The sequence below is a fragment of the Numenius arquata genome, chromosome Z (assembly GCF_964106895.1).
Source record: "Numenius arquata chromosome Z, bNumArq3.hap1.1, whole genome shotgun sequence".
NCBI classification, from domain to species: Eukaryota; Metazoa; Chordata; class Aves; order Charadriiformes; family Scolopacidae; genus Numenius; species Numenius arquata.
In genome coordinates this window covers 75,207,516-75,495,873 of record NC_133616.1, presented here as the reverse complement: position 1 = coordinate 75,495,873, position 288,358 = coordinate 75,207,516, and the positions used below count along the sequence as shown (strand labels likewise).

The 288,358-nt window shown below is 43.4% G+C and overlaps 1 protein-coding gene across 9 annotated transcripts; it reads left to right on the top strand.

Moving 5' to 3' along the window:
- Window positions 1–59,034: 59,034 nt before the first annotated feature.
- On the top strand, window positions 59,035–286,301 carry PALM2AKAP2 (PALM2 and AKAP2 fusion). Of its 9 annotated transcripts, none has more exons than XM_074166794.1 (10): window positions 59,035–59,109; window positions 75,855–75,985; window positions 125,684–125,798; window positions 126,618–126,639; window positions 134,902–135,003; window positions 171,860–171,942; window positions 260,584–262,975; window positions 271,428–271,606; window positions 275,039–275,077; window positions 282,532–286,301. In XM_074166794.1, the coding sequence occupies exons 6-10, from the start codon at window positions 171,877–171,879 to the stop codon at window positions 282,622–282,624; spliced, it is 2,769 nt and encodes a 922-aa protein (XP_074022895.1). In that variant the 5' UTR covers window positions 59,035–59,109; window positions 75,855–75,985; window positions 125,684–125,798; window positions 126,618–126,639; window positions 134,902–135,003; window positions 171,860–171,876; the 3' UTR covers window positions 282,625–286,301. The 9 variants fall into 9 exon arrangements, with proteins under 9 accessions (XP_074022895.1, XP_074022893.1, XP_074022901.1 ...); XM_074166792.1 differs by lacking the exon at window positions 275,039–275,077 and adding an exon at window positions 139,760–140,464; XM_074166800.1 differs by lacking the exon at window positions 134,902–135,003.
- Window positions 286,302–288,358: the final 2,057 nt, after the last annotated feature.

The window sequence follows — 288,358 nt, the reverse complement described above, 5'->3', positions numbered from 1 at the left end:
TGTGCATCGGTGGAGACTGCACTGGGCTTTGCAAGTGTTTGTAGCTGGGGGGAGAAGGAGCACTATGTGGGGGCCGCACAGGAGGGGCAAAACAGCCAGGAGTAGATTTAGGACCTCCTGCACCCCAGTCCAGCGTCAGAAGTCTGTAGGCATAACCCTTCTCCTTCAGCCCTCTTTGCACCCCGAAAACCTACAAATGGTAGCACCTCATACTACACAGACTCAGCAGTTCAATAAATCCAGACTGTATGGGGCAGAACATGCTAAACAGGCCACGCAAACAGAGGGTTGTGCGACTTCAGTGGGATTGCCACTTGCAGGACTTCTCTTCAAGGGCTGCAGATTAGAAACCATGGCTTGTAGCCTGCTCTGGGGGAGAAAGGTACTATGGAAATATCACACTGCACGTCATCCGCATTGTCATAGCCAGTACTTGTCATCACACAGTGACTTTTCCCGAGCCAGAAAATCACAACTTAATTAAGCATTAAAGCTGCAATAACCACAGTACCCATGGACCTTAAGTTGCTCAAAGTTAGGGGTACAATGGGCTGAATTTTTCAGCAAAAGGCAAAAGAACTGCCTAGGTTGCACGTTGACGTCCTTATACAAGTGGGCACACATGTATATAAAAATTTAAGCTGCATCTGCTTGTCTCCAAAACAAGCTACTCTACCTTTTAAAGCCTTTCAGACCTATTTTTATTCACAGTCCTCTCTGATGTGGGCACTGCCAAAAGGTTTTTCCAGCTTCCTACTTGCAGCAATGCTGCATTTGACTCTTTGGCTTTGTAGTTGCTGAAATTGCACTCAAGGCAAACAAAAGCCAAGATAATGCTTATTGTGGAATCTTTTACACAAAAATAACAGACTAAAATACTTGCTCTGCTTCCCCTGAAACATCATTTTAATTCCACAATGCACACCAGATCTCCAATCTAAAGGCAACCCCTGTTTTTCCTGCCATTTTTACATTATTAACTCATTTTTCTCAGTGCATTCTTTGTTTCTCTTCAAAGTATTAAGAATGTTTCTTTTGTTTTGCATCTTTCTTCCTCTCTGCCTCACTCCAGAAGATTATGAGCTACACTTTGTTTCTGCAATAGTGGTTTTTTTGTGGTGTTTGGGAAAACTGTGCTCATATCGATTGCAGGAATGATTCCCATTATAAAATTTCACAACTGGTACACTTTCATCATGGGATGAAATAGGCAGCCTAGAGTATTAAATCAAAACTCTGATAACTGGAAAACAGGTACAGTGAAACCAAGAAAAAAACAAAAGGCTATTAAAAAGGCACAATTTTTAAAGCTAATTTGTGGAACTCCTTGCCACAATATACCACTGACAGTCAGAACTAACTATATATCAGTAGAGGAAACTTAGGTTGATATCAAGTGCAACATGGTTCAATAACAGGATCTTTTGAAAGTGAAATCAAATCCAGAGTTGTTTTTCAAGCTCTGATTATGAGCTCCCAGGCAAAGCAGTACTATTTTGAAGGGACTAATAAGCAGGATTTCAAATTGTTTTTTAGCCAATAATAAAAATACTTCACATCATTTGAAAGTTTGTATTCACTTACTCCACACAAAAGTGAAAAGCAGTGTAAAATGTTTTTATCTCAGAACGCATCTTACCTTCAGGAAAAAAAAATCAAACCTTTTGAGAAATTCACCAAATAAAATGGGAGTGTTTTCTAATCTATCTCATAAAAATTAATGCATATCTTGTGTGTAAAATGGATTTGATAAACTATCGTTATTCTGCCAGAAATGATACTTCTTCTTAAATACTATCAGCTTAATTTTTTGTAGGTGCAGCTATTGCAATGCCAGATGCAAACTTACTAATCGCCATCCTTCCTCAGCAGCCACACAGCAAGCAGTCCCAGTGCTGAGGAGCTCACAGTAAGAGAAGAAGCAGACAGCAGGCAAAGAAAACACCGTCATGAAAGGATAAGTGATTTGCAAGTTGTTGGGGCTTGATTAGTAACCACATCTACAGAATGTCTGCTTATTGATCCACTCTGCTAAATAAAACTGTCTAATGTTGTTTAGATTAGAGTTTGTTTTGTAAGTGATGCTACTGATTTGGAGACATATAAGCTTGTTATTCAAGTAAAATAGTTGGCGCTTGAAATCACGTCCTATGTGCAATAAGCTGCAAACGTTACACTTCTACACCTTTCAATGTGTGTAGTCGGGACTGGGGGTGGGGAATACTGAAATTCCTAGATAGATCGGAAATGTGAGAATTCAAAATGCAACTTTAAAAGTCCCTTCTTTCAAAGGGTCTCAGTTTTCTGAAAAGTGCCATCATCCTGAAGTGGGACTCTCACATCAACACGGATGTATGTGCGTTCAGTATAGCTGAATTGGGGTTTACCAATCAGTACTTTGGCAATGAGAAGATCTGTTGAAGATGTTGTTTAAAACAGACACATCAGGGTGCCTTTCACCTCATTGCCATCACACACCAGATACAATATTGGCATCTACTGTAGACATATGCAAGTGGTTTACACAGGCTAGAAGTATCCTGAAACAGCTGTAAAACCACATTTTGTGATTGCCTGGGCACTAGAATCAACAAACACTTTGTCTTCTGCCAAATCTCAACTGGAAGTATTTTATCAGTCTTTAAAAAGTATATTTTTATAGGATAGGAACAGTCTAAAGTGAAGAAAATTAAGTTGCTTAAATAGATCTGATGCAGACAGATAGCACAGCACTCTCCATGCCTTTGGTGAGTGCCCATACTGCAAATGTATTGCCCATAACATCAGAAGATCAAAATATATCAGTCATCTAAAGAAATCAAGGCAAAACATAGAAAAAGGGGGGTAATTTTTCTTTTCTATGGGAAAAGAGTAGATGATCACGTTGGATAACATCATGAAGAAGAGATGTGTTTTTTTCATTAGCTGTATCTCTTTCCTCTTTATAATTTCATAAGCAAAGCCATGCTCCTCTACCATCCTTATGAAAGAGTCTCAGACTGTTATGCTGTGAAGAGTGGGCAGTGGCAGAAGCAGGCCTCAACTAATGGATTTTCTTCACCTTCACTAAATTGATTCCAGCCTCCTAGGAGAAATTTGCAAGGCCCTAGTTCCACACAAGAAGTATTCAAGAAAAAAAAAATGTCTTTTTTTGTCAAATTAACAACCTGACATGTTTTTTCTACTCCATTTGTGCAGAGGGTCCTGCTACATGTCACTATTATTTTAATTTATGATGAACTAGTGCCTTGAGCACATAAATGCAGGAGGTTCTGTTGTGCTACCTGCCTGTTGCAAACCAGTCCCAGCCTCACAGGGAGCCTCTTTCTTTTCCTTCCTGGCACACCTAGCAGTAATTATCCAACATACGGATGAACATCCCTTTGGACATCTCTCCAGAGGTCTGAATTTACCATGGGGTTGACAATAACTGCAGCCTTGCTCCCTGTTTTGTTATTCTCCAGTACGAGAGACATCAAACAGAGCAAGGTGGAGAAGGATGAAAAGCCTGCTAAGTACTGAATTAAGACATAACTAGAAGTTTTCAGGGCTAAAGCATTCATCTTCTTCCCAAATATCTTTATTTAAAAGGTTGGGTGACTGCTTAGTGTTGAAACAATTGTGTATTGTACTCTCTTCCAGGTTCCAAAATTGGAATATATGCAGAAGCTTAAAATGTAGACATGTTGACAGGGATTTTCAAAGCAGTCTAGAGGATTAAGAATCATTTTCCACTAAACTTAGTGGAAGACGATGTCAATCATTTAGACTGCTTTGTAAATCAGCATTAAATTTCATCCTAGGAACTGCTGACTACTAGGTTTAATGAATACTGTCTCTTCTGAATGCTACTTACTAGAGAAGGCATTTGTACATTAGAGGTGCAAGATATAAAGATGATTTCCTAATTAGCTGCATGCCAAAGATACCAGTTTAATGGTAATCTCATCTTGAGTGAGGCTTGTATGCGGTATGCAATATAATGTAAAACAGTTCTCCAATTTGTACCTTATAACATTAAAGTATGAAATAATACCATTAGAGTAAAATGAATAGGAAGTCAGTGGAACTTGCCTTTTCCTCAGGAAGCCTGATTACGATTTTTCTCAGCACCTACTGCTGCTGTCCATCACACTAGTCTTTAAAAAGCATTAGAGGGAATATTACGTACTTGCAGTGGCCCTAGGCATAGAACCACTGGGGATGCCTTTCCCATGAAAGAGACATCCCAGTGTGCTTGCTTGCCTTTATGTTAAGCGCTGGAAGTGGGACCATGGAGAAGAAACAACAGCCTTCACAATCCTTGGAAGAAATCACTTGTATATATGCAACACAGTGGCTTTGCATAATACATACCGCGTGGTGCACTGGTTCAAGGCAAAGTCTTGGCACCTTGTGGCTGCCTCAGGCTATGAAAAGCTTAATGAATTCCCTAGCTAAGACGAAAGCTGGGTATACCGATTTGGGAGTAGCATAGACTGATCCAAAATTCATATTAAACTTCCAGCATGGATCCAGAAAGTAGCCAGTTACTTTTTGTCTCTGCTTCTCCTGGGTGACTTTCTGTCATGATCTGAAGCAGAAGCCACAAGGTCTAAAGATGATTTCTGTGCAAAACATTCCCAGTTTTTTCAGGTCAGAGGACCAAAGATGGGATACTTCCTAAAAATCTGTTATTATGGGGTCCTTTCTTAGGACTAGCACCACTAGCTAGGAGTCTCAAAGGCTACATAACAGCTCTCTGGAGAATTTCAGAAAGGTGGGCGGTGATAAGTAGACCTGACTCCAATCTGACTCGCCCCTCTTTCAAAGTACTGTCAGACCCCTTATTTGAATGGATTGATTTAACTCCTCTTCATCAAAGAGATAAAATCAAAATTCCAGCTCTTTCATTGCTGTAACGTGTTGGAGTTGAGGTGGACTGATCTGAAACGCCCATCATTAAATTACGACCTTGATGCAGACAAGCTGAAGACACCTCTCTGCAGCCCCTCCGTGGAGGGGGAAGGCGCGCTGTTGTAAATTTCCTGGTTGTTTAAGCTTAGTTGAAAGCTTATCATTAACAAAAGCTGCCTTTGTAGACTGGAGTGGGCTCCTGATTACCTTTTTGGCATTGCAAATCCAATGTCAATCCTATAGTCCTTCTTTGAGGAGCCTGTTAGGATAGGAGACAGAACTGAGAACGGACTAGAGGGCCTACACCCTACAGGGTGTTTATAAAGGAGTTATAAAGTTATCTTTTTGTCATATATGGGGGAACAACAAAGGTCACATAGTTATCAGAGCAGCAGTAAAACCCAAATATTCAGATTCTGGCCGCAGTTACCTTCTGGGGCAGTAGTTAATTCACCTCTTCTATAGCTTTTGCCAGTTTGGCTGCAGTTAACTTCTTTCTTTTCTTTACTATCTCACTTCTGAAGCAAAATCTAGTGTGCTAACACAAACCTCAGCAGTAAATATTTTGCAGTTTTTAAGAGAATATCATCTCAGCTATGTACTATATGTGGAGGATGATCAGCAGGCACAAGAACAGAAATAAATGCTGCTAAAAGCAGCTTTCCCGCTACAATCTGGGTTGTTTGAACAGAAAGGAGAGGGACATGCCAGAATCTACAGGAATCAAGCTCTACTTTTTAAATCCAAAGTCAAAAAAATGTACATTCTTTCCTCTTTCTCTTGACAGATTTCAATAGCCAAGCCATCTTTAAGGGGCAGGAGGGGCAAGAGCACTAAGTTGTCAGGATCCATGAAACTCAATGCCACAAAATGTTTCTGATGGGGTGGATAACACAAGTCCTGGTATACACGTGAATCTCAGCTCATTAACAGCTACAGAGGGATGCGCAAGCTAAGGGGTGTTGACCTATTTCAGTGCCATCATTATGCTGATGGAATAGAAATTCAACAGAAAAAATTTCCTTTTCAGTGAAGAGGAATAGAAATTCAACAAAAGTTCCCTTTTTAGTGAATGAACTGTCCTATTCACAGATGTGTCTCTGCCCTGCACTGTGGTGCTGGGAGTATTACTTGCTCTCGTCACCCCTCTCTCCCCCAGATGGATGTAAACTGTCAAGGGCGGCACTGAGAATAGAAAGTGAGGGGTAAGGACTAACCAGGATTTTCTTTTTGTGTAATATCAGAGAGAGTAAAAGAAATTGGGAAAGGTTACCTTGCATTTCTCCTCTGCAGGCCATCCAATGCCCCCCTGCTCCCCACGAGCCAGGCTAGGCTCCTGCAGCAAGGCGTTAGCTGGGTAAGTGAGCTACAGTGCTGGTAGCTGAAATCCCAAGAAGAGACAGGCTGCTTCCTACACCTGGGAAGATTCAAATAACCCCAGATACCAGGAGGGGAAAGAAGGGAGAAGGGTGAAATGCATACATAATTTGTTCTTGTCCTTCCCTACTTCAAGAGAAGTCACTGCAAACAGAAAGGATCTCCTGATTTACTGACTGCAGGCTCTGACAGGGGGTGCTCTGTGGCTTGCTTCATTAATTACTGCCAAGGACTGAAGGTGTTGAATAAATTTCAGGCTAACACAAGGCTATTTAAGCATAGCAGGGGGGCTGGCAGAAGAAGAGGTCTCAGGAAAGCCATTGCTTCTTGTCCCTGCTACCAGCAGAATCACTTACAAGCATCTGTTTGTGGACAACAGACATCATTTGGCCAGGAGACTTCTGCTCTATGGAGGGTCTTGAAGGCTTCTTCCACTCACAGTATCTGGTTCCTCAAGATGAGGTGCCCATATCCGCATGGAGACCACTCTAGTCAGAGGACTTCTCAGTGCAAGCTCCCCATGGCTGCAGAACAAAACCAAGCAAACATGGAAAAACCTAATAGGCTGCACTTATTAATAAATGATGGCTTACCTATTCATAAGCCTGCTGTCTTGGGAAGGTTTAAAACAAAGCTCTGTGCTCTAGCTTTTTATTTCTCAAACAATGCCATCTCCTGCTGCGTGTGCTTCAACTCCATGTCTTGTTAGCAACTGGCAAAACTGAAAGAACAGAAAAAGGAGAGTCAGTTAAACCAAGTTTGAAATAAAGATTATTTTTTTTCAATGAAGAAAGAACCATCTTGTGCACTTACAGAACTAGACTCGGAGATATAGGTCGAGCTCTGCCGCTGCCCTCCTGTTCAACTGCAGGCATATCGCTGGTGGTTTCCCCATCTGCATCTTCCAGGCGTGAAATGCTGTGGGAGATGGAGGGGATATTTCCCAGCCTTTGCTTGTCCTGTCGGTCAGGCTGGTTTTCCCACCACCCCGCACCGCTTGGGGGCTGTGCCCATGACATCCCGTGCAAGGGGCAGCGGGGGATGAGGAAGGTATACTGGTCCTAGCATCTGCCACCCCACAGTGGAGGGGTGAAGGCACATGTCCGGGTGTTCAGCCACTTCTCTTTCACCCCTGCAAGTCATGAGTGGCAACAGACCGGGAAGCCTGACCACCAGCCACCCAGGGTGGGTGTTCAAGGGCTTGGACACACAGCTCACACCATGCAGCCACCACGTAGTGGGTTAACATGCCCGGATGGGATGAGAACAACTGTCCCCAAGGTGATGGCTCGTTGGGAGGGGGGTCTCTGAGGTGCAGCTCACAGCGGTGAGGTTCCAGGTGGCCCAAGCACAAGCCCTGGTGCTGCAGCCACTGTGCACCCCCAGCCAGCAGCCTGGAGAGAGAAGGGCAGCAGGAGACTGTTGTCTGATGAGGCTGAGTGCCCCAATTAAAACTGCAGATGGAGTAGGCTCTCCTGGAAATGTCAGGTGGTGCCACTGCCAAAAATTTTGAAGGCTGTGTTGTGCGAGACACCGTGTTTAAGGGAGTCCAAAAAGTGAGCACGGACGATGGGCTCAGGAATCTAAAAGTTAAGACAAACTTTTCATTCCTGGCCTATTTTAATATAGCATCTGAGGCCAGAGTCTGGTAAGAAAGATAAAAACAGATTAATAAAACCTCAGAATTTCAACTTAGATGAAAATAATATGGTTCAAGTATGCCCTAGGGAGGAATGCTTGACAATAGTGAGGATGCCAAAACAGTGTTAGTGCAGCACAATGCAACATGTTGGCATGTGGTAATTTTAAAAGCCAGAAGTATCTCCTCTTAAACAATCTGAAATGCAAATGTGAAGCCAGTTTTCCCTCCTTGCTCTGTGTTTTCTTGACAACCACTGCCAGGATCCAACCACTAACTTGTCACCACAAAAATATGTCGATGTATTTGCAATGGCTGAGGCATTAATCCTGACCTTCATGTGTATGCGTGTGCCTTCCTTACGCAGTCTTCAGGCCAAAGTCTGGTTTCTTAGACTGATTCAATCCTACAAACAGCCAAGAGGATGTGAAGCCAAGGGTTTCGCTCTGAGGACGAGATGCCTGGCATCATACAACCATTGCCCTGGTTGTATGCAAGGCAATGGCAAAAAAACCCACTTGTTTGTCAAAAAAAAAAAAAAAAGTTTATCAAGGTTTATCAAAAAGCAAACACAGGTGATTTAAACTAGAACCTTTTCTAATCCAGCTGTGCTCCATGGAAAAGACAAGAACCTGATTTCCACCACACAACCAGGCTGTTTCAATAACAGTTCAGGCTACACATAGCTCAGAGCACTTTCAGGATCCTCTCCAGCATTAAGCAGGGACTACAGATTGTTTCCTACACTCTTTTCCAAAGAAATTAAAATAAAAATCTGTTTTGCATGGAAAAGGGATGCAATTCACACATTATTAAGATTAGCAGTTTTTGCTCTTTTAAAAATTGCGATGAAAAGAACAGCCTTTTAACTGACATTTGAAAACTAATAGGGACATTTTTCCTTTTTTCTTCATTTCTAGCTATCGAACAAAGTATATTAAAATACTACTTTCCTCTTGCTTGCCTACTCTTCTAGAATCTTATTGCTCTTCCCTACACCCTCCAATCTCTCGTTTTCTTAGTGTCTTCAAAATTTGGAAATACTACCTTGCCTTACTGCCCTAAAAGTAAATCAATAGAAATAAAAATCTGTGAGGCTTAACACGATCTCCAATTTTTTTTATGAAAGTTCCTTACCAACAGAGCAAAACATTCTGGAAACAAAAAACTTAACCACCATGGGGAAAAAATGTGTAAAAATAGACTGGATAGTTGTTTTGTTTTGTTTTGTTTCATTTAGAGCTGCCTTCACTAATCAAATGTCCGCAGGGGCTGTCCCCTGCAGACTCTGTCATGACCTCGTAAGTCACCTTATAGAGGTCCTTTCACCTGGGTGTGCTCTGTGAACCACTTGGGTGAAGGATTCCCACCTCAATGCATCACAGCCTCCAAGCTATTCAAAAAGAAAGATGGGGAAATTAGTGGCTATTATTATTGTATGACTTCCAGCCGTTATTACTGTAAGTCACCAGCAAGAAACTTCTCCACTGCTCATGCATCCTCTCTCATTCCTGTATGATCGTAAAGAGCCAGCAGGGTGGGCTGCTACACGTTTCCTTAATGATGTGCATTTCCTTGGCAAACTAAACTGGAGAGGGGTGCACAGCCCTGCAGCCTCTTTCACTGGGGCCAGGGATGCCCCAGCACTCACTTGGGTGCACGCTGCTCACCCCTCGCCTGCAACAAGCAGTGCAGTTAAACAGGAGAGAGGATAAACTTGGGGCCAATACAGTGTCCAGTTCAGCTGCAGTTACTGTTCTTCACGAACCCTCGTGAGGTTTCATATCAGAAGTGAGATGCGCACATGCACTTTCATATGCAGTTACCTTGAATGCACTTAAATATAGGTTTAAATACTTTGCTGAGTGGATGCCACATGGAAGGAAAGAGGGGGTGACCTAACGTGGTGCGTCTAACACACTTGGCAGCATCTAAGGTGTATACAGGTTGTTGAGTGAATAGGTTGCCTGTCCCAGCTCCAGTTAGCTCTGAGGCATACCCTTGCCTTTGCCGGATATAGCCTGTAGCAGAATTCCTCCCCTTGGCAAGGCTTAACAGCAAAACATGAGAAGGGTATTGAAGGGATTTAACTGCATAGCTTGGAAGTCTTAGTAGGAGTTGCCCATGTGTGTTCCCAGTGCACATGTGGGAGTATAGATGTCTGGATCCTGTGTGATGGGATATTTCAAAACCAGCTGTGGTAATATAAGCAGCAATACATGGACCTTTATGTGGTGACTGAAAACAAAAAAGGAGAGGTTTTGAAGAAAAACAACAAGCTGAAAGGGACCAAATAAGCTAAAGGACAGATGCCATCCAACAAATTGCTTAAAGCTGGAAGACTGAAAGAGTATCCCGGTTTAAGCTGGAGCTGTTGCATTTCCCCTAGCTGTGCGCCCACCCCAACACCCACTTATAGATACTGCCTCCTTTGGGATGTGGCAATAAAACTTTGCCTTTTGGCCACAGAGACTACTGGAATTATAAAATGTTCTGTGAGTTTTCTACACAACAAAGGATCTCTTTCATGGAGGCAAAGCTAAGCAAGAAGTCCCTTTGACATGCTGTCACGAGACAAGGAGGCTGCACACCAGTAGGGGAAATTGGACCAAGAGGTGGAAAATCTTGAGAAAGCTGATGCCTTGGAAAGCACCCTGCAGCAAGTAGCACATCCCGGAGCTGGAAATGGAGGTGGAGGATGTCTGGGAGAGGAGACAGGGGTGCCAGCAGAGACGTGAAATGCCAGGCTGGGTGGCACATGAAAGGGCAGGCACGTGGAAAGCAGGGTGACTTCCAGTCTGCTTTCCCCCGAGATGATGGAGTTTTCCTGTCTTGTCAGCGTGGGTTTATTAAACCAAAATTTCATGCTGCAAAATGCACTTCTGCTCCTTGTGGCGGGATGGCAGCAGGATGCCAGGCTCAGCCCCTGCCCAGCCCTCCAGCTGGCATGGTGGCTGTCCTGGCCCCAGGACATGCCTCCGCTGGGGCACCCTCGTACTCACCCCATGGGACTGGGATGGTGGGGAGGGGTGTGCTTCTTTGCTGTTTCTGAGAAAACAAACAGATGAGAGATCACAGAATCATAGAATCATAGAATTGTTTAAGTTGGAAGGGACCTTCAAGATCATCTAGTCCAACCATCAACCTAACTCTGACAAAAACCATCACTAAACCACGTCACTAAGCACCATGTCAACGCATCTTTTAAATACCTCCAGGGATGGTGCCTCAACCACTTCCCTGGGCAGCCCATTCCAATGCTTAATAACCCTTTCAGTGTAAAAATGTTTCCTAATATCCAACCTGAAACTTCCCTGGCGCAACTTGAGGCCATTTCCTCTTGTCCTATCCCCTGTGACTTGGGAGAAGAGACCGACCCCTGCCTTTCTACAACCTCCTTTCAAGTAGCATCTAACTTGGACTGTTACTTAAACTTTCAGAGAGTTAAAAAGGATCATACAGGGGAAAAAAGAAAAATAAAAGAAAGAAAGAAAAAAAAAAGTGAGGTTGCATGCCAAACTGAAGCCACACTTGAAATCAAGGGCACCCTCAGGCAGGCCTCCCCTCCCCACCCACCTCCTTCCCTATTTATAACACACCTGGGGTCTTCAGTCAGACTGTTTTTTATGTACAGCTTTGTCACTTCGGAGTGCCTGATGCCAATACAGTGCTTTAATGCGCAATGCATGTGGAGGATGCATAGACCCCTTCCCTCATCCCCCCCTCCCAGACACACACACATTCTCTCCCCCGCTGCCCTGCAGCAGCACCCGCCTTTCTCCGCCGGTTGTGTGCTACCCCTGCGTTCCCCAGCGGCTGTGCCGTCCCTTGTCCTCCCTCCACCAGCCGTCCCTGTCCTTTTCCCTCCACCAAACCTGCTTTTGCTGGGGGCTGCAGCCGCTGCCTGCCTGCCGCAGCTCCCGCTGCCCGCCCCGAGCGCCACCGTCCTTGCCACCCCGCTGGCGAAGGAGGACGTGCGGTGGCACAGCTGCCTGCCACCGCTGCCGCCCCGGCTGCAGCCATGCAGGTTTGGATTACTGTGCACGCTACCCATGCCGAGCTCCTGTCGTGACCCAGCGCCCCATAGGAGGAGCAAATGAGCTGAGACGTCAACGCGAAAAATTATAGCCATGCGAGCTATCCCTTGCGCCCAGCTGCCGGGCGAGCGCATGCATGGCTTGTGTGACAGCAGCAGCACACAGGAGCGGCAGTGACATGCAGTTAGCAATACAGCTGGGAGACAGGCAGCGAGGCAGGCACCGCTCCAGTGACTAAAATGATCCTACCGTGAGCCAGCCTGCAGTGCCTCCAAAAGTGGGGGGACTACTACACGGGAGCTGGGCTTTCTTTGCAATTACTCCGGTTCCCCCCTGGGTGACTGCAGTGTGTGCTCCGCTTGGTTTTTATTTGCCTTTTTGGTTCTTTTTTTTTATTATTATTTTTTTATTTTTTATTTTTTCCCCGCACACACACCACCACCACCCGTCTCCCTCTCTCTCCTCCCGTGTCCTTCTCTCCAGGATGGCGGAAGCAGAGTTGCACAAGGAAAGGCTCCAAGCCATAGCAGTAAGTCAGTTTCATTTTACTTGCTCTTTTGTCCGTATGGGTGGGTTGCAGAGGGAAGGGGGGATTCCGTCAGGGTGGCTGGGAAGCGCCCGGAGAGCCTGGCTTTGGTGAAGTTGTGCGTGGAGTTTCCCCCCTGTTTGGGAAACGAGTGGTTAAAGTCTGCTTTGCAGGATTTGGCGGAGAAAGAGGGCTCTGAGGAAGAGCGTTGAGCTGACACGTGCGGAAAGAAAAATGTGAATGCACAGTGGCACGCTTAAAAGATTGATGATGGAGAAGAAAAGAAGGAATAAGTGGGGAGGAGGGGAGGTTGCGGGAGAAGATCAGTACTCTGCTGAAACGATATTTTCTCACGGTGGGAGCTTTAGCTTAACTGATTAAGAAGTTAAACAAAATGATCTGCTGCAGGGTGGCTTTTACTGCAGAAAGTAATTTTGATGTTACGAATTTTTAAGACAATCAAATACAAACACTACATTATCAAAATTGTGTAATTATTTGATCTACTAGTTAAACTGTCACCTCAGCTGCATAGCTGAGCACATGCTTCCAGGCAAATTCCCTGCTGAGCTGCACCCTGCCAGGGGTAAAGTTTAGGCAGGTTCTTACCCCATTTTAGTTAAAACTTTTGTTTTCATGGTTAGAACCATAATTTGGAGTGAGGTATGGGCTCAGCTGGTGCAGACCTCAGAGGAACATGGGCAGTGACACCTGGTGAGGACTGGGCCAGGGTGTTTAAAAAACCCCATCGCCCCGGCAGGCAGAAATTGCCAGCTCATTTTCTAGCAGGGCACAGGCTCCGTGTCAAAAGGCCTGTGTTCCCCTGGGCAGTGCCAGCCTGCCAGCCCCACACAGCCCGCCCTTGTTCAAGTGACACCCGGCTCTTCTTCTTTCCCATGGCTGGGCTGGGATGCTGATGCAGCTGTGCCGGTCCCAGTCGGGTGGCACGGCCCGTGCCGGGGACCGCACACCTGGAGATCTGCAGGGAAATGACAGAAGACGGCAGAGCCCGCATGGGTTTTACGTTCCTTGCCCCAGTTCCCCCAGTGATCAACAGATGCTACGTTTTACTGTAGCCGGCAGAGATCACAGATTTCCTTTGTAGTAAGAGGAATGGCTGCTGCTGCTGCTGTTGCTGCTGCTGCTGCTGTTCCAAGCTGTTTTCTTTAAGTCCCCTAATAGGTCTGTGGAGATTTAAAATAACCCGATGTAAAACAAATAGACCGGGGGGGTGTGTTTCTCTCTCTAAAATATTTCCTAAAAAAGAGCAAATGGTATCATTTGATAGGGATGGGGGAGAATATCGTAACTGTTTAATTTTCAGGCAGTGGGAAGTAGATGCATATTTTTAAGCTGGTTCACAGTTTTCTGACAGCATAGGCATTGCCAAATCTCCAAATGGAAACACCGGGAACATTCCCCCAGCAGCCACCCTTGCCGCTGCCTTCGGTCTGGGATTCCTGTATGGCAGAACCATTCTGCAGAGCTGCTCCTTGCACTGCTGCTGTGCATAGCTCTGAAAAACTTCCGTCTCCACATTAAAAAAAAAAAAAAAAAAAAAAAGGTTTACATTATTCCAGCTTATTTTGATGCTGTATAACAGGAAACCAAGTTGTACCCTTTTTTGCTCCACATGATATGCTTAAATCTTTCACCAACGTAGATCAGATGCTCTGCTTCGTACTGCTTTGCGTGTCACACCAATGAGGCCATTATGGATGTAAAATTATCACCCGGTATATTGCAGCTTTTTACAGTAGGTTTATGCTGGTATGAAAGAAGGCCTTGAGAATCTGGAGCTTCATTTTCTATATGTATTTCCTTTTTGTTTTCTATTTCAGGCAACAAATAAAACATGAGATAGCAATGTATGCAGTGAATTAGATTGAAATAATTTTCCTTCAGCTTCAAAAATATTTAGCCTTATTTTAAGCTTGAATCTGGTTCCATGAACTGACTTGTTAGCTTACCCACCCTGCAGAGCAACAGGTTTTCCATATAAGCTTGTTAGGGAACTTTTCTCCTGTGCTTGGGCTGCTGCAGATGTTTGTCAGAATGCAGAGACATTTGTTTCTAGTACAAGCTTTGCTCCATGAGGATGAGTGACATGACACAGGTTAGGCATTTCTCTTCTGCCACCGGCTGGCTAAAACAAGGTCAGTCCTCAAAAGTTGCATGGCCCTTCTTAGAAGATGAAAAAGGTGGCATTTCAGTTCAGCTTGGTGTTGTTCCCTCTAGTTTGAGAAGCTGCAGTATCTCATGCAGAGGAGCGGGAGCTTTCACCAGCCCTCTTCAGTCAAGCTGGCTGAATGCTAGGCATATAGAAAGAAACCCATTTACTGCAGGGACTTCTACACACTGTTGCCTGTGAGTTTGTTCTTGCTTCCATAATCACCACGGCAAATGAGCTTGCCAGGAAGACAGGCAGAGTAAATTGTAACTCTGCATCACTAAGTATTTAAGGAAAACAAAATCCAAACATGGAAATATGAATATTTGCACCAGAAGGCTGATGCCTTTTGAAGAGTTTGATTTTGTACTTTGTTACTCTGACTGATCACAGCTTTTAATATATGCCTGTCTGGCACAGAGGCAAGTGTCATGGGAAGAGGAAAAAATGGGTCTAACTGTTAGGACATTAATCTAAACCTTGGTGAACATGACTTAGAAACTTGTTTTGCCAGCAGCAAGTACTTAGCCTCTCCATGCATTCATTTTCCATTTGTAAGCTGCAAATAAAGGACTTTGCCCTTGTCTCAGAGAGCTGTTAGGGATGCATGCAAGATTGAGGAGAACTTGGATGCAAGATTGAGGACGACTTGGTTTAGCAGGGCAAGAAACAGCTAAGTCTTTAAAAAATAGAATGTGTTATTCTAAAAAAAAAATTAAAAAAAGAAGCTTTAAATGTATGTGGTTTTTAATACCATTGTACGTGCTTAAGCTGTGATTTTTATATCTGTTTCTGAAGTTCCCGAAATTCACAAACTGAGAGACTACAGTCTGTAAAACTCAGAGCACTGTGGCAGTCCAGTTTGAGAAGTGGGAAAATGTGAGACAACTACTGAAAAGTGGAACCCTGTTCTCTCTGCTTGGGAGGAAAGCATAAACTCTGTGTCCTGGGGAGTTCCTGTGATGGCCAGGAGCCATTGGTTTTCTGATCCTTCCTTGAGCAGAGGTCACATCACATCTCGCTACTTGGGTATCACGTGTGCCGCAGACAGATACTGGTAAATCTTTCTGTCATGCCACACCACTCTTAAGTGGTGGTTGGTTGAACCTGACCCTAAATCACCACAGCACCGATCTGCTGCTCTATTGCCAACAGAGACAAGCAGTGCCCGCTCTGAGTGCTGCAGGAAGATGCCTTGCAGGAGGCAAGCAAGAGGTTAAAAGAAGAGGTCAGAAGCTGTCCTCTCTCTGAGCTTTTTCCTATAGCACACTACAGTGCTTGCCCCTGCTTTTTTCCTGAAGGGGGGTGGGAGGGTAAAATTTTGGGTGAAAAAGGAAAGATTTTTGTGGCTTTGAAAAGTATGCCTGCTGTGAGTTACTCTGGAGTTTGGAATGTGAAGAGTCCCAGAGCAAGCACACTCAGTGGCCAGGGGACAGGTGAGCTGAGTTAGTTGATCACATTTTGGGTAAATAAAAGTGTGTGGCTCCACAATTTATTCTATGTCTCTGTGACTGCAGGGATCACCACCAGATAGTGATCTAAACATAGACAAGCATTTTTGACATGTACATATTTTCCATCGCTTAGCTAGCAGGCATAAATCTGGGAAGTGGGGGCATTGAGTATGTATTGGTGTATCTAGGGTACAAATGCACATACGATGTAGTGCCTTGTAAACTAAAGGCAATCATTGAGGAACAGCACTGAGGAGAAATAGTCCACTAGAGAAACAACCAACGCAGGAGCTGGAGGAGGTTTTCAGATTAAGGACATGTCCAGCCTATAGATTCAAGAGAGAAGCTACAAAAATGTACTGATTTCTTAGGAAGTAAAACCGGTGCCCAGCTCTCAGAACCAGGAGCTCAGTGAAGCGTTAAAGAAAGGTAATTATTGACATTCCAGTAGCCGTGTCAAAGATACCTCCAGTCAAACATGACCATTCTTGCTTTTTCTATGAGGTTATGACTTTGGTGGGCTGGATCTAACATTACTTAAATTTCATCAGGTGTTTGACTTAGTATGTCAGGACACTGTTGTTTAAAAATAGTCCCCTCCTGTATCAGTGGGGTCTGCCTTAGCTGGATTAAGGACTGGTCTCAAAAAGTTGCTGTTAGTGAGGGAGACTGCGGAACAGAGCCTTGCTCCTTGAGAGCAAAGACAGGGGAGAGATTATAGGGAGCAGCTTTTCAAGGCTTGAAGATGTTTGCTATTGGAACTTTGGTGTAAATGGAAAATCAAGATTGATAGTGTGCAGGTGGCATAAAGAGGGGTGGAGGAGGAAATACGACAACATGCAGAGCAAATTGGATTATTTGGTGAATGGGGTCCTCCACATAGAGAAGTCCTTCACACCTGTATACAGCTGGTGTTAAGACAGGCCAATGCAGGACTGTGCATCCAAATATAAGGGCGTTCAGGGTAGCGCCGCAGATAAGGGCTCTGCAGTCTGAGTGCTGCTGCTAGAACTAGCGTGGGAGGTAATTCAACAGGGATGTGGAGGGGATCCTTGTCCTGCAAAGGAAAGCAGTTTCATACCAATGAAACCCTTACTAGATGAGGTTTTAGAGTCCTCCCAAACGGAGGACAGGTGCATATATGTTTACATATAGCATTGCACTATTTTTTCAACAGGTCTTTGAGAACAGTAATACAATTATTTTTTGGAAAGGTAGTACTGGTATAGTGTACCGGTAATTGCTGCTGTCCTAGGCATTCTACATTTCTGGGCTGGACACTCAGCAACTTTAGTGACAATCATGTGGTGTCCATAAATTTCAGAAAATTTATTGACAGAAAAGCCAGGGTGTCTTTTTTTTTTCCCATTCACCTATTGTCTATTACCCCACAAAATTAAAATTCACGGCTAGTAGATCTCATGCCCAAGGTCATTTTACTGTAACACTTCTCTACAAATTTTGTGAGTCCTTTCAGGGAACATTGTTCATGAAAATTAGAATCTCTGGTGTTGGGGATTACTCAGAAAGATGTGGCTATTTAGTAGCAGTTTACTATTGATGTGATGACTTAATACATTAGTTTCCTATGCCTTCGTTTGGGAAGTAATGTTTTTGTCCTTAAAGTTAAGAACATGATAAAAGAATGGTCATTTCAGTCATTTTCAGACCCTAAGCCTGCAGGAAAAAAGAACACCAAGATATGGAAAGAGTAAGTAGGCTGGGACTTTTCTGCTTGGAAAATAGACGGGTGAGAAGAACCTGGAGAAGTCTAATAGGTCATGAGTGTAACAGAGAGAGAGGGGGGATAAGGAAATACCTCTCATACCTTTTGGAACAAGATTTAGTGGGTGTCTAAGGAGAGCAACAGTTGTGAACAAAACAAACTGAAATAGATGTTCTTCCTAAAATAAGCTGTTGAACTGTAGAGCCCCTCTCTCCAGGATGTGGTGAATGCTCAGAGTGCACCTGGGCTTGAGGAAAAGTGGAATCCATGAAGGACTTTCTCATTAACTAGAAGTAATTTTTGAGTTGCAAATTATTAGAGGCTGGCAGAGAAATTTTACATGTGTTTGCCATACTCCTGATGTCTTCTTTAGGCACTGTGCTAGAATGGAGCATGGGCTAGATGGTCTGGCACAGTGCAGCCTATCCTGTGTACTCAAACACATTCCTGGAGTTACCATGTCTTTAAGTGCTTTCATGAGTTTTGGCAGTAGAGAAAGCCCCCCTCGCAATTCATCGTGAAGCTTATTTGAATATTGCTACAACATAATTTAATCCAATTTTTCCATTCCCATTTTTCCCTCATTATCCCATTTGCAATTGTATTTACAGATCTGATTAATCACAACCATTCCTCTGCCATCTTGTTCCTCAGCAGTCCTAACATCCAAGTACCTGAAATAGAAAGTCCTCCTGTACCTGTAGCTCTCCTCCTTTTATATTCTGAGCTGAAAAAACTTGAGGGCTGGTCAGACTTTAACAGATTTCCAGAGTACTCTATGGTGAGGAAAACCTGGTGGGGTTAGGAAGAGCCTGTATCCTGCTGCAAATATTTCCAGGAATGGATTTAGTATGCGTAAACTAGGGATTATCGCAATGTAAATCTAAATGAGATCTATATTGTGAGCACAACATGAACCTGTGAGGTTCATGTGAACCTCGGTGGAAATCAGTCGTGGGAGAGGAAGTGCTTTGTTTACATTTGCTGTAAGGGATGAAGAAAGGTTTCTCTCACACAGATCTGCAGCCCTACCCTGGACTGCAGCAATATCATGAGTCAGCTTCGAGGCAGACCTTGCAGAGAGAAACCCATACGAGCACTGTTTTGTCTTGTCTTGACTTCCAGAGAATATAAAACACTGGGAGTTCGAGCATAGTGTAAGAAACGTTATGGCCTTTGTCCATTCTAACCCAAAAGCCAAAGAAAAATGCCAATAATGTCTGAAAACTAAAATTACCATCTTGGGTTTTATCTGTACTTTTGCTTTAGGAATGTTTACATGACAGCTAGAGAAACGGAAATACGATGAAAAAATATTGCTGTCAAGGTATCAGTGAAAACTAGGAACAAATAGAAACCAGAAACCAACTTGCCCTCGAGAAATTTCTAGACAGTCTCCAGACTTACCCAAACTCAACTGTTTAAATTTAGAATTGTTTCCACAGCACATTCCTAGCCCTTAACACATCACCAGCATCTCTTGAGCACAGGCAAGGAGCTGAGATACTGGATTTCATTTTGTGCCTTTCAAATTATATTTTGCAAAAGAAGTTGAAAACAGGTGAAAAGATTTTGTGATTTTCTTCCTGATGTTGTCAAGTCTCTGGTAAAGTAAAACAGTTGTGAAAGATTTGCATTTCTGGGAACTATTAAACAGCTCTAGCCTGGAGTGTAACTTGAAGGGCAGATGCCGCACGCCATGGTCGCAGTGGGGTAGATGTTCATGTGAAGTCAGAGGTGAGACTTCGGGATTTACATGCCATGATAAAGGTGATGGATAGCTGGGTAGCTGGGATGAGGATGGGATGAGGCCAGAAGGGGGTGCACAGTGATGCTCAGCCTCTCCTCGAGCACTCTTGCTCCTCCAGGAATCTCTTCTTGTATCTAACTCCTTACCCGCTTTACAAATACTGTTTTATTCTTGTACAGAATGAGGTCTATTCCTTCATAAGCTGAATCCTTGCAAAGTACAGTCACCAGCAAGATGGTTGGTCTGCAGCATGTTTTTGGGAAAGCAGCAGACTGTGCATGTGTAGTAAATTATGAGGACTCACATAAGCTTAGGTTCTGAGCCTCTTCATAAGTGAGTCCCAAGGAATTTTGCAAAGATTTCAGTGTATTTGTTTACTGATGGGGGAAATGAATCTTAGGCAAGGGATTTGTTAGCCTGTTTCACCAGGAAAACCAACAGAACCAAGAATTCAATCCCGTGCTTCCTTATTTAGGTAGGATGGGGTTGTAATGTGATTGCAAACCTTGCTGTCTGTCAAATGGCACGTGAGCATGTCATGAGCCTACCTGTGCTTAGGCACTGTACAGACTGAGGATGCCTTTCAGGAGCTGGACTCCGGAGCGCAGGGATGCTACACCTGCCTCTGGTCCTCATTTCTGTTGCAAATTCTGATCTGCAAAAGCCATGTGCTTGGCAAGGGTTAACATCACCCGCCAAGCCCAGTGGCAGTGAAATGAGTATGGCCTTTTGGCAATTGCACACCAGACCTGTGTAGCTCTTGACACACAGATGCTTTTTGTTACTTAGCTGACTTGCAGCAAGGTTAGGCGCTGGAGGCATGTAAAGCTTTCTTCCTCTTCGCCAATAAAAACAAATGCTCTCTGTGCACAAAAAAAAAAAAAAAAGGCCATCAACTAATGCAGTTTGGGGAGCTCTTTTTAGAAGGAGACAAACCTGCTCTCATCTATGAGTTGTGGCCCTTTCCAGACGGCGCGGAGCTCAGGTTGTTGATTTAGGCAGTGCTCTGATTATTTTAATTTGAGCTGTCAATGTCATTTGCCAGGATCCACAGACAGCAGTTAGCAGGGTGGGGCTCAGCCCCTCTGCAATGCCTAATAATAGCAGTGGCTGACAATCAGCTCAAGGCTTGGACAGCAGAGGTGTGCTCAGATTTTAAAAAACACATACCTTGAAAGACAGCCCTCGGTTTACCAGCAGAGGGCTAAATAAAAGGTGCTTTCCAGCCTTTTGGGGACAAGTCATTGTCAGCTCCTCTGCTTCAGCCATGTTCTTTTGCTACGCAGGGTTAGAAGCAGCACTGCGGTAGAAGGAAGTAACCTGGGCAGGTAATGGCTAAGAAGTCCCTATTAAGCGGCTGAAAATTGCAGACAGAAATTAGAAGCCAGATTGCCGTGTAATTTATTGCTGGAGGAGGAAGAGTTGAGCCGCCCGTAATGCTTGCTGCAGAGAGCCACACAGCTGCAGTCTCTTTATGGCAGCAGCAGGAGCGAGTGCAGAGCTGAGATTACTCGGGAGCGGGCAGCGGTGCTAAATGCAAGCGTCTGGCTATTAACCAGCTGAGTGCCGCATGCTGCAGTGCCCGCATCAGGCTGGCTGGTCTTTCCCAGTGGGCTTGGAGCACACACAGACACAGACACAGGCACACGCACACTTGTTAGCCTCTCCTGGAACAGGCCTGCCCCGCACCATGCGTCAGGTCCTTGGAAAAACTCCCGCTGACATCCGTGGGTTTTTAAAGGGTCCCTAGTCATCCAACTGTTTCCCGTTTGGAGCATAAAGCAAGCATTTGGCATCCTAGGTGTCACTAAATTTACGGTAACTGCAGCAGAGAGGACTGGATTGTCTCATACACTGGCTTTGGTACAAGATTACTGTCTCAGATGTGTTGGCGAGTTCTGGCAGCTCTGTGCAGATAGTATAGTGTTTGGGAGTTAATCCCTTATCTATTTTGAATTCCTACCTACATTGACATAAAAAGTAAGACATGGTTGTTAATCATGTATTTGTTCTTAAGAAATATAAGCATATGCAAGCACTTGCTGCACTTCAGAGAAGGAGAGTCCAGCAGAAGGCTGATTCATTTTCCAGCATTTTAAGCTGCATCTTTAAGACCACTCCTTGTTGTAGGGTTAATTGCTGAATTAGGAATGTACATAAACTCATCCCAGCATCATGATGAGCTTCATAAATTGTTCTGGATAAAGAAGTAACTTCTAGCCAGATAGGAAACAAAAATCTCCAGTTTTTAAAAAATGAAATAAAGAACAGTCTAAACACAACATCTTTAAGAACTGTGTCCCTGTATCAGTGAGACGCCAAAAAATATCAGCTAAATTTACACTTGTTATTGCTGAAGTTTCAAAAAGTACAAAATTTAGACTGAAATCTATATAGGATATCTGAAACTCATCTGCAAAATAGAGACCTGTTCATACTTTTATGTTTTTCATTATCAGCTTCCTGATCTCCAGAGAAAAAATAATAGAATCTAAGTGGTTTACAAGTGGTTTTGTCCTTATCATGTCAATATTGCATATGATGCTGAGCAAAGGTTTTGATGAGATTGATGTTATACTGAACAGTGCAGACCTCCTCCTCTGCGAATTTCTCAGCAATTCACAGGACTGAATGTCCCACAGAGGAGTTGTTCCAAAATCAATACAGTTTCCAATATAGATAACTCTTTACATTAATTATGATATTTTTTTCCGGGCTTTTAAAATAGTATAATAATTCATAATTAAGGAGACAAGGTGTCTTTTAAAGATAATTCCACTGCCAAGAAGGAGGGGATGGACAACACTGCTGAACTGGAGAGAGATGGTAGGACTTGCTGTTACGAGTGACGCAAACCTTGGGTGCTGGGAAGAATTCCCCTTTGCATTTGGCCCCTGTCTCTTAGGAGGGTGCTGCACCATTGCTCTTTGCCTAAGAACTCACAGCCCATGAGAAGCAGACATAAGGAAACAAGACTAGTATTTTGGTGGTCCAAGTACCTTCAGCTCCAGTTTCTACTTTGTGTTAGTTTGTGACATTGTAGGGCAAACCACCATCCTCGCTTAGACACATAGGAGAACAAAAATAGTCTTTGGTCTCTGTTACTTTGAAAACACATGTTCGTTGAGGAAATAAATCCAATTTACATTGATGTGGATAATATTGGCCATGTGATTGTGGGTAAGTCATAGGTGGCTGGTTGCAAGGTGGAAAGGTCAAAAAATACCATGTGGCCCTGGTTATGCATTGTCACTATCTGTGTGGATTGGAGAGTGGTTTAACTAAACTCCATTCGTATGCCACGGAAGGCAGAAGTGGTATTAGGCTGTGTGCTCCCCCAGGGACACTGGTGAGCTCACTGACCGCAGAAACACACCTGCAGGGCTTGTTGCATGGTTCATCCTTTTGGCTGCAAGCAGCACACTGAGCTGGAGGCGTTTTCAGTGGGAAGAAGGTAGACATTGGCTTTGTTTTGTCAGTCACATCTCTGTCTAGGTGAAGCCAACAAGTGCAAAAGCGGCTGTAGAACTAAAGCAAGAATACGCATACTAGCAATCAGCTGTCACAGTGGAAACCTGTACCAAAGACTGTCCAGCCTGGGTATGACCTTGTTCCAGTTCTAGACAGCATGTCATGAAGCTGGATCAGATAATGCAGCACAGTCACTGCATCTATAATGCAGGCTTTGCTGGAAGGGACTGTGAGCACGTGAAAAAGAGACTTTAAAATGGTACTGGCAGATTACTAGCCTTTTTTACATGGTGTCTTCAAAACAAATGAAGGGTTCTTAACACCTAGTACTAATCCATTGCTGGATAGCAGCTCTGAAGAAAAGATGATAGTGGGTAACCCAGTGAACACTAGTCAGCAGTGTCATCCATCATGGAAAAGGTAAACAGGCTGGTATATATAGACAGGAGTGCTGCCTATAAGGCACATGAAATGGTGCTTTGGTCAGACCCGTGCTGGTTGCTAATCTCCAAGAAAGACATGGGCTGAATGGAGAAGAGTCCAAGAGAGCCAGGAATGATCAGAAGTGGAGGAAAATTACTTCCAAGGGAATACAGAACAAGTCAGAGTTGTCTGGCCTAGTGAAGAAAATACTGAGGTTTAGCTGATCTTGTTTAAAGGTAGGAAAAACTTCCCATATTCCTCCTAGGGTTGATCATCAGTATTTTTGCTTGTTCTCAGATGTTGCTCAATCACCCAGTGATATGTAGTTTACATATAAAGGATTCTTCTGCAGCCAGTCAGTTTCTTGTGATGCCAAGCACAATCCTTCCCTGAGACTTGGCAAGTGACATATGGATGCTTGAAGACTCAGGAGAACAATTTGATCCAACCACAGCGAAGGAAGTCTGAAGCATTTACTTTGCATTTTGGATAGGCTAAGTGCATGGGTAGTCAGTCACTGGAGTTCCAAAACGTTGGGTAGCGTGATTGTGTCCGAGTACACAAAATTACCTCTGTTGTTGGATTTAGACCACCAGTCCCTATATTCTGCTCCTGCAACAGGTCTCTGTCCTGCTCCCCACCAAGTTAACAGTTTTGCTGCTAGTTTCAGTGGTGAGCAGGAACAGACCCCTACTATCCCCATAAGTGTGCACACTATTTCTGACTCTTTAACATCACAAAAAGTGCCAGATATGTGACAGATCACACTTCTAAGTCAGACTTTCCAGGATGACCAGTTTTAAGGCTGAGGGTAAATAGAGAAAGTGGATTTCACAATTCTTCTAAACTTGAGAGGTTCGTGCTTTGCCACTTGACACATGCTCTTATATGTGGCTAAACTCACCTATTGAAAGCTTCATGTAAAAGAATGACTAGATGTTAAACTCCACCTGTTCTCAATCACCCACCGGAGACAGCCAGTTTTGAGAATCTGTGTGTCTTAACAGCCGCTACTCTTGACTTCTTCTCCTGTATGTTACCAAGTGTCCTGATATTTAATAACCTTTGCTGAAATAAGCTTCCCATTCTTTACCCGTGCTTTGTAAAAAGGTGCTTTTTCAGTTGAATCGTCCTTCTAACAAAAGGTTTTTCTCTTGCTATAAATGTTACCAACAGGGGAAAAAAAAAAAAGATACTAACAGCCTTATTTTCTCAGAAAGATGGAGAAGGAGGGGTGGGGTGGGGTGGAGGGAAGGAAGGGGACAGGGGAAGAGAGGTATTTTCAGTTCCAGGGAAATCATGTTTGTGGTTTCTTTGTTGGTCCTGGAAGGTGTGAAACTGCGAAGGCTTAGCAAGCTGAAATTTCTCTAATACTCTAGTCTAAAATCAAAGGGGATTAGACCCCCACTCTTCAGCTAGCATAAAATAATGCTGGTAGAAACAAATCAGGACAATACTGTCATTGAGTTTCATTGCTTTTCTCTTTGGCCAGTCTAGATTGTTTCTGAGTTATCTTTGCAAATCGATGCAAAACTTCGCATTGAAACTTTGGAGCAGATCCAACTAGGGGCTGGAAAATGAATTGTGCATAATCTGTAGGGCAAATGAATTGTCAAAGTCTTCTAGAAAGCTCAACTACAGGCCAGTGTTATTGTTGTGCCTGCATTTTGCCCTGTATGTGCAGAAGACCTTTCTGCATGCATTAAGGTAGGGCAACAGGTGCTCAGAGTGTAGCTCAGATTTATCTTTCTCTGTTTCTATGTTTTGAGACAGTTCACATCAATTTAAGGAACTGATCAGAGAACTTTCACTGCTGATGTGCTGTTAGCATTGCACTCCATTTCAAGCAGTTTCTCCTTTTTTAGCAGAATTTTTTAACTTAATAAAAGTCCACTTAAACCATGAAGAATGAACAATGGGTTTGCTTGTGGATATATTGCTATATCCAGCTATATATTGCTGAAGCATTTTTTGTTTCCATGCGCGATTCAGACTTGTAGATATTGGGTACTTAGTAAAGTGGGAAGGTGGTGAAGCTGGTGACAACCTTTTACTGTGTTGTAGCAGAAATTACCTCCTGAGTTTTAAACTGTTATGATTGTCGTGTTGGCCTGTGATTTATCAACGTCACTCCCTCTTTTTCGACCAATTTTGTTCCCATGAAAAAAAACCAACACAACAACAAAAAACTGCTTTGGCTAATTGAGAAATATCAGCAGTGGTTTTGGTTGGTCCAAGAGTTGGGATGTTTTTTATTGTGAAGTTCATCACTTCCTGAAAAGTGGCTGCGTAAATGACATTCAGCAATTCAAGTTGTATTGTCTTTCAAAGGTTACCATAGGGTATTCCATCTACAAAATGTTGGAAATATTTTCCTTGGCTAAAAGTCACCAAAAGAATAATTATGATCCTTTGGGGCATGTCTACATTGTACACTGAAGTACCTACATCTGTACAAAGATGCACATCTGGCTTTTGGGACTGCCAGGTATCCAAAACAAGTCCACATTGTGGCAAATCAAATGTTTATTGAAATGGGTGTACAACAGATATCAAAGGTAATGGAAGCAAGCTGGTAACTTGCTCCAAGTTCAGTACAGAGCAGCTAGGATGAGCACAGCTGCCGCTGCAGTGGTGCGGTGTATGGCATCGATTAACTCCCCATATGACTGAAAAATACATGCCAAAGAGCCTTACTTAGTAAACTCAGCATGAAGTCTAAACTTCTATTTCAGAAAGGAGGCGATGCAGTTGTTTATTATTCTCCTTAGTGTCCTTATTCAGACATTTTTTCCCCAAAAACCACCATCACAAGCTTTTTTTTTATTTTCCATTGCTCTGATGAGGACTAGGCTTTTTTCCCCCACTTTTTTCCTGACACATGGGTAAAAGTTTCAAAAGTATCCACTAACCCTGAACACTCAGCCTGAAACATTTTCAAAGCCTGCATTTTTCAGAAAATACGTTGTTGTGTGATGCTTCATATATCCAGAGTACCTCTTGTGTTGATGTGAAAGACATTGTGAAACTTCGTGCATCTGACTTTTTCACCTGCTAGACATCCAAGCAAATCTCCAAATCAAGTGTTTATTGAAGTGTTTTAGCCTGAAGAGACTTAGACAATTTTATAGGGGTAAAATAGTTTTTCCTGCGGCAGCTGACCAGTTTCACAAGTGGCAAATTGAACAATAGCACACAGTTTGTGATAGGAGAAAATTGCACCTACTTACCCTTTTAACATTGAATGCGTCATTGGTCTCTGCGCTTTTAAAATTCAATCAATCAGTGTTCATTTGTTTGGGGTTTTTTCCCATGAAACACAGATAAAAGGAAGGAAAGAAACCAAATCTATTCACTGGCAAGGAATACAGGACATGCCATTGGAGACCACAACATTTGTCATGCAAAAAAAAAGCAAAGAAAACCCCTCTATAATAGAATTAGTTTTGGTTTTGTCACTGAATCATCCTGTAGGATTCTTCATGCCACTTAAACTAGCATCCTCATCCTTCCCTACAAAATATGGATTGCAATACTTACTGTTGAACAGTGTGCAAATCATCTAGGACAAGTCTAAATGGTGCTTTGAAGATGGAACTTCAGGCACAAGCGCTTCGCAGGGTTTTATTATTCTGTCTCCAGCAGTTGATGAAACTTGATGCTACCAGGGAGGCAAGGGCATCCCCATTATGCACCTTCTGAGTCGTTTCAGGGTAGTTTTGTTCCTGTTTTGGCAATGTAGAAGAGAAATCTCTAGTGTTCATTACTGGCATTAGAGCAGTGCCAGCTCAGGTCTGTGCCCTGTTGTGCTAGCTCAACAGCAAAAGCATGCCCAAAGTCAGCCTCCAACAGAGCAGAGACCAGGCAAGATGAGAAATGAGCAGAGAAAGGTGAAATCATTTACCCAAGGACATTTAGTGAGCTGAACTCTGTAGGTACATTTTTTGACAGGCTGCACATTGAACCCACTCTTCATGTCCACATTAATTGCTGTAGGTGAAGGTTCCCACCCTGCACTGAAACCCACATTCCACTGAACTTCTGTTATGGGTGCAGAAGGGTCCTACGTGAGCACAGGGGTCTGGCTCACCTGCTCTCTTCCCTGCAGGATGCTCTGACCCTTTGGTGGCCCAAGCTCTCCACCGCCTCCCTAAGACATGCCAGCAAGCACTTCAGCAGAGTACCTTCTGTAGAACTTTCATGCATTTTGGCTAGCTGGCCTCAATAGACTTCATCCTCCAACTAGCGCTGCAGTGCTGATCCTCCAGTGTTGCATATATTCTGTGACTACAGTGTGTGCAATCAATTAACCCATGTTTTTTTCTTTTTTTACTGCCTTCCTGCATGCGAGCTGGATAATGCCCATAACTTACTTTCATAGAACCTTCAGAGGTGTCTTAGCACCAGAATTTGCATTGAACGTGTGCCTGCTGACTCCAGTACAGAGGCATCTGAAGCCAGGGGAGGAACCTGGATCCAACCCTGCTGACCTGGCGGTTCTTCCTTTTGCTCAGTTTCATGATCACTGTTATTGATCACCTAGTCTCATTTGGAGGGCATAGCAATTTTGTTAGTACCTTTGCAATGAGGGATGGAGAGAGAGTTTAGACACTGATAGGCCATCACACAGAATAAGTAGTACAGCATTGCATCTGTAACTACCTCACGCTTCTTTATTTCTAGGGAAGCAAACCAAGAACATCCCTGCACAGTCTAGCATGAAAATAGATTGTGTTTCCTTCTCTGCAGCAACACCACCTATGGATATAGCTTGATTTCTCTCCCCTTCTATTTTAATTCACAGACACATCCAAATATACTGTCCCTGGGCAAGTAATAACCCTTAGAAAGAAAAAATCATTTAGGCTGTGAGTAAAGAATGGCTTTAGGAAGGAGAAGCATAGAAGGAAATAGTTGCAGCTATTCAGAACTGTGCTGTCCAAGTCATTACAAATCACATAACTGTGGCATGTATTTTCAAAACCCTAGCAGTGGAATGGATCATTTTTGACTCTGCCTTTCAAGCTGTGATCTTGGACAGGTGGTGGGAAACTCTGAGGCTTTTAAGGCTGTTAAGATTCAGAGAGGAAAAACAAAAAGGTGAAAGTGTTGGCGCCGGTTTCCTAGCAAGCCTCTTTTCCACCACTGCCAGCTATCAGGACTGTCAGCCAGCTAGTTGCATCCTTGTGACAAGCGTCATATTTTATTATTATGTCTGTCTTCTCAGTATGCCAGTGGTTCAGCACAGGACTGCGGGAAAGATCATTATGGCAGACTTTGACTTGGCAAAAGTTGCATAAGATATATCAGACAAGAAGATTTTTTTCTGTATGTCTTTCCATTTTAGAGTCTTTATTGTAAATGGGAGATAGATAGCAGTATTACTGCCATTCCCATTGAATGCTCCACGTGGGCCAAGATTTCTAAACTTTCTCCTCTTTTAATGAATCCATGCAGATTTAATTTTTGGCCTCTATTGACGTATCATTATCAAGCACCAGAGGTTAAACTATTTGTGGATGTGACTGAACTTATGTTTGTTTCATTATCAAACTAATTTAATCAGATTTTTGTTTTTAACTTTCTTCTTTCCTTCTGACATTGGTGTGCCTTTGAACTAAGCAATGTAGCAATCCCATGCTGTGCCCCAACATGGCAACCGGCCATAGTGGAGACAAGTTAAGTCATCTCTCACAGGTATTGCCTGATGGCTTGAGCATATCAAAGGTTGCCGTATTTGGGTGGCAGTCAGGGCCCAGCTTGATGCAGCATAGAAAACAACTCAGTAGCAACGTAGAGTGGCCAAAAGATACTTTAGTATGGAAAAATCCATTGTTCAGCACCATCTGTCTCTCTCTTTAAAGGTTTTCTCCTTCCCCTTGATAAAAATCTCAGGAGCTTGTAGAGCTGCTGTTTCATCCTTGGCATGTGCGTACTTGCACATTTTTAATATCTCTCTTTATTGTTCGTCATGTTTCTTTCCTTCCCCCACGACCAACCTGGCTTGCAGTTTTTCTGCAGAATGCAAAGTCTTGGCCAGATTTGCAGAAGAATTCAGCATGCAGCCTACAATAGGAAAGGGTTTCAATGAAAGATGCACCCTTGAAAATAGAGGCTCTTCTGTGCCCCGCCCCTTATCATTTCCATATGCAGTGGGTTATATTTTCGTAACATACCTCTAAATGTAGTGAACATGTCTACGATAAACTCCGGGTGGGTGGATCCCATCTGTTTGTCACACTGTAAGAAAACATGTTAGAAACCTAAAGGAAAAGAAAGTCATAAATATACCCATCCTTACATCCTATCCAGGCTTCTTGTTTCCTTGGCCTGTTTGATATCTGTCTATGCAAATACTGAAATTCAGCTCTTTTCCCAAATCTTCTTTCACTCAAAACTTAACCTTCATGTTTCTCTTATCAGTATTTGAAACCCTGTCTTTCAGTTTTCCTTTCAAAGAGGATAAATAAGTTATATTCTTCTTATACTTGCATGCCAATAGCTTTTTTTCCCCCTGTAATCTAGCATTTTTGAACACTGTTTCTGGAGAAACAACTACAAGATACACTTTAGATAAGAATCATCAATAGTAATTTCCAGCTAAATCTTCTCTCATATCACCCTTTACAGGAAGTAATTCTAGAAGGAAATTCTTAGCAAACTCACTATTATAAATACTGCTTAAGTTAGTTCATGTTTATAAAAAATGAGAAGGAAGGGGAAGCTTTGCAGGAACTACTGTTTTCTCCACCTTTAGGTTATAAACCAAGGCAAAGGAATTCTGGAAAGGCTACGGACATTTGAAAAAGAAAACTGTGCAGATCTGAGCAAGAGTTAAGTTTTAATTTGCATTCAGTCACTTCCTTGGCAACTTTATTGCTTTAAACTTATCAGCCTTGTTTCCTGATGACAATGTGTTACTGACATCAGCTCAAGTTGATGGCAAAGATATTACTGACTTAGAAAATAAACTGTCATCCAGTGGAAATGATCTGCCTTTGACAGTTTGATGCACACCGAAGTGCCTAGCTGGAGCTGCGGAGTCATAACATGGCCACTACTTGGGGGGGCAAAAGGGATCACAAAGAGCCTCCAGTGCAATAAAAGGAGGTGTTCATCCTTGCCGGTTTGTACGGAAGAATATGATTATATGCTGGCTCCATAATGAAGTGGAGATTTGGCTTGTAAAATACAGATAATAAGAAAAAACGACAATATTTTATGTACTTTTTTTTATTCTTTTCCACAGTTGGATCATACTTCCACCTTTTCCCTGCATTCATAAGGACTCATAATTTCCTTTTTTATATGAAAACGGAGATTCCCAGGTTGTCACATAACTCTATAGCTAAGGTTTTAAGAAAAATAGGAGATGTGAAACTTGCTATAAAATCACAAGAGCTGGCAGAACAGAGCTAGCAGTAATGTTGTTTGATATTCCTCCTGTGTATAGCTCACAGTGACATTCAAGACTTTTACTAGCAGATCTGCAGAGGATGTGATCTGCTTCTAGCAAGGAGAGGCTTAGTTAAATATCAGAAACTTGCACTTTGAGACCTAAACTGACAACAGATGCAAAGTTAAGATGGAGAGACTGCGGCTGCAATTGACAGAAGAATTCTTTCATCGTGACCACCCCTCAAAAAATAACTTTTGCAGGACAAAATAACACGATTGAATTGCAGCAGTGATGGAGGTTATATGGGAGTAAAGATTGCTGTACATCTCCACGTGGAAATCTGACGGCTGATATAACTGGATCTTAAGTTTTGTCTCCTTGTCTGGGGCTTCTTGGTATTACTGTAGTGCAAATGGTAGTTCCTGACACTCGTAAGCTTCATTATTGTCTCAAAGTAATTAATTTTCTTACAAAACTCGTTTCCCTTGCACATCAAATAAATGGTGACAATAAGTCTGATTTTAAAAATTAGCAGTGCCCTGTTAAGCTAATACATCTGCACTCTGCTCCCAGCTCCCATTTATCATCTCATAGCAGGCTGAATGCTCTCTTCTCTCTCAAAGTATTGATTTAGCATAGCAAAGTATGACCTTGCTTGCACTCTGACTTGGAAAATGGCTGCTGTGCGCCACATTGCATACCACACTCTTTACAGAGCTCTGCAGGGATGTACCAGCCATATGGGATAACCAGAGAAATAATGGTTTCCTACAACAAATACGGTAGCTTCGTGTATGCGCAGAGCTAACCCAGAGCAATGAGTACCTTTCACACATGGTGCAAGGAGAATTTTCTCCTTTCTAGTGGTGCACAGATGATTCCTCCCCATCAGATGCGGCCTCAGCTCCTCTGTCATCAAAGTGTGGTTTGAATGTTGAGATAACTGACACAGGAAGGGTTTCCAACTTTGCAGCTGTGACCACACGGTGTGATACCTGCGTGTTCATGAAGGGAAATGGAGTTGGTAGGAATGAGTGTCTTGCTTTCGTAGGTCCTGTAGAACAATCATCCCTCCGTTCTAAAAACAGAATAAATTCTGGTCTAAATTCTCTTTGGGCTTTGCAAGGCCCATTTCATTGCATTTAACAGGGCTTTGGGAAAGTGCAACATGGTCTCTACAAGAAATTTTGGGTAACTGGGTAACTGCTGTTTTCTGCACACGGTAACCTGAACTTTTGAGGGTCCTCTGGGCACCACTGTAATACAGAATGGTGAAATGGGAAGACTGAGACAACTTTCAACCATGTAGTGTTTGAAAGCAGTCCCATAGTATATGATGCCATCCACGGTGTGTAGGATTCGACAGGCACGACAGTGGCAGGGTAGAGACACAGGCAGAAATTGTAGTATTTTGGGTTATCCAAGATAAATGGAGGCGAGATGCTGTAGCAGAATTTTGGTCAAAGAGGCTAAGACTCCTTTGTTTCACAATGTATCAGTCAAGTAAGAGAGGGAGGTGTGAGGGAGGCACTATCTAACACTTCAAATTAGTATTGCCATCCTCCGTGTTCCCCTCCCTCACCAGAGTCAGGTAGTACTAGGTCTGTAGCGTCAAGGTGGTGGGCACGCAGTGATGAAAGGTGAGCTTCACAGCATTTGGGGACCATCGGGCAGTAAGGGAAACTCTCCCTCTTGTGTATGCATTTTTATGCAGACCCACAAAAGCCTGTTAACTCTGTTCCTGCTGAAAATGGTGGGCACCTAGCACTTAAATCTCCATGGGGAATGGAAAGCCTCATTGCTTAAAATCTAGGTAGCTCTTAGGAACTATCTGTCACATGGATGTGAGGCAACTGACTGCTCACCTACCCTGGGAATACTCAGGGGACAGCCTAAAAAAGCCTTTAGCAACACTTCTCCTATTCTTCAGGCTGGCTACCAGTGCAGAGCCAGGGTGGGCTGCCCCTTCAGTAAAAGCCCTCTCTGTGCTAGTGCGAGATGTTGACTGATGCAAACTGACTCTTGGCTGAGGACTCGTGCCATCAGCAACCTTTTCTAGCCACCAATTAGTATTTGCTGTCATCCCCAGCATAGCATTTCTGCAAGTACCAAAGAGTTTTGCCAAGTTTGAAGTGCTGGGCACAGAGGTGTTGGAGAGCCTGAGGAGATGTTGCAAGGTCACGCAGTCATGGCACGCTGTCCCCATGTACACACTGGGACATGGTCCCCAGGAGATACTTCAGCTGCACTTGCAGCCCTGGTACACGTTGGAGACCGAAGCACACAGAGCACGAAAGCATGGAACATGCAACATACAGTTCAGAGAATTTTACTGCTTTGGGGTTGTTTCTTTTAGTGTCGATACAGTCAAGTCACTGCCATTCACAGCTGGCTGACTGGGTTTTAGAAGCCACTGCAAGAAAATCCTTATTAGGAATGTTTTATTAGGTATTACAAACTCCCAAGTGATCTACCAGAAAATGGAGAGGGGAGATGTTTCTGTAAAGAAGAATGTATAGAAGACAATATTTTCTAATTGGGTGGGAAAAAAATTAGTCCTATTTGTCCTTTCGAAGAATCTATGGAAAAGTGAATAAATTATTCTTTGCAGCCTCTTTTATTATTCTGTGCAGCTGCAGGAAAGGGCTGTATAATTTATGTGCGTTCTTGAACTAAAATGTGTGGTCTGGTGACTAGACATGGTATGAGGGCAAGCATTCCTCTCACTCCACAGGATTTCAAAGATTCTGATTTGTCCTTTCAAAAATAAAAATGAAAAGCTTTATCCAAAAAAGTAAAAGCTCATCTTTCCTTTCAATCAGATGAAATATTTTACTATAAAAAAAATAATTTCTTTATTTCTGATTAATATTTGATTAGAGATTGTGGCAATATGAAATGCAAACATGGCTTGTGGAATAGCTTAAAAGTCAAAATTTTGAATTTTAATTCCTACAGTGGCCCCCACTTGAGTCATACTGTGCAGTATTAATAACTTTTCCTTGTCAGTCCATCTTACAAGATGGCCACATAGCTCATTTCCCTACTGTGTAAGTATCATATGATGAAATGCAGAATTGGGTTTGTGGGCTGCATGTCACCCACAGGCCAGTTTGTTTTGCAGGTCTGCTGTAGGAGGTCTCTCCCAAAGGGGGACATAGGCTCTAAAACAGACCTTAAAAGTAGCATAATACCTGCTCAATAAGATCCATTGGGTCTGGTGAAGAAGTGGCCACGAGTGGTAGTTCAGTGTGGCATAGAAACCCCGTAATGTTCAATGTTTTGTATGCCAGTGACATTGTGGGTTGGAAACTGCCCCTTCCTAATGCAATTTTGCTTTCCTGTTAGACAGGAACTGACAGCTGTAAAGAAAGCATGTCAGGCAGGTTAGAGAATCCAACCTTTTATTAACTACAGACCATAACGAAGATAAAATTTCCTCAACTGTTAATTTTTAATAGGATTAGACTAGAACGGTGATAGAGGAAAACTCAATTGTTTTAAATCTGCAGTATTCATTAAAAAACAGCAAACGTCATTTTATGGTATCCAGGAGAATAATATATGCACATCACAGAATCACAGAATGATATGAGGTTGGAAGGGACATCTGGAGATCATCTAGTCCAACCCCCCTGCCAGAGCGGGTCCACCCAGAGCAGGTTGCACAGGAACGTGTCCAAGTGGGTTTTGAATGTCTCCAGAGACAGAGACTCCACCACCTCTCTGGGCAGCCTGTTCCAGTGCTCTGCCACCCTCAAAGTAAAGAAGTTCCTCCTCATGTTTAGATAGAAGTTCTTATGTTCAGTTTTGTGCCCATTACCTCTTGTCCTGTCACTGGGCACCACTGAAAAAAGACTGGCCCCATCCTCTTGACACCCACCCTTTAAGTATTTCTAAGCATTGATCAGATCCCCCCTCAATCTTCACTTCTCTAGACAAAAAAGACCCAAGTCCCTCAACCTCTCCTCGTAAGACAGATGCTCCAGGCCCCTAATCATCTTTGTAGCCCTCTGCTACACCCTCTCCAGCAGTTCTCTGTCCGTCTTGAACCAGGGAGCCCAGAACTGGACGTAGCACTCCAGATGGTGCCTCACCAGGGCAGGGTAGAGGAGGAGGATAACCTGTCTCAACCTGCTGGTCACACTTTTCCTCATGCACCCCAGGATGCCATTGACCCCAAAGCAGTAAAATATACTTAGAGGACCTCATCTTCATTTTGGCTAGCCAGAACCTGCATGGTGTACACCCCGAGCATCTCTGCTGCTAGGGCTGTTGACACACATGGTGTCAGACCATGGTCACTGGCTGGCTTCAGATGGCTTCTGCAAGAAACCGGGAGCAGGCACCTATTAACCCACCTGCTGTTATTTTCTCATCATCACATGGGTTGGTTGAATACACCATGCAAACACCTGAAAGGGACAGTGAAGGTGGAAAACCAGCGAGCCCATACAGTCCCTCTTTTGTAGACTGGGAAGCTGTGCCATGAACAGAAGTACACGCATGTGCTGTAAAGGAGACTCCGGTGTTTCTGAGCAACTGATTGCAGATCATCTACTCCGTGCTCAGACGGCACCGTAGAAGACTTAATTTTTTTAAAAAACATTAATTAGAAAAACTTAACGCAGGCTTTTCAGATCTTTGTAGCTGAACAAAAATGGAGAAAATTCTTAAACAAGCGATGGGGCCAGCAGCGTGCTTGGCTGAGCACAAAGAGACAGTAGGATTAGGATCAGCATTTTCACGAATACCTAGTGCTTTAGTCCTGTTATGCAAATGCAACTAAGGTGTGTAGGAGCAGAGGTATGTAGTCAGGTTCTCTGGACCCAGCTGCAGCCCTCAGGAGGTGACTAAGTGCTGGACTACCTTTTGGTAGAAGGTCCACAGTCAGTGGAGCAGAAAACCAGTTTCCTCCATTTAAACCAATGTGGCTGACTTTGCACTGAAGCAGATGCTTTGGAGCAGAAACATTACTGGAGAGCAGTGTAGCTTCTGGCAAGAAGGCGGTTACAAGCAGCTTGAGAGCAGTAATTTCTTGCAACAGTAAAGTCCTTTGGAAAGCAGGTATGTGCCTCCACATTCATTTGCACTGAGACATAGATCCCCAGTGGCCATTGCTTTAGAAGATGAGAAGAGAGGTCCCCAGGCATTTCTGACAAATTTTACTTTAAAAAATGAGGTTTTTTAATAGATAACATTTGTTCCTAGAGAACAAAAAAATAAAACAGACACGACAAGCTCGTTACCTATAAAGGAAAGAAGTATTTTCTTTCATTGCCCTAGGGATGTTATCAGTATCTTTGTGTATAAAATGGAGTTCAAATGTTTGCTAGAAGATGTGGGCATCCACCATCCCTCTTCATGAGCACCTTTACCCAACGTAAGTGAAGACTCCCACAAATAACAAAACTTAGCAAGAGAAAAGGAGGTGAACAGATTCGAGTGTTCATTTGACTGGAAACATCTGGAAAACAGAAGATAATGTTCCACAGACTTGTCTTTTGATTGATTGCTGGAAATTATTTGCGAAGCTGAACCAGTGGAGGGATCTTGATACAGAAGATGAAAAAAATACCCTGTCTTTGCAGTAGCTTCACTGGTTTGTTGCCATTTTTAAGACCTGGGACTGGGGCTGAGTAGCAAAAAGAGCTTTGTGGTTATCATTATTTATAGGGAAAAGTGTTTCAAGCACAGGTAGATGTTAGACAGCTTCTGTGCATGATATCTCTGCAAAAACTGTTGGTTTTGTCAGCCTACGGGGTAGTTCAAGCCTTTCTGTTTCCACATGACTATCCCTAATGCCACTATCTCTCTTAATGGTCTGAAGTTGCGGCAGGGGAGGTTTAGATTAGATATTACGGACTCGATGATCTCAAAGGTCCCATCCAACCAAAAATATTCTGTGATTCTATGATTCTGTGATCTCTATTGCCCATACATTCCCCTCATGCAGGAACCTCCAGCTCTGTGCCAGTTAAATAGCTAGCCACAAAGAAATTAAGTTAAAGAAATCTCATTATATGTTTTCATTTGTGAAGCAACTGAAAATAAATGTTTTTTATTATTATTCCAGAAACAATTAATTTAGTTTAAAAGGTCTGTTTTCAGGGAAGTCTCCAAGCCTGCCTGTAGTGGAAATCACAATGTCTACCTGCAAACTTTTGCTATTGCATGTCATGCTGTACCCACAGTAATAGCGATGTGAAAGGCACAGGGGAAAAAGCCTTTGAGTTCATCTTTTAAGCATGTAACTTACTAGTACATGTGTAACTTCTTCCTGTTGGAAGATAAACCAAATATTTCCCTAATGAGCTTAGTGGGGCATAGAGATGGCTATCCTGCCTTTGGAAATGATCAGAAAGCAGTTGTTTATCTTTGGAGTCAAACACGAGCTTCCCTTGGCACTACAAAGCTCTGCGTTAGACATTGGGTTTGTGCCACGTCTCCAGCACATGCCCGTGACAGCAATCCTGGAGTCGCGTCTCCCAGCAGAGACAGCAATGGCCCAGCTGCCTTAAGGAAACCCCTGGTTGACCTTAACGTGGGGAATGAATGTTCCTTGGAATAAACAGTTTGCAGAAAGAGGCTGCTAATAGCAAAAACTCAAAGGCTCTTGCACAACTTCAGAAGGAGGAAGCTGGTGCTTTTGACTTTTCCCAGCTTTGAGTCTTCTGGGAGGAGTGCAACAAAGGGGCTGTTGACATCCGCGCTCCGAGTGGCTCATGATGTACTCCTGGTGGGAAAAAAAATTACATTCTTGGGTTGCATAGCTGCACTTTTTGAAGCTTTTTATAACTGGTAGAATTTGTCTTAAATGAGCCCAGTTAGAGAGAGACTGCTGTATCACATCAGGAATAGTGCTAAAGGCTAAAGAGCTCAAAGGAGGAGCATCTAGACTTCATCCTGACACAAAAGTTTAAAATCTTCTGCTGCTTCTGTTGCAGTAGCAATGATTTTTGTGTCTCAGGAGTAGTTACTGTTCAATAAATATTATCATTTTTCATCTGTCATCTCAGACAACAGAACACATGCGCAGGGAGCTTGCTTGAGGGTTTGGTGCCACTGCAATTTATAGACCATGGCCCCATTTCGAGCAGCAGCTAGACACCTACCTCAGGGAGGCCAGGGGGACTCACACAAATGCGCAAGAGCTTCCTTAAGTGGGGCAGACAAGCAGCAGGGTACTTGTTGTTAAAAGCTTTTGAACACATAATCACCACATCTTATCCCAGCAAATTCTGATTATAATTATAGGAAGGAGGAAATGACAAACAGAGGCATTGACACGAATGTGTGGGCCAAGAGAAGAGAGAGAGAGAGAGGGGCGAGGATGAAATCGGAGTGCAGCCTTCAGGAGGCTCATGCAATTATTCATCAGGTGGGAAGGGGAGGAGGTGGAGATGAAAAAAAGTAGAGAGCCAGGCTTAGCTGTCGTGAGCTTAAGAAAATGACAGGAAGACTCGGCTCAAGCCCTCCAAAGTCCAGGGGAAGCTTGCCATTAGTTCCAGCCTGCTTTGCAGCAGGCTTTAATATCTTCATTTTTGCTTCCAAATCCCTGTCTGAAATGCTCCTGGTCAGCCCTCAAAATCAGGTTTTGGGATGTTCCTCCAAGCCTTGTGCCTCTGCATCACTTGAAGGCACAGCAGCGGTCTGCCTACCATCTTCCGCGTGACAGCCTGTCTCGGGACACACAAGGCTGCAGGGGACTAATGGGTTTTTATTATCATTTTTATGGGCATTGGAGAAAAGGGCCATTCAGTCCATCCAGCCTGTTGTACCATCCTGATGGTAACGAAAGCATTACTGCATTTCCCCAGCGCCCTACCTTCTAGGGGAATACAGTGCAGCTGTAAACCAGCTGTGCTTCATTTGCACTTAGAAACAGAGCCTTTTTGTCTGCTTCAACTGTTATTTACCATCTTTTCTTTCACCCTTCCTTCCTTCACCTTCTCGCCCTACTTTTTGGCTCTTTACAGGCAAAGTAGTTGCTGAAAGACAGGTTCACACTTTGAATGTGCCGTTCACCGGGACTTAGCATCTATCCTGAGAATATTAAATGTAAGGCAGCTTTCCCTATTTGTCATATGAAGCAAAATGAAGAATGACCCTTGTTGAGTGGGTACAAAGGGGTGGCATGTTGCTGCCCTGGCTGCAGTTTCACTGGAAAGAATGGATTTCTCCCAGAGCTTTAAGCACTTGGCAGAGGCCCTGATCTGTTGATGTACTGAAGTGAGTTTGCCAGTCAGCCATGACCGCTCTGCAGACTCCACATTTAAAATAATTTCCACCTAGAGATGCTGTGTTTGATCACAGAGATATCACACTTCTAGCATCTCCAGGGTATCTCCAGTGTTGCAGTAAAAAAAAAAAAATATGAAAAAAAAACATCCCCATTTCCCATTTTATCCGTAAATCAAGGACAAAGCTGAGTCAGACAACAAGCACCTCTTCTAAGGCAAGATAATGAAATGAAAGTATAGAGCCTGATTCTTCAAATGCTATTGAGAAGGTTCTGTGAGCACCTCCATCAACACCATTTGGAGCATGGGTAGCAGCAGCAGGCTACTTCTCTCCCTTTAGCGCAGCATAATTTCCCCCATGTTCCAATGTCATCTTTGCTTACCAAAAAAACACAGGGTTTGATGAAAGTACTAATATAGCAGGAGCAGGTGGACCATTTCTAATATATGGATCAAAAGAAGATGTTGACATGCTACTTTCATTTATTCCCTGCTCCCCTAACCCAATGCACAGGGAGTTGCACCCATCCAACAGATAGCAGAATTAATCCATTTCTTAAATGACTTTTCAAGTACAGCATTATGGCCACAAAGCCCCCGAAACAACTTGATGCAGCCCAACTTCCTGGTGTGCAGTTATGGTAAACAACAAAGTGGCATATTTTGCAGTGGTTTATGTCACTTTTCCTCTGACCTGTGCAATTTTGGCAGAGATGGAAGTTGTGTTGCAGGCTGCCAGGGGCTGCTGGTTTGTGTGTTTTTTTAAGAGCGAAGGTTTTTTTCTTGGCCAAACAAATGCTGGGCTGGCAGTGATATTTTGGATGCTAGTGCCATCCAGCGGCCCATAAAGAATGCCATAGGGTACTTCAGTGTCCCCAGGGAGCACTAATGCATGGCATTTTCAAGCCAAAGTGGGGCTATGCTGAAAATACATGATCAAAAAAAGTGAACACCTGGAATTTTTGGGAGGTCCTTTTTTTGTTATTATTTTAAGCACTATAAGCACAGGCCCATTTGCAAAAAGGATTCAGTCCTTGGCTATGTTTAGTTCCAATTTGGTGCTCTCTGAACAAAGGTGGGTACTCAGAAGTCAACACAGCTGTCTTATCTTGCAGACTGTTGGCAATTTTCTCAACATTTAAAGCAGATTGTCAGAGAGTAATTCTGCTCATATGAAAAAGGAGAAAAAAAACCCAAAAACCTGATACTGCAGTGTGTTATAGGGGGACAGTAATTCCATAATTTAGCAAAGGACTTCTCTGGCAGCTTCTACATGTCTACTCAGGAGCACATACACATGCTTCCACATGTCAGAAGAAAACAGGGCAAAGTTTACCGGACCAGCTGATACAGCTGAAAAAAAAAAATTAAACAAAGAAAAAAAAACCCAAACAGACAAGACATTATTCAGGTAAGGGAAAGTGAAGTGGTAAGCTTCAAGCCACGCATAAGCCATTGCTCTGAGTTGCATTACTCAGAAAAATACCGAAAAAAGAATTTCAGTCTAAGTAACAGAATTGTAGTGTGGGCTGGTGCTCTGAAATTTGCCATATCTTGGTCATTTCTTCATTTGCTGTTCTTACATGCTCTTCTTCAAGGGTGATGTGTGTTTGTCCATGAGAATTTTTCTTCTTTTCTTAAGTTTTATGAGGGTAGGGTGATGTCTAAAGCCTAGGAGGAGGGGTAGTTCAGGAAAAATATTATTTTGAGATGTGAGCCATAAAATAGATGTTTGTAACCCAAGTGTATTTGCCAGTCTTTTTTTGTCTCTATAGAAGTCTTTGCTCTTGGAAGTGCTTTTATATCCCCCATCTTATGGTTTCCTAAACTTGAAGGACTTCGAACACAAAAGACTAATGCAAAATAGGCACCTATTGTGCTGAGCAGAGCTGGACCAGGATTTTTTGCCCATGGAAATTTTGCATCAGTCTTCAAGACTGCTTCTGAAAATTGCAGCTCACAAAATGCCTTCCAGGAGGAATGTGAGCCGCATGATCTATAGACTACGCAGCTCTGACCATAGTTAGCTACAGGAAAACAAACAGCCATCTTCCCGTAAAGTACAGACCTGAGGCGTAAACCCTGGCAATGGAATTGAAGTGTGGATACGCACGGCCTCAGAGTCTAGCCCGATCCCTTGATTGCCTCACACAAACAGAATAAATTGTTGGTAACAAACAGAAAACACGCATTGCAGAGAACTTTGCCCTGCGATGGTTTGAATGTGATGATTCTCGTGACATTAATATGAATAGACTGATCCACTATTTGTGTCCCTGCCTAGAAGATGGTATCTTTATCAAAACATATTTCCAGTTCTCAGAAGAGTGCTAAAAATAGTATAAGTGCTAAACCAACAGCAGGAAGCAGACTCTATGGATCATCATTTTATATTCCAACCTACTTAACTACATTGGCTCCTAAAGAATAATAATGTGGGGAGGGACTTGGGAGAAATTATCCTTGTTGCTTTTATGCATGTATTATATTTGTTAAGGATGAAACACAATCTTATCTGCAAGGAACAGCGTAGCATTTTGCAGCTCCAAAGGCAGAACAGAAAAGAAATCATGGCTCCAGAAATTAGAATTTATTTTAAGGATCCTATTTTAGGAGCTCAAATGCTCCCACTGATTCCCCTTTAGAACTCAAATTTTCTGCACCGTTGATACCTCAGTGTATTTCCCTGCAGCCATGCTGCTGTGTGATGAAAGGAGTTCAGCATGGTTCCCAGAGGCTCTTCTCACCTTGTTCAACTTCCCAAGGTACGAACAGCTTGTGTAAAAAAGTTGAGACCCCTCAAGAGCCTTCCCTTACCTTCAATGTCACCACAGCCCAGCAAGGTATCATCTAGAGCTAAATGACCAGTTTTGCTATGGGGTATACTCCTGCTCCAGGGGGGGTGACATGGGGTTCAGCTGTTGCTGCCAGCCACCATGCCAGAACAATCTCCTTTAATTCATGCTTGGAAGATGGAGGAAATGAAACCAGTACTAACTAAATGATGTGTTGCTTTGCTTGGAGTCTCCATCGGCTTTCTGCCATTGAAGTAGAAGCTCTTGAAAAAAAAAGGTAGATTATGGGGAGTGAACTGTATATTCTGTGGGTGGCAACCAAGATCCTGTTGTGTTCCAGCTGCCTGTAACTCTTCTGCATAGTTGCTATAGTCAAATTATTAACTGAATAAGTGCATTTCAGAGTTATCATAGGTTAGAGTTGGAAGGGACCTTAAAGATCATCTAGTTCCAACCCCCCTGCCATGGGCAGGGACACCTCCACTAGAGCAGGTTGCTCAAAGCCCCATCCAGCCTGGCCTTGAACAATTCCAGGGATGGGGCATCCACAACTTCCCTGGGCAACCTGTTCCAGTGTCTCACCACCCTCACAGTAAAGAATTTCTTCCTGATATCTAATCTAAATTTACCTTCTTTCAGTTTAAAACCATTACCCCTCATCCTATCACTATACTCCCTCGTAAAGAGTTCCTCCCCATCTCTCCTGTAGGGCCCCTTCAAGTACTGGAAGGCCGTTATAAGGTCTCCCTGGAGCCTCCTCCAGGCTGAACAGCCCCAACTCTTTCAGCCTGTCTTTATAGGAGAGGTGCTCCAGCCCTCTGATCATCATAAGAACTATGTTTAACTTATTCTGGAGGAAGAGGTCATATAAAGGAACATGTGTGGTTGTGTAGGATTGCTTGGACCCAGAGAAATGTTTTAGGAAAGGTCTTGATCTTTTCAGTACTGTTGCTGAGCTGATGCTTACTACAGTACAAAGCAGAGCAGGTCTTGGGCCTGAAGATATCTGATGGAACAGCACCATTTTCCTAAACTTCAGTTGAAAATATTCATTCTACGATGTGTAACTTCTATTCGGTCACTTGCATTTTTTTTCCTTCTTTTCACAAAACTGCACTGTTCCATAGTGATTCTTTTGAGTGCTTTTGCTCACCACAAGAGTGAGCAGGAAGAGATTTATTTAAGTCGCTCTTTTTTTTTCCACAGAGCAGGAGCACGAGATGTATTTTGTGTAGAGATATTGCCAGAAGGAGCTCCTAGATATTGTGATGCTTACAGCTCTTCTACCACCTGGCAAAAGTGAACTCAAAACTCTTGCTCTCTCCAGGCTCTCATTTCAGGTAGTTTTCATGTTTAGTAACTAGCCTAAATTACAAATTGTGTTTTGCCCTACATAACACTAGTCAGGGGAATGTGATCATTTGGGTCTTTTTTTTTACTAGCAAAAGCTAGATGGAAGAACATTTGAGTCTCTGTTTTGTTTTTTGGAGAGTGGCAAGGGGTCATGTCTTTTTCTTCCCACAGAGGACAGACTGAGAAAGTGTGGACACCTGCGGATGAAACAGTTTATCTTCTAGTGGAATCCAGCATTTTTTCCATAATTATTCAGACATAAATATTGTGAAAGAGCTTGTGATATTAGTGATTGCTACCAGCACACCCTGTCCCCCATGCATGCACATGAGAGTCCACCTCGTAAGCTGTTGTAGGCTGCCTGCTGGCAAAAAGGGAGACCCTGCTTTACCCATCCCTTCCTGGCAACAGGGAGTTTGGCACATTTGATTTTCAGGGGACTGTGGAGAGCACAGATAGAGTGTCTTGAACTGATCAATAGCACCTCACCTTCAACCTGCGTCATCCACCTCGCAGAGCAACCTGCTCGGCAGTGAACTTGTCATGAACTGTCTTCTTGCTGGAGCACTTCTGTAGATCGGTCGTTGCTTGAGTGGAGGGATATCTAGGAAACTCCCAGCATTTCAGGGGCAGAAGCTTGCAATTCAGTAGCCTCACTACTAGCCGTCTTGCCGTGATCTGATTTCAGGGGCAGTGTGCATGCTCTGTGAAGCAAAACTCAGCTTGCTGTAAGAGCTTAGTGCTGTGCCCTCTTTTCCTTGTGGTATATAGCTAGTCTTACAACTTGTCATTTTTAACATTTTAGTTGCTGCAACTGTAGTCTAGAGACAGGGAAAATCTACTCTTTCTTGGGGCTGCACAGAGGAGTGATTTTGCAAGCAAGCTGACCCTTGTCAAAAGTGGATTGCAGATTATTTCAGTGGTACAGGAGGCAGATGCTTGCCTAATCAGTGATGTAGTCTGTAAAGTTTATTCTGGTGCACTGGAAGAGCGTGCACTGCAGATGTGCAAACAGTGACCTCATTCTGTTCATATTAAAGACAATGGATGAAGCCATTTGAAAACCCCAGTGATAATATACTTAAAGTACTACTGTTTTCTTAACAGTTATACTATTAGAGTTTGATAGGGTGTCAAACTCGTGTCCTTCAAGAGACAAAAGCTTGAATCATATAAACAAGTTATAAATCCTGAGCAAGTCTTTGTGGAAAATCAGTTCTCCCTGTTTTTATGAGCCACAACCTCAGGAATCTTTTCCCCTGATGGTTAGAAAACATCCTGATTCCATCAGTGTCCATCTATAGCACTGCTGAATATGGTTGTGGCTTAATGGCAAACACTATGTGCTCTTCCTTGAGCTCCCACTGTGCTTGTACTCACATACTGAAGTGTGAAAGGAGGGAAAGCTCAGGTACATTTTGGTTGTTTCTTCCTGGAGGAACACAATGCTACATTTCTGCAAGACACTTGTCCAAGGATCTGAGCCACAAAAATTCACAAAATTCCAGGTTATGATCCGTCTAGGCTCAGTATTTGGGAATCCATTTAGTTTGCACTGAACTCTTCTGCACAGTGGTTAGGTCTGGCTGCGAGACTGTTGCTGTCATAACATAAGAACCCCAGGCAGGAACTAGTATCTCTTTGTGTTATATTTTGTGCAAATATGGAACAGAGAGACTGTCTCTGCCATGCGGGGCTTGCAGACTAAATAACGTTTTCCATCTTTGTCAGTGGAGCAGCTGGAAGCCCAATCAATATAGTATGGATAGTGCTGTCTCTGCCATGTACTTAGAGATCCACAGAGGCCACCAAAGAAACAGGAGTGAGTAGCAGGAGTGGTCAAGGTTGGAGGTACTTTCCTCTTTTTAAGTGACCTTATGAAAAGTGAATATTTTAACACGTGACACACTATCCAGAGCCCAGGCCTGGTTTGCCAAAGTCTCTATGAGCAGAAAATAAAACATGTTTCTAACCTGACCTTACCGAGGCCCCTAAGTCCTCTCCTCATTTCAACTATTTGGTCCCCTCCTGTGTGGAGACTTGCAGCAAAGTGTGACACTGACCTGAGTGGTGGGAACTGGCTTTCGTACAGAGCTCAGCAGCTCCTGCCTATGCAGGACGAGTACTCCACTACATTCAGACCTCTGTGAAAACCCCCCCTCGGATTCCTTCATTGTGAGGGATAACCGAATTACATATCACACATGTACCAATGCCCAGAGGAGAGGGATTTTTCTTTCCCTCTTCTGTATCTGGAAATAAATTCCCAGCTCTCTTCCCAGACTCTCCTGTCATCCCTGGAAAAGCATTGGGTACATCTTTTCTTAGTGGACCACGGGTGTTAGTTTTACAACCTCTCCTTCAGGTCTCTGCAAAGACATGCGAGTTGGCTGCATGCAGCATCATGGCCAAGCCTATAATTGTGTCCTCTTCGGGCTCTGCAATGATCCAGCTTTTCAGGTGGCAACACAGCCATCAAACTGTAATTAGCTTTGTGTGGAAGATGTAAGTCGTTCAATGGAGAGTCAGCAGTTTTCTTGAAAACGTGAAGAGATGGAAAAACCCTTGGTGTTTCTCAGTAAAGCTGGTTTTAACTTAGTTTGAAATAAATAAAAATATTAGTTTTGATTCTCACCTTATTGTGACAAATGTCCCCCTTTTTGTAGGTGGGGAGCTGTTGTTGTCCCTCTACCTGTGTCCTTTTTCCTGTACCTCTAGCTGAAGAGAGACAATATGAGCACTTTACCAATATAATAGAGTATCTCTAAGGAGGTTTGCCAGTAATGTGTCCAGGAATGGCATATCTCTGCTCCATAAATTGGCTGAGTCAGTTCTGCTAGGGCAAAGCCAGCATTGTCTCAGAAACTGTGGAGCAACCTGGCCACCAAGGGCAGATCACATTAAATGTGGTTTATGGAGCAAGATAGCTTTTAACTCCTCAAATTTATTACCGTGATGTTAAACGCAGGGAGCACACACAATAGTGGTTGATTTAGTTTGGCAAAAGTGTAGAGCAAATACCATGTGGGATTCAGTGAAAAAGTGACCTTACAGTAGGATATGAGGCAGGTGCTTTAAATTACCTGGTGCTTTACATCTCTCTTGGCCAACATCCTTCAGCATATTTTGCCTTTTGAGCAAGTTTCTTAAGGTCTTTCCATTTAAAAGGTCAGCGATCTCTCTTGTGGATGTCTTTCAGGACAAAGGGAGGCTGCAGGGAGAGGTAGTGGGGTTGGCTCCTCGGAGCATGCTGCTCTGATGCACTATGGCTTCAACGGCGCAGCCAGCTTAGATCAGACCTCCACTTCTTCTACAAGCTCCTGCAGGAAATCAGAATGTACAAGCCATATAAAATATCACAGCCTGCCCACAAGCTGTATTTTGCACCTTAATCCAGGAGCTACGTACAGAGAAATCTGTATTCATTCTGTGATTCTGTGAAATAGAATACATTCACAAATATACTTTTCACACAGACCTGAATGAAAACAGATCCTTCACCAGGGACTCCTACAGGGATGAGCAGAGCAACAGGTTGAAGACAGCAGCGGATGATGACTATTCACAGACTTTCTCTTGTCTAGATCCCTGGAGGTTACTAGGCTGCCCATCCTAAAAAGATAAAGCCTGAGGAAGGGTGATGAACCTCCTGGGACAGCCTCAGAGAAGGATCTGACCTTCTCTGAGGAAGATCAGGTGTGCAAAATAGTGTGTCCTGTATGTCAGGATGCAGTAACAATAGGAGGAGGAAAGAATATGACTTTGGGGAGGGGACCTATCTGCAGCTGCATCCTCTCCCTCCTTCAGCTTCCTGGGAAGAATTGGTGCAGAGATGCATTTTCAAGGTAACAGAAGAGCAAAACTGACAGAAGTGCCCCATGGAAGGAGGAGAGGAGCTATTTCAAAGTTTGAGGTTATAAAATAGTAAGACCTCCTTTGCGCAGAGGTCTCCAGGGGACCCAGGCAAAGACAGAGGAGTTGCGCGGGAGCAGTTAAACCATACCCATGTGCCATCTTGTTGAGGTTCAGGAGAAGAGTCCACAGTGCTGTGACTACGGGAGGTGGGAAGGAAGAGGCAGGAATCAACCCACATCCCTGAAGCTTCCTCTGGTATTCACATGTTTTGGTGATTTTCGCTCAGTTTGCTGTTTGATAAGCCATTCAAGTGGTTCACAGTTTTATAAACCTGCCAGGTGTGTCAGCTAAGTATGAAATTCATCCAGACCATACAGGCTTTGTTGTTTCAACCCCATCCCCCTCCAGACAAATCTGCACCAACCATGCAGCAGCTGTGTGGGTTGCTGAGGTGACCTTCAAGCTGTGAATTCTCAGATATACTTCACAGCAGGGATGCAAATCACAGAGAAATGCAGGCAGTTTTCTGAAGGTAGGGAACCGTGGATGGCATGGCAGAAATTTGCCCATCTATAAAAGGATCCGTGTTCTGGACTCAAAGCAGTCAGATCCAGGCTGTGTTCTTGTTGCACTGCCCCTGGTCTCCCCCATCAGCGCAGCATGCTGACACTGTGCAGTCCTCTGCATCCTGCCCAAAGCCACTGTCACCTGCAGCCTTGACCACCCTGCCTTGAGGAGCTGCAGCTAACCCGTCCTTGGAGACCCAAGCAGCCACGTGTTGCAGGCTTCGTGTGCTTACCCATTCCTCCTTACTTAAGGCAACGTGCTGGTGGTGAGAAGCTGCTGGAGGGGCTGTTTTTGTTGCCGGGACCAGGCTGGTCTCTGCCTTTGATGGTGCAGGGAGAAGGCTGGCAGATGAATTTGTTACACAAGCCGTAGCGTAATGTCCCAACTGTTCCTATTCACCCAGAAAGCGTTGGGATGCCTGACCTACAGGAATGACATAGCAGCAATACCTCCCGCATACTGCTAAGGTTCAGTGTTGAGGCATGTGATCCCACACCTGTCAGATTAAATAAGCTTTCCAGAAGTAAGCTGGTTGGAGATGAAGCCACTTCTTTGATGTGCTCCACAGGCAAGATGCCAAGGCCAAGGCTGGGTAGGATTTTTAGCATACCTAGATCACACACTGAGCGTGCTTTTTTGCCAAGCAGATAGATATATCCGCCCTCTCAGTCACGATTACGTTCATCATTTATGGGCTCTGGTCTCTCTACGGTCTCAACTTGGAGTAATGTGACTCCCCCAGTGAACTGGAGAGGAGGCAGAGATGGCATCTCCAGCAGCTCCATCGGGCTCTGGGGCTCAGCATCACCAGGTTGAGAGGATGCTGAGAGCTGGAAGGTGGCAGGTCTCCCAGTTGCATCCCCCTGTGCTTGTAGGGAAGTTTGTCTCCCTCTTTTCTTTTCAAAGTAAACCAAGGCAGCCTTTCCCTTCCTGAATGCAGAAGTTAGACCTCAAACACACCAGAAACTGCAACTTGTGTCAGCTGATCCCTGAGTATCAGACGGTGTGAGTATCCTTAGCTCACAAGCAACGTTAGACAAAAGCTTAAAGAAAGGGTTTTAAGCTAATATCTTTATCTCGCAAATGACAAGGAGGTTGTTTTCAGCAGCGGAGGAGCCCTGTAGAGTACGGCTGCTGAGCACAGCCCTGTGACACCAGGAGATCCGGCGTGGTGCCACACAGCTCACCACCGACAGCCCCTGTGTCAGCAGGCAAGCTGCCATGCTCACAAGCAAAGGGATGAAGCCTCAGTAAAAAACATTTTGCTGTGGGGCACTGAGACTCTGAAATAATTGGCTAATCCAGCCAGACCGTAAGGATTAAAAGACAAAGCCCAGCTCTATGTATTAATTCCTTCATTTGGGTCTTTTCTACCATTACCTTGAGAATAACAAGCGAAAAGCTGGGGGCGATTCAAGTACCAGAATTAGCGCTGGTGTCATCCCTGCGGGTCCTGGACATTGCTCTGTGCTGACCAGCCAGACCAGCTTGTTCCCTTCCCACTGCAGAAAATCCAATTTCTTCTTCCCACTTAATATGCTGTGTCATAAAACCTGGGGAAGTTTAAGTTTCTTGAAGTGGAGTTGTCTGTCATATGTGCAATTAAACTGGATAAAGAGGGAAAACAAATTCTTCTGAAATCACAGCCTTGGTGATTCTGATCTAAGTTCTCACCAAGTGAAAAATAACACATAGAGATCCTCACCAGGCACTTGCTTAGGGGGAAACCAGCATAAGGTATCACAGCTTCAGCTTGGATATCTTGACTTAAAAACTTTGTGATTTATTTTTCATTTCTTAATGCAAGAGTTAGAAATTCCTTAATGGTTGTCATAATGTTATGCACCTGATTTCTAGGTCAAGATCAGCCCTGTATAGGTGTTTCTATGCACATTCAGCATCTTGCTGCAATCAGAGATGTTTCCCCAAGCTTTACAACACCCTCCTTGGCAGCATGAAGAGATATTTAAAGATTGTATGGGGCTTGAGCGTAAAAAAAGAGACATGCACTTTTCACTGGAGCTGTGGAAATGTGGTTGAATTAAGCCCTTACTGACCAAATCCTGTCTTTCTCATTTTCAGCAACAAACAGTGGAAGGATGTACATTGAACAGCATGGATTTAAACCAAGGCCAATTAGTGGCAACATGAGAGTAGGGAGAGTTAATGAACTGGTTTTCTGCAAATCGTCTTCTCAGCCTAAAGAAAACTCCCTGTCATATAATTTTATGAATGAAAACTTAGATTAAAGGCTGCTTAACATTCTTTAACCAAAATATAGTTTTAAGGAAAATACAGGAAAAAAATGTTGATTAAAAGTAACTTATTTCAGAATTCTGCTGGTTTTCTAGGGAAAATAGAAGAAGCTTCAGAATTTGTTCTATGCAACATTATCTAGAAAATACCACCTTATTTTTAGGAAGAAAATTCATTTGTGAGATGAAGACACTGAATTTTCCGTTTAGCTCAGGCTGCAGTAGAACAAGGTCAGTGCTAGCAAGCTGTACACATGATCTTGGAGGTCAGCTATAGCAGACGCTAGGTAATGAAGTTCAGCTGCCTGTCATTTATGACTGGTATTAAGGATTATTCAGAATAATGGATAAATCTATCTATTTCATTATTTATACTAACAGTGTGTTCTGCACAGTCTTTTCAGTACTTCTCAGAAATAATTGACACCTCCGAGAAGGTCACTACAGGACTCAGGTGGTCCTGAGCTCTTACCCATTTTCAGGTTTAGTGTGAAAACTTGGAAGTTTGGGAAGAGAAGCTGATGTAGAGTTAGTAAGAGGTGGGAATCTGGCATTCATAGGACATCTGTTTGATTCACTGTCACATCTCCCAGAAAAAGAGACTCAAACTCCAGTGCCTCTAGTCACCTCTCAGCAGCCATTTAAGAGCCTGACACCCTTAATCAAATTGTAAATGCATAGGAAAGCGTGGGTTTATTCCTTTCAGTGGCCCAAGAGGAGCAGCATCTGTGGGTTTCAGCCTATGTGCAGTTTCATTTCAGACATGGGAGGAAAGAAGGACTCATTATAGTGGTGGCCCAGTCAGAAATGCACATGGGTTTCATTAAACCTGAAAGACTGCTTCCAGTGACCCAGTAGCACTCCGTGAAAGCAGAATATTGCAGATAAAACCTTGGCTGCATCAAAATGGGGATGACTGATCCATCAAAGTGCGGATTTCCTCATAGGATATCAGGGGAACCACGTTTTCTCTTAAATTTACTTCATCATCTCAATAAGATATTTTTCCATTCTGTCCCCTTTCAAAATTCTAATGAGGGAGTTTTTCAAAAGGAAATTCCTTCCCGCATTCATCACTTTTCATTAAGAGCTGTTGTTCTGGGAGCAGTGCCATCCTTTATTTGTTGTTTGAGATGCATGGTGATTTTAATTAAGCGGTCATTGTCTGTGTGCATCATGGTGGTTGCATTCGGTGACCAGAGAGCTATAATTATAAGCGTGCAGGGTGGCTGAAGTTTTTGCTGCAACCCTTTAGCATACTGTTGTCTTCACCAGAGAGGATCCTTTCTCCTTTTGGACAGCTTTCTCCTGCATAGTCTCAGGTATGACATTGGCAGTGGGCTTGTGGCAGTCGTGAAATCTTCAGATTCAGAACCTTCGTGTGGATGAAGTCCTCCTCTGGTGTCCCAAACACACAGGATGAATGTTACAGTTCTCTTACTCAAACTCTGAGTTGTGGGCAATGCATTTGTGGATGCAGAACTTCTCTATTTGCATTAGCAGGTCAGCATGGGAGAGACCCATCCTTTGACATTGTGCAAGGGTAGCCTAAGTGTTAGATAAAATGGAGGAAATTAATTTTGTGAGTGTGTTTTTCCCCCATGTGAGCAAGAACTGTTATTCTTCATGCAAGTGACAAAATCAGCAAGAAAGGGGGCTACAGAGCAGAAACATTTGCTCCTTTACCAGGAGCACTTAAGTTGGCTACAGGGAGCTGTATCCTTTATGTCTCTCAAACCACCCTGTTGTTGTACATAAGCAAATTACTTCTCTGACACTCACCACTGGAGAAAAGGGGTGCAAGGATGCAATGAAAGCCGGTGTATTTCTGGCATAAGGGCATTTTCTTTCGTCATCCTGAGCGTTCAGCTCTGTAACAGTGATTTTGCCTTCCCCTTAGCAGGAACCTGTTCAATATATGAGAAACAAAGCGTTTCCATAACTTCCAGGCACTTCTACTTACTCCCTCACCAGGGCCTGCCTCTGTGAATTAAATCCGTTCCATGTCCAAAATCAACATGCCAAGACATTTCCTGCACACTGTGGCAAGCTGTTTATTCAATGGGAATCAGCCCTTGTGACAGCAATCTCCAGTTTAAACCAGTTTCACAAGAGAGGAGTGAACACATACCTGATCGTTAACTGTTCACCTTGTCTCTGATCTCTCATGTGCATGCAACCATGGAAAGAGCAAGCACAAGGAAGGGAGCTAAACCCAGCCCTTATCTTTTGGGTGGGTTTCACCTGCTCCCCTCAGGCATTTATCTGCTGCACCTGTGCAATTGGGAACCCCTGCTGTTCATTCCTAAATAACCCGTCTGCTTGTTGCTAGAAGTGATAGAAATGGCCATGGCTCTGTCATAAGATATGTGGGTGTATGGAAGATACAGAGAAAGCATTACAGCAGCATCTTGTATTCGTTCTTCCTTGCATCCCACCTAGAAGTCCACAATGTACCACTTGCTTTGTTCAGGTGTGGAGAGGGTCCAGTAAAGTGAGCCACCAAGATCCTGTGTAATTAGGACATTTGAAGTCACTAATCTGTGCTTTAGGTAATAAGTTTCCTGCACAGGGAAAGGGTGGCGTTTTTTTAAGTGTTACATAGGAGCACAGAGTGCAGTTTCCGTAAGCTCAGAAGCTGGATTCCAGTATACAGATGCAGGGAAATTGTCCCTGACTCATGTTTTAAGTGAAACAAAGCTTAGCCCGATGGCCACAGCTTTCAGGGGACTGGAGCAGAGAGGGTCTTGCAGGAAAATGCCTAAGGGAGCAAAGCCAATAGCTTACATTTATGTGTTGTTCATGGTGTAACTGCAGAGAAAAGTGGATCTTAGAAACGGACAAGCGCAGAGTGTGGTTCTGCTGGGAGCGGGGTAGGAGAGGAGCTGCAGGAGGAGTCATTTCCCACAGTCTGAAACAACACATATTCCCCAGTGCTTGAAACAGGAGACCCGAGAAGCCTCCATCCTGCAATTACGGAGGCTATGTGGCTACCCATAACAAGGTTTTCACCCAGCAGTGTCGTGCCAGTGCATATGGTGATCTAGTTTGATACACTTGGCAGGATGATGGGCTCCACCTTCTTGTACTGGCAGCAAGTAATGAAAGTGGGCATTGATGATCCAAAAGGAGCAGGCATCCTGCCACAAACCTTTCAGGCATGTTTATTCTGCCATAACAGTGTCTCTGTTTCAGTTCTGCATCCTGCCTCTTCTGGTGCCGTGATTTCTATTGTACACCATTTACAACAGCAGAAAATGTCTAGAACTGCATTTTGCAAAGTGCTGCCAGTACTGGGCTGCATCTTTGAAACCAGTAGGGATGGTTGCTGTCAGAAGGGTTTCCCACTCTTCAAACTCAACAGGAAGATAGAAGAATTGGCCAGACAGGAATGAAGCAGGTGGGGAGGGGGGTGGGGGTGGAGGGTGGGAGAGAAAAAAAAAAAGGAATAAGAATAAAAGGGGGGAGGGAGAAAATTAGCCTCCTGTCTTTCTTAATATTTTCTTTCCTGTGAACCATTACTGCTGAACCGCAAAAGAGGAAAAAAATTTACAGATTTGATTGCAGTGCTGAGAGATGTGAAGTCACCACAGTGAAGATGGTCATTTAAACTACCACCATGGTGAAAGTTTCAGTTTCCATGAGGAGTGATTTCTTGGAATTATGCTAACTGCAGGTTGAAATTGTTAGCAGAAACCAGATGCTCGTTTTCTCCCAGAGTTCTGAATGTCCCTGAACTGGCAACAGAAAAATGAGGTGTCAGCAGCTCTTTTGCTTGTTTGTTTCCTTACTTGCTGCCCTAAAAATCTGTGATCTTTAAATAAACAGGGAATAATATCTGCCAACTGCGCAGAGTGGAGAAAATAATGTCTTGCTGAAGAAATTCACGTGATTCTTTGAAGACAATTCTTCGTAATTCTTTCCCTTGCTTTGAGGCAGACTATAATTTTCTTCCACCTGTGCCATTTTTGGGTGCATTTGTTTTGCATTGGCACAACAGGCAAGATCTGTCTCTCTTCCATCCGCTGTTCCATGGTGGGCTGGACACTTGCTTGGCATGCAGGATGAAGCCAACATGAAACCTCTTCACTGAAACTATTGGCAGTAGCTCCTCCAGTGCTGTGCTATCCATCTCCTCCAGGGTCACAAGATCCCCATTGGGTTTTTATGTTGAGTTGGGGATTTAATTTTTTTTCCCCACCATGTTCTTCTGGATGCCTGTACCATAAACCTTAACCTGCCATCAGGTTTGGGCTTGACTTTTCCCAGTAAGGTCAATCAAATAGCATTTAGTTTCTGTACTACTCCATGGAGTGCTTTCTGCACATGTCTGAGCTGGCTTTAAACCAAAGAAATCAGGTGCTTCTGCCAGTGCAAGGGCAGCAAAGGGCTTTACCAAGGCTTTACTGCCCCAAGAACTTACATGGCTTTAGAGGTGCATGTTTCTATGACTCTGAGAGCTGACAATTATGACTCTGAGAGCTGAATAATCTCTATGCCACTTCCTACACTGTGCAGGCAGATTTCTAAACAGGAGCAAAAATGATTTTGTAATGGAAAATTGAAGTATTCTGTGACTGCAGTGTCACAGAGAAGCATTTTGGTATAACTTGTTTTTTTCAAGGTCATATGTTTGCTTTGGGTTTGGGGTTTTTTGTTGTTGTTGTTGCTGGTTTGTGGTTGTTTGGGTTTCTTTTGACTGGAACTGTTTCACAAATCTGATATTAAGATGTAGATTATTTTGATCAAATGTAACCCACAATTCAGACAAAAAGCCTGCACCCCTTCTCTGGTGAATTAAAAAATCAGTGGTGTTGGGATGAGCATGAGAGAAGGACAAGTATTCAAAAACTTAGCAAACACCCTCAAAAATGCCTGTCATTCAGGGATTTCCTGCACCAGATATAATTCCAGTTTGTGTAGTAATCCTCACAACATTTCTTCTCCCTAACTGTCCCCAGGCTCCCCTGGCACCCCCATCACCTTCTTGCACCCACAGCATCCTGAGACAGTGATTTCCATAGCAAAACATTGCCTTGGCTTCAAACCTGCCCCATCCAGTTTCACTTGATGCCCCTTTTTTCTCTTACAGGGGAAGACAGAGTGAGCAGTAGATGCCCACTGGCTATCTCCATGCCCCTACTCATGATTTTACAGATCTCCAGTTAGTTCTCCCAACACCTCTCTCTCTTCCAAGTGGATGGGTTCTTACTGAGTATCTGATATATTCGGGTTTTAGCAATAGAAAAGTGGCACTGGCCACCTTTAGCACTAAGAAGCAATTAATTCCTTTCCAAAATCAAGCTTCTTAGTAAAGGAAATAAATATATGGTTCCCATGTTGCACATCCACGTGTGAATGCCTGAGTGCAAATCTCATTTTATATTGAAGAGATTTCAAGATGTGAGTAACATTGCCATTTGACCTATGTTCTTTTTCCATCATTTGGGTCTGTGAGTAAAAATATCAAGTACTTTCAGTTTCCCATTTTCCTAGTATTATTGGTGAAGGGAGGGATATAAGGTTTAAATCTTATTTAACTCATGAATATCCCAAATATTCAGTGTCCTGAGTGTAACTCCCAAATGGTATACCTCTACCATTTTGGAAAGGTGATGAGTACCTGTATTCTTACAAAAGGAACACACCTTAGATAGGTACAAATATTTTAAACCTACAACATTCACAGTAAAACTGGCTTCAGTGACTGTTTTCTCCGCCTCTTTTCAACCTAGTTTCTAAAATCCCTTCACTTCTTGAAAAACAAACAAACAAATAAACAAACCACCACTTGGTGTCCACAGAATAGCTTCTAGGAACTGGGTGTGTTTGTGTTTGGCACCGCAGCCAACAGTTTTCACTACCCCCCTCAAAAGGTGCAGGAACTGTATAAAATCCCGTCATCCTTTATATACCCAAGCATTCTCCTGGCTCTTGCCTTACCCTATGGCTTGAGCTCCCTCCATCCTAGCCTGGGTGAGGAGATCGGGAGTGCTCTTGGGGGTGACTTGTTGGAGGCAATTTTTTTATCTTTATTTAGGTAAAGATAAGTAGATGAACAGAGTAATGAGGAACATTTAGTGGCTTCAATGTAGCAAAGTGCCTTAATAAATGCTCAGGTGTAAGCTTGTGCTTTACATCCCAGTGTTGTCAGTAAAGTCCTGCTTTAGGATTTTACTGATCAGGAGCCTGCTTAAGTGGGTTTCATCTACTGAATGTAGATGATTGCTTGACATGCTGATTTTGGTGGGATTTTTGTCAACCAGTCCACATTTTTTCAGAACACACCCATATAAATCAGGAACACATATAATCACAATCTTCAGTGACTGGGAGAAAATGAAATTAAATGTGATCTGGTGACCTGACAGTGAAACATCCTGATAACTAATTGCCAATGCTGTGATTCACGCAATCTTCAGAGAAAAAAAAAATATTTTTGCTGTCATACTCCTCAGCCATAGCTGCGGTACAAATTCAGAGGGTAGAGGGATTCAGTCCGGCTGACTGAAAGCCAGTGATATGGAAACGTGAGCAATATTCCAATTTGACTCCACAGAAGTCCACTAGTTAGTAAGTAGTTCAAGTATTTTAGTGCCTGCTGTGTTGCTGCCTACAGGGAAAATACTCTTAAGTGCTTTCCCTTTCTCACAAAGAAAAGAAGTTTCCATCTATGTTTTATAAGGCTGTCTTGTCACATCTATTATACAGCATGACACAACCAGCCAGAGGAGGTACTGTGGTGATTTCCATCATATGTTTTATTGAGAAAGCTTTTGTGAAGGGTAGAATACATATATATATAACAAAACATATGTATGTGTATACACACATATAAATGTAGGTCAGCTAACTGTGAAGATTTAGGTGCTTTATGCTGGCCTATGAAGTGTCAGATGTGGGGTGTTAATGCCCACATATGTGAAATCCAAACATTCTGTCATCTGGCCAGCCTGGCTCAAATAGGGCAGAATTATCCTTATGCTGAGAATATTAGGCCATTAACTGAAACGGCTTTTAGAACAACTTTATTCCGGTCCATGGCTGACCAGCTGTTTGAGGAAATAGCAAAGAACAAATTCTGCTTTTCAGTCTCCAAAGTATGCTGTTAATATCGCAGAACAAAGAAAATGAGATCCCTAAAAAATGAAAAAAGAGAGATCCCTGAACAATGTTGGGTTTTTTAAACCCGTGAGCCACCCAATATCCTGTTCCATTCAAAAATGTAAAGGGGGGATGGGGTTTGGAGGAGTGATAGGAGGGATGATCCACAGACTATCAATTTTATATAAGGAAGGATCTTTAAAAGTGCATGCATAAATTTTATATGCGTGTGTATACACAAATGCAAACTATCTCCTGCGTGCACAGGGCAGTGAGATGTCAAGTTTTCAGCTGGAGACAGGCACCATTTGTGACATTTTACTCATCCAAAAACCCAATTTTGCTATTCTGAAACAACTTCAGCAGAATATTTGTTATCAGCAGTAATTTTCTTACATATTTCATACAGTGGGGAGTGTGTGTGTGTGTGTAGATGTAAATATACACAAACAATCATCATGTAGGAGTGTGCAGTGTATTACAGAACTGCTTGACATATGCATCATCTGACTACTTTGCCTCTTCTGGGTTCATTACTCCAGTCCTCCCATCACTGTTCTGATGTCTCACTCTTCATCAGGAGTGGTCCAGACAGTTACCTAGCTCCGTGTTTTGCTCTGTTCTGAGTGATCCTGCCATTTAGAAAAAAAATTAAAGTTTCCTGATTTTCCTTGTAAATGTAGTGCTTTCACCCAAAATGCCCCAGTTTGAGGTCCAATATAAACACAATTGATTTCTGCATAGGCAGCATCTTATCATATGTCCCTTGAGGACGAGGCATGAAGGTTTCAAATCCCTGCAAAGCACAGAATTCCCAAAGAATCAGTAGGGCACCTAGAGATGAGACAGAAAAATTGCTTTGGGATCTTATGGAATCCTCAAATGTCTTCAAACCCAACCTTACACCCACTGAAATATTTAAAAAACAAAAACACGTTTTCACAAGTAGGGAATAAAAAATGCTCTGGTAAAAACTGTTTATTTAAACATTTTAAAAATGTTTATTTGACTGCCTCTACTTACCACTTAGTATTTCTGTCTTGGCTGCAAAATCTACAAAGAGTAAAGACCTCTAGGAGAGGAAACCTGATGTGGGCTGGGGATGGGTGAGGAGAATCGCTCCCCACAAGGTGCAGAAGACAGACGAAAGGCAAACAGTTGATCCTTCATAAGAGGAAGGTGTTGCAGGGGTGAAAAGCAGGGCATTCTCCTCTTGAAACACCTGAGAGAGTCTGCTGAAGGGAGCAGCCTGAGCACGGACAAGCGGCTGTGTTCACGAACGTGACTGTGAAAACCCCCAGCTGTGGAAATGACCATGCTGTCCTTGGCACCTCTTGGTCAGCCCAGCTCGTGGGAGCCGGTAAGGGCCAGCTGCTGGTGTGTGCTGGTGGCTTGAATTTTAAACAAAGCCAGCTAGTGGTTACCCATCCCATTTGTTTTGCGGGTAAATCCCATGCAATCTGGCTGAAACACCTTCTCCCCACTGAGCCTGGGGAAAGCCTTACCACCAACCTCACCGGGGAAAAATGCCGTCTGCAACCCAGCTCCCTTCCTCCGTGATGCCACCCACTGCTTTCGTGTCGCCTTACTGTCACACCATTGCACCACGCAATCCGTGGTTTTTGGCCCGGCGTCTCAAATGCAAAAGCACATCTTTGTCCCTTTAACTTCCCTCTCAGCTGTTATGCCTGTTTTCTCCCCTCCTCTGGGACTGTGCACTCTGTTGCTGCTCCGGCAGCCGGGAGCGAGCGAGGAGAATTTCTCCTGCTGGCGAGCGACCGGCTAGTCTGGGGCTGGCGTCTTCCCAGGACGCTGCTGTTTGCATACCAGCAGGCAGAGGAGCAGGTGAAATGGGACTGGTGACATCTGTACAGATGCGTTTGACTGCTTACATGCTCTTACGAATCCGCTACCCGTAAAGCCTCCGTTCTCTAACGAGATATCTCTCTCTCTCTCTCTCTCTCCCCTTCTCAAATTATTTTTCCAAGGAGAAAAGGAAAAGGCAGACAGAAATAGAAGGCAAGAGACAACAGCTTGAGGACCAGATACTTCAGCTGCAGCATTTCAAGGTAAGGGACTGATGCCAGAAATGATGGATTGACTAAATCTGTTCATTATTAGACATGCAGATCACACGTCTGAAAGCTGGGAAGAGCCCACTCCGACATGAAGCAGCTTTCGCTGCCGGAGCCTATCTCTTGCAGTGATCGTGTCCTGCCTGCTTTTCATGCCGTGTGTTTCATGCACAGGACCATGCTGCAGGAACAGCTTAGGAGCATGGAGTCGGGAGGGTGTGAGCGCAGGCAGTGCGGCGATGCTGTTATTATTAAACACCGTTATTTATTATACATAATGATAAGACACCAATCGCTGTGGATTGGGTGTGCACTGCATGGCTTCAGTGAGCACTTTCTGCCTGCAGAGCTGCGTTGGATTTTTCTGGTGCCTGTCATTAGGTTTTGTGTGTGTGTGTGTGTGTGTTGCAGGGGGGGGGGGTGTTGGTTAGCATGCGTGTATGTGTATGTGTAAAGCTTTAATTGTAGGATGAAGTTATTAGGTGTATGTGGCATAATAAAAAGGGCACGTATGCACATACCGGGAGGGTGTTGATGCATATGTGCGTGTCTACATGGAGAGGCACCTTGATATGTAATAGGGTGCCAATCAGCCCCAGTCTCTCTTGGACTCCATGACAGCTGCAGACAGCACCGTTCGAAAGCCATCCTGGTTATTTCTATCATTTATCCTCCCTGTCGGTAGCAGAGTTTGTCTTTACATTTGTGCATAGCAAAGAGAAGAACAAAAAACGTACATGTGATCTTTTTTGTAACCAGTGCACATTTGTGGGTCAAATCTCATTAGATTAGTTCAGTAGGGGAGCCTGAGGAATTTCAGTGATTACGATATCTGAGAATGATGATCAGGACTGCACAGTTTGTCCTTGCAGCAAACGAGCTGGGCTGTCTTTTTAAAAATAAGATATTTAGGTTGCTTGTGCACTAGTGTGTGTGTGTGTGAGCAGTGCACCTGCGTGGGGAGATGGTGCACAGAATATCTTCTCTGCCCACGCATGCACTTGAAGACCAGACTTCAAGTTATGCTACAGACAGGTTCCTTCTCCTGCCTGTCCAAGCCCCTGCCGTCATGTTCTGTAAGTTATTCCTCATTTTCTGGTAAGCATAATGCAGTTAAACCCAAGTAATTGATTGCAGCCTACACAAATGCTCCATAAGGTTCACCATAAATCTGTGAATGTCGCACGTTGTCTTTGGTGTTATCAGTCAATGATGTGATTGCATTTCTGTGGGGCAACAGGAGTTGCCATATCGTTCAGGCTGTCATTGACTACAGGCAAGGGAGAATTTCTTCTGACGACCATAGGTTGATGCAGCAGGGCAGTAAGATGCCTTTCCAGTGTCTTCATGATGCCTGCTTTTTTTTCTTTTTGCTGCAAAGCTGAGGACTTCCTTTATCATGTTAACTATTTCCAAGCTAACTGAATTATGCTTTTGCATGAAATTCTCTAAGCAGAGCCTTTTGGAAAGGCAATTCTGGCAATTTTCTACTTCATCTGATTTATTTTGATGTAGTTGTTGCTAAACTGAATTTTATCATCATCCATAGGGAAAAGTAAGATCTTTCAAGGTGTTGCAGTGGGGTCAGCCCCTCGGATGGTGTAAACTGGCACCAAGTTCAGCCCTGCTATGCTGATTGCCACTAGTGGAGGTTCAGTCTTGCTGCACGGATTTCTGGAGTGACACACATGAAAATGATCTATTTTCCTTTATTATTTAGCTCACAGCCTGAAGCAACAGCAGTAATCACACAGGAAGCTAAGAGGAGACCAGGGCACAGAAATTTAAAATGGCAGCTTTCTCAGCTAAAAGCACAGCCAGACTTAGAGTCTGTAAACCTGGATGTGAGGATGAGTATCAAGATAGGATAGGAGCTTCTTTACCTCTCTATTCCTCTCCATTCAGTGGCATTACTTGTTATCAGAGGAGAAGTATGGTGCTTGTGCTGGAATTGTCACAGTGGCTGCTGCTCCAGGAGCTGCCTGTCCCACCTCACTGTAACACCAAAGAACTGTCTGCTGGGAGACTTGGATGAGGTGATGGCAGAGGTCTATCTGGGATTACAAAGTTCATCCTCATTGCTGCTAGGCCCTTCCTAAACAGAGAGAAGGCAGCCACTCCCCAGGCTCAAAAAAAAAAAACAAAACAAAACCAAAAAAAACCAACCAAACAAACCAGCCAACCAACCAAAAATTAGAAAATAGAGGCACTGGATGAGGGTATTTCCCTTCCTCTGTGGAAACAGACCAAACAATATGCATTTTCTTTTAATGCTTTGTTCAGTGTTCTGGTTGTTTGTTGCTTAGTGGGGTACTGACCGAAATGGTATTTGGCCTGCTAGGCCACTTTGTTCGTTTGAAGACCTGTGTATCCTTTCCCCACCACCCTAAGGCTCTCCCTCACCTCACCCAGGTTCCTCTGAGCCTCTGCAAGCCAGGGGCTCCAAGTCTTCTATGAATATTGTCCCCCAGTCTGATATGGCTGCCCAGTTTGGCTCACACAGCTTGAAATAAATGCATCTATTGGTTGCAGGGGGAAACGCAGTGACAAAGAATGAGGGAAAGGCTGGGGTACTTAATGCCTTCTTTGTCTCAGTATTTAGTAGTAAGACCAATTGTTCCCTGAGTACCCAGCCTCCTGAGCTAGAAGACAGGGACAGGGAGCAGAATGAAGCCCCCATAATCCAAGGGGAAAAGGCTAGCTGTCTGCTACTTAGACACACACAAGTCTATGTGGCTGGATGGCATCTACCCAAGGGTACTGAGGGAGCTGGTGGATGTGCTCACCAAGCCACTTTCCATCATTTATCAGCAGTCCTGGCTAACTGGAGAGGTACCAGTTGACTGGAGGTTAGCAAATGTGATGCCCATGTACAAGAAGGTCTGGAAGAAGGATCTGGGGAACCTACAGACAGGCCTGTCAGTCTGACCTTGGTGCCAGGGAAGGTTATGGAGCAGATCATCTTGAGCACCACCACATGGCACATACAGGACAACCAGATGACCATGTCCAGTCAGCATGGGTTTGTGAAAGGCAGGTCCTGCTTGACTAACCTAATCTCCTTCTATAACAATGACCCACTGAGTGGATGAGGGAAAGGCTTTGGGTGTTGTTTACCTAGCCTTTAGTAAGGCCTTTGACAATGTTTCCCAGAGCATTCTCCTGGAGATACTGGCTGCTCATGGCTCAGAAGGGCATACTCTTCACTGGGTTAAAAACTGGTTGGATGGCTGGGCCCAGAGAGTGGTGGTGAATTGGAGGCCGGTCACAGGTGGTGTTCCCCAGGGGTCAGTGCTGGGGCCAGTTCTCTTTAATAACTTTATCAATGATCTGGATGCGGGGATCAAATGCACTCTCAGCAAGTTTGCAGACGACACCAAGTTGGGTGGGAGTGTCGACCTTCTTGAGGGTAGGAAGACTCTACAGAGGGATCTGGACAGGCTGGGTTGATGGGCCAAAGCCAACAGTATGTGGTTCAACAAGGCCAAGTACCAAGTCCTACACTTGGGTCACAATGACCTCATGCAGCAATACAAGCTTAGGGAAGAGTGACTGGAGAGCTGCCCAGGGGAAAAGGATCTAGGGGTATTGGTCAACAGCTGGCTGAATATAAGCCAGCAGTGTGCCCAGATGGGCAAGAAGGCCAGTAGCATTCTGGGTTGTATCAGAAATAGTGTGGCCAGCAGGACTAGGGAAGTGATCATCTCCCTATACTGGGCACTGGTGATACCCCACCTCAAGTACTGTGTTCAGTTTTGGGCCCCTCAGGAAGGGGAAGACATTGAGACTACAAGGAAGACATTTTGATTCTAGAGCATGTCCAGAGAAGAGCAACAAAGCTGGTAAAGGGTCCAGAGCACAAGTCTTATGAGGAGAGGCTAAGGGAGCTGGGGTTGTTCAGCCTAGAGAAAATGAGGCTGAGGGGAGACCTTGTCACTGTCTACAACTACCTGAAAGGGAGGTTGTAGCGAGGTGGGGGTCAGTCTCTTCTCCCAAGTAGCAGGTGATAGGACAAGAGGAAAGAGCCTCAAAAGTTGCACCATGGAAGATTTAGATTGGATATTAAGAAAAATTTCTTCACTGAAAGGGTTATCAAACATTGGAACAGGCTGCACAGTGAAGCGGTTGAGTCGCCATCCCTGGAGGTATTTAAAAGACATGTAGATGTGGCACTTAGGGACGTGGTTTAGTGCTGGGTGTGGCAGTGCTAGGTTATCGATTGGGCTTGATGATCTTAAAGGTCTTTTCCAACCTAAATGATTCTATGATTCTGTGATCCATTTTCCTTCAGAAGTGCTGGGTTTAATACGGTTCATTTTCTGAATTATGTGGGTTTCGGCTAATTCTGTGCAAGACATAAATTCAGGTCAAAAAGACCAGGCTTGTCTAGGAAGCCCATGCATTTATGCAAAATGCTGTGAGGTTGTTGATGTCAGGGTAGAGTGTAAGGACTTCATATTAGGGTTCATTAAAATCTGCTGTGGAGAAACCTTTGAAAATAGTATCTGGGTTAATCCTGTGTCTGCAGTATCTGGGTTGATCCCGCAAGTGTAACAGCTTGAGTTCACCCAAAGACATTCATGCCAGGATTCAGTGGGTTTAGTTCATTTTTGTGCAACACCAAAGTAATTTTCTTTTAAAAATACACTGTGTAAAATAGCATGTTTGGTTACCTAATACAGGTTCTGAGAGCTACAGGGGTTCTGTTAATTTCAGACAATTTTATTGATGTAGGAAAAATATGTAATAGAAATAGTTTATTGCAAATGTTTATGCTGGATTGCCTACAGTTTTCAAGTTGCTGATGCCAATAAGACCCCTGGCAAAGTGATTTAACTCTACTACCAGTTCATTCATTTTTCCCTTGTTACATACCTGGCTGAAAATCAGGGAACAGTGGCCGCTGCCCCATCATTTTAGGCAGAACAGCCCAGCAAATGCCAGAGTTAGTAAATGTCAGCACTGAATGTGGACAGGGCTTTGGCAACACGTCTTGCAAAGGCTCCTGAGAAAGAGGCCAATGGCATTATGGCTGAGGACAAGGAGAAAAACATGGCTCAGCTATTAATGGTCTGTGTGAGTTTCTGAGTTAATCAAGTGAGACCCTCCAGATATTGAAAGTCTGGAGGAGGAGAGAGTCTGGAGTAGCACAGGCTCTAAAAAATGAATCCCCTTGTTGCTGGCAGTGAAAGCCATGTCACCTCTCCATGAATCACTGGAAAGTAGAGATGTTGGTGGGTACAGAGCATGCACATGGTACTTCAGGGCCGCTGGGGCACTCCATGGAACACAGGAGGTGTATTTGTCTATGTTACAATCTGATGCTGCATTGGAAAGGCCCTTGGTGTTGGTAAACATATAAAGGTGCTTTCAAGCCCCATTTTTTGAGACTGAACATGCTGTTTTTCTCTGATAAGAGGAAATTTGCAACAGGTCTCCTTAAAACAGGTCTCTTTAATCTTTAATAGCAAAATCATCCTTCTTCTTTCGTATAACACGAGATGTGTTTTGGTTTGTTTTTCAACAGTAGATAGAGTTTAAACTTCACACATCAGCAGTCCATTGGCCATACTGTTATAAATAGGGCTTGCCACGTGTGGAAATGGGAGGTGTTACTAGCTTCTGTAGTTTGAAATCAGAAAAACAGGCAAAATTCAAATTAAAACACACTGTCTTCAGTGTCCATCAACATGATGTGGTTTCTTGAGGAAGACAATAATTGATTTTGATTGATTAGTCGCACTGGAGAGATAACCTGTAAGCAACAGCTGCTTTTAAGAACTTGTTCAACTCTGCAGCAGTTGGGCGGGCCCGTTTTAATGGAGATGTTTACTATTTCAAGTAAACTCTAGGGTAGAAGCATTTCTTCCAAGATCTGGATGCCTCTGTAGTTAGTTCAACAGAATTTCTATAATTGTTTACTGTAGCTCTGTTTGATGCCGGCTGGTAATAAAATAAACAACACAGAACCTCCTAATTGAATGAAAAATGACTTCTCTGCTGTTACTTTAACTATTACAATAAATCCATTTACCACAGTTATTTTATTCCTGGAGTGGTATAAATATTAGGGACCTATTTCTGTTAACATCTGCTTCTTAAATACTGCAGTTTATGAACACTTAATCTATAACACAATTACATCTTTACTCTGAAGGAAACGAAAGACTTTTTATGTTACAGATATTTTATTAGGTATGGTTTAACTGAAACTATCTTATCTGTAAATAAATTTTAATTTTATTGTTCCACAGTCATATTGCTATCCTCAATTTATTCTAGTCTTAAAATAACTGCTGTCAGAGAATATAAATAGATATATGTATCTATCTCTCCATATATATATATATGTATATGTATGCAACAATGTGTAAAAATAGAGATAGCTATTATGAATGAAGGAGTCTTGTTATTCCTTTATGTTGAATTCCTTTATGATTTTCAAGTAAATTAACCCTTAAACTGAATGGCGACTCTGTCAAGCACACCAAAAACGTTTGATGATGTCATGGAGAGTCTCCATTCTCTACAGGGTCAGTGCAATGGCCCCAAAAGCTGTTCTTATCAATAGTCAAGCAATTTTGCTGGTATGTGGTGACTGCTATGATAGTCCCAGGCTGACCCTCTGTTTTTAATGTACTGGAGCCCACCACACCTCTGTGAGACTGGAAGGTCCTGCCATCTGCATTTCCCAACCACAGTTCTGGGGCATGGAGTTGGAGAGAAATTTCCATTTCCAGATCACAGGGGACCCCTGTTCATCCCATTCCGTGCGCTAACATTTTTGGGCTGACACCCACCTTACCCTGGGCAGCTCGCCTCCCATCAGGATTTATGCTGAGAAGTGAGAGGCTCTCTGTCTCTCTGCTAACGTGTTCTGTGATCCAGAAGAGACATCCAGATTCGTTAGGCCAGAATGGGAGTGGGAGAGGGAATAGGACTGCACAGCCTAAGGATTTAGGGCACTTGCTCTTTCTGAATTGCTTACAGACTGTGAAACCCTAGGATTTCCTTGCTGGGAAGTAGCATTTGGAAAGGAGGGATTTCAAAAATCCGTATATGTTTTCTTTTCAAGTAATCAGAAAACAAAATACTTATTCCTAGATAAAATCTTTTAGACATAATAGAATACTTTCTTCAGGCCAGCTATACAAATTGACTACCCCAAAGAGATGAAAGCTTTAGTCCTTTAACTCATGTTTCTTATCTGCTTACATGTCATTGCCACACAGCTGAATATACTGTAATTATTCTGGTTTAATGCCTCTGCAAGAATACTTTTATTCAGGAAAAACTTATTGTTGTGTGAGTTGTACTTCAAACTGGGGAAGAGTTATCCTGGGGTGACTATGTGAGTAAGTGGCCCCATACAGGCAGGACTTCTTGAAACTCAACAAAATTGGCACTCACATTTCTACCAGTAGCAAGGTCCTTTGAGCAGGTCACTGCCACTGTGGCAGTTTTTGTTTCAGCCAGCCTGTGTCAAAGTAGCTCGAGGGTGTTTATAGTTCACTTCAACCCCAGCCCCTCCTAATGGCCTGATATATGCTCAAAAATTCATTCACATGACATGAATCCATATTTTAAAATAATGAGTACAAGAATTTTCAAGACCAGAAAAGAAAGCAATCTCTGAAAAAAATAGCTTTTCTTTTTCCGTTTTTTGACTCGTGTATGTTTGAGGGAGTGATAAACTGAAGCCGAGGATCGGCTGAATGTAGAGAAATTATTCTTTCAGAAAATAATAGTAAAAGCAACTGTGACTGTGTAGTAATGATGACAACTTGAAAAGCCTGTTTGTTTTGGGGGTAGAGGGTTGCCAATTTTCAAAATGTCAGATTGTTAACTATTCAAAAAAGTTAATATTTTTTTTCTTATCTCAAAACCATGCTTTACTTCTTTTGAAAACGTGGAGTGAGTACTCATAGGGAAAACCAAAGCACATCTAAATTTCTGGCTGCAGGAGGTAAAAGTGTGATCAAGCTCTTTCCATGTGTGTTTCTGTAAAAGAGGGTCTTATTCATTTTTTCAGTCCAATCACACAAAGTCCAGAAACCTCAGCTAGCTTGAAGCTATTTCTTACTGCAGCTCCAATATTCCCTGGGAAAAAGAGACGTTCTCACGGAGTCATAAAGTAATTTATGTGTGAGGAGACCCTAGAGGTCTCCTTGTGCCCCCGCCAACAGGAGCAGGTTGCTCCCATGCCCATCCTTGTCCCATTACATTTGGACTCTTGCCCGGGATGGAGGTCCCACGGTCCCCCTGGGATACCTGCTCCCAGGTCGGGCCACTGTCCTGAGGACTACATGTGCCCTCATTGCAGCATCCCCTTTTGCAAGTTGTGTCCCTGCACTGCTAGTGTGTCCCCTGCTGGGACAGCCTGGTCCCTTCATCCCTCCCCTTGCCCCTGCAGCAGCCACTGGCAGTTGTTTATTGTTTATTCTCATTATGGTGCATAATATCACCACAAGGGAAATGTCAAATAACTGGACAGAACCAATATTACCATCCTGCCAAAGAGATACTGAAAAATAAACCCCAACTCTCCAGCCTAGGTATCAGCATCTTTATTTTCACCTGTTACCTCAAGCAGTTCTTTCTGGTAGCCTGGATGTGTAGAAAATATACATAGAGAAGAGCTTGTGTTTGAGTTACCTTTCATCTTATTGTTGTGTTTTGTCTCTATGCCGTCTCAAGTCTTTAATGAATATTAGAAACTCTTACCTTGTGTCACGCTGTACCTGTGATCCCCTTGGTGAAAGAAGTCTGCACAGACCAGGGCTCTGTGGCTGATGAATGATCTAAGCAAGAGAGATACAAACTTTGTGTCTTCTCTCATAGTCTTGACAACGTCTGTTGCTGTGGTGGGCTTCCCTGCAGCTGAAAGAGCTTGGGGTTTATATCTTCTTCATCTTTGTATAGAAACAACTGTCTACTTGGTTTACAAAGTTAAATAAAATATGGGACCTGAGCAATTTAAAAGCAACACACACAAAATATTTACACTGGTGATCTTGCTAATGGATGGGAAGCTTACTCTGAGGACGTAAAACAATTGGCGCTTTTCCCCCCCAAAGCATTCCTAATTGGCTTTCTATTTGTACAGCTGCAGTTTCTGTTCCTGAGAGTTTTTAAACAGACAAAGCATGAGACCTTCATGAAGGAGCTATAGCTATCATCATACCTATCCCTCAGGTAACTTGCCATGGATGTGCCTTCCCTGTGCATCCACAGCTCTGGTTGCATGTGGCTTACGCTGCAGCCGTGCTCTTGCAACCCCTTGCCTTACCACGGGGGCACCCAGCTGAGATCTAGCCCTTCCCAAGTGAGCACAAATCATGCCAGCTATCTATCTCCGGCTTCCCTCAGCTGCTTCTGCAGTCACATTGCACTGTTTGATGCCTTCCTGCCTGCCCTGTTGCTGTGCCCAATGCATGGTTTGAGAAGGAGCAGTGACTGAGTAAATACTCAGGGGAGCTGAAGGGCTGTCAAATGTACCAGAGACAGCAGACAAACAAGGGGGAGGAGATTATCCTTGCAAAGTCTTTTGGCTGCCATGATTCCAGGTGGTGCTTATCATAACACTGGCCATCATTTATTTTTATTTACTGATTTACAATTCTTTTACTCATCTCTCCACGTGCACCCCCTTCCACCCCTGCCCGGTGGCTCACTGGTGCTGTAGTAAACCTCTGTCACCCCAGGAGCTATGGGGAAAGAGGAGATAGATAGGCACCTTGGGGACAGGCAGAACACCAGTCCCTTCGATGAGAAGACTGCCTTGGAGGAACCAGGAAACTTTTGAGCAGCTCTGAAACAAGACCTGGGGACCAGTGATCCTGAGCTCGGAGGTCTGCTGCAGTAAGGCTTTTATGAAAAGGGAATAATCAGGCAAGTGACACGGTGGCTGGTGACCTGTGTGGTTGAGAAGAAACTTTGGAAGATGTTATGCCATCAGTCTTCAATGTCTGGTCACAAAAGGTTGTCAATTACAGTGGGCAGGTCTTAATACGCTTGAAAAAAGTTAGTTAATGTGTTTCAATGTTCTGTGTGATGAATACACATTAACTCACTGCTGGAAGACGTTTGCGACTCTTGGTCTAAATGTATGCTTCATAAAAAAAAAATTAAGACATCAGTTCCTTAAGTTATTTCTAATGAATGTTTTGTTCATTTCTTGAACAAAGAATAATGACAAGAAACTTGCAATTCTACAGGATAGTATTTATTCTGCTTTATAAACATGCTATTGGATCTTGGACTGGCTAAGCTCTTTTTTTTGTTGAATTATACTTATGTTAGCTATGACATTGTGATTGAAGTTAAGACTACAATCAAGCTGCAAGTTTTTCAGCATGACTTAATTCCCTAATCTGGGCAATGTTTGAGTCATATCTGTGTACCATGCAGACATCCTCCTTGGGCTAGAACAAGTGTTGTAGATGCCTGGAAAGGCAACGGAAAGTTTTGCTGTTATGCAAAACCAGATCATATCAGCAAGCTGCAAAATGCTGCTTGTTCTGTTCCAGGGCCAGTCATGCAGTACAAGGCTACATTCGTCTTGCAGCAGAGCAAAGTAAAATCTCTTGTGTTTGCTGAGGACCACATCTCTCCTCTGTTTTGCAAGCAGACTCTTTCTCACCGAAACCTCACATAGGAAGACTCTGCATCAGTCTGGGCAAAAATTTGGACTGTTCTGTTCACCTACTGGAAAATTAAGTACTACGGCATCAATCAGGAATACATTTCGAGGAGCTGCTTATTTCGAGATGGACTTGCCTGTCATACTGCTTATGTCTACAGCCCTTCTTTGCATTTGCATATTTATTCATGAGCGATTAAGGGCATCTAACATTAACATGCTGCTCACACTACAGCCATGCAAACAATTTTTTTTTTTCTCTGATTTTTGGAAGGCAAGGGAAAGCCTGCTGGCAAAGGAACAAGTCCTTCTATCATCTCGATACACGTCCCAGTAACCTCTTTGCTAATGCTGGCAATTGCACTGCACACCAGACCCAGACCTGCTGGGTAACCTGCACTAGCTGGGTTCGGGCCAGCTGGATGGCAGGGGAAGCTGCCTAAATATATGGCAAGCAAGAGATGCAGTGTTCAGAGCAGCCGAGGGAACTGGGTAGACAGGAAAAGGGAGGAATGCCAGAGGAATTTCAGTGGTGGTCATTCTTACACTTGTGCTCCTTGAAACTCAGTTTTATCGACCCAGACAGAGCAGGGCTTCCTGATGCTTCAGGAAGCCCTCCTTCATTTTGCTGATCCACCGGCTGAACAGCAAAGCTGGCCTCATTGCTGCTTCCAGAGATCCAGATCTGCCTGGAAAACTCAGCCTTTTTGTACCAAGGAAACTTTCAGAAATGCAAAGAGCAAATCTGAAATGCAGCCAGATAGGCTAGCATCCTAACGGGAGTGTTCAGGGCTAATATCTGACTCTCACACTGCCAGGTGAAGGAAGAGGTTTATTGCAGTCTTTTAGTAGGACATGGGCTGGTTATCTACAGATTTGAGAATATGAAGAACCAACCTCCTGCATTCACCCTTTTTCCAGGCCAAAAATACTGAATGCATGTAGGGAGAAAATAATTTCATAATAATAAATAATTCCAGCTCTAAATAGTTAATGTCTGTTGGTTTTAAAACCTCAAAACCCAGTGACTTTTGGCAAAACTTCAATTTGGCAAAGACTTCAGTAAAAGTGCCTTTGATGTAGCACTACTGATTTCAGTGGAATTACACCAGGGATCATTACTGCCCATTTTGCAGAGAAGAGCATCATTACCCTGAATGGTCCACGTCCAGTAGTGTTTCTTAAGAGCAGGCACATTTTACTGGAGGAGGCTGTCTTGGGTCAACTTTTGACCTTTGTTTCTCCTCAGGATTATCAGCTTCCTTGAAAATTACTCAGCAGCCAAAGGAGTGCTCCACTTTAGCAAGCACTGCTCTCAAGGAGAGATAGCACTGATTGCCCCTCTAACCACTTGTAAATACAAAAAAAAAAAAAAAAAAACTAACCCAAAACTGCTTGAAAAAACTACCTCAAAAGGTAGCAGCACAGCAGGAACTGGCTTTTATATTGTTATAAAGAGACAAATGGCGAATGTGGCAAATGCATCTGGGCCTCAGGTTAAGACTGCCACACTTCATGTGGGACTGGAAATGTGCTATTCCTTATGAGCAATGTTTATGGAATTAGATCTGAAATCAGCAAGGCTGATAGGTAGAATTAATCACTTATCTCAAGCAGGGGGTCCAGAGGTGGTGTGTAATGGGCATAATGGTATATGAAAATGGTGTTAAAAAGATTTACTTGCTATAATAAAATGTCCCCCAATATTAAAACTTTCGATGCAACATTAAAGCAAAATGGATTATTGAAAATAAAGATTTTTTTTTTCAATACAGCATTAATTTTACTATGTGCATTTGAGGGACTAATAATTATTTTCTTGCTAGTGCTAAATGTAAACAACTTAAAGCCCATGGGCTTTACTGTCCTGAAGCATGCAACTGGAATAAATAGCATGTAAGGGAGATGTGCACCACATTTATGGCCATCACTGTGTCTACTACATTCAAACACTTGGCATGATTTCATTCTCTCCTGTCCAACATCTGTTCACTTATTTCTGTCCTCACCGTGATCTCTTCACAGAATTATGACCTGCTTTTTTTTTTTCTTTTTTTGCGTGGTGCAGAAAAGTCACTCTGTTTTCCTACACTTGAACAAAATAAACATGGAACTGCTGGTTATCTCTGCAATCTCACTTGTGTGCAGAGAAACCAAATCACCTGAGAGCGGTGGTGACCTAGAGCATCGCAAGCCCAGTGCCCTTTCCACTTCAGTAACAGAGAGCCTTTTTAATGACATGATCTAATTTCTGCTGAAGGATTTAGCCCTGAAGAAATTGTACTCTTGCAGTAAATGAAGGAATTCTTATACCAAATCGTACATAGAGTGGCTGTTGTAGTAGCAGTGAAATGGTGCCTTCTGAAAGTACAGCATATTCATATTCCAGTATTGGAATGAGCTGTTCAAATGCCTGCATTTTTACAATAGTATATCTGGCCACTCTCGGAGCCCTTTATCATTTTGACAATGTCTAATCATACAGCACAACTTTGGTGCACAAAAGAAGCTCCAAGATGGAGTAGAGAGTTAAAGCTTGTAACAGACAATGAAGGAGGAGCAATGCTGAAATACTAGGTTGTGGCCATTTTAATCACAGACTTAAGTAAAGCAAATGCACAACATTGTTAAGCAGGAGAAACTCGTACAGCTAGCTATTTTTAGGCTCCATGCTCATGCAAGCATTTTCCTTTTAGCAGATTTGAGAAACACCCCCTATGCTTCCCGGGATAAGATTTTGCAAAATTTTTTCAAGAAGCATAACCCGGATTTTGTAGCTGTGGAGGACAGATGGCAGCGAACATCTTTTGTTTCCAAGGCACATCTGGCTCTGGTTTGCATCTGGCTGGACTGCCTCAATGCTGGCCTCCCTGGAGTGTCTCGTACCCAAGAGCTGTGTCCAAGCACCCAATGCAGCTCCACCACCTCTTCCCCTATCACGCCCTACCCACCCTTGGTCTCACCATGTGTGCCAAAGCCTTCCCCCCAGGTTTCTGATGAAAATGTCCTGGGAAAGGTTTGCTCAAAGCAGGTGAGAGATTTTTTCACCCCTACCCACTGCCTCAGCACTATTTCAGTCATCTGGCAGGGGAGAAAATGTTTCCCGGACAGTGAGACAGCTTGTGTGGTCCCCTGATGTGTGCCTGCCTGTTTGCCTATTGTATCTGCAGTGGGTGTATAAATACACAAAACCTCAACAGCCTCGCAAATAGAACCTCTGAATTTTAAGAATTGCTTCTTATAAATGTTTCCTTTTCTCAGAGTCTTCTCATCTGGGTTCCTCAGTGTAGTATTTAACGAATGCCTTAATTTTCATCTTAAAAAGGAGAGCCAGAAACATCAAAGCTACCAGCTTTCCTGTTTTAGATAAAATATGCCGACATTTCACCCAAGAGGGAGGATTTTTAGTAGATCATAGCATTCTTGTCTCTAAATATGTCTTTTAAAAAAATCCCATTGATGCTTTCCAGTTTCAAATTCATGCTATTAATAGGTCAAAAGAAGAGGCTTCTGGGAGAAGGCAATCATGTGATTTTGTAGCTTAAATGTTTCACATAAACAAAGGCCAAAACAAAAGCTGCGCAACATATCTTGGTTTTGGTGTACAACAGTTGTACTGAAGGGACTGGCTTCTCCCTGTCTGAGCATCAGCATGGAGATTCTGTGAAAGCACATTGAAAAAAGCCTGGATTTTATCTGTCCTCCTGTAGCAAATGAGGAGTGACTCTTAACTGAATGTCTTCAGTGCTGTCCAAGGAACACTTTGCCAAAGGCTTTATTAGGACTGCTAGAGCTATATCTAAAACAGGTTTAAAACGGAGAAGGTTGCCTTCATCTTTAAGAGTTCGGCGTTTAGAAACTTTGGTTGGTTTTTTTTTTTCCAGCTGAGTATCACTCAGGATTTCAGATTGGAGACACAGCTCAGGATGACACATGTAGCAACATAGTTCCGCATGCAACTGCCCACATTTCTTTTTTAAGAACAGATAGCAATTTTATAAAGACCAAACAGCCTTCACACCGCTTTGCGCTGGGTCTAGCCCAGCAGGTACCCAGCGAGTTGCGCTACTGAGATCTCTTAAATGTCAAAGCACGGGCTGTTAAATACTTAGCACCTCAGGTAAATCCATCTTTGACTGTCTCGCTTTCTTTCTTGGTACATGTGATGACTTGGGAGTCCTCTGCTGGGGGGGACATTTCTATAGCACATTGGGCTTGAATAAGCCGATGAAACTTCTGGGCAGTAATCATCTGGGTTGAACAGGAAAGCAAAGGTCCCACAGAGAAATCTCACTGCCACCCCACGAAATGCACCAGGAGGTACTGGTAGATGGTAGTGGCAGCAAAAGGAGCAGCAAACTGCAGAAACCATGTCTGGAGATAGCCATCCCTAATGTTTTGTGAACTAATGCTTTGGAGGCCACGGGGAAAGCTGAGTTCAGCTGGGTAAAGTGTGTGTCCAGCATCAGGAGTTTGACTGCTGAACATGACTGCATGGTACAAGAGCATGAGACATTTTCTGTCATGCAGGAGTCCTAATTCATATAGAAATCACTTAAAACCCACCTTGAAGTCCTCTGGTGCGCAGCACAGTTAAAGTCAGTGAACGCTGGAGTCATTTATACAGTCTGATTCGCTTGTATGTTTTGTATTGCTTTCTGTCTGCTGCCTTATTAAAATCTAATTGCCTCATGTCAAGTAGGCCATGGAGTGACAAGAATAGTTTGTGCATCGATACTAGGTCTATATATACACTCAAAAAGTAACAAGTAAGCCTTGTCTGTCATGTCAAAAATCTTTCTGTTTTGGGCTGGGTTTGAAGCCTACTTTTGGTGGTGGATGTTTTTCCGGTATACATCATTTGCACAAGTCAGGTTCCATTCTGGCGACAAACATGGTATTGAAAAGACTGATCTGAAAACTCTGAACTCCGACTCTGAAACTCAATTTTTTTGAACTGATGATTTGCTTGTTAGCTTGTCTTTGCTGGAGAGGATACACCCTCTCACAGCTGGGTCCTTGAACTAGCATTGCAGATCGCTTTGGAAATTCAAAACGAAGGCTCCCCTTTTCTGGCCAATGCAAGGGGCTAGCATGGTTGGTCCCTTGGCTGACTGTTTTTTCCACCAGCTCCATTTCCATCTTGCCAAGGGGCAAAGTCCTGCCTGGCTTTGGGCTCCTGATCTTCCTTTCGACGGCTGCTTGTCCTGTCTGCCAACTGATCTGCTGCGTCCCTCTGGCAGGATTTGGGCCAAACAAGACACAGAGGCTGATGTGCTGTTTAAAGGATTGCTTGCAATCAGTGCATCCCCACTGGTGACCTCCCCTGGGTGAGCTGCAGCTGGATTAGAGAGTGGCCTGCTGAGGTTGTAACCAGGATTTTGGTGTAGAAAGCAAAGCAAAACTTCCAGGAGTTATTCTATTGGGTGTAGGCTATTGCTGCTGTCTGCAATAGTGTTGCTGTGCCCTGGGATATCCATGGTTTCTGGAAGACTTTTGTTCATTTGTTTTGGTTTGTGTCTGGCTAAGAGGTGATGTCTGCGTCTGTATGAATGTGTCTGTCTGTCTGTCTGTCTGTATGCTTGTAAATGTATGGAGACACATCTGTGGTATAAGTGAAAAATAACATCTTTTATTAATTTAACAGCAGGCTGATTTTATTCTCCATGAAAGACATTACATTTAGAGCACGCTGCTCTTTTGTTTTTGAAGCTTTCAGAAGTTTATGATTTTAATCCTTCGAGGACATGCCTTATCATTCACAAGAGATTCACACTTTTGTTCAAACATTTCACTTCTTGCAGGACTGGCTAATTTCCATGGTTTAAACTCTTATTTTTATTAGGAACTAAAAATAACTTCACATTAAGTCATTGATGGTAAGTAAAGCGTACACTGTAAAACTGACACACCTAAATCTGGAAGACCTGACACCTGGATAAACAGCTGATGGATTGTCTGAAATCAACTGTCTAAAGCAGTAATCAGAAATTCAGTGGGGACAATCTAATATTCAGAAGTGGAGCCAGCTCCTTCTCAATCTTCAGATGGTTTTTGTGCAGTCTGTTCCTAAGGTTTGGGGTTTTTTACCTTACAGTCAAAAGCTCTTCGGGAAAAATGGCTGCTACAGGGAATTCCTGCTGGCTCCGCAGAAGAGGAAGAGGCCAGAAGGAAGCAGTCAGAAGAGGATGAGCTGAAGGTGAAAAAGCTGGAAGAAAACATACACAGGTAGGGACAGTTTCCCTTTGCTTTGTCTAAGAGCAGTCACTCCCATTAAGTGAGAGTGACTCTCTCCCAGAGACCTTCCTTGCCCAGGTCCCCATCTCTGGCAGCAGCTCATAGCAGCTGCCCAGGGAACAAGATAAGAGGCAGACACACGTACAGCCAAATGTGCCCAGAAATTGTCTCCCAGATGTCCATGGTTTGCAAGGTAGTGCCATCAGGGTGTCTTTGTGTTTAATGGACTTCTCTTGCAAGGGAGTTGAATAGAGGGCCCCCCTTCAGATGCATGTGTATGACTCGGCCAACACTCAAGAGATTCTCCATTGCTTTACACCTCCTACAGCCAAAAAGAGTTCAAAGAGGGGTGGCACTCTTTTGCACTCACTGTTCACTGGCGCAAATAACTTCAAAATGCAACAGCAGATGCCACCAGCAGATCACATATCTTCTGGTGTCAGAAGCAAGGTTTGGCTGTTAGAATTATTTCCTTTTATCAGTTTCCCATTGCAGTCTGAGTTGACGTTTGACCTCTTTTTTGTATTTTCCTTTGTTTTGCAGCAAAAAAATGGGCTCTAAAGCTCATAAGAAAAATGCTTTTATCCCTCACAGAACAAATTCCAAAGCTGCTTCTTCTGCCTTTTAGGCTATGTGGATTTAAAGGTTTTTCAGCTGGCAGAAAATTGGCAAAAGTTAGTCAAATTTGGCACCACAGCTTTTACAAGTGTGTCAGCTGAGGCAGATAAGTGACAGAGCAAAGCAAATAGGACCAACAGTGTAAGGGTTGAGGTATTAGTCTAGCAGCTGGTGAACTCAGTTTGCCTTATGCCAGTTTCTTGTGAAATTTCTTGGAGAAATCACTGAGAATGTTTCTTTGGGGATATACACAAGCAAACCCACCCTGAGCTTGGACAACATTAAATGGCTTCTGTGTGGAAGTAACAGATCATCATAAATGTAAGAGTTGTCTCATACTACTGATCTCTGTCATGTGATTCCTATTAATTAAAACTGAGCTGAGAATGAGTATTGTTCTTTTACATCTGTGGTAACATAAGGCAAGAAAGCTTTTTTTTATTATTTTTTTTTATTTCATATATTACCTGATGTTTTACTCCATAAATTAATGCACTAGATGGAAAGAATACACGTACTGAACTTCAGAAATACCTACTGTAATACATATTTCATCTAGTGCTGAATGCTGCAAGGTGATAAGTGCTCTGACTCCATTGAGCAAAACACATCAGCATGTGCTTAATTTCAGCTATGTGAGTACCACCACTGAAGGCAATGAAACTTGCATTGCTTAATTGGTTCAAAGTGTAGGATGAAAGTCTCTGTAAAATCTTTGCCCCTGTGGTTTGGTTTTTAGACCCTTAACCCCAGCAATGAAATAAAATCTTTGAATATTTTGGAAGTAATGGAGCTTTCTTCTGCTGTGACCACCTATCTGTCAAATGACAGGTCAGCTGCTCACTCCTGAGTTGAGAGGACATTTGTTTGACAGCCTCGCTAGCATGCTTAACTTCCCTGTTACCTTCCTAAGGGAACTCCAAAGACAGTAAAAAAGTATTTTCATTTAAATGAGAAATTATTACACCTGAACTGTAGAGATAAAACAGTAGAGGTTGAGATTATTAGTCTAATCACAACTTACATCCATGATAACAGGACGCATCCAGAGCCTATCAAGATAGACTGAGAAGGCAAAGGGCTGTAGAAGGGGTAAGAAGAAGAGAGATGCCAAGCGCATTATCTGGAGAAGTGAGGTAGAATGAACTCGTCCTGAAAGGATTTTTTTGCTGCCTGCGTGCCACATTTCCCCTCTGCATTCCCAGGAGAGAATCAGAGGGGAGGATTATGGGGCAACTATTCATTTGTTCATGTTTGCAGGGTCCCAGTGGTCCTTTGGAAGTGGACTATGCACTGTCCAATGGGACCCCTGTGAAACAGCCCAAACCTTCTCCATGAGGGAAACAGGAGACAGACTAAGGTGTTTCACCAGGAGGACAGAAAAATACCACAAGACCAGCCATAGAGTTGATGCCAGGGGACTGTATGACCACTCTGCCATGGATCTTGCATGTTCATTAGAGTCACACTGCATCGTATGTGCAAGCACAGAGCAGCTGCCGTATCAAGAGGTCTGTGAAAGAGTCTCGTGTCACACATGCTGGGTTCGTCCCTTCTGGAAAATATGCAGTCTTTTTCATTTGCTCTAGGAGCAGGGTGAAGCTTACTGGTGAAGGCCAATGCCCAACCTCTGCTGGCAGCCAGCTGCCCCTCCTTTAACAAGGGGGAACATGCAGCCGTCCCCTTCCTCTTGCAGGAGAGCATCCCACCATCATCTCAGAGAGCACTTTTCTTCTGCTCACACGGAAGAGCTCAGGAAGGTCGCTCTCTCATACCTTTGAGGTTACCAGATGAGCAGCCACAGCACGAGAAATATCCATCTTTACTCGCAGGCCAGATGTAAAGAGTAGGTCTCAAAAGCTAAGTGAGCTGCAACACGTAGAACAGAAAACTGAAGGAGATAGTGTCTGAGACCAGACATAAATGAGGATGTGGGGTCACGTAAGATTGTGCTGTCCAGAAGAGGTAAACATCTCTACCTTAGGGAAACAGTAGGGCTAGCTAGGGGTTTGTAGATCGTCTTGAAAGCCTTGCACGTAGGACAAGTGCTTCAGTTGAGTATTGATTTTTCCAATTCAAGTTTTAAGTGACTTCCCGACTAAAATCAGACATTTTTCAAGATGTACACATGCTTGTAGTGTTTATTCTTAAGCTTGTGTAACCAGTTCTCCTTTGTGTGGGAAGTGTGTAATTCAAACGGGGACGGAAAAATGCATGAATGCGCAGACTGCTGTTTATTTATTAGACTTCCATGTTATCATGATATGAGAAATCATAAGCCTGTAGCTTGCAAGGATATGTGCATATGAACAAACTTAGACATGAGTAAGTGTCATGATTTAATGAGCTCCCTCATCTGCAAAAGCGTGTGGAAGAAGGATGCCTACATTAGTCAGCATTTCTGTACAATCCATGCCAAGAAACTGAAGAAATACCTGCATCACAAAACCAGAAATGAAGCAGAACAAAGAATGCAATACAAATAATTAAATAATATCATTATGCTGGTAATTACCAACAGGAGGACACAGAAGTAGAAGACATATATGAGTTACTAACCTAGGCAGTGCAAGAGTAAGAAAAGATACAGGCATATGAACAGTGTAATAGTCAATTACAGACAGAATGGTCATTTGATAGTTGGGATTAGTTTAATATATTTAGAGATTTTGAAATGTATGAACATTATAAATAGTCTTCATACCTAAGTTTGCAAAGTGAAAATAGAAGAACGTGCCGAGTTGAAGCAAGTTTAGTCCTGAACTGCAGGCATTCCTCCTTGCCTAACCTGAGTGTTCAGATTAAGATTTCTGATACCCCTTTAAAAAATCCTAGTATTGTCTTGCATTTCTTTTAAAAAGTGGTTGATCTGATGGGGTTGTTCAGCCTGGAGAAGAGAAGACTCTGGAGAAACCTTACAGTGGCCTTCCAGTACCTGAAGGGGGCCTACAACAAAGCTAGGGAGGGACTTCACCCTCAGCAAGTTTGCCGACAACGCCAAGCTGTGTGGTGCGGCCGACACGCTGGAGGGAAGGGATGCCATCCAGAGGGACCTGGACAGGCTTGAGAGGTGGGCCCATGCAAACCTCATGAAGTTCAACCAAGCCAAGTGCAGGGTCCTGCACCTGGGATGTGGCAATCCCAGGCACAAATACAGGTTAGGCAGAGAATGGTGGAGACCAGCCCTGAGGAGAAGGACTTGGGGGTGTTGGTGGATGAGAAGCTCAACATGAGCCGGCAGTGCGCACTGGCAGCCCAGAAAGCCAACTGCATCCTGGGCTGCATCAAGAGAAGTGTGGCCAGCAGGTCACAGGAGGTGATTCTCCCCCTCTACTCTGCGCTCGTGAGACCCCACCTGGAGTACTGCATCCAGCTCTGGCGCCCCCAACATAAGAAGGACATGGACCCATTGGAGAGAGTTCAGAGGAGGGCCATGAAGATGATCAGAGGGCTGGAGCACCTCTCCTATGAAGACAGGCTGAGAGAGTTGGGGTTGTTCGGCCTGGAGAAGAGAAGGCTCCGGGGAGACCTTATAGCAGCCTTTCAATATCTGAAGGGAGCCTACAGGAGAGCCGGAGAGGGACTCTTTGTCAGGAGATGTAGTGACAGGACAAGGGGTAATGGTTTTAAATTGGAAGAGGGGAGATTTAGATTAGATACCAGAAAGAAATACTTTACTGTGAGGGTGGTGAAGCACTGGAACAGGTTGCCCAGGGAAATTGTGGATGCCCCGTCCCTGGAAGTGTTCAAGACCAGGCTGGATGGGGCTTTGGGCAACTTGGTCTCCCTGTCTATAGCAGGTGGGTTGGAACTTGATGATCTTTAAGGTCCGTTCCAACTCTAACCATTCTACGATTCTATGACTGTTTGCAAGGTCATATAGCAATAGCACAAAGGGCAATGGTTTTAAACTAGGGCAGGGTAGGTTTAGATTAGACATTAGGAAGAAGTTCTTTACAGTGAGGGTGGTGAGACACTGGAACAGGTTGCCTAGAGAGGTGGTGGAGGCCTCATCCCTGGAGACATTCAAGGTCAGGCTTGATGAGGATCTGCACAATCTGATTTAGTTGAAGATGTCCCTACTTACTGCAGCGGGGTTGGACTAGATGACCTTTAAAGGTCCCTTCCAACCAAACACATTCTATGATTCTATGGTGGACTTAACAAGGAGATTGGACCCCTTATTCAACATTCATTGAGTCTTAAGTGGGCTGGCACTCTGTCAGTACTGGGAAGGACAGAAAGGTATTGCTGCATTATTAAGTGTTTGAGACCTGGCTGCAAGATTGGTGGTGCCATTGTATCAATGAAAGAGTGAAGCCGGATGTGGATTTAAGATACCTCTTGACACAAACTGTCCTTAGACACAGAGAAGCTTAAAAGCTAGTTTAGTTTTGTGTGTTCTCCTAAAGATCTCGGGTCAGTGTTAGAGGAAAGCAGTTTCTTTCCCATTGTCACAAAGTGAGGAAGTGCTCTCTTACTTTCTTCCACTAGCTTAGATTTGGGGTAAATGATACAAAAGGAGCAAAAAAATGGAAGAAAAACATTTCCCTTACCTTAAACTTATTATCCAAACCACAGACCTGAAACATATTGTTTGAGATAGCATTGATACAGATGCCCAGTGAACTTCCACAGACACATTTCTGATAGTGTGTTGTAGGTGAAACAAGCACTGGAATGTGTTGCATGCCTCCCATGGTTATTTTTACCGCATGACAGTCTGTTATTTTGCAGAAGTGAATGGAAAGTTGGCATTCGACATCTGGGTATTAACAGGCAGCATTCGTAGAGCAGAGCAGCCCACCCACAGCCTGCTGTTCCTTCACAGCATTTGAAAGGCTCCCAAAATTATTTTGTTTTACTAGATTACATTGTACTACGTGCTGGCAGCCTGTGTTTACTACAAAAGGTGAAGAGATTTCATTGCTCTGAAGCTTTCATGTAGCATGCCAACACGAAATACTCTGTGACAACATACCTCCCTACTTGATGACAGACACTGGCACGAGATACAAGGACTGGACATGTTGTGCTCCTGGGGAAAAAAAACCCACTGAGCTAAATTCTCAGTGAAATGGCATATCCCTTCAGAAATGAACAGGGATGAGGAAGTTCACACTGGATGAGGAAGTGCACATCAACTCCACGGAGAGATGGATTATTGCTCTAGCGGAGCAGCCTTTTTGGACACATGGACCAGTAAATAGCTTAGAGAAGTGAGTGCTAAAAGGATCCCCAAAAAGCACACACAAGAGACACTTGTGGCACTTTGGTGGTGAAGCAAGGCAGGACAATAGTCAAGGTATACGTATATCCCCTGTTCTTTACTCAGGGCTGCTCAGCTGTCAGCACGTTTGCATCTCCTAACATTTGCAAAAGCTCTTTGGGATTGTGGAGTGTTTAATTCTCATGCATGCTGGTGGTGAACCGCAGCTGTGTCACCTCTAGGAGATGGCTTTTCCATGGTAGTCCATCTTGGAGTGAGAGCCCTAGTGCTAATGGTGGCAGGGGCAGGTCATGAGCTCTTTCGTGGGACAAGCATATGTCTTTGCTGGTAGCTGTTGAATTGCCAATGTGGGCAGGTGGTAAATACATGCAAAAACTCACTCCCTCCCAGCAGCTCCCATCTTACAGAGCTGCTTTTCTTCTATACTTACAAAACCTTGAAAAGGATTCAAAAGAAGTGTTGAACTGAAAGATGCCTGTGAGAGGGACCACAGGACAAGCACAGCTTCTGCCAAAGAAAAGCACTTAACCTGATGGACCGAAAGAGATGTTGAATGTAAGCTTACACAAGAGAGATGAACAATGATAGAAAAAGAGAGATGACAGTGTGTCTCTCAGGCAAAAGGTGCCTTGGTTGTGCAAGGTTCTCTGTTGTTACGCTGCGCTCAACCTATGTCTGCTTACCGAGTACTAGACAGAAGTCCTAATCCAGGTAGAAGCATATCCAAAATGGAGTAAAACTTCTCCAAAGCTGGAAGAGTTGGTTTTTATTTCCGCTAGTGCAATTGAATCTTTCCAGGTAAATGCTCAGATTTGAGTATTGGCAGAAAGATTGGGCTAGGCCCTAAGAACAAAACACTCATCAAGATGATTTGATACTAATATTTGATATTAATAGACTGTGAGTGTTTCACAAATCTCTCATCTTAGATGGGGTCTACACTAAAAGTCTCTTCTCATTGCAGAGTCCAGCAAATGCAGGCTTCTGTTTCAGCTGAGCTTGTCATGGTTGCTGCACCTTTAGAGCTTTCTCTCCATTCTTTCATTTCTTTCTAATTCCAAGGTGTGTTTCCTGCTGCTTCTTCCCAGGATAAATACTTAGCATGTCTCAGACTGGGAACTCTGGATATAATTCAGTCTCTCTTGGGACTGTCACTAATAGTCTGCACGACAGAGGGAGAGAGAGCACATAAGACAGATGTGAGTGCACTCCTTCAAAAGAAGGATCATCTGATGTCTGGTTCTCTGCTAAGATTGATCAATATCAGATCTCATCTGCTGAAGCTCCACGGATTCCAATTTCAGCAACCCCTAAGGACTGTGGTTTCCAAAACAGCACAACCTTTACCTCCCATAAAGCTTCCGCTGGGGTGCATTTCATATGTGATACATTTCTTAGGAAAACAGACACCAAAACAAAACCAGGCAAAAAGCCTCAACAGGAAATCTCAGATTTCCAAAGGACCCCTCTCTGTGACATGATTTGAGAATTCCTCAGGACTTGCAGGATGATCTCAGAAAAGCAATGAGTGAAGTGTTGCTGGGTGGAAATGGGTTTGAGGTTTTTACATATGGTATAATATATTCAGATGTAGCACTTAAAAAAAACCCCACACTTAAGTATAATACCATAGTATACTATCTCAGTTCTGAAACTCGACCCATTTAACAGTTGCCTAGATGTTGGTGTTCTGGGTTTAGGAGTAGCAACCTCAGGATCTTCCACAACTCCTAGGCATTGCTAGCTTGTAATTATTTAATGATGCCTCTGCTTCTTATAAAGTAGGCAAAAGGACTTCTCAATTTAAGCACAGATTCCCTCCACTCTAGCTATGTCTGCCCTCCTCAAATATGTGTACCAGATATGGACTTTGATAAAGACACCACCCACGTGCCCAATTTGGGAGCAAGATATAGAAGAAATTCCAAAGCCCCATCTCTACATATCAAGGAATTTCCACCTCAAGTGCTTCTGACACTTTATCCATGTCAGCATGCTATAGATTAACAGACATATTCCTCAAGAAGGAAGAGACACATAGGTTTAAGTTCAACTCTGGACAGAAGCAGGTTTTCAAGGACACCTTTATTAGACAAGCTAATACATTGTTAACTAGCATCAATTTCTAAAGGGATTAAAAGCTTTAATATGGTAGATCACATGCTACAGCCCCTTGTGAACCTGGGCCAGGTTCAGCAAGAAAAGTTCCATTTCAATCATTGCAACCTCTCAATAACACGGATGTTCTGCACAAGGCTGGGTTTCTGTTTCCATACTACATGAGATCCAGTGACAGATTATCAAGTGCAAAACTTCAGAGCCTCCTTGGCTTTAACGTTTCAAAGCTAAAAATTTCACATGACTCTCTGTGTGATCCTGTTTGCAAGATGGGGAATCGCTTCATAACTCATGTATTTATCAAATGTGTTGAATCACCACAGTCCCTCTATGTGCAAAGCCGACTAAGATCTTCACACTTCTTTTAAGCCTAGTAGAACTGACAGGGGTTTCCTGAAGCAGTAAATTGTGGTAGAGCATAAAGAGTAGGAATTGTTGACTTCATTACATCGGAATTAAATCTTAATCAAGGGCCAAATGGGATTGTTGCCTGGAGCAAAACAAAAAGGACTAGTCTCTATTCCTTTCCCTGTTATGCTTATCTTTGCTGGAGCTGGCTGGTTGGCTGGCTTTCCTTTTATGCTGGCCCTACCACAGGGCAGTCCTGGCAGAACAGCTCCTTCTATACAGTTAGTTCATATAGTGCTAGGCAGAAGGAAAAACAAAATTGAGGAAATTCTGTAACAGGAAGACATGTTTGCATGGAGGTGACACACACATGCACAATTTTGAAAGCGATGACAAACCTGGAGTGTACTGAGAAAGAGAAGGCGCAGAGTTAGGCAATAGCCTGGGTTGATTTTATTGTGTTGGTGCTTTACGGTGATTATATACTCTGTCTTCACCTTAAATCAGAAGGCTTTCCTCTTCCCTGCCAAACCTCTCTTTACGTGCTGTCTCCATGTCTGGCAAGGCCAGAACGTGCAATGTACACACGCACTCACACACATGTGCTCGCAGAACCAGGGAAAACACCACAGCAGTTCTGGTCCTCCAGAAGTAGATCCCTTCTCCCAAAGGCTCAGCTTCATCCCGTATGACTGCAGGAGTTTTGATAAGTCAGCTACATTTAGAGCATCATCTCCTTTAGCCCCCGCTGCAGTCACTGAGGAAAGAGCATCACCTCCATGGCCCTTGTAAGCCCATTTCTCTCACTTGAGTGCAGGTGCCTCAGTTAAGTGCCTGTACTGCAATTAAGCCTTAACATTACTTCCTATACAGGTACCCTCCGCTGGGCCTCTGGGTGCTACTGTGATGCAAATAGTCATTAATAACCATTAATTATATATCTGGTGCATCACGTGTTTGTTACCCCAGGCCCTGCCCTGTCCTTCTTGCTCATAGTCCGTGCTTGCACGTATTTCTGCAGATCTGGGCTAGCTCTGAGAAGGTAGAGGTACAGTCAGAGGAGAAGCAAGGTGTAGAGTCTGGAGCCACCCAGTGGGCATTGCAAGTCTTAGCCGCTTCTGTAAAAAACCTGCAGTCTGAAAAGCACGTCACCTTCCCTCTAGGGTTTTTAAACTGCTGCAGTATGTGAATTCTAAGGCAAAAAATAATGCAAATTCCAGCTGGTGGACCACAGAAGACAAAGAAAGACTGGATGTGCAATCAGGAATCCTGACTGCTTCTGAAGAAATGGATCACTGATGAGAGAGAAATTTCAAAAAGCTGTGAAACATGTTGTAGATTGTAACTGCTCTAGAAGACCTGGCAGAACAATGCCATGCTCGTGCTGTCCCACGTCCAGGAAAATGCAATTAGTCCTTCGTGTGAAAGATTGTTAAATTATGCATACTCTGTACTAAAACTTTTTTACTAATGCAGCTACACAAGCAAAGCTTCCCTTTGTGGGTTCATTTTTTACCAGTGAAAGGTACGGACACTTAAATTGAATGAGCTCTACAGGCAGAGATTATTGTGTATAAACACCTCTTTACCGGAAAAGATAGTGAAATAAAAAGTATTTAAAAATAATCTACCCACTGAGCAACAACAGCATGTCAGTGGGACGGTCTGAAGTTAGTAACTGGAGAGAGACACAGGGACTAGGTCTTCACATCCTCCATCCCTCCAGACAACATAAGAGGTGCAGAGTGTCCCTGGGAATTGCCTCAAGGGGAGAAAACAGCCATTCCAGGCTGAAGCCCAGGATTACCCCTGGCTTAAACTCTCACCTCTACCACTGATTTCTTGCATGACTTGGAGCAAGGTACTTCAACAGCTCTTCCACATCTCCTATTCCAGTGTTCATTTGTGTAATTATCTTTCCCATACTTTTAGCATAATGTGAGCTCTTTGGTACGGGAATTGCTTCTCACTGCACAGAGGGAACATCACTGGTGCCACTAAAATAGCCTGAGCTATATTTCTTTCTTCAGAAAGAGCTATTTCTTTCTTCAGTATTCTTCACATTCTTCTCTTATTTTGCAGTGGCAGGACAAATAAGAAATAGATCCTTATTAACACAAATAGTCCCTGCTTCTAGAGAAAGCAGGAAAGAACAGCCTTTCACTGAACACTGTGATTCACGCTGTGACTGGACTTGTGCTTCTGTAAATCTGGTTCTTGGTTGTCACACCGTTCTTATATTTCAAAGCAGTGTGATTTGAAAGCAGAAAAATCAACCTGGTATTTGGGTTGTGTGTGCAAGTTATGATGTAAAACTTATGCTTTAACTCTCTAATATGCAAAACACAGAGACAGGCAAGTTTAAAATATTCAGCGGCATTATCCAGCAGAATACTGGATATAGGCTCTGGTGATGAAAAAATATGAAATCCTTCAGCTAGCTCTGAAACTGTGTGCTGATCGCACTGCAGCTGTAGCAAGACAGAACAGCTCTGTAAATACCCAGGTGGTTGACTAAGCGCTCCCATGGCTGCTGGTGGTGTCTAAGACAACTCAGGTGTCTGAACGCTGTGCTGCAGAGCGCTGAAACTGGGGTAGACTTTTACACTGCAGCATCAAAATCAGAGGGCTGGCTTCAGCCTCAGTGGTTGGTTGTGGTGGTTTCCGCTCATCTGTAGGTAGCTGATGCAGGACAAGCAGAAGCTGCATCATGGTCTACCAAGCCACCCAGCGGGTTAGCTTGACCTGGTGTCTTGAGGTGGTGCAGCCTCACCCTTACCAGTGCTCAAACAATGCAAGCTCTAGGTGGGTAAGGCACAGCCGTCTGAGCTGAGGTCATACTTCTGGAGTTGATGAAGACATGGTTTGAGGTGCCTCAGGCCTATGAGGTGACACAGCTGCATAATTAAATGGGTCACTTTTGATAATTCCTGAGGGTGTTTTATTTGTTAATTCAGCTATCAAAATCCAGCTCCCAAATGATTCATTCATCTCTTTAATGTGCTGGTGTTTTTCTTATCCTTGCCATTAACCACTGGGCTTGTTTTATTTGTGTTTGAAAGAGCTCCTTTTGGTTATTTGTGTGAAGAAGAAAAATCTGCAGCCTACTAAATCCACAGTAGGACAGGGTTACTGAAAATGGCAGATGCATTTCATGGCTTTCCATGCAAACAGGTGAAACATTGATTTTTGTGGGTTCTTTTTCTCCTGCTGTCACCCTTCACATGCAGTGATCCAGGAATCCTGGATCCCCATTGGATCCCCAGGTAGGGGGCCATCACCTGACCAAGTGCTGTGCACAGTGATGTATATATTCTTTCTTGCAAAGACTTCATATTGCAAGCCAGTGAGGCAAGCAATCCCTAGAAAAAGAAGTGGGGACCAAAAGCATGGATTAGAGCCTAGATTTTCCAAGCTTGAATGACCTGCCGTATAGATAAATCAAGTCTGTAACCAACTGTTGGAATCAAACTGTAACGTAGATCTTTAACACCAGGAGAAATGCATGCTCTCTACAAACAGATACGAAAGAGAGAAGGCAGTTCCAGCCCAGACCCTGTTGACTTTGATGGTAGCCCAGGGAAAATGCCCCAAATGTTGGAGTTATAGCTGTGTTATTTAAAGGACATTTCATTTGTAGGAAGCCCATTAGGGAAACATGAGCTTGTCTACGGAATCTTAACTGCACAAAGTATGAATAAAACAGATATTCCAAGTAAACATGTGTTACTGGTGATAGGTAAGATTTGACTGTGTACGTGTGGGAGAGTGTGTAACACCCTAGTCAAAGAATTGACCAGAGAAAACAACTTTTCATTAAGTCTTGGAGCCCTAAGTCTTATATGACAAGTTTTCCATTCAGTTTTATTTTTGTGGATATTTTACATATTTAGAAAATTGCAAGTACAGTTTCCTTGCATGAGTCCCTCTTCAGCCTCCCTTCCACTCTTTAAATTTAAGGGTACTTATTAATCAGGACAGTGAATTTTATACAAGTGATCGTGACAAGAACCCACATTGCAATCAGGAAATGGGCTGGCAGCCTGGTGTGCAGTGAGATGTTTTTCTATAGCTCCATCAGATAAAGGGACAGTCATAACAACCCGGGTAAGGTTTGTTAAGGCTTTCAGTTGAAGCTAAAGCTCTCAGTTCCAAAAGAATAGTGAGGGGAAATCAAAGACTAGTAAGTCACAGCAAAAAATTCGTAAGGATTTTCTGACTTGTCTGATGGTCTTTGAGCTTTGTGACTTGGGACACCTGGAATAGTCTCAGAAAGGCAGAAGGTTCCTAAATTTAGAAGCATATTTCAGGCAGCAGTTGCTGCAGAGCGGCAGTATGTCCCCTACAGAGCCAGGCTTGTAAGCCTTGTCTTGCTGGCAGCATCCAGATTGGGAAACCAGAGAACCCCGTTCACTCTCCAAATGCCATTCCAGGCGGATCACACAGGGTCAGCAATTGATCTGGTCTGGGAGGACAATCAGGCCCACTGTTCACAAGTTATTCCCAGGAGCTTAAGATATCACTCCTGACCTAGGGGAGGTGGGTCATATCTGTTACACTGGCATTCCAGTTTTGATGCCATAGGATTTTCAGCTGAGACAATAAATAAATAAATAAATAAATAAACGCCATCTTAACAGCATTCTGACTTTAGGAAAGGTGGTAACAGGAGAAAACAATGGAGCTGCCACAGGCTTTGCACATGTAGCATGTTTATGTCCCAAAAACATGCAAAGGGAATGCCTCATGCCTTTGAGCCCTTACCCCATTGGGATACCTTTTTGGGAGAGCTGTGGTGTCCAGGAGCAGAGCCCAGCATGAGACAACTGCGGGGTGTCACCATGCCAAGAACATGGTGATCTTCAGCTCTGTTTTCTTCATGTGCAATAACTGCACTTTCACTTAAGCATAACCTGAAATATTTTATCACCTGCCGAAGGCTGCGGGTACTCAGCAAGTCAGATGTAACTTGTAATGTCACATATATGGTCACTGAAAGCCCAGTTTTAAGGCTATGGTTAACATTAAATAGTCTTCCAGGCAGCCAGCAGTGGCCAACACTCCCTTGTATCATCTTTTAGACAAGTAATTTCAGGAGCAACCACCCAACAAACAAAAAAAGCCATCTGATTCTCTGCTCTTTGCTACTTAACGTCAGTTTGACAAATGTGGAGCATCAATCACACGGAAGCTATGTCACAGAAAAATCATGTTGTTTTCCTGTTAAGGCTATCAAGGAAAGTCTTTCATGGTTGTGTAACGTCAAGTGTCAGGTAAAAAGTCCAGCTTGGTCTGGGCAGCGATCCGTGAAAATGGTATAAATTTTCTGGAAAGATGGGTTGAAAACACATTCCAGTAGTAGAAGTCTGCTTCACCAGGGTTTTGAGAAGTTGTTTTTTCTTAATTAGCTGTCTTCTTTCTTAATGTTGGTAGTACATAGTTTCCAACCCAGAGAACTTCAATTATCAGGGATTGGTATAGTCAAAATGATACCACCTAAGGCAATGCAAAACCTCAAATGTAACAGAGAGACACTGCTGTGTTACCACTGGTTTGTTAAATGCTTTGATTAAAAACTCACAGAGCATGGAAAGAAAACATTGTCAAACCCCTACAGATCAGACGAATGTCCACCATATAAGAGTCGTCTGAAATTCCCCACACACAAAAGAGGACTTTCTCTTTCTCTCACCACTGTGTCATTTTTCTAGCAGAAGAGACAGACTTGAAATATCTCATGAAAGACAAAAAATCATTGTTGCAGCAGATACAAGTGAGAAAGAGCTTCAGAACTAAACTCGAACTGAGAAATGCCCTTCCCTTCATCTCTGCCTTATTATTTCCCTCTCTTAGAACTGGGAATGTGATAGTTGACAAATGCTTCGATACCTGCAAGCAATAAGCAACGTTCATGAGAGCCACATCCTGACACCCTGACTCACGGTGCCCAAGTCTACCAGGGATCCCAGGACAAAAGCAACTGCTTGTCCGCAGTATAGGTTGCTACACACCACATTTTTTGAAGACTGCTGTTGCACAGTGTTTTGTAGGCAGTCATTTCACACTTCAAGCATTTCAAAGAAGATAGGACAACAGGATATCTACGCTTTCTCCCCCTTGAGTGGGAACGGAGGACCTGCTTACATACATCCTGTGACAAATGAAGACACTTAGTGACTGGGATGGCTCTTAAAGGTGGCTCCCTGGTGCAGAGACCTGTGCTTCGGCAGGCCCCCGCCAGCACCACCACACCTCCCTTGGGTTTGCTTTATGTGGCACAGGAGCACTGTTGTGTTTTCCTGACCAAACACAAACTTGCTCGCTTCAGTGAAGCTGCTCTAGACTTGCCTCATTTGCAAACAAAATAATGTGGATTTTCATTTGGAAGATTACCAGATCAACAATATCCTAGTACAGGAACGGATGTGAAATGAAACGCCTGAAGCGAAGTAGTGTGTCTGATATTGCTTCCTTATTTCCAGTACCTACTTTGTCATCTGTAGTGTCTGTAGGGGGTGCCTGCAGAATTACCTATCCTGAAAATGTCTTTTTTCTCGTTAAGAGCAGTGGTATTTAATCATTTCACAGCTTCATTAAGTGGCTTGTCTTAACACTGCATCAGTACAGACTGCAAAGATCATCCTGGCATCTCAAATAAAATGAGGAACATACTGATATTTTTCCGTGCTAGTAGCCCCTGCTGAGCCATCTCATCTCCCAAAGGGGAAGGCATTTGAAAGACCTGATGCAATGACACAGCATTTCTGAAAGGTGACTCTTTCTTCATTAGTTGTTTCTTTTCACGCTGCTGAGCTGAAAAGCATTCAGTGCAATAAAAGAAAGAAATAGCGGTAGCTGGTGTTGTGTTAGGAAAGAGGTAGATTGTGTTTAGTAATCTCTGGCTGAACTGCTTCGTGTGGTATTAGATATATACATAGCCTAAACGACTATGCATGAATAAAGCTGAAAATGGGCTGTAAGTGGGCATTTTACTCCTTTTTCTAAACACAAATTACCTTCTTTCAAAGAACAATAATTAAGGCAACGATATGTACGATGCACATCTGAGCTTTTTCATTGAAGCGTGCTTTGAAATACATGAAATTTTTTACTGGTTGACACAAAAATTTTGTGAAGAGATTCTCAGAAGCTGTAGTATCCAGAAATATACTAATTTTGCCCCTCAGTATTCAGGGCAAATTAACCCTTTCACAAATATATGTTGGATTAATCTGACTTTTTTGGTAAGGGAAGCTTTCCTGATAGTAGCTAGGCAGTAAAGTGGGACATGGAGCATCTTGCTTTTACTTAAATTCCCTGACTTATGATTTACTGGTGAAAAGTTCATGCTGTTCTACAAGCTGAGAACAATTTGTAGAGCTGCATATTGCAGAAGGAATGATTATCTTCATCTGAACAGGTGTATTTTGGATATGGTCCAATCTTATGTAATGCTTTGAAGATTTTCTTTCCTTCACAGGGAAGTGTCTTTAAAACAAATAATAGTATTTTGTGTCTACCGTGGGAGGAATGCTAGCTGGGAAGTAGCCCACCGTGTACAAAGTGTGTTAATGTGTCCATTTGCCCCAGGGATGCTGAATCATGTTTTTTGTGAGATTCTGCTGAGGGGGTTTGCATAATGAGGGGTTTGAAAATTACATTTTCTCCAGCTTTTCCTGGAGAGCAAGAATCCAGTATTTGCTGGATGAAATAAAGAACTGAGAAACCTTTGCAGGCAGAGGAGAGAGCTTCCCAAGGAGAACTAAGGTGAAGTGATAAAGCATCACCTTCAAAATCACCAAAAGTGCTCCAGGAGCTCCCATTGCTGCTTTTTCTGTAAGTAGCTGCTCCGTAATGATCAGCTCCACTTCTGCTTTTCAAGGCCAGGCTGATTTCATGCAGTGGATACTGCCTGTGAGATGTCTGAAATACAGCCTAAGGAGCATGTACCACTTACTCATTAGGAGACGGGTCCTTCCTCTCTCCTCAGCCACCAGTACCTATGAGAGGTAGAGGAAGGAACAGAAAAGCATTCTCTTTCTGCTGCAGTTGGGTGGATTTAGCTTCTTGTTGGTAGGGTGAATTGTAAGGATTTATAGCTCTAAGGGCTATTAAAGTTGCCCAGTCTTTAAGAGCTCCCATATCTTTCCCTCTCTTAATTGCGGTTCGTATCCATCTTTTTCTCCTCCTGCCAAGCCTCTAGATTCAGTTTTATTTCATTGTTATATTTTAAGAATTTGACAGCTTCTTCAACATTGCAATTCAAAGGGCTTGTGGGAAACTGCTGGGTTTTTTGCAGATTTCTCTCCTCTCACATCCCAGAAAGGTGACCAGCTTTACAGGCAGCCTTGAAGGCAGGCAGGTAGGTCTGTTGGCAACATTTAGGTTCCCGCAGTTCTCTTTCACTGCCGATACCTGTTTTTCTCTGAGCAGCAATGTGGCATGGCTCCACAGCAAAAACCTCCTTTCTTTCTGCACCTCCTCACCTCTCCGCATCCCTCTATCCCCTGGTCCCACCCTACCTGCTTCTCCCAGGGGCCACAAGCAGGTATGCTCTTGCCCTCTCCAGCAGAGCAGGCACTGGGTAGTGCGAGAAGGTGTTCCAGGCTTTAGCACCAGCCTCTCTGCCTCCTTTCATCCCAGGGATTCCAAAGGGGAGGACTTGCAAGCCCACACCTATGAGTTTTACTCAGCGGCATTGCAGACCCTTGTATCTGCTGGCTACATCATCTGTGCTCACTGAGCAGGGACCACAATGGGCTCCAGGCATAGCCCAGCCTGTGTGAGCATGGCTGGAGAGGTCCAGACTACACAGACTGATGCTACTAATCCAGAAAAATGGGTCACAGATGGTATGGGGTTGATTCTTTAATTACAGAAGGAATCAGGAGATGTCAAAATTACACCTTCTGTTTCAGCACAGGTTTCTTCTCTGACTCTTACTACTTCTTCTCTCTACTTGCCTCTGTTTCCTCATTATCTTCCAAGGGACAGTATTTTTTAATTAAGTGGGAGGGTAGATTTACTGAAGAGAGGAAGAGTCTTTGTTCTTTGTGTCCCAAATTGATTAGCATTCTTGTAGCTTCTCTGTTTGCTTATCTAAAAAGAAGCTGTGGTTTGACTGAGAGAAAGATAGCTTTTGCATTTTAATTCTCTCCTAACCAAAAGCTTCTAAGATACCCTAATTATACTAGAAGAGATTCTGGGACTCACTCACCATTCTCAAATTCATCTAACTAGTAACATTCCCTGACAGGTCCAGTAGAAGAAACACTTACAGGAAGAGCAAGTCATTAACCAACCCTGATTATTAAAAAAAAAAAAAAAAAAAGTCATAATCATCTTAATCTCACCTTGCCCAGGGAAGGAAATCTTTGGAGCATGAATTCATCTTTTTAACTAACTATGCAGAAAGAGGAAGTTCATGAACTCTGCACCAGAGTGATTAGTCCATGGCAAAAGACCCCCCAAGATGGAAAGGTTAGAGACCCTCTAGGACGACCATGAAATTAGCAAGTCTGTGATTTATGAATGGAAAAGCAAACTAAAAAGAATGGATTTGGGGTGGACAGATTTCAGTAAACTGAAAGCTTTGATGGATAGAGGAGTTACATAGGGTGAATGACACTGAAAGAACAAACTGGCCCAGAGGAAAGGTAAGAGGTGTAGTCAGAGACGAACTGTACTAAATAACTGGCTTTCCCTTGGCTTTAAGCAAAGAAGAAAGTTCACAGAAAATGGAAAATAGTTCAGATCACTAAGCATAACTTGAACAGAGTTGCAAAAGCATGTGAGGACAAAAACCAAAAAGGCAGAGGCACAGTGTGTCTTGTACTGTAATAGGAAATGATTCTGTGGCAGCCTTGCTGGTAGAGAGAAGGCAAAGCAAAACATTGATCTCCTGTTCCACAGAGAAGAAAGACAATAGATGACACTGAGATAAGAGCCTTATTTTGTGCTTCAGTCTTCACTGGAAAGGCTTGTTGCAATCATATGGCAAATGCAGTTACACAATGTGCATATGCAGAGCGCAGCTGGGAAAAACAAGTTGGAGAGTACTTAGACCAATCAACTGTTTTCAACTCCTCTGGGCATGGTGAGATCTGTCCCCAAACTGGAGAACTGGCTGAAGAAATCTCAGGGCCTTTTCTCTTTGAAGTCTTGAAAAGGGCTGTTCTCAGGAAAAACATACGTCACACTTAATGTTAGCAATGGAACAGGGAGAAGAGGAGTTAGGGAATAACAACTGAACTACTTGGAGAAGTACTTGTGGTTGTCTAGAAGAAAACACAGTGAATTATAAACAAGTTGAATTTATCAAATAAGGCCTGTCAAGATACATGAGCTTCCTTGACACACAGCCAGCAGCCCTTACAGCTCTGGGTCGGTTGAGGATCCAATTACCTTGACAGTTAGGAGACTTCAGTACTTTTACAATCAAGCAGTAGAAATATGGTTTGGACAAAACTTCTGTGAGGCAGATACAATAATGGTAAGAAACTATCAGTCAAAATAGAAGCAAAAAGTTTTGATGGGCCTCTACGCTGGGTCTGAAACTTCTCATTAACACCTTAGGTGATGAGAAGGTACATGAGTAGAGGATCAATTCATTAAACCAGAAGACCACCAGAAGACCACATCAAACCTGGGGGCACACAGTGAGGAACAGTATGATGATTACAAATCAGAGATGGTCTTAAAAATGCAATAGAAGACAAGTGCAAAATTTTACCTTTAGGCAGGCATAACTAACTGTGCAGTCAGAGTGGGTTGTGGCTGTCAGCCCAGTTCTCTCAAAAGGATGTGGGAATTAGAGTTGAGTAAGAAGCTGGATGTGAGTCAAGGATTTTGTGCTGTAAAGACACATTGGTATGTAGGTAACAAGACATAAAAGAAACCCTCCTCTGCTGATCATTAATAAGGCCTCAGCTGGATTAATGTGCAGTTGGAGTGTTGCACTGGAAGTACAATGCAGACTGCCAGAAAATTAGGAGAAAATGAAAGTGGTTGGGGTACATGGTCTACAAGAAAAGACTGCTTTCTCAGTCTAATGCAGAGAGTAGGTCTCCAAATATTTCATCAGCCGTTGCAATGGAAAGAAGTTCTTTGTGTTCATGGTAGAAAGGACAACAACTACTGAGATTAAGTGTTGGCAATGAAAATTCATTAGGGAAATCCTTCCAATGATCAGGACAATGAAGCACTGGGGAGGCCATGGAGCCTCCATCAGTTTGGGTCTCTGAGGTGAGGTCAGAGACACAGTCACCAGGAGCAGTGCTAGTTCAGCCAACACAGCCTGCCATCAAGGACCTGCCCAGACCCCTTCTCCCGAGCCACTGGGGCTCAGCACTTGCATCCAGCCCCCTCCCAGATTTTCCTCCCTGTTTCTCATCACAAAGATCCATCACAAAAGAAAACTAGCTATTTAGGGAGAAGAGACGTGAGCAGGGACAAGATAATGTCTGCAGATAGTTTGAAAATAGCTATAAAGATGAGGCAAATAAATTCCAAAGGCAGGAGAAGTTGGATTGAAATGCTAGAAGACCAGACCTTTAAAAAAAGTCAAGCACTCTTCCCCTAAACCTTTTTCAAGAGTGAGCACAGTGAAGCAATGGAGTAGGTTGCCAATTGCCACAGGGGGATCTCTGCTCCCAGGCAATTTTAAAAAGGGGCTTGACGGGGGTTTGTTGAGATACTTGAGGTAGGGGGGACGGCTGCACTATCTTCTTTGTTTCTGTAACACTCGTGGAGAAGGGAAGTGCTAAAAGTATATGTAAATGAAACCGAGAAGTGAGAGCAGGAACCGCTTTTTATCAGAGCAAATGACAGACTGTGAAAGCCAAAACAGGAAATTAAAAATGTGGCGACAGGAGAATGCAATTTTTTTGCATTATAAGCAATAAGCTTGTCGCACTTGTTGATTCATCACAGTGACGTATTTTGCAAAATTCAAGGCAGAGTCTCCAGGGATATACAGAGTAAATTAGTGTTTAGGAAAGGGTGTTGGCTCTTACAGTGGAGGACAAAGCCAACTTCTTGCATTGCAGGTAAGGAAGAAACTTTTCTGCATGCAAGCCAACCCTGAATTTTTGGTATATTTCCATGAAATATCTGGAAACGGCCACTACCAGGCACAGAACTGGGTGGACTACCAGTCCAAACCAGCCTGCCAGCTCCCAGTACAACTGCTTGAAATTGTGATGGAGTTTTCTTTCCATTTCCCCTCTACTCAGTAGCTGGCAAAATATTTCTGTGTTGGAGCCACTTATTTTAGAGTTCTTATTTGAAGGCATAAATAAATCTGCTGTTTTGCATTCAGACCTCCAGCTTTGTTCTCCAAATAATTTTACATTTTTTCACCAGTCTGAAACAGACTGTGGATTTTCATCCTATATTAGAGTTGTAATAGACATCTATGAAGAGGAATAGAAGGCATAAATTTTAGACTCTGTGGACCCTAGAAGGCAGGATGATGAAAAGCTGAAGCCATAAATGAAATTGTAGCATAAAGTAATGACATGAATGGGTCAAAACTTTAAATTTCCATCTTACAGAAAATTTCGAGACTTTGAAATTTCACCTTGTTTCAAACACAGATGAAAAATAAGTTTATAAAAAATTTCATGAAAGAGAGAAATTAGTGTTATTTGTTTGACCTCCCGGAAACATCTATTTTGATGAGACTGAAACATTGTCAACATTGCAACTTTAATACTTTTATCTGTTCATAGTTTAAACAGTAATGTAAAAAGCAGATGCTTCTGCTTCACGGAAACAAAATATTGAGATAATCTCCCGTCAGATTATGATGAAACGGATACATTCACATAAACATTTTACATTTAATGAAGTCAATGATTTCCAAAGGAATACTTCTCAGGGAAACCATCAACAACTTGCCATCATTTTCTAATACCTTTTAACCCCACAAATGTCAAAATGGTAGTATATACTTCTTAACAAAAACAGAAGCATAATCTATGGTCAGGCAGATATAAAGCCATTTCTAGAGTGAAACAAAAAAACTGCTTGATACTGCATACAAACACTGCATAATTGTTTAAGAGCTATTTATCACCTTGTATCTGTGAGGAGAATTAAGCAGATATATTTCCTGTTCTAGCAGTTGCTCCATACAAATGGGTCTTATGAGTATTGTGCTTTCCTTAGGTAGTTTGTTATATCTCTTCATTTCATATCTTCCAGATTTCTGTTGAGAAGTGCCAAGAGCATTTTCCATTCTCTGCTATTGACACAGCATGTTAAACATCCAAGGCTACAGGGAATTTATTAAGCTATGTTATATTATTAATAGCTAGTTCCCTAACCTATACGGCATTGCTAATCTTGTCACAGGCAAATTCCATTTCATAGAATCATAGAATGATTAGGGTTGGAAGGGACCTTAAAGATCACCGAGTTCCAACCCCCCTGCCATGGACAGGGACACCTCCACTAGACCAGGTTGCTCAAAGACCCATCCAACCTGGCCTTGAACACCTCCAGGGATGGGGCATGCACCACTTCTCTGGGCAACCTGTTCCAGTGCCTCACCACCCTCACAGGAAGGAATTTCTTCCAACGATCTAGTCTAAATCTCCCCTCTTTCAGTTTAAAACCATTGCCCCTCATCTTATTGCTGCACTCCCTCATAAAGAGTCCCTCCCCTTCTCTCCTGTAGGCCCCCTTTAGGTACTGAAGGCTGCTATAAGGTCTCCCCACAGCTTTCTTTTCTCCAGGCTTTCTCTTCCTTTGTCCCGCTTTGCTGCTGTCCCACTGGGACTGAGTCTGGCATGCTCGGTGCCGTACATGTACCGCTCCAGGCAGTCCTACACCAGTGTCTTTGTCCTTGGTGTGGACAGGACAGGCACCTCACAGAAAGGGACCCAGGGGAGGTTGGTGTTGGACCCAGGAGGGGAGCCCAGTCCTCTGCCTGCCGCTGCAAGCCCCTCTGGCCCGGGACCACTGTACTCTGAGCTGATCTGTTCCCTCTCCTTTTAGCATTAGTGTAGCTTTGATTGATCCCACCTTGCAGTGAGGAGGATGTGGCAATGCTTTCTCACTAAGCTGCCTTCCAGGTCGCAGAACACATACTTCACATTCCTGACTTTGTACTGCCATAGCACTGTCGTGTCCAGCAGCCACTCAAACATCACAAAGCTTCCTGACTCCAGAGGAGAAGTCTTCATTGGGCTTATGTTCAGTAATGACTTCTGCTCCCTGCACTGCCCTCTTCCAGAAGTTGATTTAATACATACACCAGCTCTCCTGCCATGCTTAGTGTTAACCCTGAGGCAAAGCAGTGTCAGAATGTATAGTGTCGTGGATATGGGCAGTGGAAATCCTGCTTTTCAAGGCTGCCAGGTGGATGTGTCCCACAGTCTGCGTGCCAACAGGCAAACCAGGAGTGAGGTTCCATGAGAGGCACTGGGTGCTTATTGTGGTGGGATAATGCCTGCCTTATCTAGAGGTTCCTGTGACCTAAATGCTACCAAGTCACCTTTCCTAAGAGTGCAACTGCCTGCCTCCCCCTTCCATGTCTTTATTTATTTCTGCAGTTGTCTTCTGTCTAAACACTTCACCCTCCATCAGCTGCCCTTTTAAATTGAGAAGAGCAAAATCCCAGAGCATTTCTTGTATGGAAAACAGACTTTTCTCACTACAACCCCTTCTGGGGACATGTGGAAAGGGCCAGCAGCAGCCTGACCCCATATCTGCTTCTCAGTGGAAATGTAATCGTAGTGTCAAAAAGTATGTGCTTTTTTCCTTTTTTTTTTTTTCACCATACTGGAGACTGAGTGGAGTGTCCAAAATACAAATAGTTAACTAGAATACTGGGGCTGATATAACCCAGTTTCCATGAAATAATGTCAGGATCCCACCCCAGAGAGTGGGTGGCTGTCTGCAATGGTCAGGAAGCATCCCTGGGAAGGCTCTGGTTAACCACAGAAAGGTATTTTTAAGTCCCTCACATCCTCAGCTAAAAGTGGAAGGAGGCTGTACATTTAATCTATTTTCGGATGTGGGACACACAGGTCACCTGGCGGTCAGTGTGGCGTGGGAACAGGCTGCAGTGATGCGCAGAGCATCCAGGCTCACCGAAAAGCACGGCTGCTCCAGCCCAAAGAGACAGCGGAGTGCCCTGCTGCCATACCCTGCTGGCCTGTCTGCCAACAGAGACGACACCAGCATGGCTTTGCTGCACCTGGCTCCAGGTCAGGAGAGCACTTCAGCACAGGTTTCTGCAAGCCTTATACACGTTTTAAATGCGTTCCTTAATCAAACATGTTTTTGACAAACCAAGACCAGCATGAGGAATCTGCAAATGAAATCAACTGAATCAAGATGCCTCCCAAAATCTACCCACAATGACGCTGGACTATTTCCTGTCTTAAAACTACTGTGACTAAATTCAAGATAAAAGTCTGGTGGAAATCAAGGATCGGAGCATCAACAAACATTACACTGAAGTGTGCTCAGCAGATATCAGAGCTCATTTTGGCAGACCTCCAGAAACTGATTGTATTTAACATATGCCTTTAAAATTCTCATTACTAAACATTTCCTTCCATCCTTTGGGGAATCCCCACAACTCCCTACGCAGCAGCCCTGCGGAAGGCTATGGTTTCATGTCACCACTATAGCTTTCTTCTTACTATCTGGGGTTTTAACATGAGCTTTCTGCCTGCCATGCGCCATTTCCAGTGCTCTGCTCCCACCGCAGCCCAGGGGTTGACTCCTAGGTGACTGTAACCAGCAGAGGGTTAAAACACAGATTGCCAGCTCATAGGCCAACTCCGATCTGGAACAGCTTCTTCCCTATTATAATATTTACAGCTGCAAAGTTCAATGTTGTATTTTGGACTGTGTGATTAGTTTTGATGACAGCTATTAATAGCCTTCTCCTTGCCATAGGATACTGATGCATGATCTCTCTAGCTGTCCTTAAACCAAAGAGATGCAGGCAAGAACTGGAAGTGCAACACATGCAAAAATTGCCATTTTCATTGTGTTTTCCAAGTGAAAGGCAGCATGTGAGAAGTCACCCCAGGTGTGGTTGCCTTGATGCCTTGGTCAGTGGAAACATTGCTTGCTTTAGGGCTTGTAACCCACAGAAATCACGAGGATGACCCACTAGCTGGGTAGTAAGGAAGGCTCTACTGGCCTGTTCATATGTGTTCACCTGCACAGCAGATTGAGGACAGTGGCTTGCAGTCTTATTTTTTCTTTTGGTGATACAAAATGTGAGCTGGCCTCTCACTAAGATTAGAGAAGGTGCCATATGTTTATCAAGAAATTTCTGGTTTCTTATTTCCAGAGCACAAAGGGATGCTTCAGGGCAAGAAGTTCAGTGAATGTAACCTATGGAAAATGAAACCATGGGCCTTCTCTCTTTGCCACGCTTTAGAGAATAAAGTCATTCTTTGCCAGGCAAAAGCTGATGTATGCATGCACTGCAGGAGAATGCTTTAGAAGGATTGATGTCAAAAGCAATTTGTTCAATAGTGAAAGTATATGGTACCAAAGACCATGTTATATGCAAGGTTGCTTGCATTTATTTATCTTACAATGAATACTAGCTAGAAGAATATTAAGAAGGCAGCTCTACCTAGAATAAAAATAAATTTGCATAAAAGTACAGCCAGCAATTGCAGAGGGGTCTCTGGCTCTCCTAAAATCCACCACCGAGTTTTGATGTCCATGTGTGTCCATCCACTGTGGGATGTATGCTACAGTGTCCCAGACAGTTATAGTCAGGAATGCGGGTGCTTAGACTCCCAAAGAAGCAGAGCACTTTTTTCTGCTTAAGGAACTGACAGATCACCTGGAGGATTTTAAGCAATAAAACCTTCCAGGGAAAAAAAACGTGGAACAGGAAGAAAGGAACTTTGAGAACAAATCTGGATTTTATTTGCATGCAAATAATACTACTGTTATATCATAGTTTCCAGTCTTTAATCTAGAAACGAAATGCACCCGTCCTCCACTGAAATAATCCAAAGATTGTTTTTTTCGTAGCAGTGTTACAGAAGATGTTTTCTATTCATTAACACATACTAACAGGAAGTTGCTTTCATGTAACAGATTCTACCATAATTAGAAGGGTTTAAGAGTAATTCCTTAAATGAGGAAAAGCTCCGTAAGAAATTTGCTTCAGGTTTTTGAAATATCAGCCTGACATTCTTCAAAGAGTGACATAGCCTTTTTGTATGAGTTGGCATATCTAAAAGTCTCACATCTGTAAAACATCCTTCCTAGACTGAAGACACTGTAGGGAGCAGGAAATGAGAATTTTGATTCAAGCCAAGCAATTGTTTTCCATAAATATGAAGAAAAGTGCCATGTGAGGTATACCAAAATCATCTGGTGAATTCAATGGAAAGAAAAGCATGGAGATTTTTTCTAATGCAGAACTGTTATGTTTTAACACTTTGATGTTTCAAAATACCTGGTTTTGCTACAAAATTATGGTGATTTCAGAAATAAAAGTGCAGGGAAGCATTACTGAAACAGTACATAATCTATAAAAAGAACAAGTAAGTGTTTTTAAATGAACTATATTAAAAAGCTTTGTTTTGTCTTTTTCCTGAAAAGCTTTCTATTCTTATGCAACACCTACCAATTTCCACCTCCTCTATCCACTGGCACTGTCCTGCATCTATGTCCTAATCTTTCCATTTAGCAACACAGACCCAGAAACCCAACCTTGATCCAACACTGGCATTTCAGTGTGGCCTGGTCTTTCTTACCATTATTTCTGTGAAATAATGTTTGCTGTCACATTCAGTAACATTAAACTCCCATGTGTTGTTGTATTATTACAGCATTTGGGAATTTTTTAAAACAAATTTAAATTTGAGGCCTGGAAAATTATTTCTGACCTTCAATTATCTGTGGAGAAATTAGCCCTTGAAAAATGACTCTACTGAAGATTCTCCCCAAAGCCCATCTGACCACAAAAAAAACAAGGGAGACAGTCCAGTGCTTAAGGCACTGAGCTTGGAAACAGATAGATCTCCATCTCCCATCTACAATGTGATGAAGTTCCACTCAAAAACTTCTTAAAATGAAAAATAAGCACACTTTTTATGCAAAGCTAAAAGTTTATTTTTAAGGTAATTGAAATCTTACCAATCTAACAACAGAATTGGTTTTAGTCTTTGTCAAAGTATTATAGAAAGGGGAAAAGGAACAGTATTACATAAAAAGTTTCCATAGTAATAGTTACAACGGTTCAGCCTTCCTAGTAGAATCATAGAATCATAGAATCATAGAATGGCTAGAGTTGGAAAGGACCTTAAAGATCATCTAGTTCCAACCCCCCTGCCATGGGCAGGGACACCTCTCACTAGAGCAGGTTGCTTAAAGCCCCATCCAGCCTGGCCTTGAACACTTCCAGGGATGGGGCATCCACAACTTCCCTGGGCAACCTGTTCCAGTGTCTCACCACCCTCACTGTAAAGAATTTCTTCCTTATATCTAATCTAAATCTCTTCTCTTCCAATTTAAAACCATTGCCCCTTGTCCTGTCACCACTCTTCCTGACAAAGAGTCCCTCTTCAGCTCTTCTGTAGGCTCCCTTCAGGTATTGATAGGCTGTTATAAGGTCTCCCCGGAGCCTTCTCTTCTCCAGGCTGAACAACCCCAGCTCTCTCAGTCTGTCTTCATAGGAGAGGTGCTCCATCCCTCTGATCATCCTCGTGGCCCTCCGCTGGACCCGTTCCAACAGGTCCATGTCCTTTCTGTGTTGAGGACTCCAAAGCTGGACACAGTACTCCAGGAGGGGTCTCACGAGCGCAGAGTAGAGGGGCAGAATCATCTCGCGAGACCTGCTGGCCACACTTCTCCTGATGCAGCCCAGGACACGGTTGGCTCTCTGGGCTGCCAGTGCACACTGCCTGCTCATGTTGAGCTTCTCATCCATAAGCACTCCCAAGTCCTTCTCCTCGGGGCTGCTCTCCAGCCATTCTCCACCCAACTTGTATTTGTGCCTGGGGTTGCCACGTCCCAGGTGCAGGACCCTGCACTTGGCTTGGTTGAACTTCATGCAATTTGCACGAGCCCACCTCTCCAGCCTGTCTAGGTCCCTCTGGATGGCATCCCTTCCCTCCAGCGTGTCAACTGCGCCACCGAGCTTGGTGTCATCAGCAAACTTGCTGAGGGTGCACTCTATCCCACTGTCCATGTCACCGACAAAGATGTTAAACAGTACTGGTCCCAGTACCGACCCCTGTGGAACACCACTCGTTACTGGCCGCCACCTGGACATTGAGCCATTGATTGTAACCCTTTGGATGCGGCCATCCAGCCAGTTCCCTATCCACCGAGTGGTCCATCCATCGAATCCATGAGTTTCCAATTTTGAGACCAGGATATCGTGCGGGACAGTGTCAAATGCTTTGCATAGTACCTGCCCCTTTCTCTGCCCTTACAGACGTGCTTCCTTTGGATCAGTACTGGAAAGAGATAAAAGATACAGCAAGTCATCAGTGTTTCCAGATCCTCATCAGGGCAAATATTAGGTTGATGGCAAGGGTTCTTCCCTTTGCCAGGAGGAGTGTGATGTAGACATTGATGGTTTCCTTCTCTTTAGCTTTGAATCCACTTGAGGCAATTTGCATATATTTTCTAACACCCTTTATACCTTGGTCTTTCTTCATGGGTCTATAATTCCATGTCAGATATGAATTTACATGGAGTGCATCATAGATATTTGTTCTTTGTTCTTTTTGTTGTTCATAAGGTGGTTTTGTCCAGCTCTAGGTCTGCATATCTTCAGCTGACCATTGCGAATTTGCTCTTAGCCATGGGGTCTACAGAGCCAGCCTGTGCCCATTCTCTTGTCATCCCACCCCATCCTCCTCTTCACAGCACCCTGTGTCCTTCTTTCCAGGCTTCAGCTGTGGCATCAAGCCTGTCTTCCTCTGCGCCAAATCACTACAGTGGGGTCACAAATATTTCTTTCTACAGAAAAAAAACTGCTTGACACTGCTGTCTGAAATTGTAGCTACACCATATGATTATACAAACGTGCAGAAGTAAGACAAATGGGGTGAGTATAGACAGAGCCTGACAAGTCCTAAGGGCCTTGCAAAGCTATTACAAAGCTTGGGACTGGTTACTAGCAATGGTAATACTGTATTTACTGGGCTGCAGGGCTACAATGCTAATTATATTTTATTTCTCCTGTCCATAGCCTGTGTAAACACACACAGACGCATACTGAAATAGCAAATGCTTCCAGATGTGCACACTCATATTCACTGGGACTAATAATGACACGCTGAAAGCTAATTTGGTATCCTAATATTTGCCGGTCAAGACTTCAATGACAAGTCAGGAGAATGTGAAACAGTTTGTCATTATTATAATTACCAAGCTCCAGTTTTACATCTGTTCCAGAGACAGGCTGGTGGACATGAAGAGTTCACCCTTGAGGCATGTCCAAGCAGGTCAAATCAGTGTCCAAGAGATGAGGCTGTGAATGCATTCATTCTGCTGAAGGTAGATAAACTAGTGGAACATGTGGTCACCTGGCTCCTAGCATTCAGTGAGATTAAACTGACGTTCACTAGGTGGGGATCTTCCAACATTTCCCTTCCAGTTTTCTGAGGTACCTCTAATGCAACAGGACAAACTTGTTTAAAACACTTACGTCTATGCTGAAAGTGGAACATGTCACTGGGGAGTCAGGAGTTAAGTGCTGGCACCTGAAATGCCCAGATACCCTCCTGTGCTCACATTCTCCAGCATTGTGCCCCTGGTTGAACCAGCATAGTTTTTACCAGAGTGGCGTGACACTGGCTGCAGGTTTCGGAGCCAGCTGTGGGTTCAGGTACATTTGAGGGCTCTTTGAGCAGCCCCAAAAAGCTACCAAAATCCCCAGATGTTTACTGTTGCTCTCATAATCTGGCAGCCTCACAGGAGACATGGGAGAGTGAATGGGCAGCGTGGCTGGTGGCGTGTTCGTCCCCAGGCCATCAGTCTGGTCTGCTCAGAGGTGAAGCATGGGGACAGGACTTCATGGGTATAATGCTTTGCATTGCACCAGTTTCCCTTACAGGACCATCAGTCCAGCATCACGCAAAATTCAAGCATCAGTTCTCTGAGATCTTGAAATCACTAATACATCACTTCCCCATTCCCTTGCCCCTCACCAGCTGTTTTTCATGGAATCTACCACATTACGTCGAGGAGCCAATGTCTCATTCCTCCTCACAAGGTTTTATCACCGCCCCAAATTACTACCGTGTCCTCTGGCTGAGCAGTTCCCCTTACCATCACCAGCTCTGCAGCTGAGGACACGATTCAGTGGAAACTTGCATATTGCCTTTCCACTGCCAGTGTAGCTGTATTTCTGACTTCCCACAGAAACCCAGGGTGCCAAGCGCCCTGGCATCAGCCGTGCCCTTTCTGCTCTCCTCCTCTCCCCTCCTGCAGGAGTTTTCCTCCTTTCACCTCGCAGTGGAAAATATTGTTAAAGTGTGTGTGTACCTTGTTGGCAGCTGGTGCGTGAAGTCTTCTTGTCTTGGGGATGAGCAGGACAAAGAGGGCAATGGAGAAAGCGGAGCTGTTATCGTGCCCAAGCTCACTAGATGGCCCCGTTCGCTGCAGAGAAACTCTTCCTCCGGCAATCCCACCATGTAAAGTCTGCTTAGGCGTGCGGTGGTAGGGATTTTCTTATTACTGTTTTCCTGATTTTTGAATAGCTGGAGCTGGATGCCTCTCCTTGGTTCTTCACCGCTGTGGCAGACCCGTTTCTGTCCCCTGGTCAGTGGCAGCGTGTCTGGGGAGCAATCCTTTCTGATTACTAAAGCAAGCCACATAGCACGCAGCAAGAATGGGAAGCAGAAAGGGAAGCCAGTATCTGACCTTCATGATAATACTCTCTTTGTAGTAACGGGTGCAGGAGGACAAGCGAAGGTTAGCACTTGGGGCCATTCTGCAGTGCTCCCTAAGTCCATTGAGGTACATTTAGCATGTATATCTGAAGTTTTGTTGTATTGTTTTTATTAGGGGACAAAACTCTGCTAAACAAGCATTTCCTACACTGTGATGTGTAACTCCACGCAATCTGTTTCGGGAAGAGCCAAGGCTCAGCAAAAGAGAAATGCATGAGGGAGAGCTAAGGGGAAATGAGAAAAGAGAAAATAGCTATGGGCTGTGCAAGATGTACTGGACACTTAGCACTCTCTATTAAAAAGCTGCATCTCTGAGATATTTTCTTGATCACCCTGGCCGCAGTCTCTGAGCACATTCATGCAAAGCAGGTATCTACTGCAATACTGATTTCAGGGATAGGAGTTTGAATCACAAAGAGGAAGGATTCAAAGTCAGGGCCAAGTTACCAGAGTGCATCACCTTGCCGTGTTCCACATGAGCCATGGTAATGAGCCACAGCCCTCCACAAATACGGGTAAAGCACAATTTCAACCACCTCCCTGGAGGATTAAGGGATTACATACAGGATACGTTGAGTTGTCTGCTGGCTTTTAGCTGACTGGTTAGCTGAATAACAGCTACACTTGTGCTTCTGGGTAAAAATAATCCATCCACGATTACCTACATCATGTGTATAGACATGAAAAACTGAACATGGCTCTCCCCAGCTCTTGCTGGTGTGCTGTTGGACAAACTCACTCTCCTCCTTTGTTCTGTGTCTTTTTTATGCTGAGTGTTGGACCTCTTCACATTTGCAATTCTACCAACCTGTTCTAAAGCAGCAGCACCCCTCTGCTTTCTTTCCCAACTGACTCTTAACACCAGAAAAGCAGTGGTGAGGCAGTTTGCCTGGTACCTTTGGAAATGATGCCTTCTCTCTGTCTCAGTGGCATACACCTGAGCCAGCCACAGGTAGAAATAATGTTGTGAAAACGTGACGGTGAGAGCTGTGCTGCAGGGCCAGGAGGGAGCCATCCTCTGTGACACCAGCGTGCCCACCAAGCTCTGTGTGGGACAGTAATAACCTCCTCAGCTGAGCCTTCACATCCACAGTTGTTGCATGACAGGCCTTTCCAAGGCAAGTAGATGTACCTGTCATCCTTAGGTTTAAATTTCAAGCCATCCAAAAGTAGCCTCAATCATACAACTCACATTTCCCCATCTAAATTGTGGTTCATGTCCTTCTATAAATCAATCCAAGCAGAGTTTTTGGAGCTCAGCACAAGGTCATTCCCAGGTTCCCTTATTTCACAGAAACAGAATATTTCAACTCTTGGCCTCGAGACTTTGGTACTTTCCAAAGAGGACTTGCCAGTGAAGAAGACAGGAACAAGGAAATGCAGGAGGACTTTCTGACCTTGATGCTACAAGTCCCAAACACATAGCAGAAGGCATGCAGTGGGGCAACAAGCAGAGACCAGAGCAGCCCTATAGCTAGAAGGCCACAAGAGTGGCCTTCAGTTTCAGTTTGGATCACTGGGGAGAAGTCAGAGAGACTTACAGGAACAGCTGGTTTGGACACATTACTCCTACTTACCAGTGTCAACATAGCATGAGGTGGCAAATATCAGCAGACCTGTACCAACATTGCAAAGTGCCTCTTTGTGACTGATAACAGCTGACATGAATATGAGAAGACAAAAAAAAAAGATTTAAAAAGTATAGGAAAGTGGAAAGAAATGGTGCCGTGAATGTTCCACGCTGCTAATGAGGCAAGTTTTGTTAGAGTAGGGCATGACCAGCAAACCCACAGCTCCTGCAGGGACTGTCAGGCTGACAGCAGCTTGCACGCTGGCTGCAGGGTGCATGCCAAGGGGCCTGCCAACAGCGGAGCTGGGAACCGCAGGCAGAACCAGGGAGCTCAGCCACAAATGAGGCCAATTACAAATGAGGGAGAAAGCATTTAGGCAGTTGGTGGTGTCCATCTGGTGCTTAGTGAGTACCCTGCCAGCCCTTTGGCCAGTTGTCTCGACAGCCTGCACTTCCAACTGCCCTTATCTAGTTGCAGTCGTAATGCAGCTGATGCTGTTCCAGCTCCCAGAATATTGTTGCTGCTCTCAATTTCTATGCCTTATTTCAAATAAGGCCTCTTCAGTTTAATTTCATTTTTAATCTGCCCATTCCAAAGCACTGGGAGAACTTTCCTACTTTTGAGCCGTCTTTGGCAGATTAATGTAGTTACCCTTTAAGCCTTGAGTCAGAAAGACACTTCAACATGTGCTTACATCCAAGTGTATCAGTTCATCTATTCAAACCACTGGAACTACATACACATGTACACTTTAATGCCTGCTTATCTATCGTGTTTAAATTCAAGGCTTTGAGTACGGCTCTATCATCTACTGCCCTATCACTTCAACCATAAATATCCATAGATTAAGTCCCTTTAAACAATAAAGCTGGAAAAGTGTGCATAACTATACACCAATTGGCATGGAAATCACAGGAGACAAACTTTCAGAAGTACCTTCATCCCATTTTCAAGAGCATCTCTATTACTTTTAATCTTTTTTGTAAATCCCTGAAGGTGCTTACTTCCATCTTTTGTAACTTAAAAGCTAGTCAGTAATTTCTTAGCTTCCCATGCCCTGAGGATATACACAGTTATGTGCATGAAGTCAACTGTCAAATGGGACATAACCTTCTCAATAATATGGGCATCTGTGAGAAACTGGGACCAGGACCTAACAGCATCTGTGAAGCCTTTGCCCTTGGTCTCATGTTGTTGTGAAATTTTAGACAAAGCAAATAGAAATGTTCTGTCAGTGCTGTAAACCAGAGCAGATTGTCACAATGGACTCAGATTGCCCATTCTTACAAGAATTTATTCCATTAAAATGCCTTGTTCAAATACCAACATAAAAAAATAGCAGGTACAGAAAGGAGATGAGGGGGTCAACCGTACCCGTAAAACCAAGAAAGTTCACAGGTTTGCCAAGACTCACCTCAGGTTTTCTCCAGGCCAGGATCCTTGACCATTAATATCCCTGTGGGACTTAAAACCAGACAAAATAAACCATTTAGACTTTAGGAAAGTCCTGCAAAACTCTAGCCTCTTTTCCCTAGTTACATAGCAGGAATTTCCAGAGATGTGACATGGACCAGCCCTCCTTGCTACCCCATCCCGCAGAACCACCATTCCAGGTGTAGAGATTGTTGGCAAAGGCGAGGAGACCCCTGGGAGGATGTTTTTTATAGTCATGGGATCCAGTGAAACCACAGAAGGTGAACCAGCTCCTCACAACCAGACAGACCCTCCCCAGGATCATAGCCAGGAACCTGTCAGGCTATGCTTGGCTTTCCTCAGCCTGGTGTAGAAAGAATAATGAACTGAGTGCAAAGTAATTTATTAGAAACTAGGGTCTTAGCACACTGCTAGATGGCTTTGAGGTTCTCCTCTATATTTACCCTCAGAAATTCAGTCCCTTGCCACGTCTCTGCTATGTCCTGTGGCCAGCTGCGGGCCAACCATCAAAACGTAGACCCTGGCATGCTTTTAAAGGTTCTCTTAAAAAGGAAAATAATCCCTTTTCTAACCCATCCTGGGCTGCAGGTGCTCTACTGGCCGGTTTTTGCTCCCCTGAACCGAATCAGCCCAGATGTCTGCTTTATCCTGACTTAGAAGCTCTGCAGCTCTTGGAAAGCCCAGGGGTCAAGAATTTCACCCGTCCGAGACCCACGCAGGCAGGAAGCCATCAGCTGACTCCTGCCACAAACACGCAGCACAAAGTAAGACAAACTTTGCAGCTTCCCACAACTAAAATTGTGTCTCGTTCCAACTTTCCATGAGGCAGTAAGGGGGACTTGCAATCCGTCGTGCCAAAAAAAGGAGGGCATTATCATGTTATTGAATTCACTCTCCTTTTCTTTAATTCCCACTCCAGCACCGTAAGGGATCAGACAGCAATGATTCAGGTGTGACTGATGTTAGGTAATGTGGAGAAAAGGGCTGGAAAAGTAAGCCCCAAGCAATCTCAAAGAATTTTTTTCCCACTCGTTTCCTCATTCATGCAGCTGTGTAGCTGGCTCTGTTCACCAGTACAGCTCAGAAACGGCCCCACACTTCAGGGATCTCTCTTCAGACTCACAGATGCTGTCCAAGCACAAATTCAGTCTCACGATTTCTCCTCAGCATGGGAAGTTGTCTTACACCATAGATGAATAAGGTGCTCATGATTACTTGAGCAGGTGGAGGGGGTCTAGGGACTGGTTTGGTGTGATTTCCAGTTGAGATTGCAGCATAGGGAGTGCAGCACCCAACTCTTCTCAGTCCTTCCCACTGCAGGTAGAAACTCATGAGATGCATATGATGAAAGAAAAAAGTAATTGTGAAACTCAGAGAATTAAAAAATTATATGGGCATTGTCCCTGGGAGGCCTGGATAGTTATAGCTCCTCTGGTCTTCTAACGGTGTGATGAGGTTAGGCTGTTGTAGATGACCTCCTGTACTGCTGGCAAGAGAAAACCAGGCTCTGGGTGGCAGAGATAAAACTAGAGCAGTCAATTCTAGATTAAGTCTGTAGTTCCTCAGCTGTCTACAACCCTCAGTGAGTTCCAGGATGCTGTGGACTTCCTGCTTCCACCCACCCACCTTCTGCTTCTCCTAGGGTGGTAAGCAATTTTCTTTAGCTAAAATTCATTCATCATTTTATGGCATAATTTCATTCTTGCCTGGCTGAGCATGGCTAGTGGGAAAAAGCACTTTGCTTTGCTTACTGAGATGCAATTACCACCACAGCCCCACCTTCCCTGCACTTGTATGCCAAAAATTTGTGCTGGGAGTCTGTGAAAGGAATGGCACAAAGCTCTCCATGTGCCCAAGAGAACCAGAGGCCTCCCCAAAAACCCTTGCCAGCGGTAACAGCACCACCCACCAACCTGGTGGACACTCAGAGAAAATGACAAGAACAATAGCAGGAAATGTCTAAGGGTGGAAACAACAAACTAAGCACAGCCCATGTTTCTGGGGGCTTCCTGATTGGCTTGATTTGCCTCAGCAGGAACACTTTGGATAACCTTGGATTTATCCCACCAGGGCAAAACCTCTCCCCAGTGAAGCTACGTCCGTTCCAGTGCTTTCTAGGGCATGAGGACGCTTGCTGCCAAGCATAAATAAATAAACGAGCAAAACACAAAAGCTCTAAGGTAGATCAGACAGATGAAGCAGGATCAGGACTCTGCCGTCGCGGTGCTCAGGGTGGCAGCAGCTTGGTGCATCCCTTGTTGCTCCCAGTGGAGAGTCTGTCCCTTCCCACAGGACACGTTCCTCACCTCGCATCAGCCTTCACCCTAGAAAAATGGACTGTGAGTTCCTGTAAGTGAATGACACTAGAGGACAGATTGGCAAAGCTCAAATCCAAGAAACTGTTTGCATCAAGAAACAAACAAAACAAGTTACAGCTCCTACTGGGTGTTCCCCTTCCTGCCCCACTGCTTTTTTCTGTCCCTGCCGTCCAAGTCGCTCTTGGCAAGCAGTGCAGGGGAATGCATTTGTGTATTTGTGAGGGGCACAAAATATGGGGAATCTTTAAAGGGACCTAATAAAGCTCAGTGCCTGAGGCAAGTTGACTGGCAGCTGCACATACCCATCTAACTCCATTGCCAAGGGCTTCTGAGGGCCCGAATAGGTTCAGGCAGTCATGACTAAAGCACAACACAAAAGGCAAGGAAATGTTTTTTAAACTATGTTCGAGGGAGGTAGATGGGATCCCTGTAAGTTGCAGCTTTCCATGGTAGTAAGGTAGTTGTGTTTTAACAACCACATGACAGCCAGGATGCAGGGAAGGTGTCATCACACCAATTATAATACATTTATTTGGGTTTTCACATTTTCAAGGTAACAGCTTGAATTCTCTGGGCCTCATTTTCATTTTCAGTATTATTCTCAGACTACAGTCAGTCAATCACATGGGGTACCATAGGTTAGAATGCTGGATGCTGGGCAGAATTTACCTCTTAACGCCAACAAGTAGGCTTGTAAGCACCACGTTCCTTGAAACAGCACATTTTAAGCCACCAGTGCAGAAAGCAAATAGATAATGCCTTGTTTGCACCACGGGCCCATTACAAAGTCCATGCAGTCACTAGCAGCAAATCTGAGTCAAGTCAAACCAAAATCATAGAAACCTCAGATGTATAGTGAGTATCTATAATTAATATTACCCACTAACAGATCTACCAGGGATAGTGTTCTGCCTCAGCAGACGAAGAAGAGTCAGCTGGAATCTGGTGTGGAAATAATCTGTGCAGGAGCTCAAGGAAGACAAGAAATACCAATGAGGGGAAAAAAAACCAAACAAACAAACAAAAAAAACCCAACAGCCTATACCAGGAAGAAGCTTGTCTTTCACTCAATGTTCACACACCTACATATAGATGTAATAGGGCAAATCGACAAATCGGAGCATTTTCAGGTGTGCTCTCAGGTATTCCCACTTAGGCTTGGACTGTAATATATCTAACATACGCATTAACAACTAGTATATACTTTCCTTAAACACCCTTTAATCTTCTCATTGACTTGAATAGGCATTACAGTGTGCTGATAATACTGTGCTTTTTGGTGCTGGTGTTTAGCTAGGCACCTTGTGAAAACAGTGAGACCAGGGATACTGTAATGTAGCTCAGTGCATCATTTCAAATAATTTCTTCAGACGAAGTACAACACTTGCAGTTGTGTTTCTGCACCCAGACTGAAACTTTGGTGCACATCTTCATGGCAATGAAGGACTTCTGCATCTTATAAACACAGCCTGAAAATCAGAATTGTCCGTGACTTTTTTTTTCACAGCTCTACTGTTTATCTTAACAAAGATCTTGAGTTTGCTAAGAGCCATGTGGCGCTGCAGAGAAATAAACAAATACTGATGTAACCACTGCTATGTTGTACTAGCATCCATTCCAGGCAATCTAAGTAATAGGTACATCAGAGGAAGAATAATATTTACATCAAAAATATTTATATCCTTGAGACTGAAAAAAAAAGAAAAAACCCACTCTTTTGTCCAAAACAAGTGGAAAGAATTGTCACTTCAAGCTGAGCCAGAGAGGAAAAACACAGTTCAGAAAAAAATTCAGAAGAGAAAAACCAGCAGCACACACTTTCATCTGCTGTATGTAGATTGGCCACAGAGAAAGTCTTTTCATTAGGTCAGTTGCTAGCTCTGTAAAATGGCAGACTTTCTGCCAGATGTTCTTTTTCCTCAGAAAGTTTGGACGTGTGTATCTTTGCTGGTATTTGTATGGCACTGTCAAAAAGGGCTTTTCTGAGCATCCCCGTGGAGGGGCTGAGTACTGCACATCCCATGTCACTGCTCCCTTCACCCTGGGTGCTAAGAGCTGCAGATCAGTACAGCCCAAGGAGCGCTGTGCACTGCATGGGCTCATGCTCCTTGCTTCAACATCCCTCTGCTTTCACTCTTTTCTGAGCAAAAGAGACACCGACACAGCTCAGGGAAACATAGAAGGGGAAAAATATTACCAAGTGTCTCCAAAACTCATTAACTCTTTTCATTCATAAACTTTTGCCGACGGCCTTTCAGGTGAAAGTTCTATACACAGACTGAAAATGGCATTGTACTAACAAGACGTCCGTTGTTACTAAGATTGTTGTCTTTTGCTAGGTTGTTTTGCTGCGTTGTTACTAGGTCAGGCATCTTTCAACATCAACGGCAGCATTCATGCATCCTGTATCATCATTTCCCGGTGGTTATGGCAAGCAGAAATGCACCTGAAAGTGAGTGATAATTTTTAGGGAATTATTTTTATATATACATATGTGTGTGTATATTTAAAAATATATACATGTAACATATATCATGTTACATGTTATGTTATATATATGATAATATATAATATATTAAATATAATACTGTGCAGTGTGAGCACACATGGACCCCTGCCTTTGAAATGTGGATGTTCCCATCAGCTGCAGCTGATGCTTAGATTTTCCCTTTTCTACGATGTTTATGGAAGTTCTAATGCTGCTGCACACTTCACCCTAGAAGCGGGGAAGGTCTTGGTCCCCTGTGAAGTATGGTCCCCTGTGCTCTGATGACCTCTTTACTGAGAAGCACAACCTTTGCTGAAGGTGACAAGAGAGCCAGCCTGCAGATATGAATGTTTGTTGAATGGTCAACAAGTCAATGCCCTTGGCTTACATGAGGGAGAGAGGAGGAAAAGAGAAAGGACAATGAGGAGACCGTACATATGGGGATGATGTTCTAATAGGAAAGGAAGTGGCATGATTGGAGAAGTAGTGAATGGAGACTGGCTGTGAGAGAAGCATCTGCCGACAAGCATCACCAAGTCCCCAAACACTACTGTGAGTCACCACCAGAGCTGATGTCCTGATGTCCGCCAGGCACTCCTCTTGTGCTGTCCCCCATGCCCTTGACCTTCACTGCAGTGGCCCATGGGTGACTGAGAGGGACCAGAGGGCTGGTCTCTGCAAGACTTGCTGTGCAAGATGCTCCTCATCTCCCTGGAAAGAGCTGACAGGAGCACAGAGAGTACCTCCCCAGGTCTCGTGATCCAAGGGCAGGAGGCCAGAGCAGGTGGTTGAGGAAAAAGCTACAGTGACCTGAGGTCCGGGCAGAAGACAAGGTACTTGCTCCAGCCCCAGCTGACGGCACTGCCCTTAAGCCTGGCCTCCTATGTGTTTTGCTTTTCAGTGCAGCACTGCTTGCTATCCGAGCTTGCAGAAGTTTATTGCATTTCTGCTGTGGCCCCTCCAGAAGCAGCTGTAGTTTTCTACGAGGATAGAAAATGAACAGCCGGTGTCTGTCTGCAGTTTCTGCTGTGGACAGCCACTTAACCTGGAGGTTACAGGGCCCACCTTGCAGCAGCTGGCTGCTAGGGTGTCCTCATGGCCATTCTGCTGCAACCCAAGGAGCATAAATCTGGTGTCATGCTCTGCCCTGAGCTCCCCATGACCCCGAGCAGCTCAACTCTCAGCTGACATTGTAAATCAGAGACAAAAAGTGTATTCCCAGTCTGTACATGGGAGGCTGAAATCTTCTCAGGGCAAATACTTTTCATGAATTTTACTTTTTTTACTTCCCTTCATTTAACAAGAAGGTGGAGACAAAACTCACACCCTTTTCCAGGCTTCTTGCCTTCCCTGTAAATGCTGCTAGGTAACTGAATGTGCGTCTCCAGTAAACCAGTACGTATACAGGAATTGCACAAAAACATCCTCCTTCCTCTGCAGCTTGCGATACGGGTGCTGCATAAGGTCACGCGTTCATTTTGATCGTACATCCGTGCTAACCTTGGGTAATGCTGCAGCAGCCAGCGCTGCTGTGTTATGGAAGAATGAGCACTCAATCGTCACCCCCCCCATTGCTCTCCCTCTATTTCTTGGACCTCTCCCAAGATATAAATAACGCCGTCCACTGTACAGCTGAGCTGCTGGCATCTGTTGCTAAACCTAAATGAATTTTCATATGCATAGCTGCAATGTGCCAGCAAACTGTTTTTCACAGGGCTGGCGGCACCTGTGTTGCTTTTCTAGTCTCTGGGTGCGTGCTGCCGTGTATGGGGACTTTGTGCCGGGGAGAACTGCACGTGCGACCCTCATTCGTCTGGGCCACGTCCTGCACCACGTGCTCTCCGACCCCAGGTCCCACCACAATCACTGTGGCCTTTCTGGAGCCTATTCCCTGTGGTCAAAGTGTCCAGCCAGTCCCTTGAAGTACACCTCAGTGGTAGGAGCAAAGCGGCGTGGGAAGGGGAGAGGATTTCATGACAGCAAGCCACATGGGCATGTTTGTCCCTTGTACTCTTGTGTGTCCACAGGCATCCCAGGGACAGCTTTCCTGGTGCTTGTCCTTTATTTAAACCTGTGGGAAAGCAAGGCAGTTGCTGCAAGGTTCGATGTCTTCCCCAAGTCTTTGCACCTCCACCTTCCAATTACAAACTGCAGCACACGTGTCCTCTCTCAGATGGCTGTTTTATCTTCCCTGCCTTTCTCCTGCCATCCAAGTGGGTACTGAACAATGAACCACAGATGATGCATCCCTATACTCGCAGTGTAAGTCCCATTCGTTGTCTGGTGTGACTCCCCATCTATCCGGACACAGAGAGCAGTCTGTCTGGTTTTGTGAAGCCCAAGCATTTTATATCAATTGTGGCTCTGGCTTCATTTACTTTATTTTAAAGTTTTGGACACTGGACCAAGAGGGTCCAGAAGTAGGGGGCTTGCCCTCCCTCTGGGCTTGGAGGGAAGAAGAAAACGATAGCAATAGTGAAGAGGAGAGATAAAATCAGTTTTCAGCAGGAGGAGCCTAAATACCCATTTTCATCTCACAGGGCTGGGCCACGAAACCAGGACATTTGTGCCATTTGTTTTAAACACAAGTACTCCAAGAGCTGGATGATTCCAAAGCCAGACTCCACCAGAGCAGGTTAATCTATGAGGGTCTTTACTTGGCTGGTCAGGGAAATAAAGGGACCGGGTAAGATCCACCAGGTCCTGCCTGGAGCCTGGTCAGGAGCACAAATGGGAGCTTTCAAATCAAAACACCAGTATAAGCAGACAAAAAGAAAATAAGTAGACTTTTCACTCTTTCACCTCTTTGGCCACCGACCAGGGGACTGGGTTCAGACCAGAGCTTTTTTTTTTTTTTCTTTTTTCCCCTCCATTTCCCAAAGGAGGGTCAAGTCATGTGCTCCTGTAAGGGCAAGCATCCAAGGCATGGTGATTTACTGATTTCCAGTCAGTGATCTGCCCTCTCCTGAGGCAGTGGGAAGATTTTAGGGCTGGAGACATCTCCTGTTTGAAGAATTAATGCTGGAAGGCTCACACTTGTAAAAGTCCACAAACAAGTGTGGGGTCTAAATGCCGTGGGGGCAAGAAATTGTGTGTTCAGGTGACATGGGAAGACGATACTGGAATGAGATAATATGCTTCTAAAATAGAGAAAAAGCAGGTCATGAAAAAGCGATTCCAGCTGGAGGAAGAGTCACCCCAGAGAGCACTGGATGTGCCTGTGCTTGGGACATTTAATGCTGCATCAAGCAAACCAATGACAAAAATTAATACAGAAACACAGTGTTGCTTTGGCAAGGAAAGGGACTCGATCTTACAACTTTTGCAATTCCAGGTCAAAGCATTTGCATTATCTCGACACTAAGCCTTCTGTTTCTGGAGCAGGCAGCATTTTACTAACTCAGGGTAATGATTGTTGGGGTTTACACCTCATCATGTTTAGCTCAAGAAATCCTGTGGCTAGTGCTTTCCTTGCTGCCTTGATTTGTCTAACCTACCAGGGATTAACCTGGTCCTAAATGAGGCAGACATAAAATATCAATATACAGCTCTCTTTCTATGCATGTGTGTATATGCATTCATTTCAAACAGCAAAGAAAATTATAGAGAGTTTTTCCTCTCTTCCCAAGTTCATCATGGATTCACCATTGGGAGATCATGTTTGACTAATCTGATAGCCTTCTATGATGGCAAGAGGAGAGAGCAGTGGATGTTGTCTGCCTCAACTTTAGCAAGGTTTTTGACACTGTCTCCCATAACATCCTCATGAGTAAGCTTAGGAAGTGTGGGTTAGATGAGTGGACATGAGGTGGATCAAGAACTGGCTGAACGGCAGAGCTCAGGGTGTTGTGCTCAGTGGTGCAGAGTCCAGTTGGAGGCCTGTAACTAGCGGTGTTCCTCAGGGGTCAGTACTGGGTCCAGTCCTGTTCGACATATTCATCACTGACCTGGATGAGGGGACAGAGCGTTCCCTCAGCAAGTTTGCTGATGACACAAAACTGGGAGGAGTGGCTGACACACCAGAAGGCTGTGCTGCCTTTCAGCAAGACCTGGACAGGTTGGAGGGTTGGGCAGAGAGGAACCGGATGAAATTCAACAAGGGCAAGTGTAGAGTGCTGCACCTGGGGAGGAATAACCCTATGCACCAGTACAGGTTGGGGGCTGACCTGCTGGAAAGCAGCTCTGCGGAGAGAGAGCTGGGAGTTCTAGTGGACAACAAGTTGACCATGAGGCAGCAATGTGCCGTTGTGGGCAAGAAGGTCAGTGGTCTCCTGTGGTGCATCAAAAAGACCGTGGGCAGCAGGTTGAGGGAGGTCATCCTCCCCCTCTACTCTCCCTGCTGAGGCCACATCTGGAGTACTGTGTCCAGTTCTGGGCTCCCCAGTTCAAGAAAGACAAGGAACTACTGGAGAGAGTTCAGTGGAGGGCTACAAAGGTGACCAGGGGAATGGAGCACCTCTCTGATGAAGAAAGGCTGAGAGACCTGGGTCTGTTTAGCCTGGAGAAGAGAAGACCGAGAGGGGATCTCATCAATGCTTGTAAATATCTAAAGGGCAGGTGTCAAGAGGATGGGGCCAGACTCTTTTCAGTGGTGCCTGGTGACAGGACAAGGGGCAACGGGCACAAACTGGAATGCAGGAAGTTCCATCTGAACATGAGGAAAAATGTCTTTACTTTGAGGGTGGCAGAGCACCGGAACAGGCTGCCCAGAGAGGGTGTGGAGTCTCCTTCTCTGGAGATATTCAAAACCCGCCTGGATGCATTCCTGTCCAGCCTACTCTGGGTGAACCTTCTTTGGCAGGGAGGTTGGACTAGATGATCTCTGAAGGTCCCTTCCAACCCCTGCCATTCTGTGATTCTGTGATCCTGTGATTCTGTGATCAGCTGGTACTGGGATCCAACTTTTGCTTGATGAAGGGAATGTTTTCCCTTCCTGTGTATTCAGGAAGATTCGTACAGATTACCAGAGCAACTCATTCAGCATTGTCCCTGAATCTCATTTCCAAGCATTGATTGGTGATAATGTATCCTCAGTCTTTCGAGTCACGGAGGTTTGCCTTTTCAAAGATGCTAATTAAGTTTGCTGCTCTTGATTATCAGCTTCACTCTGTAAACAACAACCTTCTGGAAATCATAAGATGTGCACTGCCAGCTTTCCGCTTTGAGGGTGAGCCGTTCAAAACGGATGAGCTCTGCAGAAAGACTAAAATAAGAGCCATTGAATTACTCAGCTCTGGAATCCCATTTCAGATCCTGCAACAGACCCAAAATCAAGCAGGTTTTTGCCATCAGCACTGGCTGTGTGTCGATATACAGTGACATCCACAAACGGTCCAGCTGGCTTTGGTACAACTCACAGTGTTTGCTAAGAAAACTAAGCGAACATGGAAACTAAAACAAGTCCTATTCAGTGATTTCCCCTTCCCCTAAAGCGGAAGAAGGGCACTGTTCATGGCTGTGGCATGTAGATTTCGGCTCGTTTCTTAGGCACGTCGGTTTACAGACAGGTTGCTGGTGCCTGGCAGTTGATACAGGTATAGGAAACACGTCAAAGGCTGAGGTGCTGGGCTGGGATTTAGGGCACAGTTCCCCATATTTCTCCAGTTGTGCTGCTTTAAGGAACCTAAATGCAAGACTTACACATCTTGCAGGGGGAACCCTTTCCCCACCCCAATTCAGAGTCACTCAGTCCTTCCCTTGCAAGTTCATTTCCAAGGTTATTCTGAACCTGGGTGAGCTAACAGGCTCCCTGCTGCCCTAAAGACCTTTACAGTGACCAAGAAGTGGGAATGACAGGCCCATGGAGTGGACGATTTTTGCCTGTGCTCTTTTGCACTGTGGGAAAAGGCACATGGCTCTGTGCTCACAGAAATTTCAGTTTCAGTTTCTGGTTTTGCTGCGTGGTCAAAAGCTTCATGATGGTAAGACCCTTGAGATGGGCAACAGAAATTAATTTCGTCCCTACGGGCAAGCCCAGTTACCCCTAAAGTTGGTGTTTAACTTTCTGTTTAGTTTGCATCAGAGAGATTTGCGGCAGTTCTTTGCTTGTGAATCTGCCATTTAAATACCAACTATAACACCTCAGGATGTTCAGCTCTGAGAGGCCTGGGACTAATTACTAATATACAGGTTCATGTCTTCTTTATGCCTTTTATATGAAGTTGATTTAGGGCATCAGGCAAGCAATAGCAAAGTAATCGGTTTACAGCTGAACCATCCCCCACCCTATGTATGCATCCGTCACCTTTTCCCTTCGAGTGTTTACTCTGATTAGGTCTTTCCTGTTTTCCTCTTAAGTTCTGAATACTTGTATATTTTCCTTATTAGTGCTGATGAATGTTCTTTTTTCCACTGACATGTCAGTGGGTGTGCTGCAGACATAACTTCTATTACATTTCTGTTTTCACTGCAGAAATGACATGTATTTCTCAGGTGCAAGCCCGCATGCAGAGCTAGTGCAGGCTAAAGAAAGCGGTCCATAAACCTGCAGCTGTTCTCCTTGTTTATAATGCTGTTACCATCCCACCCGGAAAAACCTGTTGAGCCAAACGTAGGTATCTCTAGAAATCATGTGTCTGCCAGAGTTAATTAGCTGGATAGAGAAGGCTGTTTTCTTCAGGCATAATTCTGATTACTTGGGATTTGTGTGCTCCTGTCGTAAAGCAGCGTGACTCCGCACCAGCTGTGCGAGTGCCCTGCAGGATCCTGCTCGGGGTCCCTCCTGGGGTCAAGGTAAAGGCACCTTGTGCCAGAACAGCCTCTGCCTTTCAGCAGAGAGGAAAATGACATTCCAAGTCTGTGAGTTTCCACATCACAGCATGGCAAACAGAGGAAACCCCTCAGCTAGAGAAAGTCTATTCATCACCTTCAGGCTGGAGCACAAACCAGAGCCTTATATCAAAACATTATGTCTGCTTGGTACTGAGTGCTATGCGTAAATGCACATACCACAGTACCAAAGCTCCCCTTCTGCCTCTTCACCTTCTAGATCTCCCTTCTTAACTCCCCTTTTCGCCACCTAAATTAAAGTCTTCTGTGCTGCCTGGCAGCTCCTTTGGTCCCTGATCCCAGCATCTCTGCAGGAGGATTCCTTTGCTCCTTCTGTCTTCTCAGAAACCTCACGGCCCACCCTGCCTGCACTCATGTGCCCACCTGGTTGGGTAGAAATCCCACCAAACACACAGACCAGACTTCCTTTAGCAGTCTGGTGCATCCCCTTGCCCTGCACTACTGAACAGCTTTGGTCTGAATTTTGCAGCTACAGACTATAAAAGAGAAAGCCTGTGAGTAGCCTTAAAATAATTTTTCCCCCCCCCGATCATTGTGGAGTTTCAAGCCCCAACTGGAAGAAGTGGGTAGCATCCTGGTCTGATCTCACAGCTGACCCTGATTTGAGCAGGAGGTTGGGTTAGAGACCTCCCGAGGTCGCTTCCAGCCTGAATTATCCCACAATCTTGTGATCTTACTTACCAAAGAATCAGGGTCCCCCCAAATGACAGTAAAATGCTGTCCAAGAGAGGTGACATCCCTTCTGCTGTTTGGGGTTTCTTCCCCTCCATAGGGGGACAGCACCGTTAACATGAGTAGGACGGTCACCTGGCTTACATGGGCAGCTCTTCTCAGTCCCCTCCCCAAAAATGCTGTTACACTCTCAGGTACTTACAGCAGCCGCCCATTAAAGAAAACTGTGGGACAGACAGACTAGCAGCAAGGCAGGCTTGGCTTTCCGAGTGGAGAAATCTCCCCAGTTTATTTCTATGATATTCGGGGAAATAGGGCTTCGTGTACATCCACTGAAAAAACATGCCTGTGCCAAAGCAAATCCAGGCTCCCCAAGCCATTTTTTGTCCTTATATAAACAGTTTAGCAAATCCCTGTGATCAGATAACTGCTTGGGCCAATAAGCAGCAATATTAATGGTCTCATCTGGTTCTCCCTTTTCTTTCTTATTTTTTCCCTACAGCACTCCAGATATTGTAGTTGTTTATTTAACTGGCTTTATTGCTGCGGCCGTCTTTCAAACTCCAGCCTGAAATGTGCTAAGAAGCCAGGAACAGGGGAATTATAAGGTTTCCTTGCCAGGTGTCAAATGACAATTAAGGCACATCCTTTTTTAAACAGGGCAAGAAGAAAAGGACATTATTGAATATTTAACAAGTTTACACAGGAAGAATGTAAGCACTTTGTATATGTCCGTACGTGCATATGTGCACTCTGACTGGATTTATTACTGTTTAAACCATTATATGGCGTGTTGGTCAAAACGGATGTGATACAAGTCCATTTTGTTTTTCAGGCCAAATTTGCATGTCTCTGTTGTATCTTGTTACTAAAAAAAAAGCAGGCAGTTCTCCTTATCACTCAGCAGTTCTGATGACACAAAGCTCACTAAAAAAAAAAAAAAAATAAAGGGTGCAAAAACCCCTTTGGCTTTCATTGTGATTTTAATTTTTGCATTGCTGGCCCCTATGTAAAAAGGCAGCCCAAAGGAAGTGGTGGACGCTCTAGGTCCAAATTTTCCAGTGAGGTCAGTGGTGCCTAGGTGGTTTACTGATGAATGTATACAACAGCTCACATGGAAACTGTGCCCTTGAGTGTTTCAGTTGCCTCAGTACCTCAGCAGCATTACCTCAGCCTGTAAGCCTAGAGTACCGAGAAGAGTGGTATAAAATTTCTTGAGCAGAAAAGGTATAAAGCAGCCTCCTGTGGATATTAATGTTTGGTATATGACCCCTGTGCTATGTAACAGGTACATTCTGGCTGAAGGATCCGCATTTTTCCTGACACAATTAGGAATTCAGACCCATTCTACACAGGGCCTGGGAAGCTCTCATTCTACCTGTGCTGATTTCAGTGGAAAAAGGGTTATTTGCCTTATGGCATGAGTACGTATGTATTCTCACTCAGTGTCACGTAGGAAATCTGTGTCCCTACCAACTTCTCCCATGTTTCTAAATCCTAGCAGCTGTGTCTCCTTCCCTTTCCTCTTTAGTAAGTTGTTAGTACCACTTCTGAAAAGAACTGAAGAAAGGATTCAGGGGGAAAAAAAGAAAGGAAAAAAAAAAGAAAAAAAACCCAAGATGTTGCCAAAACAGGGTAACCAAATGTTGTATCAGCTCAAGTCATTTTAATGGTGAGGGTAGGCTGTCACAAATGAAGCAGAAACTGAGGAAGTGAACCAGGAGGGGAGGATAAAAGAGACATAAACAAGTAAAAACAAAAAAGCAAGTAGCTGGAAAGTAAGAAAATATAAATCAAATCAATTCCTGGGTGTGCACATGCAAGTGCACGTGTGCATGCATTAGAAGCAAACTTACTCTGGAAGACCAAACAATTAATGACAAATCTGCTACAGTTTTGAGCTGGTTCACAAAAAATGGTGCACTTATAATCACCCCAAATTAAAGGACTCTACTTGTTTACAGCCTTACTGACATCAAATGAGTTGCTTTACACCACTTATGCTCACAGTTTTCATTGTCATAAATTATTAACTAATGTCCAGAATATTTGAAAGGAAATGGGCTTCTATCTTCCCCTACCTTTTGTTGTTCTTGAATTCTATGCACTCCCATTCTCCAGTCTCACATAGAGAGCAAAATGTACCAGGCTACAGAATATGTATCCTGAAAATTCTGCTTAGTGACTCACTTGGGAAGAAAACAAACACACCAGTAAATCCCAACTCACCCAGCTCCATAATGTAGTTTAACCAGACAGCATAATAGAATATTTCAAATATCTTTATCAGGAAGGTATAAATGTATGTGGATCTACTAATCATTTGCAGAGATAGGGAAGGAAAAGAAGCCACTTTCCTTTTGACTTCTAAATTCATTAGTAGGAGCATGGCAATGGCTGACCCCAATGAAAAATGTTTTTTTTTTTCACTTCACTAGGTACTTTAAAACAATTCCTGGGAATAAAAGTCAAGATGAAACAGCATTTTTTGAAAGCTGTCTCCCTGAATCATAACATAAGGGGGAAAATGCATTCTGTATCAAATTGTTCCATTTCAACAAAACAAAATATTTTGTTTGAAAATGTTTTGCATTTTTAAATTTTTATATTAATTTAGATAAAACATTAAGTGGTTTGGCACAGTCCTTTCCAACAGTTCATTTTAAAATCACTGCAATTAAGCCATTTCAACTTGGAGATGAGGGGGTTGCTTGTAAGAGATAAAAACGGCGGTTCGACAAACCACCATGAATTTGAGATTATTAAGTATTCACACACTTGAGGAGAACAAAAATCTGCCTTTTTTCCATATGCAACAACTCGAGGCTGGGGCACTTCTGCCTCACTCTAATGAAAAGCTTTATCAGCAAGGCCACACATCTTTCATCCTTGCACAATTAGAAAGTGGGGAAAAATTTCCCAGGTGTGTGCCTTAAGTTAGATCCTTGCATCTATATTTAGACACATGATTTTCACAAGCAAATCAAGCTGTCAAGCCCCTGAAAAGAGCAATTCATCCCTCCTTCCTCCCTACCTGCTCGCTCACTGTCACCTTCTCCTTGCCCTCTGCCTTGGGATCGAACAAGCGTTAATGAAGTCTGTGCTGAGCAAGGCTGGGAAAGAGCAAAAATGTGTCTGTCCCCTTATCAGTGCCCTGATCCTTCACTTGAGAAGTGGTGGCAGAAAGGCAGAAGCAAGCAGGGTAACAAAACTACTGGGCAATGCTGATCTGTTGCATTCAAAGAAATATGGTCCAACAAGCTGTCAGCAGCTACAGTCCTTTCTGTAGACAACGGAAGATTCAGGCAACTATCCCTGTTCAAAAGTGTTCATCGTAGCTCATATTACAGAACTTTTGAATTTTTTTTTCTTTTTTTGGTCAAAAGTGGGAAAATCAAGATGGTGGTATACATAAAAATAGAGAGAAAGAAACAGGGAATATTCCTGCACCTACGTAGATCATGTCAATGAAAGGAGGTTAAGTAATGGAGAATCTAACTCTGATTAAAAGTGTATCCCAAATCACAATCAATGCATCTTAAGGAGTGAATGCCATTAGGTCTCGACAGAGAAATGAGAGTGCTGAATGCTTACTGCCTAGCAAAATAAGTTTATTTTCTGAGCAGCCTGTGTATTTTATTACCTGAAGCCTCTGGGATCCCCAGTATCATGCAGTAACAGTGGAAAGCACAGACAGATATCCCAAAGTGTTATTGTCAGGAGTGGGCAAAGTCCTGGTTCAAGAGAAACTCCTAACACAACTGGTTGGTTGCCAGCTTCCAACAACTATTTCCAGTTTTATTGTCTGGAGTACGGAAGCATTAGAAGACAGCTACTCCTCTAATTATTACTGCATATTTATGGTTATATCCTGTACTGTGATTTCTAAAATGAAAGTTCATGTCTGAGAGATGTTACAGGAATTGGGGTGAAGGGATAACAAGGTATATTTTTAGTTAATCTGTACATGCTTTTCCAGGAGTGGATAGTAAATGAATTACTGGTTTTCTTTTAAATCGATCTGTCTGTTTTACAAATAGTTCATATGCCCTTCATGCACTACTTGTAAACAACAAGAGTGAAAGTTGTTCCTGATGACGCTTGAAATGCTAGTTATTCGCCAGGAAACTATGGCTCATGGAAAAAAAATTCTACATGTTTTATTTTCGTGTGTATGTGCATGTTTGTATGTCTTCTGCAGGCTGGAACAAGAAATACAGAAACTAGAAAGTGAGGAATCCCAAATATCTGCCAAAGAACAAATCATTTTGGAGAAACTAAAGGAGACTGAGAAATCCTTCGACAACTTGCAAAAGGTAATTAAAAAAAATAAAAAAAAGACATTCGGGTATGGATTGAAACCAAGGCAGACCCTTAGCACTGTTTGAAAGCAGCAGTTATAATTCATGCATTTATGGGAAGACTCTACTATGAGGGTGGTGAGGCGCTGGAACAGGTTGCTCAGGGAAGTTGTGGCTGCCCCATACCTGGAAGTGTTCAAGGCCAGGCTGGATGGGGCTTTGAGCAACCTGCTCTAGTGGAGGTGTCCCTGCCCATGGCAGGGGGGTGGGAACTTGATGATCTTTAAGGTCCCTTCCAACTCTAACCATTCTATGATTCTATGACTGAGGGCAGTTGCAGAGCATGTTGCTCAAACCCGGATGAACAAGACTAGAAAAGATACAGAGGTGTCAGATCTATTTTGGTTAGGTTATTTGGATTTCCCCTTCCCACTCCAGCTTTTTTGGAAGAGGGATTTCAAACACTATCTCCCTAGCTTATCTGCAGGGAAACAGTGTGAGCTTTTGGCCCCACTGAAAGATGTCAGCAGGATCCTGAAAGGCGTCTCAAACTTCCCTGCTCCCAGTGGCACCCAGAGATAGTGCCATTCACCACAGACGCCACTTCTGAACACTACAGCCCCCAACAAACAGTAGTGTTCTCCTTTTAGTCACACCATGTCCCTCTCCCTCAGCCTCTAATGGCACCTAAACCTGAGGAGCCACATCCTCAGTTACCCATTTAAAAATTACAAAGAACCATGAAAGCAAGCCTAGAATAAAAATCAAGATGTCATGCAAATTATACCCAAAATATAAAAGGTTTAACCAAACATCTTCTTTTTCCCTTCACAGAGCTTCTCACACCAGGACGGTGGTAAGTGCCTTTTTATTATTGTTCGGCTTTGGGTTTAACAAGGGTTGTTACTATGGCTTTTTTGCAGAGGTTTACAGAGTGGGGGTTCTTCTCTTCATTGTATGTTTCTGATTTATTGCTAGAGCCATTACCTTTTTCTTTGGTATTGCTATAGTGGTGAAATAGTATTCCTTTGGCAGAGCTCCACCTCTTCTTACGTGCACACAAGGGGAAAGAACAGCTTGACTTAAAACAGACATCATACAACTTCTATGTTGCTGACCTCTCTCACCACGTGGTAGCCCTGCACTGCAGGCTCCTTTTCACCTCTCTGTGGTCAATCATCTCCATTGTATGCACTCGTGCTCTGTTCATACACAGTTAAATGCAATGAGGACTATTCCTAATATACAGGAACAACTATTAAAATTAGATTATTTCACTGATGAATGATATTCTCTGTGATGATTCTTCAGAAGGAAAACCTCACATGGGTGGATGAGGATGTAATAATTCCTAGTTTATGAACTGTGTCACACTATGTGTGATCAGTCTAAATATTGAGCTATAAATTTAGGTGTCTGAGTGAGCAAATAATATGGTCCGTTCCCAGGAAGCTAGAGAAACCTTTGTAGTGCTTCTCCAGCACCCTTAGGACCAAGGGAGGATATCATGCTGATACATCTGCAGATAAATCTGTGTTCCAGACATTCATTCTCAATACATGTCTTTGAACTGACAAGAATCAATATACTGAGGTCTAGACTAGCTCCTACAACTGCTGACAAAGCCATGCCCAACCGTACTGTGAGTATAGTTGAAGAATATGTAGAATGATCCTAACATTAAAGCACTGGGACACAATGGAAGGTGATCTGATTTGGAGCTGTCTTTTTGAGGGTACTTTGACCTAGTAAGAGAGTTTTCTTTCTAACTTGAAGATCTAGTTCAGAAAATTTCTCTTCTGTTAGCAATATAATTCAAGTTTTACGTTAAGTCCCATTGTCAAGAAAAAAAGAAAAAGAAGTCCCAAATAGCATGCTCGATGGTAAGAACTCACCCTTCCTCCTGGAGCATTTGAAATTGGCTACCACAAAGTAAATAAAGATCCAGAATGGCAAATATTTTGTATCTATGCAGAGTTTCACCACGGTTGTTGGTAAGTTTCCAAAAGAGGAATGGTGCCTACAGGATTTAGCACCTAAAGTGCACAGGAGCTTTTATGACTTGTACAAGACACAGTCTGCCTCTTCATGCATGTTGTGGTAAAATGGGAACCAAAGTAAGCCCCAGCTAGCAGATACGGAGCGGTAGTTTCCCCAGAGGTATTCTCTTACAGCGATATAGTATTTCAGTGGGTTCAAGAAGAGCCTCGCTGTTGTCCAGATTTTGCCTGCTTTCAGTGGATCCCTCCCCCACAGACTGAACCAGAAGCAAGGACAGCTCATGAAGGGCAACAGAAAACTGCAAAGCTATGCCAAAGAGAAGAAAATACCTCTGGAATAAATGTGCAAGCGGAGGGAGCAGTGGGTATAGCTAAGTGAACTGGTACCACTTCTCTTCCAGACCACTTGCTTTACAGATCTTGTCTCTTCCTCTTGGCAGCTGGTCCTTGTAGGCTGAGGTAGTCCGGGGTCATCCTCTAAGCAGTACCGTACTCTGCTCCTCTAGGGATGACTGAGGCTGCAAGCTGTCCTGTTAGCCCTCCCACAGCGGGCACGATGTGACCGTACATCTTCACATGGTGGAAAGCTGAGTAGGTCCTCTGTTTTCTGCTCTCTGACAACAGTCTGTGAGGGTAGCTGATCAGAGCAGGAAGAAAACACATAGATTTTTCCTTCCTTCAAAAACATGCAGAACTTGCTTTGTTGCAGCAGATCAGCCATCTGTCTGGCAACCGTCTGTCACACATGCTGCAGAGGAAAATGGTAAGAGTCATTGGATAATACAGGAAGGCTGTGTAAAACACAGGCACAAATCAACACTAACCTGTTGGGGCAGTTTCTTCAATTGCTGCCACATCCTGAAAGACTTCCAGTCCATAAATCTTACATTAGTTTGCCCTGTGTCCATCCTTCCCTTTATTCTAAATGTGATGACTGTACAGAAAGTGCTTTATCTCATCATTGTGTCCCTATGCATGTTTTTGTGCCATAGATGTGGTGGTGACAGAGCTTTTGAGTGTGCAGAAAGCACAGTTACAGAGAGCTCAGAGCCCAGAGGGGTCCGGGAAAAGGCTATGAGGGGAGGAGAGAAACGGTGGTGAGCACCACTCTCTATCCTTCCTACCCTTTTTGGAAAACAGTCGTGTTTGGCAATGACCACTTCTGAGCTTTAAGCCATTCAGGCACAATAAACAGAAATCCGATGTTTTCCAGAGTAAGAACACACTTTGCCTTCATAGATCACCACATGAGAGAAAGGAGGTCAGAAATGCTGAGGCTGGGGGCTATGGCCCTGTCACCTGCAGTCATGCTTCTGCCAGCTCCTTTGTGGCTTGTCACTGACAAACTCTCCGTGAAACAAAGCCTGAGATGATGCTAGGAATGACATCATTTGTTGCTGCTCAGGTCTGCGGTCAAAACCAGGCATGCTGTAGTGCTGCTCTACATGTGCATCATGAACAATGGAAAGGAGAGAGCTCTTACTCCTTGTGTTACATGTTTATGATTCAATGTATATATGAAATAAAAGCCACATTAACTCCCTTGACTGCTGAATATGCCTCAGGGCATTTGTCCTCTGCAGTCTTTGGCCATCTGTATGCAAACTATATGCTGCTACTTACGAGCAATGTGCGCTGGCAGACAAGAAAGCCAGCCACATCCTGGGCTGCATCAAAAGAAGCATGGCCAGCAGGTCAAGGGAGGTGATTCTGCCCCTCTGCTCCTCTCTGGTGACACCCCACCTGGAGTACTGTGTCCAGCTTTGGAGTCCTCAACACAGGAAAGACATGGACGTGTTGGAACAGGTCCAGCAGAGGGCCACAAAGATGATCAGAGGGATGGAGCACCTCTCCTACAAAGACAGGCTGAGAGAGCTGGGGTTGTTCAGCCTGGAGAAGAGGAGGCTCCGGGGAGACCTTATTGCAGCTCTTCAGTACTTAAAGGGGGCTTATAAGAAATATGGGGAGAGACTTTTTAGTAGGGCCTGTTGCGACAGGACAAGGGTTAATGATTCTAAACTAAAAGAGAGTAGATGTAGACTTGGTATAAGGAAGAAATTTTGCAGTGAAGGTGGTGAAACACTGGTGAACAAGTTGCCCAGAGAGGTGGTAGATGCCCCATCACTGGAAACATTCAAGGTCAGGTTGGATGGGGCTCTGAGCAACCTGATCTAATTGAAGATGTCCTGCTTACTGCCAAGGGATTGGACTAGATAACTTTTAAAGGTTATTATGACTCTTGTCATAATAAGGTTATGTCTGACTTCAGACAACATACAGAAACCACAATTACAGTAACTCTACAGTTTGCACAAACCTCTGTTTGATGCACTGGCACACATTTGACAAAGCTGTGGCTCTGGAAACTGGTCTGCATTGTTAAATTCCCAGCACACCACCTAGAGACCCTTCTGGTTCTTCTTTTCTCTGATCTTTATCAGCTGTGCAGCCCAACAGCAAAACAGATGAGCATGTCCTCAGAGGAGCAAAGTACAGATCTTTGTACAGTGCTTTCCACGTCCTGTAAAAACTCATCAGAGATTGTTTTTCAGTTGTAGGGTTTTAAGTAACTTTTTTATTTGATCTGCGTGTATGACTGCCACAATTACAGCACCTCTGTCCACTTGAGTAAAAACTGTTGATCACCAACCTTTGACTGCAGCTTGTTAGCCAATTCCCTAACTATCTCAGAGACCACCCATCCAATCTGTATCTTGCCTGGGCTGCATCAAAAGAAGCGTGGTCAGCAGGGTGAGGGAGGTGATTCTGCCCCTCTACTCTGCTCTGGTGAGGCCCCACCTGAAGTACTGCATCCAGCTCTGGAGCCCTGAGCACAGGAAGGACACAGACCTGTTAGTATGGGTCCAGAGAAGGGCCACAAAGATGATCAGAGGGCTGGAGCACCTCTCCTATGCGGACAAGCTGAGAGAGTTGTGGTTGTTCAGCCTGGAGAAGAAAGGCTCCAATGAGACCTTATAACAGCCTTCTAATAACTGAAGGGGGCCTAGAGGCGAGATGGGGAGGAACTCTTTATCAGGAAGTGTAGTGATAGGATGAGGGGTAATGGTTTTAAACTGAAAGAGGGGAGATTGAGATGAGATATCAGGAAGAAATTCTTTACTGTGAGGGTGGTGAGGCACTGGAACAGGTTGCCCAGAGAAGCTATGTATGCCCCATCCCTGGAGGTGTTCAAGACCAGGCTGGATGGGGCTTTGAGCAACCTGGTCTAGTGGGAGGTGTCCCTGCCCATGGCAGGGGGCTTGGAACTTGATGATCTTTAAGATCTCTTCCAACCCAAATGATTCCATGATTCTATGATTCTACACCTAACATAAGATCCCCCTTGGTGATGATCCCTCTAATCTTGACCCAAAGACATTCATTCAATAGAACTGGCACAGTCTCCAGAGTTCTCCTCTATACACTCAAATTTTTCTTTTATGTAAAGTGCAACTCCACCTCCTCTTCTTCCTTTTCTATCTCTCTAAAAGAGTTTATAGCCATCCATTGAGGTTTTTCCCGCTATGTGAGTTTTCCCACCAAGTTTCTGTAATTCCTATGACATCTCTCAGATGGCACAGAGCTCTAGTTCCTCCTGCCTGTTGTCCAGATTACATCCATTGGTACACATGCACTTGAGGTGGCTGACTTTAGGGTTCTTGCCTTTGGAAAGGGTTGGGGAGCATTCCTTATGGCTCTGGTAGGTGTGCTTATCCACCCTGTTGCTTGTGGATATACAGGTGTCAGCTGCGGACCCTACCCCCAAGTTCAATAGTTTAAGTAATGATTCACTAAGTCAAAGCCAAGCTATTCAGCTTTTAGCAAAGCTTCCTGCTTAAACTTCCGTTTGTGGTCTTACAAACTTGGTGGGAGGTTCATAATCTCTTTTCCCTCTCACATAGCCCTGTGGAGCCCCAGAGCCCAGAGGGCTTTGCAGGTGGAAAAGCCCTGCCCTGGGAGCCGGTATTTGCAGAAGACCTTAGGCACTAATTTTAGTGGTAGTCAGACTTTTTAAAGATAATCCAGCCCTTGGAAAATGAGCTTGTCTGACATTTTGCCACAAGCCTCTACATGGGATCTATTCTGAGCAGTTCTGAGGGTTCAGTTGAAGGTTTAGTTTTGTGCAAGCACCCTTGAAGGATTATGTGGCTCCATATGTTTTCTGAAGCACTTGTCTGTCTGGTAATATAGAAGAGTTCCAAAGTCCTAAAAGCAGTTTGTTGTAAGTAGTACAAAAAGCCACAGGACATGTTTTATGGCATCTTTAGATATTAATAAATCATCAAAGGTTGAAATTAAGATATCAAATACCGTCAGTTCAAATGCTTTAATTTATGTTCTGTCTTACTTCTCATGCAAACAAAATGCTAATTTGCATCTCATACACTCCTTGTAAAATTGATCTCTTACATCCTTTTTAAAGGTGCTAAATGAAACAGACCTTGTTGCCAGTGAGATAAAGGAAAATGAACATGTTCGTTTTGTTTGGGGGGAGTAGTGAGACAGGAACTGGCACAATCATCCAAGCCCCAACTTCTTCTAGTCAAATACCCCATTTCTGACACATAGCACCACCACTTGCTTCAGAAGAAAATGCACAGGAAACCTACCCCCACCACGGCATTCCCTTCTCAGGACAATAATGAGAGATTATCTGGAGCCCTGAAGCTAATTTTTTAATATTTTATCCTAAGTAACATTTAGAGAAGTTTCTAAACTGAGTCAATATTAACAATATTGACACTTACCTAGGTATTTTCTGCTAATGCAGATGCAAAAAAAAACCCCAACTTACTAAGGCCCACAGTCATGTACAGCATCAAAGTGAGAGTTTCACCATCAGGCTGTGCAGCTGATCTTGCTTACTGCTGGACGTCAGCGATGCTGCCAGGATGGTCACCTCAGTTCCCTGTACAGGCACTGGGGAAAAACAAACACTTGCAAAAGATTTTGCTTCCTGCAGTGCCCTGGGATGAGAACTCTGCCCTCACCATGTCTATTTATTCTCATGGACTGCAAAAGAAGCGAGGATGATTTGTCAAGCAGCACAAGTCTGCATTGATAACACCCACGTGTGGACAGATAGGTCTGTCACTCAAGTTGCTGGATGAGTGTGTACTGAAACTACTGTTCCAGCAGTACACTGTAGAGGGTGAATAATTACTAAATTTCTGCCATTTCCAGAACACAAAGTGCCTTCTTATTCTGGCCCAGAAACACAGTCCCCACTTCTTTCTTCTGAGAAACTACTTTGGTTTTCAATAATAGGCTGCTCATTTGCTGGTGATATTTCCCAGAATAACAACGCCAAGCATTGTACCAATTTCTCATCAGAGGCAAGAAACCCTGCAAAAGAAAGCAGCTGTTACTGGCTGTTGCTCAGTCAGCTGTGTCCTAAACAATTATTTTTCCTGGGCTCTACCGCTAAAAATAAAAAACTTTGAGGAAACAGTATGCATTGAAAATATAAAAGCCCATTTGCCAAGACTGCCATTTGTCCACTGAAGTGTGAAATAAAATAATATTTCCCTGGATGAGTTCTTTTTTCAAATTCATCTGTTACAAACTGAACATATATACTAATTTCCTGGCTTTCTGGAATGAATTTGCACTATGCCTCTGTGCTATTCTCCTCTGACACAGAAAGAGGGAAAGGGGACCACCTTACCTGAGTCACCTACAGTGCTCCATGGTGGGATGGAGACTCTTCCTGGGGACTGTGATTACTGTCCCTACACCCAGCAGCACTGGTGGCCACTGCAGGCTGTGAAGGTGGTAAAACCATTCCACGAATACCAGGCCCAGTTTTCCTGCCAAAGGAGCAGACTTTGGGATTAGAGGTGGCACATCATGCTTTCACTGAGGATGCCACCAGGTGCATGGGGTTTTTTCTGGGATTGGTAATAGCTCATAGGGAACGTGATCAAAGTGTCTCCCTTTACCAGATGCAGTCAAGCATCCTACAACAGGACCCTTCATTTTTCTCTCCTTTCACCAGCTCACTTTTATGGTCTTCCTATCTCACCTGCTTATAACAAGAGGCATCAAGGAAGGCAGATTCTGCCTCCTACCCTGACACATGGACCAGGCCATACCAAGGTCTCAACAACTTAAATTATAACCATCAAAGTGTCTTCGGAGGGAAAACAATGCTCTGTTTCACACCAGACAGGATCTTATGTTTAAACAGAAATGTAACTGTTTCCATACAAAACAGAAAACATTTCCAGTTGATAAGAAAGAATGTGATTTTTTAATTTCTTTTTTTTTTCATTTTGGTTTGGCGCCTGAACTGTAAATCAGTTATTTTCACATCTCTCATCTGAGCTCTTGTGTTTAGCTCAGCCACTGAATGCTAACAGAACAACATACACTATCCAGTTCTGCTTAGCCCAGCCACAAAATATCTCCCAGTAATGTCTCATCTAAAGAACATATTTAGCTTCTGCTAAACAACCATAAGCCCAAATGTAAAACAAGGAAGTCCTTTAAGATAGCTGTCTACTGGTTCAGGGTTTGTTAATGAATGATGCCACTGCAGAACTGGCAGCCGCTTAATGGTTTCTGAAGGTCACATCAGGCACCCTATCAGTATCTCTTTGTGATTGCATTATTAGCTTTAAGAACAAAATTTAAGAACAAATTTCAGCTTTAAGAACAAAAAGCCAAATGCCAGTTCAGTAATATTGGAAACAACAAGTGCAAAAGAGTAGGCCTTTCATCCCATTCAGTCAACACCCACATTTTTAGGCTTTTATATCTCTGTTTGAAACATCATGTATTCTGGGTATCACGTTAGGTTTGTTCCTTACCTTCCCCCTCTCTCCCCCATGTTTTAAAGGTCACGGACTTGATAAATCCAGAACCTCCTGACAAATAATTTTATGTGTTCAACTGACATAAGGTTTGAGTCATCTGGACCCATTCCCTCCTGCCTCAGCTAGTCTATTGAACACCAATCACACGACAGTGACTTTGCACTTTGTTTGCTTTGATCCAATTATCTAGTACAAAGCTCCGGTGACTATTGTCGGGGCTGACAACACTCTGCTGTCTAAGCAATGAAGCCACTGGGGCTCGTAGCACGAATCTAACTGTTTCCTGTTCTCTGACACCAGATGCAGTAAATTACATTTACTCCCAGATCCCTGAACTCCCAACCCTCTATTCACGAACAGCAGAGCCAGTTCCTGGGCGGGACGGAGCAAGCAGAGTAGCTGGTAAGTCTCAAGGAGCAAAGTATTATAATACCAGTCCAGTAGCCATGAACTTTTTTTGTTATATTACCTTAATGAGTCTGGTGTCCTGATATCATTTAAATGCCAGGAAATGCTGCTTGGTATGTATCTTGTAAATAAGTCAAGGCTTTTTGAGGAGCAATGAGCACTCTCAAAACAATGTAGTTGAACTACATAAAAGTAGTATAGGAAACACGTCCAATTTTTTTTACGTGGAAACATTCAGTTCTTTCCATCTCTGCTGATACGAATACATGGTATTTAGGCCAAGGTTTTGCCTCCTCCGTTGTACCCATGCAACTTGCATTAAGATGAATGAGTCAGACAGGCACTCACAAGACACCATACGTGCTTCAAACTTTTATTGTAATTTTATACTTATTTATATATCATTCTTTCTTCTTGGGGAAAATTTGGGGAGAATTACAGTATGTTTTGTGCTTGGAGTCATATAGAGAATTTTCTAACACTTATTTTTCAGATTGAGTATGTGTCTTAAGTGTAACAATGTAATTGTTAAAAGCTGTATGTTTTTCTTATTTTCAAGATCCTTCTTTTCTAAAAAATGTATTCCCTATCTTAAGACCAAATTGCTGGTGGCTACTTAAAAGGTGTCCCCAGAAGTGGGAATGAAAGGTAGCTTATTTGAAGAATGGGTTAACAAACATAGCCAAGAAACGTCTGCAGCTAAGACACTTCACCCAGCTACGGGATATGTCATTTTATTCAGAGGTGCTGTTGCAAGCCATTCCAAAAGCTTCACTTCCACCAGCGCTTACCCTGATCTGTCTTAAAAACAAGATTTTCCTTCTGTGTGTTTTGTGGCATTTTGTCAACACCAAGAATGCAACAACTTATTTCATTCTTCAAAGGACACAGAAGCCTTGTTCGTGTAGTCTTTATAGGAGTGTCATGTGTGTGCAATAGCTTAAAGAAAAGGCACCAGCATACGTGCTCAAAGTAGACTGTAAGCGTCCATCATAAAACAAGCTCAAAGTCTATTAAGACTTTTATTTTAATGAGCAGCCTCTGAATCTGCGTAACAGGCAGAAGCCTGATCCTTTCGTCTGCACGTTGGTATCTTGCTGCCATGAGGCACCGCATCATGTTACGCTGTAATTAAAGCTCGTGCAGAAAACTTGTGCTTGTGAATACAGGCTGTCATCTTCATGTACCGCTTTCAGTTTCCGCTCTATTGTCAGTTAGTTTTGCGTTGTATTAATAGAGCACATTTTGCAGTAAGTAAGCTCTGGTTAAATAAAGACGTTTTAGAAGTCAACATGAGTTCAATTTTCAGCTACTTTGACAAGCTGGGCTGCTAGGTTTTCCTGCGGAGAATGAATATTGTGTATACAGGCAGATAAGGCAGATTTTGCTATTCACTTCTCCCGCAGCAATGCATTTCACTAGTGAACAGCTTTTTAAGAAACTCACATATATTTATGCATTTAGTTGAGTCATCCCTTGGGCAGGTCATAAACACCATGTTAGGTCAATATCTTAAAAATACTGCTGCTGACATCACAGTAGAAGAAATGAAAAGAAAATGTTGACAGTGGCAAATGCTTAAGCAAATTAACCAAATATAAAATACACAAAGACCATACCTGTTAACTTTCTAGATCAGATCACCCAAAAGGACAGGGTCTTCCAAGCAGTGCTAGAACTTGTTACCCAAAGCATTCCTAATAAGTAGAATGTTGTTACTTGTCAGTACTCCATACCATAGATAAAAAGTTGTATATTGCAACTCTTCTTAAATATGGCCAGGTCCACATGATTTAACTTTCAGATTTTCCCCATCTGTTTCTGAATTCGGGCCCATAATACAAGCCTTCTTCTAATGCACACTACTGAATGAATGAAATTCATTCATCTAAATGGGGAGGGTCTGGCAGATTGCATGCTCTTCAGCACTAAAAATATATGCAATAGCATGGTACTCAACTAAGTCACAGGACATATCAGCAGCCTTTATTGAAAAGCCATGTCCCAGATAATATTATTTTTCAAAGAGGAGAAGCACGGGAGCTCCAGGGGAGCTCAGGATGCTGCTTCTCACCAAGAAGGTAGCAGGCAGCCAGTAGGTGGGCTGGCAGTGCCCTCTCTACAGGCCTGTGGTGCTTAGGACAAATCAGGAACTTCTGTTCATCAGAGGTGATTTTTCTGGATGTGCTGTTGCTCCCCCATAGTTCAGCTTTGCTTCAGTTCTGCTGTCTGCCGCCCAAAAACCTGCCAGTGTGTCAGTTTTAGCATCTGCACCACGGGCTAGCCAACCGCTGCTTTTGCCTCTGTAGTATCTGCCTGAGCAGCCCTGGAGAGGTAAAGTGATGTTCAGAGTCCACTCACCCAAGGCCCAGAGGACAAGCTAATAAACAAAATTCCTCTTCCTTTCCCACTCCCCTCACCCCTGCCCAAGAAACTGCACCTAGAAGGGAGCAAATTCCAGAGTGTTAATGGTGGCACCTGCATCTTTTTGCTTCATTACCCCTATAAGTTAGATTAAAGGCTTCAGGGCAGAATTACTTGCAGGAGACTTGAAAGACACTTGCCCACCAGCTCCTGGGCTGGGACAGTCCCAGCAAGACCCTGCTCTCTGAGCTGCACCATGATGCAGTCTGCCACAGCTCCTTGGAGCAACCTCCTCTAGGACTTCACTGCTACTGGCCTTGGGGCAACAGTGTCTTTCTTTATTTCCAGCCTAAATCTCCCCTGTTTCAGCCTATGTCAGCTGCCCCTCAGCCTCCTATGGCACACCATGGAGCAGAGCCCAGCTCTCACCCCTGCAGCATCCTCCTGGGTGCTGTGGCTGCTGTGGGATGGCCAGGCATGAAAACTCCAGCACAGGGAAGGAGATCAGAAAGCTGATATCCCTTCTTCCTGGTGAAAATGGGCATCCTATGCTCAGGGTGGTGACAGCTGTGGACACAGCTAGTCGATAAACCTCTTTTACTGTAGTAAAACACACAGTCCTTAAAGATATTCCCCTAGCTTGCAATGGGCAAGGTGAGACCCCTGCTCTTGCAGGCTGCTCCAGCCTCCAGCAACCCTTTACTCTCAGAAGCAGCAATACTCCTTCACCCACTGGCACCTCCATCCTCCAGAGTTTGTCTGGCATTGCACTTGGCCTAAACAGCCCTTCCAGGGATGATCAAGGTCAGAGCAGACACACAAAGCATGTAGATGGCCAGACCCCCATTTTGGCTGGGCTGCCTACCAGACCGCGCTCCCAGGGCCAGAGGAGGTGGCCTTGCAGGGACCAGCATGCACCCACTCAGCAATACATGGATTTTCTGTCTAGAGCTACAGTGGGGGTCAGGATGCACGTCATGATAAACTTCTATTGCTAATGAAATATTTTGCTTTAAAAATACAGAAAAAAAAATCCTACTGTGTGTGAATAATAAGACTGAGGGACTATATCAAAGCAAGAATAATTTTTTTATATTCCTGATTTTTTTAAATACAAGCATATCAAGCTACTGTGGGGTTTGGGGAAGGATATTCTTTACTCACTTGAAAATAAGTCAGGGAAAAAAAACTAACACATCAGTTTGTGGTGTGCCCAGTTAAGAGAAATCACAGTTATACCATTGAGGTTCATCGGTGGAAAAGGTCACCATAAGTTTCACAAATGCTTATCACTGCCTGTGGTCATTCATAAATAAGTGTCTGTGGATGTCTGTCCAGGAGCCAAAATGTCTTCATCTGCATACAAGGAATGCTTAAACAGATGACGACTTTGCACAGTTTTCTTTGAAAAGCTGTCTAGTGAGATGCCATCGTATCTCAAGCTGGGTGTTAGAGGGGTGTTGACTGCCTGTCTATTCCTACTGTGTGGTCTCTACAATTTTCATCTTGTTACTGCGTCCTTCTGCTAGAAAAGCTTCTTTGCTATTCTAAAGCAGCATCCCTTACACGCATGTCTTTACCTGTTGTTTCATGACACTTTGAAAATCAGTTCATTATTACTTTTTTCTTCAACTTTGGCAACAGTGCTTAAAATAAACAAGGGAGCACTTCTTGGCTATTTTGTACATTCTCTTAACCTGCAAGCAGAGGTCACTGTCAATGCCTTGGTGTGGAAGCTGAGTGATCTGCCCTGCCACATATCTGTGGGAGAAACTATCCCATTCCTATGGGATTTTGTTTTCCCATCTGTAGAACAGGGGTAAACAATGTTTCTTCACCTCTCTAAAATGTTTTGAATGCTACAGATGGAAGAGTTAAGCAAGAATGAGCATTGGTAATAAAACAGTCTAGGTGTTACTTGCAGCAAACAAAACTTGTTGCCAGATAACTGGCAGTTTGTTGGCAGAGAAGGAAAAGAGACTAAGGAGATTCCTGAAGATGAGTTTCTCTCTGGATTTTTAAGGCAAGTTCAGATTGGAAAGGCTGAGGGCAACCTGCATGCTGTCACCTCCCTTTGTCTAAATTACACCTAACCCAAGTCCTCTTGGCGCTCCTAATTGATCAGAGACAGCTCCAGGCAGTGTGAGCTGGAAGGCTAGGTCCTGTTTTCTCAGGTATGCCTAGCCCCCAGCTGCATAAAAAGCCGTAGTGTAATAACTATCTCTGTCCACAGCGTTGCGTCCCACCTCTTAACGTAGAACGCTTGGCCCTGTAGAAGCAGGCGGTAGGAAAAGGGACACAGTAGTTTTCTTTGTCTGTTTGGCAATTAACCATTCACTGGCTTTTTTTGTTGTAACATGCACTTCCTCTCTTGTTTTCATTCAAGCTTTGTGCACCATGGAAATAAATGTGGAGAAAGACAAACAGACAGGAGAGACCAAGATTGTCTCTGCTTCACCTATTGGCCCAGATGAGGCCCATCAAAGAGGATTCAAAGTCTATGATGATGGTACCAAGGTAGTCTATGAGGTTCACTCTGGTGGCACAGTAGTAGAAAATGGAGTACATAAATTAAGCTCAAAGGACGTAGATGAACTTATGCAAAAAGCTGGACAATCAAGTGTAAAAGGAGGGTATGAAACAATGACTGTGTCAGAGAGAAATGCGATAGCCGATGGAAACCTTAGCCATATGAAGGAGCAAATGCTCTTCAAGGAGGCAAAGCTGGAAATGGTACACAAACCCAGTAAAGGGCGTGCTGTGATCCCTCAGCCCCAAGACAAACCCTGCGGTGGCGAAGCCCTGGAGGCCAGTGCAGATCAGCCAGTGACAATGATATTTATGGGCTACCAGAACATCGATGACGAAGAGGAGACGAAGAAAGTGCTGGGCTATGACGAGACCATCAAGGCAGAGCTGGTCCTCATCGACGAAGACGACGAGAAGTCGTTGCGGGAGAAGACGGTGACGGATGTCTCCACCATGGATGGGAATGCCGCTGAGCTGGTCTCTGGCAGGCCCCTGTCGGACACGACAGAGCCCTCCTCTCCCGAGGGGAAGGAAGAGAGCCTGCCCTTGGAAGCTGCCCCAGGTACACAAAAGAAAAAGCGCTGTCAATGCTGTATTGTCATGTGAACACCTCCTCCTTCCCCGCTCCGGGCAGCTCCTGCTCCACCACTTACCTAGACCTCACTGTACTTCTAGCTGCAATACTGTGAACTGGAAGTGAATGCCTCCATTGCCTTGCAGTTGGGTTGCTTTGCTTTCTAGTTCTTCAGGAAGAGGAACGCATGGTTATTTTCCCATCAGACGTACTATTTGGGGTTTGGGGAGGGGTTGGGGGGGTTTTTTGCTTCTTTTTTTCTGTTGGGTTTTCTTTTTCTTAATATTGCAGAGTGAGAGATAAATGGGAAATGGAACAAATGTTTTCATATTTATTTGATTTTTATATATATTATATATATAATGAAAACACTTTTTACATTTTTTCTTTGGATATCTGGCAGGCTTGATCAGATTCCTAGGATTTTGTGGGAGTCTGAGTTTCACAGCAGACAGATATGAGAGCCTTAAAAAAATGTTGCTTCTCTTTTTTAAGAAAAAACACATTTAAACATTATTTTATAGATCCTAATTTTTATTTCTTGAGAGAAGGCTTAGATCATTTTACTGTTTTGATTTCCTAAAACTCAGACAAGTCTTTCCCAAAAAGTTCACGTAGTTTTGTTTATAGCAACTTGCCAGTTTAGTTTGCGGTGTCAGAAAAACCCATTAGCCATTTCTGCTTATTGGTGGTACCAAAAGTGGACCTTAATTATTCTTTCTAGAAAATGTATGAATGATGATTTTGCCTTATATAAATCTTCCAGATTACAGTATTGTATGTATACTTCATCTCCCCAAATTACAATTGAAATTAACTTGACATGAAAAAGATGCAGTTGTCACACCAACTGAAATGGAGTCACTGACCTAATTACTTGCCTTTCAGTAACTCTGCCAATGTTTATACATGAAGTTTTCCTGCTGAACTCCAGTAGATGAGAGATATTGCTCTCTATTTCCTTAGAATATAAATTAACTTCTCTCACAGTCTAACCCTGTTCCTGCTAGATTCAGTGACGAAATTCTCAGTGCTGAGAATGGGGGCAGGGCCAGAGTTTAATTCTGTAATTTTTAGAGAAGTGTAATTTCTCATAGCGTGTACCTCCAGTGCACCTACAAAATGACAGGTGATGGGTCTGATCCTGCCCTGCTTACCCAGGTAAAACTCCCATGGAGGCCCACCAGAGTTTTGTTGGAGTGGCTGTTTCAGGAGAAGATCCTACAGCCGCAAGGCTAACATTTTCAAAAACTGCTGGTGGTTTTGGATGCTTCATTTTTGGGTGTGGGACACTTCAAAGAGGCCTGATTTCCAGGAAATTTTTCTTCATCTGTCTTCTGAAAATCAGACCTGTTAAAAACAACTCAAGCTGAAAATGTAAAAAGGTAAAGGCATCCAAAGTCAGTAGATGTTTCTTTGTTTCTTGGTCCTTTGATTCTTCTAACTACAATGAAAAAGCAGCCAGCTTTTTCATGGTGAGGTATTATGAGCCTGATTCTTGTCTCACACTGGTTTTGTTTAAGTGTAGCTTCACTCACTCTAGTGGAGTTAGTCTGGATTTATAACTACAGAAGTGAGATTAAAAATCAGGATTTCTGTTTTCTGATAGTGTTAAAAAGTACTGAAGATTATTTTGAAGTGTCTTTAAAACTATCAGACTTTAAAAATCAGTAACAGCAACTGAAAAACAAAATAAAAAAGTAAAAAAAAAAAAAAAGAGAAAGAAAGAAAACAACAAAAAGCCTCTTTTCAGTCTGAGGTGGTTTCTATGATATTTCTGTTCTTTCTTGGATGGTGCTTTTACTGCATTAATTGTTAGTTCAGAGCATCTGATTAAACAGAGTTCTTGCTCTGTACTCTTTTCTTTCTGTGCCAGTAAAAAAACGACATTTGTTCATGGTGGTGGTGATACGAGGCACACTGAAAACACACACACACACAAAAAAATGCAAAAGAGAGTTCCTGCATTAGGTCACTTAGCTGTCAGTATGGAGCTGGTCAATGTAAGTTCTCACCACTGCCCAGGTGAGAGTCAGGAAAAAAAAGCAAGCAGAGAGTAGAAAAAGGCAGCCACATCCGTATGACACCTGCAGAAATTTTGCTGGCCTCCATATCTGCTGCAGTGGCTGGATTCAGTAGAGTTCCACACGCTCCCTTCGCCTCCCCTGGAGGCTTTTGGATGGGAGAAGGACCAAACGCACCCACAGAAGCTCTGCACATCATCCCTTGACTCAGGCTTAGGTGGTTAAGTTTTATCAAAGAGGGCAACGGCCACGGAGCCCCGCGTTGCGACAATAGATCTGGTGGCTGTTTGTTGAAAACTAGCAACCTGTGTTGTGGGTTTTTTTTGGTTGGGTTATGTGGTTTTTTTCTTTTTTCCCAGAAATGCTAAGCATTTACAAATCTCAACATCTCTTAAAATGAGACCCTGAGTTTCCAACCCCAGGGTGGCCTGGCGAGGCTGTCCCCAGGCACGTTTAGGACCCCAAAGCACTGCAATGCAAGGGGTGAAGCCCTTTCCATTTCACCCCTATCCTGTGAGTGCTGTGGGAGCCAGGCGCGCTTTGCAATATTTCTCTCACTCTGGGGCCTGTTCACCTCGCTACTAACGCTCCAAAACAAATCTTCCAGCCATCTCCTCCTGGCCTTGCCAGTCATCTCGTTGCTCACCACCCCTTTCCTGTCCAGGTGTGATGCCGCCTTCATGGCCACCCTGGCCTCCCAGTGTCTTCCCAGCCCGGTCTTTGTTCCCTTGCCGCTCCTCTCCCCTATGGACATTTTTTTCCCAAAGCCGTCTTCTCGGGAAATTTGGGGTGTTGTCTTTACCCTAACCCATTCTGTCCATGCATCTCTTCAGCCACGTGCTCCCCTGTCAGATGTCCTTCTGGTTCAGTACAGACTCAGCATTTTGGGGATGACTCCCTCAGCGGCCAGCTTTGGGAGATGCTTGCTGAGGCTGAGACCAGAACGTGTCTGAGACCACTGCACCATCTGAGGCACAATGTGGCAGGGAGATGGTGGCACGCAAGAGTCCAGAAGTGGCCCTTTAGTGGTTAGAAGTAGAGCACAAGCCTTAAACCTTAAACCTGCCAAATACCTACTGCTCAGTACTTGTAGCTAACATTGAGTGCCTAGGAAGGCCAGTGTTTTTTATGTGTTCATATGAACTCCACAGTTAATGGGCCCCAGAAGATCCAGGAAAGCTGAAGGTTTGTCTGCATAGGGTTTGTCTTCACGGGTCAAAGGCAGTTCCACGTCTGAGGTCAGGAAAAACATGAAACAGGAGCAAGTCGGTCTGAACTCAGAAGGCTTTAGCTATGTTGGCTGAAACACGTTTACCCCAATCATCCTCCTCCACAAGGGCAGCAGCCGTGCCTGCTCATCGCCGTGTGCTTTTAGCCATTAGCCTGCAGCCAAGGAACATGGGAATTCAAATGCGTTGGCCTAGGCTGATGAATGTAAACTGGTTTTCCTGGGCTGCTTTGGGCTTCAAAGGGGTCGGGTTTTTCCCCTCGCCCCCAGATAGGAGGCTGCCAGTGGAAATTCATGCACAATCAGACGTGAAGGAAGAGGTCTGCTCTATGGTCAAGCAGAGAGACATTTTTGTAAGGATCATCATGGGAGGGGTTTTTTTTCATTGTTTTAAGCAAACTCCCTATCTGTTTAACTTATGCCATCACATGTATATTTTCAATTTCAGCATGAGGGGATACAAAAAAGTAGAGTCAGAAACTGGTTCAGTGAAAGCATTTTGCCACAACAAACTGCTCGCCTTAACTTTTGTAAGAAAAACAAAAAAAAGACCTCTTTTCAGTGTATCTTTTCCTAGACTGGGAAAAAGTAACCTATGAAACTTTTTTATATTTTGTATTTTCTAAGTTTCTATGAACCCACTTTCCATGTTGTCCCTTGTTTGCATTCAGGGACTGTTTCTTTTGCAAACCACTGCATTTTACTTCCATTCTTTTTTTTTTAACAGAAGAAAAATACAAATCAAAAAAACACAGCATTATGATTAGTGGCTAGGCAATCTCTTTCAATTACAAGTATATCAATACAGAAAGAAAAGAATTACAGGGTTGTTTTCTTTTTTTAATTTCCCGTGGCTGATGTACTGTATGGTATATGTTTACAGAACTCCTCTGGTCTGCCTTTGTGATGTTATCTAAATGAATGACAAAGTAGGTATGATGTGCCATTGACAGTTTGCCTTAGCACTCTTGGGTTTCCTTCTCCTTTTTGTATCTTTTTTTTTCCTTATTTTTTTTCCAAAAAGTGCAGGCTGTATTCCAAAGCTGTATAAACACAACATTATCTTTCAATCCCCAGCAAGAGAAGTGTGCACAAGCCCTTCTCCGTGAAGCGTACCTCTACCGGTGCAATAGAAGACCTCAGCCCTGCAAACAAAAACGCATATGCCTAATTCTGCTGTGAGCAGACCTATTTCAGTCAACAGGACTACTCACAGGAGGAATGTGTGTAGGTGTCTGCAAGATCAGGGCATGAATGATTAACACAGGATGTAGTTTGGGTGTTATTTGTGAACCTGTACCTATTTTATGCACTGCTGAGTTTGGCCGGGGTGGTGTAATCCTAGAAGCTAACTCTGAGCATTTTTACTTCTGCTGAGAAAAATACAAAACGAAATGGTGCTTAGCATCTGGTGGTATCAGGTCCCAAGTCAGCATTGCTACCAAAGCAGTGGTATTCATGAGCAAATATTAAGTGGGACTTCCCTGACAGCTAATATATTAGTCCCCTGCTGTTCTACCGAAGTTCACTACTGATTAAAATTATAGAGATACAACAAATTAATCAGAGCAGAAAGATAGCATACAGTGTTGCTAGAGAATTAAAAGGTGTTCTACCTTTTGATTTGGTTGACATCCAAATGGCATACTTGGAAAGCAAGTGGGGATATAATAGAAAACGTAATATTTTACATTTGTGTATTTTTTTAAGGAATAAATATTTTTGTAATGAGATACAAACCCTAAATGGGAATTGAGTTTCTCAATATCATCCTACCCATGACATTGAGCCTTTAAACTTTTTCATATGTTTATGACAATGCCCAGCTTCTTGGGATCTTTTGTAGACCTAACCACAATTTTCCCCAGGAAGCAGGATCACAAGTTTTTAAACAGTAATGTTAGAAGAGTAGAATCCAATATACCTGCTATGAACACAGCTAAATAAATATTCCACAGAAAAAGGTGGACCTATGCTTTCTACAGCTAGACAAACTTCTTTATCTAGAAAGCCAACATGGTAGGCAATAGCTACCTACATTCAGTAGAGAGGTATGGCTGAATAGGAGAACTATATGTTTTTTCACTTTGTCATACTTTATACAACATGAGATTTTAAAATGCAAGAGATGGTGCCACTGGAAAGAGTAGAACAAAATCATTTAGACAAAGTAGAGGATTTTCCCACAGGCTGAGACGTGGTGTCTTTATTTTTTCTAAACTCATTCAGTTTTGACCAGTTCTCTCTGTCTATTAGAAATTTTAGGATTTGCTCAGATTATGTTTCATGAGCCTTCTGGGCTGCAAGAGTAAACTTTAGTTCTGAGCTTAATCAGAGGTCGCAGGCTATGACAATATCCAACAAAAATGGACTGTAATTTTTCTATGTAAAAGAGTAAGTTGTATAAGATGGCTGAATTTATTAAGTTTAGAATATAAATGGATTGTCACCTAGTCCAAAGACAATATAAATCCAACTTGTAATATAAATATAATAATAATTTAGCTTGTAAATAGTGACAAGGGTGCATGAAGTTCTAAAAAATGTCCCACTTGTATTTAAAATCAAAGCATTATAAAACTGAGCCTTTTTCCTCATGGGTTCAAAGAGTCTTGCAAAATCTATAGCTTTTTTCCTGTGGTGGTTCCACGTAGCAGATTAAGAATAGGCCACTTTTCTTAAGGGCAAACCTGTGGAGAATTCTGAGCCCTTTCCTCCAGTTTGCAAAAGCTTCTCTTATTTTGAGGGGGTTTGCTGTTATTGTATTGCAAAGCTTTCCTGCAATTGTTTCCCAAGTTCTTCTCAAGAAGGACTTCGGGTTTTCTTTTAATAATTAACCTATTTTAGAAATTGGGAAAAAACCACACCCCAAAAAAAAAGCCTGACTCCAACCTTAATTAATTTTTTACAATTAGCTAAGTAATTCAAGACCACCAGTTTGGGCATATTTGTACATTTTCAATTAGCACTGGTATGTTCGTGATTCATATCTGAATTTAGACCCTGCATATCTATTCAGTAGGTCTGTAAGACCTAAAGATTTGCCCATGAGCATAAAATTAAGTACCCAAGCAACCCTTTTAAGTTTAATGGGATGACCCAGATAAGTGAAATTTAAGCACATGCACAAATGCTTATAGGGTCTGGTCTTTAAACAATATGCTACAAGCAAGGCTTATGCTGCTTTAACTGTGTCTTCTCATTCCTTTAATTAGATAGATTTTTAAATGGTGTTGTGAAACTGGTGCACTTTTTCTGCAGAGAGGGGTTTAGAGCATGGTCTCCTTGCTGACTGTGTTTGAAAGCAGACAAACACCCCCTGGGAACTCTCGAAACTCCCAGTGCCTGGATAGGGTGGGGGTGAATTTCACACCTGCACAAAAACACAACATAAAAGAGGCAGTGTGAGGTTTTCTTCCAAATTTTTCCCTCTGCACGCCTCTGCTCCAGACTCTGTCTGTCTCTGAACTTGCTCTCATTCTGGACACCATTGATCAGTTGCTCCTTTTTTTCCCCCTCTCTCTGCTTCCCATTTTGTGGTCTCTGATGGGCAAAGATAGGGGGAAGAAAAGAGAGACTGGAGTTGCAAACCTCACCTCAGGCCTGTTGGCATGAGTCCCAAGTCAAAAGCAGTGACAGTATCCTGTCCTCAGCATTTGGACATCTTCCTGCATTTTCCTAGATTCCAGGGGCAAATTTGATACCAGAGGAGCACTCTTCCTATCTATTCATCTGGCATCCCATAGGTTGCCCAAACAGTGGGTTACACTAAAATCTTACTGTCCCTTTTCCCATTCCTGTGGGAGCACACTAAGCCTCCCAAGTCAGTGTGAGCTAGATATGCCCAAGTGCATAAAATATCAGCGTTCAGATGCCACTTACAGGAGCAGAAGGCAAGCCACCCCCTAATTGTCAGGTTGCTACCAGCAGGGTAAAGGAGCCAGGAGAAAATGTGAACTTCCCCACAGACTGATCCAGCATGCAGAGGCATTCTCAGTAAAATTAGCTGCCAAAAAGCTACTGGTGTTCCTCCAAGTTAATGTGTTGGTCAGAAAGTTGCAATCTCAAAAATAAAGAAGGTTTTGTTGCAACCATATAAAGTCCCAATTGAAGGCTGCACTTAACCTCCACTAATCTTAAGCACTTGCTTGAAGTGTAACACATACTTAAGAACTGTGCTGGTTAGGGATAGCCTTGAGGATATGTTAAAATCGGCCAGTATCTATGATTAAGGTGCTTTACTGATGATGGGCTCAAATTTTTTCCCTGTTATTTTGCAAGTATGGATGAAGGTGCTGCTTAGCGGCAGATACGAGAGAGAAATCCATTTGAAAGCTTTTTGCTTTTCCAGTGGCCACTGCATCTGAGGGCAGCAAAGGTAGTCAAGCAAGAGCAGGTCAGGACAAAGGCAAAGAACACATTTCTGAAGGCTTCCTGCCTCTCCCGACTACGTTTGCTCCATAGATGAATGACTCTTTATCGGGGTTCAAGAAAATGTTGTGTAAAATGCAGCTTTTATGGTGAATGTAGGTTGTGGTTGAGATTTTTTTTAAGCTTTAGTCTCCCACTTTCTTTGTGAGCTAATGTAAATAAAATCCCATTTTGTTGGGGAAAAACTGCTGTGCTAACACTGGATTAGAATTGCTGGGGATAGCTGCTGTACTTTGTAACCTGAAGTGTACTTTTTGACTGTTATGTTTTTTTCTTCAGATTAAAAAAATGAGTACAAAAAAAAAAAAAGGAAAAATAAAAAACCAAGAACACTGCCAGCAACAGCCATGCTGTAACTGTGGCTTCTCTCTTTTTTTTTTCTCTGTACAGTATTACTAGTAATAAATCTGCCTTTTCACTGCGCCTACTTCTGTGTCTTTTTACTGTGTTTCTCTCTAACTACCACTCTTCAAGATGCTCTGTGATCTCAAGGATGTACCACACTGGAGCTGCCTTTCTCACTAAAAGAATTAAAGTACTAACTCCACAGTTGTTTTTTTTTTGTCCTTTCCTCCACTGCTGTGCCCTTCTGCTCTGACTGTTATTTTTATTAGATGCTTCAACACATATTAACTCATTGTTAATTGTCTCATTTCTCTTTTCCCTTTCCTTCTTATGTGATACTTTGCCAAGCGTATTGCGGACCCTGTTACTCTAGGATCCCATGGCATCCTTTAGTATTTGCAGAAGATAAAGGATTGGTTTTGGTCAGCAAGGCAGTATGTCCCAGGTCAACTTATTTCCTAACTAAGGGAAGTATTTCATATGTCATATAGAATTCCCCAGAAATAATCACTAAAGAATTTAAGGACTGCCAAAATAAACGGTGTGCAATTTTCTTCCAGGGCTCATCACAGAGTGTCCTCTGTATTTCAGGACTGGAAGAAGCTTGACATAGTCTGACTTGTAGGGAAAAAAAAAAAAAAAAGAAAAAAAGAAAAAAAGAAAAAACCCTTGCGTAGTTTTTTCCCAAGCTGTTGTATGTACCTGAGCTTAGAACAGTGACAGGATGGGTAATGTAGCCAGGCATCCTAAGCCTCCTTCACAGAAATTTAAAAATTCAGCTTAAACTCAGCCATTTAAGAAACTCACCACAAATTGCCCATTGCTACGTAAGTACCTTGCCTCAGCTCCTTTCACCCAGTAGCCATGCAGATGAATGTATATGCACACACACACACATATGTGTCTGAGTCTTTGTAACATGGTATGTTTTAGCGTCACAGAAGGGAAAATGGCCATGTTCCCTGCTTTGCTGCTTCATAAATTAGTCCTGAGACTTTTGCTGTAGGTGGGTCTTCAAGTTGTTTTTTTTCCTACTTGTGCTTGAGTGACAGAAAGTCAATGTTGTCTGTCCTAGAAGACTCTGTGAAAGACTGGAGAACTGGTATGTTTCTGTCACCAAAGGACAAGAATTGATTCAGCTGAGAGAAGTGATCATAAATATTTAAAAGTCTTTGATTTGCAAAGACCTTCCTAATTCAGAAGGTGTGTTAACATGGCAAAAGGAAGAACCATGACCCTGAGTTAGCAGAAGTGTCTGTGTGAAGACCATGAAATAACAAGAGCATTATCATGTGCAACTAATTTAGTGCTTGGACACTTGAACACATCAGGTACATATTCCATTTGTTGGTTTATACCATGGCTTGCGACATCCTCTTATTTTCATTCCACCTAATTTAATTTTATATCCATGAAAAGTTTTTCAGATAAAAACTCCTCCACTACACAAAACTGAGTCATCCAAGAAAACACCAAAAGCAGACTAGACAATTTTGATACTGCTGTTGTTCTGAAAACTAAAGTTTCAGAAAGAAAATATTTCCATGCACTTCCTTTTTTCAAATCTCTAGGAAAAAAGTGGGGTTTTTTTCTGTTTTGTTTTTTTTTTCCACCCTAATAGCATGTAGGAAGAAAGAAAACACTTAACAGCTGGTGAGGTAGCATGGCACTCTCCTGAAACTCTTCAGGGGTTGTTCCCTAGAGGTAAGGGCATATTCAACATGTGGAAGGCCAGCTCTCTCAGGTTTTTGTTCTTTTTCCTTTATTTTAATAATTCTGCATCTGGTAGCAGAAGGAAGATAGGCACTTACTCTGAAAGTTAACACTCAAGGTGTTTCACTACTTTGTCTGGGGGTGGAAGTGGAATAGTTCATTTTCAAACAGCCTCCTACTTTCCTGCGGGACCCTCGCAACCTACCCTTGATACCTCAAAACTCATTCAAACCCAGCAACATTTCTTGCTTCACACTACGATATTTTTGAAGTTACAGGAAGAACCTTCTAAGGCTAATAACTGTAGGAATAATGAAAAAGGGACAAGAAATTAATAACAATTTTTGCTGTTCCGAGACTTCCATTTGCATTCCCCATCTGCTGCAAAAGGTCTGCTTAGATGTCCATTGCACTGTGCACAGTCACATATGAATCCTCTGTAACTGCTCATGGGGGGAACCCATGCTGGTCCCTGAACGAGTTTACAAACCCACAGAATATGGCACAACTGTGCAAAATGTCATCCACATTTACCTGTGATAGATAAACTACCCGCTTCTTTGTCACAAGTGTCTAGTTGACAGTGACCACCTTTTCAGATGAGACAAGGAAGGAGATACTTGCATAGGAGTACAGCTTGCTGTATCAGACTTGGAGGAGGGAAATTTCTAGAATATAACTCAAAAAAAAAATAGAGGGAATAATCAGCTGGCAGAGGGAAAGACTGGGTCACTCCAAATCAGAGGTAGGGAGGAGTTGTGTTGCTGCACAGACACTGGCCTGCAAACCTGCAACCTCGGTTGCCTCAGAAAGGGAATCGGATGCTGTCTTTTATATGCAGCAGTTCCTCCCAGTGTAAGAAAAAAGTTCACTGGACTCACTGAGCACTAACAAAGATGCTGGTCCACTTCCTGGGAAATGTAATTTCCAATTGCTGCTGCTCCATGCAGTTCAACATGTCCTCACAAAGTTCCTTCATCTCCAGATTTACACAGGTATGTAGAGGCAACATTATCCCTTTGATTTAGATGCAAAGCATAGGTACCTAAATACCTCTGTGGGTCCAAGTTTTTTCATCTAAGTTTTACGTCTGTAATTTAGGGTAATTATCACTACCCTGCCTCATGGGGCTGTGGTGATGCGCCTGTTAGTGTCTGTCACAAGACTGCAAGAATGTGGGGCATACTCTGGGTACAGAGCACCATAAATGTCTTCTGGCCCTTACAGTTTTGGGAGAGGTACTGCTTGTAACGGCACTGTCGAACCAGAAAAAATAGGCTATATTGCAATCAAAACTTGCCATTCACAATAGTCAGGCATTTGCTAGGAATGATGGGTTTGCCATGATTTAGGAAAAAAGGATGTATCAGTAGCATGTTTGGTTGCTTGTAGGTGGGAGAACAAAGGGAAAAGAACAAGTGGAGGGGGAAAAGGAGGCAAATGCAAAAATGGGTCACTTTCTCAGGCATGACAAACCAGTTCCTCTTCCTTTTTGAGTATTTCCATAGTGTGTGATGCATCACTGGCTATGGATTCCCTCAGGCTATAGATGAGTCTGCTCCAGCACTGGCAGCAATATGGTAGCTTTTGGGGGCAGGGGGGAGTTGGTTAAGCTAATTAACCCTGCAGAGAAAGAGCCTGTCTATTCACTTGACCATAGCCCCATGCTGAAATGACTGTACTGCTCTTTAAGCCAGTGTGGTTACCTCTAGACATCATTGTGTTGTGGTTTGTAAGCATCTTAACGGTTTAAAAGGAAGGATACTGTTTAATGCCAGCAGAAGGTCTTGACCGTTGTATTTCACTGGAGTGAAATATTTTCATTCAATTCATTCATTCAATTTAAATGAAATGTGATTACTTAATCCTAACAAACAGATTGTTGTGATGCTCAGTTTTGTTATGTGATAAGAGGTTTCTTCTTAACGTGCTGCATTAAGTGATAGAAGCATCTTTAACGCTGCACAAATAGGGGTTCATAGACAAATTGGCGTTGAGGTAGAATAAATGCTTCCTTCTGCCAAACAGCTTAGGGAAATTATATTATTAGGTATGGTTAAGTTACTAGGGAGGTAGGGTGAAGTGATCAAACTGTTAAATACCATGTCCAGTTGCACACTGAGAACAGGGCTGACATCTGGACATTCTCCACTGCTGCTATTTCAGTCTGGATTTTTTGTGACAGAAGCTGAAGGTCACCAGGGGGTTAGTAAATTGGGAGAGTTAACCAAGATAGATAGTTTCCACTTACACCAGCCTGGGAAGAACACAGCCCTTAACATGAGAGAAGTCATTCCCATTTTTGCTGCTACAACTTGTGTTGCAAATCTAGTGCTATTTCGGGTCCTTTTTGAATCTCCAGCTCATGGAGTCAAGGAATTTGGAGAGAGCCTTCACTATCATTTAAAAGAGACAAGAAGAGAAATAGCGCTTTCTGGGCTTCATGGCTGAGGAATAAACCTGGAAAATACTTGCTCTAGCTGCATGTACAAGTCCTGCAGAGCTGTGATGCTCTGGGTTCCCTTTGCTGTGGTATTTAAGAGACTACAGACACTATTCTTAAGCACTGTTGAATACAGTGAGGAAATGATAATAAGACATATGGAGAAGCTACTGAAAGATCACACACTGTTTATTTTCTTCACTTATTTTATACATCAGGATTTAGAATTCACAGAACTGAAAACACTGTGATTAGTTTGCTGATTTATCTTCACAATGTGCCAAACATTTGCCAAATATAAACAAACCCAGGACCTACCACAGAGGCTGTAACCTGCCTGTCTCCACTTTCTCTACTCATTACAACTCCTACAGAGGAAACATCAGGGCTGAAAGCTGTAGACAATGTTCAGAGTGTTTAAAAGCTATGACTGAAAGTGGAAATTAAAGGAAAGCAACCCTTTTCTCTCATCCAACATCAAGAAGGGTCCTCCTCTAATCCATAGACTAAGGGGGATTAAATGCCGTCTGATGTCAAAGGACGACTTTCACAGCCTAACAGCTGCAAATACCGCAAGCAGGGCCACCAAGCCCCTTAGAAAAAAATCCACATATGCTTTCAGGATCAGGACCTTACACCCTGAGCTAGCCCAGTGAGCTCAAAAGTGCTTGCATGGGAAGTCAGTCAGAGCAGACATTTGCCACACAGCACTAGAAATAAAGAAAAGTATTGAAATTAGTTTGAAAAAAACCTCTCTGATGTAATAATATTTTTAAAGATAGGTCCCTGAGGGTCAGAGAGATTTCAGGCTGTAAACAACCAGTCCCAGAAAGAGAAAATTAGGGAGGGGAGCACAGGCTCTGGTCCAGATACCAAAGAAAGTGTGCCAGCTTAGTCTGAAGAAGTGCACTACCTGTCACCGGCAGCAGAGGAGAAGCAATTGCTTTGTCTTTTATGAGGAAAATAAGTGGCACATAAGAAAGATCTTCCCTTCAGCAAGGGCTCTGCTATGGAAAAAGCTTCAAACAGCAAATCTGCTTGCAGCAGCAAGAGCCAAACAGCAGTGCAGGTTCCAGTTACACTGCCTGGGGCATCTGCTATGTACCAATATTACCCACTATAAAAGCACTTTACTCCCTCACAGGTTCTAGCTTCAGTTTTCCTCTTATCTGTTCAGTCATATTCAACTATGTACAATTACATTAAGAAAAGTTTGGCCAGAAGAGTTTATAGAAAAGCTAATAATTTTTTTTTATATAATAAGCACTTAGGTTAGTGAATTATGGTGATTCGTGTTGCTGAAAGCTATGTTGTTCAGCTAGGTGAGAAAAAAATATGTCCAGTGAAAAAAAAAGGATACTTCCAGAGAACAGACCTGTCAAATATAGGTTGGAGAAAAATGTAACCATCTTACTAGTCTTTGAATCCCCAGGAATGGCATTTGTCCTAGCAGAAAAGAACCAGCTTGAATTTTAATAATCAAAGTCGATGATCTCAAAGGTCCCTTCCAACCACTAAGATTCTGTGATTCTGTGATTCTGTGTGTGATAATGAAGAGTTAGCCATGGGCATCAGACCCACAGCTGTACGTTGTCAGTACTAGACGATGCTCCTTTCTCTGCTGACTGTGGCCAGCTCTCTGATTTTCCTTTCCCTCCTGCCTGCAGCCTCTTTCCCTTATTTGGGGATATTTCCACAGGACTCCTTTGAGCCCTACTGCACTGCATGGATGTCTCCAGAGCAGAGAGCACTCTGATCCGGCTTGATGCCACCGCCAGAAAGAGACTCTGGTCTAGCATCCATTTGCCATGCATATGAAGAGCAGCACACTCTTTAATAGATGCTAAATCTTCTCAAGAACAAACCACTGGTGGGGAGTGATGGGGAGGGAAGACTCATCCTCCCCTGTACACAAATCACCCTCCCAGTGCCATGTGTGCATCATGAAAAACCTAGGCAATACCAACGTCTGTAGAAAAAAGAGCTTCAAGCCAGATGCAGTGTTTGATCCCAAAATAAACCTTTTCTTTCTCACTTCCACTGCATAAAGTAAGGAAAACTCAAACCAGGTAGTAGACGTTGAGCCAAGAACATGATGTTTGTGCCAAAAAGATCTTACGGAAGAAATGTCTGGCAGATCCCCTAGCTCTCCAGAAAGCTCTCAGAGGTGAGAAGCAATTATGGAGATATTCTCCAGAGAAAACACAGCCTCAGTGCCAGAAACTCTTCGGACCTGGTCACTGCTCAGAGGCACTGGTCTCTGCATCGCTTACTCAAACCACCCGATCTCTCTCCCTCAACATATCTGCTGTCTATTTTTTCAGGTGGAGACACTGCATATCTTATGATAGCAATGTGAGCATTAATTAGTGTTTATAGGGACTAATCCAGAAGGTTTTAGAGCAGTTCTGGTGGCTTCTGCCTTTCTCAATATGAATAATTAACACTGAACATAGTGGAGTTACGAAGACAGAGTTGCTAGCTCTGTTCAATTAATTTTGTCATTAAGGAGAAATCCCGTCTTGAATAAAAACTATGTGTTTTGGTAGAGGTAATCTGGTACTCTCTCTCCATGTAAACACATGGTTCTGTGTAAGTGTCAATACTACTGCAAGATAATTCAAAGCCCATGTGTTGATTAGTCATACGAAGAGGATAGATTTAAAAATTGTCCCTGGGACTGGCAGGGAACAGGATTCCCTTTCTGTTGAAGCCAAGTGGCATCAGTACTCCGCAGCAGGCTGTAAGATGGGTGATTTTTTGTAGTTCAACACTCTTACATTCCCACTCCGGCTCTTGCAGTGGGATTCATCAAAGACAGACAAGTGCCTAGTTGGGCAAGACATGGCAGACATCCCCAAACTCATCTGAAGTGGAGGCAAGTCAGTTGAGGAGAAAGCAGACCTACTAGTGTAAAGGAGCCCCAAGAGAAGAGAAAAGGGGCAATTCAATCATATTTGTAGCTTTTCTCCAGTCTGCAAGAGATGGGGAAGCATCAGGCAGCACAGTAAACTGCAAGAGGACAAAAAGCCAATTCTTCACAGCACTAATGCTGAACATGGAGTCTGGGCTCCAGCCTGCTTGGCAGGTCCATCAGGGAGACCTCATGCCATTTATAAATCATGGTTTGGTTTTTTTTCTGAGAGCAATCAATACATTATCTAGTCTGCAATAAACAAAAAGTCAATAGGTAAAAGTAAACTTGGGAAACACACTGGAAAGCTTGCTTTTAATAATTCTTTTGTTTTGTACTGCAGCCTAATGCAAGTCTTCCTTAGGTCAGAACTACCACAGCCCAAACACAGGTTTGCTGTCCCCTGTAATTCAGAGCAGAAAGGAGCATAGGCCACAAAGATCAGGAGCCAAGCCAACCCCAAACTTCAGGACTAGGCAAAACATGGGTTTTGCACAAGGGTGAGAGACAGCTGTATGATTTAGAGCTGGACCTGGGTCCAGGCTTCCCCAGAAAATGGATGAGCCAGCACTTGTGGTTTGGTGTCGACCCATCCATGTCATTTGTGCAGGGCTGTTCTGTACAGAGCATTAAGTCCACATCATACCTACTATTAACCAGACCCGTAGACAAAGATGAAGTGCCTCCATAACATTAACTTCAAACACAGACCATCCAAACCTGATCTAGACAAATTCCCAGACCTAAAGCTAAAATGTAGTGTCAGCCAGAATAAAAATGATAGCACTCAGGTCTCCAGATGTGAACTTCCCTCTCATCTTCTGTTTAGGTTTAAAAATAATCTTTCTGTGGAAAATCATTGTTGTGGCTGGATCAGCCCTTGTCAGTTCTATCATGAAGGCTTCAATCAGTCTCAAAGATTTCATTTATGCTGGACTCAGCACTGGGCTGAGTTTGACCACAGACCTCATAGTCATAAATAGTTTTATACTTACAGAAACTCTGACATATGTGAGTGTGTGTGTGTGTTAGTGTATGTGCAGGCAACTTCCCCCTCTCCTGACACAACAAATACAGGCTTGAGTTTATGAAAAAATATCTGGCATTAATTCTAAACAGTCTATTCTTTTCTCAGTATTTGCCTTTGGATTTTTCAAACTTATCAAATCTCAAGTTCACTGAGACAGGAGTAATATATTTTGTTGGCAATATATCACAAATACCCTAGAATGTGGCAAGAATAGGGCAAAGGTGGAAAAGTTCTTATGTCTCATGTCAAAAAGCTGGCCTCAGACCCTACATCTTACAAAATTTGGTAAACTTTCAGCTGTGCAGTACTACTCTCTCTGGAAGCAGCAGCTGGAGTCCTGGCTCCACTGCAATCAATGGGAGTCTTGTTTCTGATTTCTTGGGACCAGGATACACAATGAATCTGTGTGTGTAAATCTTTGCAGGCCTGGATCCTAAAAAATTTACATGGAAGGATGTACTACTTTACATAAGCCATAAATTTAAATCAATACGCTAGTATTACAAATACCTGCTTTCCACGGAGGGAAATTAAGTTTAAAAGAAAAGTCTATTCTGCTGCTATAAAGTTCTGAATATCCTGTAAAGCTTCCCCGTGTAAAAAAGCATTTATAATTCTATGAATACAGCCAGTGTAGTGTATTCCTTTCCTCTAGTAAAGAGATATAAGGGTTCAGTCCAGACATCAAATATTTGTGAAAAATACATTAAAAAAAAAACCTTCCAGCACAGCCATGAGGGATAGCCTACTGAAAGTATGCAGAAAACTTCACTTAGCATTTGTTTATTTCTTAAAACTCTGCCTATACAGACTTTTGCTGATGTGATTCATTGACTCACCTTCAAGATTTTGCAGGACATCTGTGCGTGCCCAGCTTTGAGAAGAGCAAACTCTGAAAGTACAAATTGTCCAAAGAAAAATTAGGATGACATTTGGATTAGTTCTTATTACCAGCAAAGCCATGTGGTTTAGTACAGGTTCTTCCTCTCTTAGAGTTCCTCTTTTACATTTGTATTTGAAGCAAAATTGTTGTTTGTACAGTACTGTGAATGAAGGTATCAGTAAGACAGAGGGCAGCGTAGTTATTTTTATTAGAAATAATATGTGGCTCCAGGAGACTGTAATTTTTGTTTTCAGGTAAAGCAATAAACCCACTGTGGTTATACATATGAGCCTTGGCTTGGCAGCTGACATAGTATCAGGAGTCATAACTAGTTTAATGACAACTTAATACGGCTAATAGCAAAATGATAGCATCTTGTATTATAGCATGTGTGCCTTGTGCCACTGACTTGGTACACTTGAATTTCCTAAAGTACCAAACAACCTAAGTATTTGTGGAATACTACTCATTATTTCCAGGCAGTAAGTGAAGAATTGAATGAAAGTGGCCTTTAAAGATGCTGGACTTTTAATGTCTATTTTCTATATTTTAACATTTAATATGTGTTTTAAGACAAGACAAAGTTATTATTTAATTGTAAGGTAGGTGGCTTCTTACCATAATAGTTAGTGCCTTATGACCGTTCTGCGGAATAGGGGTTGGGGTACTTTAAAATACATTTCAAACCACTCCTGAATATTTGCTCTCAAATAATTAATGTTCCAAAGTTTTTCTTAGGATCAGAAGGAAGATGAACTGGAGTAAATTCTTGGCATCCTACAATATAGTTTGCTGGTAAAAAACTCCTAAGAAAGCAATGAAATAGTCACATTTCTGCTCCCTTGAAAGAACAAAAATAATGGCTGCACAGTATATAAAGACAGCAGATACAAGAGACAAGCATACTAGGACATCCTGTCTGGGTTCTGCTAGGATTAGCGTTTGAAATTCTTCTGTGTCTGACTGAGGCTGGTTTTGGTGTATTTCTGACAAAAACTAACAGATCATGCAGCTACACCACATAAAAGCCATTCTTGGGATGTTGCCAGTTTAAGTTCCTTGACCCAGTGCACGGGTATAGCATGGCTAGTAACATTTTCACCCAGCCCCGTTCACTGCCGTATCTGAGCACTCCACAGTCTTCAATATAGTGAAATTTCACAGCATCCTGTTAAGGCAGAGACATGTTCGTTTGTGTTTGTTGAGAGGGCATTGTTACATGAAAAATGAGGAACTGAGGCAGAAGGAAGTTAAGTGGCTGACTATGATGTAGGAGCCCAACCAGTTCCTCAGAAATAAACATTTTCCGATGCCGATGTGGCTCTTCACACATTTCATTTGTACAGAGGACAAGTCACGAATAGAAAAGCTACCAGGCGGGTAACTCTGCTTCTCAGCTGCAGGGAGCCCCATTAAAAACCCCTACAGCCACAGGATGCTTTTGTGCTCCGGGTGGGAACAGTTACAGACCCAAACCCTCCCGTGTGTACAATTGCATCCCATTAGCTAACACCCTGCCTCGCAGTGACCTAGCGACCACCATGAGGAAAGCATCTGCTGTCCCATAAGTGCACATTGTTGGCATTGGGAGCTGTTAGCTACCGAGGCAAGTTGTTTTTAATTTATAGACCAGGCTGTTTTGCAGGGTGTGCTTACACAGGGCCGAAGAAAGATCACCCGCCATTGCCTTATGGCTATCCCCGTGCTAGTGCACTGATACAGGATGGGAGGGAAACGCCATGGCATCACATAGTAGAAGTATGACTGTTCCCATCAAAGACATCATCTTTTACTGCTTGCTTGTACAAGCAACATTCTGACAATGTTTTTAGAGGGCAGGAAAAAAAAAAAAAAAGAAAAAAGAACACAAATGCTATGTCTTCTTCTCTCTTTTTCTTTTCTTTTTTCGATTTTCTGCAACATTCTGGTAACTTAGTCTCGACTAATGCATAGTTTTCCAGTGAGAATTACCCAAGTCGCTGATTTTCAGCAGGAGCACCCTGACAGAGGCAGGCAGGGCAATCAATATGCCTTAAACCACAGTAGCTGTAGATGTCATTACACAGCAGTAAATGCAAATTAATATCCCATTTTACCATGATAAGATCTACTTTTTCACTTTATAGCCAAAATAAAATAAAAAATTACAAATCAGGAGTGGTTTGGTAAACACTGATCCATTAAAAGGGAAAAGGTGAGCAGCCCCCCAGGTGAGGAGGAAGGGAGACTATTTAGTACCCCTTTAGTCTCCTTGCATTGTTTATCAGACCCCCCCCATAGCTGAAGGCACTGAGACAGAAGGGAAAAGCAGAAATGGTGAAATGCTATCTTCCACTTCTCATTCCCCAAATGAGAATGAGAATTTAGAGAATTTATTCATTTAGAGAATGAATATACTTCTCATTGTAATTCTAAGCAGAGTTGGGCACCCAGCAGTGACTCCTATAGAAATCCAGAAATTAGAGACCTATCTCAGATTCAGGGAACAGAATTCATAGTCCCATTGCACTTGGGTTACACTGAACAAGCCTCTGCTTGTGTCTCCATCTGTTAATTTCCATTATGTATATATAAAGCCTTAGGCCAGGCACTGTCTCTCAACTGTATTTGCATTATGCAGGAAACATCTCTGCTCTAAAGTCTATTAGTTTTTTAAGTGCAGGCTCTAGGGCAGCACTGCAAATTTCATATGACCATCCCTGTTCTCCAAACAACAAAAAAAATTATATCTGAATTCAACTTTTCACCTCTTCCTGCTAAACACAGGGAAGCAAATTCAGCCCTGATACAAACGTGAATATCTCATTGACTTCAACGACCATTCAGCTTAGCTATGTCAAAGCTGAATTAGGCCTTGGGTCTCAAACTGTCTTGTCTGCTCTTACCATCTGTCTTTCTTTGCTAACCTAATTCCTTATTAAATAGGGTGTCCAAAGCAAACGTGAACCCATTCTGCTGCTCCTTTCCCTGCAAAAAACATTGCTAGAGGCTAAAATTCCTGAAAGTTATGACTACTTTGACTGCCTTGGTTTCTGGATACTATGTGAGGTTCTTTTAAGGTGGCCTGAAATTCAGACTGTTAATGCTTAAATTCCTGAGCATTCAACCCCTTTTCAGTCATATATTAGACATTCAAAATTACTGTTTAGCAAGTCATCATTTATAACAGTACATGGATTCATTGTCTATCTTCCTTAGAGGTTTCTGAACTGGTAGTGCTAAACATGGTAGTTCACATACCGTGTAGATGATGATGGTGTTATATGGAGAAAAAAAAAAAAAAAAAAAAGAAATAAAGAAAAAGAAAAAAAAAACAACAAAAAACCAAACAGACAGGTAAATCTCTCCATGTTAACAAACCAATGGACAACAGATCCAGAAAACGTATTAAAGGGACAAGGCAGAGATGTGTCTAATGACATCCCTAATCTAGTGATCGTGGATGCTGGAGGAAGTAATGGGGAAGGTCTGAAGGTACAGGCTGGGTGCAGGAACTCTCCCTACATGAAGTCTCTTACTGCTGCTGTCAAAGACCATTGCTCTGGGCCAGTGGAACATTTCTTGTGTTCTTAGAAACTGTCTTTTACTGAGCTAGGAGAGGACTCACTGCTGTTCTCAGAAACTGAATGTGGAAAGTCCAAACAACCTACCTGGACAGTTAAAATAAACTAAGCACAACAGTTATTTTTATCTGTTACAGGTTGTGAAGAGAATATTTGAATAGTCTGAATGAAGGAAAAAGCAGCCATGAACTTAATTTAAACTCAGACTGAATTATTCAGAAATTCAGAGCTGCTGAGGATCAAGTCATTTGCTTGTCATTTAAAGAACAAGAAAAAAAACAACAACCTACCAAAACCCATGTTTCATCTATTCATTATGTCTCCACTATTTCATGTTCCAGGCAGGACTTGACATGAAAGCACAGTGGTTCTTTCAAAAAGAGGCTTTCTAATACATTTCTAATTTCTAGAAATTTCACAAGAAAGTTAACTTGCTAGATTTCAACAGGAAAGGTCTGAATGTGCAGCCTGACATTTGGGGGCTTAATCTTAAACCTTTTAAAATTTCCTGATCTTTGTTTATTTCCAGAACTGGAATCTCTCTACCGGGCAGGCTGCCTCTTTAAAATGTTACAGTTTAAAATCTTATAAAAGTAAGTAATAACTAGCACAGAAGCAATAAGTATTTGAGTTACAGGTAATATGAAAGTTAATTGAAGCCTTGATGTAATTTTATGTTTTCTTCATGCTCTATTCCACTGGTATTATGGGCTTATTGTCAAGATGAGAGCTGTGAAAAATGTTTATTGGTACCCTGGTACAGCCTCTATGCTGCTTTTTCTCAACAGGGTAGCTAATTCTCTTAGGAAGACACTTTACTGAATCAACAATCCTCACTGTTCATCCTAGGGAGGAGTGGAGGGAACCAAATAAATAGGGCAGATAAAGGGAGATGCATGTAGGCTACAAAAGCTACATTTGCAAAGGAGGTCAGTTTTGCTTGCCACAGCTTTAGCACTCCCCCAGATAGGCTCAGGGCTCAAGCTCTGCAAAAACTCCCTGGTCACACATACAGTCTATGCATCAGCTTCCACTTTGGCGTAACCTGCACAGACGGACCGCCTCATCAGGCAGGGAAACCTATCACATCATGAGACTGCCTGGCAACTGAGTTCTGCCCCAGCAGGTAAAGAGGGTGCCCTAAGCTAAAATCATGAGTCTCCGAAAACGTGAATGCAAGCATAGCTACCAGAGGTAAAGAATCAGCCTCAGCAGTTCTTTGATGCACTGGGAAATGCAAGTGCTTACAGATGTTCATTGCCTTAGGAATGCTTTTAATTTCAAATTTAGACAATGCATGTCACGGGACAGATAAACAGCTGAGAGAGAACAAGTAGAACTAAGCTGATAGTTTCCACAAGTCTGCAGAAGACAACCAGCATTTTCTTCTTGACTTTGGTTTGTGCCATAGCTGTTTGTTCTACCCTTGAAGAGCCATGTTTAGCATAACACAGACACATAAGTCAGAGTTTTAGCGTTGCATCAGCAGGACATGTTTTAAGGAGCATGTGTTGTGACTTTGAAGAACTGACAGAGGACAGAGCCAGGCTCCTGTCCTCTTGGGAACACATGGCTGGCCTGTGCTCATTTAAGAAGCACAGAGGGAAAGCACTTCTATAACCTCCTGTCATGTTTATTAATGTTGAGGTTTGGTGGGGCTCCCAGGCAGAATCCAGGTTTTATGTTTCAGGATGCCACCTTTACATGAGTCCCCAGAGTGTGGGACAGTCTGGTAGGTTATATCCAGTTAGCCCATCTCTGTGCAGCAGGACTCAAAAAGTACTCATGAAATGTAGCTTTATTATCCTTCTCATAATGACCTAAGTGTTGGCTGGAAAGTGACGAATGTGGCATCACTTGACATTGCACATCAACTTGTGATCTTTCCTTAAAACTTTTAGGTGCAATATATAGTCTAATATCATGACACCAAAATCATAATTTATTTTCTTTTTAGTTTGACTTTTGCTTGAAAGCACTTGATCTCTTCCTCCGTTAGACAGTCGAGCAATCCTTTATTGAACTCTTTCAAGCATATGGCTTGGATAAGAAACATCACTGGAGTTTTAACTAGCAAGTCATGCCTCTTTTGAGTCTTGTGGCTGGGAAATGAAACATCTCACTACCTATTTTAATTCTGGGGAGGTGATATGTGAATAACTGAGAAGGATATACCATATCTGGATAGTATGTTTGCCTGACAGTTTGCTTTTTTGGGAAAACAAATAGTACTTTGAAAGCAAACACTGTAATTTTTCCTAATTATATGTCATTTTCCAAGATTGCCAACCTTATCCACAGAGGCCAGAGGCTGATGCATCTTCTCTAATTGAGCAGTAACTTACTCTGTAAGTACTCCCTCTGAAATTGCTGAAACCGATTACCATGCAGCACAGCTAAGTTTAGGTGAAGACAGGTGTCTTCACCCTTAAACGTCTGTATCTTATCTGTGATGTCCTTTTATTAAAAGTCAGATTGTATTAACCTTACACCAAGCAGCAATTTTAATTTGACTATACAGTTACTAACCCTGTTCGGTGCTCTGCATCTCTTCTTGCAGATAATAGATCTGCTCTCAACTTCACGTGAACCAAATGTCTGGCCTGAAAGGGTCCACTCACCTGGACTGCATGGCTTTCCAGCAGTGCCCATGGCTCATCCCATGTCAACACCATCTCACCTGCACCTTTCAGCTCTCATGTGCCTTTCTAGGGAACAACCAGATTTGACTTCACCATTGCAGAATTTACAGGTTTTGCACCAACTTGTGTGTCTAGTACAAATGCAGGGTTGAGGTGGGTTCTTTCATACCTGGCACATTACTCTTTAGCACAACAAAAGATAGTGAGAAGGCATTAATTAACTCCACCTTCTTCTGTCAAGCAAAACTGGCAGTTTCAGCTTTGCAATGAAGTGTTGATGCAAATTTGTCTGATAGAAAAATTGCACATTTCTTCAAGGGAACTGACAGTACAAGCTTAACTCAAATATATGCGAAACTGGAGTTCAAATGCTAGGCCAGTCCAGACAGTTTCGGCTGAGTCTGCCTCGTTGCAGTTTGGCCATTAACAACTACAGTCTAATCAGGCAGATGAGCCCACTCTCAGTCTACTCAGGGGTCTCACTGTTGCCTTGTCAAGGACCGAAATACCTCTTTGGGCTCTTATGATGTAAAAAACCCTTGTTTTATTTGTTTAACTCCTGGGTTAACAGTGAAAATCTTGAAATATGGCTTTTTTAGCAGAGGGGAAGGGGGCTACTCAGAATAAAACTATACCTATTTATTCCTAAATCCACTAGGTGGATGTGTGCTGTTAAATCGTTTCTACTACACCTTCAGTGAGCCTGCCATTTTTGTCAGACCTCCAAATGCAAACCAGATCCAAAATGTCACCCCTGAAGGAGGCCATGAGGTGTGAGACGAAAATTGGCAGTGATAGGTCCTCTTATATGCACTCTATTAGGTGCAGCTAAATGTCAGCAGAGTATGATTGTCCCTCTTCCTCTGCAGTAATGCAATCTGACACATACAAGGATTTACCCTGTTGAGCCAGACTGGTTGCTCACCACAGGGAAGGGAGGAAAAGCATAATTGGGAGAGTCATTTAAAGACATAGTTTGCTGAAAAATGGAGACTTTTTTTCCTCCCAGCCCCACCAGGTGCACGGCAGAGGCATGGCCATTTGCTTCAGCAGTAGTATCCACAAAGGGGGAATGTCCTGCCTGCTGCTAAAAGTCACCAAAGAGGAAATTGGGTTTAACTGGATACATACCACTTTTGACTGTTGGAGATGCATCCATAGCATCTTCCGCATATGTGCGTAGCACTCCCAATTGTTGGTACGGGCAGCTGCAGGTCTAACTCCAGGTACCAGAAGGGGTCATAAAAATATGCCTCATCTGCTTCAGTGTGGACAAAATTAATGTGATGATGACAGGAGATAAACTGTCTCACTTTGCAGTTAAAGAAATTGGACACAGCTCTTGCAGTCCTCTCTGCTGGCTCTGCTGAGGGGGTTAGAAGCTCATCTTCATAGTATTTACACACATGCGTTTCTTGGGGGCAAGAAATCCTCCAGGCAGATGCAGTGAGATGAGCACCACAAGCTCTTTGTCTCCCCCACTGCATTAGAGACATGCACCTTCAGCACTGTTTGTGTAACTAACTGATGGCTTTTCTTTCTCCTAGTAGTTGCACTACCTTCTGCTTTCTTTCTGTGGTTGAGCTTAAGATGTCATGATTAAAAAGAATTTGCATGAGTCACTTGTGCTTCCTTTCTTTATATCATTCAAGGAGTTCTCTACTATTTTTAAACCCTTGTGCAAGGCAATGAATTCTTTGTTTGGCTGCACTGCTGCCACATACAGGAACTAACTCTAGGCAAAGCAAGGAGGCTATCTGCTCTTTTAATGACAGAACATCACACTTCTTACTTGGCATTTCCAAATATGAGAATGTACTCCAAGGCAAATTAGTACAAGTTAGAGAAACAAAATTCACAATTTTTCCCTTCCTCATGCCTTCCAGTTCATGTCAGAGTTTCAGCTTCTTTCCTGCAGACGTTTTTCCCTCTGAAAATTTCAGCCTTTCTCTCTCAATTCCATCATAAGCTGTTCACTGTGAACAAGATTGCTGAGATCGGGAGCAATTTTCTAAGCAACATTGCAATCTCATTCTCTTAGAATAGCTTTAACCTTAGGGCTGGTGTATACTTAAGGTTTCACTGCAAAGTATATGTAGATTATGGTTCTGAGGGCTGTTTGCTTGCTTCAGAGCAGAAATGGTGGACTTCATAGCACACTTGCAGTTATTTTATGCTATTACAACTATTAAAAGGGTTTGCCCACAGAGTTAAATCTGTGAGAAAATGCATGCAAAATCTGAAACAGCATTAGTTCATCACTGCTGGTCACCAGAAATGATGTTGGTAGGTAGAAAGTCTTACCAGCGACAAAGTTTGAGACTGGTGTTGTATGACCTTGTAGTGAATGGCTGAAGATACAGCTGTTCTCCCAAGCTGCCATCTCCTCCCACACAACTGAAGCATGCAAAAGCCATGTCAGAGTACTGCTAGCCTGGGCTAGTTTCAAACACTCCTAAAAGCCTGAGTGAGCTGAAGAGAGCTAATCCATCTTAGTGATGGAGATCTGCAATGCCTTTAACTGCTCCACATGCCTCCACCAATGCAAGTCTGTTTAGGTGTTACCCAAAATGGTGCCAGACTACAGCTGCAACTAAAATGTGCATCTGAATTTTAGAGACTGAGCCTTTGACACCTATTTTAGTACAGACGCAGCACCAGTGCCTCTGGCAAGGTCACAATCCAGCCAACACCCGCTGAGGAATGACACCAGCCGAGGCTCCTTTTTAATGGGGCATAAGTAGCCCTAGTAGGGAGATTTCTGCCTTATTTGTATTTGAGTCTAAAATAAATCACGGTGTGAAAGCTGAAAAAAAAAATAATTTGGAAAAGAAAAGCAAATCAGCAAAAGAGAATTGTGCCATTAGCTCTATAACCTGTGCATCCACCTCAGTGAATAACACTGCTATCAGATGCAGAAAAACAGATTGAATGAGCCAGTGCTCTTAAGACAATTGCTTCAGAGAGACACTCACATCACAAGAGAAGTGGCACCTACAGCACTCTCTCTAATAGTTATTTCTAAGAATGAAGATTCTATGGAAACTGAGACTAAAGTATTTTTAACTCTTAGAGATGAGCCCTCAAAGCATTGTTAAAAGGGTAACAAAGTTTCCTTACTATTGTTTCAAAATATATCAAAGATGCAATGCCTAAACATAGCATATATTAAAGAAAAACAATGCAAAATACAGATAAATGAGTGGTTTTCTTCACCCCTTAAGTTATTCCTTTTTCTTTATGCTGGTACGTGACCTCTCCTAATCTGAACTCCATGAAGCCACCAAGCCATTTAGTGGTTCAACAAATAAATGTGTCAGGTCTCTTGCTGAAAGATCTTTTTTTCTAGACTCTGTCTCCCCCTCTCCTTCTTTGAGGATTTTATTTTTCTGAGTGACCTTTTATTATTCACAGGAGTAACTGGTGACAAACTATACTTCGTAGTTTAACACGGCATCTGTCTGCTGGCTCAGCTGGGCATTGCCAAGATAGCAACACAGGGACATAGTTTGGTTTTCGTTTTTAATGACAAGTCATATATAGCTGAAAGAAAGCAGGCTCTCTGAGAAACAGCAGGAATCCCTGTGGTTCAAGTCAAGTGAAAACAGTTGCTCTAATAAATTGCCTCCTTGGCCTCTTCAAGACCAAATGGGCTGATTTAGTGATGATCCAGGATTTATGTGGTTGGAGCTGGCCTGTTTCCTTCCAATCCAAACAGGGCAGGACACACGCTGGTGAGCAACAGAGCAGCCGGTAGATCTGAGATGGCAGCACCCTCCAGCAGGCAGAGAGGGACAAACTGGGAGCAGTAACATGTCCTTTTGGCACACGTGTGCAACCTGCCTTGGCTCTAAAAAGGACTAAAAATGCTCTCAGAAACAACCTGCCTCAGTGGAAGAGAATAATAAATCTTAAGCTGCTCCAGCTGCCATGCAAGCGAACATTTGACTATGCCCTAACCTTTCATAGCAGGTATAAATGACTGTTGTGTGAGAAATGAAGAAGGCTTGATTTAGCATGATTCGATCACTGCAGGAGTTCTCCTGGTGAATACCCATTAGTGCTTTATCTACCTTTTCCTCCGAGGAGACAAATCTTTGCTCTAAAGGTGTTCCCTGATTCAGCTCATCTTATGCTACAACCTGTCCCTTTACTGCATCAGTTTCTTTTGCAAGAGGATGAAGGCTGACCGGTTTCAGATGGATACAGGCTACCCCAGTGCTAATGGTTGTGTGGTACAGGGCTCAGAGTTGTTTCCCGCCAGCTTAACATCACAGCAATGGACTCTATATGCTGAAAACATAGAGCACTCTGTTGCTAAACAAACAGCAAAATTGAGACCCTAATTGAGACCTAACTGGTTTCTGGGTATTTTTTGCATTTGTGAATGACTTGCAGGCCCCTGTAGAAAGTCCACATACTTTGGTAGCTGAATTGCACCTTAAAGTTTCCTTTCTTTCTCCAGGTCCTATAGAAGTAGAGCAGAAACCTAAAGGGGTTGACAGACTGGGAAAGATGGAGCAAGCCCCCCAGAGATGAGTGTACTGCCCCAGGCCACTGCTACCTAACACAGAGACACTTCCCCCATGGTGACAGTGTTGACCTCAAAGAACTGTGATTCAGGAACAAACTGCTAAAGTCTCCCCTTGTGTGTTAAGAGCAAGGAGTGGGTGTGCACAGCAGTTTTCCAGATCCCTCATCAGTATCTTTATTTTTCACCCATATTCTGCACTTTCACTGCTACCTACATCACCCAGAACTGGGCATCTGCCTCTTACACTTGAATTTCATCCTTCCTGTCTTGACAACATCCATTCTTTTCTCCCCTGGGGGATGCTGGTGAGCTGAGAGCCCAAATTCCTTCTTGTTATCTGCACCTTGATTTCTCTCCCAAGTCTGCATAGATATGTCTCTTAAGGAAAGAGACTGTTAGCTCAGCTTCATTCCTGTTGTATTGTCCAGTCCTCTTTATTGTTAAACTCCTGTCATCCATCAAACCCTATTCACAGTTGAAATCAACAGCAAATAAAAGGAAACAAATAAGTCAGCACAGTGCTGCACAGAAGTAGAGCTAGAATGCACAGAGATGGATGAAAAGCCACTGAGCCCCTATAGTGCTGATGGAGCTGCCCTGCAGCTGGTCTGGTTGAGTTACTTCATCACTGCCGTACAGATGATGACAGATGTAAAACTTCAGCTGAGCTAATGGCAGCATGAACTGGTACTGTGTGCAGCCTTTACAAAGTGTCCATGCATGTGAACATGCTTGGGATTTTTTTTTTTTTAATCCCAGGGTGATTATAAAGCCGCCATGTCTTTCATGCAAGTCACGTCATAGGTCCATGCTGTGGCAGATATGGGCTGTCACCAAATACAGAGTTGGGAGATGACATCTACTCAGACTTAACGGTATTTATAAGTTTGTGAGGTTTGGGGGAAATCTATCCTTTTCTTAGGTGTGTTAATTTCTAGGCCTTGGACTTTCATGACTTTTTTTTCTAGTGAAGTACAAATATTGCTGCTGTAATGCTCTCTTGTTAATCTTTGCTATCTTGCCACATCAATGGGGAACATCACTTACAAGTGGTCAACTTAAGTCAATACCCGTGCTTAGCTATGCAGAATGCTAGCTGTGGCACAGGTGTGAAATTAGGCGTCCCATATCTCCATTTAGCATCCTAGTCATCAGACTGCCCTTTCTTGGTGGGCATAGGCTGCATGTACATCAGCACTTGGGTAGACAACAGTATTATGGCTTTTAGTGAACTCTTTCCTCAACCACACTTGCAAGCAGTTCAGGTGTGGAGAGACTCACACTACGTGATGAGCCTGTTGAGTCACAGGCAAGAGTCCTTTTGGAGGAAACCAAACCAGAAACTCTTCTGCAGGGTCACCTGAAATACTTCTCAAACCCCCATGGAAACACAAACATTCAAATCGGGTATTACTCTTTCTGACTCTGTGGTAACATTCAGTCCAGGGAATCAGACTAAATCTAGTCTGACATTAAGTCCTGTAAGTACAATATAGAACTAGAGATGTTGGCTCCTGTCCTCTGACCCACTCCTACTGCACAGCTACTTGCTAATGCAAACAGAGGCATCCACATAAGGACAACATGCTGAAGGCTTCGCTGTTCCAAACATACCGCAGAAAAAGATGCACAGGGGCAGGGGGCCTGAGTATAAAGGGATGCTTTAGTGAAATGGCAAAAAAAGGCACACAGCTCTATTTTACATCTGTATTTGAATATCAGGTGAGCACACAGGTACCAGTAGACAATCAGAGGCCCACTACACTAAAACGCTCTACAGGCATATAACAAGGAAGGTCCATTTGGCCTGAGATTAGCATGAACAAAGCTATCCAAGTGAGCTGGAAAGAAAGAAAAAAAACCCAACAGAATAAAGAAATCAGGACAGAATAAACTAGATGTCTTTTCTGCAGCACCACTACCAAAGCAGCAGTGCTCTAGGGGAACCCCAGCAGAGATGAATGCAAAGGAGGGATCAATCCTGTGGTAAAGTCACAGGATTAGACTTCTGCCTTTGCAGACTTTCAGAGTGCTGAGAAAACAACAAGAAAAAAAAAAAGTCCAGTTTTGTTATTACGCACTTGCACTGGTTTTAATGCAGTCTCTAAGCTTTGCTGGGGACTACCTATGAGCTCTGTGGACTACATGGACACCATAGCATGTGGGAAGAGGAGGGGTCAGCTCCAAGGAACCCGTGCTGGAAAAAGTTAATAGCACCTACAGAATTTTTGGCACAGAAGTTGCACTGACACTTCTTAATATTCTTCCCCCAGAGCAAAAGATGTCTTCATGTATCTGCAGGCAGGCTAGAGCTCAGGCTAGCACTGTCAGCATGTGCCACTGTGTGCTGGAGCAACAAACAAGCAAAGGGCATCTCTGATGCACAGATCCTTTTTCATAAGCGATCATAACACAACTGTGGAGTACACACAGCCAGTAGCGGTTTGAAGAGCCACACTCAAGGTTATAGAGTGAAGTAGCAGCAAAGGGCATGAGTAACTGTCCTTGTATTGACCAAAGACTGCAGAGCCATTACATGGGCCATATTTCAAATTTAGTAGGTGCGCACAGTGCCGTGGCAGCCCAAGGAACATTATTCAATGTATTCTCAGTGTGAATGTGTACATTCAACAGTGCTACTGGAGATGATACATAAATCCTTACCTATCCTTATCCTGTATAGAGGAAATCATGTAAACCCTGAAATTCAATTTCACAGTTTACAAAATATTCACCACTTTAACCTGACTCTAATCCACCATTATTTATTGTAATCATTGTCATTGCTATGGAAATTCCAAAAGCAATCAAACAGCTGTCTGCATCTAGCTATGCTTAAGCAAGATTGTTCCTGGAGGTGAAAATCAACAGATATGTTCTTACCTTCTTCATGGTTTAAGCTTGATGTAGAAATAAAACTGCAGAGGTTCTTCTCCCAGAGAGGACTGGCAGGCACTATGCCCTGCGAGCTGCACCTGTACCTGACCTCACCCCATAAGCAGTGGTGACTACTGCCTGGCTGTGGACCAGTGTTCACTAATGAGATGCTCTTAATTAGGGTCCTAGATGCTCTTAGTTACCCTTCCCTTGGGATGCACAGAAGTTCAGAAAAATCCTCTGGCTTCTCCCCAAGATGGGATGAGCTCATCCCAGGGATGGTGTGAGCATGGGCGCACCTTTAGCACAGCAACGCAGGCAAGCACAGAGCAAACAGTGTCCAGGGGGGCTCCCTGGGAGTGGCAAGGCTGGACCTGGCAGCCAGGGCCATTCCCCCACCCCATCAGGGACCAGGGCAGCTCCAGACCCAGCAATGGGTACCACTCTGGGGGCAAGGATGGCTGCTATGGGTGCTGAAATTGAATATGTCCTTCCTGAGCCATAGTGTGCTCTGTCAACCTGGTAAGTATTTTCTCCAAGTGGTGGTTGCCTCTCCACACATGCAGAGCTGTCTCCTGCTGGCAAAGATATTTTTCAGTCATTGTTTTTGTACCCTTTCTGCTTTCCTTAAAAATGCTGACAAGATACCAGTCTGGTGACGGAGCTGGGCTGGTAGAAATGGATCCAAGCAAAGCAAAGCAACCTCTCGGCCATGTGTATTCTCCCATGGGCAATAAAATGTCTCTGGTTTTGTAGGTGCAGGAGGATCAGATATGCTGCCGAGGGACCCGCCGGGACCGTGCTCCTGTGAAAGTCCTGAAGCTGAGGAGGGTGCAGGGGTAAGTCTCCTCCCAGCACATCCTTGTGGGAAGCAAAGAGATCCATGCTGCGCTCAAATGTAAGGCTTGAGGGCACCCCGCACTTGGTGGGCTGGGCCACATCTTCAGCTGTGAGGAGGTTATTGTGGTGGGAGTAGTTGGTGTAAACTGCATTCACTTGACTACCACAGGGTCTCCTCCTAAATACTTGAAAGCCTGGTGGGATTAGGAGGACTTTCAATAAAAGTGCATTTCCTGAGAGGTCTTGGGAGGTCTGGCAGCTCACTGCAAGATGGTATCAGACTGATGCTCAATCCCTCCTCACTATCAGTCAGTCCCCCACATGTCCTCCATTGCCCCTTCTCTTCTTCTCAGGCCCCTCCGTGGTTACCGCTACCCCACCTCCTTTCATCTGCTGGAAACCCAGATGCGAGCATCCCATCAGCAGGAGGAGGGCAAGCATCTGAGAAGCATTGCCCTCATCTGATAGCTTGGTCTGGTTGGGTGGCACATGGAAACATGACATTTTGCTGGAAAAGGTGTCATAGGGATATTCCATTTTCTTTGTCGTTCTCGGTGTGATCGCATGCAGCCGCGTGTTTTTAACAGCAGCAAATGAATTTGTCAGTAAGATGTTGGGAGTGGAAAGGGTGTGAATGGGCAAGTGAATATCTGCAGGGCCAAGATGTTCATCTTCAAGGCTGCTGACACTGCTATGTGTGAAGCACGTATATCCAAAGACAAAAACAACCATGTTAAAAACTAATGGCCTGTCCAACAATTTTTTATCATAAATTGGTCTGTTAAATAAATAAACTTGGACATACATAGCCCATATTAATGCCTAAATTTACTTTAATCTTTTACATGTCTTTAAATTAAATTGAAATAGTAATCAAGGCTGTTAAACTGGTTCAGATGAAACTGATGAAGCGGATTTCAGACTTCTGCTACAAAGACAGAGGAATTTTTTCTTAAATTACAGTTAGTTAAATTTAGCCCAATAACTTACTTTTTCAGTTCAGTTAGAGAAGCATTTAAAGACAAAAATGCAGCAATTTCATATCTTCTTCCAGTCTATGATTAAAAACTGGTGTGAGAAGCTCAGATCAGCTAGCTTTAAGATCTTAAAGGCCACAGTGAATAAACATCTAAAGTCAGCACCTACATAAACTTTTTCTTTTTAATAAGGAAAATGTAAATGTAAAACATGTTTTGAAAACCTTTTCTTAGATTTTTCGTATCGTATTTACTCGTTTCATTTAACATTTAAGAAAACATTAATATTTTTCTCAAAATCCAGGTTTCCCACACTTTTTATTTAAATGTAAATATAATCCAAAAGGGGATAGACCAATCTGATGTTTAAAAAAAAAACAAAAACAAAAACAAAACAGATCTGCTAACAACAAATACAAATCTGACTAAATGTGGTTAACAATTTAGAATGGGCAATATTGCACAGACTTTCACACTCTTGGCTATCAAAAACAATGACCAAATTTAAGGTTAGAGCTATATAAAGCAGCAAATCAACATGTCCTCAGGAGTATCGGTCAGTGAGAATCTGCCTTTCTTTAGGCAAACAATTTACAACACAAACAATAAAAGGTTCAAACTGATAATGCAAAGCAGTCAAACTGAAACTTTCATGTTACGGTTAAATTCGATATTTAAATCATTCCGATTGCAGCTGGAGCATGGACTTGCACAGGCATTCCCGGACATTCTGCGCTGGTTGCTATCAGTGCTCTGCTCAATGTAGTAACACTTTGTGTCAGCTCGTATATCGCAAGCAGGACTGCTGGGAAAGCTCTGAGCTAGGGTTTAATCAGTCCCTAACTTTCTCTGGCTTCAGTTAAGGTAACACTTAAGGAAGAGGGGGGAAAAAAGGTTCAATGACTGTGGAACGCAATTCCTTTTAATAACACAGTACTTCCAACGCTTGGGAGTGTAACACCAGGCAGAACAAAACCTGACTTCGCATTGTTTTCTCCTTGGTTTTAAAAAAGAGGTCTCTGATTTTTTAATAACGACCCCCCACTGAAGGAGGAGGTTTAATGGCAGAACGTTTTAAGAGGGAGGCTGACTCAGTGCTACCAGTGACGCAGCATGAGCGGAATCAGCAGAATGCTAGCACAGGAAAGTAAATGAAGTCCATGACAGTATCCTTAGCAGCATGGAAGAAAATTAATTTAGTCATAGCAAATTATGAAGTGCTGAAATTTTCTTTAGCAACTTGCTAACAATTTGTGGAAAGGAGAAGCCTGATGTTTGAGACAAAGACTATATGGAGCAGCTGGATATCCGCTCTTCTGAGCTCTCATTTGCCGAGAGAGACAAACCCAAAATAATTGTCCTTTGTAACACTAAACAGTCAAATGGGCAACATCATTTTCATATAAGAAAACCATCAATTTTAGATTCATTCTGAAAAGAATCTACGCAGAATTACTTGCCATATTTTTTTAATGATACCAAAAGAATGTAGATTCTCAATTAACAGAAATCAGGAAATACAACTCCACGTCTCTGTTATTTTAAACAGCCTGCTTACTCCAAGCGGAAACCTGGGCCATCATAACGTTCCTTTCAACTTTAAAAAACTATTAAGAAGAAGCAACAAGCTACCCCTAGGTCCTGACTGTGCTCTTGACTGTATGTTTCAAGTCAATGGTAACTGCATAGGTTTAAATAAAGTATAGAAAACTCTGATTCCTAATAGGTAATGACACTCATGACCAGTGGAGACAGGATATGGGTCTGTATACAAATGTTACACTTGATCCTAGTTATGAAGCAAAGCAATATTCTCCCTTACAAGAAAGGAAAAATACAGTCTGGGCTCCCAAAGAGCCACTGCATGTAACATGCTCAGAACTTGCCAACCTAGACCTATTGTTGAACAGGCCAAAGTTTATAAATTATTTTGGAGTTTTTTATGTCTCTTCCTTCTTTTCTAAATAGTAAAATGCTGCCTCTTCATTGTTGCTTTTAAAACACATCCTGTTATGCCTGCAGCTGTTTTTGGAGTGCAGGTTCAGCATACCATGTACTCTGCTACTGAGCCTTTCTTGCAGCTTTTGCTCAAAAGGGAGAATGTATATGTGTGTGGGAGTAGCATAAACTGCAGCTGTTTTTCTTTATTTTTCCACCATCATTACTGCTGACTTTTAACAAGGAAGAAGATGTATGTATACACCATTTGGCTTCTCTGTAACATTGCTGTACAGGAGGTTGGGAGATTATCTTAGTGAACAACTCCTAATTTCCACATAAAAGGATCAGCAGTAAGCTGAAAGAATTTGTCTTGCAGTGAAAAGGTTGCTGCTTTTTTGTGGGAATGTTTTATCGGAGATACAGAACTTCAGTTTGCTCTTTCATGGGTTTTATGAAAGCTTGTATCACCAAAGAACCTAAGTGAGTCCAGGAAACTCTGGAAAGTTTAATTAATTTCACTAGATAGTAGTGTAAAGCCTGCATGGCCTCATCTCCCCTCCTCCCTGACCCTTCATGCCATCTAGGATGTGTCTTGCCTGCCATGGATGGGTGCTGCTGAAATTCAGAGAAATTTATGAAGTAAAAATCCAAGGCAAAGTACGAACCAGCTTCACTGGTTTATTTCCTGCAGTTGATGTTTTCCCCTGTTGGCTCCTACCAGCTGTCATCACTGGTTTTCCCAGGCCATGCCCTCCATCCCTGGTCCCGGCCACAGCTCACTTCATGCTGAAGTCAGCGGAGCTGGGCTGGGTAATGGACAGGAGGATCCACCGAAGCTATTGAACTGCACGTCACAGCACACAGCTCAGAGTTCACGCCCAACTATGGTCTCTGCTAATTGCTCTCGAGTGAGTCTTCACGTCATGACCGAGGCAGGCAACATTGGTCAGGGAAGCCAGAGGATCGTCAGTCCTTCAAAGCGATCAGAGCCGTTATGTTTGACCTCTGGCATTGTCGTATTATTTCTGTGGCTCTGCATGGGAACTGTCAAAGTAAAGTAACAAGACTGTTAAGCTGTGACACCTGCATAAAACATGCCCACCTGCCTTCATATCCGAAGACAAATAAGATCGCCTGCTCCGACAGTACGTGAGTTAGACATTAAAATGCACAGCAGTTTCTTAGTGCAGGGCTCTACATATTTCCATACAGAATACTGTGTATTTTTAATTAGCAGGCCTACAATCAGTTTGTCTTATCATCTCATTACATTTTCTTTTTGCATTATTTCACTTCTGACGGCTGGAAAATGCAGTGAAGCTAAAACCTCGGCTTACTGACGGGACAGCCAGTCCTTCAGCTTGGCCATGGGTTTAGACATTAGGCCTGCTCCCTTTCTAATTAAAGAAAGGGATGCATCTTTAGGAAACTCTGATATTGTCGTTTGATGGGAAAAAAAAAAATATTTTTTGTCATGAGACAATTTCTTTTTTGAATATTATCCACTTGTCTCTGACTCTCTGAGGACCTTCAGGCAGGCTTGGTTTTCTCAATCATTTCTAGTGTTGCCATCCACCCTCCAGCAAATGATACATCCCAGTTGGAGGCATTGAACACCGTTGCAGTACCACAATGAACAAACATCCAGCCTTGAATATAGGGAGGGCTCAGTAAAATGTCTGGAGACGGCAGCTCAGCTGCTGAAGATTTGTACTACAATGTGCAGAACTCAGATTAAAAGGTATTAAGAAGTTACAGGAGCGCTCATTAAGGCTGTAGAATGGTGGAAATGTTAGGGGCATGGCAAGAGGGTCTGTCTGTTTTGTCTGCTGCTTTCACTCTCTCTCTCACTAGATCTCTTTACAAGATCTACCCAGACCTCTCGAAAGCCTCTGATTAGATTCTCTTCATATTTTGTCTCTGCTGCAAGTCCCAGGCTCCCACCCAGCTTAGTTTCTGCTAATTTTTCTTTTTATTTGCTGCCACTTTTACTTCAGTCTCGTCTCTTGTACCTCCCACAGTTGCTTATTTCCCTTGTTGGGCTCTTTTTCCTGGGGTGAGTCTGGCCCCACTTTTTCCTGTAGGGGCAAATGTCTCTGCTCCTCAACACTCATTATTGCTTACATTGGTGATAACATCTACTGGCCAGATAAGAAATCATTATGTTGAATGAGAGAAACTCGCCAAAAGAGAGCCTGTCTCTAGTTGAGGTCTCAGTAAACACTTCGGATCCATCTAAAAGCCATAGCACAAAATAATTTCCAGCTCTCTCTTCCATTGCAGTTTTGATGATTAATGGCAAGAAACTATTTCTGTGTTATCTTTGTTTGCACAACTGGAATTTGTTTTTACATTTATAACTCAGCCCTTGCAAATACTGAGAAGTTGGATGCTCAGTGAAATACACTGTGTTTGGGTGTTTACGTGTAGATTATTAAACATTTCTGTGCTGTATATTTTGTGAATGGGCTACACAAACAATTTTACTAACTCTGCAGGACTTTCTTTTAACTATAGAGCATAATGTATTTAAACTGCTGTGGGACAACACTGCTTTATTCTCTGTAGACAACTTTATTCTTTGTCTTGTCATTTTTATTGTTCTAGTGGTAGTGAATAAAACCCTGCATCTGTTCTTCAGGAAGGACTTAATCCAAAGCTCATTGAATGCATTGGAAGAGCCTCCATTGGGCTTTGGATCAAGCTCTTTAGTTCACAAACAAATGCTCTTTGTGCGAATATGCTACTCAAGTATTGTACAGAAGAGTTACAGAGGTTCCCTATGTCTAAGATAATGATTGTTTTTTAAATAATTTTTGCTATGCCAGTTCAGTTGGAGGAACAATATGCAACTGTATATAATAGTTGAAGTACTGTAGTCTGTGATTATCTTGCCCCAGCAGTTGATATAAATGTTGAGTATGTAGCGCTGTGGTAACAAGTAGTGCTATATTTATATGGCTCTTCCTATGAACGCAGCAATTCAGAAAATATATAGAGATACGCTCCCTGCCCCTGAGGACGTTCAGGCTCAATCAGGCAAGCTGGACACAGGAAAACGATCTTTCAGGACTGCCTTCTGTTGATATTATTGATGAAGCAGACTTGAAAGAGGGATTTGTAGAATAAAAGAGGGATACTACTGAATGGGATTTTTTTTTGCGCTGAGGAAAAGGAACAGATTGAAAGGAGACACAAAGCCCACAGTAGGGGAAAGAAACAAGGGCTATTGTGGAAGAGGGTACAAAGAGACTGAGATAAGGCAGGAGTAATCAAAGCAGAAACATTAGCTGGGGTAAGACTGCAAAGACCTTTAAATGAAACCTTACATCTCCAGATTTGCAATGACTGCATTTTCCACAAGAAGGAGGGAGAGCCATGAGTCAGTTATGCAGCGGTATCCCCACAATCTGCAATAAAAAAAAATAAATTCTTCCTTAAAACATCACGGGTACTGAATATTTCTAACCCATGAACCTAAGAGAACACTATGCCAGCGAAATTTGGCTGATTTTGCAACTGCAGAACAGAGTAACTTCTTCACGTGGGTGTAGATTACATAAACAGTTACTACCGGGTATTACTCCTGTGACAGAGCTCCTTGCAGTAAAATACACTACACTGTGTGGTTAAGTGCTGGCAGGGGCTATGCACACAGTTTGTAAGCCGATGATGACTAAAACAGTTTATGGAGCCAGGACTAAAACATTACTCACTCAAGGAGTCACATTTAAGTCAATGAGATTACTCATGTAGCTAGCTGCCGATAAAGATCTCGCCAAGCTACTCCACCACATAATAGATGTGTGTAAATGAGCCTGTTAGTCAGCTGAAAAACTTCAGAAAATAATTTTAAAGTTCATACTATATTGGTATTTGAACTCCCTAACCACAGCTGAGGTCCCATTACGTTCTGCAAACACCCATTAATAGGCAATCCGTGTCCTAAAATTCATCAACTCATACAGACAAATAAGGCAAAGTGACTTGCCTTCAGTCACATCACAGGTCATCAGTAACGTCAGGAATAGAACAGGGATCTCCAGTCAGTTCCCTACCAGCAGCTCCCTGCCTCTGTAATACTCAACATTTTGTTCCTGTACTGAATATAAAGCATTTGTGAATGTGACCTCCAAACTTCCCACAGCTCTTCTGCTAACTGACTGATGGATCTCTGCATTCATTAGTTTTATAAATGAGAATACACAGAAGTACCATTTTCATCTCACACGCATTACTGCAAGCCAGTGCATTCCCTCATCCAGCTCATCTGCATGTTATTCTGCAGTCAGAGAAACAGCCAGAACCACAAGGAAAATGAATCCAATCACAAAATTTCTGACAGCTAATCCAAAACACTTAAAAATTTGCATCCCAAGCAAAACTTATTTTTCGTACTCAGTGAAATTCAGTGTGGAGGCTACCAGATCAGGCATCACCTTTCAGGACTGCATTTCATTTTATAAATGTTATAAAAGTGCCTGGCATATCCAGCATCATTATCACAGTATTTTCCCTCCTTTCTTTATTCTGCACTGCTCTCAGCATCTTCAGGAGCGCATAGAGAGCAAGAACAGTCTGCTGGGCTGTAAAACAGAAGCCTGAAAGAATTTCTTCCTAATAGGAAGGAGTATCCCCTTTGAATTATTCTCCATTTGAAGGTTTGCTGCATAACAATAAAAAAGTCTGCCTCACTGAAACTGCACTCCAATATACTGACAAAGTCACAAAGCAAAGACGCTGAGAAACTCCTCTCTCTCCTGGATGAAGCAGAAGCAGCAGATACAAATATGGCTTCGCTCTCTTCTCTCCCCCTTTTCTCTCTCCTCTCCTCCAAACACCTTTGTCTTTCATTTCCTTCTCTTTATCTCCCCATCCTGAGCTGCCCAGTGTCTCTTCCCCTTCCTAACTCCAGGCACTCTTTGTTGGCAATGGCTCTGTCCTCTTTCTACCCATGGAAGAGGCCGCATCTGTACAGAGGCAGATTGTAAACTAGGTCAGCTTATGTGGCAGAGAAAAAAAAAAGAGTAGAAATAAGAGCCTTTTTCTATAATAACAAGGTCTCACATAAGCATGTGGCCCAGTTGTCGGTGTTGAGTGTCTGTGGTTCCCACTGACTCCAGTGGCACTAGTCCTCTTGTCCACAGGCTATGTATAGAGAAAAACATCCTCAGTTCCTCAGCCCCCTGCAAGCAGCAGTTCAGATACGCTGTGGCACTTCCTTGAGCTTTCCCAAGGAGAGCACACGATCCGCTTTTGTCAGGTTTTCCTACATGTTCAGCGCAGCCTTGGGATGTACGTTGGTCAGGCACTGGAGGAGGAATGAGGTAATAATACCAGGGTGACATGTCCCTTTTCAGTTCACGGGGCACATAAAGCAGGCCTGAAAGGGAATGAATGACAGGCGAGGAACTGTCATTTGAGTGTTAAAAATAACTAATTTTCTTGACAAATATTGGGTTAATGCAGCTGATCTTTATACTCTTCCTACTTTCAGAGTTTTTAGGCCACCACAAAGTAATCTTGCAATTCATTATTTAGGTAAAGGAATTTTAACTTCACAGCAAAAATTAGGGAAGGCCGCACTCTAGCAAAGACTAATTCCTTCTTCTCCCTACCTGAAGCCCTCTGTAGTGCTGTGAAAGAATTACAGAGCATTAACAAAATACATCTTTGAAACAAAACTTTAAGACATAATTTTCTTCTGCTGTTATAACTGTTAAAAATGCAGATTGGAAGCAATAGGCAAAACTCATTAAATTATACACAGTGAAATCGCATTTGATTTCCTCTGTGGTATATTTGTCATGTGCTATGTAATTAATACTAAGTTAATGCATCACTGTCATAAAAAAAAATAATAACAAAAATTCAAACAGTACCAGTGTCATTTGTGATATTGCTTTATCTAATGGATCAAGATCTGTACTGCAGTCCTGTATGAGGCCGGTAAGCAGGACAGGAGCAGAAGGTAATGGTTGGAACAAAAGTGCAGAGGGGTAGGAACCCAGGAAGAGGAGCTCTGAAGTTCCTTCTTTTGCAGTGTAACATCTTTGGTTGCTACGAATACCACAGATTTTTGTCTATTGTGCAGTATTGCCAGCCTCCAAAACATGAGATCTTCAAAAAGCATGAGACTGGACTATGCTTATTTTAATTATGTTTCTGAGGCCTAGAGAGGACCTTTCTGCACTTCCTGCACTGTTCTGAAGTTTTCTGCAACTAAAACAGACTAATGTATTTCCCTCCCTCCCTTGTGATAACCTGCTAATTTGGTTTCTAGCAGATGAGGTTTCTAAAAACCCAACATGGTCAGAGCTGTGAAATATCTAAAAGGGATGCAACTGCCACGTTGCTCTTCCTCTTTCTTTCCTCCACAGCCCCACATTGCCATCTGAATGGCAGACCTGTCTGTGGACTACAGACCCCACACCTGTGGGGCAGGCATGAGCAGTGATGCACCTCCATGCAGAGTTGCTTCAATCAGGTGGAGCTTTCCTTTGCTCCCTGCAAAGTGGCTGGATGGAGCTGTACTAGAAGCTCCAAGAAGGACAAAGGGTGGGAGACCTGTCTTTGGGCAGGTAGATGAATTGCAGACATTCCCAGGAACATTCCTAGATTGTGCAGCTGAAATACCCCTGCTCAGAACTGGTCTCCTGTCCTCCTTGCCATGCCGTATGCTAGTAGCAACTAAAAAATGCGCATTAAAAAGGCCATCCTTGATCCAGCGAATTTACAGTGAAGTATGAAAGAAAGAAAACAGATGGCTGCAGATACAGAGAATGGCACACAGTTCCCCGGGTCAAAGACCTTGGTGAGCTTTTGTCTGCACCATACTCTGTGTGCATACATACAGAGACATACATTTGCAAAGACAGTCATGGCCACATATAGTTAATTACTAAGATAGCTTCTTACTTAGAATCATAGAATCATAGAATGGTTAGAGTTGGAAGGGACCTTAGAGATCATCGAGTTCCAACCCCCCTGCCATGGGCAGGGACACATCCCACCAGACCAGGTTGCTCAAAGCCCCATCCAGCCTGGTCTCATTAATAATACCAGTTTAGAGGTCTGCAGTTACACGTGTGTATCCATTTCCCTATATGATTAGCGTTTATTATAAGCCTTTTCCACTGTGTGGGCATTCAGGTAGCAATGTGCCTGTGTGTGAGCATCCGTGTCCTTGAGTTCCCAGCAGAGGATGCAGCAGCTGAACTACCAACAGTCACATGTAACCTCCCATTCAAAACACTGGCACCTGAAGAGTGGAGGGTGGCAAATGTGACACTAAGCTTCAATGCAGACTCTGGAGAACTAGAGGTTTGCAAATCTTCTTCATGTGCTGTGCAAATACAGAGATGCTAATTGGGTTAGAACTAAAGGACACCTGGATTAATGCAATCTATCTGATAAGAGTCAACATTGCATCTGTAAAGTCCTGCCTTAAACAAATCTCTGGGAGGTCTCTGAAAGGGTCCACAAAAGCGTGGATAAGGGTGATCCAATTTCCATATCAGACTGGGTTTCTAAAAAGCTCTTGACAAAGGCTTTTAAGGAGACTAGCATTGATAGCAACAAGAGGGAAAGCCCTGGTGTAGCTCAGTAACTGCTTAGAAGATAAAATGCAAAGTACAGGAATAAATGACCAGTTCTTACAATGGAGGGCGGTGCTGGACGGTATAGGGTTCTGCAAGGGTCAGTGCTGGGACGTGCTATTCAGTGTACTCATATCTTACCTGGGAATGGAGTGAAATAGCAAAGTTCATCAGAGGAATTAATTTACTCAAGGCAGTAATAAGAAAACCTGTGACGAAATACATAAGGATATTATGAGGCTGACTGGGCAATATAAGAAAATTCAGTCTAGGGAAATGTGAAATGATGCACATGGAGAAAAAATTGTGTAAAACAGTGGGCTCTGAGCTGGGCATTCTGTGAGTAAAACCTCAGGATTATGACAGACAGTTCCATAGAAATGTCAGCTCCATGCTCAAAAATTCCATGTAAAATATTAGAAGAAAAGTCACCATTGTGCCACTTTATGAATCCATGGTTTGCCAACATCTTAAATATTGTGTATTTCTTCATCTCAAAGAAGATCTATTAGATCAGGATGATGTTCAAGAGGGCATCAAGGATGGTAAGGGATACAGAACAATCTATGGACAAAGGCCCCCATGAGCAACCTGCAACTCTTCAGCCAGAAGGAATGATGTAAACGGATTACAGTGGAGATCTGCAAACCCATGAGCAGCTCAGAGAGGGTCAGGAGCTGTTCCTCATCTCCAGCACGGGAGATGAGGGGATAATTAAGTTCGTATTGAAAACAAAAATAAAAGGCAGAGGTTCTTCACAGGTTGGGTGGCAGACGAATGGAAATCCCTGCCCGAGCCTGCTGTGAACGCTGCAAGTGCATTTGGGTTGAAGGGAACACTGAAGAAGCCCATGGAAGTCAACTTCACTGCATAGATTTTTTAAAAAAAAACCAACCCAACAAACAAGAAAACCCACCCAACAAAAAAAAAAAAAAAACAACCCAAATACAAACAAAACAAAACAAAAAAAAACAAACCCAAACCACACCAATAAACCGAAAAAGAAAAGAAGAAAACCCGAGAGCAATCAGCAGTAGAACCACCCCTAAAACCACGGCTCAGGAAACCCCCGGAGTTCCCAGCGGCGGGGAGCTCCGGCTTTGCGCATCCCCGCGGAGGCGGGCCGCGGGGCCGCCGGGGCCGCGCTGCTTCCCCCCGGGGCCGGGGCTCGGTACCCTCTCCGAGTCTCGCCCGCCCCCCGGGGGCTCACCAACCCCCTCCGCGGCTTGCCACCGCCCCCCCGCCCGCCTCGGCGCTCGCCTCCCTTCCCTCCCTCCCGGCGCGGGCATCCGTAACAGGAGAGGGCTCGGTAACCCGACCGCGGCAGGACGCGGGGCGCGGGGGGATGCGCGCAGCCTCCGCGCGGGGCGCATCGCCCCGCGGGACGGGACGGAACGGGACGGGGCGGGACGGGGCGGGACGAGGCGGGCGGTGGCTTTGCCCCCCTCTTCCTGGCGTCGGCGAAGAGGGTGGGCGGGGTGAAAAGGGGAGGAGGAGGAGAAGAAGGAGGAGAAGCAGGAGGAGGAAGGGGGACCCGACGTGCCGGGGCTGCGCGGAGCTGGCGGCGCACGCTGCGCGCTGGAGGAGCGGGCGCGCTTTGGAGAGGTACCTCCGTGCGCGGGGGTGCGCGTGTGTCCGCGCGTCCTTCTGTCTGTCCGTCCGTCCGTCCGTCCGTCCGTCTGTCTGTGAGCGCGGCTCCGGGTGCGGAGGGAAAGGGAGGCGGCGGTGGATGCGGCTCCGGCAAGTTGTCTGGCCCTCGGCGGGTTGCGGGCGGGGGCGGGGAGGGAGGGGGGATGCCTGGGGGAGGGGGGCAAAGCAGGAGTCCGGGGAAGGGGGGGTCGGTAGGGATGCGAGGAGAGGTGGGGGAAAGGCGAGGAGGGAAGATGGAAACGCAGGGAGAGGCGAGGAGGGGAAGGGAGAATGAAAATGCGGGTAAGGGAAGAGGCAAGGAGGGAGAAGGGGGGATGCCGGGGGGGGGACACGACCTGCCCTTGCCCCTCGCCTACCTCGCGAGGTGGGCTCGCCAGCGGGACCCCCCATGCGTGTACATCCCCCTGTGTCAGGAGGGGCTCACAGCGGGGGGTGCTGGACGGGGCGGGAGGGGGGTGGGTGGCTTCAGACAGCCGGGTCTGTGCCCGCATCCCCCCGATGTTCGCAGGTGGAGGGGCGGCTCTTCCCCCGCCCCCGCTGCCGTTTGGGGGCCCCGGGGGGTTCTCTGCAGCCCTCCCTGGGGGTCGGCCGCCGTGCGCGGGAGCCGGGCGGGCTGAGGGGAGCCGGGGGGGGGGGGGGGGGAGAGAGCCGGGGTGGCAGCGTGGAGGGGGTTTGGTGAGATCCTGAGAAACCCGTGACGTAATTATTTTTTAATCATCATGTTTTTTTCATGGCCATCTCAATTTTTCCTGGACTCCCCTTTTTGAACTGAAAATCTCCCATATCTTTGTTCCAAGTCTTTCTATTTTTAGATCCCTCAGTAATAGTGAAGCATGAGTTTTAAATATTTTATTTCTTTTTATTTGGCTTCCACTTAGGACCACTGCAGTGTGAAGTTCTCAAACATTGGTGTCTCTTTGTAAAAAGTTATTGAAATTATTACTAAGGTGGGCAGGCAGGCAGCTACTGTGGATATTAATGTTTGAGTTCTTGATAACATTAATCATTAGCCATAAAGAGCAGTCATCGTATTGAAGTGTGGGTTTTTTATCTTGAGGTGAATCGCCTATCAGCTCCCAGAAGATGTCCATTAGGGCAGTAAGTACCGGCCTAATGTTAGGAGAAATAGAGCAGAGTACCCCCAGTTGTGATTTTACGAGTGAAATAAACATGTTGTTTTATTTTGGGCTGTGATTAACAGTTCAACGTTGTAATGATATCCTCTGATTCTAGCATTGTCTCATAGCTCTGGTATGTCAATTTGTATTCATGCTGTGTAAGTGTTTTGCAGAGGTTTTGCGTATCTGACAGGGATTTATTTCACTTTCACAATTACATTTTCTGGTCTCACCAGCCTCAGGAACCCAAGGAAGGTATATATACATCAGTATCTGTGGTAGTACATGACTTCTTTCTCCCTGTAAGAGCAAGTTATTTCTTAGATTTTTACATCATAGCTTTTATGTCCCTGCACACAGCAGAGGATGAAGTTATGGCTGAAATTGTGTTCATTGAAGCGTATTCATTGACAGTATTTCTAACCGGTCAGTATTGAGTGGTTTTTATTCAGTTTATCTTCATTTTATATCTGAATGCCAGTCCGTTTGCTGCCCTTTGATGGCCTCTGCCAAAGCAAGTTTGCACAAATCTAAAATGTGACATACGGATATTGGCTGTAGATAACTGATACGTTGTTTTTTGCATTAGTTTTCAAGCAGCATCCAAAGAGTACAGGTCCCAGGTGAGCTCTTAAGTAAATTAAGTCATATTTACAAATGTCTTAAAATAGAGCTGATAAGAAGTAGCTTTTGTGGCAGCTGATGGTTATTTTCCTTCCCTGTGAATGTGAAGCTCCCGTACTAAGGGATGTGTGCATATCTTCCCAGTCCTTTTAAATTACTCGAAACTGCTGTTGACTTCAACCAGAGTTTTGGCTAAGCGAAGAATACAGGATCGTATAGCTTACAACATGAAAAGTATACCCAGCAGAATCCTGAGCAGTTTTATGTATACTTTGATCACGGGATAAGTTAATTCATGCCTGATTTGTCTTGTCTAAACTGCAAAACTCACTTTTGCTACTGGAAACACCTGCTGATTTAGCAGGCACTATTGATACCGCATTTATAGCAAGACATGAAGAGCTACATAATGCAACAGTCTAGAACTGTCTCTATTATTACCAATCACAGCGGGATTTTCCTCTCATTGACACGCTGCAGTACTGATTCTCAGGCAGTTCTGACTTCAGCTGACTGGCAGTTAGTTTATTTGTGGCTGTGGGGAAACAAGTTTGTTCAAGCTGCCAAAATTCCTACTCTCTCTTTGCCAAAATTCCCACACTTTCCCCTCACCCCCTCCACCCCCCCTTTAAAAAAACAAAACAAAAATAAAAAGCTTTGGTGGCTGTCTCTCCTAGCAGTCTGTGCTGATGGGGCACGTGGCAGCTCTCACCCGCCCTGTTGTTTGGCTGCCTAAAGTCTATTTTAAATTCTGTGATACTTTGATACAACTTTTCATTGCTTGCTTCCCATTTCTGGGCTGGTTCTTTGTATTTGTTTCAATCCCACACCTTAATGAAGGCAGCCTACCAGAATTCTGGACTGGCAATTCGTTGAGGAAAAGTCCTTTCCAATACTCCCACCCACAAGGAGCAGGTCCATCGAAGTTGATATGGATAGTCTCAGCATTAAAATTACGTGAGAAAATGTTATTTATGATGATGCTCACTTACCTGAGCATTGCATTTGTCCTGTAAAGGGATGTTCTTTAACTGACTGCTGACCTAGACCACTAGAGTACAGCTCTATAAAAGTAAGTTTAATTATGAAATATAACAGCAACACTGAATGAATGCCAGCAAATGCAGTTGTATCTATAATTCATGTAATTATTTTTGAGCCATATGCCAAAATGGTACTCTTTTTCTTCTGCATCTCCAAAATTTTAAGTTATTTCTGCTAAAATAATTGTAAGACTTTGGGTTGCATTGCTCTGGTAAATTAGTATTCCACATCAGTGTGTTTCACCCTTATGAAGGATAAATACTGATTACTTGTGGCAAGACGAATGTAGTTGAGTATGAGCTCTCCTATCTGTGATTTTTCTGCTGCTATGAATATACTTCACAGTACAGCTTGAAGGAGGGGGAGCTGGAGAATGATTTTGTGGTTTAGTCTTCAATGAGGAAGCAAACCTTGCAGTCTTCCTTTATCCTGGGGTAGGTCAATTAGAGTTGGTTTTCCTCTCAGGCATCTGAAAATTAGATGTCCAGTTTGAGCTGGTAATGTAAACTACCTCCATGGTCCAAGAAATTTGGAAGGTGCTTCTAGAGAGTCAGTCATCTAATGATGGGGGAAGATTTTTTAAAATAGCCTAATGGTAAGCTGTCATAGTATCCATCATAGTTGACTGCAGAAATCTAAATGTTGATTAAGATGGCATCTCAGTGCCCTTCCAGTACTGTTTTCTGTGATCAAGTGTGAATCATGGTAAATCAGTACTGAAATGTGTACAAAGCTCTAAAAAAGATGCATTGCACACAGTAACTTTAGGAGACCACAAACGTATCTCACTTCTTCCTGAAAAACAAGCCTTAATCCTCAGTGCAGAAGTTTCCCAGCTGTAAAATGGAACTCTTGTTTCATATTCACAATACTTGGTTGTTCTGGTATTATGACAAGATGAACAAAAAAGAGGATACATTTTAAATATTAAAATTCTGGGTTAGCAATACAAACTATGGGCTTATTGTTGGTGGTGAGCAATCTTCAGTAATCCATTACAACTGTAAATCATTCCATCCTTAATTTTAAAAAGAGATCTTTTGACTTAAGTTTATAATTAATTAGAGTTCAGAGTTTCACTTTTTGTTTATTTGATGACAGGAAGATACTGGGTTTACAGGAGAAAGCAGAACTGTGCCTTTAGAGTAATTCTTCAGAAATATGTTAAAAATACTTACGTGTAACAAGACTTAAGTGTTATATCACTTGATATGATACTTACATGCAATATGCTGCAAAAGTGAGAATTTTCCCTACGTATCATTTAGCAGAGAGAATGATTTCTTTGATCCCATATTAATAACAGAGAAAAACAATAATGCATTTAAAATAGAATAAATACCCTTCAAAACCTATCTACATCTTCAGAAAGGTTAGGAATATTACTTTAAAAGACCTGCATAAACGCTTGGGAATACTTTGGTATGTGCTACTAAATCACAAAAGTGTGTCCTATTCATTTTAGAATTTTCTTTCCAGCTTTATCTAATTGACCAAAGAGATGAATCATGATCCAGGGGAAAAGGATCCTTTCAAAGATCTGGATTTTTTTTCCAGAATCCGTTGATTCCACTGATGTCTTTTGTGGCTCTGGGCATCATGATATCGCTCTTCTCCATTTTCTCGGTGGAGAAAGCGCAGAAAACTTTCTGTGTGTAAATTGCTGGATACACATCACTGTACACACTTCAGAAAGGAAGGATTCTCCATGTTTTAGCAGCTTTTTTCTACACGTTTTTGTATTTCTTTATATAACATCTGTTTATGTAATGTATGAATGAATCAGGAAAACCTTTTAAGGGTGTAGTATTACTAGTAAAAGGTGGCTCATGATTGGGTCATTTATTCCCTTTCTAGCAGCTAACGTTTACGACTTTACTGAAGTAGTGAGAAACACTATCGCCTGCCTTGATAATCGCAAAATACCTTTAAACTGGCTACACATTAGGATTGTACAGACTTAAATAGAACAAAAAAACTCCAAACACCAAAACCACAAACACTACTGCCTCAACCACTGAGTAACTTAGTAATTATTACAATTCTGTTGACTGAGCTTGGATGCAAATGCAAATGCATATAAGAACATAATAGCTTCCTTCGTAGCAGTTCTTCTCAGGGCCTGATATTTGACATCACAGCTGTTATCTTTTATCTAGTAAATCCAAGAATTCAAGTGGACATATTGTGCCTCATTATTTGGGGCAGTGGCACCAGTGTTGTTTGAGTGGAGCTTAATAACAGCCATTTTTTCCCCGGTACTCCAGGGAAAAATACAGCTCCATCTGTATACGCGCTTGGAGTGCCCTATTTCTGTGTCTTATTAAATGTGGGGCAAGTTTAGTAGTGCTAGTTGAGAATAACTCCCTAATAGGATTGCTAATACACAACATAGATCCACCCATCTTTGAAAAAAAATTCACTTTTAAGAAGTTCCCTTTTTTTTTTTAATAACTCTTCTTGGGCAGGCTTCAGGAAGACATTAGACCAGAAACGGAAACCAGCTGAAATGTACACCTGTATTAGCATTCTGCACCAAACCCCACTGTCAAACTAATTAAATCAGTATACATCTATTAATAGAGGTTGCAGTTTTGCCACAAGTAAAGAAGAAAAGATTATTTTTATTAAAGCGGGTATGGTTTAACCAGCAGTTTTTGTACAAACCTTTTGCCTCGCTAGTTTTATTCTATTAGGAATTTGTCACAGGGCTTCTGTAGCTTTGTAAGAAAGACAATGTGAAGCCAATCTCAAATCTCTAAACATTATTCTATCAACTTGCCTCGTAAATAGGTCATTTTATTTCCAATTTTAGAGTTCCCCATTAGCTGCTACCCTGCCCCAAGAGTGAATGCAAGAAAAGGTTTCTGCTAGTGATGCTCTTGAGAACCCACGTATTGGTATGGGAACTACTGTCAATAAACCCACAGAGTCACTTAACCTGATTTTAAAACTGTTAAAGTACATGCAACATGGACAGGCCATTGTGGTTTGTGCCATGGTTTGATGTTCCAGCTGTCCCTATGTTTTCAAGACGTGTTTTACTGGCACAACTTCTTCTTACCAAGGGGAGGAGGACTGTGGCCAGCCAAAGTCTCAAGGAAGGGCTGGAGAACCAGGTGTGTGAGGAGGAAATGCAACCACAAGAGTTCAGACACGTTCAGGTCTTGACATCGTATTGTTTTGACTGTTCATAGCCCGTGGCTGGGACAGGGACACACCGGGGCAAGTTCCCAGCAGCACCGATCCAGTCCTTCATTGCTTCTTGCTCCTGCTGCTGGGTGTGATCATCAAAAAGAAAAATTCAGCCAAAGTTGTGGTCTGATTCTTTTAAGTCTTTTCCCTTTGTCTGCATATTTTCAGTATTTTTGTAGAATCATAGAATCATTTAGGTTGGAAAAGACCCTTTAAGATCATCAAGTCCAACCATAAAACTATTTACAGCAATTCTGTGTTTTTCTGTGGTGAAAGCAGTGGATTTTCTGAATATGCTGAAATTAGCTTAATCAAACCAAGTATTTTGATCTTTTGGTCAGATCTAAATAGTAGCATAAAAGAACCTGGGCTGGCTTTAGATGCTGTTGTTTCACCTGATAGGAGTATGAGTCTGTCTTGCATCCATTTGATGCTTCAAGTCTCCATGGTGCTTCCCATCATTCTTTGGGCTGCCTGTACTTTGTACTTTCACTTACACTCTTCTAGTTCAATTCCTGGCTTTGTTTAATTTAGAAATGTCAAACAAAGGCATATTAGCTTCCTTCACATATCTTCTTGCCAGGGGAAGCTTGTTCTTTGTTTCCGATTCTGGAGTCTTTGTGAGTCCCCATTGAATCCCTGGTGAACAGCAGCTCTGAGGAAGCAGAGCAGCAGGCAGACTTTGGGGAGTTTTTGGAATTTGGGTTGTTCCACCTGAAATGCTTTAAAAGAGGAGCCAGCATAGACTGAAGAAGTGTCTGTTCACTTTCTGAAAATGAGGCCTTTTAACAGTGTTTTTGATGGGCACTCTCACCACCCCCATCCTGTTGTCTGTTTGGCTTTCTGGGGTGATACATCTGTAAGGCCCAGATTTATGCTCACTGTGGTGTATAAAATGTGTTTATCAACTTTGTTAATAAGAACAGAATTGGCATGGTACAGCAGATCAGAATGTATATTGACAAAGATTTCTAGGGAATAGTTCTCACTTTAATTTAAAAATACCTTTTAATTAGTGGGCATTTTTGACTAGGATATATTTTAAGCCCTTAAACTTCCTGAAAATCTTTTTCCATCTAATTAATTTAGAGATAGCAACAGGGAGCTCAGGTAATTTTGAAATTTCTAGGAGGCTCAGCCCTGGGGGGAAAAAATTCACATTTGGAGTTGTTGCTAGAAAGCTGATAACAGTTACTGGCATATTTAGAGAGTTCTGGAGCCAGTTTGTGACACTATTAGCACATAAGCAGGACTTTGCAGAATTTACCTTGGAGTGGCAGCTTATTCCACAGAGGTTTTGCTGCTTTCTTGGAGCTGGTTGAAGGTATGACTGTGGCCAATGTCATGGTTGAGTCCCAAGTAATGTTTGGTGATTAAGCCAAACTGGGATTGACTGGTACATAAACTAGTCTTTAGAATTAGCTGTGCTGAAAAGAAGAGCCTGTGATAGAATTACTGTTTCTTGTAGGGTTTTTTTTTGGCTCATGTCTTTTTGTCAGATGTCATCAGTTGCCTTCTGCTCTGAACAAAATGTTTTTAGGCTATTCTGCCTCTCACTCGTTCCCCAGGCCTCTCCATAATTCAGGGCTTTCATCTGTATAGCAGCAACTGTTTGACAGCAAAATTTCTTTGTTCTTCTCTGCTTCTTGTGGGCTATGTGGGAAACCCAGAAGTTCAGCTCTCGGGCATGTCTTGCCTACTGTTCTTGTTGACTCTGGCAAGTCAATGTATCCTGCTGGCCTGGGCAAAGGACATGACTTCTCCGTGATGAGCTGGATAGGGTTTGTGTTAAACCATCTGCTGCTGGAAACTTGTTTTGTTTCTGGAAGAAAAGGATGATAGGACTGTTCTCTTGCGTGCTCCAAGACTCTGGATTATCGCAAGTTTCTTGATGGGAAATCAAGCCAACACCCTATGTTCTCTGCAGTGTGAACTGTTGCAAAAGGGACTTTCCAAGGCAGCCTGAGAGGATGTTGCCAACTGATCACCAGCTTCCTGGGACGTAGGGGCAGAGGAGCATGTGCAGGGTATTTTTTAAGCATTCCTCTTCCCATGCCTGTGGGACATGTTTCTGCAGAACGGAAAATAAAAAACTGGGATCCTGCAGGTGCAGATGTTACAGTGGGTGTGTCTGTCATCATGTTTGGCACCGGTAAGCAACCCAGAGGCAAAACACCAAAAAAATATGTAAAAGAGACTTGTCACATCAACAGCTCAGTTTCTTTTAAAGATAGTGGTGAGCATGGAAGAAGGAGAGTGAGAGGAGGTTACTTAGGCCAGCGTTCATTAAGTCGAGAACCAGATGGCATTTAAAGCAGTGGCTAAGTTGCATCGGCCAGAAGTATTCATCTGCAGATGCAGATCCAAGATAATTAAAGACTGAAGCACTTCTGCCAACCTAACATGTGCTGCCTTTGCCTTCACGTTAGCCTTGTGACACGTGGACAGCACTCACGCTACGGTGCGTCGTCTCTGGAGGACGGCAGGGTCGGGCTCAGGTTGTGGGAGGGATTGATTCTTCAGTGCTCTACTCCTTGCAGACGCTTACACTTCTGCAGAGAAAGAGTGAAACGTCAGATCAGAGGTCTCCGCTCACACCTTTTCTTAGGGGGCAACTGCTGGTCCAGGCTGGGGGAGTGAGCAGTGAGCATCTGAACACCAAAATGCCAAGGGAGCCTCTGTGGATTCTGTGCCAGCTCTTTTGGCTGTGGGTTCCTAGGTGGTGAGGACCTGTTGAGTTCAGTAGGAGTGTTAACAGCAACGTGCAGTGGGGCAGCTGTGTTTTATGGATGGGAACGGACCCCGTAGTTAAAAGGCCTCAACATCCCGCTGGCATCAGCCGTCCGTCAGAGTGCAGTTGCTTTGGGAAATGCATCATGCCATTTAAATCTTCTTTCTAGCTGGTGGATCTAATGAATACTTTAATTTCCTTGAGACAGAAGGGAGGGGGAGAAATAAAATAGGAGGCACTGCGGGGCTTGCAGTTCTTATTGTGGAAAATGTGAGTTTGAAATAGGATACATTAATTTTTTAAAGAAGAAAAGGCGACCCACTTTCACAGCAAGAGGACTTCACTTTGCTAGGCGTGATGCCAGGATTTTGTAGTGACTTGATGGTTTCATTCCTCAAGAACATGGTGGTCAACTCCAGTACCAGAGGAAACCCATTGTGGAGGGTCATGCTGACAAAATTTCTCAGGCTTCTCCTAGTCAGAACTTTGAGCATTTTAAGTAGCTGGGCAGCGTGGAAACAGGTCTCTACTGCTTTCTTGCTTTTCAGGTTTGGGACTAGATGCTGGGCGATATGCTTAGCTTTGGGTTGGGTTGGTGAAACACATTTTGTGTGTATTATTCTGTTGCTGGACATCAGTGAGCTGCAAACCAGCAAACAGTAATAATTCATGCTGTAGAACAGTACTCAAAGTTTACTTTCTCTAGTAAATTCAGATCTACTTGGATTATGTGGGCTTGATATGGAGCTTGCTATAGATGATGTAGATTTCTCCATAGAAAATAAAGTCTCATAAGCAGACTAAAACCAAATTCTTCACTTCTTCAGCTTACAAGAAGGACTAAGGAATGAGTAAAGTCCTGTCTTAGTTACCTAAAGAGCAGCTTCACTGAGAACAAATTTTGGCTTGTTAACTGTAATATTGTTTTTTTAAAAAATCTTTAAAGTTTCAGAACATTTCCTGGGCTGAAGAGTTAAAAACTAAAAAAAAATAAAATAAAATTTAGATTTACAGTGTATTGTAAAGATCAGAAGAATCTGGAAGAATGACTTCTCTGGAGCCTTTGTTCTTGTTCAAACACTGAGGTTTGTACTCTTTTCTGAAAAGCTTTGATAAAAGCCACCCCTCCTCCAAAACACCAAGTTGTTCAAGGTCCAAGCTTTCAGTAATGCCAATGGGTATGGCTTGGCAAGAGAAGACCCTATGGTTTTCCTCTCTGCTTACAAACACAGATGAACAGAGAAAGATGCTATTAGTCTCTCTCAGTATTTCCTACAGTCTGTGACAGTGTTGCCAGAATTTCTTTGGTTTGGCCGTTACAAAGGTAACCGCACAAAAAATAATTGGTCTTGGAGTTGCGGGACAGGGCCCTACTTCTCCTGAAGTCTGTGATGGGAAGGAGGTGCAGAGATGGTGGGTAACATTATTCCCCCGGAGCAGGCGACTGGGGGAGTCGGCTTGGCCAAGGCAATGCTGTTGGCTCACATCCTCCATTGGCGGGAGCAAGAGGGGTATTTCCCAGTCTGGGTTGCCTTTGTACTGTCTCCCCTTTCCTTCCCAAACACCAGCATAGACAGTGTCTTCTTCTGCAGGGCAAGCTGTCCCCTCCTTCCAACTTTAACCTATTTCTTGTCTTGCAGCCACCTCAAAACTTCCCTTCTTCCAGTGTTTTATGAGTTTCTCTTTGAAGTGTTTGCTGGGTGTCAAGGTGCCTGAACAAGAGCAAAGTGTACTTATCATAGAATCACAGAATCATAGAATTGTCTAGGTTGGAAGGGGCCTTCAAGATCATCTAGTCCAACCATCAACCTAACTCTGACCAAAAAAAACCCACAACATCACTAAACCATGCCCCCAGCACCACGTCAACCCATCTTTTGAACACCTCCAGGGATGGTGCCTCAACCACTTCCCTGGGCAGCCCATTCCAATGCTTGATAACCCTTTCAGTGTAAAAATTCTTCCTAATATCCAACTTGAACCTCCCCCGGCGCAACTTGAGGCCGTTTCCTCTAGTCCTGTCACCTGTGACTTGGGAGACCAACCCCCGCCTCCCTACAACCTCCTTTCAGGTAGTTGTAGAGAGCAATATGGTCCCCCCTCAGCCTCTCTTTCTCTAGGCTGAACAGCCCCAGCTCCTGTAGCCTCTTGTCATAAGACTTGTGCTCCAGACCCCTCACCAGCTTCGTTGCCCTTCTCTGGACCCGCTCCAGCACCTAAACGCTCCCTAGCCCTGGTCCCTCTCTGATTTATGTGAGGCTGAGAGGGAGGTTGGTTCAGTTTGTTCAGGGAAGCTCTGTTGAGTGTTCAGTCGATACTGAACGTTTCTTGCTCACATAAGCTGCATGTTAAAAAAGTTACATGGTGTGTGACAGGAGCAGGAGGAGAACCCAGGAGAAGGTTATCAGCTGAACCAAATTCTGCTGCCAGCAAATGTCAGTAGCTGCCCCAGCTGCTGGAGAGTTAATGCAGATCTGGCAGTGAGGCAGTGGAAAAGATTTTCACCCTTGTCACCGTGACAGTCCTTCAGTCTGATTCACCACAGAATTATTCGTGCTGTACCTTAGACCAGCTTGACCGAATTACATTTTTGCTCCTGAGATATTGCCTACATTTACAAAAGCCTCCCTGGAATGCAATTACCAGGCAAGTCTTTTCACTTTGCTGATACATCCTGTATCTGCATTTTCAGCGTCAGATATGTATACATGGAATGCATAAACACTCATCCAGAACATGAAGCAAGAAGGAGACCTTGAAGTCTTGACCTTACTCCTGGTCCCTTCCCATAGTGCTGCTTCCCCTTACAAAGGGTAGACTGGGAGCAGTGCCCTGGTTTTGGGGAGGAAAGCCTCAGGATCTCGCCTGACAAGAGCTTCTGCAGGGGTTAATGCAAACAGCCAAAAAGCACAATTCATCCCTTCCTTTTTGTGTCGTTCTAGAATGTTACTTTCTCTGAAACAGCTGTGAGTTACTGCATTAATGTTGATTATTTCAAAGAAAGAACAGAGCTTTCCAAGCAAGAGCAAGAGTTGGCTTTTTTGCCATCAGCGGAAGTTACCAAGAGAAGCAGCATCAGAAAGCTGCATCAGAAATAGCTTTTCACTAGAGAAAACCTCTTAAAGGAAATCAGTATGAGGAAAGATTTAATTTTTGTTCTAAAATTCTTGCTCTTACGTCTTGCAGTGTGGTTGCTGCAAGCCAAACAATTTATTCACAGCACCTTTTAACAACCAAAATTAAAAAGATATTTGGGAATCCCTGTTAGTCCAGGCTTATAGTAGGAATGCAGCCCATGTGCTGTTATTTTCTTCTTCCTTGTGGTGATAAATTTGGCACTCTGTCAGAGTGTCTTGCTGCTCGCTACTTTGGTTAATGTTATTTGGTGAAGTCACATATGCCTTTTTCTCGCTTTTAAGTCCAAATTGCTCTGGTCTTGTGTTTATACGTTGCTTGAATCTTCTGCAAGCATTGTGTTGGTACTTTTACTGAGGTTGGTGGGATTTCTGATTTCTTGTGTGACCATGGCTTTTGCCTCTCCTTTGCCTTTCATATGTATGTGGCTTTTTTTTTTCTTTGTAAAATTAAGTCAACCTGCTGGGATCAAACTCATTGCATAGGAGGAAAAAATGTGAGATGTTTCCTGCAAACAATTGATGACAAACTCATTGTACTAAAGCTTGTTGAAAAGGAACTTTTTTTTTTTTGAAGGTGAGAAGAAAGGAATTTCCTCCTCCACCCTTGTGTTGTTGAGCTGCAAACTGATATTGTTGAGAGGGAAAAAAGTAGCAAGGCGTTAGTTTTCCTCAGGATATTATTATGTGATTTTAGTGAAAACTTTTAAAGATACAACTGTCACTCTAAAGGTTTCAGCAATTGCATTCAGAATTGAAAAATTAGTTTTTTGCTTATTTTTAATTTAAAGCATAGTTAGTTCCGTTAATTTCCACAAAAGACATGCCCTTCTGAAGATTCAGAGATTCCTCTGGCTAATTTTATAGTTCAGTGGGAATGAAATCTGTTTTATGGTGCTCTTTATGAAGCAGTTTGATAATTATTCCAGCAGATAACTGAGTTTGCTCCGGCAAAATACTGAAGCCAGGCAGAGTACAGTCTTGTGTTTTTTTCTGAAGAGTATGACTACAACTTGGTTTTGTCACTCAGTAGCAATTACACGTTTAAGCATTTTGGCTTCTTATTAGAGGCTTCTTAACCAAGTAAAGCACCGCTGGCACCTGTGCCCAGAAGTTCTTTCCTGGTCCAGTCTGACTCCCATCAAGGGAACAGGAAAATGGGTAGTGGGTATATGGGGTATATTCCATTTCTGTATTTATCAAGCAAGATGTCTAAACTCAGGTTTGACACTAGACTATTTTAGCTTGTGTTAAAGTTACTGTTACTGAAGGACATGCTCAGCAGCAGGGTCTGAATCCTGTGATGTCCTGTGCATTTATTTTACTTTATCAGACTGTGAGTAGGCCCACCATCCCACCTTTTCCTGTTTTCCTTGGTACCCACGGGATTTCCCACAGGCACAAGCTGTTGCAGGAATGCAGATCCCAAGCTCTTGCTCTGACATTTCTCTCAAAACTCAAATTGTCTTTAATTTATTTCCCTGATGGTCTAGTTCCTGTTACCACTCAAGTGAAATAGCAGGGGTAGATTAATGCTGCTCTGAATATTATTAATAGTTCGTCGTTGCATCCCTAATTAAGATTGGAAATTGGATTTAAGTAATTATATAAACCCGTTATAAGATACAGTTTCTGTCCCAAAATCTTAAGTAGACAAAATAGACATTAAAGAAAGCGGATACAGCTCGTTGCTCAGTAGACAGCTTTGCTACCGATAGAGTCCACAGGGCTGCCAAGTCCCAGCAAAAAAACAAAATCATCTTGTCTCTTTGCATACAAGTTCCAGTAAAATTCAGATGTAAAACATTTTTAATGGCTGTAATTGTCAGGCTGATGTTTCTACAAGTCAGTTTGCGTAACAAGTTAGCTCCTCTACCACGGATGGAGAGGAGAAGGATGTAAACTGTGGGATAGGTTCTTAATTTCAGCCTCCTAGGTTAACTCTCACTGTTTCTGGACATAATTTTAGAAGTCATAACTGTAACCCCGCTGCAGGACCAGCCAGTCAGAGAAGTTAGAAGGAACCTAGGAACCTTTAGAGGTTATCAGCTTTTTTTCCATTGCAGCAGGGCAAGACCAGGCCTATCGCTTATTGCTTATCCAGACTTTTGCATTGCTAGAACTGAGTATGCCTTGGTCATAGGTGGAACAAATATTAATAGTTCAAAACGTGTAGCATTTTTGGTGGTTCTGGACTTGTGTTACTCCACCCTGAAACTGTCATAAGATGAAGCCTGGGAAGTGGTTGGAGGAAACGGCGAGGCAGAGGCAGGGCAAGAGGAAGCTCTCACGGTCTGAGGCTGGGATGATGTCAGGAAGAATAATTGTTTTGTGCTCTTAATTGCTGGCTTGAGTCATGCAACCCCAGTTGACATGGGTGGGAAGGCAGTGAGAATGCGGTGTGCCACAGCTGCACTGACTCATGGGGCAGTAGTCACCTGCCTGCTCTCTGATTTTGGGCATACCATGAAAGGAGCAAGGATGATACAAGCGGGTAGCATGGGCTGATCCAAAGCCCCTTTGATTTGTTAGTTTGGACCATGGCTCAGTCACGATATGTGGTGATAATCGAAGAAGAATGGCAGTTCATGGCTCTGTCCCGTTTCAGCGGAACAAGCAGCTAGGGCAAGCTTTCAAATCTGTAGTAGCCTCTCTAGGGGCTCATCGGATAACAGTGACTTAACAAGACCTCATACTTAGTTCTTACAGCTTTCCTAAAGCATGTCTGTTGTCTACCAGATGCTTTGATCTGTTGAAGAGAAGTTTAACTGAATATGGCACACTAAGTTCAAGGCATTGGTTTTAGTGCAGACGTTGCAGAACATCACCTATGTCCTGCAAAAATATGAACATATGCAAGTAAAAACAAAAGTTAGCTTTTTAGATATATTGTATTCTCAAATCAGTGTAATTTAGTTATCTTATTCACACGTACCAATAGGTCAACTAAAATAGACTAGGTACTGAAGCATGGGGATTTTGAGGCTGAATCAGACTCAGAGAAGATTGAGCCATGGCAATTTGCAAGGGGTTCAGCAGGAACACAGTAGTGTTACTTAATTTCAAAGTAAGTTTCCCATAATTTCCTAGGTAGAGACTAACTGTCCCAAAATGTGAGTGGCTTCTGGCTCCTTCCCAAACATTTGACTTCTGCATCAACTCATCATCTTCATAAAACTGACCACATAAAGCAGATTTGTAAAGGGGTCCCCAATGTCGATGCCTCTCTTTTTTATACAGCTGTTTTTACTTGTGTGCCTGCTGTTGCGTATTGACTGGCTTTTTTAATTGGAGAGGTGCAGATAAGTATTTGGATTTGAAAGCATGTGTGCCTGGTGCACCATTTTGCTGGGTCTTCAGAACAGTCATGTAATTGGAAAGGGATCCGTATGCCAACATTTGGTTAGCAGCATTTATTGCTTCCTTGATTTAATACCCATTTCAATGTATTCTTCAAAGCCTCTTTCATGCTAAAGAAGGGGTTGCCTAATAAACTGTGCCCATGGTATAACTTGCTCTGGAAGGGTTTCCCGCAGTCTTGCCAGGCAGTGAAGGCTCTGCAGGAACAATGAAGCCAGCAAAAAGTTTTCTGTCAATTTCAGGTAGATTTGGATCTAATTGCCATTCCCCTACAGATGGCATGACTGATTTAGATAAGGAGCTGAAATTAGAGGCAGGAGGAGAGAGATAGAGAAGGCAGCCTGGTCTAAAATCTGATTAGGGCTACTCCGCTGCTGCTTTTGATCAATCTGGTGGTGCTCTAGATCAGAAAATAAGGCTGATGAAGTTTATAGGAAGCCAGGAGAATATGTTGTGTCATATGACCCTTACTATTTTTTAGTCAATTAAGACAACTCACTGGAAAATTTTGAGATTTCCCTAGAGATGCATAACTGGGACAGTATTGAACATGCAGGGGAAAAAAAATCTTAAAGGTTGACATCTGTCAACAGAAGCTAAATGGAAAATATGTGGGACAGTACTGCACAAAAGTGATTGAAAATCCCAGGGGTACAGCAGTGAATGACATAAGTTTGAATCAGGAAGGACTTATAAACATGTTATAGCTTCAGTGGTTATCTCAGTTAGGGAAATAATGCAGTGATGGAGAGGATTCTACTCAAATACGGTTTCATTTGCCTTGAAACTTAAGGCTTTTTATCAGCAACTTCAAATCCAATTAGATTTAATCCTCTTCGGTTTGGAAAATTCCCCATTGTCATGCATACATTTTCCAGCTCGGAATCTCACTAGCCCTCAATACATCCATTACTTGCCAGCAGTTCTTCACATTTTTTCCATATGGAAATTCTCCTTGAAATCAGATCTGAGTTTGTGTTCACTTGAATTTCAAATTATTCTCCCTAGTTCAGATGTATCTTGGTCAGAATCCATTTGTAATAAAACCTTGATTTGGTCTGGTCACCGTTAACCTGGAGTCTTTCTGTTCAGTGAATTATCTTCTGTTGCTGTCTTTTACACACTGATTTCTTACTGTGTACACCCTTGAGCTTCACATGGCAGCATTGTTGTTGTTGATATGACTTAAGTCTCTAAGGGCTGCTATAAAGCTAACATACTCCTTGCTCAGCCAACTAATTAGCATGTCTTTGGCAAGCTGCCTGAGGTCTTTGGGTCTGAATTAACTCACCTGTACACACTGCTTAAAACTAGAACATCACTGAAATATCAGTGTAGGGGTAGACTTGAACAACTGGGTTACAGAAGGAAGGAGGAGATCTAAGAGAAAAGCATTAGTGGGACAGAAATGCTTTCGTGCTCAAGTCAGCATTTTTAAGAGAGAGCAACGAGTTGTTAGCAGCCAGCTCCTCTCAAAACGTGCTTTGCAGTTGTTGGTCCTTCATCTGCAGAAGGCAGGAAATAAAATCTTGACTGAGGTTGTGATTCCTTACGCTTCTGTGCACATTTAAAACTTATCCCTCAGGTCCAACATTGCCAAGTTTAAATCCTTGGGATTGAAGCTCACGCCTTCTTCCCCAGGCAGTCACGGGATAGCTGATGGCAATGAAAAATGACTTTGCACAGGATGGGAGGGAATGTCACACACCCCAGATGAGCTGCATCTCCATGGGGAGCAAGGCAGTCAAGGAATGCAGCCTGAGCATGCTGTTTAGCCTTACGCCTATCAGAAATCCTTACATGTGCTACCCAGGGTGAAACAGATCAACAGATGGTCCATAATCCACACTCTCTACACAAACCATCATGTATATCTCCTAATCCATTAATGAGTGATAATAACATGTTTCTTTTGCTGTTCATAGGACTTTGATTGTGCCTTAGGGTAAGCATGAGCAGACTCTCTCTGCTTTCCTCTCTCCTTCTCTAATGCTGCCTTTATCCAAGGTCAGAAAGGAACAAGCCATAAACGGAGATAGTGGTCTGAAAACCACCAGGAATCCTTTCTGTTGCTCTGTGAAACTTTTGTGAGTTTACAAGCATGCCTCTTCTCCCTTCAAGCACTCTCTGGGTCTTGCAGAGCAGACAGGATCCTTTGCCATTTATAATAAAGATTTGTCAGGTCAAACTTTGCTGTCAGTTGTGCTGCCGTCACCCTGGCCAGCATCTAGCCTCACCACCCAAACTCAAGCAGCCCTGTCCAGGAGGCACTGACGAGAGCACATCTAACATAACCATCCTGTTTTCTCGTGAATGCTGCTACAACAGTGATAGTTCATGTGGAAAACCACTGTCCTGTCAGAATTCTGGTTTTTCACAGTGTTTACCCCATAACAGAGGCAAGCACAAGTCTGTTTCACCCTGAGAGCAGAGCTCTAGAGGGATTCTAACAAGTGCTGTATATGCCGGTGTCATGGTCAGGTTTTGATCATGAATGTGTTCAGGAATAAGAATGCAAAACCAGACATGCCACGGAAGGTGAGCCCAGGCAGTCCATGATTTTCTTTTTCCAGGTGGCTGGGAGCTTTCCTAAAATGTGGGAGGTTTCAGAGTGCGTGGACAGGAGTGGGAGAGGCAGAGTGAGGGGTCTGCAGCCTGCTGCTTCCCACCAGTGGGTTGGTACTGAGGCTCAGTGCCAGCGTTCTCTTATTTTCAGTGGTATGCTAAGGAATGTTAGTTTGCATAGGTTTTGGAAGAGAGGTGAAAAAGATTTCCATCTGAAGATGAGGACAGCTGGGCAAACTTTCAGATGACACTTTCATAGAGTTTAGAGTCCTGAAGAGCTCTGGCTAAACTGAAGAGCATTTCATATTTAGCCAAGACAAAAATTGGAGGTAGCACCCTCCCCTACTTGACTTTTTTCTTCCACTGTTACCAAATCATTCCCCACATATATACTGCATGGTGTGGGTTTTCTTAATCCACTTGTGTGCGCTTTTCTTTTTATGGATGGCATCTGTGCTTCTCAGGTTCACTCTGGAAGCCATGTCCTATGCCTGCAAGGAAGTCTAGCACAAAGAACGTGCATGGGAAACGCAACTGAGCGTGGAAATGGCCACGATAGATAACTGAACACGTACCACCACCCAAGGGAGGAGTTTCTGGGAGGAAGCTTAACAGCTGGAGAAAGGATGGTTGTGTTATGGCAATGCAACTGCTCCCATGGTGGCTTTTTCCTCACTGGAAGAGGCCAACAAAGTTTGGAAATAGGGCTGGTTGGCAATACCTTGGCTACCTGAGCAGAGCAGGGAGAAATGAAGCTGTGGTCATGGCGTGCAAGAGTTTCAAGATGGATGTGGAAACATGAATGAGGGTTGACATTTGAGCTGGCAAGATCTGAAGCCAGCTCAGAAACCAGAACCAGAGGATTTTGTGTCTACCGTGGTGCAAATAGCATCTTCCCACTCCCAACATCCACTTCCAGTGATGCAAAGGAAGAGGTTGCTCTCACAGCCCCCACCCCTGCTATGTCCTCTCTCCTCCACAACAAAAGCTAGGGGGAAGATAATTCAGCCACTTGATAATGCAATGGAGCTTGGACTGCTGTCAGGGCTTTCATCTGGTTTAGTAATTTATTGCTTAATTAAGTTAATATCGTGTTCCGCACTGAAGATATGGCTGTCAAGGCATTGCTTAATTAAGTTAATATCTTGTCCTGCACCAAGGCTGTGGCTGTCGTGGCACAGCCAGCATCGCAGCTGGAGGAACGAGCATGGAACTGGTGGCTGAGGGATCAAAGCCGTGTGCAGACGTGCCCACAACACCCCAAGTTTGCTCTCGGACCCGGGAGAAAGGCTCTTCCCAGCTCGTGGTGACCTCATGATGGGCTGTGCTCTGGTGGGAACCCTGTGAACCTTCTCCCACATCCCTGATGGCCACCGGGCCTGGGGTGGGGTGAGCCGAGCGGGAAGTGAGCCTTCCTCCCCAGGGAAGCGAGCCTTCCTCCCCAGGGAAGCCTCTGCATTCTCCATTTCACCTCAGCCCCAGGAGGATTTCTTACTCACTCTTAGCTGAACAGCTCACACCGGCGAGAGCAAAGGTTTACACCCTGACCTGACCATCTGACGCACTTTTAAAACTGCTGTTTTCTTGCTAGTGCAATACTTTCCTTCCCCAGTCTCTGGCAACCACCAGCCATGCAGTCACACAGAGGCACTGAAGCAGAGCTTGGCCATCTATCCTGTTCTCCTTCTCTCTGCAATCCCTTTGGCTCTTCAGCCACAGATGAAGGACCAAGCAATCAGCAGAGCTAGCGGGAACTTAATTTGTATCTAATCTTCTGCCATCATTCACCTTGTTCAATTGCACACCCTTCCAAAGTTCATCTGCCACAGTAGGTCAAACCCATATTCCTAAATAGTAGGCAATTGAGAGCAAACACATCCTGCCTCAGTTATTGAAAGCTTTAAAACAAAGATGTCCCAAATGAGATTTCATTTGCAAGTAGAGCAATTTTATTCTGCTTTTGGGTTTGTTCTTTTTTTTTTTTTTTTAGGAAGTAAATATTTAAACAGTTTCTGCATCTGAAGTAAAATTTTTATGACCATCATTAGCATGTGTGCAGTTTTGAGTGAATTGGACCTAAAAATAAGCAGCATTCCTTTCCCTAGGGTAGATTTAGTGGGCACAGTGTTACTCACTATTACACCACTTCAGTGGATTTCCTCAGACCTGAGGAAAACAATTCCAAGTTGTAAGCTTTAATTTATACTATTAAAAGTGTACAGATTTAAGCTGCAATTGTTGCCTCCTGAAAACAGTTTTGTTCCCATCTTCTAATTTTATTTTTTTTTTAATTAATTTGATTCACTTGTGGCAGTGGCAAGTTTTAATGGGATTTCTTTTTAATTAAAGCGAGAGCATATGAATCCCAGAGGGTAGATCCTGCTTTTGTTGAAAACTGCCCTCATACAAAGAGGATGCTGTTCCATTAGCGGTGCTGCAAGGAATAGATTTGAGGATTATCAGCAAGGCACGATGATAGCACAGTCCTGCTCTAAAAATGTCTGAGATTGAGAGAGGCCCTTCTCCATCTCAATGTGCCTTTTATGAGATAAAGGCAACTAAATATAGCGAGGATGGTAGCTGTAGCCATTGATGAGGGAACAAAATAAAATTAAAACTCATGATCTTTGTTATTTGGGAGAACTTAAATGCTAAGGGTATCTTTTCAGTCCCAAACTAAATGCAAATCTGTCCAAACCCAAGCCTCTCATTCTTGTACCCTGGACTTACATGTCTGTTACATGGACCTGAGAGTGGGAAATTGAGGACTGAGTACTTAGAAAGCAGGTTTTAAAAGCAAAATACTGAATCAGCTTGGGGCTTTTTTTCTCCTCCCCCTAAAAATACCTTCATTTTGAAGAGGAGGAGAGGCGAGAAACAGGTGAGCCCAGAGCCAGAGGAACCTGCCCAGCTTCCCCGTGTATCAACTCGTGTGTCTGGGACCTGCTGCACAACCCTGCAGACCAGCAGAAACACTGGATAAAGCCCTCACCCAAGTTCAATTAACAGCAGATACTTCGTCAACTCCACTGTGACTGGAATATCACCGGTTGCATTTCTGTGGGTATTTTGTTATTATTACCATGTGCCTTTATGGTGCTGTGTACCACTTACATTGTTCAGCTCCGATTCCCAGAAGAAGACCTATTCTAAGCTTAAAAAATAATAATAATAATAATTTTGTTTGATTAGATAAAAGGGAAAAAAATCAGCTTATATATATGGGAAAATGCAAGATAAAACCTGTCAGAGGAAATTATATTATGTTTTTGTTAGGCTCAAAGAAATGTGTTTTGTGTTGTCCAAACACAAAACAGTTTGCTCTCTTCCTGCACAGCTTGCCATCTTTTTTCTTTCTTTTTTTTTTTCTTTTTTTTTTTTTTAATAAAGGTTAGGACTTAGAAAAAGCATGCTTTCTGGAACATTTTTATTTTACCGGTTACAGATTAAATAAATCTAGGACTACTTATCTCAGAAGCCCTTTTTCTCAGGGACTCGGGCAAAATTAAGAAACACAGTGGTTCACAATGTGTCTTACTTGTATAGCAACATCCCAATCTCTTAGTCCTTGCAAGTCTCAAAGAACTTGTAAATTACTTTGATAGTGTAGTAAGTAAAAATAATTGACGTCTGTCTGAACCTCATCAACTTCAGGAGTTTGGTTAGGGAGGAAGCAAGATGATAGATACTTCAGTTTTCATTTTTAAAAACCAAAATCTGATCCATGAGGTTCTTCAACAGCAAAAACAAATCTTATTTTTGTGTATCCCACTTTACAGTAGCAAGAACTAAATGAAAAACTCTGTTAACTGGGTGCCTTTTGTGGCCTGGAGATTAGTGAGATTATGTTTTCTTTTTAGTTCTCACTGCTGTGACTATTCCAGATGCCATTTGTAGTCTTACTAATCTAAATTCCCTATACCTCCTTCTTCACCCAAATGCGAGGCAGTTCTTAAAAGAACTTAAATGAACACAGATTTGATGGGGGGAGAAAATAAGTAATTGCTGAGTCATGCCTCGTTTTCCTGCAGTCCCAGCTGCGAACCTGTTCTTACTAATCAAGCGATAGAGGCTCTCATCTCGGTGTGTTTAGATGTTTGCACGGCGCTGCATATTTTATGATGGAAATCCCACATGAGTTACTGTGGGGTTTTTTATCAGCCTATCTCTTCTATGGTTAATGGCTTGGTTGGCGTTTACGAAACACACAGATACAGAAGAGACACTGCAGCAGCAAGAGTTTACTTTCAGCCAACTTGGCATGCAGCTGTAATTATATATTGCTGTAATTAACCTAACATCATCTACTGCAGAATCTGACCTGAGCAAGAAAAGTCACTGACCATGATGGCTAATCTTTTAATTGCAGGCAGACCATATCCGAGCTTGCTGATGTTTCTCAGTGCTTGCAGAGAGGGTCCTTCCCACCCCACCCCTGAAGAGCCCCCAATGCAATGGGAGACCCCAAGAAACGTGATGCACAGGCTTTGCACAGCAGGTTTAGAAGAGACGAGTCTGGCATCTAACATACCTGAGAGCCCCAAGATAACTAAGGTATATATGTCCTTCAGCAACTGAAGAGCCTCCAGCAATGTGGGAGCCTCTTGGGGGAGTCATGACTGTAAATCTGGACTAGGGAAAAATGCTGCAAAGCCAGTGACCACAGTCTGAAATGAAGGAAAAGTTAAAACTTTTCATGAAGAATTCAAAGTTAACCAGGTGTGCGCAAAGTATTTTTAACCTTCTTTGCATTCTTTTAGTGAAATACTAGTTTGTCTTGTGTTACAAGCGTCCCTCAGATAAAATCTCACCATGCTCCTGATTCAAGGATACATGAACTGAGGGCAACTTGTCACATAGGGCAAATGATGAACATGCACTGGAGATTTTCGGTGTGCTTATGGAGCAGAATTTAGCAGCAAAATATTATCATTACATTAGGCAATGAGACAGAGATCCCAAATAATTCCTGCTCATTACCTCTGTTTTATTCAATCCAGGGGGAAAGCTTTGTTAAAATCCAGTATTATGCACCATTTAGAGGTGGTAATTGCTGTTGGGGTACTTTGAGCACAAGTCCTGTCACGCACAGTTTTTATTGTTCTTTGAAATAGGAGACCCAGAGCTATGGCATATGGCTAAGATCTTTAAATTTACTTAAAGTTACAGCCAGAAGGAGCAAATGTATTTCAAGAGAAATACATTCGAGAATAAAAATAGGTCAAGACAAAATGTTTTGCCTTTGGGTTTTCCACTAATCATTTGGTTGCATATATTTAATATTATAAACCCAATTTTATTCTGTAGTATTGCCTTTACAGCTTCTGGATCATGTTCTGCTTTTGCATACAGCATTCTCAGTTTTTATTAGCATACTTGAGAGCTGCACAGTTTGGTTTTGGAGGGCTAAACCTGGCTATACAGAGACCATTGACACTGTTGATTTCTGGGTGTTCGTGAAGTAGTCCTGATGCACATGAAGATTTTCCTCTAATTTAAGGCATGCTAAAAGCACATGTCTTGCAGAAGATGTTATTTCTTTCTTTGTTAGGAACAAACAGGCTATCTTCAAATAGAACACAATGACTTGTCATTGAGTTGGCCTTAAAACCTCATGCATGTTGTCGTAGCAGGTAAGTTCGAATTCTTCATGTGGAACATGTTTTCTTAGTTGCTGACCGGGCACCCTCAGGATTTACTACCTGATTCTTACACTAAATTTACACCTACAAATTGTAAAGTCCATTAAATTGTTCAGCGTTCTCTTATTCTTATATCACTCAAAAAAGGCAGCAATGGAAATGTCTCCTTAGTCAGGACTTAATTGAGTGTGGGGTTGGGTTGTTTTTTGCTTTTTTTTTTTTCAGAAGGGTTTTGTAAGTCTGCTGGAGCAAATTGTTGGATTAGTTCGAGAATGTTAATGGATCTTTTGCCTTTGAGTTGTTTTCAACAAATACGACACCTGTTCTCGGCAGACCACGAGCAATGCTTTCCTGGTGTCTTCTTCCACGGGAGGGGAGCAGTCCTGAAAGGGCCCTTAAATCTCTTACAAATTCAGTGTTGACTAAATGCCATCAACAGAGCAGTTGCTAGAAGAGTGTACTTAGCCTTCAGCTGACCCTTTCCCCTTTCTGCAAAAGATGGGCTTCACGGCAGGCCAAGTGGGTTGAACAGGGAGAGCTCGAATGTTTCTGATTCAGCAGGGGGAGTGGTCAAGATTGGTCCCCAAGTCCAGGTGGTTCAAGCAAGAGTGGGGTGTGATACCTCCTTTGGAGGCACTCATGGCACTGTACAGCCAACATCTCCCCTTCAAATGGGTTTTTGGCTCTGGCAATTTGCACCCTGCCACCACGGGGAACCACAAACTTTCTCTGTCAAACATCTCAAAGCACACCGGCCATACAACAAAATGCAGGGATCCCATCCCTCCATTCTGTGTGCATGTCTGCCCCTTCGATCTTTTGAGTTAGGTGACAGAAGGTGCTTATGTGGTCTTTCACATTCCCAGATACGCATCCAAAATGTGACAGGGGTAAGAATACAATGATAAGAGGTGAGAGGAGTTAATTGAGATGAGCAGCTTAGTGTTAATCACAAGAGGTTCATATCCTACCACATAACTGGAAGTCTGTCCATCACGTCACCAAAATGTAGATGTCCTTTGCTGTATGAGCGAATACGCATCCCCTTTGCATGGCAGAGTTTATATTGTGTGATGCATACTATTCTGGGCTTGTAAGTGAGGAGGGTGCAGGGCCAACTGAGGCTAAAGGTTGTATTTTGTATGTTTCCATGGTGCATAGGTACATTGCAGCTGCTTCCCAGACAGAACATCGGAAAATATGTGTGATCACCATGCTGTGGTGCTTACTAGCAATAAAGATTTACAGAACAGGCAGAAACATCAGTGAAATACCTCTTCATTTCAAATGGCCATCCCAGAAACGGGTTCTGATTGCTTGTTGAGGGTCTGTTGTAGCAGGCCTAACTGGAAATTTCCAGGAGTTTTTGAAGTGGAGAGTGTTGTGGTTATTGTATGTCACTGCAGGATTGTTCAGTGTGTGAGAGGCAGCATAAAATAAGTTACAGTGATAACAAGGTCTAGAGGAGATGATAGGAACTGCCAGGACTAAGATTCATAGTAAGACAATAGCTTAAGCAATGCAAGAGACATCAAGGTATATATACTTCAGATAGTCTATCAAGTGAATTTGGTCTGAGACCTGATGGGCTGGTGGGAGCAGTGCTTTTTGCAGATTGGGGAATGACTGTCTTTTGGCTTCCTCTTCCAGAAAGACACCGGGAATGGTGGTGTTCTAGAGAGCTCTGGGAGGAGGCTAACTTGCTACCAGTGCTTCACCCAACAAGAAGTTTGCTGAATTTGGGTAACACCAGAGCTAAATACCGTGTTGCCATGTTCAGAGTATGCCTTTTAGTGAGGATCACATTCCCGTCTCTTGTGAAGATCAAACAGGCAAGAATGATGCTGCCAATCAGCCACTGAAATATTGGAAACTTTAAAAATACTTTCAATTGCTGGCAGAGGGTTCAAGCAAAGGAGAGGTGGAAGGTTGTCTGGATGGCTTGATGCAGCCTTTTAATCCTCTGGAAGCTCTTCCATTAACATCTTTAGCTTCCTTGTAATTGTCATTTTTTTTATTTTTTTTTTTTACTGTGGTGTATCTGACTCTGGAATAAGCTAAGTTAGAGCACAAAACAACCATGCTAAGCTATCCAACCAAATGACCAGACTTTTAATTCATACAGGATGGTCCTCTCCAGGGATCTTTCAGGCAGTGCAGCTGGATCACAGCCAGCCTTTCATCTCAGCCTTTGTCCTCAGCACAGAGCACACCTTTTTGCATTTCAAGGTTGTGGTTCATTTACAGATTTGCAAAAGCACTTTTCCATTGAAAATCACTGCACAGAAAATCAGGGAGCAAATGCTTCCTTTATCTCCTTATCCTAGAGGGAGGAGATACTCACGAGCGTCTGCATATCAGCTAGTACAAGTTGGAGCTGAGCTCCTTGCTTCCTTCTGGTCAGGAGAGGTGTATGTGCCCCTTGTTGTGCAAGATTTAAAAGTGTATTAAAAGATAGCTCACCTCCTTCCAGGTAAAGGATTTTAATATAGGCATGCCAGAAGAAATAATAAAATCATTTGCAAAAAGCTCTTTACATACCAGCACTGAAGCATAGAAGTTTCAGAGGCTCCTTGATTACCTCTGCCTTGTTGAAAGGACCTTCAAAGGAAGGGAGACATTTTGAGGAATATAGATCAGAGTCTGTCCTTGCGGATGTTCTTCTTGGACACAAAGATTTAGACTGTTCCTGTCTCCCACCCCATTCACTGGGAGGTGGGGCTGTGCTTCACTCGCTTTTGCTTCCCTTGCCGTTCCAAGTGGTGTTTGCTTTGAAGCAGACACACCACCATCAAAACGTATAGTCTGAGGCAGATGGAAATTGTAAAATGAGCAAGGAGGAAGATAAGGAGAGAGGAAAGAAAGTCAGTTGGTTGTTTCATAGCACTATCAGCTTCAGCTTCAGAAAGAGTGGATGAAAACGCTTGGGCAGGCGGGCAGGATCAGCATTGCACTTCAAGGACAGGCAGAAGATTTCTCTGGTCTTTTTTGGACTTACACTTCACTTGCTTCTCCTAAGGCAGTGTTGCTAATATAGGGATTGGAAGTGGGGAAAAGAGAAAATGACATGAAATTTTCTTAGATCTAAGTATTATATATTTCTCTCCAAGAAAAGAAGAGAGAAAAAAATAACAAAAGTATTTTTCTAGCACAACTGTCAAGTGTGTAAGAAACAGTGAACCTTGTCATTTAGGCTTCTTAATTTAATTGATTCAAAATCCTAGCCATGTCTGGAAATATGCATAAATGGTTTTCTGCAGAATCACTTCATTTTAGTCATACTATTCTCTGTCTTCAAAGCAGTAATGGCCTCAAGAAGACCCATCCTTTTCCTAGAGTATTTTTTGCACTAAGTGTCCATGACTGACCTTAATATAAACAAAGTCACAATTCAGATTTTATGCACACAGTTACTCTTTTAAGTAACAGCTTCTGTTTCATACGTTACTTGACATAATCTTTCGAGAACGTCCCCTTCTCCTTTCATACCAGTTACCCTCTTGAATATATACTTTTTTAGAACAGCATATGCTTTTCCCTTAGAGGCACATGAAAAATGTCCTTTTTGACTAATATAACTGTAATATATGCATATTAAAATCTTTTAATGGAGCTTAAGGAATCATAGAGGATGCTGAAGGTGAAATGCAGCACGAGAGCAGTGAATAGTAGAGCAGTTGTCACTAAGAACAGCCTTTTTGTGTCGACATACACTTACTTTGTAATTAACCTATTAAAATGTCTTAATAACACTTTAAAAAGGCTTCCCCAGTTTCTTTTGACCTTGGAGGCAGCCACACAGGTCACTCACACGCCTGTGGGCTGAGGAGGGAAGGGCTAGCAATTTTACATGGCGCACCCTTTGGGGAGAATTCAGTACACACGACTGCATTTCAAATGAGGAGGTGGTGTGGGGAGGAAGGACAAACCTAGACAGAAAAACATGTGTGTGTGCTGTTATTTAACACAGACAGCCCCTCATCCTGTCCTTTTGTGAGGTTAATCAGCGTCCCCCAGGACTTGACCTCTGAAAGCAGGGAGGCAAGGGGAGGTAGGATTGCTACTTGCATCCTCTCTTGCTTTATCTGGTAGATCTTCAGGCACGGCTTTTAGGATCTCGCTTCAGGGTGTTTATTTCATATGGAAAAAACACGGGCTGGATCTGCCCCAGGAATGCCACTGGCACTATGGTATTCATACTGCCTTTGCCTGTTTCTCCTGTGTAAAACGGGGCATGGGTTTAGCAAAGGCGCTTGAATGCCTCAGCAGTGCCTCTGCTGTGTTCCCCCTGGAGTCAGGTGAAGCTCTGCACCCAGTTTTGATGAGATAAACCGTGATTAATGGCTTAGGCAAAATTGGCCGATGTTGGTGCTTTTGAATAGGATTCCTCCCATGGTGCTTCTAAGATATACCAGGCAGCATCTCTTACCTCTGGCAGAGAGACCTCTGCCTGAGCAGTGAGAAAAGGCCAGCGAAATCGGAGGGATTAACGGGCCGGGTAGGGAGAGCAGCAAAGAATGAGAAAAATGGGGATGGGCCGACAGGTTCTCATCAGGCTTGGCTGGGAGTCCCTGGGCACAGCATTTCGTGTTTCTCCCCAGAACGGGTCTCCGGCACACCAGATGCACCCAGCCATTCCTGCTTAAATTGGGGCAAATCCCTGTGCTTCCTCACAATTTAGCTTGGCTGCCAAGAGGAATAACACCACCTCCAGCTGCTGCCTGTAAACACAGGACAGAGTCCTGCACCTCCATGCAGTGCAAACCGCCAGTCGTCCCTTTGCCTTAATATTTCTTTGGTAATTGTCCTCTAGAGTGAAAGAGAATAGCTTTCTTTCGTTTTGACTCAGCAAACAGATCTGGTTGTGCTCATGTGGGGTGACAATGGTCATTATCATGTGTCATGAAGTGCTGTCCAAGCCCTTCATCCTGATAAGCCGGTTGTGAAGAGGTAACAGCAGTGTGATAACTAAAGTGTCAGGGAGGAACTGGAGGACTGACTTACCTTAGGTGGCCAGTAGGTTAGAATTTCAAGTATCTACTGCCTCTCCTAAACAGGTGGCTGAGCTGCTTGTAAAGCATTTCACGAGTCCCTGCCCTTTGTAGCATGATGCCCCCAGGCCATCCTTAACCACAGAGCAGCTGCACAAGAGCCTGCCATTATTTGTGTACTGAATAGCACCATGCAGCAGAGGATATGAGAAACACAGGGCCACAGCATCCCGCCCCAACGCTCCCCAAAATGCATGCACTTTCTTAAAGGCTTTGCTCCTGTCTGCTGAGTGCCTGCCCTGCCTGTGAACAACACATCCCCCCTTCGTTCAGTGACTTGGGCAGTGCCCAGTCTGCCCACAGCATGGATGTGCTCAGCATTTGCACCAGCTCAGTTAAATCTTCCCTGAGCCTTTTCCAGCACTCAGGCATCCCAAAAAGAACCGGGATACCCCAAAAGGGTGGCCTTGCTGAAAGTGGTGCCATGCTGAGTTGTGAACAATGTTCTTCAATGAGAGGAAAGAGTGTCAAGCCGTTCCAGCTGCACAGCAATACGATGTATAACCTAATTATGCTAATAATCCAATCTGGTACTTCAGGGGGAAATTCAAGAGTCTGTTATAAGCAAGAAGGTATTTTCTGGGATTTTTTTCCCCACTAATGTGTATGAAGGCCAGGAACAATAGCTTACTCTTCATTAGTATCCTGAGGAGTAAACATTTGTGCTGATGTGTCCTCCATTTCTCTTCCTTCTGGCCATAATTGTCTCCTCAGCCCCAGGAGTTATCAGGAAAAACCGCAGCGGGACTGTCAGAAAAATTTAAAAAACCCACAAAAGATAAGGCTCAGCCAAGAAACACGAAGTGGGATACATTCCCCACTTTCTGTTTGGCTTTCACTTGAATTGCGCAATGGCAAATTGCTTCTCTTCAACTGTCTAGAGTTCTTTAATATCTTAGCAAAGACTATACACGGTGACAAAACTGAATGTTATGAATGCCATCTTTTAGTCGCCTTGCTCCCTTTTTCCCTGTTTGTGCACCTCCACAATCTTAACATCAGCCTTCATCTCTGAAGGGAAGTTACTGTGTCTGTTCTCTTTTTGCTCTTTCACACCTGTGATGCTTGCTCTCATTTCAGCTCCCTCCACTTGCCTCCACCAGTTAATGGGGAGCTCCAGAGGAAAGCAGGGAAGGGTGCTGCCAGCACACCCACAGCATCCCAGACCCTTGAAATTGTTCTCCCGTGGTGTAAGGTGTAAACCTCAGAGGAAGCTCTCAAGGAGCCATTCTTGCAGCCTTCCTTTCCAGGAAGATTTCCATGCTTAACCTACTAGAATTAAGGAGGTAATGAGGTTCAATGACAGCCATGGAGACATACTGCAGGAGAAGTACAAGCAATGAATTTGTTTCATGTGTCTCTGTTTCTTGTTTTTTCTAACCAGCACCATTTGAAGGCAGACACCTTATTGCTTGTGTGTAATAGAAAAGTGTTTCAATTAACTGTACAAAGAAGCCTTGCACTGACCTTGGCTTTCCTTTGCCACAAAAGGCACAGCAGTAAAAGCACCATTAAAACCAAGCCACAAGCATGTAAAGAAAAAATACAAATTGAAAAGGGATCCGCAAAAACTATTTGGTCATGGTCTCTGTCTGAAGCTTTTAGGGTACATAATATGGGGTTGGATGGCCTTTCAGGAATAGGCTTGTTTCCCAAATTAAGGGAGAAACCATTGGAGAAACAGCAAAAGCTGGGAAATGCCATGTTCAGAGAGGGAGGATGGTGGCAGGAAGGTAATTTTACTGTTTCTAAAGATGCAGGTGGTTCCCTGCTCCTTGTTGTTTGCCGTCTTGTTCACAGGCTGGTGTTGGTAACCTGTGCTTTGCATTGCAACTCATTTCTGTGGATCTGCTTCCCTCAGGGTCAGCTAACCAACAAAAAAATTGTGTCTCTTCTGGGCTGTATGCAGCATCGCTAATGACATGTGCTGCATGGAGAATGAACCTTGCTGGAAGCACTGTAGAGGGAGCCCAGAGGGAAGCCTGTGACCTCCAGGCAGGGAACAGTGGTGGGTGGGCAGGAGAGGGTGTGAAAGTGTTGCTGTGCCTTTGGGACAGCTTTTGGGTGGGCTTGGCACACCTTAGCCCCGGGCTGTCCATGCCTTCTTCCCACCCAGCCCTCTGGAACAGTGCCCATGGAGGTGAAGGGGGGGTGGAGGAGGGCTCTTCAGATGAACCTCATTGAGGGACAGGCCTCCTGCCTCCAAGGTCACTCTGCCTTGTCCCAGCTTGCAAGGGCTGTCTCAGGCCCCGTCTGGGCATCTGAGCCTGGTGTACAGGCTTTACAATAAATATCAAGCTGCGCATATCTCCACAAAGCCCATTAACACTTCCAGCAGTGGAAGCGTGCTCCTCAAGCTGGGTCTCTCCCAGTGGGTGGACCTGGAAGCACAGGAGAGCCCGATTTCGTAAGAGAAATTCCTAGGTGGAGTTGCGTGCTGAGAAACTTGTTCAGGCTGCAACGTTTATCTTGTTTTGGTGGTATTTTTTTGGTGGTGCTCCTTAGAAACCAAATGACTGCTTCCTTTCTGGCTCAACGAGGCACTCTTAAACAATACTAATCAAACAGCGTCAGGGTTTCCTCTTAAATGTTGCTTCTGACTCGAAGAGGTGGGCTGCTGCTCGCAGCCAGCAGTTACGTCCAAGGGTGCTCCGGTGAGTCAAAGCATCTGTTTCCCTGCAACTTCAACTCTCTCCTGTCCTTCGCTTTTGTTTGCAAATTACACAAGTTAGAAAGAGGAGTGTTTGTGTTTCGATTTCCTTGCTGACAGCAACAGTAGTAGGAGCACACAAGCGCTGCAACGGGGCAGGAGTGTCTCTGACACGGGACAGAGGGATGTCCGGGCAACTGACCAAACTGTGGTGCTGCATTTTAAGATTAAGGAAGAGAAATCAGTGAATTGACTTTTTTTTCTTGTTTGTAACCTTTCAGTTGAAAACCAGATCACATACCTCGTACTTTATCTATGCTTTATGATTATTGTGTCAGCTACCAGATTTTAAAATGCATGTGTTTTGTTTTGAATGAGCATGCGCTGCTAGCTGAATGATCAGCTGCAGAAATCTTGACTTTAATGGATTGGTTCTGTAGTTGCACCTCAGAAGATACCTTGAAGTGAAGGACAAGGGTACCTCTCCATATAGAGCACCACCCTGTTCTGGGAAGTTTGGATCCTGGCTGAATCTTGGTGGTTGTCTGTGAGAGATAGATAAGATCAGTCTTTCTGAATTGCTCCAGTCTAGCAGATCTTCCTTCTTTCTGTGTTATGCCCATCACTGTGAATGGCAGCTGCAAGCAGTGATAAAAAAGGCCTGCAAACAACATCATACTTCAGCCCAAAACTGTTGCATGCACAGAAGCAACCTCTTGAACTCAATCTGGGATTTTAATTTATCAACATCTCTCTTCACGTGTACTCAAATGACAGTGTTCCAGCCATAACAGTCATCTATGGGAAGGCACAGCTGGTCTCAGTATTTTGAGCCAAAGGAGCCTTTGTGGCTGTGTAATGAATAGCTGCTCCTGTGATCCATACAGCACACCCAGCCAGACGGATGCAGGAGTTGGTGCAATAACCATATGGCTACCAGTTAAATACCGGTAGCAGTTATTTTGTCTTAATGCATTGTGGCTACTCAGTGCGGGCAAAAAAGCAGCATGTAACAAATGATGCTGCAAAGGCATCATGGTGTGGGCATTAGTCAGGGAATTAGTCCCACTGCTGGGTCTCCTGGCAGTTGGCAGTGCCTGGGGTGCTTTCATCTGTGAAAGTGCTCCATTTCTTAAGTGAGACTCTTGTGCAATAGCAATCCTTATCTCTCCTGGCAGGGACAAAGAGAAATTTTGTGCAAGCAACATGAAGTTATTGTCAACAACAAGTGCATACCACCACACCAGAAACCTAATTGCGGGCACACACAGCAGGAGTATATCTCCTTGTGCGCCAATACAGACGTACACACGTGTGTATGTGTGTGAGTGTGCACAGACACCCATATGTTTCTGGGTGTGTGCACCAAAGCAGCCTCCTGCCTCCTCCTCTCCCCCTGCAAAGGTTATTTCCCGTAATTGTGCCCTACAGCCACGACATCTGGGGTAAGAGAAGGCTCTGACTAGCTCAGCCTCTCTCTGCTCTGGGCAGGCACTCGTTAAGCACAATTGATGCCACAAGGAGGAAACTTCAGTTGCCATCAAGAAAATTCAGATTGTGCTGCATGTTGGAAACACTGTAAGTGGGTGAAGCTACTCATTAGTGCTAAATAGAGGCCACGGTCTCACAGCCTCTGCCAGCGGATGGGAGCAGGAGGTATATGCACGGGTGTCCATACTTATTGTCAGAAAAGGTCTTTTAGTAGAAAGTCTTCTGTGTTAAGAATTTCTCTAGGGGTTCAAGAGGCAGTGCAATGATTTCTCATAGCTTATATACAAGCAGTGCTTCATTATAACTAATTAATGAACGGAAAATGAGGAGATTTGTACAAATCTTGTTACAAAATTTCTCCGATTTTAAAGGGATTGGACTAAAAGGCAAAAGAAAAGAATCATTGTACTGGAGAATTAGAGGAAAAGAGTGTGCCCTGAGGCAGTCGAGTGTTTTGCACATGGCGGGAGGCTGTTGTTACTGTTGAGATTTAAAATAGGATGTGACTTGTGTATTGATAGAAAATGAAGAAATTACCTGTGGGCGGGCTAGAGCAGTGCCGAGCATTCATCAAAACTACCTAAAATACCTAACACACCTTGAGCAACGTTTAACCAGAGTTGAGTAAAATGAATACTTACTAATTGAAATGACAGGGAAGAATTTGTCATGGCTGGATTTTTATTGATGTTTGTCCAAACACACTGACACTGTAAGTTTGTAAGATTTTGGATTGAGTCGAGCTGGTCCCAGCCCCCCAGACTTACCCAAGTTACGTTTAGAGACTATTTACTTTATACTTTTTGTATATGGATGCAAAACCTACCTCCTGCAAGGGAAAGCAGGTGAGTTTCAGGCTAACGTTTCACACTGCCAGCTTTTTCTCCAATGACCTGTGTGATCCAATCCATTATTTGGCACAAATATGTAGGGTATTACTACTGTCTCCTAGGAAAAAAGCAAAAATGTAACACAGAAGCCATAATAAAACCATACTATCTGGCTGGTGAACTTCATGTAGCCGGTGAACAGGAACATCTTCACACGGCCGGGGCTGCCTGGGACTCTCCAGTTGGGACTGTGTCTTTGCCTTTTCCCTCTTTCCATTCCTGGAGGTCTTGTAGTGAGAAACTCAGTGCACATGAGACCCAGATGTAGGTTTTATGAGAAGTTTTAAGAGGGAGGGGGAGACCCGAGTGAGCAGAGGAGAGCAGAAATCTTCCTGCATACCCATCCCCAGCAGAAAGCATGGGCGTTGTTCTGCCAGCGCCGAGACCCTCCTGGCCACGCGTGAATAACCTCTCTTAAACCTTCGCAAGGCCAGTGTGGATTTCTCTGCCTCGGAGCCCTGAAATCAACACGGCGGAGAGCCTTTGCATGCTTGCAGATAGCGTCAGTGCCGCTCGCCCACGCCTGACGCCGTGCCAGCAGTGCCAGGGCCGTGCTTGGCTGTGCCGAGGGGCCAGGCTGTGAGGAGGGATGGGGCTGGCGGAGGGGTCAGGAGGCAGGTGATGGATCCAGGGAGGCTTGGATCCATATTTATGACAATTATTTATTATTTATTGCTTTCTGGAATAAAGCTTGGCAGGGCAATGCCGGGGAACGGGTGGTCTGACAGATGATTGATTTTGTGGCCATGGTGGTACGGACTGCTCTGAGATGAAGCATCAGAAAGAGCACGATGTGAAGAGAGAAGGGATTTTCCCCCCCGAGTTCCCCAGTGGGTTCTTGAAACTTTCTCCCGTGTAAACAAAGAGGTTGCGTGAGCATCTTCTGTTTCATTTTTCCCTTCTGATGCCATTTCATGCAAAGGAAATGAGCTGGAAGTGTTTAGCTTGGCACTGTAACTTTGGTAATCGTATCCAGGGCATAGAGTAGCACGGGCTGGTGCTTAATCATTCACTCATTAGCTCAGTGTCGTTTGAGCTTGGAAGACAAATAGAGGGTAAGAAATTGTGTCAGCCCGTCTGAGAGGAGCAGGTATTAGACGGTTCAGGAAGGACGACATACTTTCTGTGCTTCTTGGTGCAGTAGCTCATTGCCGTTCCAGCACAGCTGCTCCTGCTGCTCCTGCTACCAGTTTGGGAGAAAACGTCTGTATTTGAAGTGCCCATCTGCTTGCAGCTGTTGTCATCTTTTAATTGGCATAATCCTGTTGGATCAGAGTAGCACAACTGTGAGCGGCTCCTGCACTGTCACCCGACTGCCAGCACCCCCTGTGTCACGCACTCCCTTTGTCTGTACGTTTTCTGCATCAATACCGTCTGCATGTACTCAGGGAGTCCCCTAAGGGCTGTCTTTACTTATGTCGCCATACAAAGAGGATTTCTCCCCTCTGCGGCCATGATTACTTACCAGACTGGGCATTTCCAGAAGGGATAGGGACACATGAACAGCAGTATAGACTCCACTGGTAAGACCATACCTGGAACACCATGTGCATTTCTGGCCACCCATGGTCCAAAAATGTGACTTGACGCTGCAATGGAATAAGGGGAGGTCTGTGTGGACAGCAGGGAGATGAAAGCCTGACGCGCATTTTGAGATTAAAGGAGCTTTACTTGTTTAGTCTAGAAAAATGCAGACTGGGATATATCAGAAGTTTATATATGCATCAGGGAAGGAAACACCAAGAAGGGCAATAGGTTAGTAAACCAAAATGGTCAGTACAGGAGAAAGAACAAACAGGGATGAACTAGCCATTAGTAGATGTAGGCTAGAAACTAGAAGCCAGCCCTTAAGCATCAGACGAACAGTTCCATGGCAACAGTGGGGGGAAAATTTTTCACAGCTGTTTTTAAGACAGAGCTTGACTAAGTTCATGAAGAGGATGAGCTGACTTGCTTTCCTGCCATAACAGGTGATGGTACAGGGTGACACAGGAGATCTTGTTTCCTTCTTGTATCAGTCTATTCACGACATGCATTTATTAAAGTTCCTGCAGCAACTCTGCATTGGAGCCTAAGATACTGCACATTCGTGGATTTGAACTGTACACAAACACGACTTCAAACTATGAGCTGAACAAGCTTCACGGGATTAGGAGGGGGATGGCCTAGCTGTTGGCGTGGTAGCTGACCACCCAAGGTAAACGCGGTGCTTAGGAAACTGCAGTGCCAATTCATGCTGAGTGATGTTTGGATCTTTTCAGTTGGAAGCTGAATCCAGCCAGCCATGAGCCACTTTTCTTTTTTTTTTTTTTCCTTTTTACTGAGATTATTTGTCAGCCCTGTCACCAGACAGACAACCAAAACCAGCATGACGTGGGAGGAGGTGAGCAGGATTACAGCAGCTCCTTTAGGACTGCCTTGCACTGCCGTGTGACTGTGGCTGCCTGTTCTCCTTGGCGTCAGTGTCAAACCGCAGTGCCAGTGCCATTGTAAGTGCTGTGGGGCTAATGAAAAGGCTGTTTTTCCATGGTGATGCTACCCATGATCCCGACTGGGGTTATGTAAGTGCTTGTGATATTTTCTGCCAAACCACAAGAGGTTGCACTTTCGTGATCAGTGTGTAATCTCTTGTGTAGGCAGCCTGGGGACAAGTTTGGCATATTACCTAGGGAGGGACACCCTAGAAAAGCTGAGAAGGAGAATCATTAGAATGATTAAGTATCTGCCAGGACAGCCAATTTATATCCATCCCACACTACCTTCTGATGCGGATGTGTTCCTCTTGTTCTCTTCATACTGGGGGTCTCAGAGGTACTGAGTTAGGAAGCTATACATATATATATAAAATCCTGGTTACCATGAAGAATTTAAGGGAGTTTCCTCTTCTACTAATTGTTTCAGGATTTTTGTCCTTTGTTTCAGGATTTTCCTTTCCCATTTGTAAAAGTGTTTGGCTTTTGGTGTTTCAGAGGTTAAAAGGTGGGTAAGCAGCAGTTGGAGCTGATTTAAAAAGACTGTGAGTGAGAATTCAGGATTTCCTGCTTAGGGAGAGCCATGTGAATACCAGTGAATGAACCCAGTCCAACGCTCATTGCACTGTATACTTAGATACCCATTTAATTCCGCCTGCTTTGAGCCATGCCTTAAAAGCAGAGGTTGCTGAGATCCCAGAGCTGGACTGTGGCTTGCAAAATGTCTTCTTCCTCCATTTTTGGTGGCAGGATTTGTTTGACAACATTTGTTAAGCTCTTACAGATCTTCACCAAGGCATTTTCCGTATGATGTGAAAATAATTTGTTCCTCTGTGTCATCATTAGTTGTATGCAGTGCACAGAATGATGTATTCAAGGGAGGTTTTGCATCCAGTGGCTGATAAGATCTTGGTCTTCATTATCTTATGCATTCCTTCTGAGGAATGTAGTTAAAAGTCACATGCATGTATGGCTGCATTGCAGAGCATTTGGACAGACTACCTGCCTCTTACACCCCTTCTTATTACTTTTCCTTTCAAACAGAAGGTAGAAAATTGTGCTCCTCAAATTTCTGCTATTCATGTGAATTAATCTTTCCAGACAATGTTATTCTAGCCCATAGTCATCTAGTTAGGCTTTTAATTTTTTTTTTAATCTTTCTTTTTCAGAATAAAGGCTTCTTCCCCTGATGGGATAAGCTTTTCTAAGTATCGAGAAAATTATTTGGTAGTGACCAACTTCTTGCCTACACTTTCCTTGAAATACTCCTTACGGTATTACTCCTTGGAGCATCAAGTATCAGCTGATGTTGTAATCGCTACACACTGTGCTTTCCCAAAGACGGCACTTTTTTGTTAGGAAGATAGATATTTAATAGTAGTAGCAGAGGTTTACCAGGCAATAAGGTTTTGTAGAAAGAAGCAATACCTTTTATTAGATTGACCAAAAGAAGCAAGAAAAAAATGTTTGGGGCTCAGTACCCAATCGTCAGCTCACATGCATGATAACTTGACTTCCTTCCACGAAGCCACAGGATGCTTTTCAGGTTTGCATGCTCCAGGTTTGCCACCCAGACAAAACTTTGCTGGTTTTTTCCAAGCTTTTTTCATTTGTGTATGGAAATATGCTTAGTCTTTGGGCTTTGTGATTGGAAAAGACAGGCTTTTCATATTGCTGGTACTGCGTATTTTTGGTGTACTGTCTGAGATCTTGCACAGGTTGTCTGGTGATGGAGATAACTTTGAATCTGATCTTTTGTGTCACATATAAAATAGAGGTATAATAAAATGATGTGCAACAGAAGAGGCAAGATTAACGAAGTGATAAATGTGTAGCTGCTTTAAAATTTCTAGCTTACTGCTTTCCAGCCAGGAGGTAGGAATGGAAAAACCGGTCTTTGTTCCTGTAGGTGATCTCTTGCCATAGGGAGGGAGGTGCAGTAGAATAGAACCATAATAATAGTAGTAGTAGTAATAATAATAATAATAGTAGTAATAATAATAATAATAATAAATCAATAAATACTAGAAATCCCTGTCACTCTTTTCTGAAGAGCTCACCCAGCTGAATTCTTGGGCTTTCTTATTCAGTCCTGCAGTTCTTGTTATTGCAATATTGTGCTCATGAAGTTTAGTAGTTACAGATTGAGTCCAGGCAACATTAGGCTCCTAAGTACTTTTGCCCAAATTTCAGCTCCTCAATGTGTTTTGCTGTTGCCAAACTTTGCAATTACTTAAAATCTATGAGTGCTCATTTCCAGGACTGAGAGAGCCTCTGGCTCCTATATAGCAGTTTCCTGTGCCAGCCAGGCTACATTCTGTACAACAGGTATGAATGCAGTATTCTACTACTGCAGTTTTTCTACTACTTCTTTTGTAAGGGAAAACCAGAGCACAGCGATGCATGACTTCTCACACCAGTTTTGTGTTTGCACATTGCATACAGCATGGACAAAACCAAAGGCATTTCAGGAAATCTCAAATGCCTTGGTGTCAAATGACAGAAGTGGTGAGCAGAGGAAGGGGAGCCGAGGTCTTCCTCACACCTCTCTCCAATACATTCTGCTGCATGAGGCATGGCGTTCCTGTGGAGCACTGAGAGCCCAGGAAAACTGCAGTGAAACATTTTAACAGGGAGTAAAGTGAAAAATGAAAATTGAAAATCTTGTGTGTCTCTTCTTCTTAGGTTTGTTGAATACCAAGATTTTAAAAGATATAGTATGGGTACTTCTTTCACTTGCTGATTTTATGGGAAAGATTGTTTTTCCTGCATTCTTCAAAGAAGGAAATAGATTAGCAAGTATCCTCATAAGCATACTTTTTGCACACAACTCGCAAAATATGCTGTGAACACCTTTCTGATAAAAGACATGGCGAGATTAAGTGATTTTTCCCAGGACGTCAGAGCCTGGGATTGGATTTGATCTCATAAATTCCAGTCTAGTATTTTAGACATGCATTTTTCACAGCGGGACATTTAATCTCTTTGATGATCATCTCCTTTACTCATGGACAACTGGAAGACAAACAACTTCTATGGCTTCATCAGCTTGAGTAAGTTCTTAACCTTATCCAAAGGCTTTGTATTTATTGGGAAATAAAAGGAGGCGTAGAAAGGCAGCACTGGTAAATCCTGTGCTGTCAGACTCTCAGAGGAAGTTGAATGACCCTTGCTTGAGAAACACTAACCACAAAATGTGGGTGTGATATTTATTGGTATGTGCCTTGCATTCTTCTGCAAGGACCGATTGCATTTTGCATCGCTATTGTAAATCCTGCCTACCTTTTCCAAGAAGATTTCAGTAGTAACTCTTCTGAAAATGACCCACTGGAGGGAAATGCTGTGAAAGTTAAGATTTTGACTTCTGAGTGAGTCCTGGAAAGCTCTCCCCTGGTGTTAATGATTTCTGGTAAGAGGGAAGAAGAATGGGTTTTCAATGCCATGGGCATTCATTGCACATACCGTCAGCATCAATAGACCCCCACTTGGGTGGCACAATCATATCTTTGTGACTTCCCTTTAGTATATCTGTTTGTTTGCTGTTTCTCCCTGAAGACAAGTCAACAATCGCATTAACTTTCTGTTCTTGGCACGGGAATGATTATATTAATTTCCTGATATCAGTGGCTCTGTGAATTCTCATTTAAAATTGGCTATGGGGGAAGGCTGTTTCAGTAGTCCTGTTTTTTTAATTCAAAAGAGAAGGGGGAAAGCCTGAAATGAAAGGAGAAAAAGGCAGCTAACTTTTGCAGAAAATAAGTAGTTTATATTTGTATGAGTGCAAGGTCACAAAAGTTCAGATTATGTCTTCTTAGCTGTTTACCTGTATGAATATTTCTTAATGCAAAAGATATAAAAGTGTTCAAATGTAAAAGCGTTTAATGTGTTGTTCACAGGTAATTATCTATTCTAAATACAGCTGGTATGTCACAGTATTTTTGGCTAGCAGTTTCTGAGCTATTCAAGAGCACTCGGTTCATCCACAGTGGGACTTGCAGAACTGCATTATGACTATTTTCAGTACGCTGAGCTGACGGGGGAGCAGGGCTGAGCACAGGCGCCTCAGTTCTCTGCTAGAAGTAGCTGTAGAGATGAGTCTTGCACGGTTCTTCCTGCACCCCTGTAAGTTAATTTGGATGGGATTGCAGCAGTACGAGTACTGGACATAAAGTATTGAGGATCACTGAGTCAGTATCAATCTAAAATTATTGCTTCTTCCTCTACCGAAGTTAAAATAAGAATGAGGATAAGTTAGTTACTTGATCTGTGAGGCTGGATTTGCATGGGGGATGGTCTGAAAAGCAAACGTGGCCACGGGGTGCATACAGCATCCCACCGTTTTCTGAGCAACAGTAGGGTACAGAAGTGCCACTTCAGTTCATCACCAAAATAACATAAATGTAGAAAATAACAGAGCTTTACTCTTTTACCAGTTTCATCTCTTGGAGACTAGGCTTTGGTCTCTTACGGAAAAACTGCCAATCCATTAAGGAAAACTTCACCACAAGCAAGGCTGCAGTGTGTCTTATTTCCAAGGTTGCAAAGAGCTCGCTTCAGTGTATTTTGGAGGAAACCTTTCTGTCTCGTGTAGGGCGGTAACTTTATTTACTACAGTGGTTTTACCACAAGAGTGTTCATAGCAGATTCTGTATGAATTTATTCAGCAAAATCATGCCAATTGCCAAGTAGAGGTCAGGATGGCGGAGACAGGGAAGGGGAAGCCCGCCTGACAGGAGGAAGAGGGATTTCCTTTGAGCCAGGCTAAAAGATAATAGCAAAAGTAAAAAATGCAAAGCTACAGACGGTCTCCGATAGCTGCCTCGGGACTTGTGAAGCAGAGTGGAAGGCCAGCTGTGGAAATACAAACAAACTCCAGATTTGCAGGGGAGGGAGCACCCCTGCCGCGACGTGCTGTCCACCATCAGCTCCTCCGAGAGGAGGAGTGGGAGGTTCAAAGGTTACCATCCTATTTATGCTAATTGAGTTTGAGCTAAGCTCTTCCCAAGAAAAAAAGCCTCTTATTGAATTAGTTATTCAGTTCCTCAGGGTGCAAGTGGAATGGCTGTAATGCTGTCTTAAGAGTCTGCTCGGGGGGCCCTTGAAGAGTACAACTGAAGGATTTCTCTCAATTTAAGCGTCCCTCAGATGAAAAGCAACCAGGAGACCTAAGAGACTTGTGTGCCTTTTGCTATTTAGTCCGTCTACAGAAGGGGCCAAACATGTTCAGGTACACAGCACCCTGGCAGGTCCTCTGCTTGTCCATGGAACAGGGGCTGAGGGTAAGAACAATTTATTTTCATAATATTGTTAAAAAAGCATAGTTTGTAATCTTAAGAGTGTGCTGTGAAGGGGAGGCAGCTTCAGAGCTACCTACACAGACAATGAAGGATCTGTGGGGATGTGTAGCATTTATTCTTTCATTGTATATTTCCATATTGCTGTTACTTGAGGGAACAAGTCTGAAGCAGTTCTGTGAAAACATGTTGTATTTGTTCTTTTGTCTGTGCATTTATATTAATACAGCAAACATATGTCACTCTGTACCTCTTTATGTAGGAAAATATTGTTCATAATTTTTATTTCTATAGCCCCTTCTATCCTTAGGCTTTTGAAAGCTTTATAGGCATGAATTAATTAATTAAACCTCATAGTAGTCTTAGAAGATGCATGTAAAGGTATTTTATTGAAGGTCAGCAGCAAGTCAGCAGCAAACAGGAGAATGAAATCCAGATCTTCCAATTCTGAGTCCCTTTAGTTGCTTAATAATACCTGTTAGTTGTCTTCTAAATTGGATTTTCTTCAAGACTGTTAGCCTTGAGGGCTCATGAAGGTACAACAATTAACTGTAGCAGTAGAACAACTATGAGCAAGATTGACATCTGAAAAGCGTAAATTTAAATCAACTTGGCCTGTCGTTATTTGTACATCTATACTTGCAGTACATTGCAGTGTTCTTTTCCATGAAAGCAGTCTGCTAGTCTCTGATGGCATTTAATATGAAAGAGTTACTTTGCAATTCAAAAATACCTGTTACGTTTCCCTGACTCTCCTGATTTTATCACGTCTTGAAATATTTGGTGCAGGTTGTTGTTTTTTTTTTTTTCCAAAAAATGCAAAATGCCAGAAATACCTTTACTTTTTGAAAACTGGTTTCTAGTCTCAAAATTTGCAAAGAAATACTGAAAAAATACAGGTTCTAAATAGTACCCCCCAATTTGCGTCTTTCTGATTTCCCCCCGCACCCAAAAAGAGGCAAATCAAAATTAAAACGCTATTTGTATCATCTTGTTTTCACAATTTACAAGACTTGCATCTCACTGGCTTTTATGATTTTTGAAAATTTGTGTTTTTTATCAATTTCTCTACAAAGCACATACTTGGAAACAGAATGATCAAGGTCTGCATACACAGCTGTTTTTCTGCACAAGGGTAGCCTGCATTTGTTGTTGCTAAGTCCATTTTGACTATTCCCTTTCTAATCCTTTTATCTTAAGGGATCCAAAGTGTACAGATTGTATAGATCACTTATCAGTCATTATGTAATCTTCTCTGGGATGGAGGTGGGATTTCGTGCTGTCACAAGGGTGTGACACCAGGACTTCCAAAGTGCTGCTGTTTGTGCAGTCCCCACCCCGGAATGGACTTTCTTGGGTGGTTGTGGGATCTTGTTCAGCAGAGGTTTTAGTTTTTTAATCGTGCCTTACTTCCTTATAAGAGCTTCATTCTGGATAAATAAAAATCTGTAATATATGTGGTACCGGCTTTCACAATTAAGGAAGTCTCTGAACACTGTGTTTTTGCAGAAGCTTCTCCCTTCTTTTTTCTCCTGGTGTCTTAATCAAGCATTGCTGAAAAAAAAAATAATCAGAAAGTCCATGAAGTGCTTTTTGTCCAGGTTCTATTTTAACATAGACAGCTCTGCAGTTATAAATTACAGCATATCTGAGACACCCCATATATTACCAGGAAGTGTAGATGAAAAGAAAATTTGGCTGTGTGTCCAGTGGATCCCTGAAGGCATGGCATTCTTCGTTGAATTGTATGCAGTGCAGAGCTGTTGAAGTACTAGAGCAACGATAATAAATTTTGGATGTTTGGATCCAAATGCATTAAGGTGTCAGAAAGCAGAATGCCAGCCTTGGCTGCAGCTCAGTTTCTGGGCTTCAATTCAGGATATTGCCTAAGCCAAAAATTAAATAGGGTGCCTGGGGAATACTCACATCAAATGAAATCAAGTGCCCACTTTCTGTCAGAAAGGTTAAAAGATTAAATACTGTTACTGTCCTTGCAGTATAATCTTGTGGTTGTGATACTGGCTCAAACAGCAATGTGTGTATTTCTGCTGTAATTGAAATCCATCAGGCAGATGGCCCCTTCATTGAAGTGAGTGGTGCCTTCAGCTTTCTTTCCTTCATTGCGTACTCAAAAACAGGCAGAGGGGGCTTCCCCCTGATAAGTGATACTGCACCCCCGTATGAATGAGGTCATGCCTGCTATGGCTATGCCAGGCTATGAAGTCATGGCCTGCTGCCCACATACCATGCATTCATTATGCACGTGCGTGGACAGCTGCCTGGGATCGAGCTGGGAAGCGTTAATCCGCATCTGTGCTCAGAAGGTGCGAATTCCACAGGGCTCTCTCTGGGTAGTGCTGGGGTGCTTTGAAGCCTCAAGGATGGCAACGATGTGGAAGCTGTCCATAGCCCCTGGTTTACAATTCTGCCTTGTAAGAATTGTAACAATTGAACATAAACAATGCAGTTTTATATAAATATTTGTTTCTGTAAGTTATTTGCATTTCTCTACTGCAATGAGCTAATTTACCCAAGCCAGTGATAAATTTCACATTACCTTTTGCCTATGCAGGCACTGCTGTACATTAATATTTATTAAATCATATTAATTAGACAGCCGATGAGAGTACACCGTTGACCTTTCCAGAGGAAGGCTGCCATGTTTAATCCCTACTCTTAGATAAGCCTGTGGTCCAGCCAAAAAATCCCCATTTAGTGTTTCATGCTTGGAATACTGTCCATCTCACCTTGGAGTTGGGTGGGAGCTGTGGTCAGTGTTCAGGCATACAGCCCGCTCCTGCTGAAGCCAAGAGCAAAACCCTCCGTGGTCTGAGCTGGTGCGGGGCTGGGTGTACGGAGATAATGTGACAGTACTTTAAAGGTACTATTTATAGTGACACCAAAAGTGGAGAAGCTTTGCCTTTACACTATTGCTAAGGGCCTTGGAGTTTAGCACAGACATGATCAGTGAAAAGGCAGGGCCACCTCTTGTCTCTTGCTAAATAGCAAAACTGTTCTAAGACTAATTAGGGGCACATTCAGGCAGTGCAGCATTACTAGCAATTTGATTTAATGAATGCTGCTCATTTAAAAAGCTCTAATTTGTGCTCAGCCCTTAGGAAGCAAGGAGGAACTGCAGGAACGTAAATTCCCTAAAGCAGAGGCACAGCCTTTCCAGGTGTGTGACTAAAGGACATCCTAAGCCTTACCAGAAATAAGTAAAGACTACAAATCATTACAGTTGTGCAGTTGCTCTGTCAGGTTTGACATTCTGAATTTTACTGAACTGTTCAGTGCTGTATGTTTTGCACTAAATCATTTTGAATTTAAGATCAGATAAAGCTGAAAAGGTCTTATTGGTAAAGGTAGATGTGATCCTTTAATTTTCTTGGGATGCATTTTGCTTGGCTTTTCCTTTATACATACAGCTGTTTGTTCCAGCATTTCTAGATTTTAGTACATTATTAGGTGATATGGTGAAGGCAAGATTTGGAAAATATACTCGAGTTATTATTGCATACAAGTAACCTGTATCTAGCTAATGGTTCCCAGGCTCTAACTACCACATATTAACTCCTGCACTGAAAGGAAGCAAATTTTCATACCTAACCAAAACTGTTCTCATTATGTCTTCAGTGATACATGAATTAACTCATGGTTTGTTCTCTTCAGAGTACAGAGCTGGTACAATTTCCTAACATTTTTCAGGAAAGAGGCTCTTGAGAGTGATATCTAACATAACTTGCCAGCCCTTGTAGGAACCTGTGTTTCCAGGCAAATAAATATCCCTGCACAGTGAAAAATAATCATCTGGTCTCACATCTGAAGTGGTGTTTTCAGGTTAGTAATTTGTCTTGGTAGCAAGTAAGCACAAAAACATCCTAGGAGGAGCCCATTTAGGCTTGACATTATGCGGTAGCAGAAGCTGACTCTCTGATTGCCCAGATTTGGATCAGGTACTGCCAGTCCTCTTCTCAGCATACAAGGTCCTAGCAAAGCACCTCAGTGTCCAACAGCGTAAACAGAAGAAAGGACAAGGAACGCCCAGCGTGGCTGGATGGTACTTGCTTGCACATAAGTGGTTCTCTCCTCTCTGTACTGCCAGAATTTTTGATTCTGTTCCGAGTGTTGGAATAGCTAGCATTTCTTTGAAACTCTCGATTCATGTAATTGCTGGAGCAACGAAGAATTTCAGCTTGCTTTGAAAAATAATTTCAAAAAAGTTTCTAGATTTTTCTGGTTGCAGAGAAAAGCTTGGGAAAAAAAAAGTCAAACTGACCTCTGAAGGCTTAAAAAGCATAAGCAAAATGAAAGAGACTATATAGCTACATTTTTTGTGCTTTTTAAATGGCATTTCTTGGCTTTCTGAGACTTTAGTAATAACTCCTGAGCAAATGGAATTAGTTTTATTGATGTATGATTAGGCAGGTTTAGTACCATCAAGTGCCAGCAATACCTGTTTGTGCACGTTGTTATAGTAAGATGGGTCATTTTCTCTCTGCTATTAGTAATCACTGTGCTACGAACTGCACTTAAACCTCTTCTAGCTTGTTTCTTTTGCTGCCTGATGCCCATAATTCTGCCTTTCAACAGTGCTCCCAGTTCTTTTCAGCTTCCATTTTCCCTCTTAGTCTTTAGTCTTTTAACATTGACCCCATGTGGCACAGGTCTGCCCAAGGTAGAGAAGCACTCACTGCCCTTTGTTTTTTCGTATGACCAATGAGCAAAAAAAAAGCACATTTTTAATAAATTGAAGAGGAGGCTTGTGGGAATGGGATTTGAATAGTTCTTCTTCAAGGATTTGGGGGTGATGTTTTAAAGCTACATGTTCAGCAGAAAACATTTTCAGTTTTCTCTTGAAAAATACAAATGTTATTTGTTAAGTTCCATTTTTGAATGAAAAAAAATACTTTTTCAACAATTGATGGTTTTTTTTATACATTCCATATCTTGGAACTTAAACTTCATGAGAATTAGAATTTTAAAATAAAATTTTTAATATTTTTAATAGGGTTGGAAAACAAAAATATAAGCAAGCATACTTTAAATAGAGGATAATTAACTGAGTGGAAGAGGTAAGGTTCCATACTGAACTCTCATGATATTTATTTGGTTGCCCTTGAGTAGCCCAGCAATTTCAAACCAAGAAATCTTGTTCCAAAATTAAAGAAATGCAAATGAGCAAAACACATTAATTTGAACTAATAGATCTGGGACCCCAATATCTATAATTTACAAAAGCATCTTCTAGCAAGAATGTCTTACTTTTCTAGGTTGTAATAATACTCCCTGCTAATTTTTAGCAACATAATTTTAACTGTGTGCTTCAGAACCTAAACCTGTATTTCTCCCAAGCCCTTAATGCCCTTTAACTTTTCTAATTATTTCCTTCACTGTAAAATATATCTGCTTTGATACTGAGCATTATTGTTGGCCAAATGAGAAATACTGTCCTCAGTACTGGCATTGGTCAGCTTGGAGATTGCTAGGTGATTTTTGGATGCAACATCAGAGCAAATCCAGGGAGTAGTCTAGGCACTAAAGCATGACTTTTGCTGATACTAATAAAAATCAGGAAAACAGAAGCCAAGAAATGGGAGCTTCAGACATCTGCAGAACTTACTCAGACACCAAAAAATTGTTCAACAGGTTGCGAAATACCATGCATTCACCTCAGTTGAGCTCAGCCTGGATTTAGGATTTAAATCTTAACCCCCTACATGAAGGAATCCCAATCACTTTCCCAGCAGTGGGGCAGAAAGTACATAATGGTGGCAGCAGACCCTAGAAGTGATGGAAGAATGGAAGAACCTGGGATAAAGGGATGAGAAAATGAGGGATAAACAGACCCATCCATCCAGGATCAGAAGGTATAGGAAGGCTTTGTGAAATTGAGGTCCCAGTGCCCTCAGTGTTAAGTGACTGGAGAAGACAGATGAAAGGTAGTTATGATCAATTGGTGAAAAGGAGTGATGGTATCAGCAGGTTCCCTGACGGGTAACCAGAACCTGGCTAGCAGAAGTGTCTTAAGCAGTTTTGAGCGCGCCACTGTGTTCACTGTCCTCATTCAGTCAGAATGACTTCCAAGGCTCCTTCTCAAGATGGTTATGACTATATGCTTAAGCATGCTGCTCTGTACCGTCACCACCATTTTCTGGGAGTAATAAGAACCAGATTCTGATGATGTGTTCATAATTTATTCTGGGCTCATGTTGGTATAAATTCTAAATAATTAAAACTTTGCTCCAATTCCTATTAGAAGATCCTTGCTCATTTTGTCCCAGGAAAATAAAATAATACATGGACTTAAGGACATAAAATGGAGGTTTTGCATTTGAAATCAATCTTTTATCATAATTCCTGGAAGAACTTGTCCAAGCCATGGCAATCATCAGGGAAAAAAGTTCTTGAGCAAAGTCACAGTAAAATACATCATTAATCAAAACCCACCCACATCCAGGCACCATATCACCAGACACTTCATTGGAGGAAGGAACAGTACTGTTGGTATTCATGACTCATTATACTCATGGGTTATAAGGTTTAAACAGTCAGCTGTGATCACATTATGACTGGCATTGTGACATAGACCACTGGATTTCCCTAAATTGACTTCTGTTTGGATTACAGCTTATCTTTTAGAAAAACATCCAGTTTTGATTCCACATGTCCTGCAAGGGAGCATTCATCACAGCCTGTATAAAATTGTTCCTTTCATTAATTATACTCACAGTTAACAGCTTCCTCTTAGAAGATACACATTATTTTACCCTTGGTCTCTCTGAACACTCTCCAGTGCAGACAGAAATGTCTTGTGCTCCTTTCACCTCTGCCAAGTTGGCTTTGTCTGAAGATTGTTGACTGGTGGCTTGGAAGAAGTTCTGATTTATGGCTTTAATTACAGTCAGTCTAACCATTTAAAAAAACTTATCAGTGTCTTCCTCCAGGTCTCACCGCTGTAATGCCAACACACACCTATGGCTGGGAATGGTAATGTTGATGGCATGTGCATGGCCTCCGCTTTTCATCCTTACTACTTTCAGCTTGTTATCACCCAATACTGCTCCCTACCTTCATGTGCCCACCTCTTTGCCTAGCTCTGGCTGGAGGCTGTGACCAGGTTATTATTGCTGTGTTAAAACTAGCATAGTGTCTACTACATTGAGGTCCACATCAGAGGGCTGTGCCTAGAGCTTCTGAGTATGAATCAGATTTCCTGATGAAATGGTCATGGTGAAGTGCCTTGGTTAGAGTTCTTTTTGCAGTTTTGGCATAGTTTGGGGCTGTAGTTACGTTACCATTTCCGCTACAAAATTAAAATGTGTGTTGACATCAGAGGCTTGCATCCTCATCGTTTGGGTCAGATGAGGACAGTTGGCAGTCACGTTCGTCCCTTTCTGCAGAACAGGCAGGTTTAGAGGTAAAACCAGTAGCCACCTGGACTCCAGCCTGTGTTACTAGCCCAGAATGATGCTTCTCCCAAACTCAAGAACCCAGTTTCTGTGTTCATGAACCAGAGTGGTGACGAGATGCAACATGCAGGCGTGAGTCTGGGTGTGCTCGACTTCGAAAACGTACCCTTAATTACACTGCAGGTTTCGGCAGTGCTTCTGTAATAGCTGGCTATTGCATCACCTCCCAAAGCTATGATCTTTTCTTTATCCTTTTTGAGACCATGCTAATTGGTAAGAAGAGACGTCTGTGCTAACGCGCTGATAAACACATTAGCCAGGTTGTTACTTAGTCAGTTCCTGAGTTGTTCACAGTTCCCTAATTGAAGGCATATATTACCTTTTGAGTAAATTCTGCTGAGCTGACTTACTCAGCAAAGCTCTGTCCAGATGTGGTTTTGAAAGTTAGCAGCTGACATAATATTAAATACCTCTTTATGCATGTCTATAGAGAGTCTAAAGTTGGAAGGTGTAGCCAACCAAGATGGTGCCCACTGAGCAAAATACCAGGGTGCTATGAAAACCATTTCTGGGTGGAAGAACAACATACTTTTTCCATGTCCTAACAAAACAACCCCTATGTCCCACCCAGGTCCCACCTAGGTCAACTTGAATTATCCTTTGCAAACTGGGTACTTCCTCTCTTAGTCAACAATGTGAATAATTATCATCCCTGGTTTTTAGAAATGTCAGCCCTTGGACTGTGCTGTGGGTATTTTAAATTCATTGGCAAACTTTTGAAGTACTTTGGGTAACTTTCCTATTGACGTTGTAGCAAAAATTAAGTAGCACTGTACACCTTTCCTGTCGGAATGTGAGATTCTCAGGCATTAGAAGTTATGTTAGTGATCAGACTGGTCTTCTGGCAAATATTTTATCTTTCTTCTTGATGACACCTTGACAAATCCCAAACTTGCAAAATTGAACACCTGAAATTCAGCATTAAAATGTGGATGTATATGCATCAGTCACGTCTAGATGTATCAGCCCCAGAAACCACTTTTTAAGGTGTCAGGAACTGAATGCGGGAGTTTAACTTTAAGCACCAGGGTTCCAGCATTTTTGTTTTAAAGGCCTGGTCTGCAGTGTTTGTGGTTCCAAAAAACAATGATGTCTGCTTTCAATACATCTGGAGCTGGTCCAGCTCTGTGCTGTTGTCCCTTTGCAAGCTGCCACTCACCATTCCAGAAGAGAGGCTGTTTCCCACGTTCATCCCACTAGCAAACAGCAAAACAACTTGGTTTTCTTCAAGTGACTTTTTTTACAGTGAGTGACTTTTTAATGGTACATTTGTATCCTTGTATTCACAGAGTTGTTGAAAGTTCATGGTGATTTTGAAGTGATGCTATGATTATGGGCTTAATTTTATTTGCCTTTTAATACCAGAGCTACTAAGAGGATTTTTTTTTCACCTGTGATGTAAGAAATGTTAAACACTACCTGATGAAAATGCATTTGTTATTTATAGGTAAATCCAATTATTCAGTTAGTTAATAGATCTTAAAAATAGCTGTAAGAAATGGTCATTCATATATTTGCCAGCAACCATCTGCTACTTTCCCCCATGAAAAGCATCCATTCTGATTAATTGATCAGTGGGCATTCAGCTTTGTGAAAGGAAAACCAGACCTGTTAGCATAGCTTTATCTTACATGTCATAGATTACAGACAAATCAGTGCTTATTGAGCCACCCTGTAATTGCATTAGTCTGTAAACTTCTGGTGGCCTGATTTCCTCTTTTATTAAACTGAATGAGAAGAGTTGGAGACATGCTTGGATACTTGCATTTGTAGATTAGAGATTTCCTTTTTTGGAGGTCTGCTTTACTGGCTTGTTTTTTCATTAAAAATGAGACATGATTTTGGTCTGTTGCTATTTTTTGTTCTGCCAGAAAACTGTAATGCATTAAGTCCTGCATGTAAAAAATATTTGCTTGTTCTAAGCTAAGTTTATTTATAGCTCACAGATCTCACATGATGAGAACTGCCAGTGGTAAGTCATCATAAAGAATACAAATTGTGTTCTGAGATTAGCTCTTGTTTTTATTTTTCTAGTTCTGATAACTAATTTAGGTCCTTACCTTATTTTGAATGTGTCAATTTTGATAAATTATATTCATCTCAGAGAGTACACACAACTGCTCTCTGTCATTTAGTGAGCTGCAAAGCACATAAAAAGAAAACTAAAAAGTGTTTTTATCCTCTTCATGAAAGTTCTTTTTTGATCGAGCAGGTTCTTGTTAACCTGTCAGTCAGAAAGGGAAACAACCCAAACTTAACATGTCTGTTGGGGCGAGGGAAAAGTGCTGCATTGTTTTTGTTGTGTGAAAATCAGCTTGTGATTTTTCCCAGCATCCTGAGTTCCTAAGCTCCTGCATCAAAACCAGAGAAGCCACTTGGGGGCAATAAAGTTAGACAGGTGCTTCAGCATGTTTTGGGAGCCTACGGCAAAGGGAAGGAGTTTTGGGCAAGGGGAAGGAGTTTTGAACAGGATGCCACAGGCACGCGTGGCTGCTTCAGCTGCCACTGCCCTGACCCCGCAAATCTGCTGTATGACCAGAGAATCCTGTTCAGGCAAGAGCTAAGCAAACACCAAAGAAATAAACAGTTTGTACTCCAAACCTCAGGCTTTCAGCCTAAAAGTGATTACAGTTCCAGTACTTTTACAGTAACTGCTATTCATGCAAAAGAAATCTTAGCATTAACCCCTTCCTCCAGGCTAAACCCCTGTTTACCATCCAGTCAGTCAAAAAAGTGGCAATGAGAAATCGAAGTGAAGAAAATACTTGGTCTAAAGTTGTGACCCAGAAAGGCAGATGGTGCTAGAGAGTCTATACAGTCCTCCAGGCTTACGCTGTTGCCCTTTTCTGTGGGTATCAGTTCAGCTACAAAAAGAAGGATCAATATAAAACCATAAAAAGGATTGATGCCACCATGGGCACTTAGTTTTCCACTTGTGGACAGAGGATGGCTGTTACAAGAAATTTCTAATAAGCCCCACACTGCATTTTATTGACAACAATCCTTGCCCTCCTTGTGGTTGTCTGCATACAGGAAAGTGGGAGGGGCTTAAAAATGGGCAAATTTTGTTTAGGTTTCATGCTGGAATAATAACCTAAGAACAGAGGAATGAGTCATGTGCTTTCCCCCTTTTATGGCTATCTTTAACTTCATGGTGCTCCACAAGTAATTCGCAGGATGGTAATCCAGCCCTTACTAGAATCATAGAATCATCTAGGTTGGAAGGGTCCTTCAAGATCATCTAGTCCAACCACCAACCTAACTCTGACCAAAAAAAACATCACTAAACCATGTCTCCCAGCACCATGTCAACCTGTCTTTTGAACACCTCCAGGGATGGTGCCTCAACCACTTCCCTGGGCAGCCCATTCCAATGCTTGATAACCCTTTCAGTGGAAAAATTCTTCCTAATATCCAACCTGAACCTCCCCCGGCACAACTTGAGGCCGTTTCCTCTAGTCCTGTCGCCTGTGACTTGGGAGAAGAGACCAACCCCCGCCTGCCTACAACCTCCTTTCAGGTAGTTGTAGAGAGCAATAAGGTTCCCCCTCAGCCTCCTTTTCTCTAGGCTGAACAACCCCAGCTCCTGTAGCCTCTTGTCATAAGACTTGTGCTCCAGACCCCTCACCAGCTTCGTTGCCCTTCTCTGGACGCGCTCCAGCACTCCAAACTACCGGAGTTTGAAGATTCTCTGCCTGTACCTCTGGACCATGTTACAATTCTGGGGTGAAATTGTGGCCCAGTTTACCCCATTGCAGGAAAGGACTTCCCTGCCCTGGAAGGATAGGAGGTGTTGGCTCAAAGTCATTCACCAGCAGCTCCCAGGCAAAATGGAATGGAGACATCTCAGAGCCTTTACAGCATCTTGGGTGCAGTCTCATACCTAAGGCATTAGTGTCTGGGCATCTGATTCGCAAGTTTGGTTCCTTGCCATGAGTCAGACAGTTGACGTGTTGCTTAAGCTTCTTATTTTTTCAAGCATTCCCCAGTTTTATGTTGTCCCAGTTGTGGTGGCTGCCTTTCTGGAGAGAATTGGGGGCTGAACCTCCACGCTCTTGCTAAAATGTACTAGGATGGTGGTCTCCTAAGGAAGGGAGTCATTTTAAAAGACACTTATTTAGATCATTTTGTAGAATGGAGATAATATCCTGGCATGTTATGAAGTACCTACTGTGTGGTTTGAGGTCTTTCTGTGGTGGGACTAGAGATATGCAAGGTATTCTCTCTGTCATCCCTGTAAGAGGAAAAGAAGTACAGATGGGTTTTATGGGTTTCTTCTTGTGCCTATGCTTTCCAGATTGCATCCTTTAATAAATGAAATTTCAGTGCCATCCCATGTTTCTCCAGCTGCCTCTGTGCAGACTGTTACATTAATCATACAGGAGTACAGGTTGGGAAGACACTCCAAGCTGGGCAGCTTTTCACAGACCTGGAATTGGCCATGAGATAGCATATATTGGCATATGCATAGATGCACGAGGTAAAGCTCAGCATAAAGTCATCTTCTGGCCCCACAGCAAGTTACCACGTGGGGGCTGCTCCCTCTGTTTCCCTCTATATAAAAATGCCAGGAAGAGGAAGAGGTGGGTTCTTTCCTTATGCAGGTATGATCACTGTGGCTCCCAGGCATATTGCTGCCGGGGAGTGCTTTTCTCTTTAAAAACTTTTTTAAAACTTCTTTAAAACTTCTTCACAGTGAGGGTGACAGAGCCCTGGAACAGGCTGCCCAGGGAGGTTGTGGAGTCCCCTTCTTTGGAGATTTTCAAGACCCGCCTGGATGCAGTCCTGAGTAACATGCTCTGACATGCTCTGGGCAATCCTGCTTCGGCAGGGGAGTTGGACTAGATGATCTCTATGGTCCCTTCCAACTCTAAAAATTCAGTGAAATTCTCTGCCCCTAAAGACAGCTGCAGACAGTGGACATGGTCTAGTACAATATTTGCAATTGCTTTCCAAAATCCTGCATCCTTACCATTGTTAGAGCCTTAATTTGCTCGGCAGCTGGTGCGAGCCCAAGAAATCATTATGCGTTGATTTTATTGTTGCTATTGTTGTAATAGGAGGAGGGAATTGAAAACAAACGTCTCAGCGCTGATGTTTGCCTAGAGTGTGAGACAGCACATTGGTTTAGAGGCTGATACATTTCCCCAGATTGTATCCCAACACTTGAAAATGCCAAGCAGGAGGACTGCTGGGGTGGTTGATGAGCTGTGTTCCAGCACTGGGTTCAGAGTGGGATCCGTACACTGAACCTCAGCAGAGGTCAGCTTGGGCAGAGACAAGATGAGCAGGCTCAAACCACAGGGATCTCACTATTACAAGATGCTGCAGGGCAGGAACTTGGCTTGATACACTTAGCGTGACTTCTTTCACTGAGATGTGAGCAGGTGGTGGATGGAGGAAGCCAGAGGGGGAAGAGGGACAGTTGCCACTGAAGAGAAAGCTTGAGGAAAAAGAAAGACCAATGCAAGGAAGTGAAAACATTCTGGGAAAAAAAAAAAACTCAGAAAAGCGAAAATGCGGACATGTGTGTTTATGTGGGTAATCATCATTGCCAGTTCTGCAGTCTCCAAGAGGCAGCAGCTCCCATTTGTCTCTCAGCAGTGATAGAACAGAAAAGGTCTCTGTCAGACCTCCCCCACAGAGCCACTGTGATGCTCACGGCTGCTGAAGTTCCTTTGAATTAGAAATGGCGGGAGGTCTCACGTCATGGCCTGTTGTCTTGGGGTCTGGCACACAGCTGGCAAGTCTTCTGTCAGTGGTAAACATCTCCATTAACAAATGTAGCTTGAAGATGCCACTGCTTACAGCAGTGCACCCAGTGCTCGTGGCCCACACAGATATGGCAGAGCACCTGGAAGGGTAGATTTCAGCAGCTGGGGAGCCACCACATTTCTTCTGATATGGAGATTGCTGCAACTGCACTTGCTAGATCTTGCGAATGGATATAATGAGGATTAGCAATGTAGGGACAGCTTCGAAATGAACACCATGTGTTCACAATGTGTGTTCACAACCGCTGCAATGTGTTTTTATCTTGTCAAAGAAATGTAGACAGGTCTTACTGCAATGGAAAATCAACTCTGCTAAAAAAAAAAAAAAAAAAGGAAAGGGGATAAACAGTTGCCCCAGAGAGTTCTTAGGTTACTAAACTGTTTCAACGAAAAGCACAGTGCTTGTATAGTATGATTTGAGGTCTGTCAATACCTAACAGTTTGTAATTTCTGTATCTAGGGCCTAATTCATGCTGTCCACATTGAATCTCTAGTGAAAAGAAACCGACAATTACGGCAACACAGCCCAGTGGGGTATCAGCAACAGTCCTGTAAGCTCTCTGCATTTCACATGAGTACAGACTGGCAGAGGGCTCTTCACCATCAGCTCTTAAATGAGGACAAATAAATTTGCAAGACAATAATTAAAAAAAAAAAATCATGTCATCAGACAACCTTATTGTAATGTTCTTATGCAATAAAAAATGGGCTCCCCCACGTATTCTATGAATTAATCATTTAGCACACAAATAAAATATATCTGTAGCCGTCTCTTTAACAACATTTTAGCATTATACATCTTTTATTTAAATTGATCTTTCCTTTAAAATGCACACAACTTTCATAATCTCAGGTACACTTCAGGATTAAGTATGCGCAAACCTGTATGCAAGTGTTGACTTTCAGAGTGCTTAGCCTTTTCTTCTGATTATGTGAACTTTGAGCAGATGCTTTGTCCTAGGACAAGTTGTGCTGCTTGAAAATTTCTTGTCTTTGCGTGGGTTTTCTGCTCCAATATGGAAAAGCTCCTTCAGCATTCTCCTTCACCTCCCTCTCCAAAGTGCGAAAGACAGTTCAGATATTTCCAACCCAGCATTTTTTTTAAATAAGAAAATATTATTGCACCAGGAGGAGTATGCTTATAGTGGAACATGGTGCTTGTTTCAGTGCATCCAGTGTTGGCAAGTTCATTCCTGTTTTCTCCTGTTCAGCTTTACAGTTGAATCTTGTGTCTCAGAAGGCAGCAGAATTTCAGAGGGATCCTGTCACCCTAGAATTCATGTTGTATCACAGTTTCACCTGCTTAAAGAGAAATTCATTAATTGCATTGATGAATTTACTGAAGAATGACAAGTTTTAATGCTGAATTTATGTAGGATCTTGTACTGCAATCATATCTATACCTTTTTCCACACTGCCATCAATACAGTAAAGCTTAATTTTATAGTAGAGAGCACTACAAGAAGTTTATAATGACGAGGAAAATAAGCCAGTGCCTTGACACAAACTTAATGATAAGACACTACTGGAAAATTTTAAGTAATTGCCTCTAAATACTAGAAAATCACTGCAACTAGGGAATGCATGTTGATGTTTCTTTTGTAATTAAAGATACCTTAACATTTCCTGATATGCCCTTGCTCATTTGATAAGCAACAACTTTGAATGCCTGCAGTCTTGCTGGATGGCTTCATCCCCTGTTGGCACTAGATGCAGTTTTAAGCCATGACCAGCAGACATCTTACTTCTGTTTGCTTTTCACACACCTTTCTGGAGTCATGGGAAAGCAAGATGATGAATTTCCGAAAGGCTTTAGAGAAATTAACTTAAGCTGGGTTTTTAGACCAGAAATAGACTGCCTGTGCCTCCTAAGCTATGTGCAGCTGTTTTTCAAGGAAAAATGGCAATTCTTTGCATCCTGGACTCCTGTGAGGTTTAGCCTCAGAAGTTGCTGCCTGTCACAGGGAAGACTTAACGTCAGTCAAGCAGTCAGCGTCATTGTGCAGCTGTGCAGGATTCCCTCTGAACACCCAACTCTGCTGGTGAGGGGCAGGGGGCTAAGGGTTTGAAGGACAAGTCAGGGAAAAGGACTCTGGATGGTCTTTTCTGTGCCATAGAGTAATTTTATTGTTGCTATGGTTGTTTAACAAACAGAGCTACCCTATTAATTAAATGAATCAATTGCAGTAGAACAAAATTGGGTGTGTTTAGACATTTTCCAATATTAAGTATAGGCGAAATGACAGCTGAGTAATTACAGCAAAAGAAGCGTTAAATGCAACTTGAAAAAATACACACCTTTTCTAAGCTTGGGGCTGTTTGACATTTTATAGTGTTGATTCTTGGTTTGTAATAGGCTAGTCATATCCAGTTTATGTTGATATGTTGTCTTGTGCTTCTTAACTGGTCTCCTTTAGGTAGACAGCAGATAGCAGTGGGTGCTGTTATTGCATCCAGGTGTTCTTTTCTTTCCAGACTGCTGGGATTTCTCCCTTCTGACTTTCTCTATATTTTTAGTTAAAGTACTGTGTCTGTTCAAAGCTATGGCAACCCTGTGTCTGCAACAACCATACATTCTCAGGTTATGCTTAGAGGAACTTGCTATAAGTCTGCTCTTGTTAACATATTCAACAGAGGGTAATGGGAGGCTCTCCTCATAATACTTGACTTTCTTCTGAAACCCCAGGTAAACTGCAGACAGCTGGAAGGATTTTCACTCTGACTTCCGACCTCTAGCTCCCTCAAAATTCAGTAGATTTTCTATAAACGTGGGAAAAGGTTTGACTCCACTGAAGAAATCCTGATTCCCATAACCCTGAACAATCCTCTCTGCTTCGCCTGTGCAGGATATGTAACTCTTTAAGACCCTACCAGAGTAAAAATGCTCAGATTTAGGCTGAATGAATACAAATTAACAGGCATAACTCCGACTTGCAAGGCTGGGAGTTACCTAAACATTTTGTTCTGTTTTAAAACAAACATTTTTCTGTTAGCTTTTTCAAAATTCCCAAGGATCTTTGTTTCCAGCCACCTTATCTAAACAAATCAAAACAAACGCTGTGCACGCTTTCCTTGCTACCACAATAAATGGCTTGTTTTAACTCGGGTGGTGGTGGGGTGGGTTTTTTTTTGTCTTGTCTTTTGTGTTTGCCTGAGACGCAGCCTCAGCGTGTAGGATGACAGGTCATCTCAAGTGCTAACAATGTTTAAAATCAGTCCAGAGGAAGCTTCTTCAAATCACCTTGTATTTATGGAGAGGCCAGAGCCTGCATAGGACCATTCCCATCAGGCAGCTGATAGAGGACTGCCCCGTTACCCCTTTGGTGTCCGTGCACACATGGGAGCACAAAGCAGCTGAAGATGGCCTGCAGGAGGGCAAAGTGGCTTCCTACTCTTATTGCAAGCGTGGGTCGGGCCAGCTTGAGTTACCTCACCTTTAACACTGAGGAGAAGCTCATTTGCTTGCATGCCTCTCCAGCGAGGGATGCTGAAACCAGCTTTAGACTTTTAAACCTTAGAAGAGCGGAGGTGAAAAGTTTACTGTGAAGTGACTGTAGTTCATGGCCACAGGAATCGCGCTGGGTGGCAGTGGTCGCTTCTGCTGTCACAGGTTGTGGAGTGGCAGTTTTCACCGACAACAGAATCACAGAATGGTTTGGGTTGGAAGGGACCTTAGAGATCATCAAGTTCCAACCCCTCTGACATGGGCAGGGACACCTCCACTAGAGCAGGTTGCTCAAAGCCCCATCCAGCCTGGCCTTAAATACTTCCAGGGATGGGGCATCCACAACTTCCCTGGGCAACCTGTTCCAGTGCTTCACTACCCTTGCAGTAAAGAATTTCCTCCTAATATCTAATCTAAATCTCCCCTCTTCCAATTTAAAACCGTTACCCCTTGTCCTGTCACTACACTTCCTGACAAAGAGTCCCTCTATGGCTCTCCTGTAGGCTCCCTTCAGATATTGGAAGGCTGCTAGGAGGTCTTCCTGGAGCCTTCTCTTCTCCAGGCTGAACAACCCCAGCTCTCTCAGCCTGTCTTCGTAGGGGAGGTGCTCCATCCCTCTGATCATCTTCGTGGCCCTCTGCTGGACCCGTTCCAACACGTCCAGGTCCTTCCTGTGTTGAGACTCCAAAGCTGGACACAGTACTCCAGGTGGGGTCTCACGAGCGCAGAGTAGAGGGGTAGAATCACCTCCCGTGACCTGCTGGCCACACTTCTCTTGATGCAGCCCAGGATGTGGTTGGCTTTCTGGGCTGCCAGTGCACGTTGCCGGCTCATGTTGAGCTTCTCATCCACCAACACCCCCAAGTCCCTTTCCTTAGGGCTCCTTTCTAATACCTCATCCCCTAGTCTGTATTGATAGTGGGGATTGTTCCAGCCCAGGTGCAGAACCCTGCACTTGCTCTTGTTGAACCTCATGAGGTTTACCTGGGCCTACCTCTCCAGCCTGTCCAGAGGCATGTAGATAAGCCAGTGCTTTTGAGAGGTACTGAAAAAGCTGAGAAAAGATGAGAAGGGAGAGTAAGTCTTTCTCCCTATATATGGCTTGCAACAAACAGAAGTAATTTGTCATTTCCAATTCTTTGTTTGATTGCTAGAGTAGATAAGGAGATGAACAGTCATATATTAACTGTAAGGATATGAAGAAAACAAGTAAGTGGGATGCTGTATGGCCTTTCTCAGTTGTTTTTCCAGCCATCTTCATGAAATCTTGTGCTGTCAGCTGATTGGCATTTATGGCTCCAGCCCTTGTAACTTTGACAAGCTATTTTATGTTTGCCATACTGGGAGTAGTAACCATGCCACGTGCTGTTTTCTCTCTGAGTGGAGATGCCCCCAAGCCCCAGTTTTCAGAGCAGTCAAGCGTGAATACATCTTTTAAGAAGTTTTACATGTTCAGCATGGGAAATGAGAAGGATGAAGACCATTTTTAGCCTTGGAAATTAATTTGAATCCAAGTAGCATCAAGAGAGGTATTCTTTGAGTTGGCTTGAACACAAACTCTTGGTTTTCACCAGGGTTAAAGGTTTCTGAGGTGCGAGTCCTACTTACATTATCCAGTTCAGCTGCCAGTACATGTTCATGCTGCCAATACACACCAGAGGCATTTTCTTTCTGAAGAAGCTGTAGTCTTTCTCCATCATGAGAAGACACATGATGTCCCGACAGCAAGCAGGGACAGAGCCTGGCGCTGGTCCCTTCCCCTGTGAAAGTGGGCAGCAGCAAGTGACCAGGCTGCACCTCCCCACTGTGAGTTGCCCAGAAGATGCAAAGCAGTGATGAAAGGGAAGAGCTCTCTGCTCCCTCATAAAGGTTTAATGTGACAATATCCTCTCGAAAATTTATTTCGGTGGCCATCCTTGGGTAATTCTTGATGAGCAGTTATTCAGCTGCTGCTATGGTGGCAGACCAGAGTTTGTCTGAAATGCAGATGTTGGGGGGGGGGGTTACTCTGAAAAGGAGAGGTTTGAGGTGTGAGTGAGCTGTCCGTGCAGCCTATCCCCAGAAATTGGTTTTATTTCTGTCTTATCCGAGTCGTCTTTGTAAGAACAGCAAGTCCAGTTACAGCACCAGGGGAAATTAAACTGACAGAGACAATTTGTTCTCATAAAATAAATAGAAGTGGCTTTTGGGTTTAAAGTGTGTGATTTCCGCAAAAGGAGGAGGAAGAACAATTAAGATGGCTCACCAGATTAAATTCTTTGTAATTGCTAGTTATCAAATAGCCACTTCCACATGAGGAAATATCCAAGAAAACTATTTATTTTTAAAGAGTATTTGTTGCAAGAAGGAATTCTGTCAGATTGGCTTCCCTGGCTGCTGTGAGCACTCTCTGCTGAAAATTGTCTTGTGAGCAGGTGTGACCTGACCAGCATCATGGGTGGATGGGCACCTGCACAGAAAACTGCCCCCCCCCATGTCCCAACCTGTGCTCCCTGCATCTCCTCACACCACTCAGAGAAGTCAGAAATGTTTTACCTGGAGAGAAGGCTGAAGAATGGAGCAGTTCACTAAAAAGCCAAAAGTCACTGAACCAGCCAGTGACAAGGGCTGGCATTAAAAGCCTTACCGTATCTGCTGTATCTTTGCTGATTCACTCTGGATCCCTTGCACATGACATCCTCCAATGTTCACCACCCATATTTATTTCTCTGCTGGCTTGATAGGGTAGGTTTGTAGAGGAGGTATTAGAAATGAGAAGGGGATCCTTAAAATGTTTAGTGAACTCCAGCAGTTGCATGCTCAAGCACCAGTTTTGCTTCCAGCAGCCAGCCTTGTGGGGCACTTGTCATTTTACAGTCCCAGACAGAGAGATCTGTGGAGATAATATAGTTTGAAGATAACGAGCTGAAATGGTGACTCTAGTCCGGTAAGACCTTCCTTCGTCTGCAGGCAATTCTCCTGTGATACAAAGGAGAGAGATAACACTTTTATAATGAGATATATGCTGCAAAAAGGCTGTTGGTACAGAAGGAGGTAAGGGAATACTTCTGGTATTTGTTTTTTTCTTCTGCTATTGCACGTCTTGAATTTAGGTCATACAGGGGTGCTAGTCCGACAGGCTCAGAAAGTCAGGCAGACTCAGTGTTTATTCCTTGAACAGGAAAGGTATGCACAAGAGGATTTCTTTGGTTTATCTTAAGCTTGCATACACTTTCCATAAAGAGCAGCACCTCTTTTTTTGTTGTTGTTTTTTCCTTTTCCCTCCAAGCACATGTTTCAAGATTAGAATTAGCCCTTTACAACAGGTTGTAGCGACGACCCTGTGGTTCAAGTGGTACAGTTATCTCCAGTGTGGGAAGGTCTTTGGGCTGATAGGAAAGCATCTGTGTCCTGAGGTAGCTGAAAGGGCTTGAGTTTATGTGACCACTGTAGTTCTGCTACTGCTTAATCGGGAGGTATAACACTGCAGATCTCTGTTTCTGCCACATTTTTAAAGAATTCGTGGTCCCTGCTTTGTTTAACCATAACCACAAGTTGCAGCCAGCAGCTAAAATCTGAGACAGCTTCTCACAGAAATGCTCATAGCTTAGACAGCTTAGCTTCATCCCCACATCCAGTGCCTCGTCATGTATCTTGAAGGTTTGCAAAGGAGGGCTGCTTTGAATTAACGAAGTTTCCCAAAGTCACAAGGTCGTTGCAGAGGACATGGTGTCACCTTCATCTTTTTTTTTTTTTTTTTGACTGGTTGACCTCTTGCTTACACATCTCATCTGCTTTTACAGGTGGCCTGCTGGCATAGACAGAAGTAGTCTTGTGGCCAGTTGGAGTCTTTCTCATTGATAAGTTTAATTCACTTCGAAATGCTCCTTTTTGCTCAGATTCTGAGGCCAGCATCACTCTGTCTTTTATAATCCTGCCCTTGATGTCTCCAGGAGACAACACTTGCTGGTTGTTCGGTGGATCTGTGATGTTCATACAGATTCTCCACCCCATCTCAGTCCTTGTACGCTTACTGCTTTCCAGTATGGCGAGATTTAGAGAACCTACGGCCCAGTGACTTACTGCTTACCGTCATGCAGGAGGCATGGGTTAAAATGAAGACATGTCGAGAACCTTTGCAATTCAAGAAGTTGAAAGGAATCATTTTAAAGTATTCTTTGACCACATTGAGATAGACTTCTGGCACTTTTACTTGTTTCTTGATCATTCAGCCATTTCAAGTTTCTGTTCAAGCTTTTCACTTCAACAAAGAGTACTAGAATTTATTAAATTTTTTAATAAATTTAAAGTTTATTATTATTGGAAGGGACTAACGCTTTAATGGAAAAAAAACCTCCAAAACCAAAAATCAACGTATTTAAAGTTGATGGTAATAGTGGGTCTGAATTCCTGAGAGGAAAAAGGTTGTTTGCTTATTTGAGGCCATGTCTAGGAGAATAGGGTTGAACAGGGTGCATCTGCTGCCTTTGCTACTAAGCTACATTGCTGTACTGTATACAAGATCTTCATTACCAACAGCCCAGTTCATTCTTATAACATACCAGTATGTCTAGGAAATGTTGTTATTCCTCTTTTCCACAATCTAATTGGTTTGAGAAACAGATTATTTAAAAAAAAAAAAAAAAAAAAGAAAAAAACAAACAAACAAAAACAAACACAAAACCCCAAACTATTTTCTAGTGCAACTCTTTTAGATTTCAGTGAAAAATTGAGTATTTGCTTGTCAAGTGGGCAACTCCTGTGAATCTGTAGCAAACGAGTGTCCTGAGCACCATCTCCTGCTCACCTGGGTAGTGCTCCAGTTACAGCTCTGTCCTCCAGTGACCTCCCAGGCATGTGGGGCTTTAGATGGTTGGTGGCAGGGAGAGTACTTAAGATAAATATCTTGTGACCTTCTACGCCTTCAGTGGCCACACGTGAAGCAGGGCTACTTGAACTTCCTATTTAATCAATAAGGAGCTATAGAAATTGCATTTTAAATCCATACAGTTTAACACAGAATTTAATTTCTCTGTGAGGTATTTATCCCTCATCATAGTGTAAAATTCTTGAATGATTCAAGGAGAAAAAAATGCCAGTATGGGGAAAGTTATAACTGTGTATCATAATATCTGCCCCTTGTCAAGACAGTGTGAGAAGTGGTATATGAAAGCACACAGTATTTCCTGTCACTTCAGGCACACCAAAGCCACTCTTAGTTCTATTTTAGGTCAGGGATGTTGAGTATCTTTTTTTTCCTGTGAAAACCTCATTTCCATTCTGGTTTCATAGATTCATTCAACAGGTGACAAGGAGCTTCTTACCTACCCATTTTAAAACTGTAGAGGCCTGACTTGCCTTATTTAACGTGGCTCAGGCAGGTGGTCAAGCATCAGATGAAGTGAGCTACCACTGCCTTCAAGGGTTCCCGCATCAAAAATACCACTGCTGTTCTTTTTTATCACTGCTGGTAGAGGGTAACTGTGCCTTCCCTTTGCTGGTGCCCTAGAAGTAGTAAGAAAGCAAATTAGTATCTTTTGTAGTTCTTTGGGTGAGTAAAATATGCTAATCCAACATTTAAGCTATGTCATCTATAGCAACACATACAAGGTGACACTGAATTCAAGCCATTTTAACCCAAAGTCCAGAGAGCCTTCGCAGGGGATGCCTGGTCAGTATAGCTCATGTTTTTAGCTTAAACTACCAAGCCTCCAGGAAACCTAATCCAGAGGTACTCAAATGTCACTAGCCCTCAGGCAGCAGTAGTGAACAAGTACTGTGCTGTAGAAAACATTGTTCTTTTTTTCCCAGTCACCCTCCCTTCTAATATTTTTTTTTTTTAACATTCCCTGTCTTCAGCTGCTTTCCACGTGGCTGACACATTTCGTTCAGGCTGGAGACCACTGCCCTGACCTGAGTCTTCAGAAGGTTACCAAAGGTGCCCTAAGCACTCCAGTTAATGTCTAAACCTCTCCTGTAGAAAGAATATTGCCAATCCTTTTTTTTGTTTTTTTTTTTTGTTTCCTAGTAGGTAAAAAATACTGTAAATTACCGCTTGGCACTTGTGCCTTTCACAGCAGCCCTTGGTGTAATTGCTGCTTTCTAGTACAAAGCCAGCCACATGCTGTGTTGTTGGGTTGTGCCTTCGCCACCCACCCCCTCGATAAAAAAAAAAAGCCCCACAACAGTAAACCCCCGGCTTATGCTTGCTGAAAACAGGTCTTTGGGTCTGTTGCCAACACGATGCTTTTGAAGGGATCTCTAAGGAGGTGGCTCCCTTACAGGTTAAGTGAAGTCATGCTCTTTTTGAGTAGCATGAACTGGCATTTTCCGCTTAAAACAGCCTCTTTGTGTGAATGGGCTGAGGGTGTGGGCTGCCTCTTTTTTTTAAAAAAAACAGCCCTCCCTCAGCCTATGACATCACAGTCCTATAACAAGCTGGGGAAGGAATTTGACTTAACAAGCCAAAAAAAGTGAAGGCTCTTGTGGAAAACAACATTTTTTGGGTTTGCTTCAGAGTTTACAAGAACACAGAGTGAGAGAGAAAGGGTAAGCTAAGATTTCTGACCTGTGACTTCTAACGTTCGTTGAGCCTTTATCATTTGATAGCGGGAGGAGTATTTAAAATACCATTCTTCCCTGTGAGGCTGTGGAATTCGTTGCTCTATGGCTAGTCTGTTCCTTATAAACAACAGTAGGCAGAGCTTTCTGAGATTTACAACTTTCTACTTGTGTGTAATACAGTAGTAGGATACTGGTTCTAGGGAGAAAAGATACATTTGTACATCCTGTACATGTGATAACTACCCACGTGTTTAGTGTCTATATTGTTTAGGCAGCACTAGCAAAGCTTTTTAGCTGAATTCTTTAATTGTTCTTGGGGGGGGAGGGGGGGAGTTATGTTTCCCAGTAGTCAAGTGTGTTATTCTTCTTGACACTAAAGCAAACTTCAGTTGATAAAGAGTCTTTAAGGGTGTCTGTTCAGCTTCATCTTTTAGCCGTTTAGCAGTGAAGGAAATTAAGCATAGTACTATGAGCAGTCATATTTAGCAGCAACAGCATTCCTGGTTTCTATGGCATTTAATGCTCACTGTGACAGTTAGTTTATACCTCTGTGCATGCACCAGGATAGCACATTCTTTAGCTCCTGAGAAATGAGGAAGGATATTTTAGGGTAAAGTATGTGAAAGCCAAGACAACATGACCTTTCCTTTTACCCTGTGCTTTGGTCTTTACATACACAGACTCCATAGCTGAAGCCTAATGCAGCCACTTCAAATACTGAAAATTCAGTAATGTGTCATGGGGTAATAAAAAATAGTCTTTTTGAGCAGATCTAGTTAAGCCATTTTTGTCTGTTCCTCCTCTCTTCTAAAGCAACATGACCTGGAATGTGTCTAGCTCCTGTTTGTGCAGAAATGTGAGGTGCTGCTTGGAGTTTAGTGGGGAGCCTTTTTATGAGTGTTTGACACACCTCCCAGCAAGCATTTCCGATCAGACACCAACTTGTCTGAGAAATACAAATGACAGCAACCCTTAACGTAACGGCTTACATGGCGTTAATCATCTTGACAGCATTAAATGAATTAACCAATGATTATATCATTTTTCTGTGATTAGGAAAAAAAAACCTACCCACAACTGAGGGGCTGGAGCAATCGGACATTTCAAGCAGAGCAGTTTGAGCTGGAACAGCCAGTTCAGTTAACACTATTTTCCCTCACCATTATCTTAATTCTCCACTTGCTGAAAGAGCAAGTGATGAATGCCTTAATCAAATAATATCCTAATGTAGTCCAGATGTGCTGTAGGTCATTTAATCAGTGGCTTTTCAGCAGGAAAAGAAGGAATAATGAGTCTTTGGTTGGAATTGCGGCGGAGAGCAGGGGCAGAGGGAGGGGAAGTAGTAGGTGCTGAAAGGGAACATCTTATTCCCCGGGATTTCTCAACTGCCTTTTTTCCCAAATAAGGAATGAGGAAAAGAAGAATCCTATCCAAGTCTCACTTTCAATGAAATATTCTCCTGCGGGAGATAGTGAGATGACTGTAGTGCTTAGTTTGTGTTGCGAGCAAAGCTTAGACGAAGTTGCTAACTGCTCACAATGCCTGACTCACATGGTGGGTCGTATTTATAGCCTGGGTCCAGCAATGGCATGTGGAGAATTTAGCAACATCCTCCTTTTTAGAGACTGGACACATTTAGCCTCTTAACTAGCAAAACTGTTCTGTAGACCCTGTAGTCCGACTTCTTTTGCTGTTAAATATCACTTATTAGCTGGGCATTTGTTGAAATGGTGTGTCAAATTCCCCTGATCATCTTGGCTACATTGGACTTAGCGTTTTAACGGTAGCGGTTTCAATTTTGTGGGTGTGTGTCTTTGAATGGGTGTTTTTCCACAAGCACCATGCAGAAAGCTAAATTACGTGCCTGCCCTTTGAGGAAGAGCCCTGCGAACTGCAACCCACTAGAGTTACGAGGTTTTTGGCTTTTGAGTAAAACCTCTAGCTTGTAGCCCAAACGCTGGTTTCAACGTGGTGTGTTTCTGGAAGAGGGGGGCTGGAGTGAAGGCATTTTTGTGTGGTGGTTTCCTGATGGGCTCTGAGCACAGTGAGACACCGGAGAACGTGACTCAGGGGAGGTGGTGTGCCAGGCCCTTGTTGGAAGTGGCTTCTCTCCCCACTTGTATGCGTAACGCAGCTATTGGCAGAGACTTCAGTTACAGCCTTTGATCACTGTCGTATTTTCCCTCTCACCACTTAGGTAATTCGAGTGATTTTTGAGCTAGGACTAGGCTAGATTTCCTCTCTCTTAATGTCCTCTCAGTTTTCCTTTGATAATGTTCCAGTCATCTGCTTTTGCCTGAGTCTGGAGGTAACAGCCTGAAAAACATTTTGGGTAAAGCTAAATATAAATCAGGACCTTTTTAAGCCACTGCGTGCACTCTCTTTATAGAGAATAGTTTTAGGGGGCTTTAGCTTTAAAATAACCCCATTTCCTTGAAAAACTGTGAAGAAGGCAACCCATAGAGTGCTCAAGCCAGCTGGCTGGTTCAGCCCTGGTACTCTAACCCTCCCTGGGCTCACTGCTGCAGTGAAATAAACACTGTCCAGCTCTTTGTGCTCCGGGCAGAGCAGGGTACCATTGGGTGAGACGCACTGCACCATGCACGATTACCTAGGCATCCCTTTGTTTAAGGAGATTTTGCTGTGATGGGTCTTAATCTAATGGATGAGAGCAGCTGTAACAAGTCCTACTGATAGAGGCAAAGAATTAGAAATAATTCTTAACCTTCTTCAGCTCTCAAAGAGAAATAGGTGTTTAGCTTTTTTTCACATTTCTGAGCATCATTTGTTCCTTTTGCCCTCTCTGCAGCATCTCTACTGTCAAATTCCAGTAGATCTTGAACAGCCATGCCCTTTATATGTGCAGCAAGTATTAATTAGGCTTAAGGAAATAGTTAAAAGCAGTATGATCTCCAGCAGTTGGCGTTTGTGAAGCAATAAGTGAAAGAAAGTGAAAAATAATCTATCTTAGGCTTTGTTTGCAAAGGTTTGTTGGTACTTGCTTCAGTTAAAGTATTCAGTTCCTACTATATTGCCCTTGAAAGTAAGTGGTGAAAGAGCTCCAGTGTAGAGAGATCATATATCTTTGTTCAGAAAATGCAGTTTAGGCCATTTATGAAAGATTTACAGAACTGTATCAGCCAGTGAAAGAATCTGTATCATCGGAAGACTTTAATACTAATACATCTCAGAAAGCCTACTTGTGTGCTTATGGCAGGTTTATCTCTATTCCTCCAATGCATTAAAATAGTTTTCCTAGCAGTCCTAAGATCTGCTCGGAGAACAAGTGAACTGCATGGCCTTTTGTCTCCATTTACTGCCTTCCTCCTGCCCCTGCCTAACCCAGATTCCTTCCTCAGGAGGTCCCTTTCTCATGCACCAAAATGATTAATATGCCAGTGTTTTTCTCCAGATCTTGCATTTACAGAAGAGGGATGTAGCTCCGTTCTTTAGATGGAACAGGAACCCCCCACCCCTGATGAAAAGACTAAGGAATTTTGGAAATCCCCTTGTCTCATTGTTTTTTCATGCAAGTGACCGTAAAGGTCACCCTTTCCTTGTGCTGACATTATCTAGATGGGTTAGAGAGTATTAAAAGCAAGGCTTAGTTTAGCGTCCTTTCCCCTCCCCGCTGGGATTAGATCATGCTTTGCCAGAGCAATTGTTCCATCCTCGACGTGTGCTGGGCAGATTTCAACGGCAGCATTTTGCGAAACTGTGATTTTTCATGCATACATTCAGAAGCCATGTTCTGCTCATCTCAGTATCTATATTGGGCACCCTTTTAAGCTGAACATTTTTTCTGTCCTTATTCAAATGGGATTTCTCTGCTTTCACTTAACATCAAACCAGAGGCTGAACATGAGAGAGGGCTGCTGACAACAGAGCCATGAGCTCTGATCTCAGATCCACCAGCACCCACTGAGGGGAGCCTATTCCAAGTGGACTCCGAAGATGCAGCAGTTCATGGCACAGGAGCTCACCTGTGACCTTCAGCTGTGAGGAAGAAATTCTCCCTCTGTTCTTTAAGGATTGTATTATACCTTGTACTCCCTGCCAGGTAGTGGACAATTCACTAATTGTGTAATGCTCCTTATCACAGAATCAGAATCACAGAATCTTCTTGGTTGGAAGGGACCTTTGAGATCATCGAGTCCAACCACAAAAAAAAACCAAACCCAAACCCAAAACAAAAAACAAAAACCACACAAAACAAACACCCACAACCACACACCACCCCACCCACAAACGCAAACCAACAATCTCGGGCACTAGAGCATGCCTGAAGTGCCATGTTTACACGTTTCTTAAATACCTCCAGGGATGGCGACTCCACCACCTCCCTGGGCAGGCTGTTCCAGGGCCTGACCACTCTCTCAGTAAAGTAATTCTTCCTAATATCTAATCTAAACCTCCCCTGCCGCAACTTTACACCATTTCCTCTGGTCCTGTCATTATTCCCTTGGGAGAAGAGGCCAACACCCACCTCTCTACACCCTCCTTTCAGGTAGTTGTAGAAGGCAGTGAGGTCCCCCCTCAGCCTCCTCTTCTCCAAACTAAACATGCCCAGTTCCCTCAGCCTCTCCTCATAGGACTTGTTCTCTAGACCCCTCACCAGCTTGGTGACTCTCCTCTGGACACGCTCCAGCAGCTCAATGTCCTTCCTGTAGTGAGGGGCCCAGAACTGAACACAGCACTCGAGGTGAGGCCTCACCAGTGCCCAGTACAGAGGCACCATCACTTCCCTACTCCTGCTGGCCACGCTGTTCCTGATACAGGCCAGGATGCCGTTGGCCTTCTTGGCCACCTGAGCACACTGCTGGCTCATGTTAAGCTGTCTGTCCACCAACATCCCCAGGTCCTTTTCTGCTGGGCAGCTTTCCAGCCACTCTTCCCCAAGCCTGTGGCGTTGCCTGGGGTTGTTGTGACCGAAATGCAGGACCCAGCACTTGGCCTTATTAAACCTCATCCCATTGGCCTTGGCCCATTGATCCAACCTGTCCAGATCCCTCTGCAGAGCCTTCTGACCCTCAAGCAGATCAACACTCCCACCTAGTTTGGTGTCATCTCCAAACTTACTGAGGGTGCACTCAATCCCCTTATCTAGATCATCAATAAAGATATTAAACAAGACTGGCCCCAAAATGTGTTAGTTGGATGTGGTGCTCTTCATTTCCTCCAGTAAACCATGTCACTTCCTCAGGTAGCATTGGAGACTGCTTGAGGAGATCATATTTACCATTTTAAGTGACTTAGCACCACATGCTTTGTAAATCCAATATCCCAGCTGTTGTAAGCGTTCAAAGACAGATTTTAGAGACAAGTCATGGAAAAATAAACCTTAGGAAAAATGTGTAACACAGTTAAAAAAGTACTAACTATCTGTAGTGTTGTGGTTGATTAATACGCTAATACATTCGTATTGACCTTGAGTCTCGTGCTGCCTCTTCTTTGCAGCACTGGTTTATTTCCCATGCCCTCACACAGGCTGTGCTGTCCTGGTCATTCTGTCCTGGGGAACTGAGTGAAGCAATAGAAGAATTAATACCTAATTGTGCCTTTTTGTTTTGAGACAGAAATCAATTTGGAAGTGAAAGGAGCATCAGGAGTGGGATTTGAACTGATGAGAGTGATGAGAGAGTCAAAACCCACATTTTTCTGGATGAAATGCCTTCTTATGCATGCATTTACTGCTCTAATTCAGTTGCACTTTCAGGCTGACCTACGTTACAAGAAGACAACGTAGCAGAGAACAAGAGAATGCTCTTTTGAATGCAGGTTCTTGTACCAGGTCTTTGCAGGAATGAAAATATTTGCTAAAAAGTGGTCAGCCTTTTGGGTTGTTGGTTTTTTCACAACAACTGCACAAGCATTTAATTTAAAGAAGAAGGAACCTGTTTTTCTTGCCTCTGTAGCAATAGTAAAAATCCAGTCCTTAGGGTTGCAAATTCTTCACAAGAGAGACCAGATCTATATTTTTAGGGAGCAAGAAAAAATAACTGGCATAAAGGATTGGGTAGTTTCCGACCTGTAGAAGACTGCTTTCAATTTATGGGAAGTGGGAAGACAGTTGGGGTTATTCCAAAGGTGTATCCTGGCTTGCCCAGAAAAAGCTTCAGCTGCTTGTCTTTGAAAATACTGGAGCTATAGAGATATGTTTGGAAAAATACGCTATCACTCATCATTAAAATATCCTACCATACAGTATATGCTCCTCCTTAAAGTATTCATAATTTTTGAGACATTTTTCTCCATTCTTAATTTATTGCAGCAACAAAAGAAGATTGGACTTTGATTTGATGAAAGAGCTTTATAGTGTATCACATGGGAAAGCTGAAACCTGTAGCTCAGCTGGAATGAAAAAGAAAATTGCAAAGTCTTTCACATGCTTTCTGGGCAAATGCAATCATGACTTCTTCTCTAAAACAAACAAAAAAAGGACATATGGAAAACCACTCAGGAAAATGTCACCCAGCAAGCTCTCCAAGTAGCCACTTGTTCGGGGCAATGTGTCCTCACATCCCTTATTACTATTTGTATTCCAGAAGAGCCCCCCACTGCTTCTTACAGGGAGGTAGTATGAAGTTGCAGCGATTTTCAGAATATACTCTCGTGATTTCTGAAGTGATTAGAGGGAGATAAACCAGTTTTTTGTAAAGAAAATTTGTCTGTTATACTGTCCGGCTACCTCAGACTGAAGAGCACAGAGCTGCTCACAGAGAGTGTCACTGGTGACAGTGCTAAAGCATTTTAGTCATCAGAAATGGTTTCCATGTGTGTATTGAAGACACTGTGTACTGCACTGTGAGAGGAACAGGCAGGTTTTGCATTTTGTGTGCAAGTAGGATTATGAATGGAACTATTCAAGACAGTGCCAGCATGTGCTTGACATGTCTTAAATTCAACAAAATTTGGCAGCAGGATTTGGGGATTATTTTTTTTTTTCTGAAACTTGAATTTTATCCAATTTCTTTAAGTGAAAAATTGAAATCTTTTTTGGACAACACTTTCCATACTATTTGTAAAACCCTTAGGAGTCAGTATAAAAATATTGTATGGAAAAATGGGACCTTTTGGCACAGCAGCAAAAAGTTTGGGGCTTTTTTTTTTCATTTTTTAAATGAAAAGACATGATTCCCGTAGGTAGCACGAGTAGAAATCCCTGTCCTTTCCTTGAGCCCTCCATTATCAGCTGCATCCCTTTTGTTCTCCAGTTCCAGGATCTTTCTGAAGAGTTTTTCTCTGCTGCTGCTTTCTCTTAGCTCACCAGAACAGAAAATTTTTAAGTGTTGGCACATTTCTTCAGCCTGCTTTCTGCAGGGGCTCTCACCTGGAGCAATCTTGTTCTTCCAGTGGTGAGGAGGATCACCATATTTTTGGAGGTGGATGGGGTGGCAACTGCTGTGGGAGGTAGGGAGCACACCAGCCAACATGAGACAGTTGGGGCTGTCCTTCCCATCTGGGATGGGGTGGGATGGTGGCCACCTTTCTGAGCACCCGTTGTGTAGTAGTGAGCATGAGCTGAGGGATGGGTACTAACACCTTGTATGATTCTTCTTTTGCTTTTCGTGCTTGTTAGGAATTGCAACACTTCTGTGTCATAGAATTCTTCTACAGACAACGACTTCTCTAAAGAAATACTTGCTGTTGCTAGCAAGAGTAGAGCAATACCTGTGTTGGCTAGAGGTTTTCTTGCTGGACAGGGTGGCCATCTGGAAGCACAGAGGTGCAGATGACTTCTGTATCTTCACAGCGCTTGGGACTGGCTCCATCTGTGATGCAGATGGTGACTGCGTTCTTCAAAAGGATGAGCTGAATGAAAGCAGCCGCTTTCTTGAAGGTTTGCCAGACTCAGCGCCCTAGCAAATCCATCATTTGGTTCCCTCTTCTTTGCAAAGAGATGTGGGAGAGGCAGGCCAAGACAGTAAGTGAAGAGAGGGAAGATGATTGACATCAGCAGGGAGTTGTGGATTAGTGAGTCAACTGTACGCAAATGTGATTTTAAGTTATGCTGTTGTACTTCAACTACTAAAGGCGTGGTAGACCCAAGAGTCAGATCGAAGAGCAGAGGGGAAGGGGTGGAACAAAGCACTGGCTCAGTGATCAGGCAGCGGGAGGAGAAGCAGGTCCAGTGCAGGACGTCTCCAAAGGAAAATGAAATTTGAAGAAATGGAAAGTCAACAATGCTAGTGATACCAGGAGACTAACAGTACCAAAAGCTGTCCTGAAACTTGGCTGGAGTAACTGGTAGAAGCCCACAATGAGGAAACTGTGTTTCAGGTTTTTTACACTATGTTTAAACTTTGTTTAATCTTTTCCTCTCTCCCCCCCCAACACTGTTGCTTCAGAAGAATGTCGATGTGGCTCAGAAGAATTGCCTCCCACTTGTTGTCAGACGCATTTTCTGTTGCATCAAACAAAGGCAGGCACTGGCAGTACATTCGCTGTGTCTTGCTAGTAGCACACCCACATTTTTTCCTTCTAAAAGAGTTGATTGCCCAAACACTTACACTTTTGTAGATAAAGAATTCAACCAAGGAGGAAATATGCTAATAATTCTCTAAGCTGCTAATAACTGCAGTTTACTAAAGTGCAGCAGCATTGTATAAATGACACTAATTACCCAGTTGCATCTTGACTTAAGCAGAAATGAATGCACATTCAGAAACTATGTAAATGTAACAGTAACTTCTGGGAAATCTGGGTCTAGATGAGCAGTGTATGGGAATCACTGTGAACGCTGTGTTGCTGACTACAATTAGGATTGAATGCAGCCCTTTTCCCATTTACAGGCCTTTGTAACGGTGCAGGCTTTGAAAAGCCTCCTCCCTGTAGGTGGCAAATACAAAGCTGTTGGTACATACTTATCACCGAGGAGCAAAAGCAGCCCCCTGGCAGGCTCGCCTCCTTCTACCAAACAGCTGAGGCAGGGGGTCTGTGTGCATCCCACCACCCTCCTCCTCCAAGCCTCCTCCCACCCATGATGTCGTCATCCCAGCGTGTGCCATTTTCCCAGACCCATCCAGTTAGCCTGGACAGGCTCGGTGGCCTGGGCTATCTTGAAAAGCTTCCTTTTGTCAGCTGCTTCCATCCTTACAATCTTCTCAGTTACCTTCTTTGAGTAATTCATCAGTAGATTGACTTCTGCTCCTCACAGGAGTGTCTGGAGCATACTCTCATTGCCATGACCTCACAAAATTGTACCCAGATTCTGCCAGAATGTGTTGAGGGGAAAACTGGGTGGTTTTTTTAATCATATTTTTTTCCTCCTCTACCATTCCTCCCTGGTTTCTTTGCCCTGCTGGGAGCCCTCCTCCTTGCTCAGTTACTAATCCCCAGCAAAGAAAGGCTCTCTCCCTTAAGTAGCAATGTTTCCTCATAGTTTTTACTGCATAGTTGTCTTATTATATAATGGCGTGCCATACTAATTGCACAGACACATGCACTTTCACAATCACATACTGTCATAAATGCGTGCCCTGATTGGACAATTACGTGTATGTGCCTTAATTGTGAGCTATGGATTGCAGCTATGATGAGAGGATGGGCTCTTACTCATTAAGAAATTGGTAAAATGCTGCGTCTGTCGTTCTGTTCCCTAACTTGAATACTCGAACGTGGTATGATCTGAAATGTTTCATACATTAAAGCAGTGATGGAAGTAGACATGTTGTAGTGAATGGGGTCTCTGGGGCAATCAGGGGCATATTCCCAGGTCCATGGCATGGGGGCACTCGAAGCACAAGACTGGGGGGCCCTTTGCCTCTGGTTTGGCTCTGCAGGGAGGTGGGTTTCAGTGGCTGGGGTGTATAGCTTCATTACCTGATTTTCTGCGTCCGTTGAAGTGGCCACAGAAGACATGTAGTGGGCTGCCAATCTCACTAGTGGCTTTGATCTGTCTGATTAGAAGCAAATATTAGCAGGAGCCTGATGGCTTACTCATGGTTTGTGTGAAAGGAGACAGCCAACAGTCCTGCGCTGACGCCTGTGTCCCTCTGGACAGACTGTTCCAGACAGCAACATCCCCCATTTTGCACCAGCAAGTCTTAGTTCTGTCACTTGAGTACCTGTTGTGTCATGGTACCTGGGGCTCTGCAGGCAAATCAAGAGCAATTCTTGCCCTTTCATGTTAAAAGAAAGTTTATTCTTTCATTCTGGCTGTTCCCACTCAAAAAAGTAAGGACTTTTTATACCGGTTGTTCTGTGTTTGTTTGCAGAACATCTGATTTTTTGAATATATTTTTAATAGGACTAGAAGAGAAACTGGCCTCATCTGGATATTTAAATGGTGAAAAATGCAATATGCTTTAAGAAAAGCACTGCTAGAAACTTCAGCTGAATAATTTCTAGGTTCAACAGAAAGTGAAGTACAAGTAGAACCAGTGAAGTATGTCAAGTTTACATATAGACAAAAGCAGATTGTTTGTTTTTAAAGGTTTTTCCCAATGTTAAGCACAATTAAGAAGAAAATATCTAGTGGCTGAAATCAGCATTGTCTTCAACTCTGTACAACTACATAATTAGACAGAAAACTCTTTCAAAGTGCTTTTAGAAAGGGAGCTCTTCTGACTGGCTGGCTTTAATTCCCTAAGGTGTGCCACATGTTTATTTACTGCCTTTATAAAACCCGAGGCAACGTGATTGTTCAGGTCACTGGTAAGTGCCATTGTGCTCCTGGCTGATCATCTTCTGCTGCCGTGTGTATTAATAGCAGGCAGGATAAAGGACAACAAGGGCGGCGGGTGACTAGCAGACAAGGGTGCCCGCGTCGGGTGACCCCAGGGGTGTGATCAGTGCCTTGTACTTCCCAAGCCCATGCTTCAGCAGTTGTACTACATAGAAACACATCTGGAAAGGGAGACGGAGACTTCAGATACCAAGTTTCTCTTTTAAAATGCTAGTCAAAGTGAATAGATGTGTCACTTCTGGTTTTTGGGTGTTAGGAAGAGTTAACAAAAGTTAGCAAGTTCTTTTTGAAGAATAACGTTGAAAATGCCCTCTTCTTTTCCTTTGGTGTTTCCTTTTTTTGCCTGTAAGCAGTAAAGACTTATTGAGAAATTCATTAACATATTACCAGCTTAATCAAAAGCTCCTTCAGACTTTACTCACAGGAAGTCCAGAAAGCTGCTTGATGGGTAAAATCTGCCCATAGCAGAATGTAAATAGTGTTTCCTTGAATACCCTCCATGAGAGCAGAGGCAGCACATAAGGGAGAAATATGAATCCAGTGCATCTGCACTGCAGATCAAAGCAGTGGGAGGGAGGAGACCATGACTCTGGTCCTTGTCATGCTCCTTGTGGTGTTCTTCATGCCGTGGGAGTTGTGAATGCTTCCTGTCTCCCAGGTCCAGTCATGTGTGGGTTTCCGTGTGGGCTGGAGAAAGACCCCATGTCTTTCCAGCACCACGTAATTCTACCCTGTGTTTGTTGACCAGGAGTGATCCACTGAGACATGAACATTCCTTGCTGTTGCCATGTCATTTTTCTAACTTGGGAAGAATCGCCTACTCTTCCTGCATGTTAGCATCTGTTTCTGCAAAATGGGGGCAGTAATACTTTTCATCTGTAGAAGCATTATGAGATTTCCTTTAACTGTGGAAAGCATTTTTAAGATACCAAGATGATAGGTCTCGTGTGCTGCATGTGCAAAGCTTTGAAGAACCTAAACTGCCAAGCCATTAATAACCTGGAAATCCAAAGCTTATTTTTAGTGGCAAACCAGGACACAGACATGAAATAATGGCAAAGTGAGGATGGTAAGCAGGTGGGAGATAGTTGTTTTAGTACCTTGTCCAGCTTATGGTAAGGTAACTTTCTGCTTTTTGTATTAATGATTTGTCTTGCCTCCCCACACTGAGGGGCTTCTTTAATCTCAAGTTTAAGAAGTGCTAAGATTTGCTTTCCAGATGGTGTTTACTCTGCATAAAATGAAACGTTGCTTTTGAGGACTTCATTATAGTTTTGTTCTCTTTTATTTTAGAAATCTTCCAGAATCCCTGAGGATGACATCAGGTTGAGAAAAAACAGAGACCAAAACTGTGCCAATTTCTTGGAGCCAGCTACTGTGCTTGCTACAAAGGAAGAGAAAATGGAAATTGAAGTTCCAGTTTCTGAACATAAAAGCATCACCACAGTGGCTTCACCACATCCCATAGACAATCCAACCCACTTCTTTTCCCCTGCTGCCAGCCACAATGGACTTAAGGACAGGCATGAATCTCTAGACAGTGAAGTGGCTAAAGAGATCAGATACCTAGATGAAGTACTGGAGGCAAATTGCTGTGATTCTGCTACAGATAATACCTTTAATGGGACATCCTCCCCTGAACCAAGTGCAGTCACCATTATGGACGGCTCAGGAGCATCTGTTAATGTCAATAATGATTCAGTACCCAGCGAAAGGGAAGAAAATGTAGCTGACAAGCAGGCACCCTTGGTAGTTGAACCACGTGAAGCTAGCATAACAGATGAGAACCTGAAATCTAATGGCCATTCCTTGGGTGGACTGAAGGAAGACACTAGGGAAAGTCTGAAGGTGCCAGGAAGTCCCACTTCTTCGAACAGTTCTAGAAGATCCTCTAAGGATGGAGAAACAACTCTTACAACCCTTAAGAAAGAGGCTAAGTTTGAACTACGAGCCTTCCATGAAGACAAAAAGCCCTCAAAGCTCTTTGAAGATGAGGAAGAGAAGGAAAAATACAGGGTTCGCAAAGTGAGACCATCAGAGGAAATGATGGAACTTGAAAAGGAAAGAAGGGAACTCATTAAAAGCCAGGCTGTCAAGAAAAACCCCAACATTGCCGCCAAATGGTGGAACCCTCCCCAGGAGAAGACCCTGGAGGATCAACTGGATGAAGAGCACCTGGAGTCCCACAAGAAGTACAAGGAGCGCAAGGAGAGGCAGCAGCAGCAAGGTGCAACACCAACATCCCCCAAACAGATCAGCTATTCCTTTATGCCACCAGAGCCAGTCAATATCAAGAAAGAGGATATTGTCACAGAGCAGATTGACTTCTCAGCTGCCAGAAAGCAATTCCAGCTGATGGAGCATTCAGGTTCATCTCAGGGTCAGGCCCCACCAAGGCGGTCAGGAACACCCAAAATGTTCTCCATCAAACCCTTCTACAAAAGCCTCAATTCTCCAAATGTAGACAGGCCACTGTCCTCTGTGACAAGACCTGTTTCAGTGTGTGGGCAAACAGGACAGCTTGAGGGTAACAGTGCCACTGTTGTCAAAGCACAGAAGGTCTCCTGTACCTCAGAAGATGATACAAGTGCTCAGACTACCACTGCTGACCCAGTAAGAGAGTTACGGTGCAGTGATAGCCCCCGAGCTGGACAGGGCTCAAAACTGTGGGCAGAGGATGGAGAATTCATGAGTGCAAAAGCCGTCTTCACAGTGGTGAAGGATGATGGACAGGGTGTGCTAGACCAGTTCCCAAAGTCAGCCAGCGCCTCTTCCCCTCCCGAGGAGCTTGATTCTGGTTTGGATGACTTGTCTGTCAGGTCTCAGGATACCACTGTGCTGGAGACCCTTTCCAATGACTTCAGTATGGATAACATCAGCGACAGTGGTGCCTCCAATGAGACCATGAGCGCCCTGCAGGAAAGTTCGCTGGCCGATTTCTCCCTGCCGCAGACCCCACAGGCCGACACTCCAGCAGAGTGCAGGGGCGAAGGCATCTCCAAGTCATTCAGCGACCTGGGCTGTGACTCGCCCTCCTCAGCCATGGCAGACTCCATGCTGATTGACGACCAGCTGGAGTACCACGCTGGCCTGCTGGTTCAAAACGCCATCCAACAAGCCATAGCTGAGCAGGCAGATAAAGCAAACTGCAAGGAAGAAGAAATCCCAGCAGGGAAGGAGATCTCAGTCAAAGAGCAGCCAGCCACCACCAGGCCAGCTCCAGCCTCCAAGGAGCAGCAGAACCCAATGTTCGAGCCACCCCAGGTGTCATCACCAGTTCAAGAAAAAAGGGACACCATACCAAAGACTTCAAAAGAGGAAGACTCAGGACTCAGGGAAGGGAAGAGTTCGCAGCAGTCACCTGTGTACTCAGCCAGCCAGCCATTCCTTGTGGAGGAAAATAGGCATGAAGTCAGCTATTTCAGCAAGTATTCAGAGGCAGCTGAGTTGAGGAGCACCGCCTCCATCCTGGCCACGCAGGAGCCTGAAGTGTCTGTGGGCCCTTTCAAGTTACGGTCGAGGAAGCAGCGGACTTTGTCGATGATAGAAGAAGAGATCAGAGCTGCCCAGGAGCGAGAGGAGGAGCTGAAGAGGCAGCGCCAAGGTCTGCAGGTGGCATCAAGCCCTATTATGAAGAGTGCACCACCCATGCCCACCAGAACCGTGTCTTACAAAACCGCACCAGGTAAGAGCCCAAAGCATCAGAGTGGAAGTCAAATGTGACTGTTGGTCAGGTCAGATTTGGGTTTATCTCATTCTCAGGTGAGTACATCATTTTGCAGGGGGCGGGAGGGTTGTCATGACTTCGTCTGCCTGCAAACTGCAGGCAGGAGGAGGGCATGGGGCAACCCAGCTTTCTTTCTGTGAGCATGCCTGAGGATGTTTTTGTAGTGTAGAAAGTAAATGTCGTGCAGAAATAACTTACATACCCTGCTGGTCATCATTAAGAAACCCTATGCCTTATTCATCCCTTTATTCATCTCCATCCATCCCACGTTGCAATGTGATGTGTCTATTGCTGTGCTGCTCAGACCACCCACTGAAATTTAGGATCATCACAAGGAAGGACGGCAGCAGTTTTTTTGGAGCTCTGTGGCTGTTTGAAAGACAAACATACAAAGCATTTTTAACAGGCTTTCTGTTTTCTTGCACGTGATTAAGGAAGTGCAGTGGTAGGTGGGGAATTATAGGTTTTGGAGTTTTGCATCATATTTCTTTTTGTGTGTGTCTGTTTTGCTTTCTGTTTTCAGATATTTCTTGGTCGTCTTAATGAAGTTTGTCTGGTAAAAAGATCTCCAGAGCTGTGAGTTGCCATGTATTTCAGCTGGTGTCGTTTACTACTGAATTAAACAGGCGTCCCACATGAAATGCTTAATAGATTCAGTAGAAGTCCTCCTCTGACTAATCAGCTTCTGGGTCCTTGTGGTGGCATTCACAGCAGTTAAAACATACCACTCTCCTCCTTCCCCTTTTCAAAAAACAAAGTCAAGCATTCATGCCTTCTAAATATAACTTAAAAAAAGAAATCTAAAAAAAACATAAATAGAAACACATGCCAGGCTTGTTTCTGTGTAGTGATTTTTATGAGCATGGATATGCTTTGCAAGTACTTAGAAGTTTTTATTAACAGCAATCATTGTGAAGAAGTATTAATTTTACCGAGAGTACTTGAATTTATACTGGTGTAAATCTGAGCCAGTAATGCTTCCAAAAATTGTGTAGGGTGATCCTTTTCTTTTGAAAGTCATGGCAAACTTGAATAAGGTCTGGATTTAGTCCATTACCCCAGTCTGATTGTGAACTTGGAGAGTTATGCAGCACATAAATAGCTAATACTTGTTTTTGTTTCTTCAGCAAAGATGATTTTAATTGTGTTTCTTGCCAAAAAATGTAGCAGATGTCGACAATTTCTTTGAAGTGCTATTGTCATTACTTCTATAGAACAGCATTTTTGATAAGGAGTCTCCATAAACTGAGGTGTTTTGAGCAATGACAAGAAGTGAGAGACAGGGCACCGTAGACCTGAGCTAGGAGGACTGGTCGTGACCACTTTCAAAAGCAGTATCATCTGTAGCTGCAAGTGCTCAAAATGAGGCTGGTAATGGTTGCTTTTTACTCGCGAGTGGTGTTGGAAGGGCTGCTGACACTAATGCTTATATTAACGGAGCATCTGGGAAAACAGTTTACTTCTCGTTCCTATTGCTCTAAACAACAAGGCATTTACTTTGTGTCTGATGTTAAAATGTTCATTGCAAATTACATTCTAGTGAGAATGATAAACTTGTATTTATAATGAATCATTCCAGACAGTTTCCTTTAAATGTCCAACTGCCATATGTTCAAGAAAGAAAATTGGGATCTATTAGCCAATGACTCAAGCTACTGCAATTTGCAGCTGGTGACAAGGCAAAGAATTAATTTCTAGGAAAAGATGAGTATGTAGCAATATGTGAGGATGTCATTGATCAAAAAAACCACAAAGAGCGTTGCAAAAGTCATTGTTAAATCTTCCACTTTCGGTGCTTTCTAAACAGTGGATGTGCTCAGCAGAGCTCTCAGCTGGCAGAAATTAGCTCAGCACCCTCAGTGTTGCAGGATGTGGACCCTCACACTGAGATGACAGTCTCATCCTCGCTGTCCCTTTAGGCCAGCTGTGTTGCAGTTAAAGCTTGCAGGTATCCTTAAAAACAGGGAGAAGGGATACCATGCAATCCCTTGGAAGATTGCAGCAACTTTCATTTTATTTTCATATTTACAGCATCTTTTCAGTATTTATGAAAACAGAGGCAAAAGGTGATTCAGCAGAGGCAACAAAATCTGGCTGTAAAGCTTCATTGTGGCCACTTACAGAGCAGAAAAGAAAATCTACTTGCGATAGACACAGGAAGGAATACACCGTAGAACGTGTCTGATACTGTAATCTGAATATCTAGTCTCACATAGGAAAATAATAGTAATAATAGTAGGAAGAAGAAGAAGAGGAAGAAGAAGAAACAGAGATATTTCTGTCACCAAATTGCCTTTCCCAAAGAAGGAATCAGCATTTTTCTTTTAATGTCAGGGTACCTCAACAGAAAGGGATTTGGGGGTCAAGTCTAAATTTGAAAAATCTGTTGCTCATCCTTAAGTGGGGAAGTGTAAACTCACCAGAACTCTTTTGAGGAGGTGTAGTAATTAACTTCATAAGCAATGGCCTACCTGCCAGGTGGCTTTTTGGTGTGGACTGGGCAGAGTAGCTTTACTAGGACTCCTGGCGGTGGCTGGTGGTTTGTTATTCCCGACCCACTTCACTTGTTATTCCCGACCCACTTCATGGCTTTGAACTGTTGTTATGCAGATAACAGAAACACGAAAAAGGACTGCAGTGAACTGAACTGCTATTTTGACTGAAGTGTGGAAGATTAGCACAATTCATGTGGGTGTATGTGTGAAATAACTGCTAATTACTTTAGATAGCAAACAGGCTGTTTTCCCCATCCTGACATACAACTTTCATACAACTGACAGTAACACTGAACTTGGTGTCTGCCAACCACCCAGCACAAGCCAATGTGGTTCCTAGTAATAAACTTCTGTGCTGCTAACAGGTGTCCTTTAAAGCTGTTTGGGATGCTTCAAAGCAGCCTTTTAACCCATCTCAGATGACTGGAGTGAGACACAGAGTAATTTCAGTGGAACGATGACTATGTGTTGTGTGCCCAGAGGAGAAGACCTTCTTGAGGAAAGGTCCTCCCCTTCTCCTGGAAAGGTGAAGGGAAGAACCTGTGTGAACTCCTTTCCCAAAATGTTTGGTTTCCTGCATGAGGAAACCCAAGGAAGACCAGAAAAAAAAATTTGAGCATGGCTAAATGGAGAGTCATCATGGTTCTCAAAATATTTGTGGAGCTGTATTTAAATTTGAATGTTTCCTGTGTTGTTTTGCTGCAGTACCTGCTGCACTTGGCAAGGTGTTGAACAGCTGCATAGTGAGGCGGTGGTTTTATCCTGCAGTGTGGAGGTAGTACACCTACCTCCTGGGCAGAACAGCTGGTGCTGTTTGATGGTTTATTTGAACAGAACGATTCTGCCCCTTTACTTTGCTCTCATGAGACCTCACCTGGAGTTCGTGTCCAGCTCTGGGGCCCCCAACATAAGAAGGACATGGACCTGTTAAAGTGAGTCTGGAGGAGGGCCACAAAGATGATCAGAGGGCTGGAGCACCTCTCCTGTGAAGACAGGCTGAGAGAGTTGGCGTTGTTCAGCCTGGAGAAGACAAGGCTCCAGGGAGACGTTACAGCCCCTTCCAGTACCTGAAGACGGCCTACAGGAAAGATGGGGAGGGACTCTTGATCAGGAAGAGAAGTGAAAGGACAAAGGGTCATGGTTTTAAACTGAAAGAGGGGAGATTGAGATGAGATATCAGGAAGCAATTCTTTCCTGTGAGGGTGGTGAGACACTGGAACAGGTTGCCCAGAGAAGTTGTGGATGCCCCTTCCCTGGAGGTGTTCAAGACCAGGTTGGATGGGGCTTTGAGCAACCTGGTCTAGTGGGAGGTGTCCCTGCCTATGGCAGGGGGTTGGAATTTTTAAGGTCCCTTCCAACTCTAACCATTCTGTGATTCTATGAGTGTGTGACACAAGAGGATCCAGCATATGTTGGGTGGTATAATTCCCGTGTTCCTTTTGTTGGGAGTACTTAGACTGTGAAGAAATCATGTCTAACTTCCTGTAGTGCATGGCTCAAGTAATCCTGGTCATCAAAGGAGGTGCAGAAATCATTACATAAAGGGTCTTGGTTCAGTGAAGACTTTTCTGTTGGAGAGAAACCTTTTGTGAATATTTGCTGTCTCAGGATGAGGCTTGGGAAAATCCCTAACACAAGAAACCATGCCTGGGACAAGCTTTCCTGAAGCTGCCACATCTGCCTTTTTGGTGTTTGTCACCATAGCATTGTCAGGTGAAGCAGAAGGCATGTTGTACTACCTGCACTCGTCTGCAGGCACTCAGACCCATCTGCATGCACATCTTGGAGAGCTGCCCACCAAGCAGTCATCTTCTGTTGTCCTCAGTTGATGACCTAGATGAGAGAATTTCAGTGGATAGCAAAAGCCCAGAGGGGGAGTTGCAGATTAGAGATGCAAGTGATCAGGTACTTTTATATTCCAGGTAACTCTTCCCTCCAAATAGTGAGGGACGTGTGTGTGCTGTCTTCTTCTTTCTTCTCCTTGCTTTCTTCTGAGTGACAGCAATGGAACATGTCTGTCAGAGAAGGCACTTCAGCCTGAAAATCATTTTCCACTTCCATTTTTTGCTAGTAAATATCTACACTAAGGAGATTTTTCAGGTTCAGCTGCAGCCTAAAGATACTTTTTGACTGGTGCAGGGAGAAGTAGAAACTTTGGGGCAAGATATTTTTAGTATTTGTGGCCATCACAAAACTTTTTATGCCCTGTGTACATATAAAGAATAAGGATCGGGTGTAATACATATGCATGAACCCCTTTTTAAAATGAGAATTTTGAGAGAGGCTAGAGTAGACATGGAAGACACTGTTTCCTTACCCCGTCATAAGCACCAGCATGAAAAAAAGCAAAGTTCATCAGTCTCTTCAAGGATTCGTCTGGAGTGCTCATCACTCATCCCCTGAACATCTCCAGGAGTGCCTTAACAGCATGCTAACCCAGCTCATTTGTCATCTGCTCTCTTATACCCTCTCTAGTGGAGAATGTGTATGAAGCAAGAGGATCTTTGAGAGGTTCATTTTTTAATGTTTGCTTGTTTGTGTGTTTGTCCCAGGGCCTCACTTCGGTCACTCTTTCTTCTTGATACTGCATACTTCTTGATACTGATACAGCTGAGCATCCTTTCTCAGCCTGCAGCGAGTTCTTGGACACCTGTCAGGCTTCACAGCGTGGATAAGTCACCACCACAAACCCTCTGGCTCCCCAGGACTGTGCAGAGGTTTGGGTTAGGAAGAAGCTAATCAGTCCCCAGCTCTTACACATCTTTGATTCTGTAGAGAGGTGTCAGGCGATGTCTTGCAGCCACCAGCTGGGGACACAGCAGCAGCTGCCCCTTCCCCGAGCTTTCCCTTTCCCTCCCCAGGGCTTAAAAAGAGCATTGTCCATAGGAGCAGCTCCTGCCTGGCCCAAATAGCACAAGAGGCAGGAAATTAAAGGAAATCAAATTACAGGAGCTTCCTACTAGATCCCTGAAGCCACAGAGTGGAGGGAGACATCACCAGAACTGAAGCCACAGACCATTTTTTGGAGTCCCTTTGAAAGAGGAGAAAAATGTTAATGTGCAGGTGAAGATTTGGGATGCTGTAGCCTGTACTTGATATCTTGAAACAGCTCTAACAGTGACCTCAGGGGACTACCTTTCCCTGGAGGGGAAGACACTGCTGAGAACTACTTGCAAGTGTGACCATCAGGCTGCAGTTTCTGCTGGTATCCTACAGGTGTGACCCAGTTTACATTTGAGTCAGAGCACAGTTCCTTTGTTACTCAGCTTGGATTTGGGCAAGGACCACCAGCAGTGTCTGTGTGCATCAGGGATAGCCATGGGACTGCAGAAGTATAAAGTGCCTGTGATCATCATGTCTCATGATGCTTTTATGCTGACTGATGCTTCTGCCTGATAATAGTACCTTATCTGGATGAAAATCTGCCGGAAGAAAATTAACTCAGTAACATTTCTAACACAATCTGAACTGGCAGAATAGGTCTACACTGGACTGAAGCTCTGCATCAGGTTCGCAGAGTTTTTCTATGGTTGCTCTGAGAGCCCTGAAGCCTCAGACACTCCGTCATCTCACCACAACCTCACTGATGGTTGTGCTGGTTGCTTGCATTTCTGCCACCATTGGCACTGGTAGGATCTCTCTCTTCCACCTGCCTACCTGTTCTCACAATATTTTTAGGAACTTGAAAGAGATGCTTACTCCTCTGTGAAAAGTAGTTGAAATGACGCTGTGAATTCCTGAGGTTTTAGTAGAATTCAAACACTTAGACAGAGAAAATGGTTGTATAAGCATAATTTCATGTGGATACAAACCAACAAACCACTGTTTTGCTGTGGGCAAATCTCCTTATTACCTTGGCTTTTCTAATTGCGAAAAGGGAACTCTGACACTCTTCATGGTGATGCTGCACAGCATGCACAGAACAGTTGCATGTTACTGCAATGTTGCTACTACAATACAGAAAATGATGGGCCTCCCATCCAGGGAGGATGGATCTGCTTGGAGATAGCCCCTTTCTAAAAAGGCAGATCCCCAAAGCCTACCATTTGCATTGTTTTCCAGGGGAAGTGGAGTGGAAGGAGCTCTTTTCAGGCATGAGGCTTGTCTGTGGGTCTGAGCATCCTGTGATGCGTCTGCATCCCTGGGGGAAAGCAAAAGCTGGGCAGGCATCTGAGAAACTTGATTCTTCCTGCATTACTTCCATACGTCCAAGACAGTTACTTTTTACTGTAAGAATGAAGTAATACAGCGAGATATCTGACCCTTAATCAGGCCTTTTATTTTCAGCAGACTTTTTTACCCACTGGACCTAATGGGCAAGGTGACAGTTGTTCTTACTCTGTCCTGCTGAGCAGTCCAAGCTGTCACACGTATGCCGCTCAGGACATGTTGGCCCCTGCTTTGGCAGTGTAACTCCTGGTTGTCTGTGGAGCTGGTGCTGATGCAACCCAGAGGAGAACCTGAGCCCACAGAAGCTCCCTGTCCAGTCTCTGGTGGGGTGATTTAATGGGGACAAATTCCCAGCCTCATCCTTGCACCGGCCAGCTTAAGCTAAGCCTGTAACGAGAAACTAGTAAGGCTGGGGTTTTCCATACTGATCAGAAATTAAACAAGCCCGGCAAAGGGATTTTTTGTAAAAGACTCGGGTTTCACTTCTCCCTTCAAGAATAAATCCTGCTGATTCTTACAGGAGGTTTCAAGGCTGCTCTCTAGTGGCAACCACTGTCATCATGCTTTTTGGAGGAGCAGCTAAGGTTTTCATTTGTCTCAGCAGCAGGAAGTTTCATGAAAATCTACACTTATTTGTAACGGTTTGGTGGTGGGGTTTTTCCTCCTTTTTTTCTTTCCCATCCATTGAAACATCTTATTTCAAAGAGCTGACATGCCATGGAAAAGGGAAGCTGATCTGGTTCAGCGTTGCTTTCTCCTGTGATAGCTGAGGACCCCCCCATTTTATTCTCACACCCACAACCTGCTACTGTTGTCCTCATTCTTCCAACAGGAGCAAGGTGGGCAGCTCATCCCACATCAACACCTAGTAATGAGAAACACGGGCGGTCCTCCCCAGAGAAGCATGGGTTGTCCATCCCCTGAGCTCTCCCGCAGCTCATTGCTGGTCTCCTTGGTCTGCTCTGCCTTTTACCCAGCTCTTCAGCTGGGGTTACTTTGCCTAAAACAGGCTCCCCTGGGTGAAATGGGCCCAGTCAGAGCAACCTGACTTCTCTCTGACTTTCCTCCCACCAGGAGGCTGAAGGGCCCTGTCTGAACAAGGGGTGTGTGGGACGGAGATACCATCCTGCTCTGCCACAAATCTCCTTCCAGGAGCACCCTTTGCAACTCATAGGACACAGCTGCAGGGAAGAGAAGCACCAGGAAGCAACCCAAAGCCTTTCACACTTCCAAAGCAGATAAAAAGCACTGGAAGAAGAGAAAAAAACAGCACTACTTAGCCAGATGCCTTCTTTGGACACTGGGCACTTGGTCCCTGGCATACTGTGGTGATACCCTGTGCATTGTATTGTCTGAGCCAGAAAAAAAAGCCTCTTGTGGTTTTCCAGAATCTTACAAACATTTCCAGATCACTGAGATGTATCACATAGGAGGGAATGGGGATAATTCAGCCAGATGCTACTGTGAATAATAGTGATAAGTTAAATCTGCATTGTATCATTTGGTATATCTTCTAAATTTTGTAAAAACATTTTGTAGTGTTTTGTTGTGATGCATTTCAGGAAGAGACAGAATGTTTTAAAAGCCTGTGACCATCCTGATTTACCAGATTGTTTCATAAACTTCATTCCAAAATGTTTCTCCATTCAAACACCGCTGAAAATGCTGTTTCTGCTGTCATCTTTTGGAAACAACTTTTGAGTCCTTCAGCTTAGAAAGGGCCATTCTTTTTCATGTAATTACAGGAAAGATAGAGAAGATCAAGCCTCCTCCATCCCCCACCACAGAAGGACATGTCTCACAGTCTGACCCACCATCTGAGGAGCCTGTGGGAGCCCAGCGACCCAAGAACCTGATGCAGACCCTCATGGAGGATTACGAAACACACAAAACTAAGAGACGAGAAAGGATGGACGACAGCAGTGTAAGTGCACTTGCCCTTTTCACTTTTTGCTGTGCAGTAGAGACCATGACTCATGAGAACTAACATTCAGACAACAAAAATATTTATTTCCCAGGAATCTGCTCAGATCACTTTGCAAGTGTTTAAGGATTTTAACGTTGTAAGGGCCAGTATGTTTGAAAGTGAAGGATGAGGGCCAATGGAAAGGAAGAGAGAGCATCACTGCAGATGTCAAAGCCAACTCATATTAAGGTTCTTTTGAATTAATTAAGTTAATTAATAATAAGGGCAGTGGGTAGCTGCCCTGCAATTGATATACTCTGTTAAATTCACACATCACCAAGATCCTCCAGTGGGTTATTTTAGTGGCTCTTTGAACTTGGTGGATCAAGCATGTATTCATGCCTGTGTTTATAGACTCCCCAAGTCCCATCCCAGTGTGCTCAGGTTTCAGTCTAAATGGATAACTTCCCTAGAAACCATCCCTTGCAGAACTGCATTGGCACTGTCACAGAAATTAACTTGTGTCTTTAAGCGGGCAGCATGCTGTTTCCCACTAGATTTTTTGTCTTTCTTCCACACAGAAAATCAGCCAGAATTTCAGTTTGTGAAATGGGTGCCTGCACTTCAGTCATTACTGTAGTAGAGTTTAATCCAATTAAGTTGTCCTTTATTGGAGGCACTAATAAGAAGAGCTATGAATTTCGTAGCTGGAAGTATCACAATTCAGGTGCATCCATTATACAACCTGTTTCCCAATAGAGCACAAGGTGTTTCCTATACAGAATCATTATTTCTGTGGGCAATGATGCATAAGATCGTGAGATACAAGTGGGGTATAAAACTTCTTACATGGACATAGTCGTTGTTATGTGTTCGCAGAAGCAGTTGCAGTCCTCCAGGCATTCCCCAGCGGTGTCAGACCAAAGACACCAGCACCAAGGAACTCATTCTCCACACAAACTGCTTTCTAGTAATATTCATTAAAGATGGACTCTCATTAGGTTTATAGAAGTAAGTGAAGGTTTGTAACGTGAATATTGCACTATTCTGGTAGCTTTAAATCATCACTGGTGAATAATGCACAGCAGCATAAGATACTTAAAATCAGAAGAAATGCAATGTGGAGGGGTACTGCTGCATTTCTGCTGGTTAACTAAAACATAGTAGGACAGCTGACTCAAAATGGAAACCAATTAGTTTCCAGCGGACACCAGAAACTTTCTGGTCCCTTCTACTGAAGCTATTGAAAACCAAGATCTCATCACTCGTCAGGCTCCTGCTGCCACATAGGAAGCCAGCTCGTGCACAGGAGTGTGCCTTTTTCCCGCAGAAGCATCTTGGGAAGGCGCCACTGTCTGGTTTTTCCTCCCTCCCCAGAGCACCCAGTGAAATGGGGTGGCTCCACCTCCCCCAGTGGGTTCTGTTTTCTGGCACCTTCCCAGAAGATCAGTCCCTGAAGGGCTCTCAGAGGCAGGAGACATGTCACACCCTCACACCCTTTGCAGAAGCCAGGAGGAACTTTAAAAAACAGAGGGGCATAAAACTCCTGCTGTGCAAACCAGAACTCAGGTCCTCAGGATTCCTGAAGTGAGTATCTGTCGGTCTAGTGGCTTGAACCCTCAGCACAGCAGAGAAGCTGCTGTGTTAAAGAGGTGGCACAGCTTGGTTCTCACCCTGAGCTTTTCCTCCATCCCCATGAAGAGCGAAGGTGCTTCACGCAGCCCACAAAGCAGTGGCTTGTGGCAGAAATCTTCTCCCACAGCTGTGATGGTCACATGCCATTTGTCGTGCATGTTTCAGCGCACAAAAGACAGGTGAGATGTCATTGGACCTAACTCCCTCCATGCAGTTACCAGAGTGCACCTCTTCAGGTGCTTGCAGACCTGCACATGTGCACCCTAGAAAGCAGGTTGGCCACGATAGCTTAGTCTCTTCTGCAACTGGGAGCGAGTCCTCATGTCCTGACCGGCGCGCTGGTCTGGGCAGTGTCCAACCGCAGAGGTGTGCTCCGTGTGCCAGCTTGGCTGTCTCCGGCTGCTAGAGCTGCCCAGGCACTGACCACCCAAAGATGCACTCCCAGGGCACTGCTGCCCGTCAGACAACTTGTGGGATGGATCCTTTTCTCGGACGAGTTGTCAAGGCTGCAGTGAATTCACAGAGCAGGACCTCAAACCAGGACACCCACCGCACACCGAAGTCCCACAGTTTTGTGGTTTGTTCTCGTTCTCCTCTTCTCTAAGCTCATTGCATACAGCCAAACAAGATTTACATTCTTGCTGCTGCCTACCCAAAATCCTGTTAGAGGGCAGCATCCTGCAGAGCCCAGGGAGAGCTTCCTTGCACCAGCAGGAGAGTTTTGTTTCTCTCCCCTGCCTTTTTCCGCTCTCCTTTTGTAAAGAACTCCCACCATTGACAGGGGAAAGATAATTCAAATAAGAAGCGCTGCACTTGTACTACTGTTAGTTTGAGCTAATATTTTACATGCCAGGCGAAGCAATAACTATTTAAACAACAAATAGCTTTGATTTGTCAGCACAGGACATTTGACTGTGTGCTCAGGAAAAAGATTTCTGTAACTAAACAAAGAAAAGAGCACATCACTGGCCTGTTTTAAAAAATTTATTAAATATAGTGGGGGAAGGAACATAACTGACAGCCAGACGGGCAGCTGCCACTTGGAGCATTAAGTCCTGAGGGCCGAATGTGGGTCAGCATTGCTCTTTGTGAGTGAGGGGAACCAGAGACTTCCTCGGGTACTGGGAGCAGGCAGGGTGCTGTGGCACCCGAGGCTGAACAGAGCCGGCGCTGCTGCAGGGGCAGAAAGCAGCAGCCACCGTCTCCTGAATGGAGTTGAGGAGAGGTTTAATGTCCATGAAAGCTGCCCCTAACATGCTGAGCACACCAGCAGTACTGATGCACAGAGCTTCAGTTTCTCCCTACGTAAGACACACCAAAAGGCAGGAGGGTGGTTTCGGTAGGACACCTGCTCCACCTCTCCTTTAAGCATCACCGCCTTCTGTCTTATGTCTGGCTTCAGCGGCTCCAACATGGCCACTCTGGCCAGGGCTTGCAGGTTTTGCCTTTCAGAGACAGAGGGCAAATCAAACACATCTGCTCTTGGAAGAACTTTGCCGCTCAGGCAGGGGGGCGGTTTCTTCCAAAAAGGATGTGTTACAGTAGAGGTTTCAACAGGCACGAAAAAGAGAAAAAGCAGCAGCAAGAAAAAAGGTCAAGCACTGATGGTAAACAAGACTGAGACTGGCCAAGCAACATCATTAAAAAAAACACTGAACTGACTAATCTTACTTTTTTTTTTTTATGGCACCAGGTTGCTTGAAATCCCGTTCTCTGGGATGTGCCAGTTCTTGCAATTTCTTTGTTTTGTTCTTGTTTCCTAGTTATAACATGCTTGTTCAATGTACTAATGCTGGTCTTTTCCCTTTCTGCCAGTACACCTGTAAATTACTGTCTAGCAAGGTTACTTCTGAGGTACTTTTCAACTGCTTATTTATTTTTGCTTCCTCTTGCATGGTGATTCCAAGTGCATGTCGCTGCAGTTTGCATTTTCATGCTGTGTGCCTGTGCTGTTTCATATCAAAACCAGGATGCAAATGTGTGTGTGGGTTATTCCTCCTTATCTCTCATCAACAAATATTTGTGTGGCTGATTTTCTAACCCTTGGATTCTCGTTACAATTTCTGGCACGGGAGGGGTTGTAATTAAAGGCATGGGAGCTGTTGCCCAGGACTGGAGCGTTCCTGAGGCGTGAAATGAGAACTTCTCCTTAATCCCCGTTAGTGTTTAGCTGGCAAAGCTAAACCTGGGATCCAGGCATCCTCAGATGCTGAGTGAAACTGCTGTGGCTTTCCTTTGTCTCTGATTACAGTGTATTTACCACTATCACAACCTCTAGCATTCTGTAAAGAATCCGCACACCAGGCTTTCATCTGTGGAAGAAGAGAGCCAGATCCAAGCGCACGGCCTCAATCTGGTGAATTTTGTGAACTGGTCCTTGTCCCTGTGTGTTATGATGTGATGACTGATCACAGCCCCACAACTTAGCATCAGTGTTGGTCTCACAGTAGGAGAAACCCCAAGCTGCTAAAGAAAGGGTATTTACAGTGACGTCTGGTATTTCAGCAAGGCAATAACTTGCACAGTCCTTATCCCTACAAAGGGCAACAATTTGAAGAGCAGGGAGTTGACGCCAACTACACCGTTGCAACGTTTGTAGGAACAAGGTTCTCAATAATGTGGACAATTCAATTGCCTGTAACTTTCTGAGCAGACGTGTGTAAATCTTGACTTCTCTAAGAGACACAAACACGTTGGGGTAATGATTGACATTCATTCATTCATTCAATATTAGTCAGTGTTATAAATGTGAACCTTCCACTACTTCCCTATTCCATAACATACTTGACCACACCAGCTACCTCAAGGCAAGTGTGTGAAGACTTTCTGTCCTGGAGAGAAAAGCAAAATCAAATCTATGCCATTTCCTATTCATTAAATAATTTAGCATGGGTTTTAGCTGACAGATAACAAGCCAGCGATTGATCTTTGTATAGAGTATTCATAGGGAGTTAATCAGTATAGGAGCAGTGTGCTTTCCGAGACCTGGTTTCAAACACAGGTTGGGCCTCTTCTCCCCCATAATATCTGCACAATACTCTGAGTTACGATTTATGAACAGTAAGTAGTGATCAGAGCATTTGACGTTGTGTGAGAGACAGAAGCTCAGGTGTAGATTTTACATCCCTGTCCCTTGGCCTTCTGCTGGGAAGGGTTTTGGGTCTGCCTTGTAAAATGATAATGATGCAACGAGTAATGAGCTGGAAATGAATGCACATGGCTGGGAAAGGGGGTAGAGATGAAAAAGGCTGTAGGACACAGTATGCAGGTGAAAGTATGCCACCTGGCTAATCCCCAGTGTTCATCTCAGACTGAAGAAGCCATTTGGTTCTCGCTGGAAATCTTTAGCTGGCGCCAGGCAGCTTTCAGAAGGAGCAGCAAGACTCAGGGTGTGATGCCCCCGTACTCTCTGCTGGCCCCGGAGCTGAGCTGTGGCTCCATAATCCGCTACAGTGCAGGCAGGTGGCGCAGTTTTAATCATCATTGGCAGTGATGGAGGTGACCTGGCTGTGTTTGTGCTGGCTGGGAGCAGGGGCTTCCATGCAATCAGCCTGGAGGGTCTGCTCAGGGAAGCAGCAAACCCCCAGCAAGGTACAGTAACTGCTGGAGTTAAGCTACATGCAGCAAGCCACCACCTGCTTTGTTAGGTTGATGTGGTTTTATCACCTCCAAATTCCTGCAGCCTGTGTTAAAAGCACATCCGTCTGCTGTTTCAAAGAGACCACAGATAACTGCATCTATATTGGTTGTTTTAATTCTCAAAATCTTCTGCTTTTGTCCTTACAACTATACGTATCTTTAGATTTATGGGATGTTATCCTGAGTTTGCTTAGTATCAATCATGCTGTAGGAGGCACGGCAGTAAGGTGACATTTATGCCACATTAAAGCCTACTGCTGAAAAATTCTGTGTTACAAAACAGAAAACCAACATACTGGATGTGATGGCAGAGACCACACAGTTTATGTTTTAATACTAACCAGCAACAGTATAACACCATTACTGTCTTGTTCCAGGTAAACACAGTTTTGTCTTGGATACCCAGCTCCTCCCTATGCTCCCTAGAGGTCTGGGGTATTCAGTGAATAGCATTAAGTAGCTACAGTAAAGAAAATACTTTTATACTGGAGAAATTCTTTGGCTCTCAGCAGTTCCAGTTTTATGTTAAAGCGTTTAGTTTATCACTGCTGAGCAGGAACGCTCACGTCTGCAGGAACCAGCAGCCTGTTCCCTGCCTTTGTGCTTCTGTCTCCTCATGCAGGGTGTGCTCCCTGGAGACATCCTGTGCAGTGACTTTCCCACATGGTACTGCTAGATTTTAGACACCCAGACCTTTGCATTGTCTGGTTTTGTTCCTTTTAGTTCTTCCAGGTCCAGATGGGAAGAATCACTAAACATTAAGCTCCAGAAAAATCGTGTTGCTTCCACATCAGTTTTGCTGCTACTGTTCAATAAAGATTAGCCCGTACAGTGTAGAAGTCAGTTTTGTGGATAAAAATGCTTTGTCCTAAAGCATATCTGTATTTTGCTTTGTATTCTCTTGCTGCCAGTAAGAGAGCAATTGTTTTTCCATCTGTTGGAGGGGAATTCAGGACAGGTTAGTCTCAGTCTCTAGGATGCATAGATAAATTAATCTGACACCTGACAATAGTAGCTGTTTCAATCTTTTTCTCCTTTTTTCTTTATTTTTAAATCCTTAAAAATAAATGAAATCTGTCAGGAAAGAGCCCCCTGCAATACCTAGCAAGACCCCAGACCTGCAACCACAAGACCCACACATCAATTTTTTTGCAAAGAGGTGTGAAGAGTGGTTTTTACAGTCCTACATATCTTCGTACACTTGTCTTTCACTCACACCTACTTCTGCTCTCCAAATTCTTCCTCTTCTATTGCAGCTAGCAGTCAAATCGCCTCTCCCAAATATAACATTTTATATAACACTGCTTTTTTCACTGAGGTGGCCTTACCACTGGGATGTAGCCAGCTCAGTTCTTCAGCCTAAGCTTGATGGAACTGTCTGCTCCATGATTTTTCTGGTTTTCGGTGTACTCCTTCTGCCTGCAGTTATGAGCCCGGCTGCCTCAGGACGCCCTGGCCACCTGAGCCTGGCCTTGCCGGGGTCGCTCACTGCAGTGCACCCACTGAGCTGATGTGGGGCATCATCGGAGGGGGACGCTTAGGAAACCTTGAGGTAGCATTCTGTAACTTGGCCAAAATGTGGCATGTTACAGAACCCCAAAACAACGACAACAACAAAAGCAAAAGACTTTGCTTTCTTCCACCTGCTGTGGAGAGCCTCTGAGCACTGGGCTGATGACAGTTCTATGGACAGCCCTGATACCTGCCAAGAATATTTTAAAATGGAGATTGTTTGCTATTTTAGGCAAGCAGCTTCCTGGGTTGTGATTTCAGTGCTCCATTGAGGAGCCCCAATTCTCCACTCAGTCATTCTAGTTGCATGCCATAATTACCCCAGTGTTTCCTCCAGCGGGTGTAAAACTGACATAAAAATGAGGGTTATTTTAGGTCAAACACTCTTCTCGCTAGATTAGAAGAATAACTTTGGAGTAAAGGACCTTTAGCTATTAGTATCTGCTTTACTATTTAGAGGGCATTGTTTATCAACACTAAGCCAGGCATCAATACTTGTTTTCCTGCAGAAGCTAAGCCCACTTTCAATGCCCTCATGGTATCTCTGATATAATTCTGGAAACAGTTTTCCTTGGAGCAACCAGCGGAGTTTACAGAAGTAGACAAGTTTCTGGGCAGATTTGCAGACAGAGCATAAAAGGAAGAAACCTTGTGTCCATCTTTTAAGACAAAGATGATCTGGCTGATCCAAAGCAGAAATCTTCTGAGTTCAAGGGCCATCACCAGAGACCATCATGACATTGTGATTTCCAGCAAGGAAGAGACTGACTGGAAACTGTTGTAAATCATGTAAAATCCATTTTGTTTTCAGCTTGCATAAATCTACAGGACAAATTCAGCAGACCTCATTTAAATATACCACCACTCTGGGACAGTGGCAGTTTTGGTTTGAAATTTATGCTTAATTTGCTTTTTTTTTTCATGTAAATTTCAATATCCAGTGGGGAGAACAGTGATTTTCTGTGTTTTATTCAATCATTGTCCCATACTGGTCTTCCTGATGGTCTCCTGTCTATCAGTATTTGTCTGTTGACATACAGAAAAAAAAAAAAAAAGACAAAAAAAAGATTACTGGATTTTTTTTTCCCCCTTTTTTGCTAACCCTGAAGCAGCCACTGTCTTTTCTTATTTGGAGAAGATAATAAGATGGTGCCCTGATACCCAGTCCTAGTTTTGCTTCTCGATTGTTCAGTTTGGGTTGTCTTTCCCGGATTTGGGCACTCAGAATCCCAGACATGTAGTTTAAACTGCAGGTCCTCATCCCTGCAGCAGCAGTCTCTTCAGTACGCTGATTACAGGCTAATGTCTCAGAAGGGATTTTTTTACTGATTTCATTTTTTGATGAATGGTTAGGTTTGTGAGCATGTTTGCCCTCTACTGGGTAAAATAGAAACTGCTCAGCTCTGCTCCCCCTTTCTGGTGGTTGCTCTGCAAACAGAGGCGGCATGATTTTGGGCAAAATTTCAGAAAAAAATCGGTCCACTGGAGGGACCTGGACCAGCTTTGTAGCCCTGGTCACTGCCGGGAAGCAGATGGAGATTTAGCTCGAAATTGTCTCCATTGGCTGGGTTTTGCCTTTAGTTCTTTGGCTTGTTCATAGTCATCGTGAAAAGAAACGAGGAGGGCAAAGAAATAATAAATCTGGCCAAACTCCACCCTGCCTTCAGTTCCCAAATGGAAGTCTGGGTTTTAGCATAAATGCAGAAGTGTGTTCTCCTTCCTGTAAGCAAAGTTATGGCCGGTAATTTCAGCTGACAGTTCAGAGCCGATTTCCCAATATTGCCAGTACAGGAGCCCGTAGTACCTGTGGACTTTTCCAACCACATCTTGTTACAAGCTGAAAGAAGAGTTTCTTTAGTCTTAATTATCTATTTTTATTCCAGTCAAGACTTAAGTCCTCACTGCATCTGGCTTTCTACACAAAGGAGTCAAATAGCTTTCTCAAAAGGCCAGCTACTCTGTGTCAGTCAAGGGTTGTGCAGAGCAGCTTGCAGGAAGCACTAGGGTCCAGGGATGGCAGACATTGGTTCAGTGAGCAGTCATGTATTTGCTGAGGGGTTTTTTTTACGATTTTTTTTTTTTAACTGACTGTTTCAATATTTCAAAAGTTTACTCTTCTGGGAGGGCTGATTTAAAACACATTGAGGGCAGTGGACATTGGCAGCTTTGTAGTTTGAGCATGGAGCTGTTACTCAGTGGTCGTCAGAAAATAACATTACCATGTACTTCTGTAAGAAGGCCCCAGACTCCTTTATGTCTCACTCTGCTGGGAGGAGAACACCCACTGCCATGCATTATTGAGAATGATAGAATGGTTTGGGTTGGAAGGGATCTTCAAGATTAGTTCCAACCCCCCCTGCCATGGGCAGAGACACCTCCCACCAGACCAGGTTGCTCAAAGCCCCATCCAGCCTGGTCTTGAACACCTCCAGGGAAGGGGCATCCATAGCTTCTCTGGGCAACCTGTTCCAGTGTCTCACCACCCTCACAGGAAAGAATTGCTTCCTGATATCTCATCTCAATCTCCCCTCTTTCAGTTTAAAACCACTACCCCTTGTCCTCTCACTACACTTCCTGATCAATAGTCCCTCCGCATCTTTCCTGTAGGCCCCTTTTAGGTACTGGAGTTGCTATAAGGTCTCCTTGGAGCCTTGTCTTCTCCAGGCTGAACAACGCCAACTCTCTCAGCCTGTCTTCACAGGAGAGGTGCTCCAGCCCTCTGATCATCTTTGTGGCCCTCCTCTAGACTCACTTTAACAGGTCCGTCTTATGTTGGGAGCCCCAGAGCTGGATGCAGTACTCCAGGTGGGATCTCACCAGAGCAGAGTAGAGGGGCAGAATCACTTCCCTCGACCTGATGGCCATGCTTCTTTTGATGCAGCCCAGGATGCGGTTGGCTTTCTGGGCTGTGAGTCACATTGGCAGCTCATGTCCATCTTTTCTTCCATCAGTACCCCCGAGTCCTTCTCCACAGGGGTGCTCTCAATCCATTTTCCACCCAACCTCTATTTGTGCTTTGGATTGCCTCGACCCAGGGACAGGTATTCAGCTTGGTGTTGTTGAACTTCATGAGATCAGCACGAGCCCACCTCTCAAGCCTGTCCAGGTCCCTCTGGATGGCATCCCTCCCCTCCAGTGTGTCGACTGCGCCACACAGCTTGGTGTCATCAGCAAACTTGCTGGGGGTGCACTCAATCCCACTGTCCATGTCTCTGACAAAGATGTGAAACAGCACTGGTCCCAGTACCAACCCCTGAGGAACGCCCAGGAGTACATGAGATGCGTGTCACAGTAACACCTTTTGGTTTCATCTGTGTTTTTTTTTAACCTTGCAAAAACACATTAAAACTGTCTCTTACTTTTTTAGTTAGTTGTTTCTGTGTGTGCATGTGTGTGCATAAGTGCATAATACGTACAAAGCATGTATGTTTTTATATGTGTGCATATATGTGTGTGTGTATGAAAAACATGTGAATGTATCAGAGCTCATCCTGTACCATACTCTGCAGGCTGTGGTGGTCCTCCTTGTGTAAATCTCCTGTCCCATAAGCATGGAGTGATTTTTCACTCCAAGTTCACTTTGACCACAGTGCGTAGGCTTTCCCATTGGCCTAGGACCAAGCCAAAGACCATGAGAAGAAGATGTGGGGGAGGCTGCCTAGTTCTGCCTGTGGGGCTGACATGCTGAAATAAGCAGCAGACCTCTTTCCAGACTGTACCTGCGGCTCCGAAGCAGCTTCTGGATGAAGCTACCAGGTGGTTGCTGGCTCCTGATACTGAATGCATGCAGGTGCATCTGGAGAGAGGACCAAGAGCCAGGCAGGGTCCACAGGCAGGGACGGGGCAACAAGCAGCTGGGCTGGTATGGGGTAGCTGGGGCTTCCCTGGAGTAAGCTGGATGCTGCCAGACAGTTCCTACTACCTCTCCCGTGGTGTGGCTTTGCTCTTGTGTGCCATCCCCCCAACCACCTTCACATCAGCAGGCGCTTCATCGCATGAGTCCTCCCGGTTTGCACAAGGTGTGGCACTGGGAGCCCTGTGGGAAGGACTGGCCCAGCTGGGCCCTGCCTTCCCGCGTGTGCAGTTCTGGGCTCCCCAGCATGAGGTCCAGGGGCAGCTGAGTGATGTGCTGTGTTTTCCCTGTCTCTCCTGAACAGGTCCTCGAGGCAACCAGGGTGAACCGCAGAAAGAGTGCCCTGGCGCTGCGTTGGGAAGCTGGCATTTATGCCAACCGGGAAGAGGACGAATAACCACGTTGCAGCATGAAGACAGTGACGAGGCATGCCGAAACCAAAAAAAAGAGAAAGGAAGGAAAAAAAAATCAAACACAAAACCCACCACGAAAGCAGCAGCATTTTAGTCCAATATTTATTAAATACACAACAAACTCAGTGATGCACATAGACACAGAAATGATCCAACTCCTGGCAATCCTAAAACAACAGGAAAACCCCACCTAGAAAATACCCCCTTCTCCTTTTCTCCATCCCCGCCTCTGAAATGATGCAATGGGGAGGGTGCAGGGGGTGGGAGCCATCGCCGGGGGGACAAGGATGGTTGTCCCCACACACCGGAGAGGCTGCAGGCGCGTGGTGGGAGGTCGGCGTGGAGGAACCTGCAGCCGGGGCTCAGGCTCGTGTTTCCCGCTAGCCAAATCGACCTCCCTACCTTGCCCTCAGGACCACCGTCCGTGTGTTGTTCCCGCCCCCCCCCCCCAGCAGCTCCCTCCCATCGGACACTCCTGCAGGTCCTTCGCCTCCCACAGCCGCTGCACCGAGACCGTCAGCGTTACTCCGGCGCACTCTATCCAGCCACAAAACATGATATGGCCCTCTTGTTGCTATTTCTTTGAGGGCCCTGAAGGGTTGGGTTTGGGATTAGGGTGGGTTTTTTAGGGGAGTGGGTTCTGCTCCCCCTTCTAGTAATTTATCTGTTTAAATGGGAAAAAAAAAAACAAACAAAAAACCCACAAAAAACAGGGAGGCAGTTATTGCAAATGTACAATCCAGTAGACTCAGTAAAACAGTCCTTGTGTTGCAAACACAAGCCATCACAATTTAGGAGTGGAATAGATGGGGATGAGAGCTAAGCCAAATGGATTACCTTAGCTTTAGGATCCTATACGCTTGCAATATCACCTGAGCTCCAGGTTCTCAGAGCATATTTACGTAACAAAGTTTCTAAATAGAAAATCTGTATTTAGCGATTGACAACTATTTTTTGATGGTGGGGAGGGAAAAGAATGGCATATGTGTAAAATCTATGAAGATGGCTAATTTGAAGTAGAAAGGTAATGGGAAAGGGATACAAATAAAGGACATTTAATTTTTAAATGACGCAATAATTGAACTAAGCCAGACTCTGGCCTAGGAAGAGGTATGAAATAAGGAAGAAAGATAGTTACGTCTTCAACTATATTTATACAACATAAAAAGCCTTTGAAGTAGAGTGCTTTGTGGAAGGCTTCACGTTTCCAGGCAACAAAAAAGCTAAAGGGCATAATGAGCTGGGAGGAGCGAGCAAGGGAGAGCAGACAAGGGAAGAAAACATCACTTTTACCATTCAACCAGTGTTTTCAGTGCTACAAGCAAACCATAGAGCCTTTAGTTACTGCTTAGCTTGGGATCAGCAGTGAAGGATTAGTGTGGATCTGTGTGTGCGTGTGGGCGTGCGTGTGTGTGCGTGTGTGCCCGTGTGAGTGCAGGCGTGTGTGTGGGGCCGGCATACCAGAAAGGGTATGGCAGTGCGTGTGCTGATTATTTTCTCCAGAGCTGTTTACCAGCTATAGGGGTGAGTGCTAATTTCTTTTGGATTTTTTTTTTGTTTGTTTTGTTTTGTTTTTTTGTTTTTTTCTCAAAGGGGATATAAAAACAAGGCACTGAGTTAATGCAGTATTTGTGATATTAAAATTTGACCCAACATGGTATTTGCATGAGTCACAATTGCAAAGTATTGACCAGTTTTGTAAGCTGACAATTAGGAAAAGAAATGTGGTATTTATTCTTGTGCTTTGTATTTGTATGTAGTATAGAGGCTGCGGGTTTACTCTTTTCTTTTCACGCAAGCAATACAATAGGAGTATTTTACAACTGGGAGCCATAATTTCTGGATTAGAAACCAACAAGTTTGGGAGATGACAGAAAAAAAAAGACAGTGAGCTTTTTTCTATATTAAAAAAAAAAATCTGTCTTTTTTATAAATAAAAAAATTATTATTTTGACATCTTTTTAAAAAATCATCAGCCAGAATACTGGTACTCCCTTAAGCCCTCCCTTGGTTTCATGACCTGCTGTGCTGTTTTATCCTGAAACAGTGAGCTCATTTAAAATGAGTACCGATACTGTGAACATACTTCTGGTGCTTTTCTTAAACAAACACAGAGCTTGCAACCAAATGACTCCCATCCCTCACATCTCCCCCTGCTTCAGTTCCTCCAGCATGTGATTTCTGTCCATGGACACTAGCGTTTTGAGGCTTATTTTCAGGGAATCGTAGCAAATACAATTATATATACTCGTTAACTCAGTTCTGTCAATTGTCTCCCTAAGTGCTGTTGAAGAGAAGAAAACCCTGCTGAACTGAGTGTTCACTGTGATAAGGGCAGCAAGCTTATCTGAAGGATGCTCTCTAAACCCAGGTGCATGGGATGGCACCGTGCCTATGAAGGACTTACATACCTAATGAAGTGGACCTGTTGTTCAGACACGGCCGTCGGCAGAGATCTGTGATTCATGTCTGCGGGCGGGTCGTTACCATAAGACTGTAGGAAAAGCAACGCTGCCGATGCAGGGCTCTACTGAGACCATACAGCATGTAGCCGCATCCCTGAGCTCTGCGCAGCTGTACCAAGAGGAGTCCTGGCTCCCTCCAGCCTTGGGGAAAGCAGGAGAAGGGGGTTTCCTCAGCAGAGGAGACAGCCCCTGTACTTACGGTGAGGTGGTCTTGCACCAAACATTGCTCTTCAGAGTTTCCTCCAATATTTGCTCCCTGAAACCAGGGCAGGCCTTGGCTGCCTTCCCAGGAACCTGCATCCTTATTTTATTTATTTAACCTGGAGGCTGTTTTTTTCCTCCTGCTCTCTCACTGGGCGCCAGTGGCATTGATCATAAGACATCTCTTCATGCTTTGCCACATCCTTCCCTACCACCGCAACCAGCCCTCGGCCTTTGGAGGGAAAATTAAATTGTTCCCCTAGAAAGGGGACGTGGTGGTGAGAAGAGGCCAGGCAGGAGTCCTCTGCACTAGAAGCGTTCGCTTGCAGCCCCTGCGACGAAAGTATTTGCATGTGTCAGTGCAGGACAGCCAAACTTTCCACCCAGCAGAGTTTTTCTCTTCCAGAAATTATGGACGCTCGTAGTCAGCAGCACACATTCAGTGCTGTGGTAACACGAGTGCGATGCAGTTTACTTGCCTCTGTTATTTCATTTGCATGCTACCAAGCTTAAGTGTTTATAAGTATACGCCAGTAATACATATTATCTATATATAACTATATCAAATGCAACAAAAGAGCACTATTGCAGAGTTAACTTTGTCTCCACAAAAGAAGCGCTCAGATCCTTTCCCGTGGCAAAGACTGGTTTTAATGAAACTGTGTATTGAGAAATAGATAAGCATTAGCATTTGTGATTATAATCACTTTGGGGTTACAGTGCAGGTTTTCTGAACAATTCGTTTTAAAAGCTGCCAGTGTGGGCTTCATCTTGCTCCGTACTGGCATTATCTGAAGGAAAATACAGTAGCATTGACATGTTTGGCAATCAGAAGGCGGCATCCTTGTCATGACTTATCAACCAGTTTCAACAATACCTGGCTTTCTGTATGTTAACCACTTAAATGTTATCCTGCTTCTGTTTTATAGTGACTGTGAGGCCTACAATGCAAGTATATAATTATTTTCTCATTAAAACAGAAACCTGTGTTGTGTTTCTATACAGCTGCCTGTTTCTTCATGTGTACCCCCCACAAGCTGCATGTGGCTGGAGGAGAGCAGCTCCTCCTCTACCTCCCAAGGTGGTTATTCTCCCTGCCTTGACTGCTTCTGTTTTTTTGCCTAGAGGCAGGAGAGATTGCTTTTTCTCCACTCGGTGGTGTCAGCTGCAGATAGAAGAGCATCACTTAGTATGTATTTCCCATTAACATAGTTGCGGAGGGTTGCTGAGGCCAGATGTGCTTTGTTGGTGAAGTGCAGGAACTTTCTTACCTTGCCTCCTCCATGCCCCTGCCATCCCCCGTGGCAAACCACATCATTTCAGCCAGTTCTCCATTTCTCACATGCCCAGCCACGGCCGCCAGATGCTTGCCCGTTGCCCTCACTCCCCTTTCATGGCCAGCTAGACCAGGAGAGACGCCCCCAACCCTCACCACCACTAGGAAGCTGCTCTCATGTTTGCCATCAAGAGCTGTAAGGTTCTGTGGCACTGGGTGTGTGAACCAGGGAGGTCCACGCTCGCCTCTGCTCCTCCCTCTGCCAGAAATAATCGGGCGTTTAATTACAACCCTGCCCCACAGCCCTCGGGAGCAGGAGGACCCCGGTGATTTCAGTGGGAGTTGACCAGGGCCAAGCGCAGCAGCTCAGTCCGTGCTCTCCCATCACACGAGCCCACCCCTCCATTGCGCACGCAGTGTCAGAAAAGTCAGATGCGGATTTCCTTTCCATTTAGTAAATACTGCTGGAAGTCAGAAAACAGGCTAGAAAACAAGCCTGATAATTTATCCACCGATCCTGGTCTCTGTGTGTACGAAGAAAAAGATGTTACTGTCTTTTCAACACAGAAGAGGCTTTCTGTCGTCCTCTGCCTTTCCTTGCTCTGTGCTAAGAGGGATAGCATATTGGACTCGCTGGCACACGGTGGGAAAGCGACCTCCTTCCAGACGTCTCCTTTGGGTTTTATGTGAACTAAAAGCAGAAATTGGGACATTTGCAAAGGAGCATTTAGGCATTGCAAAACTAAGGCCGTGACGCCAGTGGGTGGCAGCAGCTCAGGAATTTTTGCAATGCATTCTGCTGTTACCAGCTGTTGGTATTTGTTTAATAGCACACACTTAGGACACCTAAAAGCTCTGTCACCCCATTGCGTAGCCAAAATGGCATGCACCAAGCTTTAGAGTATTTTCACAAAGTAGTTAAGGACTATAAAAGAGCCATTTTATCCCTCATTTCTGGTGTAATCCCATATAAGGATATTGCTCTTCTAATAGTTCTAGGTGACTTTAACAGGCCTCAGCAAAATGTGAAAGTAAATGGAGAGGCAAAAGATCTCCTCTGCAGAGGCAAGTTTGATTAAACTGCTTTTAAAGGAAGGAGAGCATTCAACACAGTGTTTTCAGTTGTGAGTGGGAACAGGATATTAAAGAAAACCCACCACAAATGGGGTCTGTTGTGTAAGAAAGCCAAGCCAGAGCACCACAAACTATCAGGGAAGGGACAGGGCTAGGCAGGACCAGAGCTACAAATATTAAAATGGACATGAGCACTAAAGATTACTTTTTCAATTATGTTCTATTTATTGAATTGACTAGGACAGGGCGGGGATTTGTGTGGCAGCAGTGGTACCTGGAGGACAGATTGCACTGACTGTGGGAAGACCACTTCCAAGGATGCCCCCTGGAAGCCAAATTCTGGGAGCAGCTCATGTCAGGGACAGATGTGCTGACTTTGGCATCAGTCTCAGGGGCCAAGCCCACTGCTATGGCACCCGTGTTACTAAGGCAGCAAGCCCTCTTAGGCTCAGGAAGAGAACCATGGCACATCTCCCAGGCTTCCCAGGGGGAGATAGTTGGGATGGGGACCCCAGAAAATGCCGCTGTGCCCTGGGCATGCATCCTTCCATAATGAGCTTATGGGGTGCACCAGACCTCCTAGCCATTGGGAGCAGTTGCAAACTCTGTACTGCCTCGACAGGCAGCGTGCTGCAGGGCTGCGGCTGGGTGTACAAAACACTCTGCAAAGGGCCTGGCTGCACTGAACTGTTGCTGTAGGGA

Coding starts and splice junctions, on each gene's coding strand:
- PALM2AKAP2 (XM_074166792.1), top strand. CDS start 139,771: ATGGAAATAAATGTGGAGAAAGACAAACAGACAGGAGAGACCAAGATT. Junction 171,943..260,583: donor AAGCTGAGGAGGGTGCAGGG/GTAAGTCTCCTC, acceptor CTTTTATTTTAG/AAATCTTCCAGAATCCCTGA. Junction 262,976..271,427: donor GTCTTACAAAACCGCACCAG/GTAAGAGCCCAA, acceptor ATGTAATTACAG/GAAAGATAGAGAAGATCAAG.